Source organism: Pelodiscus sinensis, chromosome 14 (assembly GCF_052426305.1).
Source record: "Pelodiscus sinensis isolate ZL-2025 chromosome 14, ASM5242630v1, whole genome shotgun sequence".
NCBI classification, from domain to species: Eukaryota; Metazoa; Chordata; order Testudines; family Trionychidae; genus Pelodiscus; species Pelodiscus sinensis.
In genome coordinates this window covers 8,841,078-9,076,469 of record NC_143065.1, presented here as the reverse complement: position 1 = coordinate 9,076,469, position 235,392 = coordinate 8,841,078, and the positions used below count along the sequence as shown (strand labels likewise).

General features: G+C 61.8%; 3 protein-coding genes across 25 annotated transcripts; 1 reads left to right on the top strand and 2 right to left on the bottom strand.

Annotated features, from left to right (window-relative positions):
* Nucleotides 1-635: 635 nt before the first annotated feature.
* PARP6 (poly(ADP-ribose) polymerase family member 6) lies at nucleotides 636-35,454 on the top strand. Of its 19 annotated transcripts, none has more exons than XM_075897536.2 (23): nucleotides 806-1,127; nucleotides 6,686-6,929; nucleotides 8,858-8,935; nucleotides 9,702-9,796; nucleotides 10,574-10,634; nucleotides 11,443-11,533; nucleotides 12,586-12,652; nucleotides 13,720-13,869; nucleotides 14,154-14,331; nucleotides 14,899-14,952; nucleotides 16,964-17,059; nucleotides 17,845-17,937; nucleotides 19,278-19,403; nucleotides 19,962-20,027; nucleotides 20,681-20,748; nucleotides 22,481-22,553; nucleotides 23,596-23,661; nucleotides 24,204-24,276; nucleotides 27,125-27,194; nucleotides 30,544-30,623; nucleotides 32,481-32,544; nucleotides 34,217-34,301; nucleotides 34,861-35,454. In XM_075897536.2, the coding sequence occupies exons 2-23, from the start codon at nucleotides 6,927-6,929 to the stop codon at nucleotides 34,864-34,866; spliced, it is 1,743 nt and encodes a 580-aa protein (XP_075753651.2). In that variant the 5' UTR covers nucleotides 806-1,127; nucleotides 6,686-6,926; the 3' UTR covers nucleotides 34,867-35,454. The 19 variants fall into 19 exon arrangements, 18 of the variants coding, with proteins under 18 accessions (XP_089638054.1, XP_089638057.1, XP_089638056.1 ...); XM_089781936.1 differs by having other exon boundaries at nucleotides 808-1,127; nucleotides 23,552-23,661; XM_075897537.2 differs by having other exon boundaries at nucleotides 808-1,127; nucleotides 23,549-23,661.
* A 5,187-nt stretch (nucleotides 35,455-40,641) lies between these two features.
* CELF6 (CUGBP Elav-like family member 6) lies at nucleotides 40,642-166,754 on the bottom strand. Of its 4 annotated transcripts, XM_089781927.1 has the most exons (14): nucleotides 164,758-166,754; nucleotides 164,259-164,381; nucleotides 120,942-121,024; nucleotides 80,939-80,987; nucleotides 71,500-71,628; nucleotides 69,681-69,760; nucleotides 67,842-67,985; nucleotides 65,369-65,513; nucleotides 64,421-64,570; nucleotides 63,224-63,286; nucleotides 61,447-61,527; nucleotides 57,232-57,375; nucleotides 51,601-51,756; nucleotides 40,642-41,407 (listed from the first exon to the last, which is right to left on the bottom strand). In XM_089781927.1, exons 4-13 carry the CDS (start codon nucleotides 80,985-80,987, stop codon nucleotides 51,629-51,631), a joined length of 1,113 nt encoding a protein of 370 aa, XP_089638053.1. In that variant the 5' UTR covers nucleotides 120,942-121,024; nucleotides 164,259-164,381; nucleotides 164,758-166,754; the 3' UTR covers nucleotides 40,642-41,407; nucleotides 51,601-51,628. The 4 variants fall into 4 exon arrangements, with proteins under 4 accessions (XP_089638053.1, XP_075753665.1, XP_089638051.1 ...); XM_075897550.2 differs by lacking the exons at nucleotides 164,259-164,381; nucleotides 164,758-166,754 and adding an exon at nucleotides 133,950-134,194; XM_089781925.1 differs by lacking the exons at nucleotides 164,259-164,381; nucleotides 164,758-166,754 and adding an exon at nucleotides 133,950-134,194 and having other exon boundaries at nucleotides 61,447-61,524.
* Nucleotides 166,755-200,516: 33,762 nt separating this feature from the next.
* Nucleotides 200,517-223,342, bottom strand: HEXA (hexosaminidase subunit alpha). Of its 2 annotated transcripts, XM_075897551.2 has the most exons (14): nucleotides 223,071-223,341; nucleotides 215,732-215,830; nucleotides 214,941-215,006; nucleotides 214,710-214,756; nucleotides 214,358-214,468; nucleotides 213,290-213,391; nucleotides 211,757-211,889; nucleotides 210,550-210,730; nucleotides 210,030-210,116; nucleotides 209,575-209,647; nucleotides 207,521-207,701; nucleotides 207,039-207,129; nucleotides 203,054-203,158; nucleotides 200,517-202,510 (listed from the first exon to the last, which is right to left on the bottom strand). In XM_075897551.2, the coding sequence occupies exons 1-14, from the start codon at nucleotides 223,309-223,311 to the stop codon at nucleotides 202,447-202,449; spliced, it is 1,581 nt and encodes a 526-aa protein (XP_075753666.2). In that variant the 5' UTR covers nucleotides 223,312-223,341; the 3' UTR covers nucleotides 200,517-202,446. The 2 variants fall into 2 exon arrangements, with proteins under 2 accessions (XP_075753666.2, XP_075753667.2); XM_075897552.2 differs by lacking the exon at nucleotides 215,732-215,830 and having other exon boundaries at nucleotides 223,071-223,342.
* Nucleotides 223,343-235,392: the final 12,050 nt, after the last annotated feature.

The following is a 235,392-nucleotide window of genomic DNA, read 5'->3' as shown; positions in this document are numbered from 1 at the left end:
TCCCCAGGTTTGCGGTGGGAGGACCGCGGCCAGATTCTGCCCGTGAGGAAACAGGCCCGGCTGCAGATGGCAGCGTCCCCGGGCCATGCGCCATGGCGCAATCCCGAGGTCACTGCATTCGGTCCATTGACCTCAGGAAGGCGGCCAGGCCCTCGTAACCTCTGAGCCGTTCTGTCCATGTGGAGCAAGCCTGCCTGGCCAGTTTCCCTGGGAGTCGGGAGGAAGGGGAGCTACCGACAGGCCCTCGTCAGAGCCACCGGTGATGCACGGGGCTTGGCCCATGCAGTCTAGCAAATCATCCACCCGGCGCATGGGCTGGAAGCAACGCCAGCGCTGGCATTGACCTGTCTGGAGTCCACAGCGACCCGTCGGGCTACACCGGCAGCGGGGGAGTCAGCCCTCCCCCCCCCGGCTTCCTCAGTGGCCTTCCCAGGGAGGGCGGCCGGGGGCTGGACTCCTGCAGCGAGGCTGCCAGTCCTGGGGGGGGCTCGTGCAGGGGGGGCCTCCCCGCTGGGCCCTGGGGCAGAGGAGCAAACTGGCTGCCCTGCCCTGGCCTGGCCACTTTCCCTCAGCAGGGGGCCCGGAGCTGGCGGGGAGGGGGTGGCAGAAGGGAAGGGATGTTAGGAGTCCAGGCCAAGGTGAGATGCCGGGTCCCCTCCAGAGAGCTGGCACCCCGCCCCATGTGCCCTGGGGGCAGGCAGCACAGGAGGGACCCTGGGCTGGAGGGCTGGTGCAGCGGGGCCAGGGGGCAGGGCTCGGCCAGGGCCGCCCGGCTGGTGCACTAGCCGTGCGTGTGCGCGCTCGTGCGAGCTGTGGGCAGCCCTGCCCCCAGCCCCGCGGCACGCTCCTGCTCGCCCAGCCGAGAGCGTCACATGACGCTGGCCCGGCGCGGCACTGAGCATGGGCGCAGCCGCCGGGGCCGCCGGGCTGTGCTCCGTGAAGTGAAGCAGCAAAGGCAGGAGGAGCAGCCGGCCGATCAGCCTTTTGTGCTGCGTCCGCCAGCCGGCCGGCCCCCTCGCTCCCCTCCCCAGCCCTGGCCCCAGCCACTTCCCCCCCCCCCCCGGCCTGGACCCGCCTGGCTCCCCCCAGGGCCCCGCGGCCACGGAGACCTGGCCGAAGGCATCGCCGTGAGTATGGAGGCCTGGGAGGCGGGAGAGCCGCGCTGCCTGTCGCCGAGGGAGCGGAGGGGGGGCAGCGCTACCCAGCCTGCCTGGCCCTGGCAGGTGCAGGGGACGGGGCAAGCCGGGCCAGGCTGGGCTGGTGGGAGGGCGCAGGAGCCGGCTGGGGGGAGGGAGCCAGCTGGGAGGAAGGGGAGTTTCCCTGCCCCCCTCCCCTTGATGCTGCTTGCCCATTAGCCCTTGGTGAGGTTATAGTCTAGCTGCGGGGGTCCCTGCTGCGCAGCCCAGGGCAGCAAGGGGGCAGGCTCCTGCCAGCAGCATCTCTCTGGGGCCGCGGGCCTGGGTGGCTGCAGCAGGGTGCGTCCAGGCAAGCCCAGCAGCCCTGTTCAGGCCCAGGCCCCCGCCCTGCCTGTCACGGGTCTGTGCCGGGGAGCAGAGTCCGGGGGGCTCCGTTTCACCCAGCACCCAGCCCCATTTGGGGTCTTCTGCCCCCGTGCCAGGAGACTCCTGGGGTGGTGTTTCTGGGCAGAGCAGGGCCCTGTCAGGGCATTCTGCCTTTCCCTGGAGTGCCGGGGGCCCTGGCTGGATGCTGGCTAATGGGCCACTGCGGTAAAATCTCTGGGGGGATCTGGTCCCAGGCCGGGCGCGGAGCAGGTCGTGTCCCCGGGCAGCGTGTCGGGTCCCGGGCCGGGCGTGGAGCAGGTCGTGTCCCCAGGCAGCGTGTCGGGTCCCGGGCCGGGCGCGGAGCAGGTCGTGTCCCCGGGCAGCGTGTCCGGTCCCGGGCCGGGCGCGGAGCAGGTCGTGTCCCCGGGCAGCGTGTCGGGTCCCGGGCCGGGCGCGGAGCAGGTCGTGTCCCCGGGCAGCGTGTCGGGTCCCGGGCCGGGCGCGGAGCAGGTCGTGTCCCCGGGCAGCGTGTCCGGTCCCGGGCCGGGCGCGGAGCAGGTCGTGTCCCCGGGCAGCGTGTCGGGTCCCGGGCCGGGCGCGGAGCAGGTCGTGTCCCCGGGCAGCGTGTCGGGTCCCGGGCCGGGCGCGGAGCAGGTCGTGTCCCCGGGCAGCGTGTCCGGTCCCTGGGCCGGGCGCGGAGCAGGTCGTGTCCCCGGGCAGGCTGGGATGCTGCTGAGGGGGACGAGGCCTCGTCCTCGGGTTTTGTCCTGATGCCAGTGGGGTGATGCTGCCCTGCTCTGCGCCGGGACGGAGGGTGAGGCCCCAGAGAGCAAAAGGGACACCAGCTCCGTGATTCGGCCGGGCAAGCCGCTCCGCTGCGGTGGCCCGTTTCCAGTCCTGGCTCTGCCAGCAGGAGGCGCTGCAGGGCACAGTGCAGGTGCGCTGGCCGGGGACGGTTGTGGGCAGAGTCCTGGGGGTGGCCCTGGCTGTGGGACAGGACCGGGACACAGCGATGCCACCCTGGCCTTCCCTTATGCGGCCCCGCCTGCCTCTGCCCGGTGCGGGGTGCCCGCAGGGCGCGAGGTTGCCCCTCTGTCCCCTCCGGCGCTGGTCAGGGCTTGGGGTCTGCGCTGAAGGAAACCGAAGGGAACTCGCATTGGGCCGGGCTCCTCTGCCAGCCTCTGCCCTGTACCCTGCCAGGGGCACTGAGGCTGCGGGTTGGCTCCTTCGCCCCTTAGCAGCGCCCCCCCCAGGGGTGGGAGGGTTTTATGCTCCAGCCGCCACGCCCAGAGCCTGGAGGTGTCAGCTGGGCCTAGTGCTGGGCCGCCCTCACCTGCGCGGGATCCTGCCAGAGCTGTCGATCCAGCGCCTGCTTTGCCGGGGTCCCCCAGCGGTTTCTCAGGGGCTCCTTGGAACACCATTCCCGGGCTGACGGGGGAGGAGGCGGCAGAGGCTGAGATGCTAGCCATGGGTTGGAGGGGGCCTACTCCTTGGGCATCTGGCTCTGGGCATGCTGGGAAACAGGCTGCCTGGGGACCGCGGAAGGGCCTGGCAGGGGCAGAGTTACACAGCTTCCGGGGGGCGCTTTTTGGCCAAGCTCTGCGGCCGGTGCGTGCCGGGGAGGGCATCTGAGGAGCCCGTCTAGCTGGAATCTGGGGAGAATGGGATTGCCCACGTTGCCCTTAACGAGCTCCCAATATGTGCTGCCTTGCATTGGGCCGACGAGCAGAATCAAACCTCATGCTTCAGGGCTGCCTGCTGCAGGGGTCAGGAAGGATCCCCACCCGATGCACAGCTGGCCCGCCATGGCCCGTGCTTTTCTGCCTTCTGAAGCTGCAGAGATTGGCCACATTGGGCATGGGACACCGGGCCCAGGGGGGCGTGGCGCTCCAGGGAACACTGTCCAGTGTTGGGCTATGCATCTTGCTCCTGGGCCCGGGGTCCAGCTGATTGCCAGATTTGGGGTCAGGAAGGCTTCATCCCCAGGTCTGACTGGCAGGGCCCCGAGCGGGGTCTCCTCTCCCCCTGAGGGTGGGCTGCTGGCTTGGCTTGGTGAGGCCAGTAACGGAGCCCAGCCACTGGCCTGGCGGGAGCGCGTGGGGCGGTTCTCTGCGCGGAAAAGCCGGGGCCTGGCACCGGAACAGCGGCTGTTATCTGGCGGCGCATTCCGATGGCCCTTGGGGCCACCTGGGGCTTAGCGATTGGTCCGGCGAGAGCGAATCCACCGGCATTAGCGGGGAAGCAGGTTCCCCGAGCAGCAAAGCATGCTGGGCCACACGGTCGCCACAGGTGGTACCTCTGTGTTAAATATGCAATCAGAGGTGGTCTGGCTTAGTGGCTAGAGCCCTGCGCTGGGAGGTGGGAGTCTTCTGTCGCCCAGCCCGCCTGCCTCAGGGCAGCTGGGCTGGCACATGGCTCGTCTTCCCAGCCTGTAGCGAGGTGAGGCAGCGACGGAATCGCCAGGGTTTGTGTGTCGCTGCTCCGGGGGCCGAGACAGGCCTGGGGGCAGGGCAGTTCCTGGTGGTAGTGCCCCTGCCCCCGCCCCACCTGGGGATGCTCTGCCCGCGGGTTGCACCGGGCACGTGGCCCGGCTGGGCAGAAGGGGCCTGACGTTCACTGAGGCGCATGCAGATGTGCTGGGGGCGCTCTGCTAATCGGCTGGGCGACACCGCAGTCTCCGGGGCAGCTGACCGGTGCCCAGCGTCCAGGGAACACAGCTGGAGGGTGTGGCAGGCGCTGGGACAGGGGGTAGCAGGATGGGGCAGGGGCAGGTCTGTCCAGTGACTGGTGGGGGTGTCGAGTGGTCTGGTGATTGGCAGATGTGGGCTGGTCGGGCAATTGTGAGCATGGGGGGTGGTAAGGCAGCTGGTGGGTTTGGGTGTCTCAGGCAGTACGGGGTGGTGGGTGGAGGTGTGTGGGGCAGTAAGGGCTGGTGGTGCAGGTGTGTTGTGGGTAGGAGCTGGTTGATGCAGGCGTGTTGTGGGTAGGGGCTAGCGGTGCAGGCGTGTTGTGGGTAGGGGCTGGCGGTGCAGGCGTGTTGTGGGTAGGGGCTGGTGGTGCAGGCGTGTTGTAGGTAGGAGCTGGTGGATGCAGGCGTGTTGTGGGTAGGGGCTGGCGGTGCAGGCGTGTTATGGGTAGGGGCTGGTGGGGCAGGCGTGTTGTGGGTAGGGGCTGGCGGTGCAGGCGTGTTATGGATAGGGGCTGGTGGGGCAGGCGTGTTGTGGGTTGGGGCTGGCGGGTGCAGGCGTGTTGTGGGTAGGAGGCTGGCAGGTGAAGGCGTATTGGGGGAGGAGACTGTCTGCAAGATCCAAGCTGCCGGGTGCTGTTACTAGCTGGTGCGCTCCTCCCCAGAGGAGCATTGGGCTGGCAATGGCATTGGGCTGTGTTGTCAGGACCCTTATGGCAGAGCTGGGCCTGAACCCCCCCACCCTCTAGCATTGCTGTGGCCTCCACTCCTGCCCCAGCTGTGGTGGAGGGGCAGGGGGGCCTGCCTGTGGGGGAGCGGCTGTGTGCCCCCTGGGTCGGGCTGGGCGTGCCGGGGAGGTTTCGCTGTCTGCTCCAGGCTGGGCCGGGGGGGGGGTTGGTGTCACAGCCCCCTGTACGCCCCGCCCTTCACCCTGCAGCAGGGTCATTCCCTGCCTTCATGCATACTGTGCTGCCCCCCGGCCTGAGTACCCCATGTACCCGCTGCATAGCCGGGCTCCTCCCCCATGGGCATTCCAGCCATCCTGGCCCTCGGATCTTCCCCACTGCACCCCAGCCTTGTCAGCCCCCCACTCCGCCAGCCCCCCCCTTCACCCGACTCTGCCTCACCCATAGGCCAGGCCGGGGAGGGTTTGCTTTTTGGGGCACTATCAGCGCTGCCCCATATCCTTCCCTTAGTCCCTCCCTGTACCCCCATATCGCTCAGCCCCCCATATCCTTCCCTCAGTCCCTCCCTGTATCCCCATATCACTCAGCCCCCCATATCCTTCCCTTAGTTCCTCCCTGTACCCCCATATCGCTCAGCCCCCCATATCCTTCCCTCAGTCCCTCCCTGTACCCCCATATCACTCAGCCCCCCATATCCTTCCCTTAGTTCCTCCCTGTACCCCCATATCGCTCAGCCCCCCCATATCCTTCCCTTAGTCCCTCCCTGTACCCCCATATCGCTCAGCCCCCCATATCCTTCCCTTAGTTCCTCCCTGTACCCCCATATCGCTCAGCCCCCCATATCCTTCCCTTAGTTCCTCCCTGTACCCCCATATCGCTCAGCCCCCCATATCCTTCCCTCAGTCCCTCCCTGTACCCCCATATCACTCAGCCCCCCATATCCTTCCCTTAGTTCCTCCCTGTACCCCCATATCGCTCAGCCCCCCCATATCCTTCCCTTAGTCCCTCCCTGTACCTCCATATCGCTCAGCCCCCCATATCCTTCCCTTAGTTCCTCCCTGTACCCCCATATCGCTCAGCCCCCCATATCCTTCCCTCAGTCCCTCCCTGTACCCCATATCGCTCAGCCCCCCATATCCTTCCCTCAGTCCCTCCCTGTACCCCCATATCGCTCAGCCCCCCATATCCTTCCCTCAGTCCCTCCCTGTACCCCCATATCGCTCAGCCCCCCATATCCTTCCCTTAGTCCCTCCCTGTACCCCCATATCGCTCAGCCCCCCATATCCTTCCCTCAGTCCCTCCCTGTACCCCCATATCTTGCCCTTCCCCCGAGTCACAGGGGTGTGGGGTGGCACCCGGCTGTTCATATCTGGAAACTTCTCCCCCAGCCTCTTTGGATGGACCTCTGGGGGGTATCTCGGGGAGGGGGGTCTGGGGCGTGACAGGCCGCCCAGGTTGGCAGATGAACCCCAATGGCTGAGAACCGCAGCCCGAGTTGCGGTCACTTCCTGGGTGTGGGGGAGCAGCCGAGGGCGCCGCGACCCAGCCCCGGCCCACGCTGTGGGTCGCCGTGGGTCGCCGTGCCTGGGGGCCGAGGAGGGGGAGATGCTCTGGAGGAAAAGTTCCAGCATTCTGCGAGGGCTGGGCACGTGCCCGTCGGCGCCCGCCGTGCCGCCCCGCCATGCCACGGGCCCGTGGCCCCGCCACGTGAGAGCCAGCCGTCTCCCCAGGCCCGGGAGCGTGGCTCTGCAGGGCGGGCGAGGGAGGCGAGGGGGCTGTCGGTGCAGTGCTGAGCCGGCTGCCTTCCCCAGGCCGCGTGCGGAGCAGCCCCGAGCCCGCTGCACAGCGCTGACGTCACCGCCATGCTGGCTGCCTGCTAGAGGCCAGGGACTCGGTTGCCTGGAAACAGCCGAAGAGACTCTCCAGCCGGATCTCAGCCCTGACGTCAGGGCCCGACGCTGCCTGATGCCTGGCTCGCGCTGCCCGGGCCGCCGGGGGCCATGGAGGGGAGAGGCCTAGCCTGACGCGGAGCGCCCGGGGACCGCCACGCAAATGGTGAGCAGGGCGTGGCAGGGCCCCGCCCAGGCGGGAGGGCTCAGCCCACGGCTCGTGCCAGACGCACGGGGGGCCGGGCAGGAGCACAGGGCTTGCCAGGGAGCTGCTGGCTTGGCCACGGGTGGCAGGCCAGGGGGGGCCAGCCACGCACACGGGCAGGGCCTGCACGTCCCTCTCCCTCCTGGCCTCCTGTCTGTGCCGCCCCTCTTTGCCCTCTGCCTTGTGTCCCAGCAGCCGGCGCAGGCGCGTCTCCCGGCCCAGGCCGCCGTTCTCCATGTCCCGCTCTGCCTGCCTTGCCCCGCTTCGTCCTTCTTGCCCCTCCCCGGCCGCTCTCGGAAGCGCTGGGAACCCGCCCGTGGGCATTTCTCCCGGGAGAGCCCAGGCCCGGATCCGGCGGCTCCCCCCGGCCGCGGGGGAGGAAGAGGACCCCGTGGCGTGGCCGGGAGGGAGTGATGCAGAGCGCTCGCCTGGGGGCCCTGGCGCTGAGACCACGCAGGGCCTGTTCTGCTCTGCCCTACGCCCTAGCCAGTTCTGCCCCCTCCGCTCTGCTCCGGGTTTGCACCGCACCTCATGCGTCCTGGCCAGGGCTCCCGGGGCACCAGGAAGGGATAACACAGTAGCTGCCCCCGCCCCCTCCCCAGCGGCGTATGGTTCTTAGCTCATCCCAGATCAGCGCCCCGCTGGGCTTGCTACGCAGAGCGCGGGGCGGCCCGGCCTGGGGAGGGGCAGGCTCAGCCGACAAGGCAGGCCCGCGGGGGAGAGGGGACCCGACAGGCGGAACGACATGCCCAGGCCTCTGAAGGAGCCCGTGCGAGCAGGGTGGCACGTGGCACCTGTGGCTCCTGACCGGGGGTCCAGATGGCCCCCGCGTTGGTTGTATTCGCGTGTCGGGTCTCTGCTGCGGGTCAGGCTGGTGTCCAAGGCCAGGGCTGCTCTCCCATCCTTAGTCCAGTCAAAGCCGTCATCTCCACCGTGTCTCGCGTGGCCCAGCAAAGAGGAGAGGGGGCGGCCGAGAGGGGGAACAAGCTTGTCAGCACAGGCGCCTGCCCAGGTCTGACGCGATCCGGCCCCGAGCTGAGGTGAGACAAATCCCGACGGCACATAAGGCCCATTTGTAGGAGGAAGGGGAGCCAACCCCGGGGCAGGTTCCCCACGGCCGGGGCGAGTCTCCATCGCTGGCCACTGGGAAACCCCATCTGCTCCAGGAATCGTGGCAGGGAGCTCGGGCGCCAGAGCAGGCAGCCACTTGGTCCCTTTGGGCCTCGGGCGGCAAGACAGGCACCGGGCAACGTTTTCAAACACATCGAACCGACCAAGGGGACGGGGGGGCCTGCAGGCGCTTTGAAACTGAGGCCTCCGGCCGTGATGAATTGAGAGGGGAGGGTCGCGTCAGGCCTGTTGCTGGCGGCTGGGCGGGGGGTGCAGAGAGCTGGCATGCAAGGAAGCGGCAAGCGCACTGAATGCCGGGCTGTAGCTGCCAGGGGCCTGGGAGCTGGGCTGGGGGAGGAGAGGTCTGCCCCACGGTCTCCGTGGGGTGAGTGCGGGGGAAGAGCTAGGGCAGGCCAACTTTCCACCCAATTCGCAGGCATCAGCTGCTCAGCCAGAGGCTGGCGGGTCTGTCACAGGGGAGGGGGCAGGTTCTGTAGGAGACATTCAAACTGATTGGATGGTCCCTCCTGACCTTAGCATCGGTCAGTCTGGATCCTGGGCGACTAGCCCTTCTCCAGGGGGCCGGCCGAGGCGAGACCCCCCCCCGAATGCTCAGGCATGCCGGAGACGAAGGTCACACAGGTACCCGGACGGGGCCCGCGCTGGGCACCAGCCGGGCAAACTGGCCCTTCTGCGCCAGGCGGGGTGCAGGAGAGGTGGCCCTGGGCCCGTGGCGCCGGCCGTGGCTCACGGGTGCTACCCACGGCCTCTCCCCGCAGGACAGCAAAGGCCAGTACTGGACGGACGATGATTCTGACGGGGACAACGAGTCGGAGGAATTCCTCTACGGAGTCCAGGTGTGGAGCGGGCGCCCTGCCCACGGGGCCTGTGCCAGCCCGGCCTGCCCGGCGGGATCGGCACGGGGGGGCGAGCGAGGTGACCCCTCTGTCCCCTGAGGGGCTTGGCGTGGATGGCTGGGGCAGACCCGCCCTACCCCGCCCCATGGATGGACAGACCCTAGGGCCCCCAGTGCTGCCCCGGGGAGGACCCTGCTGGGCAGTGAGGTAGGGAGCGCAGCTCCCGCCTTTCTGCGCAGGCCATGGGTGCGGGGCCCTTTAGGCCGCCCCGTCCGGGTTCCTGCCCTTGGCCCTCCCTGCGGAGAGCAGGGCCCTGACGCCCCTCCGCTGGGGGCAGGCCGGGGGTACCGCCCACAGCTCTTCATGCGCGCCCCAGTGCGGCCCGCTGGGCTCGGGGGGCGGGAGCAGCCGCTGCCTTCTCTCCGGCAGCGCCCGCTGGGACGACCTCTCCTGCCGCTTTGGGTTGCACTGCAGGCCAGCGTCCAGAGCCATGCCAGCCTCCCGCCGTGGTGGGGGGGCAGGAGTGGCAATGCCCCCGCCTCACCCGCAGCCCTGCCAGGCGATTCCGGGCTCTGCCAGTGCCTCGTGTCCGAGCTGAACCCGGCCCCAGCTCCGCAGCCTTGCCCCCTCCCAGCCCCGAGCGGCCGCCCCACTGCTCTGACCTGGGCGCCCGGGCTCGGGGCTGCCAGGGGCTGGCTGGGGCCCAGGGTGCTCTGGCTGGCGCTAGCCCCGTCTGACGTCGCCCCGCTCCGGCCGCACCTTGCAGGGGACCTGCGCGGCCGACCTGTACCGACACCCGCAGCTGGACGCCGACATCGAGGCCGTGAAGGAGATCTACAGCGAGAACGCTGTGTCCATCAGGTGCGTGGGCGGACGGGGCGCAGCCCGGGCGCCGGGGTCACTGCGTCTCCTCACTGGGCTCCCGCTGGGAAGCAGGGGCAAGGCGGAGCGCCTGGGCAGAAAACCCACCTAAGAGCCGAGTGGTGCCGGCGCCTGCGCCCCAGGCTGGTGGCAGAGGGCCCCGTGGGGAGGGTGTGAATGGCCCCGCTGGAAGGGGACAGGTCCTGGGTTTGGATGGGGGGTTGGTCTGGACCCCCCAGCCAGAGGGAAAAGAGGGGCGGGGAGAGGCCGGTCCCCGCTGAAGGCAGGCCCAGGGGCCCCGGGCTCCGTCTGCCGCCAGATGAAGCAGGCGTGGCTGGACAAACCCGTCAGGGGGGCGAGATTCGCTTGGCTCTGCCAGCCTCAGGGCTCCGCCTCCACGATGACTGGCCCGTCGGCGCAGGGCAGAGGAGCTGCAGAGGCCACGGCCGGCGCAGGGCGTGTGTCCGGCAGGCTGGCGAGGGCCCGGTGACATGGAAGTGGCTGGAGCTCCGGATCAGTCCTGCCGGGCAGCGACAGGCCCGAGGCAGGTCTGGAGCAGGGCCTGGCATTTCCTCACGTCTGTGGCGCAGGGTGGTGCTGATCCCCAACGGGTGCCCAGTCCTACCGCCCGGAAAATGCACCAGCAAGTCAGGAGGGGCCTCTGTACCTGGGATCGGCAAAGGGGGCTGGCCGGCTGTGCCACGCGGGGGCCGTGGGCTCGGCTGCCAGCTGGTGGCTCTGCCCAGAGAATGCTGAGCCGGGTGTGTCTCTCTGCAGAGAATATGGGACCATTGACGACGTGGACATTGACCTCCACGTCAACATCAGCTTCCTGGATGTAAGTGGGGCTGGCGGCGGGCGTCCCGTGGCCTCCCTCCATGCGCCTGCGGCTACCAGACCCTCTCGGCGGGCGTCCCGTGGTCTCCCTCCGTGCGCCTGCGGCTACCAAACCCTGTCGGCGGGCGTCCCGTGGCCTCCCTCCGTGCGCCTGCGGCTACCAGACCCTCTCGGCGGGCGTCCCGTGGCCTCCCTCCGTGCGCCTGCGGCTACCAAACCCTGTCGGTGGGCGTCCCGTGGCCTCCCTCCGTGCGCCTGCGGCTGCCAGACCCTGTCGGCGGGCGTCCCGTGGCCTCCCTCCATGCGCCTGCGGCTACCAGACCCTCTCGGCGGGCGTCCCGTGGCCTCCCTCCGTGCGCCTGCGGCTACCAGACCCTGTCGGTGGGCGTCCCGTGGCCTCCCTCCGTGCGCCTGCGGCTGCCAGACCCTGTCGGCGGGCGTCCCGTGGCCTCCCTCCGTGCGCCTGCGGCTGCCAGACCCTATTGGCGGGCGTCCCGTGGCCTCTTTCCATGCTCCCGCGGCTGCGAGACCCTGCCAAGGCTGAAAGGCCCTGTCCCCACAGGATTCCTGCAGGGAGAAGACAGACCCGCCTGGCACTGGGGCCTCGGTTCCCCGCATGCCCCCGGGCGCGGCTCTGGGCTTGGCTCCCGCCTTGTGCGCCGGGGGCGGTTCGGGCGGTGCTAGAGCACGGCCTCTCCGTGGTCCCTCCCTGCGGGGTCCCCGGGCGGGCAGAGGCTGGCGACGGGCAGTCGGTGGGAGCTGGCGGGGCCCTGGGCGCCCTGCCCACGCCTGGCTCTGCTCTCTCGCAGGAGGAGGTGTCGACGGCCTGGAAGGTCCTGCGGACCGAGCCCATCGTCCTGAGGCTGCGGTTCTCCCTCTCCCAGTACCTGGATGGCCCTGGTGAGCGGCAGCCTCCGCAGGGGCGCAGGGAGGGCGGCAGCGGGGCAGCTCTGCACTTCAGCCTCAGCCGTTCGCCAGCTGCCCAGGGTTCCGGCTCGCCCGGACGGCCCGGCTCTGAAGGGAAAGCAGGGAGCTGGCTGAGTCCGGCTGGCCGGGCAATGGGGCAGGGATGGGCACCAGCAGCCTGGCCAGGCACACGGGCGCCCAGGAGGCAGTGTGGCCAACGAGCCACAGCACTGGGCTCCCTCCAGCTCTGGCCTGCTGTGTGGCCTTGCTCTGTGCCTCGGTTTCCCCAGGGCTAGCGATGCCGCGCTCCGTTGTAACGTGATGGGCGAGGAGCTGCTCCATGTTACTGCTGCACCGTAGCGCCAGGGGGAGTGGGTCCAGCTGTCACTGGCCCAGCTCTGCATGCCCCAGGGCAGCGCGGCAGCATGTGGCCAGCTGGGGGAGGGGGCAGCCTGTGCTCTGTAGAGGGGCCCCTGGAATCATTGCCCGGGCATTGGCCCACCCCCCGTCCAGAGCTTTGCTGCCAGGGGATGATGGAAGCCCCTCCATGCCCGCCAGCCCTTCTCCCTGGCCTGGGCGGGGCCACAGGGGCAGGGGCTCCGTGCAGTGTCCAAAGGGCCATGAGGGTCCCTGACCTGGGACTCGCCTGGGGTGGAGCAGCGCCCTCCGGGGTGCTGTCTTGGCCGGGTCAGAGAGGGAGCACGTGGGCTTCCCGCACCCCATCTGCAGCAGCACGGGGGGTCCGGCCAGGCTAGCGCTCGGCTCCCGGGGGCGAGGGCGCTGGGGCTCCGGAGCGGAGGGTGTTTCAGATTGCGGAGAGGGCTGCCTTCGCCTGCCCTGGCTGCAGGAGCGCTCCGGACGAGCTGGGTGCCACAGGTGCTCGTGGGCAGCCCTGGGCCAGGTGCCTGGAGCAGGGTGAGGGGCTGTTTGGGTGTGGCCCGTTCTGCCAGTGGGCGTGGCGGTCACACAGCTGCCGTGTCGGTGAAGGGGAAGCCGGGAGGAGGGGCGCGCGGTGCGGACGTCGGCTGACTCCGATCTCCTTGCAGAACCATCGATCGAGGTCTTCCAGCCGTCCAATAAGGAGGGGTTCGGATTGGGTCTTCAGCTGAAAAAGTAAGGCCCGTGCGCTCGGCGCCAGCACATACAGTCGGGGGGTCAGAGAACCCTCCAATCCCAGGGCTGCAGAGACCCCAGGAGGTATCGGGTCCAGCCCCCTGCCCCGAGCAGGACCCGCCCCAACTCCATCATCCCAGCCAGGGCCGTGTCAGGAGGGACCTCAACACCTCCGGGGAGGGCGATTCCAGCCCCTCCCTAGGGAACCCCTCCCGGTGCTCCCCCCAGCCTGGAAAACAGCGAGTCCTAATCCCCCCCAAGCCACCGGGCGCAGGGGCTGGTGCGCGCCAGTCGCCCCTTGTCCCCGCGCCCCGTGGCCCTGGCTGGAGGAATGGCCAGTGAGGCCCCGGGCTCAGGCGGCGCCCCCTCCCGTCCCGCCTGGCCCAGGGCCTGGCCTGCGGTGCCCTCTGCTGCTGGGCTGTGGGGGGCCGGGGAGACCCAGGAGGGGCTGTTCATGCCTCGCCCAGGCCTGGTTCCCCCCGCCAGCCCTGCGATGGCACAGTCGGGGTTCCCCCAAATCCTGCAGCCCCGCAGCAGCAAGAGCAGCGTGGAATCGAGAGGGGTTGATTGTTCCTTCAGGGTACAGCCCAGCACGTGTGATGTGGCTACAGGGGCCGGAGCCAGGACGCCTCTGCCCTAGGGTGGGGGTTCATCGCCCCTTGGCCCAGCTTCGCCTCCTCTCTCCATGCTCCCCAGACAGCCACTGCCTCCCGCCCCGGCCCTGCCCCCCGCCAGGTGCTGGTCTCCCTCTTCCCCCCTTTGTCTCTCCCTGGGGGCTGAGCCTGGTGTCGGGGCTAATCCACATTTGGGGAGTCAGTGAGAATCTCCCCTCCCTGCGCAGGGGACCCCGGGTCCCAGAGCAGACAGCCCCCCCCCCCCCGCGCCACAAGCTCCCTCTCCTGAGCCGGGCGGCGGTGGCGAAGGACAGACCCATCCCTGTGGCTTTGGCAGTGATCCAAGGGGAAGCTACTGGCCCTGTCGCACCCGCGGCATTTGCGCCCTTCCTGGGGTCGGGGGCCGGTGGGCTGCCCCCGCGGCATGGGCGTCACCGCCGGCTCTTCCCCCAGGATCCTGGGCATGTTCACATCCCAGCAATGGAAACACCTCAGCAACGATTTCCTGAAGACCCAGCAGGAGAAGCGGCACAGCTGGTTCAAGTCGAGCGGCACCATCAAGAAATTCCGGGCGGGCCTCAGCATCTTCTCTCCCATCCCCAAGTACGGCTCCTGCGGCTCCCCGGGGCTGTCCCGGCATGGCTCCCCTGACCTTCCTCCCAGGGCTGCGCCCTTGGTTCCCCGGCAGAGCTGGGGGCAGCTCGCCCCTCCAGCGCCCCTGCCCCATGCCCACACCTGCCCCACGCGCTGCCTCACCAGCCCACGAGCCCGTCCGTGGGCACAGGCTGAACTGGAGTCAGGGCCACGCTCTGCGCTGCAGCTTGGCCCCGAGGCGGGCGCGGGCTGGGGCAGGGCTGGCGCTGTTAGCGCTCCCTCCGTCTCCCCAGGTCTCCCAGCTTCCCCATCATCCAGGACTCCATGCTGAAGGGCAAGCTGGGGGTGCCCGAGCTGCGTGTCAATCGCCTCATGAACCGCTCCATCTCCTGCACCATGAAGAACCCCAAGGTGGAGGTGTTCGGCTACCCCCCCAGCACCCAGGCAGGTGTCGCCCCATTCAACATCCTGGTGGGTTTCCTCGGCGTCCCCCTCCCTTGGCTCCCGGGGGGTTGCTCACAGTGACCCCCCAGTGTGCTGCCCTGCTAATGCCCAGGCAGGCAAGGCCAGCTCCTGCGCCATCCCACCAGCCGGGCGGCTCCGGCGGGGATAAGGCCGACCCGCTTTGGCCGGATGCCCCCACCGCTTAGGGCAGACGCCCCGCTCCCCCAGCGCCAGCTCTCCCGGATGGGGCAGCTCTGCCCTGGTAGCAGGTGCTAGCGCTTGCCAGCCTGAGCCACCTGGGAGCTGGGAGCCCTCCGCTGCCAGGGCCTGGGGCGCCATCGGCCTGGGAGCTCTGCGGCAGAGACACGACGGGCCCCTGCAGCGTGGCCGTCCCGCCCTCAACACAGGCGCTGCACCACCCCTGCTCTGCCCTGGGTGGGAGGGGCAGGGCCAAGTCCTCAGCCACGTGGCACGAGGTGCAGGTGGCCGCAGGCAGGGGAGCGCGGGGCCCTCGGGGCCGCTCCCCCGGGAGGGGCAGTGCCCCAGGGCGAGGGAGGCGTAACGGGCTGGCTCGGGTTTGTGTGCCCGCTGCAGGTCGGCGGCCATTGCAAGAACATCCCCACGCTGGAGTACGGGTTTCTCGTCCAGGTAAACCCCGGGCACCGACCACCGCGCCCATCCCGCCGCCCGGCCTGGGCTCTCAGCTGGCTTGCCCCTCAGCCTGGCCCCGCGCCGGGCAGTCTGCCGGCTCAGGCTTAGCTAGCGGGAGCCCTCGGGGCGGCCTCCGCTCACGGCCCTTCGCTCGGCAGGAAAGCCTGGAGCCCCGTTTTCTGCGCCCCCCAAACTCAGCCGAGCACCCGGCCAGACAGGCTCAGGCTGGCGTGGTGGGCGAGGGCAAACTGGGCGGGGGAGGGGCCTTTTCTGGTGGCTGAATCCCCTGCCAGGGGTGTCATGGGCTAGCCCAGGGCTGCCCCGGCTTTGCCAGGCTGTGGTCCTCCTCGCCCGGGCGTTCCTGGCCCACGGGCACCGTCCGCCCAGCAGCAGCTGCAGGCTGCTCTCCCTGGGGACAGGGGCCCCTGCGTGTCTGTCTGCGGCCTCCCGGCGTGTCTGTGACGCGGGGGCAGCCAGGGCCCAGGGCAGCGGCAGGGGGAGGGCAGGGGGAGGGCAGTGCGGAGAGGCCCCGACCTCCCGTTTGCCCCAGGGTGGGAAGCCTTGTTGGGCAGATGCCCACCCTCTGGCTCGGGGGGGGGGGGGGGAGGCTTTGCTGGGTGGGTGCGGGGCTCAGTGCGGAGGGGATGGGGGCTTTGCTGAGCGGGTGGCAGGGGGGGCTTTGCTGGGCGGGTGCGGGGCAGCCCATGGCTCAGTGCGGGGGGGGCTTTGCTGGGCGGGTGCGGGGCAGCCCATGGCTCAGTGTGGGGGGGGCTTTGCTAGGCGGGTGCAGGGCAGCCCATGGCTCAGTGTGGGAGGGGCTTTGCTAGGCGGGTGCAGGGCAGCCCATGGCTCAGTGCAGGGGGGGCTTTGCTGGGCGGGTGCAGGGCAGCCCATGGCTCAGTGCGGGAGGGGCTTTGCTAGGCGGGTGCAGGGCAGCCCATGGCTCAGTGCGGGAGGGGCTTTGCTAGGCGGGTGCAGGGCAGCCCATGGCTCAGTGCGGGAGGGGCTTTGCTAGGCGGGTGCAGGGCAGCCCATGGCTCAGTGTGGGGGGGGCTTTGCTGGGCGGGTGCAGGGCAGCCCATGGCTCAGTGCGGGAGGGGCTTTGCTGGGCGGGTGCAGGGCAGCCCATGGCTCAGTGCGGGAGGGGCTTTGCTAGGCGGGTGCAGGGCAGCCCATGGCTCAGTGTGGGGGGGGCTTTGCTGGGCGGGTGCAGGGCAGCCCATGGCTCAGTGCGGGAGGGGCTTTGCTAGGCGGGTGCAGGGCAGCCCATGGCTCAGTGCGGGAGGGGCTTTGCTGGGCGGGTGCAGGGCAGCCCATGGCTCAGTGTGGGGGGGGCTTTGCTGGGCGGGTGCAGGGCAGCCCATGGCTCAGTGCGGGAGGGGCTTTGCTAGGCGGGTGCAGGGCAGCCCATGGCTCAGTGCGGGAGGGGCTTTGCTGGGCGGGTGCGGGGCAACCCATGGCTCAGTGCGGGAGGGGCTTTGCTAGGCGGGTGCAGGGCAGCCCATGGCTCAGTGCGGGAGGGGCTTTGCTGGGCGGGTGCAGGGCAGCCCATGGCTCAGTGCGGGAGGGGCTTTGCTGGGCGGGTGCGGGGCAACCCATGGCTCAGTGCGGGAGGGGCTTTGCTAGGCGGGTGCAGGGCAGCCCATGGCTCAGTGCAGGGGGGGCTTTGCTGGGCGGGTGCGGGGCAGCCCATGGCTCAGTGCAGGGGGGGCTTTGCTGAGCGGGTGCGGGGCAGCCCATGGCTCAGTGCAGGGGGGGCTTTGCTGGGCGGGTGCGGGGCAGCCCATGGCTCAGTGCAGGGGGGGCTTTGCTGAGCGGGTGTGGGGCAGCCCATGGCTCAGTGCAGGGGGGGCTTTGCTGGGCGGGTGCGGGGCAGCCCATGGCTCAGTGCAGGGGGGGCTTTGCTGGGCGGGTGCGGGGCAGCCCATGGCTCAGTGCGGAGGGGATGGGGGCTTTGCTGGGCGGGTGCAGGCAGCCCCGGCTCAGCGCGCCCCCCCCCCCCCCGCAGATGATGAAGTACGCGGAGCAGCGGATCCCCACGCTGAACGAGTACTGTGTGGTGTGCGATGAGCAGCACGTCTTCCAGAACGGCTCCATGCTCAAGGTATGCGCTGGCCGGCCTGGGCCCTGGCCCCTGTGCAGCCAGGAGGGGCGTGGGGTGGAGGGGGGCGGGACACCGAGGGGGGGTCCTGTGGCTCAGCTGCCCTCCCTTGGCCAGGACTGCGTGTGCCAGGGCGGGGACGGGTCTGATCCCAGGGGCTAGCGTGGGTGGCTGCCCCATTTGCCTCCCCTGGCCAGCCCAGCAGTGCCCAGGGCAGCCCCCCAATGCTGGGATCCTGTGGGGCAAGGCTCCCTCCCCAGCATCCCGTAGTGTTGTCACCAGGGGGGCCATCCCCCTCCTCTGGGGTGCAGCAGCCGCCTGGATAGTGCTGGTCTGTGCGGGGGGAAGGGGGCGCAGCAGGGTAGCGTTAACCCCACACCACGGGCCCTCCAGCTGAAGAGGCCACAGAGGCGCGAACAGGCTGCATGCCCCGGGCCAGTCCCTAGCTCCATGCACCCCCTCTGGAAATCAGGGCGCAGGTGCCCCCGCCCGAGGACGCAGCAGCAGAGTCCCCAGAGCTAGGCGGCATGCTTGAGCGCGAGGCCTCACCGTGCCTCAGTTTCCCCACCTTCCGGAAGGGAGGCGGGGGGGGGGGAGGGGGGAGCGCTAATGCTGGAGTGTGTCCGAGCTCTGGGAGCTCCGGGTGGCCAGTGTTGGAGCAGGGAGGTGCCAGCCAGCCCGTCTCAGTTGTGAGCCCCTGGGTGGGGGGCCGGGGCCAGCGTGGGGCCGGGAGGGAGGCTGGGCCCTGGCTCCCTCTGCCCCCCAGCGTCGCTCTCGTCTCCCTGCAGCCGGCGGTGTGCACACGGGAGCTGTGCGTCTTCTCCTTCTACACCCTGGGGGTGATGTCCGGCGCGGCCGAGGAGGTGGCCACGGGAGCGGAGGTACCAGCGCCGCGCAGGGGCCGGGTGGGGGCAGGGCAGGTAGGAAGGAGCGGCAGGGCCGGGGCAGGTGGGAATCCCTCAGAGCGCCTGCCCCCCAGCCCGGCCTGGGGTGCTGAGCGACCCTCTCGCCCGGCCTGACACAGAGCACACCCCTCCCCCCCAACCAGGGCCCCACTTCCAGGCAGCTGTCGGCTCTGGCAGCCCTGCACTGTAGGCGGGGGGGGGGGGGGTCTCACTCCAGGCCCTGATCTCGCCCCTGTGACGGGCCAGGTCTGGGCACAGCTGAGGGCGTCCGCTCAGGGTGAATTGCTCGAATCTGGGGCTCCCTACAACCCCAGACTGGAGACCTTCCAAACAGGCCACACACCAGTCCCACAGAGCGCTTCAGCTGCCTGCCTAAAGCCTCACGAGCAAAACCCCTCCGACACCCCAGCAATATCTGTGCCCCAAACAACCCTGGGCCTCATACCCAGGTGGGGGGTCCTAGCACCCAATCCCACCTACCCCGAACAAGTCCTGTCCGGTTCCAAGAAACCAGCCACAGATCCCTGGTCAATTTACCCTCTGGACCTACCCACAAATCACGCTGGCCAATCCTTTAGCATCTAACAACTAAAGGTTTATTGATACAAGAGAGAAAAGCATGAGAGTGAGGTTTCTAAAGAATCCTACATTACATGCATCGAATCTCCCAGTTCTCGATGCAGGCTCTAGCAGAGATGTTACAGCTGGTGGCTTAAAAGTCCTTGGTGCACATCCTATGCCAGGATGGGTCCACAGTTCTTCCCGGCTCGTGATTCCCTGCGAGGCCGCATCTGGGTCAGGAGCAGATCTGAAGACCACATGGAGTCGGCCACATGGCCTACTTATCCCCCCTCCTGGCTTCTTCCAAGCTGGAGGGAGTCACATGGCCAGTGGCCAGGTGTGTCTTTGGCCTCCAGAGATCCATTGTTCCCTGGAGCTTTGCTCATTAGCATGTCCATGGGCAAACATTCCCAGCCCATTACTCAAGTATATACAGAGAGACTTCCAGTGTCCATACCGAGTACAGACCCCTAACTCCACCCCCAGACATTATACAGATCTATGAAGAGCAGATACAGAACCAGAAGACAGGGAGCTTTTGTTTGACCCCCCACATGGCCCCCTTTGTACCACTTTTGGGGCGAACACCCCCCCCCCGGGTGCAGCAGTGACCCGGCTGCTCCCCTCACAATCCAATAACATGACAGCCCCCGGGGACCCACATGGGAGCAGCCCCTCAGAGACGAGCCTGGCAGGGGCTGGGGGCAGGGGAGCTCCCCCCCTGCCCTCCCCTCAGTCGCGCTCCCCTGGCCCAGGTGGTGGACCTGCTGGTGGCCATGTGCCGGGCTGCCCTGGAGTCCCCCCGCAAGAGCATCATCTTCGAGCCGTACCCCTCCGTGGTGGACCCCAGCGACCCCAAAACACTCGCCTTTAACCCCAAGGTAAGCGCCGGGCCCGGGGCCGCGCTCTGCCTCTCTGACCTGTGTGGGGGCCAGTCCCTGCTGCTGCCGGGTGGGGAAGGCGCCCGGTGCTCGGCTGGAGCCAGGCTGGCCGGGCAGGGCCTCCGTTTGCGGGCAGTCTAGGCGGGCCCAGGCCGTTCGTACCCAGCCATTCCCCCAGTGCCCGGGCGCTGGAGGAGGCGACAGCCGTTCTCCTACCTCCCCAGTGGAATCGCCAGAGCGGATCTGGACAGGCCCAGGGACTCCCTGATGCCCCCCAGCGCTGATACTGCCTGCCTGCTGCAGCCACAGACGCTGCAGCACGGGCCCCAAAGCCGGCCCCCCGCCCCGTGTGACTGGGCGAGGGGCAGGGCTGGCGTCTGCGCCGCCTACTGCTCGCTGCAGGGTCCTTGTTGCTTGCACTGAGGCAGCCGTGAGGCCCGGGGCTCCCCAGGGAGCTCGGACCCCCGGCGGGCAAAGGCTGGGGGCAGGGCAGGCCGGGGGGGGACATGTGCACTGTGCCTCAGGGCCTTCTCTCTCCCTCCCGCCCGCCCGCCGCAGAAGAAGAACTATGAGCGGCTGCAGAAGGCCCTGGACAGCGTGATGTCCATCCGGGAAATGACCCAGGTACGGCACCCGGGCATCCAAAGTCAGACCCTTCTCTGCTTCCCTCGGCCCCTCCTGCCACTCATAAGGGGCTGCGGCTTGTGTCCCCTCCCTGCAGAGGGAGGTCAGTATTACTGTATGCCCGCAGCAGTAGAGCGCCTAACTGAGATTCCCAATGCACCGTCAACCTGTGGAACTCCTTGCCGGAGGATGCTGCGAAGGCCAAGAGTATAACAGGGTTCAGCAAGGAGCTAGATAAATCCACAGAGGTTAGGTCCATCAGTGGCTATTAGCCAGGATGGGCAGGGAGGGTGTCCCTGGCCTCTGCTTGTCAGGGGCTGGGAATGGGTGACAGAGGAGGGGTCACTAGATTTCCTGCCGGCCGACAGGATGCTGGGCTGGATGGGCCTTTGCTGTGACCCCGTCTAGCCACTCCGATGTTCTTAAGGTCGGGGCAGGGCGGGGAGTAGAGCCCCAAGCCAGCATCCCCGCCCAGGAGCCAGCCCCCTACCAGAGGCTCCGCTGGCGAGCCAGCTGGCCTCCCCTCGGCCCCTCCGCGCCTGCGGGGCGGAGACCCTGGTGCCCTTTGGCTTGGGCTGTGTGGTGAGGTGGTGGCGAGGCCGCGCCCCCATTGCTGGCAGAGCCCTGGCGCGAGCGTTGCCTGCCCTTCGCAGGGCTCCTACCTGGAAATCAAGAAGCAGATGGACAAGCTGGACCCGCTGGCGCACCCCCTGCTGCAGTGGTGAGTGCTCGTGCGCTGCAGGGCGGGGGCCCAGGGAGGAGCGGGCTGGGTGTGAGCACAGCGCATGGGCGGGTGTTTGGGTGTGGGAGGGGCTCCGGGTACAGGAGGGGGATGGGGGATGGCAGGGGGCTGTTGTGACGGACCGGGCCGGGTCTGGGCACAGCTCAGGGCGTCCACTCAGGGCGAATTGCTCGAATCCGGGGCTCCTTACAGCCCCCAGACTGGAGACCCTCCCAAACAGGCCACACACCAGTCCCACAGAGCGCTCCAGCTGCCTGCCTGAAGCCTCATGAGCAAAACCCCTCCGACACCCCAGCAATATCCGTGCCCCAGATGGCCCCGGGCCTATACACCGGTGGGGGGTCCTAGCACCCAATCCCACCTACCCCGAACAAGTTCTGTCCGGTTCCAAGAAACCAGCCACAGATCCCTGGTCAATTTACCCTCTGGACCTTACCCACAAATCACGCTGGGCCGATCCTTTAGCATCTAACATCTAAAGGTTTATTGCCACAAGAAAGAAAAGCATGAGAGTAAGGTTGTTAAAGGACAGTACATTAGATGCATCGAATCTCCCAGTCCTCGATGCAGGCTCTAGCAGAGATGTTACAGCTGCTGGCTTAAGAGTCCTTGTTGCGCATCAGGATGGGTTCACAGGTCTTTCCGGCCCTTTGATCCCTGCACTGCTGCCTCTGGGATGAAGTGCTGAGCTGAGAACCAAGATGGAGTCAGCCACATGGCCTCTTTATACCTCCTTCCTGGTCTCTTCTTGGCTACAGCAGGTCACCGGGCCAGCGGCCTATCCCTGTGCTCCCTGCTGGCAGCCCTTAGGTGTCCGCCCTCATGCTTTAGGTGTGACCTTGGCCCATTGAGTGCCATTGTCCCACAGGGCCTCGCTGATTAGCATGTCCATAGGCTGGGCCCTGCCCAGTGCTCAACCACATGCAGGGAAATATTCAGTATCCACACAGATTACAGATTCCTAACTACACACACAGACATTATACAAACACATGAACAGCGTACATAGGCTCAGCAGACAGCAAGCTTCTATTGAACACCCCACATGGCCCCCTTTTATACCATTTTGGGGGCCAACACCCCCTCCTATGGGTACAGCAGTGATCTGGCTGCTTCCCTCAAATTCAGTAACGTGACAGCTGGGGCAGGGGCAGGGGCTTGAGGGGTGCAGGGTCTGGGTGTGGGAGGGGCTCAGGGTACAGGAGGGGGATGGCAGGGGGCTGAGGCAGAGGGTTGGGGGTGCAGGGTTTGTATGTGGGAGGGGCTCAGGGTACAGGAGGGGGACGGCAGGGGGCTAGGGCAGGGTGTTGGGGGGCAGGGTTTGGGTGCGGGAGGGGCTCAGGGTACAGGAGGGGGACGGCAGGGGGCTGGGGCAGGGGGCTGGGCTGTGGGCGCTTACCTGGGGCAGCTCCCTTGGGGAGGGGAACAGGTGGCTCCGTGCCTCGGGTGCAGGCTCCACCTCCCACGGCTCCGATTGGCCAGCAGTGGCAGCCAATGGGAGCAGCGGGACAGAGCGGCCGTGCCATGCTCGTCTCTGGGACGGGCAGGGGGGCAGCGGGTGGAGCTGCCCCCAGCCAGCAGAGCCGGCCCAGCCTGCAGCCTGGAGGGCATGGGGGTCCCTGGGCTGCAGCCCGAGAGCCCGGTTCTGCGTGGGGCCAGAGGGAAGGTGGCGTAGGCCGGCGGCGAGTCTAACGGCCGCCTCTCCCCCCAGGATCATCTCCAGCAACAGGTCCCACATCGTCAAGCTGCCTCTCAGCAGGGTACGTGGCCGCTCCCCGTTCAGGGTACGATCTCCTTCCTTCGGCTCAGGCACCGCGGCCACGTCCCCCGCATACCCGGGCAGCCGGCGCCGTGCGTCAGTGGCCAGCCCCCCCCCCCTCGTGTGCCCAGGGGCAGCCGGCGCCGTGTGTCAGTGGCCAGCCCCCCCACACCCTCCTGTGTGCCCAGGGGCAGCCGGCGCCACGCATCAGTGGCCAGCCCCCCCACTCTCCCCCATGTGCCCAAGGCCAGCCGGCGCCATGCATCAGTGGCCAGCCCCCCCACTCTCCCCCATGTGCCCAAGGCCAGCTGGCGCCATGCGTCAGTGGCCAGCCCCCTCCGTGTGCCCAGGGGCAGCCGGCACCATGCGCCAGTGGCCAGCCTCCCTGGCATGCCCATTTCCAGCACAGCCCGGCCGGCCGCGGGCTGGCTCTGGGGGGGCTCAGAGAGGCCTGGCAGGATGCAGAGCGCCCGGTGCATGTGGGCAGAGGGCACATGAGGGCCCAGGGGACGTGTCTCTACGTACCTGTCCCTCCCCCCATGCTTTGCCTTCCTCGGTAACCAGCAATGGGCAGCCCCACATGCCCGTCCCTCTGCAAGCTCAGCCCGTAACCGCCCAGCCCAGCCCAGCCCCGACCTTCCTCCCCCAAGCCTCCCTCGGCCAGCAGTGCCCCTGCTCGGCCTGGGCTCAGCTGTCCCAGGAGCCTGACTCCGGCACCAAATGGGCAGAGCGAGAGCCCCTGGTCCCCTCAAGCCCTGCCCGCACATGGGCCGGGACGCTGGTACCGCTCCCAGGCTCCTAGCCAGCGGGACCGGCCCCAGGCCCTGCTGCAGGGCAGGGAGGTGCACGGCTCCACCCGTGCTGTGCCTGATGGAGCCAGCCGGGCGCAGGCCTGCCCTGGCCCCGGAGGTGGTGGGGTGGGGTGGGCTGGGGCTGGGCGCGGGAACGGGCTTCCCTGCATGATCTCTCTCTTCTCTCTGCCTCCTGCTCGCCCCCCTGCGGCTCTGTTTCCCTTGGTAGCAGCTGAAATTCATGCACACCTCACACCAGTTCCTCCTGCTGAGCAGCCCGCCGGCCAAGGAAGCCCGGTTCCGCACGGCCAAGAAGCTCTACGGGAGCACCTTCGCTTTCCAGTGAGTGCGGCCCCGCCCCGCCCCGCGGTGCCCTTGGCTGCAGCATGGCGGGAGGCTCCTGCCTGTCCCTGCTCCGTAGCCAGGCCCTGGCGGGCGAGTGCCCGAGTGCCCCGGGAGGGTGGGTGGGGGGGGGGGGCGTGGGCAGGGCTGCGAGGGGCTGGCGGTGGAGAGGGCGCTGGTGGCTGCCAGGTCCTGGCTCCTGTCGCCGGAACGGAGCCTCCCGGCCTGCCGCAAAGGCCAGAGAAGCAGGAGAAGGCTCCGAAGTGTGGGGCCGGGCCGTGTGTCCAGGTGCCGCAGGGCATTCTGGGGCACCGCCGAGCCGGGAGGGAGCCGGGGGGCGCGAGTGGGGCGCCCCTTGGGAAGGGCTGCCCTGTCTCCCCCCAGGCTGCCGAAGGGGCGGAGGAGAGGCCCCAGGGCATACAAGGGCAGGGGTGTCGGGCTGGCCGCCCTGCCCCAGGCAGCGGTATCCCAGCCGGCAGGGCCGTACCCAGCGCCGTGGCTGCAGCCGGGGCGCCTGACGCCTGGCTGCCTTGCTCTCGCAGCGGGTCTCACATCGAGAACTGGCACTCCATCCTGCGCAACGGGCTGGTCAACGCCTCCTACACCAAGCTGCAGGTAATGGCCCGCCCCCCCCCCCCCGCACGCTGGCCCGGCCCGCCACCCCCCCCACGCCGACCCAGCCCGCCCCCCCCCCCCCGCACGCCGACCCGGCCCGCCCCCGCCCCTCCAGGCCAGGCTGCAGGCTCCCTCACCAGGCAGTGTCTGGGGGAACAGGCCCGGGGCGCCTGGGGCGTCCGCGCTCAGGCCTCTGGGGAGGGTCTGGTGCCCAGGCTGGGCCCTCTCCCCTTCTCGCTGCCGCTCAGCTCCCGGCCCCCGACTCCCAGCCGTGCCGGCTCTGTTGGCTCCGCCCCCCGTGAGCGGGACAGACAGACAGAAAAGCGGTTGGACAGGCGGGGAGCGGGACAGACAGACCGCAGGCGGGGGAAGGATTTGCAGCATGGAGCACACGGACAGATGGGAGGAGCCTGGAGTGTGAAGTGAATGGACAGACATAGCCCCCCCCCCCCGCCCCGCCCACAGCTCCAGTCCAGCAAATCTGGTAGGAGCCCAGAGCTGGGGGGGCAGGGGCTGTGGGGCAGGAGTGAGGGGCACCGGCAGGGCTGGGGGGCAGGGGCTGCAGGGCAGGAGTGAGGGGCACCGGCAGGGCTGGGGGGCAGGGGCTGCAGGGCAGGAGTGAGCGGCACCGGCAGGGCTGGGGGGCAGGGGCTGCAGGGCAGGAGTGAGCGGCACCGGCAGGGCTGGGGGGCAGGGGCTGCAGGGCAGGAGTGAGAGGCAATGGCAGGGCTGGGGGGGCAGGGGCTGCGGGGCAGGAGTGAGCGGCACCGGCAGGGCTGGGGGGCAGGGGCTGCAGGGCAGGAGTGAGAGGCAATGGCAGGGCTGGGGGGCAGGGGCTGCGGGGCAGGAGTGAGCGGCACCGGCAGGGCTGGGGGGCAGGGGCTGCAGGGCAGGAGTGAGAGGCAATGGCAGGGCTGGGGGGCAGGGGCTGCAGGGCGGGAGTGAGCAGCACCGGCAGGGCTGGGGGGCAGGGGCTGCGGGGCGGGAGTGAGCAGCACCGGCAGGGCTGGGGGGCAGGGGCTGCGGGGCGGGAGTGAGCAGCACCGGCAGGGCTGGGGGGCAGGGGCTGCGGGGCGGGAGTGAGGGGCACCAGCAGAGCTGGGGGGGCAGGGACTGTTGTGGGGCCCAGGAGAGGAGCTCTCTCTCTCTCTCTCTCTCTCTCTCTCAATGTGGATTCCAGAAGCTCTCTCCTCCCCAGGCAACTCCTAGGGTCAGTGCCCAGGTGGGGGAGCTCCCATCCCAGCTGCAGGAGTAGCAGGCAGGGGAGGGACCTGCAGAATGGGGCAGATGGACAGACTCAGGAGGCGCGGAGGAGGGGCCTGGAGCGTGGAGTGGATGGACACACTGACGGCGTGTTGGGGTTTTCCCGTCTCCTGCACCCCTGTAATGGCACGGACAGACTCCACCAGCCAGTAGACTAGAGGGAGTTTATTGCTTCTCCAGGATACAGCCTAGCACAGATGGAATCTGGTTCCAGGGCAGGCCTAGGATGCCTCAGCCCCCCTTGAGATGGGGGAGACTGGGCCCCTAAATTCCAGCCCCTTTCCCTAGGCTGTCTCCTTAATGCTCCCAGACAGAAACTAACTCACTCTTCCAGCCCTGCCCCGAGCTAGGGCTCCACTCCCCTTCTTCCCATTGTTCCGCTCCCTGGGAGATGACTGGTCAGACAGGTTCGGAAGCCCCCTTGCATAATGACTCATCCCCTGCCCTGCTGGGCCGTGCTGCAGCCAGCAGCCAGTGAAGGTCACTCACAACCCACTGCCCAGCATAGCAACCAGCAAGGTACCCCCCACTACGTCATACACACTGACAGGCATGGGAGGGGCTGCTGCCTGGGGCGGATTAGCGGACTCACAGGTGCTGGGGGCGGGCGGATGGGCAGACCGACAGGTGCCGGGGGCAGGTGGATGGGCAGACTGACAAGTGCCGGGGGCAGGCGGATGGGCAGACCAACAGGTGCCGGGGGTGGGCGGATGGCCAGACCGACAGGTGCCGGGGGCGGGCGGATGGGCAGACTGACAGATGACGGGGGGCGGGCGGATGGGCAGACCGACAGGTGACGGGGGTGGGTGGATGGCCAGACCGACAGGTGCCGGGGGCGGGCGGATGGGCAGACTGACAGATGACGGGGGGCGGGCGGATGGGCAGACCGACAGGTGACGGGGGCGGGCGGATGGCCAGACCGACAGGTGCCGGGGGCGGGCAGATGGGCAGACCGACAGGTGCCGGGGGCGGGCAGATGGCCAGACCGACAGGTGCCGGGGGCGGGCGGATGGGCAGACCGACAGGTGCCGGGGGCGGGCAGATGGCCAGACCGACAGGTGCCGGGGGCAGGCAGATGGGCAGACCGACAGGTGCCAGGTGCGGGCAGATGGCCAGACTGACAGGTGATTGGGGCGGGCAGATGGCCAGACCGACAGGTGCCGGGGGCGGGCGGATGGGCAGATTGACGAGTGCTGGGGGTGGGCGGATGGGCAGACTGACAGGTGCCGGGGGTGGGCGGATGGGCAGACTGACAGGTGATGGGGGCGGGGGGATGGGCAGATTGACAAGTGCCGGGGGCGGGCGGATGGGCAGACTGACAGGTGATGGGGGCGGGCGGATGGGCAGATTGACAAGTGCCGGGGGCGGGCGGATGGGCAGACTGACAGGTGATGGGGGCGGGCAGATGGGCAGACTGACAGGTGTCGGGGGCGGGCGGAAGGGCAGATGGACAGGTGCCGGGGGCGGGCGGATGGCCAGACGGACAGGTAGGGCAGGGGCCTGCAGTCCAGCCCGTCTGTGCCCTGGCCCCGGTCTGTGCTCCCTCCCTCTGCCCGTGTCGCTCACGCTGGTGTTTTCCTGCAAGCTGCATGGAGCAGCCTATGGCAAAGGCATCTACCTGAGCCCCATCTCCAGTATTTCCTTTGGATACTCAGGTAAGAGCTCTCCCCTTCCCCTGCATCCGTGGCCCGGGAGAGCTCCAGGTCCCCGCCGCTGGGCCGGAGAAGCTCACGCAGCCGGCCTGCCCGAAGCCCTGGGAGCGGGGCAGGACGCGGCTGCCGGGCACGGTTCTGAGCAGGGGCGGCCTGCCCTGTGGGCGCTGCTGGGCGTGGGCCGCTTCCAGCCAGAGTGCGCCCGGCCCGCTCCTCCGCCCCCTGGACTCCTGCTCAGGGGCTTCCCGAGCACCGCTCCAGCCAGGGGCTGGGCACAGCATGGGGCAGTGTAACCGGCAGCCTCCTGGGAGCCCCCTTCCTCATGCCTGCCTTCTTGGAGCTGCGCTGCTTGGTGCTCAGTGTGCGTGTGTTTGTGTGTGTGTCTGTGTGTGTCTGTGTGCATGTCTACGTGTGTGCCTGTCTGTGTGTGTCTACGTGTGTGTCTGTCTGTGCGTGCATGTCTACGTGTGTGTCTGTGTGTGCATGTCTACGTGTGTGCCTGTCTGTGTGTGCGTCTACGTGTGTGCCTGTCTGTGTGTGTCTACGTGTGTGTCTGTGTGTGCATGTCTATGTGTGTGCCTGTCTGTGTGTGCATCTACGTGTGTGCCTGTCTGTGTGTGTGTCTACGTGTGTGTCTCTGTGTGCATGTCTACGTGTGTGTCTGTGTGTGCATGTCTACGTGTGTGCCTGTCTGTGTGTGTGTCTACGTGTGTGTCTCTGTGTGCATGTCTACGTGTGTGCCTGTCTGTGTGTGTGTCTACGTGTGTGTCTGTGTGTGCATGTCTACGTGTGTGCCTGTCTGTGTGTGCGTCTACGTGTGTGCCTGTCTGTGTGTGTCTACGTGTGTGTCTGTGTGTGCATGTCTACGTGTGTGCCTGTCTGTGTGTGTGTCTACGTGTGTGTCTGTGCTGGTGGGCCCCACACACCGCATGGCACCCTCATTCTCCCCTCCCGGCACCGCGCCCGGGACATACCCGCAGCTACCGGCCGTCGGACGGGGCCATGGCTCTTTGCTGGGGGGAAGGCCCTGGTGATGCGGGTACCTGCTGTCACAGCCTGGGTGTCCTTGTTCTCCCCCCTTCCATGGCCCTGAACTGCCAGTGTTGGACCCCTCCAGACACCCCAGGAGGCACCGGGTCCAGCCCCCTGCCCAGAGCAGGACCAGCCCCAACTCCAGCATCCCAGCCAGGGCTTGGTCCAGCCGGGACTTACGCACCTCCAGGGATGGAGACTCCACCCCCTCCCTCGGGAACCCGTCCCAGTGCTGCCCCACCCGCCTCGGGAAAGTTTTTTCCTAATATCCAGCCGAGCCCTCCCCCGCTAGGCATGTCAAACCGGTTCATTGGCCAATCGAATGCAATGGGCATCGACTGTTCGATTAGTCGCTAGGGCACCTCCGCCCCAGGCTGTCGCTCCCTTCAACGGCGACAGCGCGGCGGGGATTCCCACACTGCGCTGCCGCGTCCAAGCACCCACCCCCCTCCCGCTGCCTCTTTCTGAGGGGGGGGCACTAGTCCACTAGCCGTTCGCATCCCCGTCCCCCTGCACCGAGAGAGCAGTGCGCCTCCATCTGCCAGCGCCCCCCCTGAGACCAGCCTCCTGGGACCCCCTGCCGGGAGCCGGAGGCTGCGATCAGCCCCCCCGTCCTCGGACCAGGCCCCTGCAGTGAGCGAACGCCTGCGCGCCGGCTGCGATGGCCCCACAGCAGCATTGGGGGGGCCCCGTGGTGCAGCGAGGAGCCCCCTGTGACGGTGCGTTGGGGTTTCCCCGTCTCCTGCACCCCGAAATGGCACAAACAGACTCCACCAGCCAGTAGAATAGAGGGAGTTTATTGCTCCTCCAGGATACAGCGCAGCACAGATGGAATCTGGTTACAGGAACTGGGGCTAAGAGGCCTCAGTGCCCCCGTGAGACAGGGGAAGCCCAGCCCCCTCCCCAGTTCCTTCTCCCCTGCTTTCCAGCCAGGAACTAACTCACTCTCTCCCAGCCCCGCCCCCCAGCCAGGGCAGCATCCACCTTCCTTTGTTCCTCTCCATGGGGGTCAGCTGGCCAAACCAGTTGGGATACCCTCTTTGCATAGTGACTCATCGCTTGTCTGCTCGGTGGTGCTCCAGACAGCAGCCAGAGAGTTAGCAGGTTACCCCCCACTACGTCACACCCCCGTGCCCCGCCGGAGCCCTGGCACACGCCACTTGTTGAGTTGGTGCAGAAATTGGCCAGCGAAAAGCAGCCCATGTCCCAGGGCGTGTTCGTCGCGCTGCGCCCACTGGGTCTGCCAGGGCAGGTGGCTTCCTGGCTGCCCCCCCCTGCCCCCCATGTGGCTGAAGCTTTGCTTGGCTTGGGTGGAAGGCCTGGGGCCCTCCCCTCAGGCTGCTTCCTCCCCGGGGACCGGAAATCGGACAGTGTCTCTTCTTGAGCCGGGGCCTGTGGGCCGGGGCTGACTTCCCCGAGCGCTCGGCGCCACCTTCCCTGAGCCGAGCCTGGTAGCAGTCGGCCGGCCGTGCGGGTGCCCTGGCTAGCTGGACCGGGCCAGTCAGCGTGGCCCCACGTTCGCCAGGGGCCGGGGGAGGCTGGCCCTGTGCTGGGGGCCCTGGTGTCTTGCCGGGCTGGCGCAGTGCTGTGGAGAGCAGCCCAGCCCGGTGATGAATGGCTGGCGTGCCCAGTGGCTGTCACAGCGGGTGACGCTCTCGGGGTCCCCCTGAGCCTAGGGGAGCCGGGCTGGGGCTCGCGGGAGGGGGGCAGTGACCGGGCCGTGTTGGGGGGGCCTGCTGTGGGGAAAGCTGCAGATCCTAGTGGGCGAGGGCGGACGAGGCCTCGGGAGATGAGCCAGTCCACAGACTCCCACACTACTAGGCCTGGAGGGACCTGCAGCGGCAGCGGGTCCAGTCCCTGCCCCCACAAGGCCCAGCAGGTTTAACCCATCCCTGGCAGGTTTCCGGCCACCCTGCTCTTCAGATCTCCAGGGATGGAGACTCCACAGCCCCTGGGCACTCTGCTCCGGTGTTTCACCACCCGATGGGTAGGAAGCTTTTCCTCGCGACCAGCCCCCGCGACGCCGAATGCCTGTGGCTCTGGGCGGGGCCGTGGGCCGTGCTGGGGGGGGCGCGTCTCGGCTGTGGGACCCAGGCGCCCGCTCAGCCCGTGGGACCCAGGCGTGGCAGTTCCCCTGGCAGGTGCCCGCCCCTCTAATGTTCTCCCTGGGAATGCTGGCATGGGTCAGGGCTTGCCAGGGCTCCCCTGATCTGCACCCCAGCCCTCCGCCTCCAGCAGCCGCTGCGCCCCAGGGGGCACCCAGGACGTGGAGCGAGGCGGGCAGCTGTCCCCATGCGGCTCTCCCTTGGCTCTCCCGCAGGGATGGGGAAAGGACAGCACAGGATGCCCTCGAAGGACGAGCTCGTGCAGAGATACAACCGAATGAACACCATCCCCCAGGTAACCGGCGGGATTGCCAGCTGGGCCCCTGCCCGCACAGCCTCAGCTCGCCCGGCTGCCCTCCCGCCAGCCGCAGGGTGCGTCAGGCCCAGCGCGGCTTGCACCACCTCCGCCGCTCCCGTCTGCGCAGGGAGTGCTGCCCAGTGGTTAGAGCAGTGGGCGGGCTGCGGGCTCCATTTGTCTTTCAGTAAGTGACGTACCCGCTTGGCATTGGCCCAGCGCTGCTTCCATGGCCGCTGGTGGCCATTCGGGTCCCTCCTCCACGGTGGCGCTCCCTGTGTCCGCGGCTTTACACCCCTCGCCCCTCTGCGAGCCCAACCCACTGCCGGCGCTGGCCCACGCTCCCCGTGTCCGTGGCTGTACGCCCCTCGCCCCTCTGCGAGCCCAACCCACTGCCGGCGCTGGCCCACGCTCCCCGTGTCCGTGGCTGTACGCCCCTCGCCCCTCTGCGAGCCCAACCCACTGCCGGCGCTGGCCCATGCTCCCCGTGTCCGTGGCTGTACGCCCCTCGCCCCTCTGCGAGCCCAACCCACTGCCGGCGCTGGCCCACGCTCCCCGTGTCCGTGGCTGTACGCCCCTCGCCCCTCTGCGAGCCCAACCCACTGCCGGCGCTGGCCCACGCTCCCCGTGTCCGTGGCTGTACGCCCCTCGCCCCTCTGCGAGCCCAACCCACTGCTGGTGCTGGTCCACGTTCCCCGTGTCCGTGGCTGTACGCCCCTCGCCCCTCTGCGAGCCCAACCCACTGCTGGTGCTGGTCCACGTTCCCCGTGTCCGTGGCTGTACGCCCCTCGCCCCTCTGCGAGCCCAACCCACTGCTGGTGCTGGCCCACGCTCCCCGTGTCCGCGGCTGTACGCCCCTCGCCCCTCTGCGAGCCCAACCCACTGCCGGCGCTGGCCCACGCTCCCCGTGTCCGTGGCTGTACGCCCCTCGCCCCTCTGCGAGCCCAACCCACTGCTGGTGCTGGTCCACGTTCCCCGTGTCCGTGGCTGTACGCCCCTCGCCCCTCTGCGAGCCCAACCCACTGCTGGTGCTGGTCCACGTTCCCCGTGTCCGTGGCTGTACGCCCCTCGCCCCTCTGCGAGCCCAACCCACTGCTGGTGCTGGCCCACGCTCCCCGTGTCCGCGGCTGTACGCCCCTCGCCCCTCTGCGAGCCCAACCCACTGCCGGCGCTGGCCCACGCTCCCTGTGTCCGTGGCTGTACGCCCCTCGCCCCTCTGCGAGCCCAACCCACTGCTGGTGCTGGTCCACGTTCCCCGTGTCCGTGGCTGTACGCCCCTCGCCCCTCTGCGAGCCCAACCCACTGCCGGCGCTGGCTCACACTCCGGCGTGACACCGGTGACGGTCAGCAGTTGCGACCCCTTTTGGGCCAGGCTGGGGTAACCCACGTGCCTGCTGGCCGGGGCGCCCTGGCCCGGGGAGAGGCAGAGAACCAGTGGGCGTTTCGCTCCAGCCCTGAACTCCAGGGCCCCAGGGTCGGCTCCGCCTGGTGGCGCGACATTTGGGCAGCGCGTGTTGGGCAGGGAGGGGTCAGGCCTGGTACGATTGTGGGCGAGTTGGGCACCGGGGCGCCAGGCCACTCCATCCCCACCTCCAGTGTTCTCAAACGCCCCTCAGCGCGGCCAGGCTGGCTCAGACCAACGTCCGTCCAGCCCGGGGTCCTGTGGCCAGTGGTGGGTGCTGGGAGAGGGGACACAACAGGGAACCCTCACCCTGTCCTGGAGACCGACTGCAGCAGAGGGCCAGGCTGGGTTACGAGCTGCACCGCTCGGGCGTGCGCAGGGGCCGGCCGGGGGCTGGCTGGTCCCAGGGAGCCGGGCCAGGCGGGGGGTAACCCCGACACTCTGCCTTGTTGCAGACGCGATGCATCCAGTCCCGGTTCCTGCAGAGCCGCAATCTCAACTGCATCGCGCTGTGCGAAGGTAAGCGGGGGGAGGGCGCCCGGGCGCTGCCTCCTGGGCCCTGGAACGAGGGGGCAGGGGCAGACCCCTGGCTGCCTGCTGGCCTGCCGTCCCCTCCTGCTGGGCGCGCGGCCGCTCTCTGTGCCCTGGGGACGCGCTGCCCGCTCACTGCCTCGGCCCCGTGTCCCCTCCCCGCCCCCTGTGGCTGAGGGCTGCACTGGGGCACAGTGTGGCCTGGGCGGTGGGCTTTGTCTGGGCCAGTGTGGGGCGGCCCGTGGGGCTGGAGGGACCCAGGCCGCCCTATCTCCGGTGGCGCTTTGGCTGGTGACACTCGCTCGAGGGCCTTCTCTTGGAGACCCACAGGGTGGTGTCAGCTTCCCCCGCGGGCCCTGGGGGCAGGAGCTCTGCTGGGGGCCCGCTCCCCTTGGGCCCGGCTGTGAGGCGTGGGGCAGCGCGTCCCCATGGGCCGAACTCGGCTCCTGTGCGCTGAGCCCAGGGGATTCGGCAGCGCTGGGGGCTGGGAGCCTGGCTGTCCCTCTGCTCCCAGGCTGGGGTGGCTCCCTGGAGGTGTGTAGGCACCGCGCCAGGGGCTGAGGGACGTTGTAGCGCCCTGCCTGGGGGTACAGCCAGGCTGGGATCCCGCCCCCGCCCGGGCCCCCCGGGGCAACTGAGCTCAGCAGCCGTGCTCCCGACCGGGCGGTTCCAGGCCCACACCATGGAGCTGGCTTGTGGCCTGGCTGGGTCTGAGCCCACCGCCCCCGGGCTGGGTGACGCCTGCCAGTCCCGTCCTGGGGCTGGGACCGTGGCCCTGGGAAAAGCTGAGTGGTAGAAACCTCTGCCTGTTCCCGCTGGGGATGCAAAGCCAAGGCCCACGTGTCCGTGGCCCCGACCGTGAAGGCCGCGTGGCTTCGGCTCGGCTGGCCGCCGTGGTGCCCTGAAGCCAAACTCACTTCACCCCGTTCCCCGTGCCCGGGTGTCCTCTCCGTGGCTCGTGCTGCGCGTGCCCGGCGCGTTGGAACCGAGGAACCAGCCCGGGGAGCGGGCGCTCTCCCCACGGCGCTCAGCCGGTGGCCCACGTGTCCCCACCGGGCCCACGTTTCGCTTTGGACGCGTCTGCGGTGCCGTGGCACAGCGCTGGCCTGACGCGCTCCCAGCCCGCTGCGTGCGCTTTGCTGGCGCCCATGGCCCTCTCTCGCTCGGCCGGCCGGCTGGGGTTTTGTGCAGCTCCTGGCGTGCAGCGCCGAGCGCCCAGCAAGGCAAACACGGCACAGCGCTGCGTCGGCACCGCCCCTTCCCCCGCCTCCCAGGCCCAGTCGCAGAGGCAGGTCCCTGGGGGCTTCCTAGAGCTTTCAGGGCCAGACGGCTACCTCCTGCAGGGCTCGGGGCCGCTGGGCTGAGGGCAGGGAGCTGCCGCCTGAGCAGCGTTTGTGGGGCCCCTGTGGCGTGTGGCCCTGGGCCGTGGCCCGGCTCGCTGCCCCCTGCATAGCACAGGCCCGAATCCCGCCCTCCCGCCTGGGACGCACGTCTCAGGGGCTGACGGCCGGGGCGGTTCCCGGGCTCCCTGCCAGTTGTGCCTCTCCCAGCGCATGGCCTGTCTGGTGGGGACGCAGCCCTGCCGCCCCAGACGCCCCGGGGCCAGGCCGGCCCCGTCAGCCAGTGAGCCGGCACCGTCTGACGCCTCCTCCCTTCGCAGTGATCACCTCCAAGGATCTGCAGAAGCACGGGAACATCTGGGTGTGCCCGGTCTCCGACCACGTCTGCACCCGCTTCTTCTTCGTGTGAGTGCCGGGCGCGGGGGTGGGGGGCCCAGAGCTGTCCATCAGCAGCTCAGCTCCGCCCCCGGGGAGGGGGAGCCACGCCCCCAGGAACTGCCAAGGCCCAGCCGTGCCCTGTGCACCGCCAAACAGCCGCCCAAGGGCAGTGTCCAGCCTGCTGCCCCCTCCCTCCAGGCCCGGCCCCCATTCACCGCCACGCCGCCCCTGCTCCCTAGGGGACCCCCGAGCCGCTCAGGGCCTGGTGCACAAGGCGGTGTGGGGCGAGAGAGAGGGGGCAGGGAGAGTGCTCTGTCATCAGGAGCCAGCCCCGCCGGGACAGACCCAGCCCGCAAGGCCACGAGGGCCCGGCTGCCGGTGCCCCCGCCCGGCTCGGCCCTTGGCAGGGTGCCAGCAGCAGACCAGCTGCAGCTCCGTTGGCAAACCTGGCGAGGGCCCCTCGGTGTCTGTGGGGGCGCCCGGCGGCAGAGCCCTGGGCCTGGCGCCCCCTCGGGGCCTGCTGCCCGGCGCTGTGCCCGTGTGGAAAGGGGGTTATTGCTGCTCCTCTCCCGGCCTCGCCCCCCAGGTATGAAGACGGACAGGTCGGAGACGCCAATATCAACACTCAGGACCCCAAGATCCAGAAGGAGATCATGCGCGTGATCGGAACTCAGGTCTACACAAACTGAGGGGCCGGCGGAGCTGCACTTTTCCGGCGGGAGCCGCCCGGCACAGGCGAGCGAGGCTGCCCAAGGACACCACTGGCTTTCGGAAGGCCACAGGCCCCGCGGGGCTGAGGGGAAGGCCTCAGCATCCCCCTGGGGGCAGGACTCTGCTGCCGGCGCCGCGTCCGGGGGCGACGGCTCTGCACCACGCCTGGGAAGCGGGGCCGCGCCCGGGAGTCCGGGATCCCCACCGGCGCCCTGCGGCCTGGCCAGGGCTGGAAAGCAGAGAGCATGGCCAGGGCGGGCTTGTTGATACGTCCCCACCCCCCGCCCCGCGCGGCGCCGCGGGCACGCCCTGCCTCGTGGGCCTGCACTTGGACCTGAGCGGTGCCCCGGCGCACGGGCCGTTCTCACGTTTACAGCAAGGACGTTTTTAACGACAATAAACAAAGCGAAGCAAAAAAAGAGAAAGAGGAAGAAACGGTTTTAGCTTATTAAAGGTCTTTACAAACCTGTCCCCGGCTCTGCCGTGCTGCACGGGGCCTGTGTGGGCGGTGGGCCAGACAGGAGAACCCGCGGCCCCCGCCCGAGTGGCTTTGCTGCCCTCGCGCAAGTGAGCTTTAGTGCAGCAGGCCCTGTGTTCGGGGGCCCTTGCTGCAGCGCTCGGGGGGGGGCTACGTTGGCATTTGGACCCGGGCTGGGGCTGGCAGGGGTCTGATGGGAGGAGCAGCTGCTTAGCTCCAGGTCCGACTGGCATCCCCTCGCCTCGCCTGCCCGCCACAGGTGGGGATGAGCTGTGAGCCCAGCCGGGGACCCCCAGGGCACCAGGGGCGCGGGTGCCCCAGCTGGGCATGGTCACGGGGCAGCCACACCAGCAGGGGGGGCGCTGCAAGCTGGGCTGCTGGGAGCATCCCTGGGCAGCCTGAGTCACCCAGCCCTGTGCGTTTGGTCCAGGCCGCAGCACTGGCGGGGGGAGGGGGGGCAGAACGTGGCTGGGGCCCTTCGTCCCCGCCTGGCACCCCTAGCTGAGGTGCCCAGGTGCTCCCCTACCCCCGCTCTCCGGGGTCACCGCGCCGGCCTGGCCAATCCCCGTGTAAGTGCCTGGCCAGGGCGGGGGCACCCAGAACGACTGTGCCTCTCCCGGCCAGGACGCCAAGCGCTGGGGAACATCCCCCCTTGCTCGCCACGGGAGCGAGTCCGGGCATGGGCCACGAAGCCCATCTCACGCCTCTTCCACACCACTGCTTCAGCCCCCGGCAGCTCCCTCATTGCCCCCCGCCCCTCCCGTTGGGGCGGCTGACAGCGGGACACCAGCGCGGAGCCTGTCTGGAACCTTTCCCAAGGGGCTGGTGACGGGGGAGGCGCCTGGCCGTAGGCATCCAAGACACATTCAGCCGCTTCATTGCCTGGGTGCGTCAGAGGGCTCGGGGCCTGCTGGCCCGCTGCCTGGCCCCCTTTGCTGCCTTTGCGCTGGGCGCAAGCCGTGCCCCCCGCCTGCTTGTTCCCATCCATGCGCAGAGCACGTTGGTCTGTGCACGGGGGCGTAGGCAGCTGTGCACCACCAATAGAAACGCCGGCTGGGGGCGCTCTGCTGATCAGCTGGGCGGCCCCGGACTCACCTGGGTGGCTGCGCGGGCGCTCGGCGTGCAGGGAGCCCTGGTGCCAAGTGGCTCTAAGGCACCAATTGTGCTCTGGTAAGTGGTGTAAATGGTGACACAGGTTGCACAGTGAAGGCTCATCAGGGCCTCTGGCTAGTGAGGCCATTTCCTTGCAGGCGGCAAAGTGCGCAGCTGCCCTGCCCCAGGCAAAGGACCCCCTTTCTGTGCAACGCAGCGGCCATTCAGACAGACGCACTCCGGGCACCGCCCGGGTCTTAGGCTAAGCCCTCCTGTTGTCTTTCAGTGGGTGACTGCGGATCATAAACGGCCGTCTAAACCCGGCCTGGCGCGCCCCTGGGCCGTGCAGTGGCTTTGTGTGGGTGTCCCTGGGGCTAAGCCAGCAAAGCCTTCGCCTCTCCGAAAAGGGCGCGATGAGCTAAAGAATAGCCCGGGCGCCCAGATCCCCCGCTCTGGCTCAAGGCAGAAGGGAGCAGGTCACCACATTTCTCAGGCCTCTTCGATAAAAACGGGGGCTGAGTCATTCCCGAACTTGCCTGGTGTGAGCTGGGGCAGGCCCATGTTCACAACAGCGGTCACGTTGCCTGTGGACTCGGCCTGTCACCAGCCGATCGGAGCCGCTCTGTTGCACGTATTTTTTTCACTTCATTGCACTTTTTTTTTTAAAAAAAAAGTCACTTGCACAGGCTGGCTGAAGTCGATTGTCTTTGTTTTGTTTTCACCGGGAGCACTGGCCTACGGTAAATGCTAACGCGCTACAAACCCGTTCTGGGCGAAACCACTAGGAAATGTAACAACCAATCACAGAAAAGGGAGTCCAGTGGCCGAGCGAGCAAACCAGGGCCTGGGAGTTGTGAGAGGCGACTAGACACAACTAGTCTCTTCACGGGCCTTGTCTGCCCTGCATTCGGTGTGGCTGGGCATGCTCCGCGTTCCCTCTCCGACCTCTGCTCCCCGCCCGGCTTCGGGCCGCCGGCCCCCCAAAAGCCGTGTGGCAAAGGTGCGGAAGGGCAGAGGAGGGGGAGGTACGCCAGTGCAGCTGAGCGCGGGCCGTGGCCCTTGGGGAGTGCCCAGGGCCACAGACCCCACTTCCCTTGCGGGGTGCCCGCGGGGCTGAGGCTGGGGCCCCCGGCGTGAGGAGCCTGACCCGGCACACGCTGAAGGCTATGGGAGGGCGAGATGGCCTGCGCCGACAGGAGGACCAGAGCAGGCCCACTGACGGAGGCAGGGGGACAGGTGCCACGGGCCCTGGAGAGCCAATGCAGAAGTGGCTGGATCCCTGGGCCCTTCAAAGCCGCAGAAGCGCTGCGCTGTGTGCCAGGCCGCGCTGTGTGCCGGGCCGCGCTGGGCTGCGCTGTGTGCCGGGCCACGCTGGGCTGCGCTGTGTGCCGGGCCGCGCTGTGTGCCGGGCCGCACTGGGCTGCGCTGTGTGCCGGGCCGCGCTGTGTGCTGGGCCCTGCCGTGTGCCGGGCCGCGCTGGGCCGCGCCGTGTGCCGGGCCGTGCTGGGCCGCGCTGTGTGCTGAGCCATGCTGTGTGCCGGGCCGCGCTGGGCCGCGCCGTGTGCCGGGCCGCGCTGGGCCGCGCTGTGTGCTGGGCCGCGCTGGGCCGCGCCGTGTGCCGGGCCGCGCTGGGCCGCGCCGTGTGCCGGGCCGCGCTGGGCCGCGCTGTGTGCTGGGCCGCGCTGTGTGCTGGGCCCTGCCGTGTGCCGGGCCGCGCTGGGCCGCGCCGTGTGCCGGGCCGCGCCGTGTGCCGGGCCGCGCTGTGTGCTGGGCCATGCTGTGTGCCGGGCCGCGCTGGGCCGCGCTGTGTGCTGGGCCGCGCTGTGTGCTGGGCCCTGCCGTGTGCCGGGCCGCGCTGGGCCGCGCCGTGTGCCGGGCCGCGCCGTGTGCCGGGCCGCGCTGTGTGCTGGGCCATGCTGTGTGCCGGGCCGCGCTGGGCCGCGCTGTGTGCTGGGCCGCGCTGTGTGCTGGGCCGCGCTGGGCTGCGCTATTTGCTGGGCCGCGCTGCGGGCGGCGGCAGAGGGGGCCTAGCGCTGGGCGGCCAACCTAAACCTGAGAAGGAGCCAGAATTGACCAATGCACACGGTCAAAGAGCAACAGTTGTATGTCCCCAGCCCTGCGCATCGCCCACGCCGCTCGCAGCACGTCCCACCCATGGGCAGCCCCGCCGGGCAGCGCCGCCGCCTCCTCTTCCTCCTGCCCACTGGGATCAGCGCTCAGGGGGAGACACAGGAGGGGGGAACAGGGCTGCCGGGCTCAGTGGAGAGGGTGGCGAGCGGCAGGGGGAAGGGTGGAGGGGGCAGCGCCGAGGGTAGAGCTGGGGGTTGAACAGTGAGCCCCCTCCGTCCCAGTGAACGTTGGCACCTGTAGCGCCAGCCCTGGGTTTGGTACCTAGGCAAGGAGCCGCCTATTCACTGCTGAAGAGCCACAGGTGGCTCTGGAGCCACAGGTTGGCCACCCCGGCCTAGCGCTCTAGTGTGGGCGACACGGAGACCCCGCCCCTTCCAGCGTGTGGAGCCACCCACACACACTCCTCGCCCGGGGGCCTGTGGAAGCTGCCGCCCCCCCGGATCAGAGCCTGGGTTAGGTTAGGGTTGGAGCAGGAGGGTTCTGGCCCCCGGGTTTGTGGTTTTCGTTCCGCAACAGGCTCGGGGTGGTGCCCTCCGGAGCCGGCACTGCAGGGCCTGCCCCGAAGAACGTTTTCCGCTGCTCCGGCGCCTGGCCCAGCACCTCGCACACAGCGGGCAAGTCGGTTACCCCCACGAGTCCCACCGAAAACTGTGGCGGAGGGAGGGCAGTGCCCTTAAGCAGAGCCACGATCCCAGCCACGGAATCTGCAGCCACGGAATCTGCAGGCCGGCAGGCTCACCGCGCGGACGGGGCCCGGGGAACCGCGAGTTGTGGCACCGGGGGGGGGGGGAGGGGGAGATGAAAACCAAAGCGCAACAGGCCTGCTCCTTTCAGATCCCCAGGAGCGACCCGGCCATGGAGGGCCCCCCTGTCTGGCCCACGCTGTTTAATAATGGTTGGCCTCCCGCACTGCCTGTCTGCGCTTGCGTGTTACCTCTGGCCACGTGCAATTGTCAGTGAGATCGGCTGGAGGGGAAGATTCATCCCGGGATGCAAATATCTGACCCTGAGCAAATCTGCCCGTCTGCTAGGACGTTGGGAGAGGTGCTGTGGGGGGTGTGGGGAAGAAAATCTTGCTTTTGCCATGGCACCAGTAGGCACACGGTGGGGACAGGCGCTGCGCATCAGATTTGGCACAGGCGGAGACAGTCGTATGCTGCAGCATCAGGTGTCGGGTGCCAGATCTGTTACCATATCTGTGGCCTAGGAACCAACTGCCGATTGGCTAGGCCCGGGTAGTGAGCTCACAAGGGATGCACTGGTGTAACTGAGAGCTGGATTTGCACACGCCGCGATCGGGCTCTGGTTCTCCTCTTGCACCCAGTGCAAAGGGGAGGCGGCAGAGATTGGAGAGCCCTCAGGAGCCAGCAAAGGTGGCAGCACATTTCCCGCCATTTTCTCAGCTACAGAGCGGGGAGACGTCTGTCGACCAAAATCATTTTTTGTCACAGAGCAAGTTGAGCAGAACTGGAAAGTTTGGGAGAAACAGGCCAATTTGGGCGGAACCTGCAGTTTCTCAAGGACTAGAAACAAAACGGGAAACGTCCTTCGAAACCAACAGTTTTGCTTGGTGTCAAATTTTTCCTCTGGCAAACCCCAATTTGGGGAACAATTTCAAGCGGAACCATTGGGGGATGTAAAAGTGGATCTCTCCACCAGCTCCACTAACTACCCAAGGTCGGCATTTCTACGTGGTTCTGCAGGGGTAGGAGAGGGGAGAGAGAAGACGCTGCTGCCACCAAAAGGCCACAATCCCACGTGCCACAGCCTTGGAAAAGCCTCTGCAGCCACCGGGCCACTGGACCACGCTACACAGCAAACAAAGCTCTTGCGCGTTTCCCTCTGTCTCTTGGAAACGCCTGCAGCTTTTACGCGATACTTCTACCTTTTTCTTTGTTTTTTTTTTAAATTAATTTATTTATATATATATATATATTTAAAAAAGCAGTAGTCCTTTGGTCCCTAAACTCTAAGGAATGATATGACTTTGAAAGAAGTAAACCCAATATCCCTGTGCCAGTGACACGCAAGGAGAAGAGCACGCCGTTCGGCTCCGCTCCGCGGTGTGTGTGTATATATATATATGTCTATATATATATAAACCTATTTCTATATCTCTTCTGTAAGTCCAACATCTGCTTAGCCTTTGATTTCTTTTTTTTCCCGAGAGATATGGAAAAAAAATCAATTTCTCTTTCCCTTTTAAAACAAAACATAATCCAGGTGAAACATACGCGCCTGGTCCAATCCCACTGGCTTTGGTTTATCTCCGTTTGGATCCTCTTTCCTAGTTCCTCCTTCGACACTTGTAGCAGCACATGAGAGCTTTGCAAGGGCAGGGTTCATCCTCGTGAAGGCGTGGTCCCCGCTCTCAGTCCTGGGGCAGGCGGTTTTTCCTCCTCGAATCCCACCTCTCTCCCGGCGAGGAATTCACGGTCTCCTCCCGCCACGTCGGTTAAGAGTCTTATTCAGCAAATAACTGCGCCCGCTTGTCTTTTCTCCAGCACCATCGGGTCTTTTTCCTTCTCGTTAAGAAACAAATCAAACGGCTTCAAACATTAGAAAAGAAAAAGAAGAAAAAGCCGCAATGGCTCTTTTCCACCAGCCTTTCCCTCCTTCGCTCCCGCCTCCTCCGTGATATGTTGCAAAGAAAGAGAGCACACGTTTGGATACTGCACGCGGGAAAGGGTGCACTCTCCTCAGGCGCTGCAGGGCATCCAACCTGCAAGAGAAGAAAGGGCACATGGCAGAGTTCTCGGGCAAGGCCCACGGGGACGTACAATGCACGAGAGACCCCAGCGACGGGCTTGAACGTGGGCGAGTGTTAGTGCTCGGGAGAGAGGCGGGGCCATAGACACCGAAGGGTCACGTGTCCCGGAGGGGAGGAACTACGCACGCTCCCTTCTCGTATGCACGACTGCCAGGGCACCTCGCTTCTGTGCTGCAGCTCCCCCACCGTTCCTGCTCCGTGCCCCGTCATCCAGGCACACGCTCTTGCTCCCCTCCGGCAGCTCCGCCAACCACCCTCACGCCCCACCTGCAGTCCCCCTGCTAGTCCAGTCCTAGACTCCCCACACAGCTCCGCTAAGGAATGCATCTCCGTCCTGACCTGCCTCAGGCCTAGGTCCCGGGCACCCCAGCCTGGCCGGAGTACCCAGCACTGGGGGTTTGCCACTCCCTTTAGATCCACTAAGCACATTCCCACTTGGGACTGAGGCCAAGTCTTCAAATAGAAAAGAGGCCGGGGCACGGCTACATCTCACAGGGTTCCCGCTACCTGGGGAATGACGGGAGGAGCTCTGCGAAGGCCGGTGTGCTGCCGGGCGCTCGGCCCATCCAAATACCCAGTCTGCTGTGTAAAGAGGTGGCACTTCTTTAACGTCTCTGGGGCCAGAGCTCCACCAAAGCCAAAGCCAGTGCAGCAGCAGAGTCCTATGGTGTGTCCTATGGTCCTTTAGAAATCGGACGGGGCTCTTTTTGTCACTGTGCGCACGGGGAGAGCCCTGCAGATCCCTGGATCTGCCGCGTGCTTTGGTGGCTGCGGATGCGGATACCCATTTTGTAGCTAGAGCCAGGCAAATTCGTGCCTATCCACTTCATAGCCACGGATCATGTTTGCAGATGCAAACTCTGCAGGGAGCTACGTCTGGGCTCCATAGCTTTGTGAGACTGAGTCACAGGGACTGCCGGCGCCAGCGCCCCTTCCGAAAGGGTCGGCACAGAGAGCTGCTGTCCTAGTGGAACGGAGCGGGACTGCACCGGCTCACCCAGGGTTTGTCTGCGCAGCGTCAGCTACGTCAATTGCGTAGCTGAGGTCGAAGAAAGAGCACTCTGCCTGTGGCTTCCCTTGCACCTTGTCAGACGAGGGCCACACAGAAGCCCGATATTTCGGAATGATTTCAAAGTAAGGGGCTTGCCGTGTAGACGGGCAGTCTGTTCTTTCGGGATAAGCGTGCAGCGCAGACGTAGCCCGAGAGGAGAGACGTGTCCCCCTGCGGGAGGGAATGGGAGCGGAGCGCCTCTCTGCTCCTTTGAAAATCCCATCTCAGACTTTCCTCCTGCCTCGGCTTCTCCTGCCTCCAGAAGGAAACAGAAGGAATTGGCATTGGAAAAGGTTCAGAAAAGGGCAACAGAAATGATTCAGGGTTTGGAACAGGTCCCATATGAAAGAGAGAGATTAAAAAGACTTGGACTTTTCAGCTTAGAAAAGAGATAGCTAAGGGGGGGTATGATAGAGGTCTATAAAATTACAACTGGTGTGGAAAAAGTGAATAAGGAAAAGTTATTTACTTGTTCCCACAATATAAGAACTAGGGGTCACCAAATAAAATGAACAGGCAGCAGGTTTAAAACAAACAAAAGGAAGTTTTTCTTCGCTCAGTACACAGTCAACCTGTGGAACTCCCTGCCAGAGGAAGTGGTGAAGGCAAGAACTTTAACAGGGTTCAAACTAGAGCTAGATAGATTCATGGAGGTTAGGTCCATCAATGGCTATTAGCAGGGCTCGCCGAGTGGCAGCGATGCCTGCTCGCCAGCCGCGCAGTTCAGTGCTCTGCACATGCGCAGATCACTCCGCACCGGCTCTTCCAGGGTGTAATCTAGTCGCCACGGGCGAGTAGATTACACTATTTGTCGAGCCCTGGCTATTAGCCAGGATGGTAGAAATGGTGTCCCTAGCCTCTGTTTCTCTGGAAATGGGTGATGGGGGAAGATCACATAGGGTTTACCTGTTGTGATCCCTCCGTCTGGGGCACCTGGTGTTGGCCACTGTCGGCAGACAGGATACTGGGCTGGATGGATCTTTGGTCTGACCCAGTAGGGCCATTCTTATGTTAACTCAGAGCAAGCCAACCACCCCGCTGAAGGATTAGCAGACAGGAGATTTGCAAAAGGGCTTTCCTGCATGCACCACCATGGCCTTGAGTCTGTATTGGGTAAGTAAGAAAGGGGGACCATGCGAAACAAGACCCCTACATCACATGAAACCCTCTTTTTCTGGGCCCAAGGGTGACTCAGCACCAGTCCCACCATTTCCCAGCTCCCACGGCCGCGCGGCGAATGCGGGAGAAACACCAACACAGATTCGTACGTTACAACAGAGAAAAGAAGAGAGGGCAGAGACGCCACGGGTCACAGCTACTCACGACTAACCAAGCAGCACTCCAAAAACTCTCCACCAGGGGCTTCACAATCGCCCAAAGAACAGCACCAGCGCAGGAGAGGGAAAGATACAGAAGTAGAGACGTAGCGAACTCAACGTCAAGTCATGCAACGAGGTTACAACCGGCCGCACGGCGCCGCCACCGAGCACGGTGACAACGTGAGTGAGGCACTTACAGTTCCGGTTTATTTAGGAGAGAGGGTTTTGGGTTGGGTCTCTCAACAGCTAGAGGGTTGCTAGGCAACCGTGGGGCCATCTTGGAGGAATGATTGGCCTGGTGTGGGGAGGTGCAGTAGGGTTGGGTTGGAGGAAACAAAACATACAGAAAAGATGAATTGGTTTGATGGCGCTTTTCCATGTCGCCTGCAGATCGGGTCAATGGAGGATGGAAAGCGAGGCTGTGAGGCCTAGTGCAATGAGGCTTGGATCCCTCTAGCACCTCACCCCCACAGGACCCAGGAGCTGTGCCCCTTGCCAGAGCCACCAGAGTAACTCCCAAGCGACACCGTATCTGAGTCCCACGGCTGCCGTGTCGGTGGAGACGGCGCCTAGACGGGTGTACGCGGCAGCTGCGGTTAGTCGTGTGACTCTTTGAATGCTCTACGCTCTGGGTTGATCACAAACAGTTCTGCATGGTCTGAGCTGTGATGCTGAGTTGTGACTGGTCAGAGAAGCTACCTGGTATAATTTCCCCTCCCTGACTGGATGAGAGCCGGCAAACACATCCAACGGGACAGGCTGACGTTTGGCAGCCACGAACACCTACATACGGGACTTTAAAATTCACCATGAACATCCCTCCATCCCTCTTTGCTACCTGTACTGATGGCGCAGGGAAACAGAGCTGGCCTAGCACCCAGGGACCCTGGCTCCAAACCCGTTCCCTCTAGCCAGAAGACAAGCGCTCCTGTTGCCAGGAACAGGCGAGACTAGCTGTGCGCACTCGGTGGGCAGGGAAGGAGACCGAGACGGCACATTCTGGCTCTCGTCCGCCAGGGACCTTTGCTGAGCATTCGACAACGCGCTTGTGGGGAAGTGGCCAGTCGTCAGGGTTCCTCCCGGCTGCTGGGCTAGACGGTCCCCGACTCATCCGCGCCAAATCAGCCCTAGGCAGCCTCGCCGCTCCTGCCCCTTCGTCCAGAGGCCATGCCCCTGGTGTCCCGGTGCCCAGCTCCGAGACAGGCGCAGGGTGAAGCGCAGCTGCTGTGAGCCGGGTCGCCAGGCCACCGCTTCCGATTTTACACCCCCGGGCACAGCTGCTGGGACTGGGGCGCTGGGCGCGGCTGCCTTTGGGTGTCTGTAACCCGGGCGCAAGGAGCACTGTAACACTGACCTGTCCTTGGCCCTTTGGTCCCAAAGGGGACCAAGCCACATGGGCATTTGAGACCTTTGGTGCAGGCCAGATGGACCAAGGGCTGTCTACTGCCGGTAGGAGACATGCCTCTCGCTGGGGTCCCGCCAGGCCTGGGCAGAAATCCCCCCCTCCCTGCGTTTCCTGCCCAGCCCGCAAACACAAATGACCTGGGGGTGCATATGGGCCTCGTTTGCGTCCAGGTGCTGGTTTGGGATTGTGCTGATCCTCTTATGTGGTGACACAGCCCCCGAGAGGGGGCGCGGGGATGTCCCATGGGGAGGGGGTGCAGGGACGTCCCATGGGGAGGGGGAGCGGGGATGTCCCATGGGGAGGGGGCGTAGGGACAAGAGGGGGCGCGGGGACGTCCCATGGAGAGGGGGCGCGGGGACAAAAGGGGGCGCAGGGACGTCCCATGGGAGGGGGTGCGGAGACAAGAGGGGGCATGGGGATGTCCCATGGAGAGGGGGCACGGGGACAAGAGGGGGTGCGGGGACGTCCCATAGGGAGGGGGCGCGGGGACAAGAGGGGGCGCAGGGACGTCCCGCCAAGAGGGCGGGTGTGAAATTACGGGAGCTGGAATTTGCCCAGGACACGGGGGCTCTCAGCCCTACCTGGGGGTTGCCGGGAGCTGAGCCCTGACGTTTAAGCTGGATCTGAAATCCGGCGCTCGCTGACCCCCGGCTTGGCCTGGTGCTGTGCTGAGAGGGAGCCCTTCTGACTGCCCACCACATGGCCCCTCGGTTTCCTAGGCTACTGGTGCCCAGCCCGGCCCCGGTCCCCCAATCCACGCTGCAGCCCAAGGCCAGAGGAGAACCCGGGGTGAGAGGCGCCGGCGGGACGGGACACTACGGCCCCAGGCTGGCTGGGTGTTTGGAGGCAGCAGCTAGGGACGGGCGGTTTGTGTCTCTCGCTGGGGTGCGCGGCTCCCGGGCAGACGGCCACGGCGAGGGGCAGCATGCGGAGGGGGTTTGGCCGGGGGATGGGACGCGCCCCGTTTCGCGCTGACAGCAGCAGCACTTCCCTGCAGGCCGGGCTGAGAGCAACGTCCCTTCGGCCAGCCAGGGCGGGCACGAGAGGGCCGCGCGGCCTCAGAGCAGACGTGAGCGCGCTCCGCCCGCAGGACCCGGCCAGACTCTGCGACGCCCCGTCTTGTGAATGGAGACCCGGAGGTGATTAGCACAGTCACGGCGGCCTGTGCCACCCGGGGGCGTGCAGGCGGGGGGACACCGGAGAGGTACACGGGCGTGCACCCCCTTCCTTTCCCCTCGGCCTGCCATGTGGGCTCTGCCCTCGCTACTCTGCCAGCAGCCAGGGGGAAGAGCGGCGCGGGCCGGACTGCCTGGCGGTCACCAGGAGAGGGCAGCAATGCCACAGCAATGCCAGGCCGACTCCGGAGCCCCTTTCACGACTGAAGGCGGCACAAGCCGCATGGAGGCCTCGGACTGTGGCCCCTGCACGTTCCAGCTGAGGGCCCAGCGCACTCTGCAAGGGGCAGCGGTGCCGACAGGGCAGAGGAGGCGCCCGGGGGCCTGCTGGAAGGTTTGCCTGGGCTCGGCGCGTGACCCGTCCCGAGACGCCGGCGCAGAGGTGGAGTATCGGTAACGGGGCTGAGAAGGCGCCGCCTGGGCCCCTCGGCCCCCCGCTCATCCTGCCTCTTACGAGCCATTTCAACACAGGCAGCAGCCCAGAACCGGCCCCCACGGTGCGTTCTCCTTCCGCCTCGTGAGCTCTGAAGGGACAGGAACTGAACTCGCGCGCCAGCGGCCGGTTTGGGGGGTTTCCAGCACAAGGAGGCGCCTGGACAGATCCAAAAGGCACGTGCCAAAGAGCCAGGTCTTCAGGCCCGTCTCCCCTCGGTGCCCATGTTCGCATGTGGCGTGCTTCCCCCTCAGCCCGGGGGTCGGGGAACATGTGGCTGGTGTCTGCAGGCTGCACCGGCGCCTGGCACCCAGCCAGCTACCTACGTGACACCGAGGACACGGAACTCAGCCTCCTTTTCTCCCTCAGCTCCTGCAGCAGACCTGAGCGAGAGCCGCTTCCGGTGCGCCCCCCGGCTCTGCCCCTCCTGCGTCACCCTGGGCTCACAAACTGCCCGGCTCCCTCTGTGCTTCCTAACTCAGCCCCCTTCCCTTCCTTGCGGCGCCCGGCTGCAGTGCCAACCCCCGACCCACGCCTGCCGTGCGCCTCGTGCTGCAGATAAACGCCCCCACGTGTCCCCGGGCCCCAGGTCAGGCCCAGCTCTCGGGGCTCTGGCACGGGGAGAAGCAGGCCGTGGTTCCCGGCTGCACCCAGCCCTCCCCTGGTAATTAGATGTCCAGGTCAGCAGCCGGACCATGCTTCTGGTGCCCTTTTGCACCCGGCACCAGCACACCCAGCAGTCAGGTGGGTCTGGCTGCCCTGCATGGACAGGCCGGCCCGGCCCAATCTGAGTCCCAGGGCAGCAAGGGACTTGGCAAAGCGAGGACCAGCGCCCCCAGCCAGCGGTGCTGAGACGTCTCCGAAAGCGGGAAGGTGCTAGAAGAATGGAGGCCAGAGAACACAAAGCAGAAAGCCTGGGCCTGCCAGCGGAGGCCCCAGGGACCCGTTCTCATGCGGCGGCAGGGGGAGGGGGTTGTCCTGGCCTGCACCCCTCAGGACGGCTCCGGCTCTGGGGGGCCGATCGCATTTCTGTGGGTGTGTCTCGGGGGGCAAGGAGACTCGGGTTGCCTATGCCCGGGCAGCAGGGGGCAGCACAGCGGGGCTGGTCCAGAACCGATTTTGACAGACCCGCGGGCTGTCGAGTAAGCTCCTGTCTCAGCACTGCAGCAGCTTCTCAACATCAAATTATTCCCATTCCGGCCAGTATTCCAGATCTTGATTTTCACCCAGAACTCGAAACGTCCCGCGGACACCCACCCGTCCCGCTCCAAAAAGGGTCAAACGCTCCCCCCATGTTCGAAAGAGACGGCGTAATAGCCCAGTGGCCTCACAGACAGGCAGGTTTGCTCCCACGAGCAGGGCCAGCACGGGGCTGGCTGGTCGAGAGCCACAGACTCCTGCCTGCCCGCCCACAAGCACCTCCAGTCCCCGCTGAGAACAGTCGTCAGCCAGAGACTCGGGACCACTTGCGGACACCCAGCGCCTTGGCCTCCCCGCTAGCTTGGACACTGGGCAAGAGCCGGCTGTCTCGCTCGCAGTCTCCCCCGCTCCTGAGCTCCAGCTCAGGGGGGTCACAAGCGCCTCTGCGGCCAGCCCCCCACCAGAGCGAGGAAACGCGGGCCGGCAAACAGAGGAGGAAGTGACAAAAGGCGAACGGAGCCGTTTAGCCCCAGACCGGGCCTGGGGCGGCTCCCGGGGCTCTGGGAGGTGGTGGGACAGAGAAGAGGCAGTTTGAGTCATGGGGGGGGGGGGGTCGCTCTGGGGAGTTTTAGGGAAGATTGTGTCTGAAAATCATATTTTATCCCATATCCCCAGCTCAGACTCGTCGCCACGGCGGTTAGCCCCGGGGATTCGCTTTTGTCAGCTCGCTGGACGCCTCTCACGGCTGGGCCCCCCCGTGCCCTCCCTTCCCTCTCCAGGCCGGACCCGCAGCACTCTTGGCCGCAGCGCCCCCTTCAGGACACCGCCCTCCGGCCGCGCCCACTCCAGTGTCTCTGTCCTCCAGGGCCCTCCCCCTGGCAACACCCACTCCTCCTGTGCCCAGGGGTCCCTCCCCAGGGAACACCCACTTCCCCTACACGCGCCTGGCCTCAGTAACCCACGGCCAGGCCTCACCTAGGCCTGCCTCAGGGGCAAACTGCTGTGTGGAACAGCCACTCAGCACTGGCAAGGAGGTGGGGGCCAGGGGTGGGGGCCTGCTGCCTCTGGCTGCCCCCTGCAGCCTTCCTGCCCTCGGGTCTGGCCTCAGGCCCTGCAGCCTGGGAGCTTGCCTAGACTGAGCTGAGCTGAGCTGAGCTGAGCTTCCCTTCCCTTCCCAAGCAGCCACAGCCGCACCCCTCCCACTCTCCAGCCAGAGCAGGTGTGAGTCCCGTTACCTCCTTTATATGGCCCCCAGCTGGGCCCTAATTAGCAATAAGGCCTCAGCTGGGGGTGGCTCTAGCCCTGGCTCAGGGCTGGGTTTGCCCTTAAAGGGCCAGCGCAGGGCTGGCGGCGGGGCCAATGGCCGTTTGGGCGTGGAACATCCAGCCCCGCTTGAAAACAGAGCGCGCCCTGGGCCCAGGCCCGGATCCAAGCACTTCCCCTCCTCCGACTTGGGCGCCGAACTCGGCAGCTCGTGCCCAGCGCTGCTGGGAAGCGCCCTGCCGAGGCAGGAAGGGTTCGGCGCTCCGCAAGGTGAGCCCTAGACGGGTGGGGGTCCAGTGGAGTCGAGGGCCACCCCAGGGCAGTGAGCTAACCAAGAGCTTCTCCCGCATGCAGGGCCTCTGCTGGCGTCTGCTGCTGGCGCATGTCGGTAGCTGAGCGTCGCCACGTGGGCCTACGCCCTGCAAAGGCAGCCAGGCGCGCCTGTAGGCAGCACGCGCTCAGCAGGGAGCCCCTCGTCCGGGATAGCAATACAACCAGAAGCAAGGTTTCTCCATGAAATCCCTGGCTGGCCAGAGCTGCGGGGCTGGCTGGTGACAGCCCAGGGCCCGCGCTGTGAAGGCAGCACGGCCAGCAGCAGTGAAAATCGAAGGGTGGCAAAACCCTGCCACGCCACCCTTCCTTCTGTGCTGCTGTGGGCAGCGGCCCTGCCCACAGAGCTGGGCGCCCGGCGGGTTCTCTGCCCTGCCCACAGAGCTGGGCGCCCGGCGGGTTCTCTGCCCTGCCCTGAGAGCTGGGCGCCCGGCGGGTTCTCTGCCCTGCCCTGAGAGCTGGGCGCCCGGCGGGTTCTCTGCCCTGCCCTCAGAGCTGGGCGCCCGGCGGGTTCTCTGCCCTGCCCTCAGAGCTGGGCGCCCGGCGGGTTCTCTGCCCTGCCCTCAGAGCTGGGCGCCCGGCGGGTTCTCTGCCCTGCCCTCAGAGCTGGGCGCCCGGCGGGTTCTCTGCCCTGCCCTCAGAGCTGGGCGCCCGGCGGGTTCTCTGCCCTGCCCTCAGAGCTGGGCGCCCGGCGGGTTCTCTGCCCTGCCCTCAGAGCTGGGCGCCCGGCGGGTTCTCTGCCCTGCCCTCAGAGCTGGGCGCCCGGCGGGTTCTCTGCCCTGCCCTCAGAGCTGGGCGCCCGGCGGGTTCTCTGCCCTGCCCTCAGAGCTGGGCGCCCGGCGGGTTCTCTGCCCTGCCCTCAGAGCTGGGCGCCCGGCGGGTTCTCTGCCCTGCCCTCAGAGCTGGGCGCCCGGCGGGTTCTCTGCCCTGCCCTCAGAGCTGGGCGCCCGGCGGGTTCTCTGCCCTGCCCTCAGAGCTGGGCGCCCGGCGGGTTCTCTGCCCTGCCCTCAGAGCTGGGCGCCCGGCGGGTTCTCTGCCCTGCCCTCAGAGCTGGGCGCCCGGCGGGTTCTCTGCCCTGCCCTCAGAGCTGGGCGCCCGGCGGGTTCTCTGCCCTGCCCTCAGAGCTGGGCGCCCGGCGGGTTCTCTGCCCTGCCCTCAGAGCTGGGCGCCCGGCGGGTTCTCTGCCCTGCCCTCAGAGCTGGGCGCCCGGCGGGTTCTCTGCCCTGCCCTCAGAGCTGGGCGCCCGGCGGGTTCTCTGCCCTGCCCTCAGAGCTGGGCGCCCGGCGGGTTCTCTGCCCTGCCCTCAGAGCTGGGCGCCCGGCGGGTTCTCTGCCCTGCCCTCAGAGCTGGGCGCCCGGCGGGTTCTCTGCCCTGCCCTCAGAGCTGGGCGCCCGGCGGGTTCTCTGCCCTGCCCTCAGAGCTGGGCGCCCGGCGGGTTCTCTGCCACCTAGGATCTAGCCAACTCGGAAGGAAGCAACAGCAGTAGCAACATCCAGGAGAGCCCTCCCAGCACTTTAAGGAGACGTCGGGTCTCAGAGGGGTTGCTGCGTTAGTCTGGATCTGCCAAAGCCACGAGGGGTCTCGAGGCACCTTAGGGATGAACAGACTGACTGGGGTGTCGGCTTTCCTGGGTACAGCCTGCGATGCGGCTACCGAAGTGGGTTTTACCAGCCTCTAAGGGGCCCCAGGACTCCTCGTGGTGGGAACGTGGCTCTCACTGAAGCTCCGAGGCCACAGCGGGACCGGGCAGAAGCAGCTGTGGGAGGGAGTCGTGTCTGGCGCTCTTGGCCTATGACCGCCCGGCCTCAGATGGGCTGGAAAGACAGCGGCAGAGCTAAGGGAGCAGCGCTGAGCGCGAGGGCCCAGGGCCACGTGCTCTGGCCAAGCAGGTCCAACGCTGCCCAGCAGATGGCAGTGGTGCACAGCCGTCCCGGTGCCGGGAGATGCCATACTGCCCCCTGGCTTCCAGGAAACAGCACACTACCCCCAGCTCTCCCGCAGGGACCACGCCGGGCTGCCAATGGCTTACCTGTTTGCAGGGCCAGGGTGAGCAGGGGTCAGTAGGGTCTGTTGGCATCTTTGGGCCGCTTTAGTTGGACCTTTAGCCTCTTCATGCCGATCTGGAAGCCGTTCATGGCCTGAATGGCTGCCTGAGCGCTAGCTGGATTGTCGAAACTGACGAAACCTGGGGGTAGGGGTGAGAGGGGGCGGAGAAGGAAGGACACAATTCGTCACCAAGCGCGCCAGAGACCCTCCCCGCTCCTCACGCCGAGCCCCCAAAGGTAACCCAGCAAGGGCCTGGGGTCACCCAGAAGGCTTGGGGTGGGAGGGGGAGCCGAGGCTGGGAATAAGGTGACCACAGCCCCTCTGTGGAGACGCCAGCGCTGCCCCGGGGCCTGCGTCTGGAGGCGAAGTGCGCGATGCCCCCGCCCCCGAGGGAGGCCAGCGGAAAGCCGTTTGAAAGCAAAGGCCCCTCGCGCTCCCCGGCGGTAACTCACAGAGCAGCGAGGTGCAGGCAAAGCCCAACGGCTTCCGCCAAGAGGTGTGTACTGCTGTCAACGCGGCTCGGCTGCTTTGGAGACAGTCGGATCAACACCCCCCTTCCCTGCCACTGGGACCCTGAGCCTGGGAGGGCGGAGACCCTCCCCCCATGTCCTGAGCGCTGCTGCTGTTTCTGCAGCTGGGGGGCGAGACCCCAAACCCTCCATCCCGAGGAGGGACGTCACAAGCTCTACTAACCGCAGAACGTCCATTACTGGAAAGGTCCCCGAGTTCTGCAGGACTCCCCAGAGAAGGGGGGGCGGATAGGGCTGAACCGTGGCGGCTCAGAACTGACCCTGTGGGTGAGAGAGGCCCTAGGAGGATACCCCGTAGCTACACACCCCAACGCACGGCAGGGGTCTCAACAACACGCAGGCGACATAACCTCTGACCTCCTGAAAGGGTGTCACACGGAGGAGGGAGAAAACTGGTTCTCCTGGGCCTCTGAGAACAGGACAAGCAGCAATGGGCTTCAACTGCAGCAAGGGAGGTTCAGGTTGGACATTGGGAAAAACTTCCTGCCTGTCAGGGTGGTCAAACACTGGAACGAATTGCCTGGGGAGGTTGGGGAATCTCCGTCGCTGGAGATACGTAAGAGCAGGTTGGACAGACACCTGGCAGGGATGGTCTAGACAGTGCTGGGTCCTGCCATGGGGCAGGGGACTGGACTCGAGGGCCCTGCCAGTCCTAGTCTCTAGGATTCTCTGACCTTCCAGAGGATTTGTGAGCTGGGCTCCCTTTCTCCGCCTTGCCCCCTGCCCTGTCATGTACAGCTGTGCGGCACATGCACAGCCCCTGGCACCTGCACCCTCCTGGTGCCTCCCCCTTCCCTCACTGCCCCTGCCCCTTTGCTCTTTTTCCCTGATACCCACCCCCTCACCATCCTCTGCCCCCGTTCCCCTCATGCCCCTGTGTCCTAATAGATGCCTTGCTCCATCCCTGCCTTCCTCATGCCCACCCCTTCTTTCCTTTCCGCAGCATTTGCAGCCACTTTGCTGGGACGACATGCCAAGAAAGGTCCAAAGCGGAGACCAGTCAGGCTCCTGGGAATTGCCCGAGGGCTGCCGTGGCTGCTGTTGAGAACGCCCTTTGCTCACACAGCCCTGCCTGCGTGTTCATGCAGCCAGCTCCAAACCCAGGCCGTGCATTGCCGGATCCAGCACCCCACGCAGGCCCATCAGCGCCCCACTTCCTCCAAGAGCAGTCTCCATACAAACCGCCAGCCCCCGACCCCCGCGTCCTTCCAGTTCTCCACGTGGCTGGCAGGAGACCTCAGCCCGGTCCAGGACCCCTGAGACCCAGCCCCGGGGGCCTGGCGCCCCGCCGCGCCGGCCTCGCCACTACGGGCTGGTTCTGTACATTCGAAAGGGCCCTCGCGGCATTCTTCTCCCCATGCGACGTCTGCTGCAATAGAAAAGCCACGGGCTGTAATAGCCGGGGCGTCCAGCGTGCTCCGCAGCTCCATTTGGCCCTGCAGCCAGTCCCAGCAGGAGGGCCGTGGAACTGAGCGCAGCGAGGGGGCACGTGGAGGGGCCGGGCACCTTCCTCTCCAGGGGCCACAGGGCGCCGATCCTTCCTGCCCTGTGAGCGCAGGGCGGGGCTCCGCGGGCAGCGCTGGCGGGGGGAGGGCTACAGAGGCAGCGGCGGTGGTAATGCAGTGAGAGCTGCTCATCGGTGGCAATAAAAACCTGCCCGGCACCTCCCAGCCCGGCCGCGCGAAGCCTCCTCTGCAGGCCAGGGCGAGTGAGGGCGTCGGAGCCATTCAATGCGGGCAGAGCGGGGCAGGAGCTTCCCCTCGGCCATGCAGCGAGTCACGTTGGAGCTCGGGGTGGCACCCACATCCCCTTGTCACCGGGCTCCCCGCCAGCATGGTGCAGGGCCCGGCAGAGCGCCCACTGCCGCTGGGCATGGAGAGGCTGCGTGCCGAGCTCGGCCTTTCGGACGGGTAGCAGGGCCCTTCCCAGCGTGCCAGGAGTGTGGGGCTTGCGTGGCGCCAGGCGGACCTGGGGGCAGCGCCATCTCAGTGGCCGAACAGGAGGCTGCAGCAGGCCGGAGCAGCTGCGGATTGCCACGACCGAAAGCAAGGCAGGGCTGCCCGGGGTGTCTCCACGTCGAGGGGGGCGCCCCACACCGCACGAGCAGGGCCTGCAGCAAGGGCGGGCGAGGGGCCCAGACTGGAACCAAGAACTCAGCGTCCGGGAGAGGGCTATGGGGATGGGAAGACAGGCCCTGAAACTGGAGTCTGGCGCCCTGTGGCACTGGTCCAAACACAGCCCGGGCCAGTCGCAGCCGCGAGGGGCTCCTCCCGCCCAAACCTCGCGCCGGCGTTCAGCTGCACCTCTCGTGGCAGGCTCAGCAGAGAGCCGAGAGGCCGCGGTGCCACCCTCGCTCTGCCGGAGCTGCTGGCCAGACGAGGCGGGTGCCCCTCGCACGGCGGTCTCAGCGCAGACCGGGAGCGCACTGCCGGCAGGGGACGAGGGGAGTCGTGTGTGCGCCCACGCGGGCCCCGCCTTTGCCCACGGCCCCCCATGTGTGCATTCCCGGAGCACTGAGACCTTGCACGGACAGGGCAGCCTGGCAGATTGTCCCCCCTGGCTTGAAGGACAAGAGGAGCACGCGGCTCTCTGCCCACTCACCCCGGAAACCAGCCGGAACATTCGCAGTGAGCTGCCCGCCCCGGGGTAGTCCAGCGCAGCGGGAGTGACATCCGGCTCGGCAGGGGGAAGAGCCAGCGCTGCCGTGGGGTAGCATGGAAAGGAAGTGACTTGCCCTGCTCGGCCCCCCGCGGAGGGCCCCAGAGCGCGCCATCTCCCCAAGGGCTCGCAGCCCTGAAGAGTGGCGGTGAAGGGCTACTATGAGGTGCCCACCCCCCCCCCCGGCCAGGCTGCCTTGGGACAGAGGGGGCAGGGCGGGCACAAAGGAACACGCCCGTCGATCAATCAGGCCTCGAGAGACAAAGTGAAGTAAAAGTGCAGCATCAACACCCCCTGCCCCTGCTCTCAAGGAGGGGGAATTGCGCCTGGAATCCCCCTTCCCGGAGACCCACCGCCCAGCTCTCGCCCCAGAGAGGCACTCGGAAGAGCTTAGGGGCAGCGGGCACCCACGGCCAGGCCCAAGCCCCGAGGGGAGCCGCGTGGCACAGGGTCCGACCTAGCCGGCATTTAAAAATGGCGCCGGCCGGCTTTATGCAAATGAAGCCCGGGAAATTCAAATCCCGGGCTTCATTTGCAACTCCGTATGACTACATTACCCCCCCTAGTTCGAACTAGGGGGGTAGTGTAGACATACCCTGAGGGAGTGAGGCAGACGGCTGCCAGCGGCACCTGGCTGGCTCTGGCTTTCAGTCAGACAGAGGCCGGGGGGTGAGGTCGGTGTTAGGCAGGGCACCGGAAGGGCTGGGCGCCCCACACCGCAGCCTCTCCCCACCCTCCCCTGCTGCCAGGGGGGTTGCCAGCAGCCAGGAAGCAGCCGTCGCGTGGAGGGGCCCAAGGGCGGGCGTGGCTCCTTGCTAACGCCCTCGGTGCCAGGAGCAGCTGCTCGGGTGCCTGGTTTGGGGTTGCAGGCGAGGGGCCAAGAGCCCCATTTCCGGGGGCCCCAGAGGGAAATTGTGCAGGGAGGGGGTCAGAGGCTGCACCGGCCTTGAGGTGATCCTGCGGCAGCTGAGGTGGGCCGAGGGAGACGGCAGGGGCTACAGCACACGACTCCGGGCACCCACATAGGCCCCAAAGCCCAAACACGTCTGGTGCCCAGGCAGGCGTGACTTGCCGTGACACACGGCACTGAGGCGCCAGGCCAAGCCCTGGGGCACTGACGCACCCACAGTGCCAGGCCCTTGAGCACTAACAAACCCCAGGGTCTGGCACACTCAGGGCAGCACTAAGGGCTGACGTGGCATGCTCCGGGCAGCACTAAGGGCTGACGTGGCATGCTCCAGGTGGCGCTAAGGGCTGACGTGGCACACTCCAGGTGGCGCTAAGGGTTGACATGGCACACTCCAGGTGGCGCTAAGGGCTGATGTGGCATGCTCTGGGTGGCGCTAAGGGCTGACGTGGCACGCTCCAGGTGGCACTAAGGGCTGATGTGGCAAGCTCTGGGTGGCGCTAAGGGCTGACGTGGCACACTCCAGGCGGCACTAAGGGCTGACATGGCACGCTCCAGGTGGCGCTAAGGGCTGACGTGGCAAGCTCCGGGTGGCGCTAAGGGTTGACGTGGCACGCTCCAGGTGGCGCTAAGGGCTGACTTGGCAAGCTCCGGGTGGCGCTAAGGGCTGACGTGGCACGCTCCAGGTGGCGCTAAGGGCTGACTTGGCAAGCTCCGGGTGGCGCTAAGGGCTGACGTGGCACGCTCCAGGTGGCGCTAAGGGCTGACTTGGCAAGCTCCGGGTGGCGCTAAGGGCTGACGTGGCAAGCTCCGGGTGGCGCTAAGGGCTGACGTGGCAAGCTCCGGGTGGCGCTAAGGGCTGACGTGGCATGCTCCAGGTGGCGCTAAGGGCTGATGTGGCAAGCTCCGGGTGGCGCTAAGGGCTGACGTGGCACGCTCCAGGTGGCGCTAAGGGCTGACGTGGCAAGCTCCGGGTGGTGCTAAGGGCTGATGTGGCAAGCTCCGGGTGGCGCTAAGGGCTGACGTGGCACGCTCCAGGTGGCGCTAAGGGCTGACGTGGCAAGCTCCGGGTGGCGCTAAGGGCTGACGTGGCACGCTCCAGGTGGCGCTAAGGGCTGACGTGGCAAGCTCCGGGTGGCGCTAAGGGCTGACGTGGCAAGCTCCGGGTGGCGCTAAGGGCTGACGTGGCACGCTCCAGGTGGTGCTGAGGGTGGATTGACGTGGCAGCGCTGGGGCTCCTGGCCCGGTCAGTGATAGCGCTGGCCTGCGTGCGTCCCGGCCTAGGCACGTCAGTAATGCTGGGGATCGCGGGGGGACTGGGTCTGGCCTCGCCGATCGGGCCAGGCAGCGAGTGCTGAGAGGCCGACGGCTGTGTGTGTCGCTGCGGGGGCGGGGCCCCGTGCTTCCCACGTCGCTCACAGTGGCTGCTGATCCAAATGCTCTTCGGGGCGGGAGGCGGGGAGAGCCGACCCCCAGAGGCGCCTGGGGGCACAGGGGCGAGCAGGGCTCTGGTACTTACCAAAGCATTTACTTTGGTTGGTGGCACGGTCAACAAAGACTTTGGCAGAGATGACATTGCCGAAAGGCAAAAACATCTGCATGAGCTCGGCGTCTCCGAACTCCTGGGGCAGGTGATAAATAAACAGGTTACATCCTTCGGGACCTGGGGTAACACACGTGCACACACAAAGAACAGCCGCCGTTAGCACCGAGCCTGGAGCTGCCCTTCTCGTGCCCCGACTGGCGCAGCGCCCCGCATCCACGCCGCCGTCTCCCCAGCCAGTCCCCAGAGCGCCCCTCTGCCAGCCACCCACCCCGCCTGCTGCACGTCGCCCGCTCCCCCTCCACACACCCGGACGGCTCCTCCCAGGCCCCCTCAGCTAACTGCGCCCATCCAGCAAGGTCTCTAGATGGCCCCTTGGCCTCTCAGCCAGGGCTCTGGCCTAGTCCCCTGCACGCCAGTGACTGGCCAGCACCCCTCCGCCTCGCCTCCTGCCCCGTGGCCTGGTCGCTTTCCACCCTCCTCTCCTCAGCCTCCCTCTCTGCACATCACCTCCCCCTACCTCCCGTCTGACCCTTCTCCATTCATCCCCCATCGCCAGCCACCAGTCCCGGGACGCAGGCACCCCCAGATCCTCCCATGAATTCTCCTTCCTCCGTCTGTCATGCGCCTCATTCCTACCACGCCATGAAGCACGGGCTTCATTCACCCACTGCCCCGGGAGACCCGGCCGCCCCCGGCACCTCGCCAATCACTGGGATGGCGCATGTATCCCCTGGCCCGGAAACGCTTACTTCTGAGCAGCCTAAGGGTGTCCCTGAGCTTTGCTTTGGAGTGATCTCGCTCGGTCTCCCTCACTGCTCGCGCACGCGTGCACACACGCACTCTTTGTTGGCATCTCACAGACGCGCGCGCGCGCGCACACACACACACACACACACACACACACACACACACACACACACACTTCATTGGCTTCACACACACCCCCAAACCCTCCACTTCATTGGCATCTCTCACACACACACACACACACACACACACACACACACACACACACACACACACACTCCACTTCATTGGCATCTGTGACATAGTGTTGGTACCTTGCTGGTTGCTATGCTGGGCAGTGGGCTATGGGTGACCTCCACTGGCTGCTGTCTGCAGCACGGCCCAGCAGGGCAGGGGATCAGTCATTATGCACGGCGGGCGGGGGGGGGGGGGGGGGGGGGGCTTCTGAACCTGTCCGACCAGTATCTCCCAGGGAGCGGAACAATGGGCAGAAGGGGAGTGGAGCCCTGGCTGGGGGCAGGGCTGGAAGTGAGGGAGGGTATGTCTACACTACAAAGTTAATTCGAACGGCGCTACACATGCAAACCGCTAGTTTGAACTTAATTTGAACTAGGTAAACCTCATTCTATGAGGACTAACGCCTAGTTCGAATTAACTAGTTCCAATTAAGGGCTGTGTAGCCACTTAATTCGAACTAGTGGGAGGCTAGCCCTCCCCAGCTTGCCCTGGTGGCCACTCTGGGCACCACCAGGGAAACTCTTCTGTCCCCCTCCCGGCCCCGGAGCCCTTAAAAGGGCACGGGCTGGCTATGGTGCCCGTGCCAGGTGCAAGCCTGCCAGCACCCAGTCAGCAGACCCTGCACCTGGCATGGCACGAGCCAGCCACCCGCTGCCACCCAGCCCTCCGCCTCTTCCCGGGACCAGGCTGGCGGCTCCCAGGAGCCTGCCCGGGGACGCAATAGACGGGCGTCCGCCTGATCTAGTGCGGACATCGTGGACCTCGTCCATGACCTCCGCACTAGGCACAGGAAAGTGGCCGTCTAGGGCAGGAGAGCTGCCAGCCTGGCCACCCAGGAGCAGGTGTGCATGAAAATCAAGGTGGTCCAGTGAGACCCCTGAACCGGAGCCCTGAGCTTAGAATGGCCGTACTGGGTCAGACCAAAGGTCCATCTAGCCCAGTAGCCTGTCTGCCGACAACGGCCAACACCAGCTACCCCGGAGGGGATGGACTTAAGACAATGACCAAGCCATTTGTCTCGTGCCATCCATCTCCAGCCTTCCAAAACAGAGGCCAGGGACACCATTTCTATCCCCTGGCTAATACCACTCCATGGACCCAGCCTCCATGAATTTACCTAACTTCTCTTTAAACTCTGTTATAGTCCTAGCCTTCACAGTCTCCTGCAGCAAGGAGTTCCACAGGTTGACTATTTGCTTTGTGAAGAAGTACTTTCTGTTATTAGTTTGAAGCCTGCTACCCATTCCTTTCCTTTGGTGTCCTCTAGTCCTTCTATTATGGGAACTAATGAAGAACTTTTCTTTATGCACCCTCTCCACACCACTCGTGCTTTTATAGACCTCTATCATATGCCCCCTCAGTCTCCTCTTTTCTAAGCTGAAAAGTCCCAGTCTCTTTAGCCTCTCTTCATATGGGACCTGTTCCAAACCCCTGATCATTTTAGTTGCCCTCCCCTCTCCCACCTCCTTTTCCCAGTCTCCCCGAGTTTTGTTAAATAAAGAGAGTTTCTATTTTTGAACACACGTGTCCTTTATTTTGTACATCAGGAAGGGGGGCTAGGGAGGGGTAAGTGGAAGGAGGTGAGGGAGGAATGGGGTACGAGCCCCCGATGGGGAGGACTGGGGTGGCTCTGCGGGCTCCGTGGGGTGGAAGCTCTCCTGCAACCCCGATTGACCCCCCCCCCCCCCCAATGGCAACCTGCGGCAAGTGCAGCCGGGCTGATGGCCGAGTGCTGTGATGTGCCGAGTGTGGGCATTCAGGGCACTCCAAGCCAGGACTGCTTTGCTATCCCTCATTGAGTTAGACAAGCGAGCGGGGAACCCCTGAGAACTGTCTGTCCGGGGTGGAGGTCGGGACCCTTTATGCACAGCCCTCGGCTAGCCTGAGACAGCAGCTCCATGCTCTAAGTCCTAATCTGATGCCCTGTCGGCACTGCTTCCGGCCATCCTTAACCTCGGTTCAGGGTCCACTCAATGTGGACTTGCTAGTTCGAATTAGCAAAACACTAATTCAAACTAGTTTTTAGTTCTAGATGCGTTAGTTCGAATTATCTTAGTTCGAATTAACTAATTCGAATTAGTTAGTTCGAATTAGTGCTGTAGTGTAGACATACCCGGAGTTAGTTTCTGTCTGGGAGCATGGAGGAGACAGCCTAGGGAAAAGGGCTGGGATTTAGGGGCCCAGTCTCCCCCATCTCAAGGAGGGCTGAGGCATCCTAGGCCTGCCTTGTAACCAGATTACATCTGTGCCGTGCTGTATCCTGGAGAAGCAATAAACTCCCTCTAGTGTACTGGCTGGTGGAGTCTGTCCGTGCCATTACGGGGGTGCAGGAGGCGGGAAAACCCCAACGCGCCGTCACAGCATCACACACACACACGCTTTGTTGGCATCACACACACCCTCCACTTCGTTGTCATCTCACACAGACACACAGACACACACACACCCTCCACGTCCTTGGTATCTCTCACACACATTCTCTCAGACACACACAAACACACACACACACTTCATTGGCATCAGTCACACGTACACACATGCACACACACCCCACTTCACTGGCATCACACACACTCACACGTGTGCGCACTCTCTCTCTCTCTCTCTCTCTCTCTCTCTCTCTCACACACACACACACACACACTCAGGGTATGTCTACACTACCCCGCTAGTTCGAACTAGGAGGGTAATGTAGGCATACCGCACTTGCAAATGAAGCCCGGGATTTGAATTTCCCGGGCTTCATTTGCATAAGCAGGGAGCCGCCATTTTTAAAACCCCGCTGGTTCGAACCCCGTGCAGCGCGGCTACACGGGGCACGAACTAGGTAGTTCGAACTAGGCTTCCTAGTTCAAACTACCGTTACTCCTCATTTCACAAGGAGTAATGGTAGTTCGAACTAGGAAGCCTAGTTCGAAGTACCTAGTTCGTGCCCCGTGTAGCCGCGCTGCACGGGGTTCGAACCAGCGGGGTTTTAAAAATGGCGGCTCCCTGCTTATGCAAATGAAGCCCGGGAAATTCAAATCCCGGGCTTCATTTCCAAGTGCGGTATGCCTACACTACCCTCCTAGTTCGAACTAGCGGGGTAGTGTAGACATACCCACACACACCCTTCATTGGCCGAAAGATGCCTCCCCGCCCCAGAAGAGCCAGCTGGGTATGTGAGCAGCCAATGGGCCGCCCGCAGGGCCCCGCCCTCCTTACCTTCTCGCTGCTGCTGCGGCATGATGGGCGCTTGCTGGGGGAAGGCCTGGCCGATGGGTGCATAGGCGGCTGGGTAAGCTGCTGGACAACAGAAGAACACAAGGGTCACGCCTGGGCGCCCTATTCTGCTTTGCTGATGCTCCGGCCTGGCCCCAGCGGTGCCCGGGAAGGCTCGGGGACAGCCGGGTGCAGGGCCACGTTTCCAGGACAGCGTTGGCTTCACAAGGCAGCTCAGCTCTGAAGCCGCATGCAGGGCTGCTGCTCTCGCCCAGAAAGCAGCTTGTTTGGTCCCAGCCGACGTGGGGGGAGCCCCTGGGACAGCTCGCAAACAAGAACACTGGAGCGGCCGGACGGGGTCCGACCGAAGGTCCCTCTCGCCCAGTGGCCTGCCTGCCGACTGTGGCCAGTGCCAGGTGCCCCAGAGGCAAGGAGCAGAACAGGGAATCATCAAGCGATCCCTCTCCCATCACTCGTTCCCAGCTTCTGGTAAACAGAGGCCAGGGATCCCATCCCTGCCCACCCTGGCTAATGGTCATTGATGGACTTAACCTCCATGAATCCATTTTTTTTGAACCTTGTTAAAGTCCTGATCTTCATAACCTCCTCTGGCGAGGAGTTCCACAGGTTGTCTGTGTGCTGAGTGAAGAAATACTTCCTTTTGTTTGTTTTAAACCTGCTGCCTATTCACTAAATTAGGTGACCCCTAGTTCTTGTGTTATGGGAAGGAGTAAATAACTCTTCTTCATTCCCTTTCTCCAGCCATAATTTTATAGACCTCTGTCCTATGCCCCCTTCGTGGTCTCTTTTCTAAGCTCCAAAGCCCTCGTCAGTTCTGGGTGGCGCTGAGCAGGGAGTGAGGAGGAGGAATTGTTGGCCCTGTGCAGCAGGTCGGTCTAAATGTCATTTCTGAGTCTCAGGTTCCCAGCTCCTGCCAGCCCCAGATTTTGAGCACACTGCGACTGTGAATGTCAGGGGGGTTACATTTCCTGCTAGTAGAAAACGGAAGCTGACGTCTCCCCTCCCCCAAACACCCTTTCCGGAAGGCAGCCCATTGATAGGGCCAGCAACAAATCAACCCTGAACCCCCGCAAACCGAACGAGAGCCTCTGCTTTCCTTCGGCGGGCAGCACTGGCCGGCCCTTCCGCCCAATCGCCTCCCGACCGGCACTGGCAGCGAGCCGGGTCTCCACCATCACCCTGCGCCGAGCTCTCCCTTGACGTGTGGCCGTGCCGCCAGCCAGCCCACCTCTGCTGCAGCAGCTCAGGCGGATTTGCAGGAAAACTCCCCCCTCGCCAGTAGCCAGGCCCCTGGGATAAGGGCATGGCGGTGAGCGTGCTCAGCGCGGAGCCAAGCCCTACTCTGCCCCGCTTCCCGCCGTGCTGCTGCTGCTTTCCAAGCTGCACGCCTGGCCAGCAGCGGCGACTGCTCTTGCAACACTCCCCACAACAGTCTTGCCGCCCCCTTTTGGGCTGGGTCCCCCAGCTGGAAACGTGCTGATCGAGTCTGGCCTCCCATTGAACCAAGGCTAGAGAGCTTCCCCCAGGGATTCCCGGCTTGATCCCAACAGCCTGCGGTTGCATGGCTTTCAGGGAACGGTCCCAGCGGGACTCACCGGGCAACCCAGTGCCTGCCATGGCTGCAAGTACCATGGTTCACCAGGGCATGGACTGGCCAGGGCTTGCAAGTGTCCCTGCCCCTCCCTCAGCATGCAGTCCCCTCCCCAAACAGAGAGAGCACAAGGCCGAGACGGGAGACGTGCAAAGCAAAGTGGGAGACCTGCATAGTGCTGCATGCCTGCGTAGGCTTGTTGGAGGGGGTCTGCCACAGTGGGACTTTGAGCTGGGAAGAGAAAAGAAGGGAGAAGGGAGAGAGAGTGAGCGAGATAGGCCAAAGAGGAACAGGCATGGCGGCGGCAGCCAGCAGGGATCAATCAGAGATCCAGCCGATCCGGACCGTCCCTCTGCTCCTGTTGGCTTTTTGTCCCCGCTCAGCAAAGCAACCTGCCCTGAGAGCCAAAGCAGCCGGCCTGCCCCAGATCCCTCGCAAGCCAGGGGATCGACCGCTCCCTCTGGAACAGGCACGCCTCCTCCTCCTGAGGGGCACCAAGCGCTCAGAGCTTGTCTCAGCGCCTGCCAGGATGGGCCCCTCTCAGGGAAGGAGGGTTCTACTAGGGAATGGGAGCGTGTCCAGCCGGCGGCAGAGCGCGGTGGGAATGGGATGCTTGTTCCGCCCAGCGCTGTGAGCGCTCGGGGACGGTTCCCGTCTCGAGGGAGGCCCAACAGGCCAAGCCCTCCAAAGCGGCACCCGCGGACAGTCGGAACAGAGCAGGCTCTTGGGATGAGCTTTGCTCCCCGTCTCAGCCGATCTGTCGGAGAGAAACGAAGCGGCGGCCGCTGCAAAGGGACACGTGCACAAGGCCACCGGCTCCGTCCCCAGTTTTTTTCAAGGGGGAACCTGCCGAAGTGACCCTTCCCGGCACAGTTCGGGGGGGACGAAGCCGCTGGAACACGTCTCGGAACAATTGTCACCCAGATCTGACAGCGAACTCCCCTCTCCGGGTGGGCCAGGACACGGCACATCGCCCAGCAGAGACTGGGGGCCGGACGCAGCCCCGGCCCTCCACCGACCCTACCGCTCTCCTGCCAGCAGCACAGCCCCACAGAGCCATCGCAGGCTGCCCGGCGTTTCCCCGCTGGGTCGGAGCCCAGGCAGATGGGAGCTGCCATCCTGCCCCCCAATGCCCCACCCAGCGTATCCCCGCTCTCGCCGAGGCCCGTTCTAAAGCCGCGGTGGAGGGCTGCTCACGCCGGCACCGCGCTGTGCGGGGTGGAGCTGTCTCAGAGGGGGCCAAAGAGCCCCGAGTCCCCGCTGGCCACAGCCACTACAGCGCCTCACCCCGCCCCTCCCCTCAGCCAGCCCAGCCCCTCAGCAAGAGCGGGGACACTCCCTGGCACCTCCCCCGCCGGGACCTACCTGGGTATGGATGGATTCCATTGGTGTAGATGGTCTCGGAGGCTGGCTGTCCATTGGTCTGTGGGGGGAGCGGGCTGAAGCCGTTCACCCCGATGGGCGTGGCTATGCTGGGGACGGGCGCTGTGCTGATCCCGGGGGGTGTGCTTGTACCTAACCCCCACGCAAAGGGGCCGCGGGAGACAGAAGGAGAGCATTAGCTCGGGGGTGCTGAGAGCGGACAGGGAGCATTTTGGGCCCGCACGGGGCCTGTCGGTGCACCGCGATCACTGGCTTGTTGGCTTTTAACAAACAGCGAACAGAAGAGCGGCCAGGCTGGGTCAGACCAAAGGTCCATCCGGCCCAGTGTCCTGTCTGCCGACAGCGGCCAGTGCCACGTGCCCCAGAGGGAGCGGACACAACAGGAAATCCTCACGTGATCCCAATCAGAGGCTAGGGACACCCTTCCTACCCATCCTGGCTAACAGCCATTGATGGACCTAACCTCCAGGAATGTGTCTAGCTCTTTTCTGAACCCTGTTAAAGTCCTGCTCTTCACCACATCCTCTGGCAAGGAGTTCCACAGGTTGACTGTGCGCTGAGTGAAGAAAAACTTTCTTTTGTTTATTTTAAACCTGCTGCCTGTTCATTTCATTTGGTGACCCCTAGTTCTTATGTTGTGGGAACAAGTAAATAACTTTTCCTTACTCACTTTTCCCACACCAGTCATGATTCTATAGACCTCTACCAATCCCCCCATACCCGTCTCTCTTCTAAGCTGACAAGTCGAAGTCAACCCCTGCATGGGCACAGCTTGTTAGGGAAGGAGCTGACGGGTCCCCTCCACATGCCTGATGGAGGCTCCCCAATTCCCAGGGGATCCAGCCCCTGCGTTACCCAGACCTGCTCTCTGGCTGCCACGGCAGGGCCTGGAAACCCACGTGGCAGAGGCAGAGCGGGGCTGACAGGTACCTGACGAGGGGGTCATCGGGGTAGCCACGAGCCCACTGACGTTAAAGGCCGCCATCTGCTGCATCTGGGCGGCGGCGATGGCGGCCATGGGGTTCAGGCAGGTCCCTTGTGCTGCCGCCATGAGGGCTGCCTGCTGCTGCATTATCTTAAGGAAAGAAGAAGGCAAGAGGGGAGGCGGGAGGGGAGGGGAGAAAGGCAGCGGGAGGAAGGAGGGGAGGGGAGGACTTGGTAGGGGAGGGAGGAAAGGAGAGAAAGGCAGTGGGAGGAGAGAGGAGGGGAGGGGAGAAAGGCAGTGGGAGGAGAGAGGAGGGGAGGGGAGAAAGGCAGCGGGAGGAGAGAGGAGGGGAGGGGAGAAAGGCAGCGGGAGGAGGGGGAGGGAAGGGGAGAAAGGCAGCGGGAAGGGGGGAGGGGAGGGGAGAAAGGCAGCGGGAGGAGGGGGAATGGGAGGGGAGAAAGGCAGCGGGAGGAGGGAGGGGAGGGAAGGAGAGAAAGGCAATGGGAGGAGGAGGAGGGGAGAAAGGCAGCGGGAGGAGGGGGAGGGGAGGGGAGAAAGGCAGCGGGAGCAGGGAGAGGGGAGGGGAGGGAAGGAGGGAAAGGCAGCGGGAGGAGTGGGAGGGGAGGGGAGAAAGGCAGCGGGAGCAGGGGGAGGGGAGGGAAGGGAAGGAGGGAAAGGCAGCGGGAGGAGAGAGGGGAGGGAAGGAGAGAAAGGCAGCGGGAGACGGGGAGGGGAAGGGAGAAAGGCAGTGGGAGGAGGGGGAGGGGAGGGGAGAAAGGCAGCAGGAGAAGGGGGAGGGAAGGGGAGAAAGGCAGCGGGAGGAGGGGGAGGGGAGGAAGGCAGCGGGAGGAGGGAGGGGGAGGGGATTGTAAATTAGCTTCTCTCTGTTCCCAGGAGCCAGTCACACGCTCCTGTCACCCATCTCCCTGCGGGGTGTGGCCACAGGTGGGCAGGAGTGGGCACTGCCCACGCCCCCTTTGCATGCAGACCCCCCCCCCCCCGCAATTCTCAGGCCCAGCTGATGCCTCTCTCTTGGAATGGGGTTTTGAAACGCTCCTGTAGCAGGATGGCTACTCCCAAGCCCTCTCCCGAATGTCCGTGGGGGGGGGGGTGTTAAATGGCCCCTGCAGGTCTGCGTGCCCATTCCTCACATCCGATTTGTGCCCGTTCGTCCCTTGGCGTCTGAGCTCGAATTCATTGGCCAACCCCACACCAAGCGCCTGGGCCGAAGACGGCTGCCAGCATGTGAACGCAGTGCAAAGGCCATTTCCCCTCTCCGCATATTCGCCTCCCCCTGCTGCTGTGAACAGCCTGACTCAGCAACACGAAGTACTGTCCCCGCGCACACCCTGCCTCTGCCCACGCAGCTGACCAAGTGGGTCCCCCCCGAAAGCTGACGCCCCAGTGACCGCGAGTGCCAGGCCTCCTTGCTGGTTTTGCGGCTGCAGACGAACAGGGCGGCCCCGCTGAGCTCTCTCCCAGCAGCTGGATTCCCAGAGAGGGGAAATGGCCTTGGTAATGCTTTAGCCTTCAGAGCCTTCTCTAACCCCCGGCCGCACACAGAGGGCAGGCGGAGGCGGAGGCCGCTGCACGGCCGGGCCAGGGAGGCCTGTCTCTGTTCGGAGGACGCGGCGTTACCTGCCACGCCGGGCCAGACAGGTCTCGGGTGGCGTGGGGCCTGCCGCAGGGGTGACCTGCCAGTCACCGCGTTCCCACGGCTCCCAAACCCATTCACAGGTGGGAAGGCCCGAACGGCTCATTCCCGTCATCTGGCCTGCTCTCGGGCGAAGACCGGGCCCGGGACCCCAGCCCCATGGCCCCTGGGGGGGGGGGCGTGTGGGGACGCCCTGCGCCCGGCTCGGCGCCAGGCCACACGGCCTCCTAGTCTCGCCTTGCTGGAGTAGATGCCCCGGTGAGCGAAGCAGGACACGGGCAGCAGCTGGGGTCCCACTGCTGCTGGAACCCTGGCCCTTTAAATCCCCGCCGGAGCCCCACGCGGCGCGCCGGAGCAGTGCTGAGGGCTGCCGGAGGGAAGGCAGCCTCGGCCCAGCCCCTTCCGCCTGGGCCCCACCCCCCTGCGGGTTGTGGAGCCGCCCCCGCCCTGTCCTGCCCCGTCCCGCCCCACCCCGCCCCGCCCGGCTCGCACCTCGTCTTGCGGAAGCCACTAACGGCAGCAGCCGCAAGACCCAAAGCAAACTCCTGCACAGTCGGCCCCTCGCTCGACTCTCGGGCCTCCCGCCTGACGAGTCTCAGGGCCGCGGGGAGAAAGGGCTGGGCCCAGCCAGGAGGGGGCGCTGTGCTCTGGGTGTGTCAGCTCGTCCAAGGCGCCCTGACTGTAGTATCTAGTCCCTGGGCCTTCACGGGCACCAGGACACCCTAGTGCTGAGAGTGTATTCTGGAGCTAGGGCATCCGCAGCATGCAGCTCTCTGCGGGACCCAGCCGTGGGGACATCGCACAGCCCCGCCCGCGTCTCCTACCGCTTGCGTATAGGCCCCGTAGGCGCCGAACTGGATGGTCATCGGGTTGAAGATCCCCAGCTGACCTGCCATCTGATGCATCCGCCTTAAAGTCCTTTCCTTGTCCGTGTCTGCAAACTTCACCACCAGGCTGGAGGAGGCCCCCTGGCGGGGAGGAAAAGCAGAGGTGCAATGCTGCCGCCAGGCCGCCCCGAGAGGGACCAAGAACCTGCAACACACCTGGCGGGCGTCTCTGTTCTCCCCCCGCCCCCGCCGGCGCTCTCCTCGCTAGCTGCAACGTCCGTTAGCCGTGGGCTGGGGCAAATCAGCAGGCTCCACGGCAGGCCACCGAACGAGGCCACTTTGTGCCAGCTGAGGTCGGGCCCCTGACTCCGGGGTCAGAGGCCTGGATTTCCAATCACCTGGCTCCGGAACAGCTTTCAGCTGCAGTGTCCCAGGCGCTCACTGCTGCCGTCCCAACTGGTGGGGTTTGTAATAACGGCCAAGCGCCTGTTCCCGCTGGGCTGGCTCCGCTCTGCATCGGCAGGGCCCCACCGGAGGGAGCGTTCGGGGTGACCCCAGACACGAGCCCAGCCCCCGGTGGCGGGTTAACTCATTCCCGTGCTAGGCCCTTGGACAAACGCTCCCCGCCCAGAGACCTGAGCCGGGAGTCGGAAGCTGGCTCAGGTCACAAGCCAGCGGACGGCTGGGCAGGGAAGCAACAGGGTCGGAGTTTGAAACCACCCGTCACCCCAGTGGAGGGCAGGTTTGGGGGCTGACGCAGGGAGGGGGACTCCTCTTCCTTCTCCGCGGCGGGGTCCCCTGGCTTGCGGGAGTGACGGCCCTGGGGGATCCGCGGAGGGCAGAGCGCCTCTCCCCGCCCGCCCGACGTGCGGCAGTGCGCATCCCTGTCCAGAGCAGGATCCCAGGGCAGCCCCCGCCCCCAGTACGGGCCGATCAGTGCAACGGCGTCCTCTATGCACCCTGCTTGGCCCTGGACTCTGCCCCTTCTGCTGCCATTCCACCGTCGCACCTAGGTAACTAGCAACTTTCTCCCGCCGGTGACTGAATGGCCCCCCAGCACCAGCGGACAGAGCGCAGGGCTGCTCAGGACCAAAGAGGGGCAACAAACCGCTCGATCCCTCTGATGCGGACTGAATTCAATGGGGGATCAGATTAGGTGGTGGCTGGATTAAGGAGCAAGCCCCATGCCGTGGGCGGGGGACGGGAAGATGGTGTGGCCAATGGGCGTGGCCATTTCTCTGCCTCCTGGGGTGGGGATTTCACAGGGGTGCCAAGCAAGGGCACTGAAATGCACGGGGGCTGTGCACGAGTGATGGTGAAATATTGGCGGGACCGTCGCGTTGTGCCCAATGTCGCCAGTGACAGGCGCACGGAAGGGTCCAGGGTGCGTGCAGGGGGGCGCACCCCAGCTCAGCTGATGGGAGTTCTCGGCCGACCCCCCTGTGCTACGCTAGACAGGAACCAACCCCCCGTGCACCAGGCCGCAAGGCCCAGCGGCCCCTCATGGCCATTCTGCATGGCGGGGCAGCCGGCTCAGACCCCAGTGGCCACACGGCCCCATGCTGGCAGAATCTGGCACCGCTGCTTAAAAGCGGCTGGGCCCCGGGTCCGCCCAGCTCTGCGGCCTGGGGAACTTTGAGCAAGTGCAAAAATCTAGGGGGGCATCCATTCCCACCGCCCCAGCCACCTGGCCCTGCAGATCCCCAGGCCCCAGGGTCTCCCAGCTGCACTCACACATGGGCCATCAGACGCTGGGGCGCATCAACTTGCCCCGAGCAATGAGAGGGAAGGGGGAGCCCTTCCGGTTCCTCTCTCCTGCCCCAGCCCGGCACTTACCGGCATGGTCTGGCTGCCGTGCAGGCTGCTGATGGCCGCCTGGGCCTCCCCGTGGCTCCCGTATTTGACAAAGGCACATCCTGGGGGAGAAAGGACAGGCCTCCAGCAAGAGGGGCCTTGCACTGCAGAGCAGAAAGGGTGCTCGTGGCGAGAGCACCGCCTGCCCAGCCCAGCTGCACCCGCCCAGGACACCCAGGAGAGGCAAGGGCTGGGCGGGCGAAGGACTGAGAGGATCGCTGACTGGGAGAGGGAGAGGCGGAGGGGGTTGCTGATTGGGTGGGGGAAGGGCTGGGTGGGTCGCTGACTGGGTGGGGAGAGGCTGAGGGGGGCGCTGGATGGGTGGGGAGGGACTGAGGGGGTTGCTGGATGGGTGGGGGAAGGGCTGGGTGGGTTGCTGACTGGGTGGGGAGGGGCCAAGGGGGGTGTCACTGTATGGGTGGGGGAGGGGCCAAGGGAGTCTCTGCCTAGGGTTGCCAGAGGGTTTAACCCAAAATACTGAACACCCCCCCAAAAAAACTGTTGAGAAAAAAAAAGGGGGAGACCAAAGTTGTTGAGAAAAAAAAAAGGACCCCAACAGTTATTAAGAAAAAAAATAAAATAAATCCAGCATGGCCCCTTTAAGAGCTTTGGGATTTTTTTTTTGCTGGCAGCCATCTTGTTTTCTTACTCTGTGCGGGAAGAACCAGGTAAGTAGGGAGGAGGGGGCATTCAGGGGGGCTGAGGGTGGGTCTGGGAGGGGGCTGGGGGCCGGGCTGGGTCCAGTTGCTGAGTGTGGTAGGGTTGCCAGGTGTCTGGTATTTTTGCCTCCTGGCAGGAAAAACCCCCCAGAAAATACTGGACATTTTAGGACATTTTAGGTGTCCAGTGTTTTCTGGGTTTTTTTAACCGAACAGGAGGTGAAAATACCGGACTGTCCGGGTCAGTTCCGGACACGTGGCAGCCCTAACTCTGCCTGGGAGGGGGAGGAGCTGAGGGGGTCACTGAATGGGTAGGGGAAGGGTTGAGGGGGGGCACTGGATGGGTAGAGGAGGAGTCGAGGGGGTCGCTGGCTGGGAGGGGGAGGAGGACTTGAAATGTCACTGCTGATTCTCCCTATGACATCTAAGCTCCCAGCCCGCCGGCCTGGGCGCTCCCGAGGGTGCTGAATATCTCAGACACAGCTGTGCCCCACCCTGGTGCAAAGGCCTGCTGGCACTCCGGGCACAGTGACTTGTGCCGGGGTGAGGCCTGCACGCTGCTGGGGAAAGGGATGCATAGACGCTTGTGGGAAGGACTCACAGACACTAGTGGGAAGGACACACAGACAGTAGAGAGAAGTATGCACAGATGCTCGTGGGATGGATGCAAGGACACTAGCAGGAAGGACGCACAGACGTTCACGGGAAGGATGCACTGACGCTGGTCAGAAGGATGCACGGACGCTCATAGGATGGATGCACAGACACTAGCGGGAAGGTTGCATGGATGCTCGTGCGAAGGATGCACGGACGCTCGTGGGAAGGATGCACGGACGTTCGTGGGAAGGATGCACAGACACTAGCGGGAAGGTCGCATGGACGCTCGTGCAAAGGATGCACAGATGCTGGTGGGAAGGATGCACGGACACTCGTGGGATGGATGCACAGACACTAGCGGGAAGGACGCATGGACGCTTGTAGAAAGGACGCATGGACGCTTGTAGGAAGATGCTCATGGGAAAGATGCACAGACACTCGTGGGGAGGACGCTCGTGGGAAGGAGCTGGGCAAAGCCACGTCCCGCGGCGGTTTGAGGGGTGCCGGGCAGCAGCCTCCACCCGGCTGTCTGGGGCAGCTCTCACCTTTGCTGGCTCCGTCAGGCCCTCTGAGGATGGTGCACTCTTCGATCTGGCCAAAGGGTTCAAAGAGCCGCCTGACGTCGTCTTCGCTCTGCTGCTTCCCCAGCATGCCCACAAAGAGCTTCCGGTCTTCTGGAACCAGACAGACGCTCTGAGCAGGGGGCCAGGCACGGACCCTGCAGCAGCGACAGGGCGGGCGCCAAGGGGGCTCTCGGGCATTACGAGCACACCTCCTCCCTCTGGCACTCGCTCTCCCCGCTCATTTCACCAGCTGAGGGTCGGTGTTTGGGACATGGAAGGGGTGCAGGGTGCAGGCTGTGGGAGGGAGTTTGGGGGCGGGCGGGTGCAGGGTGCAGCTCTGGGGGGGAGTTTGGGGGCGGGCGGGTGCAGGGTGCAGCTCTGGGGGGGAGTTTGGGGGCGGGCAGGTGCCGGGTGCAGCTTGGGGGGGGGGGGGAGCTTGGAGGAGGGCGGGGGGGGTGCAGGGTGCAGCTTTGGGAGGGAGTTTGGGGGCGGGCGGGGTGCAGGGTGCAGGCTGCGGGGGAGAGTTTGGGGGCGGGCAGGTGCAGGGTGCAGCTCTGGGGGGAGTTTGGGGGCGGGCAGGGTGCAGGCTGCGGGGGAGAGTTTGGGGGCGGGCGGGCACAGGGTGCAGATCTGGGGGGGAGTCTGGGTGCCAGATGCGGGCTCTCGGCTGGGACAGAGGGCTGGGGACAGGAGAGGGTCAGAGGAGCAGTGCTTACCGAAAACGACCAGCACCCCGCTCTGGCAGCAGCCTCGGGGGAGGGGGAAAGGGCGCTGGGGGGTCTCTGTGCTGCCTCCCCCAGGCCCACTGCTGCAGCTCTCACCGGCTGCAGTTCCAGGCCAATGGGAGCTGCAGAGTCAGTGCTTGGGGTGGGCACAAAACTTGTCTGAGCCTCGCCGTGCTGTCGGCAGCAGGGTAGCGACCAGCCCCCGTGGGCTGTTGCCCCCCAACCATACCTGTGCCCGTAGCGCACTGCTCTGCCCCCAGACCACGTGTGGCCCGCCCGCCCTGTGCCCATAGCGCACTGCTCTGCCCCCAGACCACGTGTGGCCTGCCCGCCCTGTGCCCATAGCGCACTGCTCTGCCCCCAGACCACGTGGGGCCTGCCCGCCCTGTGCCCGTAGCGCACTGCTCTGCCCCCAGACCACGTGTGGCCCGCCCGCCCTGTGCCCATAGTGCACTGCTCTGCCCCCAGACCACGTGGGGCCCGCCCGCCCTGTGCCCATAGTGCACTGCTCTGCCCCCAGACCACGTGTGGCCCGCCCGCCCTGTGCCCATAGCGCACTGCTCTGCCCCCAGACCACGTGTGGCCTGCCCGCCCTGTGCCCATAGCGCACTGCTCTGCCCCCAGACCACGTGGGGCCTGCCCGCCCTGTGCCTGTAGCGCACTGCTCTGCCCCCAGACCACGTGTGGCCCGCCCGCCCTGTGCCCATAGCGCACTGCTCTGCCCCCAGACCACGTGGGGCCCGCCCGCCCTGTGCCCATAGTGCACTGCTCTGCCCCCAGACCACGTGTGGCCCGCCCGCCCTGTGCCCATAGCGCACTGCTCTGCCCCCAGACCACGTGTGGCCCGCCCGCCCTGTGCCCATAGCGCACTGCTCTGCCCCCAGACCACATGGGGCCCGCCCGCCCTGTGCCCATAGCGCACTGCTCTGCCCCCAGACCACGTGGGGCCCGCCCACACTGTGCCCGTAGCGCACTGCTCTGCCCCCAGACCACGTGGGGCCTGCCCGCCCCTTGCCCGTAGCGCACTGCTCTGCCCCCAGACCACGTGTGGCCCGCCCGCCCTGTGCCCATAGCGCACTGCTCTGTCCCCAGACCACGCGGGGCCTGCCCACACTGTGCCCGTAGCGCACTGCTCTGCCCCCAGACCACGCGGGGCCTGCCCGCCCTGTGCCCGTAGCGCACTGCTCTGCCCCCAGACCACGTGGGGCCCGCCCACACTGTGCCCGTAGCGCACTGCTCTGCCCCCAGACCACGCAGGGCCTGCCCACACTGTGCCCGTAGCGCACTGCTCTGCCCCCAGACCACGCGGGGCCCGCCCACACTGTGCCCGTAGCGCACTGCTCTGCCCCCAGACCACGCGGGGCCTGCCCACACTGTGCCCGTAGCGCACTGCTCTGCCCCCAGACCACGCGTGGCCCGCCTGCCCTGTGCCCATAGCGCACTGCTCTGCTCCCAGACCACGTGGGGCCTGCCCGCCCCTTGCCCGTAGCGCACTGCTCTGCCCCCAGACCACGCGTGGCCTGCCCGCCCTGTGCCCATAGCGCACTGCTCTGCCCCCAGACCACACGGGGCCTGCCCGCCCCTTGCCCGTAGCGCACTGCTCTGCCCCCAGACCACGTGTGGCCTACCCGCCCTGTGCCCATAGCGCACTGATCTGCCCCCAGACCACACGGGGCCTGCCTGCCCCTTGCCCGTAGCGCACTGCTCTGCCCCCAGACCACGTGTGGCCTACCCGTCCTGTGCCCGTAGTGCACTGCTCTCTCTGTAACGCCCACCCCGGACAGCGCACATGGCGAGAGCCAGACAAGGGCCGTGAAGAGAGAAGTGGGATCCAGCTGGCAGCTTGGCAAGCGTGGATTATAGGACCAGGCTTGCTCAGTGGCTGGGCTAGAGACGGGCAGATCTCACTCTACTTTGGAGGCCCAGCCAGACCAAGACAGCAGGAATGTTTCTGAGCCTCTGGACCCACCATTGCTGGTAGCCGCTAGCAAGTTTTGTCCATCCGTGTGCAGAATGAATTTTGCTATGTGCACCCAGGCATGTGCAGATGTGCACCACCAGGGGAAACACAGGCTGCCGGTTGTGGGTGCTGTGGGCTCTCTGCCCATCAGCTGGGCGGCATTTGAATCTCTCCTGGGTGGCCGCCCAAGCGCTGAGTTAAGGTCCCAGAAATATTTCCCTTTACAATCCCATCAACACCGGGAAAGGGTCGGCTCCTTCATTTGAATCCCATTTTGGAAGGGACGATTTGCGTTACCCACAGTATGACTGTGCTCTCGGGAGCTCTGCCTCGCAATGGAAGCGGTTACCTGGGCGGGAGAGAGAATTCTCTCTAGCAGAGCTGCCAGGAAATTTTGTAACTGAGCATTTGGCCATCAGAAAAAGCCATTTCACCCAACTCGAAACGTCCCGGGAGAATTTCCCAATTTTGATTCAATTGAATTTAGAAATGAATCAGAACAAAGCTTTTTGTTAATGTCAACATGGGCTGGTTTGACATTTTCCAAAGAGAATGTTTTCTTTTTGGAAATGACTTTGTTTTTCAAATATAAAATAAAATAATATCATGGGGCCATGTTGAAATTTAGTTTATAATATTTTTAAAATGTTAAAACATTGAAAAACAAAATGTTTCAGTTGAATCTGCATGAAAAGCTTTACTAGATCCAAACTCATTTTTGAAATGCCAATGGTGGGAAATTTAGAAATTCGACATTTTATTCCGATTCAGAACAAAACCACCTTTAAAATCCTGGCATTTCTCGTACACGGGCGTTGCGCCCTGGCGCTGCCCTACCCATGGCGAGCGTGCACAATGCAAACAGCCCAGCATGGTCTGAGGGCAGAGCAGTGTGCTACGGGCACAGTGTGGGCAGGTCCAGCTGCTATGGCCTATCTATCTATCTATCTATCTATCTATCTATCTATCTATCTATCTATCTATCTATCTATCTATCTATCTATCTATCTGTGTTAATTCAAGTACCTAAAAGGGTGTCACAAGGAGGAGGGAGAAAACTGGTTCTCCTTGGCCTCTGAAGCCAGGACAAGAAGCAAGGGGCTTAAACAGCAGCCAGGGAGGTTGAGGGTTAGATTGGACCATAGGAACAACTTCCCATCTGGTTCCAGTTGAGCACAGGAATCAATTGCCCAGGGAGGCTGTCGAACCTCCATCCCTGGAGATTCTTAAGAGCACATTAGACAAGCCCAGGCCTGAGCCTCGCACCTCCCCAGATGCCCTTTCGGGAGGCTGGGTGTAGGGATAACATATTAATGTATTGAAAATGATTCCCCCAAATGGAAGTGACTCCCCATAATTTGTTCCCCACAACTTAAAGTGTTTAGATTTATTATTAATTCTTATTATTACTATTATTATTTGTTAAGATTGTTAAATGTTTAGATTTATTATTATTATTGCCCCTTTAGAATATAATGTATTAGGTCATGTAACTTAGAACTGTTAAGAATATAATCCTATGTAGCCAGAAACAGCCCCCCCTCTGTGTCCCAGGGCATGCTCAAGCTTGTGCAAGGGGCTGCTTGAAATTGACATTGCAGAGATACATTGTAACAATGCATTGTCAAGCCACTAAGGGTATGTCTACACTACCCCGCTAGTTCGAACTAGCGGGGGTAATGTAGTCATCCGCAATTGCAAATGAAGCCCGGGATTTGAATTTCCCGGGCTTCATTTGCATAAAGCCGGCCGGGCCGGCGCCATTTTTAAATGCCGGCTAGTTCGAACCCCGTGCCGCGCAGCTACACGCGGCACGGAGTAGCTAGTTCGGATTAGGCTTCTAATCCGAACTAGCTGTACTCCTCATTCCACGAGGAGTACAGCTAGTTTGGATTAGAAGCCTAATCCGAACTAGCTACTCCGTGCCGCGTGTAGCCGCGCGGCACAGGATTCGAACTAGCCGGCATTTAAAAATGGCGCCGGCCGGCTTTATGCAAATGAAGCCCGGGAAATTCAAATCCCGGGCTTCATTTGCAATTGCGGATGACTACATTACCCCCGCTAGTTCGAACTAGCGGGGTAGTGTAGACATACCCTAACTCTGCTATGGGAGCCAAGCCCTGAAATTGACTAAGGGCATTGTTACAAAATTGACGCCTGTTCTCTTTAAAACATTGTAACTTTACTCAGCACTCAGAGAATGTTTTAAGCAATACCACCCAGAAACTTTTGTAACTACAACTCTTGAATATGTAAAGTTGTTGTTATACGAAATACTGTATGGGAAACATTAATTAGGGAATGTATGTAAGAGAGAGAGTGCGTGTACGATGAATGAATGGTTCTGAGAGGTGCCAGCCTGAGAATACAGCAACAAAGGGCTGAAGAAGGTGTCAGGTGCCAGTGCAACCAAAAGGTGTCAAGTGGAGAAAACCAAGTACTGGAGATCCACCCGATGAGATCACTGACGAGCACCTGGCAGCCACCCTGGAGACATCAGCATGATGCAGCAATTTCCATAGACTGGCATGGGAAGAAATTCCTATAAGAACTGGACTAAAAAACTATGGAATCAGAGTCCAAGGTTCTGCTGCCAGCCCACCAGGAGCTTCAGATGCGCATCTGATCAGGACTTCGCTCCCCACTACCATCACTTGTGTACAGAGTACCTGGCCAGTATTCTGTCACAAGCAACTTCCAGGCTGGTAACTATACACAGAACTTGAATGAATGGCTGTATGAATGAATGTTTATATATATATATATATATATGTGTGTATAAGGGTTAAGTAGTGATAAGAATAAGTAGTTAAACAACGTTGTTTGCTTCTATCTTTATTTTTTTATTATTATCTTTACAATAAATGTGGCTTTTTGCCTTATCCCCCTCATAAGATCCTGCTTGCTTTTATTTGGTACAACATGGGTGGGGGTTCAGCGCCCCCCGCCGGGTTCATATGGAACATCACTGGCTGTTCCCATCTGCCAGGGAGCCAGGGGAACGTGCAGAGTCTGCCGCCTGCCTCGCTGTGGCTGGGGAGCGCAGGGGGCAGAGGAACTTGGACCTGCCCCGGCCGGGGCACGTGGCCCCCTCCCCCAGCTGTGCCTGCGGGGCTGCAGCGGCCACGCGGCGGCGTGTCTCACCTGGCCCCCGGCTGTGCAGCGAGAGAGCCGCCCCGAGTTAGTGCCTCTGCCAGCAGTCCCAGTGCACGGCCGGCCAGGGAGCCCCTCGTCCTGGCCTGGCGTCAGGAGCTTTGCTGGGGCACCTGGCCAACGAGCCAGCCCTGCATCCAACTGCCCGGGAGAGCAGAGGGGATTGTGGTCGCCCCGCGAGGCCTGGGCTTTGCTCCTTGGGCCACGGCGAAACTCAGGTCAGGGGAGGGGCACCGGCAGGGCTGCTGGGTGGGAGCCTGGGGGGAACCCTGCCTGGGCCCGTCTTTCTCTGGCGCTTGCTCCCTGCGCACCCCCCGCGCACCCCCTGCCCCCACAGACAGTGCGCGGGGGGAGGCGCGGGGGCAGCGGCGGGCGAGCGGGCGAAACCGAGGGAGACAGAGCGACTATGAAGTCACAATTGCATTTTTATGATTGACTATCAAAGTAACCCACAGTCTCTGGCCGGGCCCTCGGGGCATAAATAACTTAAACACGACGGAAGTGATGGTAAATAATGAGAATTTCACGATTATTACCCGCATCTGTCTTCCACAGCCTGGGTGCCGGTGCCGAGCCTAATGGCATTTGACAAAGAAAATAAGGTGTCCTGTCACAGCCCAGCCCGAGCAAATAAATAAATAATGGCAGGGACGATTAATGCTTTGTCAGTTTCAGCACCAGGCAAATTAGTTAAGGGAACAGGCCTGTCTATTGTCTAGTTAAACATAAACCATCCGCCTTCTATTGAGCTGTAGCATTCAGCCCGGTGTTCACTCTCCTGGCAGCTCCATGCCACCTTTTCCTCCTCGGCCGCCCCTCGGATCCTGGGGATTGCTGCCTGGCCCCTCTGCACACAGCCACTCTGGAGCAGGGTGTGACATGAAAGACTCTGGATGGACTCCAGCTGGGCTCTCTGCTCCAATCCACTTCCAAAGAGGATGGAGCTAATCTGGGAACAGGCGCGCATGCTCTGGAAGAAGGGCAGTCGTATATTCTACCATAATCCAGACTAACTCTCCTGTGTAGGCAAGACCTTAGCTATGGGTCAGGGTGCTAGCCTGGAACTTGGGAGCCCTAGAGTCAATGCCCTGCCACAGACTTCCCGTGGGACCATGACCAAATCCGTTCACCTCTCTGTGCCTCTTCCCAAACGGCACAGGGCAGCGCTGTCCGAGCGCACAGGACTGCTCGGGGGGGGGGGGGGGGGTGTGCGTGCACTGAGACCGAGCGGGGCCAGGTGAGGACCAAGAGAGCGATGAGGACGGTTAGCCAGATTCCCACGGCTCAGGAGCTAGGCCTGGGCCCAGCATCCTCCCAAGGACTGGGCTGAAGTGCAGGGGTTGCTGAGCACCCTCGCAAAACACTCCTCCCTGTGATGGGGGAGGAGGGAGCCAGAGCCAGAGCCAGAGCCGGGGCAAACCTTCTGAACCTCCACTAAGGAAAACACTGGACAGAGATGAGTTTTGAGACGACCCAACATTTCGCTCTGGCCCCAGGCACGGTTTGTTTGGCTTTTCTCGTCTTTAGCCTGGGACGTGCTGAATGCCCACGCAGCACGCCGCACCGTTTTCAACGTCAGACCAAACAGGCGTCTCAAAGCAAAGAGTCGGCGGATTTGGTCCTTCGGAAATGGCAGTGTGGGATTTGTTACAACTCACGGTACGTCTACACGGTGACACCATTCCGACGTAACAGAGTCCGCGTCTCCAGCAGGCAGTTATTTCGGAAGAGTGGCGAAATGCCATCCAGCTGGAGGACTGCTTCCTGTGACTCCTGGACCCCTGCTGGTCCAAGGAGGAAGGGGCGTCGGAGGAAGCGGGCTCTGTTTCCAAGTCAGGGCTGTGGAAACGCTCCCTCTTTCGAAATAAGACAGGCAGGTGACGTCGCTCATTTCGAGTGAAGCCCTGCTGTGTAGACACGCCCGCCCTGCCAGCCCAGCTTTCTTCCCCGCGAGGATGTCGGGGAAAGCGCCCCCAGTTCTCAGCTCAGGCCGTAGCGCAGAGCGCTGTTCCCTGGCAGGGGGCCCGGTGCTGCTCGGGGGGCAGTGCGTCACCCCCGGCAGGGGGCGGGTTACACTGACGCAGCCTGTCCCAGGCCCCGGCCAGGACCGCAAGCAGCCGCTGGGGCTGCAGGGGCAAGGCCCTGCCACTCCAGACACCCCCATGGAGTGCGGAGACAGCCGGGGGGGCTGGACAGTCAGGGTACGGGACCGGAGAGCAGCGATCGCCTGCCGCCGGGGGATGTCTCCTCTGCTGAGCCACGCGGCCCGGCCAGGCGAAGGCTGCTCGCCCGCTCTCTCCCGTCTATCGATTTTTAATCCCTCACCAATTACACCCTGTAAGTGGGTAATTTATTGCCTGGGTCCCTCTGGGACGGGCTGGCGGTGTCGCCCACGCCAGCTGAGTCGTGGCTAATGACCGCATGGCACTGCGCGCCCGGACTGACCCCCGCCCTGGGGATCCCTCGCCAGCCGCCGCGCCAGGCCTCGCACACCGCGGGAGCGCCGGGCCACGGGCCTGCGAGCAACGCGGCCCATCGGGGCTTCGTAGCCATTCCAGATCCCACCAAGCCCACTGGCTTGCGGGGGGGAGGGGAGGGGGCTAACGTTCCTCTCTTCACTCCTGCTCTCTCAGCGCCCCCCCCCCCAGTCCCCTTGGGGCTAGGGGCGATTTTCCCCTTCCAGTGCTGGGTCACACCGAGCACCAGCCAGGCTGGGCTCTCTGGGCCCTACCTCAGTCCCCAGGACAAGCACAGTGCAGATGGGGAAACCGAGGCACGGAAGGCTAAAGGTCCACACAGCACTCGAAATAGCAATGCTGTCTGACTGAAACAGCCACACCCCACTGCCTGCCACAGGCAGGAACACACCCTACCCCACTGTATCCTCGGGCACCTGAGACCCACCGCCCTTTCTCCACAGCCCCCCAATGGCCACAACGTGACCATGAAATCAGAAACATTCGGAACGCATTTCCACCGGCCCTGATCAGACAGCACACGGGAGTGCCGCACGTCCCGCTTTGGCCCTGCATGGCCCATGTGGGAAAGGAGGGGGTTATAAACGCCCTGCAGAGAACCCCTGGCGGGCATTTAAAGGGCAAGTTACGCGGCACTTACAGCACACCTACGCACTGCCTGTGTGCATACAGCATGAAATCCTTGTGTGGTGCCAAAGCATTGCGACCATGGGCCTTGAACGGCAGCTAGGCCCATAGATAGATAGGGGGTGTGTGTGGGGATAGATAGATAGATAGATAGATGGGCTGAGTGGGGATAGAGGGATAAAGGGGGCATGTGGGGACAGACAGACAATCCCTAGAGGGCCTGGGCCGTGCCTACATGACACCCTGGCTCCCCCGTGCATTCAGGGCCCCGAGGGGGGACTCGGAAGGTTTCGTCGCTGAGCCAGTGAGAGCCCAGCTCCCTGCTGCCGTTGGCCATGCCCGGGGAGATGTGCCCTGGGGGTGTGGGATGGGATCACAGAGCAGTGAGTCCTTGCCAGCCCCTCCCTGCAGGGACAAGCCCCTACCCCCACCGGAGCAGCCAGCCAAGACCCCCGGGTACGTATCCAAGAGACAGCTACCTCCTCGGCCCTCGCTGTCCGCCGGCTTCACCTGGATGGGGCGATTCATCTGCAACAGAGGAGGAGCAGCGTGGTTAGTCTGCAGGCCCGGGTGCATGCGGGGCTACTGGCTGGATCCTGGCCCCACGGACGCAGGAGCCACCAGCAGGGTCTGCTCCAGGTGGCACCGCTGGCCAGCTGGGGCTTCCCCCGTGACGGGCCCAAGTGGGAGCGTCCGCACAGGGAGACAGACCCCCAGCGCAGTGGGCAGAAGCCGGCCCTGGATTGGGGGCCTGGCTGGGCTGGACGCTGGCAGCCTGGCTCCGACGGGCGAACGTCCCGGTGACACTGCCCGTGCCGAGTACCCACCCGGCTGCTGGCCAGGGCTCCCTGCCAGGCGGGCCCTGCGCGCTCAGCCTGCACTCAGCCGTCCCTCCCAGCTGGGCCGGGCCTGGCTGCTGGGGATGAGCTCCCAGCCGGGAAGCCCCATGGCCAGCGGGAGGCTCTGACAGCAACAGCAGGGACTTTCCAGCCCCTCTGGCCTCACTGCTGGCGGGGGGCTCCAGCCATCTCCCGTTCCCCGACTTGCACAGACTTGCCCGCAGCGGGCAGGGCGGCGCCCTGAAGGGAGCTGGCGAGCGGAAGAGCTAGCTGGTAGTGGAGCTCTGTGTGGGGCTATGGCCCTCCCAAGGAGAGGCAGCAGGGGCTGGGCCTGGCAGGGGGAGCCAATGAGTCCTGGCCTGCCCTGCCCCGCCCTGCCTGGTGCTGGCTGCCTGCCCTGCCTGGCCCTACCCTGCCAGGCCCTGGCTGCCCTGGCCGGCGCTGGCTGCCCTGCCCTGCCCGGCGCTGGCTGCCCTGCCCTGCGTTCTGCCCAGCGCTGCAGAGAGGGTGTCTCAGCCTTTGCTCCTATTTCACTGCGGGGCAGGGGTGGTCGGGCAATGGCAGCGGCACCTTGCCAGGCCGTGCCTGGGGCACGTGGACGCTGTGTGGTCCAGGATCCCACGTCGGAGCCCAGAGCCTGCCCTGTGACCCTGTGGCGGCTCCGCTGGGCTCCCCCACGGTGGTGGGAGCGAACGCTCCGGTCCCAGGGCGGCTCTGCCCTAACGCGGCGTCAGGCCCCCTCTGAGATGCTGGTCACCTCCCACACCCAGTGCGGTCCCTGCCGGGCCAGCGCCTGCCCTCCCGCCCTCAGGGGACCGTGCTCCCATGCAGGGACTTGGCCGTCAGCTCAGCGGGCAGGGAAGGTCCCCACGGTGCCAAGGGCCCTGTCGGCCCAGCATCAGGAGCCTGCAAGCCCGCAACCAGGGCACCTGCTGGGGCAGGGCGGAGGCTCCCCAGCTGGCCTGGTGCCTCAGCCCCTGGGGCTGCCAGGCCGGGGTTTGCCCTGGGACAGGGCTTGGCAGGCAGGGGGCTGCGTCGGGCTCTGGGGCTCCGCTCTGGAAGGTCCCTACGGGGTAACAACGCTCAGTTAAACTCAGTCTGGGCGGGAGGGTTTGTCAGCCTGCTCCTCCGAGGGCAGCACCAGCGTGAAACTGAGCAGGCGAGTCCCCCCTCCCCAGAGCAGAGGGCACATGGGGCGCGCCGGACCAGGGCCCGGGCCCCAGGCACTTGCCCCCCACGATCTGGACGAGGCTCAGGAGAGCCAGAGACGTGGCGGTGGAGCCCTGCCCCCCCGGAGTGCTCAGCCGCTGCAGGAGACGGGGCAGTCGGCCGTTCTAACTCCACGCGCCCCACGCCCTGCAGCGTGACAAAGGGGAGCCGTGATGGGCGCTGCGGGAGGCTGCCCCAGCCCCCAGAGGTGGCTGCATGTCGCAGCAGGAGCCCTTGGATGAACGCCGCCTGTCTGGCCGCCTGCAGCGCTCGCAGACTCCCTCCTGCCAACCCAGCCCACTAACCGAGCTGCGCCTGAATAGCTGCTGATGTCGTTCGCTGGCTATTAAAGTCAATTAACGCTCCTCAGATTTGTCAGAATGACGGACGACAGGATGGTGAGTTTCCCATCCATCATCTTGCCTGCACCGCCTGACATAGCCACGCACTGCCCAACATCACAACCGCACACATGACCATAAGATCACACTCGCACACAAGTGCACCCATGTCCACAACCGCACACATGTCCACAACATTACAATCACACACAACTGCACACGTCCACATCACAATCACATACAACCACACACATATCACAACTGCACACATGTTCACATTACAATCACACACAACCGCACACATCCACATCACAATCACACACAACCACACATATCCACAACTGCACACATGTCCACATCATCACAAACACACACATGTCCACACCACAATCACACACAGCTGCAGGAGCGCACACATCCCCGTGGGCTGTGCAGCAGTGGGCTGGCGGGAGCGCGTGCAGCCGGCCGGGGAGGTGGGGCCAGAGAAGGGAAGTGGCTGGGCTAAGCAGGTCCCGATACCGTGCAGGCCTTTGCGGGGAGGTGGGTTGGGGGATTTACGCTGGTGGGGGCAGACCAGAGAAATGGCTCCAGCTCACCTCGGAGCAGCCGGCCCTCAGGAAGGATCTGCAAAGGACAAAGCCCCGGCCCAGGAGGCCCTGGCAGAGCTGGGCGGGAAGGGGGCATGAGGACGGGGACAGCAGAGGCCTGGAGGCAGGCGTGCGGGCAGGGGGGCAGGAGGGGATGGGGTAGGGGAGGCTGCAGCTGAGCTGTGCGTCGAGGGGCGTCGGCAGAGACCTGTCCAACATCAGCACCTCCAGCGGCACGTCCCCCGGGCAGAGTCCAGAGCCGCCCCGGCCCGTCCTCGGGCGAGACACCGGCTGGGGACGGGCTGAGGAGCTGCCCTGGGCGCTGTTCTCCAGCCACGGGCCTCCTGCTCATCCGGGTGGCAGGCGGCCGGGCAGGCCAGGGCCCAGGCAGCCACCGCCACAAAGTTTCCCGTGAACTTCTCCTCTAGCAGAGCCCAATGACACACGTTTCCTTTCAATTACCCCCGGTTCATAAAGCTAATGCCTGTTCCAGGCGCTGAGCTGTCCCCTGCATTCCGCCCGGCGCCTGCCGCGCTACATTGGTTTTATGGCCTGGGCCGGGGCCGGGCCCAGCGCATCCCGCCAGCGGCAGGACTAACCAATTAGTCAAACTGACACCGAGGGTCCCAGCTTGTCACTGCCGGCTCCACGCTCCTCTGGGCCCACAGGAAGGGCGAGGGCCGGCCCCCTCCACCCAGGGGCACTTGGATCAGCTTGGCGAGGCGGCTCCCCGGCAGACAACGACCAGCGAAAGGAGGCGCCGCTCTGCCCTGGTGTCACGGCCCGGGCCCCGCGCCGGCCTGTCCCGGCTCTCACCGAGCGCCCAGCAGTGGCCCAGGTTGCCGTAAATAAGTACAGCACCCTGGGGCAGGGCAGCACCCCGTTACGCCTGGGCCGGGGGCTCCCCACAGGGACGGACAGAGGGCTGGAGCGCCCAGACCCCACGCCAGCCGTCCCAGCCCTCAGCCACTGCCACCCCTGGCCCTCCGCCCCACCGCCCCCGGCCTCTGCCCCAGCCCTCCGCCACCCGGCCTCCGCCCCAGCCCTCCGCCCCACCACCCCCGGCCTCCGCCCCAGCCCTCCGCCCCACCGCCCCCGGCCTCTGCCCCAGCCCTCCGCCCCACCACCCCCAGCCTCTGCCCCAGCCCTCCGCCCCCCGGCCTCCGCCCCAGCCCTCTGCCCCACCACCCCCAGCCTCTGCCCCAGCCCTCCGCCCCCCAGCCTCCGCCCCAGCCCTCCGCCCCACCACCCCCGGCCTCCACCCCAGCCACCCCCGGCCTCCGTCCCACCGCCCCCGGCCTCAGCCGCCCCTGGCCCTCAGCCCCACCACCCCAGCCATCTCCATCCCTCAGCCCCACTGCTCCAGCTGCCCCGGCCGCTGTGCCTTGCCAGAAACCCTAACCCCTGCCAGCGAGACGGGGAAATCCCTGCTGCAGCCCACGTCTCGGAGCCTGGGCCGGCGAGGAAGAGCCCCCTCGGGAGCGCTTCAGAGCCCCACCCTGCCCGCTGCGGAGGCTGGGTCTGGGCTGACTGGAGGCAGGGGCAGGCCTGAGCCACGGCTGTGCCTGCAGAGCCGGGCTCCCTCGCACCACGGCCCGTGCGCACAAGGAACTGTACCGTGCACCAGTGTGGAGCTGTGTGACCGCACCGCCCCGGCACAGCAACCCATTGTGCACCCCCACGGTCCAGGCGGGCCCAGGGTGTGCAGGGGGGGAGGGGCGCAGGGTTGGGGGATGAGGGCTTGGGCCGGGGTGTGGGCTCTGGGGAGGGGTGGGGGATGAGGCACATGGGATGCAGGAGGGGGCCCAGGCGGGGGCCCGGGAGCAGGCTCAGGGCAGGAGGCGGGGGGAGGCGCAGGCTCTGGGTGGGAGTTAGAGGAGAGAGGGGTACTCAGATTTGGGGCAGGTTAGGAGGAAGTGAGTGTCCCCCCCCCGTGCCCTGCTCTGTGGGGTGGGGAGGCAGAAGGGTGGGAGTCAGTAACCAGGGCAGCCCAGGGCCATATGAGGGGAGGCGAAACAGGGCTCAGCCTGTTTCCCATGAACTGACCCCCCCGCAGTGGGCCCCAGGGGCAGTCTGAGCTGGGCGGACAGCGCCGCTCTCCGCTGCTGAGTCCCTGCGGGGCAGGGCCCAGACACGCCAGCAGGGGGCAGTGTGTGAGGCGCGTGTGCCGGGAGAGACTCCGCCCTTCCTTCCCCACAGGCCTGCCCCACCCCTGGCAGCCCTGCTCAGCCCCACACCCCACGCCCCCCTGTACAGCCAAACCCAGCCAGGATACACCCACAGAACACCCCCCCCTACAGCCATTCCCAGCCAGGATACACCCACAGAACACACACACCCTACAGCCACTCCCAGCCAGGATACACCCACAGAACACACACCCCCCATAGCCACACCCAGCCAGGATACACCCACACAACACCCCCCCCCCACAGCCACTCCCAGCCAGGATACACCCAGAGAACACCCCCCCCATAGCCACACCCAGCCAGGATACACCCACAGAACACACACCCCCTACAGCCATTCCCAGCCAGGATACACCCACAAAACACACACCCCATATAGCCATTCCCAGCCAGGATACACCCACAGAACACACACCCCCTACAGCCACTCCCAGCCAGGATACACCCAGAGAACACACACCCCCATAGCCACACCCAGCCAGGATACACCCACAGAACACACACCCCCTACAGCCACACCCAGCCAGGATACACCCACAGAACACACACCCCCTACAGCCACTCCCAGCCAGGATACACCCACAGAACACACACCCCCTATAGCCACACCCAGCCAGGATACACCTACAGAACACAAACCCCCTATAGCCACACTCAGCCAGGATATACCCACAGAACACCCCCCCCCCCATAGCAACACCCAACCAGGATACACCCAGAGAACACACACCCCCTATAGCCACACCCAGCCAGGATACACCCACAGAACACACACCCCCTACAGCCACTCCCAGCCAGGATACACCCACAGAACACACACCCCCTACAGCCACACCCAGCCAGGATACACCCACAGAACACACACCCCCTACAGCCACACCCAGCCAGGATACACCCACAGAACACACACCCCCTATAGCCACACCCAGCCAGGATACACCCACAGAACACACACCCCCTATAGCCACACCCAGCCAGGATATACCCACAGAACACACACCCCCTATAGCCACACCCAGCCAGGATACACCCACAGAACACACACCCCCTAAACCTAAACCCAGCCAGGATACACCCACACCCCATACAGTCCTACACCCGCCCAACCCTGCCCGCCCACTGCCCCTCTCCCCCGTGGACAACTGGTGTTGTTGCCTCCTTTTTATCTTTACCCCCCTTCTTCCTAAAAGCACTACAATTATATTGGTTTCCCTAGCAACAGAGCGTGCTTCCCCTGCGGTTGCCCTGGAGATGTGCCATGTGCTTGGGATGGTAGCTATGGCAACACAAGAGACAATTCCAGCTGAACAATTGACTTTTTGAGCTTTTAATCAATGCAGCTGGCGGGGAGAGGGGCAGAGCAGGGCGTACAGCTGGCACTGCCACGGGCACAGCCTCCACGCACAACGCGTGCCCGACACACCCACACAGCCCAGTACCCTGCCCGCCCCCTGACACAGCCCTACACCTGCACAGCCTCCACACACAATGTGTGTCCCACACACCTGCACAGCCCAATACCCCGCCCACCCTCTGACACAGCCCAACACCCACACGGCCTCCACGCACAACGCGTGCCCGACACACCCACACAGCCCAGTACCCTGCCCGCCCCCTGACACAGCCCTACACCTGCACAGCCTCCACACACAATGTGTCCCCCACACACCTGCACAGCCCAACACCCCGCCCACCCTCTGACACAGCCCAACACCCACACGGCCTCTACGCACAACGCGTGACCGACACACCCGCACAGCCCAGTACCCCGCCCGCCCCCTGACACAGCCCTGCACCTGCACGGCCTCCACGCACAATGTGTGCCTGAAACACCCACACAGCCCAGTACCCCGCCCGGCCCCTGACACAGCCCTACACCTGCACGGCCTCCACGCACAATGTGTGCCTGAAACACCCGCACAGCCCAGTACCCCGCCCGCCCCCTGACACAGCCCTGCACCTGCACGGCCTCCACGCACAATGTGTGCCTGAAACACCCGCACAGCCCAGTACCCCGCCCGCCCCCTGACACAGCCCTGCACCCGCACGGCCTCCACGCACAATGTGTGCCTGAAACACCCACACAGCCCAGTACCCGCCTGCCCTGTGCTCCAGCCAAAGGGGAGCGCGCCCACTCAGTGCCTGGGGATGGGGGCAGACGCACGTCTTCCTGACCCAAAGGGTGGCTGCCTGCCTCCCTTTCCATGGGAGCAGCCCCACGCCACCCCCCCGGGGCCACGCAGCCAGTTCCATGGGCCAGCCCCCCTGACTCTCCCACCCAGGGGCAAGCATGCGGCCCTTGCATTGCATTGTGGGTAACTCCCCTGAGCCAGGATGGGAGACTCGGCGTTGGCAGTGTTGGGTGCAGACTCCGATCTGCTGTGGGGCTGCTGCGGCTCCCTGCAGCACGGGGAGGATGCGGGAGCAGGCCCAACGGTGCTAGGCCCAGTGAGGGGATGGGACTTTGCAAGCGCGTCAGAGACTCGCAGCGCCGTCAGAGGCATTCCTGCACCCCAGCCCTGGCCGGCCCGAACCGCACACCCAAAGCCTCGCTGATTCCTTGTCCCCTTCTCCCCTGCCCACCTGGCAGCGTTCGCATTCACTGCTTCCAGCCATGTGCGGAATAAAGTGTGTGATGTGCACTGAGGCATGCATAGACGTGCACCACCAGCAGAAACAAATCCTCTGCAAATCAGCTGGGCAGCCTTTGAATCTCATGGGACAAGCCAGGCAGGCAGCATTTCCGAGAGGCAGGGCTGGCCTTCCTCCGGCGCCCCACGCGGCCACACCAGCCAGCCCTTCCTCAGGCGCCCCACGCGGCCACGCTGGCCAGCCCTTCCTCCGGCGCCCCACGCGGCCACACCAGCCAGCCCTTCCTCCCGCTGCTGCGCTGGCCAGCCCTTCCTCTTGTGCCCCACACGGCCACACCAGCCAGCCCTTCCTCCGACGCCCCACACTCCTTGGAGGGGCCGGCCCAGCGTGTCCCCTCCCAGAGGTGCTGGACCTGCCCATGGGCACATTCTGCACTTGGCAGGCCTGGGCTGGTGCCCCCGACGCTCCCTGTCTTGCAGGAATCCCAGCGCGGCGCCTGGTGTCACGTCTGCCCCTCGCGCCAGGGGGAGCCAGCGTCTGCCTGCACCCCCCGCGCCAGGGAACACGGCAGCGCCAGCACGTGCCCACCGCCCTGCGAGCCCCACTGCCCAGTGAAATGCCCCTTGTGGGCGTAACCCCGGGACCGCCGCTCTTCGCCTCCTGCAGCGAAGGCCCATGGAAGGCGGTTCAGAGCAGCATTTGCCACGCGGCGGCTCGGCCTGCGCCCGCTGCGCATTGGACTCTCCTGCAACTCGGGGGCGGCTCCAGCCGGCTGGGGTGGCCGCGCTCACGGGCACAGCTCCCCGTCTCGCCCCACCGCGCCCCCAGGGACTGGGGCATCTGCTGCCGAGCGGCCGTGTTCTGGGGGCAGGGGCAGGCAGAGGATCCCCTTGGGCGGAGGGAGAGGGGAAGGGGAAGGGGGCGCAGAGGCGGGCCTGGTGCTATTAGCTGCTCTTGCGGACGCACTGGGCCAGGGAGCCCCAGCCCGCTCTGCCCTCCCCTACCAGGGAGATGCTAGGCCTGTGCCGGATGGGGATGCCGCTGAAGCTGGTGCAGCTGGAGCAGGGATGGACCCGATCCTGGAGATTTCCCCCCCAGAATCGCCCTGAGTCTCACAACCGTTCCTTTCGTCCCCCAGCCCAGGAGGGGCAGCAGTACCTGCGGGGCACCCTGTGGCACGGCCAGCTCAGGAACGCCCCCAGCTCGCGTGCCGACTCAGTGGCGGGGGGCGGGGAGGGAATGCTGCTGGCCCTGGGCAGGGGCCGTGCGCAATGCCCCGTGCCGCAGCGGCTGTGCAGGCAGCAGGCAGCGTCCTGCAGGCACAGGCCAAGGGAAGGACGTGGGATGGGATCCCCGGCGTGAGGCAGGAGTCAGCCCCGACACAAACCCGATCCCTGCCCCCCCCGGACACTGCCTGGGGGAGAGAGCGCACCCTGAGCGGGCCGTCACCGTCACCGACGTGCGACACCCCCGCAGGCCCCACCCCCCTGCACAGCCACAGCTGCGTCACAGACACCCCCATAGGAGCCACCTTCCTACGCGCACCCCTGTTTGCGCCGCTCGCACGCACAATGCAGGCCCCTCCGCGCGCCGACGCGCACTCTGGCCAGCTCCCCCTGGGAGCCTCTTTCGCTCCCCAGGCACCCACCGTCCGGGGCAGCATCAGGATGCCGGTCCCACACGCCGGGCTCGGGGAGGGCCGGTGACCTGCAAGGGGCAGACGCCCCTGCCAAGCCTGCCTCGCGTTCGGGTGCTTTAACCACTAGACCGCACTGCCTCCCCACACGCCACGCCCCTGCCAGCTCCCCTCTCCCCTTTCCGGCCTCCCGGCCGTGTCCCTCGCTCGCCCACTGATTTGTCATCCCGATTGGCTTATGGCCAACAGGAGAGAATTCCATTTCCATTCAAATGAGACGAGCGGCTCCTTTAAGCAGGCGTGACAGCTCCCCGGCCACAGCTCCATTCCCTGGGCGCCCCGCCCGCCCGCGCCAGCAGGGCCCGGCTCACCCCGCACGGGGCGCTGCTTTCCCCTCCAGTGGCCCAGGGGCTCCCTGCTGCAGACGGCCCCAGCCGGCGCCGGGGGGCCTGGGCCAGGGCCCTGGAAGGCGCCAGCCAAGGAGTGCAGAGCACCTGGGCCACCGAGAGGCGGGTGCATGGGCGCCAAGGGGGGTCTGGCAGGCGAGCACCAGGCACCAGCAAGGTGATGGGCGAGCCCCTCCCAGGGCACCGCATTCCCCTCCCACGGCCAGGCAGGAGGCACCCGTGGGCACTAGCCCACCCTGCCCCTCGAGGCCTGGAGAGCTGAGGGACGGGGCGGGCAACATGAGGGCACAGCGGGCACCGAGCTGGGGGCAGGTGGGGTTTGGACCCAGGACTGTGGGTACTGAAAGGGGAGCGGCTGACCCCCTAGCAGCAGCCTCACAACGCGGCTAGCCGGGCCTGCGCTAGAGCCAGCTGCCGCCGGGGGGCCGTCCGCAAACTGCTTTGTCAAACTCAAACTCTTGCCAATTCGGCTGTGACTGTCAGTGGACCCCCCCGCCTCCCCGCCCCGTAATGCAGCGCTTCCTGCCAGCCGTCGCGGGCTGCTCCTGCCCGGATCTCTGCGTCGGCTCTCGTGAAACGATCAGACTCAGCCCTGGTCGGCAGGCCCTTTGGATACCCCACGAGGCCAGATTCCCAGGTCCGATCACACGCAAACTGCAACGTCTCGTCCGTGTGGGGCCGGATCAAATCTGAGGGAGAGTTTCCTGGGAGCTGGAAATGCCATTTTCCAACTGCCTCTCCCAGCCAGGAGACAGGGAGGTAGCGCCACCCGCTCCCAGGCCCGGGCGGCTCTGTGCCAGCCTGGCATTGCTGGCATTTAGCCCATGCGCTGCCTCCCCGAGGCCGCTGCAAAAGGCTGAGGACACAATGTCCCGTTCAGCTCGTAGAAGCTGTTCCCAAATGCCGAAAGCTGAAGGGAACTGAAGGGAGCTTAACCCAAAGCGTGAGCCCCACGCAGCGTTCCCCTGCTTGTCGACATCTCAGAGGCTCAGCCTCAGGGGCCGCGGCTATGCTGGTGGTCTGTGTGTACAGCACCTGGCGTAACGGGGCCCGACCAGCAGAAAAGCAGCATGAACCAGTTTCCAGCTGCAACCCGTTCCATCGGTGCCCCCCGCCTAGAGGAGCCAGTGGGGTCCCAGGATGCTAAGCAGAGCTGGCAGGCTCAGACAGGGCTTTCCTGGGGCCGGTTCTGGAAGCTGGGGGCTCTCCAGGTGCTGAACTTTGTCACCGCCTTGTTCATCAGGATTTGTAACCCCCAAAAGCATCGATTTTTTATGCAAAACATTTCGTTTTCCGATTCACCGACATTTGAAGGTGGGTTTTTCATTAACCGTCGGTTGGAATCTCGCCCCACAACGTGACCACACAGCCCAACCGCCACCGGCAAGGATGGGGAAACTGAGGCAGGTGTCCTTTTCTCCCGCGCCGGGCCGGGCCGCCCTGTGAGTTCCACGCCTGCTGCCGGGAGCCCTTTGGGTGGAGTAAACGCACACAAATAAGGACGAGGCCCTTCCAGCACCAGCCAGACCCTCCGCTGGCCATTGCCTTGAATGGCGTCGCTCCCAGGCCTGCGTTGCAGAGACTCCTCCCCCAACGCTGCGCCATCTCCCGCCAGGCGAGGCCGGGTGCGCCAGTTCTCCGCCCAGCCCCAGTGCCACAGCTACTGAGCCCCGCGGCTGAGACCCGCCCGGAAAAGGCTGCGTCTCGGCGTGTGGTGGGGGCGCTCCCTTGGCACCGCTGGGCAGTGGGGCTGGCAGCCTGGGCTCTGATGATCTTTAACTTTTCCAGTCTCAAGCCAGGTTCCCGCTAAGGTGCATGGGGCGAGCAGGCTGTCAGGGGCCATGCGGGCCCTCAGCCACGGGGCCTGGCTGGAGAGCAGAGGGGCAGGGGGGTGGTGGGGAGTAAAAATGGAGCATGTAGGGCTGGGGCAGGAAGAGAGGGCTGGAGGGGCGTCCTCTCTCCCCCCTGAAGCCCTGGGCCCCAAGGCCCTCATCCCTGGCCCCAACATAGAGCTCCCACCCCCAGCTGAACCCTTTGCTCCCTGCAGCCCAACCCTCTGCCCCAGCCCTGAGCCCCCTCCCGAACCCCAACCCCTCATCTTTGGCCCCACTCCAGCCCTCCCTCCTCTCTGCCCCAGCCCTGAGCCCCCTCCTGCACTCCAAAACCCTTGTCCCCACCCCCACCATGCATCACCTCCATATCGGTGCACACAACAAAATTCATTCGGCACACGTATATAAAAACAAGAGGGAACATGGATTTCAACATCTGCTGTCATTAAATAGTCACAGACCCTCTCCACTGCCCCCAGTAACTTCCCACACTGTACAAACGTTAATTGATAAAAATTGTTTAAAATAAGCATTAAAGCTGCGTCACGTTATTGGATTCTAAAGATCACTGTTGCACTCATGGCAGGTGTTGGCCCCAAAAGTCTGTACAAAGGGGGTCATGTGAGATGTTAAATGAAAGCGTCTGTTCTACTGATTCTGTATAGGCCATTCACGTACTTGTACAATATCTGTATGTGGAGTTATCAATATGGACTCGGTGTGGATGCTTGAAAAGTCTCTGTCTGGGACAGAGCAATGGGCAATGTTCAGCCAGTGTCTGTGCTAATTAGCAAGGAGACAATGAATCTCTAGGTACCAATACACCTGAGGAACGTGACTGATCCCTGCAGACCAGCCAGGGCAGAATTGCTGCTAGCATGTGAAACAAAGAAAGTTCGCTCGACCACGTGACCTGCTCTGGCCAGGAGGATGCCAGGAGAGGTATATAAGAGCCATGTGGCACTCTCCATCTGGTCTGCATCCCAGATGCAGCCTTGCAGGGAACAACGAGCCAGGAAGAACCGTGGACCCGTCCTGACATAGGATGTACACAAGAGACTTATAAGCCAGCAGTTTATAACATCTCTGCTAGAGCCTGTATCGAGAACTGGGAGATTCGATGCATGTAATGTATTCTCCTTAACAACCTTATTCGCATGCTTTTCTTTCCTTTAGTAATAAACCTTTAGATGTTAGATGCTAAAGGATTGGCTCAGCATGATTTGTGGGTAAGGTCCAGAGTGTAAATTGACCTGGGAACTGTGGCTGGTTTCTTGGAACAGGACAGAACTTGTTCGGGGAAGGTGAGATTGGGTTCTAGACCCCTCAGCTGTGTATGAGGCCCGGGGCCATCTGAGGCACGGATATTGCTGGGGTGTCCGAGGGGTTTTGCTCGGCAGGCAGCTGAAGCGCTCGGTGGGACTGGTTTGTGGCCTATTTGGGAAGGTGTCCAGTCTGGGGGCTAGAGAGGGCCCCGAATTCGAGCAATTTGCCCTGAGCGGAGGCCCTCAGCGGTGCCCAGACCCGGCCCGGTCCGTCACACCCTGTCATTTTGCACAAGCGTAAAGTTTTAAATCTATAGCAATAGAAAAAATGCATCAAGTAAACATGGCTATTACCAGGTAGAATCACTGAAGAATCGGATTCTGCCGGCCTGGCGCTCGTGAGCGGCCAGTTGGTTACGTTCCCGGACACGGCACAGGAGGAGGAGGAGATGACAATCAATGTCAGGTAGTGACGGTGCATTGGGGACCCCCGGCCCTGCACCCCCATCCACAGCGAGATGTCACTCGGTCAGCCAGTAGAGCAGGGAGGGTTTCTACAGCCCCGCCCGGGTTCGACGTGGGCATGGGAGTAAGGGCCAGGCAGCCTCGGACCCCTTGGGGCAGGGTCCACAGGCCCCGGAACCCCCCACACTCGACTTCGTCTGTTCTCTTCATGTTTGTCCAGCCCAGACTGCCCCCCTCAGTCCCCGGCCACTCACTGTCCCCCGGCAGCCACCCCCCTTCCTTCGTTTAACTCCCTCCCCTGGCCAGGTGAGAAGTTGCTTGGCCATTGTCTACCTGCCGGTCTGCAGAGACCCCCCCCCCCGGCAGTGCTACAGACACCGGCCAGTAGGGGTCACCCACAGCCCACACAGCCACCAGTGACTGCCCGGCAGAGTGGGCCAGGGCCACAAGCGCGCAGCCCCCCCGGCACACGGGAACGAGCAGAGAAACGAGTCCCTCGAAGACTCACGCCGAAGAACGGGAATGGGGAAGGTGGCCCCACAGGCTGAGCTGCAGCAGCAGCGATTGCGTCTGGAAACCCGCAAGATCCGGGCACACAAGAGAAGGGCGGGGCTGGCCCTGCTGTCTGGGCCAGACACAGAGAGCCCCTTCGGGAGAGACAGCGACACGACAAACGGAGCGGCTGCGGGTGGGGTCAGTCCTGCCTTGGGCAGGGGCTGGACTTGATGCCTCCTGAGGTCTCCACCCGCTCTGGGGTTCTGGGGTTCTAAGGTGACTACAGAGAGCTCCAAGGCCGCAGAAAATAAACACGGACGTGACAAGAAAACGGGGAGGCCACGAGACAACGCTCCGGAAGAGCCAAGGAAGGGGACTGCGATGTCCAGGCTCTCCCACAGGGCCGTGCAGACCGAGCGCTGGGAGCTCCAAGCAGAGGGCGACCGGGGCTGCACCGGCTGGACATGGGTAAGGACACAGCCCGGAAGAAAGCCATGCAGCTGTGGGGAGTCGCTAAGAAAGCGAGCTGTGGGGAGTCGCAGTGCGGCCCTGTTGCGCCACCGAGCTGAGACAGCAATCTGGGGGAGGGGACAACACCACACGTCCAAACACCGCCTCATCTCTGCGCTCGGCCCCACTCAACGGCGGCGGGATCCCCACGTGCCGAGTGGCGGCAGGGCGGCTGGTCGGGGCTCGCCATGCGCCGGGCGCTGGACGGAGCACAGCGGGAATCCCGGCCTGGTTCAAGGAGCGCAGTCACGCCCGGACGAGGCCCTGTTTGGGGCCAACGCTCTTCTCTTCCGGGAAGCCGGCTGCTGCCGCACTGCCCTGCCAGCGAGCGCGGGGAAGGAACTCTGGCTCGGGGCCGCTTGTCATCTGCCCCAGAAAGCAGCCTGTGGCCGGATGACAGTGGGAAAGCACGCCCCGCTCACACGCTTGGACACTGCCCCCTCGGCAATGCACACCCGGCCCTCGACAGGCAAGCTCCCCTCAGGCAGGCCCCGCCTTGCCATACGCCACCGCGAGCGATTCTGGTGGGGATCGCACAGCCGGGTACGTCTGCACTTCCATCGCTCCACAGAAAGACTCCCCGGCCCAGCTCCAACCACCGAGCACCCGGATCCTCCCTTGCACATGGAGCCGATGCTACTCCTGCCTAAAGCAACCAAATAACTGTTTCCATAGAAACCAGTACACTTCAAAAGGGGAGCCGGGAGGCGCACTAGAAGAGGACAAAAAGATGCGGAATAAATACAGCAGCTGAGGGCGCGGCAGGCTCACCACGGGCTCCATCAGCTCCCATTTGGGGTGGCTGCACCACGCGAAGTTGGAAATGGTGCCGCCAGGGATGCTCCTACGGGCTACAGGAGGGAGCACGCTGCCTGCCGCGCTGGCCCCAAGCCTCCCTGCCCCACACACTCACAGACACTCCCTGGCCCCAAGCTTGGCGTGCGCGGGGAGAGGGGTGGGACACAGGGCTGGGGCTCGGAGAAGCGGCCCTTAGTGGGGGTCAGCCAGTCCCATGGCGGGGCTGTCTGACCACGCAGGGCTGCATACCCCGGAGGCCTCCTGCATAAAGAGCATCCCCCGGTTCCGCCACGGCGCACATCCGCTCTGGCCTGGGGGGGCGCTCGCCCTGGACGCCGGAGCAGGCATTCTTCCCCTCGCAGCACCCGAGTGGCAGCTGCAAGGCGCGGTGTAAGGGGCACCGTGCCCCCCGGGTGCCTTCTTGCAGGAAGCCCCGGCAGGGGGAAGGCGGGCGGGCACAGGAACGGTGCCTGAGCACCTGGAGGGGGTAAAAGGCGGCAGCACAGCTCTGCCCACCCCAGCGGCATCCCTCATCGGGCTGGCGACACGCCCGGACAGCCACGAGGATCTGGCTGTGCGGAGGCCTGGGCCCTGCTCCAACGGGCTCTCGCGACTGGCGGCGGGGCGCAGCAGGGGCCAATGCCCGAAGGGATCCCCTTTGAAATGCTCCGCGTGCAGGCAGCCTGGCCCGTCTGCTCCACCAGAGACAGAGCTGGGCAGACCTGCGGAACGGCGTCGCCCGCTCTGGTCAAAGCCCAGCCCAAGGCGCATCTCTCAGCTGCCAGACTCTGCCCCTGGCCTTGTTCTGAGGAGCCCCCCCCCAGTCACCACGTCCTGCTCACCGGCCAGGCTGGGATCAAACGCAGCCCCCGGGTTCCCGGCTCCCTGGGCCCCTGTCTACCAGGAACCGGCCCGGCGCTGTCCCAGGTGCTGAAGTGCAGCCCACGGCAGCAAGGGCTGCGCAGCTTTACCCGCGGCCCCGTCACCCGGGATGAGGCAGAGCAAGGGACGGTGTGATCATGGCTCAGCTTTCAGCTCAGGAGATAGTGTCCATCTACCCCCAGTGCCCCTCTGCCCCCCACGTGTGTCCCTCCATCTACCCCCGGTGCCCCTCTGCCCCCACGTGTGTCCCTCCATCTACCCCCAGTGCCCCTCTGCCCCCACGTGTGTCCCTCCATCTACCCCCGGTGCCCCTCTGCCCCCCACGTGTCCTCCTCCATCCACCCCCGGTGTCCCTCTGCCCACCACGTGTCCCTCCATCTACCCCCGGTGCCCCTCTGCCCCCCACGCCTGGAGATCTCCCAGCCGAGCCAGGCTCCTGAGCTAGGCCCACAGGGAAGCGCCCAGGGATGGGGGGTCGCCCGCGGGCACTGCTAGCACCCAAGGACGGGGGGTGCCTGCGGGCACCATTAGCGCCCAAGGCCAGCAGGGTTGGCGGGGCTCCGCCTCCCCAGGACAGCAGGGATTCCCGCACCCATGGCAGGGAGGGACGCAAGGCAAGGCCGATGCCCAGGGAGCGGCAGGCAGGGCAGCGGAGGCGTCGGTCGGCGCTCGAACACGGGAGCCGAACGCTCCTCCGTCAGCGTCCCACACCGGTCGGGCCAGCCCCCGGCCCTGGGCCACGCCCAGCGACTGAGCTGCCGGCGGAGGAACTCACCAAAGGGGAAGATCCGATTCCATTTTATACCGAGATTAAAAACTCGCCTCTGGATGGCAGCAGCAGCTGGCTGGAGGCACCTGCCGGCGGGCACAAGCCTCAGGTCTCTGACGGCTGCCCGGGCCGAGACAGGGCCAGGCCAGCTGGGCGCCGGCAGCCTAAGGCTGGACGGGCCATTGGGCGTAATGTCGGCGCGCTGGCGCTTCCCAAACCCTGCAGCAGGGAGCTGGCCTGGAGGCAGCTGGGCTCTACCAGAGAGCACCAGAGTGGGCCAAGCAAGAACTCTCCCTGCGTGCACGGCTGGGACAGCAGGGCCTAGCCAGGGCACAGGCATCGCACACGCCTGCCAGAGCCCTCGTGCCGCACACCTGGCCCCGTGTGTCCCACACCTCTGAGTGCCAGGCGCTGGGACCAGTCACGTGGCCCTGCTCTGTTCCTTCCCTCTGCAGCCTCTGACACCCGCACCATCCAAGGGCCGGAGGCCGGGCCAGACAGACCCATCCCAACATGGCCGTGCTTAGGTTCTGACATGGGTAGCTCCTTTCTAGTGCACACACGCAGGTGCACACACATGTATACGCATGCGCACGCACACTGCAGCCCTGCTGTGAGAACACACTCTCCATTCCCACGCGCTGCACACACCTGCCCACCGACGCGCTCTGTTGCTCTGGCTCCGTCTTGCCGCTCAGCAGGGTGCTGGCCTACGCCCCGGGAATCCTCTCTGGGCAACAGCAGGGGCACGGGCGCTGGACCCCGAGCAAACCCAGCCTGGGCCGGTGTTTTCCCTGTGGTCCGTCCGGCCCCTCCTGCTCTTTAATTATGGCTTCTGTGCAGCACCATTTAGCGAAGGCCTCTCTCCATTAGCCGTAACCTTCCTAGGAGATCTGCAGCTGGGGGGAGGCGATTTATGGGCCCAGCGATTTACTTAGCCAACCAGCAGCGCTATTGATTTTTATTTAGGAGAATAATTAAATATTTATTTTCACTTTGTTAAGCTCAGGAGGTCGAAGCCCACATAAAGCAGAACAGCACACACGCGGGAGGAAATCAATGCTCTGGCTTGCGGCTTTGGGAATATTTCATCTCAGCGGCACCTCCAATCGCTCTGCACTACCCCGCCCCCCAAACCAGCGCGCGGCCCCCTGGCATGTTGCTGGGAGCTGCCCCGGGGGGCCGCTTGGCTGGGACTGCGCAGCGGTTGCACACTAGCCAGGCAAGGGAGGAGGTGACTGTGCGGAGTTGCTGGGCCAAGCCCTGCTCCCAGGAAGCCAGTGGCATCAGGTTGGGAGCCCCCTGCCTGGAGCAGCGAGCTCCTGGCAGGTGAGTACCTGGAGGTCCCAGTGCTCTGCAGGCTGGAGGGAGCAGCGGGGTGGAGAGGGAGTGGCAGGGCGGGGCGGGGTGGCGAGGCAGCAGCGGGGCGAGGCAGGGAGGGAGCGGCAGGACGGGGCAGGGAGGTGAGGGAACGGCAGGGCGGGGAGGCAGCAGTGGGGCGAGGCAGGGAGGGAGCGGCAGGGCGCTGAGGGAACGGCAGGGCGGGGCAGGCAGGTGAGGGAACGGCAGAGCGGGGAGGCAGCAGCGGGGCGAGGCAGGGAGGGAGCGGCGGGGCGGAGTGGGGCGGCGAGGCAGCGGCGGGGCAGGGAGGGAGTGGTGGCGAGGCAGCGGCGGGGTGTGGAGGCAGCGGCGGGGTGGGGCGGCAAGGCAGCGGCGGGGTGGGGCGGCGAGGCAGCGGCGGGGCAGGGAGGGAGTGGTGGCGAGGCAGCGGCGGGGTGGGGCAGCGAGGCAGCGGCAGGCCGGGGAGGTAGCGGCAGGGCGGGGCGTCCCTCGGGCCAGCAGGCAGAGAGGCAGCGGCAGCGAGGACTGAAGCGCCCGGCTGTGCCCCGAGGAGGCGCGGAGGGCTCTGTACACTGGGGGGAAGGGCCATTAGCCCCGCTTTGGAGCTGGCAACACGGAGGCCCTGCTGAAGTGACTTGGCTACCACCAGCCAGCAGAGCTGCAGGAGCTGATGCTGAGCCCCTGCCTGGGAGCCTTTCCAGGGCAGCGGGTCCCTGCGGCGTGGGATTTCCAGCCTCTCTCCTGACCTGCGCGGCTGCCGTGGGCACCGCCGCTTGCTGGGCGCTTAGTCGTGTGTGGCCAGCCACGGCTGTAGCAGCCACGACCAAGCCGGCGCGGAAACAACTCGGGAGTGGAGGGTTGCAACGTGGCTTCCCCCTTACTAAGAAAGCCTAAGAAGACGGGCTGCCCCACCTCCTCTATCCATCCATCCACCCGCCCATGCCCCTCCATCCATCCAGCCCTCCCTCCCCACTTCCTGTTTGCCAGCAGGCGTTTCCGCTGCCCCCCAGCACGTTGCTGACACGGCTGAATAACGCAGCAAGTTCTCAGCCTACACTCCTCTGAGGGGTTGTTTCGTTGCATAAGGAGGGCAAGAAAGCCCAGTGGGCGCGGATTTCTTCCCCATTCCTCCAACAACTCCAGCACCTGGGATTCAGCTCCTTGTGCTGCATCCCCCAGGCCTACAGACCTCTGAGGCTAGGTCTTAGCAGCTAAGCACATGCCAGACTGCCTGGCAGATACACTCGGAGGCTGGGGGGACAGGGCGCCTCAAATACCCCCTTAAACTGGGCCTCACTCAGCCCTCCAGCATGGCAGTGAAACTCACTGGAGCCGCCCCTGAATCCAGACCTCACCGCCAGTCTGTTCTCCGCAGAGCGGCGCGGGAGCATTCCCCTCCCAACACGCCGGGCAGCGTTCCCCTCACAGCGTTTGCTTTGGATTTCAACCACGCGGAGATTTTCCTGGGAAAATGCCTGGCCATCCAGCAATGAGAGGACGAAATAGCTGATGGCAGCAAGGGAGCCCAGCACAGGTCCCCGAGCAGCTGAAAAGACTGGCCGAGACACGTGTGCAGAGTGACATTTCTGGGGGTTATTTTCGTCAAGACGCATCGCCGGAAGAGACGGCCTTTCCCAAGCAGCTCCCAGGTTGGCGTCTGAGGAAGACGCAACTCCGCTGCCAAGATGCATCGCAACTGAGCCAGGAGAGCCTGATTTCACAGCTTAGCTCACATGCGCAGGGGGTTTAAGAGCCCTCCCCAGACTCTGCCCCCATTGACACGAATGGGACTTTTACCACTGACGCCATGAGGGCAGAGTTGGGCTAGCACTGTGGGTTTGGAAACCTCACTCTGTTTCCTTATCTCACACTTCCTGGCACAGGCTGTTTTGAATGGGTGATGCGGGGAAGGGGAGAACCTGTCACTACTGCATGGGCACGTTAAGACTAGCCCAGTCAAATACAGGCAGCCAAAACCGTCACCCCGGCTTGTTGGGTAGATCGGGTAGGGCTGAAATGCCACGCCCGGCGCAGGCCGATCGGATCAGTAGCTCTCAAGAGACAAACACTGAAATGGCAGTGGGGCAGCCAGCGCGTTTTTCCAAATGCAATTTGAAAACTTCATTGAAGGAAACAGCCAGCAAAGTTGCAGAACACACAAGGAGGAGAGCAGCAGTTAAACGGTTCGTAACTTGCCATCTGCCTCCTCGCAAGAGGATCTCTTGCTTCTCTGCACGCCTCTAGCTTCCAGCCAGGACACATCACACGGGTCTACAGCCAGGCCCTAAGAGACAACCGGATCTGCTCCAATCCTACAGAGACAGACGCCTGCAAGATCTGTGTCAGGCATTCCTACAACTGAAATACCCACTCGGGGAAGCAAGGAACAGACTGACAGCCAGGCAAGTACCCAGGAATCTGCTTCTTCGAGACAGGCCCAGCAAGGGAGTAACAGCACCCCACTGGCCAGCACCTACCGCCCACCCCCAGCTCAAACCCCTCCAGTGCATCTTTGACAATCTACAGCCTAGCCAGGAAAAGGATCCCTCACTCTCACAGGCGCTGGGGGACAGGCCCAGCCTCACCTACAGACAACTACCAACCTGAAGCAAATCCTTTCCAGCAGCCACACAACACACCTCAGACACACTCCCCCAGGAACCTACCCCTGCAACAAACCCTGTTGCCAGCTCTGTCCACACATCTCTACGAGCAACACCATCACAGGCCCAAACCACATCAGCCATACAACTGCACATCCTCTCAGGCAGGGCTTCCCAACCTTTTTCAGTCCCTGTACCTCCTTGGCTTTCAGTAAACCTTCCCGCACCCCCTATTCAATAGGAAAGGAACTAAATTCTAGACTCTAGAATCCTCAACTTTTTTCACTAACACTACTATTTGGGAATATTTCAATTAGGATAATCTAATTTTTTACCAAATATTGCCCATACCCCCTTGACAAGCGTCTCGTACCCTTTGGGGGTACGCGTACCCCAGGCTGGGAACCCCCGCTCTAACGTGATATATTCCATCAAGTGCCAGCAACGCACCTCTGCCATGGATATTGGCCAAACCAGACAGTCTCTGCGCCAAAAGATTAATGGACACAAATCAGACATCAGAATAGGCAGGGCTTGATAAACGACGGCAGAAACTGCTCGCCAGCCCCGTACTGCACATGTGCAAGAGCCGCATTGCGCATGTGTGCGCCACGAATGAACAGGGCGCGTGGCTGAAATCTACTTGCCACAGGCGAGTAGATTGTATAGTTTGTCGAGCCCTAAGAATAGGTAACACAGACACCCGAGGGGAACATTTTAGCCTGCCGGAGCACTCATTCATGGATTTAAAGGTAGCCATCCTTCTACAAGGGAATTTCACAAACCAATTACAGAGAGAAGGTGCAGAATTTGACCCTGTCTCCCTTGGATTGAACAAAGACTTGAACTGGTTAACATAGCATCAGACCTGCTTTCCTTACTTCCAACACCCAACTGACATCGAAAGCTAAGGCGGGACATTTCTAGCCCACTCAGTTAGCCTCATTAGCACCCAGACTACAATTGACAGGTAATTGTTTTTCTTCCCTCTTCCTTCTTATTCTGAGCCCCCCCCCTTTTTTTCTCCACTCAAGATCATCTCACCAGGAGAAGCGGGTTGTGCCCCCAAAAGTCCGTTCTACTACAGATACAGGTTTGGGTTAGTCTCTAAGGTGCACAGGACTGCTCACTGGCCACTCATAGTCATGAAAATCCCTTTGGCCAGTGCATAAGGTGTCACATTAAGGTGGATTTTAAGGGGATCAGACAGGTCACTGCTGCACCTGTGCGGGGGGGGTGTTTGACCCAAAGTGTGTACAAAGGGGGCCATGTGAGGTGTTGTCACATTACCGAATTTGAGGGAAGCAGCCAGATCACTGATGCACCCATAGATGGGGGTGTTGGCCCCAGAAATGGTATAAAAGGGGGCCATGTGAGGTGTTGACTAGAAGCTTACTGTCTGGTAGTCCTATGTACGCTGTTCATGTGTTTGTAGAATATCTGTGTATGCAATTATTAGCATGTACTTGTATGGATATTGAATATTTCCCTGCATGTGATTGAGCATTGGGCAGGGCCGGGCCTGTGGACATGCTAATTAGTGAGGCCCTGTGGGACAATGGCTCTCAATGGGCCAAGGACACACCTAAAGAATGGGGGCTGTCACCTGAGAGCTGCCAGCAGGGAGCACAGAGATTGGCCGCTGGCCAGGTGACCTGCTGCGGCCAAGAAGAGACCAGGAAGGAGGTATAAAGAGGCCATGTGGTCGATGCCATCTTGGTTCTCAGCTCAGCACTTCATCCCAGAGGCAGCACTGCAGGGATCGAAGAGCCCGGAAGACCTGTGAACCCATCCTTATCCTAGGATGTGCAACAAGGACTTTTAAGACAGCAGCTGTAACATCTCTGCTAGAGCCTGCATCGAGAACTGGGAGATGCGATGCATGTAATGTACTATCCTTTAACAACCTTACTCTCATGCTTTTCTTTATTGTAATAATAAACCTTTAGATGTTAGATGCTAAAGGATTGGCCCAGCGTGATTTGTGGGTAAGGTCCAAAAGGTAAATTGACCAGGGATCTGTGACTGGTTTCTTGGAACCGGACAGAACTTGTTCCGGGTAGGTGGGATTGGATTCTAAGACCCCCCCACCTGGGTATGAGGCCCGGGGCCATCTGGGGCACGGATATTGCTGGAGTGTTGGAGGGATTTTGCTCGGGAGGCTTCAGGCAGGCAGCTGAAGCGCTCTATGGGACTGGTTTGTGGCCGGTTTGGGAAGGTCACCAGTCCGGGGGCTGTAAGGAACCCCGGATTTGAGCAATTCACCCTGAGCGGATGCCCTCAGCAGTGCCCAGACACGGCCCGGTCCGTCACAGGTGTCAAATGAAAGCTTCTGTTCTACTGATTCTATATATTCTACTCATGTACTTGTGTGATGTCTCTGTGTGGAGTTATAACTATGGACTCTGTGTTGAGGCTGGAAGAGTCTCTGTCTGGCTATGTCTAGACTGCAGGCTTCTTTCGAAAGAGGCTCTTTCGAAAGCATCTTTCGAAAGAGCCTCTTTCGAAAGATCGCATATAGACTGCAGGCGGATCTTTCGAAAGAGAAATCCGCTTTTTCAAAAGAGAGCACCCAGCGAGTCTGGATGCTCTCTTTCGAAGACGGCCTCTTTACATTGAAGAACGCCTTCTTTCGAAAGAGGAACTTTCGAAAGAAGGCGTTCTTCCTCGTAAATTGAGGTTTACCGCCATCGAAAGAAAAGCCGCGTTCTTTCGAAATAATTTCGAAAGAACGCGGCTTGAGTCTGGACGCAGGGGAAGTTTTTTCGGGAAAAGGCTACTTTTCCCGAAGAAACCCCTGAGTCTGGACACGGCCTCTGAGACAGACCAATGGGAAGGAATGTTCAGTCAGTCACTACGCTAATTAGCAAGGCTCCAGGGACAAGGTTCTCAGAGAGACCAATACGCACCTGAGGAATGTGACTGGGACCTGCAAACCAGCCAGTATCATGATTGCTGGCATGGGACACAGGGATAGGTCACTGGGCCATGTGACCTGCTCCAGCTTAAAAGATACCAGGGATGGATCTAAGATGCCGTGAGGCAGACTCCATCTTGCCTTCAATTCTGCTACTGATCCCAGATGCAGCCTCGTGAGGAACAGTGAGCTGGGGAGAGTTGTTGGCCCATCCTGACATAGGATGTACACCAGAGACTTTTAAGATAGTAGTTTATAACATCTCAGCTAAGAGCCTGTATCAAGAACTGGGAGATTCGATGCATGTAATGTATTCTCCTTTAACAACCTCACTCTCCTGCTTTTCTTTCTTTCATTAATAAACCTTTAGATGGTAGATTCTAAAGGATTGGCTCAGCATGGTCTTGTGGGTACGATCCAGAGTGTAAATTGATTGGGAACGGTGGCTGGATCTTTGGGAGCAGAAAGACCCGTTCGGGGTAGGTGAGATCGGGTTCTAAAACCCCTCACCTGTGTGCAGGCCCGGGGCGGATTGGGGCACAGGGAGAGCTGGGGTCTCTGAGGGGTTTTGCTCAGTGTGACTGGTGTGTGGCCTGAGCGAGGACGGTCTCCAGTCAGGGGCTGTAAGGAGCTCTGATTTTGAGCAATTTGCCCTGAGCGGGCGCCTTCAGCAGTGGCCAGACCTGGCCTGGTCCATCACAGGAGGGTAGAGGTGTGACAGCTGAAGTCCCAGCGAAATGTCAGCATGGGCAATTAAAGCTGAATTCTCTTGCCCTGTCCTGTCCCAAACCCTGCTTGGATTCACCCCAGAGGCCTGTATGGGCGCATCTCAGGCATGCACCAGTCTAGTCTCCCAGCACCGCACCGTCATCACTTCATGCAGTCTCCCGACGGCCCGTGAGGTCGAGTTCTCCTCTTCCGATGTGGGGAACTGAGGCGCCGCTTGGGATCTTCACAGGCGACAGAGCCCAGGTCTCCTGAGTTGTGGCTCCATGCCCCCCACCGGCCCTTGGCCAATGAATTTCCCAGCCATCAGCCTGCTTGGAAGGCTTCTCCCTTTGTATCCTGCACGACAGCTCAGTCCCCCCAAGATGAGTGCTGCCCCAGCCTGCAATACACAGACCCCCACCTCCAGGGAACACGGCGCCTCCCGCCCCGGCTGCTGCTCCCAATGGAGGGTGGGGGGGCAGTACCACCCTTCACAGTTGGGTGAGGGATGCGCTGGAGACCGGGTGAGGAAAATGCCTGATCTCAGTCAGGCCGATCCCGCCCTTCTCCAAGCCAGGAGAATGGGGGCCCGGGGCCCATTTCAATAAAAACAGGGTGCCCCTGCTCTGCTCTTGCTGCTCGGCACCCCAAACCGGGCAAAGGAGCTGCTGGGCACTTCTCCCCGCCAACACAGGGGCTCTGGGGCTGGCGCTGAGGGAGCTCTCTTGGCAGCGCCACCCAGAGTCAGTCCTAGGACTCCGGGCACGGAACAGCTCCAGCCTCTCCAGACGCCAGGGCTACCCAGCCCTGATCTCAAGAGCTCCCTCAGCCCCTCCCCCGGATGCGACCGGCCGATCCCCCCACTCTCTGCTCCTTCCCCTCGGGGGTGGCGCCGGCGCGGCTGTGGTGGTCAGCGGAAGAGCGAGCCCACGGCAGTCCCCAGCCAGGATTGGGGGGCGTGTGCGGGTGCTCCCCCTTGGAGCTGCACCCTGGGGGACAGGGCGATGGTCCCTGGTAATTTACAGACAGCTCTGCCAGTGCCCGGTCGCAAGTAGCTGTTTCACGGCAGGCAGCCTGGGCCAGGCAGAACGGGCACCAGAGGCCGCCAGCCTGCTCTCCAAGAGACTCCCCCATGCTGCCTCAATGCCCGAGGGGGCAGCTATGGGGGGTGGCTCACAGGAGCCGGCACTGCCTCTTCCTCTCTGCCCGCAGGACGGGGGGGGCTGCCTCACCCTTCCTGCCCCCCGCACTGAGCCACCCTGCTGCCAAGGGGCGGCGTGGCTCTGGCTCTGCTTGCTCCCACGCTGCAGGAGTCGGCAATTTCCCAGAATCCTTTGCACTCACGTTTTAAAGGAGGCCATGGCAGCTGAGAGCAAAGGATTCTGGGCCGTGCCGGAGGCCTCACCAGAGCGGGCAGTGCCCGGAGCAGCCGGCGGGCAGGGGTGGCAGAGGCGGGGACAGGGCAGGCCTGGTAGCGAGTGAGCACAGCAGCCCCCCGCCCGCGCCCTCACACAGGGGGGTCCCCTCCCACCATCAGCCTCGCCCGCCCCCGGGAGAGGACAGGGCTGCCTGCGGCATGACCCTGCCAGCATGCCGGCCTTTGACGCTCCCCGGCAGCAACTGCAGGGGGCGCAGCGTGTCAGGACCCGGGGACACCGATTTTCCAGAGGCTCTCCCAATTGGGCAGGACCCCTGGGGATGGGCCCCATTGGCCCCGTGGCTAATCCTCCACTGCCCATCACGTTCCCATCATGCCTTGAGCCGCAGCATCCCCCACTGCATAGATGAGGAAACTGAGGCACACAGGCGGTGTCAGGAGCAGAAGCCCCCAGTGTCCTGCTAGCTGGTGCTGCCTCATTACCCCGGGCCACGAGCATGAGCCGGTGACACAAGTGGGTGCCCGGGGCCAGAGGCACCTGTCTGCACCTGGGAGGGGCACGGCGCTGGAGGCCACTAGCAGAGGCAGCCTTAGCAACCAAAGAGCCTACAGCATCTTCCTTAGCGATGGCACACCTGGCAACGGGCCCTGAGGGACGGCTTCAGGCAGGGGCCAGGGCCTGGACATGTGCAGAGCCCCCTGTGAATCCACGGCATCTGCTGCCTCCCCTCCCAGCCGAGGGCAACCGCTCCTGGATCTCCAGGCTGTGCTCACAGCCCACAGGCGCTCCCCAGGTGTTGGGTGAAACCTGCACCTCACGTCTTTCCGAGCGGGGCATGTCCCGGCCGCACAGCCCCCTGCCTTCACTGCGTGCTCCCAGCCTGGGCCGGCTGCTTCTCCCCAGAGGCCGGGAAAAGCTACAGCTCTCGGCCGGCCCACGTCAGGCTGCAGGCAGACAGCCTGGGAGAAACCCCACAAGAACCCACACATGTGCTGCCAAGCCGTGCTCCAGGCAGGGTCAGGCCCCCCACTGTCCCCAGACCTGGGCTGTCTGTGGGCCAGCGTGCCGGTCCCTTGGCTGGGCCAGGAGGCCCTGAGCTACTCATGCACCAGACTCTGCTTTGCAGGCTGGGCTCTGGGGAGCCAATCTCCCCCGGGGCGGCCCCCCGAGGTGCGGCGGAGGTTCACCAGCCCCCAGCCAGAGAAGGTGCAGCAGCGCTAGGCCCCGCGGACACGGCTGCACTGCCCCACCAGGGTGAACCCGATTCCCCGCGACCGAACGCCGTTCCGCGGAATGCCCACACGCTGGCTGTGAGTCTCCGCCGGGTCCTGCCCTGGGGGGCACGCTCCAGCACCCCGCCCCACCTGAGCAAGCAGCAGGCGGCTGAACCAAACCCAAAGGCCACGGGGGCCAGGGCCCTCCACTCTGCCGGAGCCGGTTCCCCGAGGCACATGCCCTCCCGCTGCCGGCTCACGCTACCTTTGGGCCTGCCACCTGCCCAGCAACCCCCTCTCCCGCCGGAGCGCTGCATGCTGGGAGCCCGACTCATAGCCCACTCCTGTGCGCACAGGGCCCATCGGCTCTGCTTGCACCGCGGAGGCTGGCGTACCGTCCGGACTCCCACAGCCGCGCTTAGTCCCTCTCACCGCTGCGGTCTGGGCAGGCTCCATGCAGACCGGGGGGATCGGGCATGGGAAGAGCCAGCGGGGGTGCTGGGGAGGCCAGGAGCGGAGCCCGCACACACAGCTGGCCCGATGCTGAGCAGTGACTGACAGCCAGCGTCCATCTCCAGGCACCCTGCTCTTCAGAGCCGGCGCACACAAAAGGCAAACGTGATACAGCAGAGGGATCTATTCAGAGAGCAGGAGCTTCCGGGCCCCGGCCCGCTGCGCATCCCCTCCCCAGGCTGGGGCCTGCCCATGGAGACCCGCGCAGGTTTCCAGCCCCCTGCTGCTGTCAGACAGAGGACGTGGAATCTAATCTCCGCAGACGCAGCCAGAGCAAACGCGCAGCCCGGCCAGGCCCCGGCAGCGCTCCCCTGACAGCTGCCTGCTCTGCGTTCACCCCACACGCACCTTTCCTCCCGCATCGCGGAGTGCCTCCCCGGCGCTGCTACACCCCAGCCAGGCCTCCGGGCTGCTCTGCCATCCTCCTCCTCGCTCCGCACATGCTCACTCCACACGCCCACCCTTAAAGGGAATCCGCACAGTGCTGCAAAGCCACCCAGGCACGCCGTTTGCCAGGGCTCAGCTGCCCCCCGCCCGGCGCTGCCCACAGCAAGCGGCCATTTTGACAGAGGCAGGAAGAGGCTCATTTCGAGTGGAGCTGCAGGGTGGATTCAGGGGCCGGCTTTGGGAGCTCTGGGTCTGGGGCAGTGGCCTACGGCTCAGGGTCAAGGCGATGGGCCTGTCGCTACCTGGGGGGAACCACAGAGCACTCTTCGGTCCAGCCGGCAGAGGCACGGACGCTAGACAAGTTCAGAGGGGCACTGCGGGACGGAGAAGGGTGCGAGGGGAATTGGCCCTCGGACAACTGACCGAGGCTTTTTCAAAGCTGTTTTCCAATCAAGAGGTGGATGTTTTTCTAAGAGATCATCTCTGGTTCAAGATGGGGTTAATTCAAGGCTTGCTGCACGGGGCGGGGGGTCAGACTAGCTGGTCCCCACGGTCCCTGTCAGCCGTGGACTCCAGCCGGTTTGCTAACCAGCTGCGTGTCCCCAGCCTGTGAAATCCTCCTTCTTCCAGCTGTAGGAATCCTCCTGGAGCAAGCCAGCACACGCCCCGGGGGCACACCGGCTAGCCAAGCAGAAGCTGGTGGGTGGGGTGTTTCCCCCTCACCCCGGTTAGACAACAGGGGAGGACTTTTCCTGTTCACCCTTCGGCTCAAGGCAGCAGCACCATTTCCAGGCGAGCTCTGGGAACGCCAGACCGTTTCGGCCTGGCCGTTCGGCTGGGAATGGTCTGAGCACCTGGCACACGCATGCACCCACATGCCCATCACAGCAGCCGAGTCCAGCTCCCTTCCATGTGTGACGGCACGTTGGGGGTCCCCCGTCTCCTGCACCCCGAAATGGCACAACCAGACTGCACCAGCCGGTGGAATAGAGGAAGTTTATTGCCTCTCCAGGATACAGCACAGCACATATGTAATCTGGTCACAGAGCTGGGCTAGGATGCCTCAGGCCCCCTTGAGATGGGGGGAGACTGGGCCCCTAAACTCCAGCCCCTTTCCCTAGGCTGTCTCCTCCATGCTCCCAGACAGCAACTAACCCACACTCTTCCAGCCCTGCCCCCCAGCCAGGGCAGCATCCACCTTCCTTTGTTCCTCTCCATGGGGGGGTGTCTGGTTCAACAGGTTTGGCGTCACCTTTGCATAGCGAGGTTTTCCCTGCTGGGTCTTGCTCCAGACAGCAGAGGTCACCACAGCCCAGCAAGTACCCCCACTACGTCACACCATGCCACCCGATTCAAACTCAGGACGCTGTCTGGCTTGGGTTACTGAAAAACACCTGCCTCTTCCTGCTAATGGGAGTGAAGGAAATACTGAGGCAGGGCCTGGCTCCTAGGAGTCCAGGATTCAGTCCCTTGCTCTGCCACAGGCTCCCCAGAGCAGGTGTCTTAGCCGCTCTGTGCCTCAGTTTCCCCCTCTGCAAGCTGAGGATAATACTTCCTGCCCTGTCTGTACTGTAAGCTCTTTGGGGCAGCCACTCTAGAGAATGCTGCCCTGTAGCTCCCCCTGCTGGCTAAACATGGGGCTGCAGGCATGCCCTGCCTCAGTTTCCCTCAGCAGGATTTTCTGTTTCCCCCAGGGATTCACAAGTCACAGCACCCCCAGAGTTAGATTACCTTCCAGGGTGATGAGATTTTCCCACCCCGCTTGGGCTGCCTACAGCCTGCCCCCTGGCTCTGTCCCCAGCTCCTCTAGGTCACCTTTCAGTCTCTCTACACTGGGACAGAGCACTGACTGACTGCCCCCCCCCCCCCCCAGTCCTTCCTGGGCCTTCCACAGGAGCACAGCTCCCTGGGCATCGGTGCAGGCTGCCGCCCGCCTGCACCAGGCCTGCCTGTGACGTAGTGGGGGTACCTTACTGGTTGCTAGGCTTGGGCTGTGGGTGACCCCCACTGGCTGCTGTCTGTACCACGGCCCAGCTGAGTAGCTGATGGGAAGGGAGGTAACCTGTTCTACCAGTTACCCCCCAGGGAGAGGAACAAAGGAAGGTGGAATGCTGCCCCTGGCTGGGGGGCAGGGCTGGAAGGGACAATCTGGAGGTTTCTGTCTGGGAGCATGGAGGAGACAGCCTAGGGAAAGGGGCTGGGATTTAGGGGCCCAGTCTCCCGCATCTCAAGGGGGGCTGAGGCATCCTAGGCCTGCCCTGGAACCAGATTCCATCTGTGCTGTGCTGTATCCTGAAGAAGCAATAAACTCCCTCTAGTCTACTGGCTGGTGGAGTCTGTCCGTGCCATTACGGGGGTGCAGGAGACGGGAAAACCCCAATGCGCCGTCACACCTTCCTGGGCCTTCCACAGGAGCACAGCTCCCTAGGCATCGGTGCAGGCTGCCGCCCGCCTGCACCAGGCCTGCCCTGCAGCTGGAAGGCTGCTAATTGGGGCGCAGGGGGAGACTGAACAGGGCTGGCTAGCAGCAGCCCACCCGGTTACAGAAGGTCTGTGTGTCTGTCCAGCCCCAGCACTGCAGGGCCCTGATCTGAGCTGGCACCTCTGCGGGGCTGTCGACACGGCATGAAACACTGCACCGGGCAATGGGGCGCAGCGGGGCCACGTTCTGTTGCTCACACAAGCCGGGCTCAGAGACCAGCCCCTGTGCGAGAGCGTCCCCACGACTTAGTGCCAGATTGTGAGCCCGCCGCCGCAGGCCCGGCCGGGAGCCGCTGCCCCTTGCGGGGGGGCCGTCCCCGCTGGCCGGGTGTCAGAGCCCAGGGGATTCGTTAAATCTAACGTTGATCCGATTCCCTGGGGACAAGAGAGGAGGCGCCTGGGCTGGGCTGGAGCAGCCCCCTGCTGTGGATGGGGGCTGACCTGGGCAGGCAGGAGCACCCCCCACCTGCGGCAGGCCCCATGGGGCTGGAGCAGCCCCCACCGGTTAACCGTGACCAGTGCCAATCAGGGGTTAGGGGAGAGGCTCACTCGTTAACTGGTTAATCGTTAGCACCCCTGCCCCAGTGTGGCCCTGGAAAACCCGGAGACACCTCATCATGAGCCGCGCCAAGCCCCCTCTGAGCCCCCAAACTCGCTGCAGCAGCGGCGCGGGCCCCCTGCGAACAACCCCCCGGCGCCACCCTCGCCCGGCAGCAGCGCCAGGCACACGCCTGCCCACACAGGCTCCGAGAACAAGCGCCCACCGGGCCTGGCTGTCGGATGCCTGCAATTTCCTTCCCACACGGCATGTGGGGCCTGCGTGTTTCCAAGGCAACGGCGGCAGTGCACGCGCGTGCCGGGCACGAGGAACGTCTGTAAGCAGGTCCCCGGCCCCAGCTGTCAATCCCCATCTAACAGCCTCCCGTTTGACTCCGGGCTGCAGCCATCGGGTTTGCCAAGCAGAGCGCCAGGCAATTAGCACCGGTCACTCGCGCCAGGCAGCCTCTCTGCGAGCAGGACGCAGGGCGCCGCTGGCCGGGCCCACGCAGCTCACCCCGTGGAGCCGCAGCCCTGCCCCTCGGCCTGGGGGCTCGGCCCCACTCCCCGAGCTAAGGCGCAGCCGCTGCTGGGCGCTCCATCCCGGACTCCCGGGAGTTCTGACAGCAGCCCCGGAGGCGGCCTGGGCCTGGTGACCCTGGTGCCGGGGGCGCCGGGCTGCTGCAGGGATTACGTCCTGGCCAAGGACCCTACATGGCCTCCCTCGAAGAGTGCCCCCGGAGAGTCCAGCCCTGGCAGGCTCCTCACCCAGGCGCGTGTCCCTCCCCAGCTCAGGATCCAGCAAAACCACCCCAAGACCAGCCCCAGGGGGCGCTCAGCCTGCCAGGACCCCCTCCGCTCGGGAGTTGCCATGGGGATGATGGGTCCCCCCCCAGAGGGGGCTGCATTTCCACGGTGGGAGAACTCACGGGTGGCCTGAGGCGGGAAAGCCGCGTGCGACCTGCAAGCTGCTACTAACTCTCCTTTTCTTCCTGCCCTTCTCGGCCCCTCCCCCCGTAAGGCAGGGTGCAGAGCCCTCCCCAGACAGAGGGAAGCAAGGAAGGCAAAGACTCCCCCACCCAGGACCGAGCACGGTGCTACCCACCCTCCCGCAGAGAGGCGGACTCCGCCCCGGGACTCGTGAAGGAGCGTTGCGGCTGGCCTGGCGGAGTGTGGGGGGCAGCAGCGTGTCCTTCGGGTTGCCAAGGCTGCTGCTACGTCCCCTTGGATCCAAATCACAGGAGAGTAGAGAAAATGGCGCTTTGTGTGCGGGGTTATTTCCTGCACGACTCACGTTTGCACGTGGCTGTTCTGCACGAGCCACGCTTGTAGGGGTCCCCTCCACGGGATGCAGGCAAGGGACCGCCCTTTGCCACGGGGGCAGCATGACCCACAGCCCCTTGCCACGGAATGATGCAGGCACGGCCACCAGAGGGCAGCAGCTCAGACCTCCTCACAGCCCCTGGTTCGTAGCCCCGACCCCCAGCCCGTCCCAGACCGCCGCTCTCTGCTCTCGCCTCTCCCCCAGAGCAATGAACCCTTCCCGGGATCTTCCCAAAGTGCAACCGGCCCGGCTCACAGCAGAGTTCACCGGGGCTCACAAGCCCTCGCACCGACCCACGCCTGGGCTGGCCATCATGACTCCACTGCATGGCTGATGCTCTGGCAGCCTCCCTGGCCTGCCTTGCAGCCTGCCCGCCCGGAGGTAAGCCAGGCACACCCCTGCCATGAAGGGCTCCGGGCCCGCCCAAAGCAGGAGCATTACAGGCAGTTTCCCGTCCCCGAGTCGGTTGCCCCTGTTCCGGCTGGTGAGCCAAAGAGAGCACAGGCAAGGCCCACAGAGCAAGCCCCAGGTGACCTGGAGAGGCTCTAACGTCTGGAACAACGTAAACGCTCCGCATCCCTCGCTGTAGCTGTCCCGCCTGCCCTCGTCCAGGCCTCTGCCCCAAGCAGGGTCTCTCCGCAGCCAGCGGAGAGAAGCAATTGAGAGAGCAGGCACTCTGCTAACATACGCCCGCACACACAGACCACGATCCGGCGCACTGCCTAGAATACTGCCTGCCTGCTTCCAAGACTGGCACCTGGCCTCCACCTACTCCCCTAGGGCCATGCCGCGAGGAAACCTGCCTGACCCCAGCTGGAGAGACGCTGCTGCCCTGAAGCATGCCGATAGCTAGAGAAGTGGTTCTTTTTATCCCAGCCGTGGTCACTGAGCCTCTTACTCACCCTGCTAAACTCAGCTGGTCTTTTCTGGGAGCATTTCGGAGGGAAACCCCCTCGCTTGCTGTTTTGGCCTGACAGTTTCCATGGAGAGTTTCCTGTTCTCACTGAGAAGCACAAAGCCGCGTCTTCCACAGTGCCGCCCCCACCACGCTGGTGGAAAAGACCCATCCAGTTCCAGATTTTCTCCGAGAAAAGAGCGCGATGAGAAAACGCTTCCTCGTGCCCATTTCCGGCCAGGGGACGTGGTCCGCAAAGGGCTGCTGCTAGCGGCCCCGTTTCAAAGCCCGTTGTCTGGGCATTTCAGCCACAGTCTCCGTGCCGCTGTCCCATGGGAATGGCGAGCAGGGGCTGGACCGGCTTCCTTGCCACCCGCCACCACCTCCCCACCATGTGTGGTGTAATCGGGCCAACCTAAGCCAGGCGTGGGCCCGGCCCGGCTGGGGACAGAGCTCTCCCATGGGCCTCTCGGCACGGCAGGCTCTCTGCTTCTGTCACAGCAGCGTCTCCCCGTGCAGACAGAGCCTGCGTCTCCTGCGTGTCCCTCACCATGGCCCCAGTTCAGCCATGTGTGTAGCTATGAGGGTGAGCGTATGTCCCGTCGGCTCGGGGGGAGCTTTGCTCCGTAGGAGGGACTGAGCAGCACACGAAGTTAAGGGTTTGCCAGCCTCGGCCCTCGGGGTCCGTTCTGGGTGGTGCTCAGCATCCTGCACCCCACAGGCATCCCGGGAGACTGAGGCTGCTTGGAAGGCCCCAGAAGATGCCGAGGCCTCCACTCTGTCCTACGTAGCTGAGAACATGAGGACAGGGCCTGAGAAGCTCTGATTGGCCCCTAACCAGGGGCCTGAGTCCAAGTCCGCTCTGGGGGTACGTCTACACTACAGCGCTAATTCGAACTAACGCATCTAGAACTAAAAACTAGTTCGAATGAGCATTTTGCTAATTTGAACTAGCGCGTCCACATTAAGTGGACCCTGAAGCGGGGTTAAGGATGGCCGGAAGCAGTGCCGGCAGGGCATCAGAGCGTGGAGATGCTGTCTCAGGCTAGCCGAGGGCTGTGCTTAAAAGGTCCTGACCCCTATCCCGGACAGACAGTTCTCAGGGGTGCCCCGCTTGCAAAGCAGTCCTGGCTTGGAGTGCCCGGAGTACCCACACAGGGCACATCACACCACTCGGCCATCAGCCCGGCTGCACTTGCCGCAGGCTGCCATCTGGGGAGAGGGGGCAATTGGGGGGCTGCAGGAGAGCTTCCACCCCCAGAAGCCCACAGAGCCAGCCCAGTCCTCCCCATCGGGGGCTCGTGCCCCATTCCTCCCTCACCTCCTTCCACTTACCCTTCCCTAGCCCCTCTTCTTGATGTACAAAATAAAGATAACGTGTCTTCCAAAATGGAATCTGTCTTTATTGAACAAAACTGGGGGAGACTGGGAAAAGGAGGTGGGAGAGGGGAAGAGAGAGGCTGGGAGAGGGGAGGGCAACTAAAATGGTCAGGGGTTGGGAACAGGTCCCATATGAAGAGAGGCTAAAGAGACTGGGACTTTTCAGCTTAGAAAAGAGGAGATGGAGGGGGGACAGGATAGAGGTCTCTAAAAGTAGGAGTTGGGTGGAGATGGTGCATACAGAAAAGTTCTTCATTAGTTCCCATAAAGAAGGACTAGAGGACACCAAAGGAAAGGAATGGGTAGCAGGCTTCAAACTAGTAACAGAAAGTTCTTCTTCACAAAGCAAAGAGTCAACCTGTGGAACTCCTTGCTGCAGGAGGCTGTGAAGGCTAGAACTGGAACAGAGTTTAAAGGGAAGTGAGATCAAGTCATGGAGGTTGGGTCCATGGAGTGGTATTAGCCAGGGGGTAGGAGTGGTGTCCCTGCCCAAGGTTTGTGGAAGGCTGAAGAGGGATGGCACGAGACAAATGGCTTGGTCACTGTCTTCGGTCCATCCTCTCCAGGGTCCCTAGGGTTGGCCGCTGTCGGCAGACAGGCTACTGGGCTAGATGGACCTTTGGTCTGACCAAGGACGGCCATTGTAAGCTCAGGGCTCAGGGTCGGGGGTCTCAGTGGACCCCCTTGATTCTCTTGCACACCTGCTCCTGGGCGGCCAGGCTGGCAGCTCTCCTGCCCAAGCCGGCCACTTTCCTGTGCCTAGTGCGGAGATCGTGGACGAGGTCCACGATGTCCGCACTAGCCCAGGCGGGTGCCCGCCTCTTGCTGTCCCGGGCAAGCTCCCGGGAGCCGCCAGCCTGGTCCCGGGAAAAGGGGGAGGGCTGGGGGGCATCGGGTGGGTGGCTCGATCCGTGCCAGGTGCAGGGTCTGCTAGCTGGGTGCTGGCAGGCTTGCACCTGGCACGGGCACCGTAGCCAGCCCATGCCCCTTTAAGGGGTCCGGGGCTGGAAGGGGGGCAGTAGAGTTTCCCTGGTGTTGGCCAGAGTGGCCACCAGGGAAAGCTGGGGAGGGCTAACTAACTTTGTAGTGTAGACATACCCTGGCTCTCCTGGTGCCGGGCCCAGGGGCGGTGGCCAGATCATTCCGAACAGACCCTTTCCCCAACTCCTGCTGTCATGCGGGGTTCCCAGCGCCCCCGGCTCCCTGCCCAGCGAGCGCTCCTTGAGAGCACTGCCCACAGGGGCCGTGTGCGCGGCTCCTTGCTAGCACGGCACCGGCTGCTCTGACGGCAGCCGAAGGAGACTCGGCCTGGCTCTGGTGGGGGAAGGGAGCTCCCAGAATCGGGGATCTGTCGGTGGCGAGCCCAGACGGAGCTCTCCAGAGCTCGTTAAAACTGGGTGTCCTGTGAACACGGGAGCCTCCTGACAGGGCTTGGGCCTACGCAGGGGGCAGCGAGGCCTTTGTTTGCTGCTGCCCACGCGCAGGGGGGCCAGACACCGCCTCTGCCCACGCTGCCGAGTCCCGAGGGTGGCGCACCCGCAGAGCGAGGCCGTGTGGCGGCACGTCCTGCACACACGCTGACCGCCCCCTCCGCAGCCACACACAGCGCAGGCACAGGCGACTGCCCCCCCACCCCAGGGCCCCACGCACCCGGAGCAAACCGCCTGTCCTGGGAGAGCGCCCTGGTTACGCCGGCCCTGCGGCCCACCCGCCAGCCTCGGCTGCCCCTCGCTGCCATTGCCTGTCTCTGCCAGCACCTCAGCAGAAGGCGCCTCCTCCCCCCCGCCCGCAAGCAGATGCGGGATGATCACCCCTCCCCCGGGTCTCATTGTGATCCCACACGTGACGCCTGATGGCTCTGGGGTACAGCACCGCTCCCTCAGCGCCCCTTGCAGCCAGCCCTGGCACGACGGTGACCTGCCTCAGTGTCCCCACAGCAGCCTTAGCCCTCCTCCCGCCACGGCGACGACTTGCTGCAGCAGCGACGTGGCCCTGCAGAGAAGTCACTACCAAGCGCACGCACAAACACCCCCCCCCCAAGGGCTCTGGCTTCGCTCCTCCAATCCAAGCGCTCTGCTTCCCTCCCTGGGCTGGGCTTCCCCCCTCTGCCCCTCCTGGGCTCCTTTGGCTGCTCCCCGCTCTCTCCCGGCAGAGAGAGGCTTGGTGGTGGCGAGATCCAGGCAAACGTTCTCCAGAGGGGGGCAGGGCCACACGGTCCCAGGGAGCCCACTGGGCATTGACATCCCTGCCCCAGCTCTCGCCAGGAGCGAACCGCTCTTGGTCCATGTCAGGTAACAGCCATACGCCCCGAGGGCCCAGCGCCTGTTTTACTCGGCAGACCCGGTCCCCGGGGCAGATACCCCCGTGGAAAATACCCCGGGGGCCATCACCATGGCCATGTGCTGAGCAGAATCTGAGACTCTCCCGCACTCTGCAAACATTCACTAACCAAACCTCACCGCTCCCTTGTCGGGGAGCCCCTCCCCCATTTTACAGATGGGGAAACTGAGGTCCGACTCGCCCGGTGCCAGAGTCCCGGTGAGTGTTTGAGCCACTGGGCTCCAGGCCAGTTACTCAGCAAGATGGGAGGGACCGTGGGGCTGGACAACAGCGTCATTGATCTCGGCAGGGTGACAAGGCGGAGCGTGTGACGAGCACAGACATTAAACAACACCTGTCAGGGCGGACGTTAGCTGCACGCAGGCAGGCAGGCGTGGCGTGTGGCAGGGCACGCCGGGGGCACGTGCTTTCTAGCATGCCAGCGGGGCTGGGGAGCTTCCGTGGGGCCGGTTCTTTTTCGGGACCCGAGGCCAGCGGCGGAGGCGTCTGTGCCCTGAGCTCTTTAATCAGAGCCATTTCCCCCGGCAGCGCTGCCCCCGGACACTGGCGTCTGGGCCAGAACTGTAGAGAGGGGATGGTGGCAGGCTGCACGGGCCACCTCTCCTCAGGCCTGCTGCACGAAGGGGGAGCACCTGGAGCCTCCACCCGTCATTCCTCCTCCGCTGCCGAGCCGACCGCAACACCCCAACATTTGCCAGTGCCAGCAGAAGGCAGCGACAGAGAGAAGCTACATGCACCGAGAGTGCTGCACCACCACCGCTGCCTCCAACTCACTCGCCAGCTGCACTAGGGCCCCTCTGTCCCGAAAGCATTCCTTCCCTGCCGCCCCCACGGAGGACCCCGAGCAGTACAGGGGCTATGACACACAGTGCACCAGCGTGGACTGTAGCCAGCACATTTCAGCGTTGCATAGGCATGCTAGAGGAACCAGGGTGCTGGGTTGTTCGTTACAGGTGTGTTGTCTCAGTCCGTAGTTTGGTTTGATGCCCAGGAACGAGGCACAAGGCTGGTGGGGCAGGGGGGCAAAGGAGACTCAGCTGCTCTTCCACTGATTTCCTATGGGGGCGACCCTCAAGCCCACAGAGTGCCTCAGTTTCCCATCTGGACACTGGGGATAGGGCCTAAGCGCTTGTGGGGGGGGAGCGGTGCTGAACTCGTGCCCGTGTAGGGCTCTGAGTGATCCGGCGGGAAGGCGGCCTAGGGGGGCGAGCGGTGGGTATTGCCCCCGTGTTATTTCACACAGCCCTGCTAGCAGCAGGCACAAGGAGCCCTCTCCCCCCAAGCAGAGCCGGACGCGGGGTGCGAGATCCCTGTGACAGCCTGGGCCGGGCACTTCCTGTGTGGCGAGGGAGAAGGCTGGCCGAGTCCGCCCGCGCTTCCGTGGGCTGGAGAGCTCAGGAGAACAGCCTTCCCGGGAGACCCCTGTGCCGGCGTGGTGGGGACCCCCCGACCCTGAGCCCCATAGCAGCAAGGTGAGACTCCACCAGCCAGTAGAACAGGGGGGTTATTGCTTCTCCGAGGTACGTGATGTGGCTACAGGACTCAGGGGCTGGCAGCCCTAGACCCCTTGGGGCAGGGCCCACTGGCCCCCCTGAACTGCCAGCACCCTGCTTAGTCTCCTCTCTTCATGGCATCCCAGCCAAAAACTGCCCAGCTCCCAGGCCCTGCCCCCCAGCCGGGTGGCCGTCGCCGTCTCCCCCTCCCTCCCTGTGTCTCTGCCCTGAGAAGAGCCTTGTTATCTGCTGGGCCAGTCCACGTGTGGGTGAGTCACACAGCACAGAGGGTCACAGAGCACCCAGCCCCCCACTACGCCACCCTCCTCCCCTCTTGCCGGGGATCCGGCCGGGCCGGCCAGTGGAGAGCGGAATCCCGTTCCTGGGCCAGAGTCTCGGCTTGGCTCCGCCGCCCACCCCAGAGTCTTGGCCGAGGGCTGCGAACAGGCGCGAGCGCCCGAACTGAGCTCCCTTAGCGGGGAGGCTGCTCCGCACTGCCTGGAGCCAGGCCCCTTCCAGGTGTCTCAGGGCTGCCCCTCCCCCCCGGATGGTCCCAGAGCCACAGGCAGAGCGCGGCCCGCTCCGCGGGGGGCTGCGACGACGCTCCGGCCTGGGCGAGCGGAGCCGGCTGAGGCCCTCGGCACGGTGCCACCGTGCAGCTTTGTCTCGCCTCGGCGGCTTGGGCTTCGCAGCATCGGCCCAAGGCCTTGGGCGCGGGCTCGGCTGAGGGGGACTGGACTTCACGTTCCCACCAGCCAGCTCACCCACCCACCGGCTCTTGCCCCGCCCTCCTCACAAGTGCGCAACAGCCCCCAGCGAGACCCTGCCCCCTCGCTCCACTGCAATCAGCCGCTCATACACCCACCTGGATTGCCGGGGGCTTGGCACCTGCGGGCGAGACTCCCTGCCAGGCAGAGCGTTGGCCTCGTGCTAGCCCCCCGCCCTCCGAGTCCCCCCACACGCCCACACTCTGTAGACACGGGGGATCCCGGTGGAAGCAGCCACTGGGCGCCCCAAGCAGCAATCCGGGTTCTCTTGCATCCTGGCTTGGAGCCAGGCACAGTGACTCCACCGACTCAGGGAAGGGAAGTCACACATCGGCCCCGGAGCTACTCGGGGGCAGAAGCTGGCAGGGAAGGGGCGCACGGCTAAAGGCCTGGATCCTGCCGACTCCCAGGCAGTGGGGGAGATGCACCAAACCTGCCCGGGGAGCTGCACGCTGCCCTGCGCCATCGGGCCTGGGGCTAGTGGCCGTGCTGCCGCCTGGGTGCCTCCGTGACCCCTCCGCACAGAGACCCGGGGTCACCGGCTCAGTGAGCGACGGAAACGGAGCCCCACGATGCGTGCAGCAGCAGAGAACAGCGCGATGCACTTCCCGGAGGGGGGAATGGCGTAACGTAGTGGCACCAGTCCACTTGGCTGCTGGGGCCACCCCCCTCCAGTCCCCGGGATGGTTGCATCGAGCAGACACGTAACGCGCTGGGCCTGGCACAGCAGAAGCCTGGCTCTGGGTCCTCTCCGAACGCGTCTGTGACGTAGTGGGGGGGGGGTCTGCTCTGTAACCCGGTGTCCCCCTGCGCTGGGAGCTGCGATTCCCACTGACGCCCCCACTTCGCCCAGACACCCGGGCCCAGCCTGAGCAGATAAAAGCTCCCCCAGGGGAGAGACAAAGGGAAGGGGGCAGAGACGGCACCTGGCTGGGGGGCAGGGTCTGGGAGCGAGGCAGCTTTGGGCTGGAACCATGAAGGAGACACTAAGGAGTCCAGGGCCCAGGCACCCACCCCAAGGGGGCTGAGGCAGCCTGGCCCTGACTCCTGTAGCCACGTCCCGTCTGTGCTGGGCTGCACCCTGGAGAAACAAACCGCCCCTGTTCTACCGGCTGGCAAAGACTGTTCTGGCTGCTCCAGGGGTGCAGGGCTGGGGGCTCCCCGACACGTCGTCACAGAACGCGTCACCCTCACCGGCCCGCAGGCCCTTCGGGCAGGGAGCCCCTCGCGCCCGACAGCCGCACGGCCCCTGCTGGCTCGCGCCTGACTCCAGCCGGCCCCACAGCTAAGACCTGACTTGGGCTTCCGCCCCCGGGCAAGCGACCTGCGCCCCGGGCAGCGCCCCACAGCCCAACCCCTGCCCGGAGAACCAGCTGGCGTCACTTACCCCAGGTAACGTCTTCTGCTCATGCAAGGCACTCTGGGCTTTCAGGGCAGAGTCCCGGGCGCAGTACGTGAGGAAGGCGCAGCCTGGAGGGAGAGAAGGCAGTCACAGCACACGCCGAGGGCAAGCCCAGCATGGGGCCGGCGCGGCGCTCGCCCGGCGGCAGCACGGAGGGGGTGGTGCGCGTGCCTGACAAGTCGAGCCGCCGCCCACTCCCAGCCGGCCCTTGGGGGAACCGAGCAGGCAGGTCGCGGGGCCCCACGCTCTGCGGCGCCCCTGGACACCGGCCTCTCCCAGTCCCTGAGCCCTGCAGAGCTAGCACTGCCCTGCGCCAGGGCCCTGCCCCCCATGCCAGAGCCCCGCTCGGCCCTCAGCTCCCCCTCCGCTGTGGCCCGGGAAGCCGAGGCAGGCCTGGGTGGCGGCAGCTCACCAAATCCCAGTTTGCCCCGCCAGGCCCTGGGGAGCGTGCTGGGCTGGGGCCCAGAGAACACATCTCCTCCCTGGGCCGCCGAGCACGGGCAGCGCTGACATGGGCTGCGTGGTACCCACATCCCGCGAGCGGGACCGAGGCCATGAACCGGGGCCTGCCGACAGCCAGCCTGCCCGGTGCTCCGAGGTGTCCCCGGGGGGGCTGGGGCCCGCTCCTTCTCGCCTGCCACTGGCATCTTCAATCAGTGCCAGGCGCGTGGCGATGGCCCCGTTCGGATGGCTCAGGGCTTTGCCCTCAGCCCTGCCCAGAGAGCCACTGGAATGGGAGCCGTCCACAGGGCAGAGCCGAACCAGCAGCCATGCTCCGTCAGAGAGACGGCAGACAGCGGGCTGGGCCTGTGGGGAGCTGCCTGGGCCAGGCTGCCGGAGCAGGCGCTTTGACAGCTCTGGAGCCTGGGGGACAGCGCGGGGAAGCCGGGGCGGGGGCTGATTGTGATCTCTGCTTCCCAGCAGGGAACTCCACCGAGATCAGCGGCGTGCCAGCTTCTCACCCGCCTGGCGGATCGCGGACTCGGCGTGTGCTGCCCTGTATTCACGCCCCAGCTACCCGTGTTCACACCCCCAGGCTGCCTGCCTGTGTTCACACTCTGGACTGCCCTGTATTCACACCCCAACTGCCCTGAATTCACACCCCAAAGCTATGCTGTATTCACACCCCAGTTACCTGTGCTCACACCCCCAAGCTGCCCTCCGTTCACACTCTGGACTGCCCTGTATTCACACTCCCAGTCTGCTTGCCTGTGCTCACACCCTGGACTGCCCTGCATTCACACCTCCAGTCTGCCTGCCTGTGTTCACACCCCGAGGCTACGCTGTATTCACACCCCAGCTACCTGTGCTCACACCCCCAGGCTGCCCTGCGTTCACACCCTGGACTATCCTGTGCTCACACCCCAGGCTGCCCTGTATTCACACCCCAACTGCCCTGAATTCACACACCCCGGCTACACTGTATTCACACCCCAGCCTCTCTTCAGTTTGGCCTTCAGCCAGACCCACGCTACCGGGAAATGGCCTTTTCTCAGCCAGCTGGGGGCTGAGCGCAGGAGCTCCAAACCGGCGCAGGCTGGTGAACCTCCCAGCCCCTCTGGACAAGGCTGGGCTTGGCTGGGCAGGCTCCGGGACACGGAGGGGGTGAGTGGCGCGCTCAGTGCCACCCGGAGGGGCAGGGGCAATGCCCACGTGGAGCCTGGCAGCCCCACTGGCGCAGAACACGGAGCGCCCCCCGGGGCCAGCAGAGCTGGGTTCCGCTCAGTCTGGGGACCCAGGGACACGCCGTCGGTGTTGGAACAAGGGGCCCGACCCAGGTGATCTCCTTGGGGTGGGGAGCCAAGTCCCTGGCTTCCCCCTTGAGACTGAGCCTCTGGCTCGGGCCCAGAGTCTCGGGAAGCGGCTGCAGCCCCGAGTGCACATCTGTGGGGCTGCTGCTTGCACGGAGAGGGGGCTCTGCCCCCAAGGTTGTGCCCAGGCAGCACTCGGTGCACACTGCCCGTGCGACGGTAGGCCCATGGGCACTGGCCACAGCCTGCCACATGCGGCCTCAGGGAGCAACTGCCCACACCTGCCTTGCTTGTGCACACACCTGCATGCCACCTAGCCACACCGTGACGCCCCCCTGCCCCTGCTCCCTCCCCACCCTGAGCCACGCACACAACTGCCCCCGCATCCACGCCCTGCCCCTGGCTCCTTGCAGCCCCTCGCCCCAACTGCGGCCTCCCCTGCCGCTCCACAGGCAGCCGGGGCCACGAGCCTTCTCTGCCCCAGGGCTACCTGACTCTTGTTCAAGTCCCAGCTCTGCCGCTGGCCTGTGGGCTGAGCTGCTCCGTGCCTCAGTTTCCCCACCTGCCAAATCAGGGAAATGATGCCCCCCCTCCTGGGTGAAGCGCGCTGAGATTGCTGCAGAACGCCCCACACGAGCCAGGCGCTGTTCCCCCGAGTCAGTCCCCTGGTTCATGCCGCCGGCGGGCAGGGCAGCCTCACAGCCCCACGACCGCAATGCCCTGGCCCCTGGTGGCACTGCTGCTGGGCAAGCCCACGACGCCATGGGCCACAGAGACTGGAAGCCCCCGGGAAAGGAGACGGGATCTGGCTGCCCTCCCACAGGTGCCTGGCCCTTGGCACCGACTCCCCTGGCATGGAGACCAACAGGCTTGTGTCTCAACCTTTTTAAGCATGAGATCACTTTTTGAACTTAAGTGCAATCCAGGATCTACCTCAAACCCAAACACCTTTCCCCGGCTCCTTCCTGCCCCTTCTCCAAGGCGCTACCCTGCTCACTCTGTCCTCCCTCCCTCCCCCACCTTACTCACTTTTACCATGCTTGGGGCAGAGGGCTGGGGTGAGGGGAGGTGGGTGCGGATGCTCCTCTTGGGCTAAAGGATTTGGAGAGTGAGAGGGGCTCTGCGCTGAGCCTGGGGCAGGAGGGGCGCAGGCTCTGGGAAGGAGTGTGGGTGCAAGGGGACTCAGCTAGAGCAGGAGTTTGGAGTGCAGGAGGGGCTCAGAAGTAGGCCTGGGGTTCAGAATGCAGGCTCCAGCTGGGCATCGCTTACCACAGGTGGCTTCTGGGTGGGGGCGCAGTGGGGCTAAAGCAGGCTCACCCCACCCTGGCCCTGCACCGCTCCCAAAAGCAGCCACCAAACTCGCTCCAGCCCTGCCCCCTGCTCTATAGAGATGGGGTACACAGTTGGGGGAGGGGCACTCTGACATCAGCACCGCCTCTTCTTCCTGTGTCCTGCACAGCGAGCAGGAGGCTCCCAGGGGCAGGGGGCAGCTCGAAGGCAGAGGGCAGGAGCAGCACGGCAGTGCTGAGGGGCAGATGAAGGGCCGGCACTTGACAGCCTCCCGGCCAAACCTGTCAGGATCCCCTGTCAAAGGCTCCAAGATCCACCAGTAGATCCCTATCTCCTATCTCCTGGTTGGTGACCCCTGGTCTAAACCATCCATGAGCTGGGTCAGTGCTGGGTAGGGGGCGGGGCCCGCTTGGCCCTCAGGCAATCAGAGTGCATTAGCCAGGCCTGGTTAATTGAAATCAGTGAGCAGAGCCAAACAGGCTGGGATTACAGCAAATCCCTCCAGATTAACAAAGCAGCCACGGTGGGGAGGTGGGATGGGCCCAGGCCAGGGGAGCGGGCGGCCCTGAGAGCGCCGCCTTCGGGCACAGCCCCACCCTCGTGCCATTGCCCCACCTCCGGGGGGCAGACAGGGACAGCAGGAAGCCCCCAGGCTCCCAGGGGCAGTGCCAGGGATCCTTCCCTGGGGCCCTGCAGAATGGTGCACCCTGGAGACACCCTCCATTTCTCCCCCCACATGGGGTGGGGGTCACGCCCCCTGGAGACACACGGGACTCTCAGCTACTGTCTCAGGCCCAATGCAAACGCAGGCAACATCGTTCCCCCGGCGTCGTGTTTCCAAGTGTTTCCTCCCAGACTCAGCCCGGAAGCTGCCTCTTGGTTTCTAACCAAAGCCCCGGTCCTCACTCGGCCCCATGCAAAGGCCCTCGATTGCCCTGATGACCAGGCATGGGCTGTACCGTGCCAGGGGTGGGGCACCCTCCTGCTGGGCGGGGGCTCTCAGCACTCAGTCACGAGTGCAAACCGCAGACGTCTTCCCCAGCCTGGCCATGGCAGTGCGCACAGCGTGGGCGTGGGCCCTTACACAGTGGCCCAGGAAGACGACGCTGACTAGAGCGACCATTGGGGCCAGCTGAAACTAACGGGGAGCCCTGGCGAGGAAAAGAGACTGGAGACAGGGGACAGAAATTGAATCTGTGGGGCCTTGGCTAAGTGTGAGAGACAGGCCAGGATCTGAAACCTCATGGATCTTAGGTGCCAGGCAGGCCTGCCTCCACCTGAGGTGTACCCCCAGACGCCCCTGCTGCTGCCCGCTCTAGGGGAACACACAGAAGGTGAGGTGGGCAGCCTTTGGGGTTATTTCCCTTTGGCCTTGACTTGTGTCTAATGGAGTGTGGGGGAGTGAGCAGGCTGTGAACAGAGCTGCATAGTGTATACTGTAAATACATGCTGGTAGCGGGGAGGGGGGTGTTAATGGCATTGCTGAAAGGGGGCAGTTAAGGTTGTTCAGGCGAGCTTAACGCTGCATCCCCGGCTTTTTAGCCATGTGCGTTTTGCTCATTGATTTTCAGTGACAACCAGCCAGTAAGCAACCAAACTGCTCTATGGTGGTTTTCTGCCATGGAATTTCAGCCCTCCCGACGAGACACCTGTTAGCACCATCGACTCAGACATGCTGCGGAACCCGCCCAGAACGTTCCAGCTCCTAGAGAGAAATGAACGAACGCTCAGGACCCTGTTCTCTCCAGCACTGGGCCAACCAGAGAAAGGAAAGCAAGGGACCCCCGGCCCCCCAGACATGTGGGGGTTCATACTCCGGGGGGAGGGCTCTCCTGAGCAGCCTATGCACCCCAGGGAGCTGAGCCTGGCAGTGCTCGGCGCATCCTCCCTGTCCTCACCACCCCTCATTAGCACGGCTAATACAGCAGCGAGAGAGCGGCCTGGCCGAGCCCGCGCGTTCGCTCGGTTCAGACATCCTGGGGCAGCAAGAGACGCTGCGAAGAGGCTGCTCGCTGCCCCGGAATGCCAGCCCAGCCCTGATCAGGGGGGCCTGGGAGCCGCCCCCAGACTGGAGCTGCTCCACACAGTGACCTGCAGGGCTGCTCCCCCGGGGTGGCCCTCCAGATCTGGGACCCCTCCCCTAAGGAAGCAGAGAGGCTGATCCAGCCTTGGCAATTCACATTGTCTGTACATCTAGGTACCCGGGCTGCCCGCCCCCACTCTCAGCTGCAGCCACCCTGGTATCGAGGGTCCATGTCCTACTCCCCGGGGGGGGCGGGGGCAGCTCTGCATGACCCATCCCACGGGGGGCGCTGTCAGCAGTGGCTCCCCCAGCATTCCCAGGGGCGCCGTGTCACACAGACCTTCCCAGATCGCCAGGGAGCTGGTAACCAGGGAGACCGTGTCACCGTAATCTCGTCTCCCTCAGCCATCCCAGCCCCTGGCAGGAGAAAGCTTCCCTGCCTCCACGTGCCAAGAGGGCAGCCAGCCCGGCTCTGCCCGGCCCGCAGCTGAGTCCTCCAGCCCCTTCTCACCTTCCCAGCCTGGCCCCTCCCCTGCCAGCAGCGGCGGTTCCGCCAGGGATCCGGGCGACACTAGCAGCCCCATGTCCAGTCCTAGCGGCTGGCAACCTGCATATCCTCATGGGCCTCAGCCCAGTGGTCTCCAAGAGCCGGCGCCAGCTGGCCCCCAGCTGAGAGTCACCCAGGGGTGGGCGTGCTGGGGAGAGTGACCTCCCCTCTCACCGGGCGGGGACACACACGGGGGGCACTGGGGAGCATGCTTACCCTGCAGTCACCAGGCACAACCAGCCCCCCTGCTGGCAATCCGGGCCCTTTCCCAGCGTACCCGCTCTCCCGGGGAGCTGCCTGCGCATCAGGAGGGGGGCTCCACTGAGGAGTCCGGCTGGGGTCCCTTTGTGGGACCGGGGCACCCCAAGCCACGGGAAGACACAGCCCACCTGGGCCACCTCCCCTCAGCCCTCAGATGGGCACATGGGCACTTCAGGGGCCAGCTGCTTGGCTTGCACTGGGCGAGGCTAATTCTGCGAGGAGAGGCTCTGACGTGCCCCTGCCCAAAGGGGCATTGGGAAGAGGGAGCCTGGCACAGGGTACAGTTGGCCATCAGAGACCAGTAAGCCCCACGGAGGTCACTGGGCTTTGGACTAGGGCCCGTGAGAAAGCCGGCCCTTCCCAGCAGTGCCTGACCAGGAGGGTGAATTGCGACCCTGTCCGCACCAGCCTCAAGCCACTGAACGGTCCCACGCCTGCTAAGCCACTTTGGCTCCTCAGGCAGGGCCCCACGTCCCGCCGGGCCAGGACCTGGGTTTTCAAGCACCGCATCAGCTAGCGCCTCTCTGCGCAGGTTCCGGGCGCACACGCCGGCTGTCCATTTCCACTCTTGCACCCAACTTTGGCATTTACATTTGGCTTCCCTACATGCCCCCTGCAAAACTGAGCACCGTGGTCCCATTACCTCCCTGACCTGAACTGTGGTGCCTGGCACCAGTAAACTTGCACTGCGATGCACCCCAGAGGCAGACGCAATTCGGTGGTGGGCAAAGGCACAGAAATAAACACCTCCTCACGTCCCCGGAGGCAGTCTGTAACGCTCCCTGGCTTCCTGTCTCCAGAATCAGTCTGTAACACACCCCGGGCTCCTGTCCCCAGAAACAGTCTGTAACGCAGCAGGCACCACCCCTCCCTCGCAAAAGGCACCATGTACCAATACAGGGCATTGCACAGCGTCGCTGTTAATTACTGTCACTACACAGGAAGCAAGTGCAATCTATATTGGTGCAGACTGTGTGTGTGTGGGGAGGGGGGGAATCTCCCTGGTCCTGTGTCTGGTGCTGCTGGTTATTTCCTTGCGTTCACGGCTCCTCTTCTTCTTTCTTAAACATTCTGATTCCTTCCTCCAGCCTCCGTCAGTGCTGTCACCGACTCGGGTCCAGAGGCGACGTTGCAATAGCACATTTCAATTCAGTCACCAAAAGGCCCCTGAAGGAGACTGGAGGAGGAGTCCAAATCTCAGCAGACACACCCTACGGAAAAACTGTCAATGAAGCGAGGAGCAGGGAGGGGGGTGCTGATGAACGATCAAAGAGTGAAGGGAAGGGAAAGGAAAAGGAAGACGAGGGAAAAAACAAAAGCAAGAGAGAATGAAGGGACAGCAATTCGGGGGAGTTCAGAGGCTTTTCTGGGTATTTGTGTTCCTGATTTTTGTTCCAGAGGGTTGTTGTGGCGGGTAATACTCGGGAACGGACAGTGCTTAGTGCTGCAGGGGAAGGGTTTGCAAAACTATTCCAGGACAGGTTTTGATCCGCATTGTAAATGTTAGGGGGGAAGGGGTGTCAAGCAGAAATCTTAACCTTTTGGGTCATTCCTAGTGCAGCGAGCGCCTTCCTGGGCTGAGTGCTAAGCAAATAAGGGAGAGCGAGCGAGCACATAGCTACCTTCTGCCACATGGCGAAGGGATCATCTCATTTTCAGGACTAAATGACAATGCTGAATTTTGACATCTTTTGACCTAATCTCTTGGGGCCTGATTCGGAGCCCCTTCTCAGCCTTCTGCTCCGTAATGCCTATTGATTTGAAAGGGGCTGTTGCTGGGGAGAGGTGCGACTCAGTGTGGGAAGGAAGTGGTGTCTGCCCCCTTCAGTCTCCAATGCGTTGGTCTGTGAATCAGAAATGCACCCGGAGTGAGAGGGGCAATCTGACGAGCCCTTACTCACCCGAGTAGCTCTGCCACAGCCAAGTGCGTAAAGGCTTGTGGTTGTGTAGGAGGGTTGCACAATCTAGCCGGCACTGTTTATATATCTGGCTGGCAAAACTGTCAGCACGATTCTGCCCGCCCCGGCACAAAATCTATTTACCCCGTCGTTAGGATGCTGATGAAATGAATGAAAGATATTTCACGAGTGTTTCACAGAAAGAATGAGCCAAAGCAAGCAGGAAGGGAGAATGGTGCCAGGCTCCCTGGACACTGTGCACATAATCACCCATCTTTCTCTTCCAATTATTTTATTAGGTCAAATTCAAAGCTCCTTAAAGTGATATTAAAACAGCAGCAAAACAGTTTCCCTTCAAAAAAGTAAATATTTAATGAATGAAATTGACATTGATGCATTTTTAATATTGGCACAATTAAATCTGCCAGATGATTAAGTATTAATAACTCTTAATAAGTGCAATCAACTTGCCTTCAAACATTGTAAAATGAATTCAGGAGTGGAGCAATGCAAGGAGTGTTGCCATCAGCATGCAGTGGGATAGATAACAGCAACTGGGGGCAGCCAATTCCTAATGTTTGTTTAACAATCTTTAAACTTCCTTTATGTTTAATTTATTTACTCTCCCGTGTAAAGCAAAGAAATCACACACACAAACCATCTTGTGGTGTTTTAGAAAAGGTGCTAATGTGAAATTGAAAATATCCAACTAAAGCTACTTAGCTACTAGCCCTTTATGTTCCTATCAGCTGTCTGCTTGGACAAGATTTGGCATTTCAAATCAACTCAGCATCCTGTAGATTCTGCAGGAATCTATCTATCTATCTATCTATCTATCTATCTATCTATCTATCTATCTATCTATCTATCTATCTATCTATCTATCCAGAAATGCTGGTAGAAGTTCTGAGTGTACATGCATGAGCCAGCTCCAAGCTAAAGCTTAGAATGTAAAGAAGGATGACATTTTAATTAAATAAGTGTCTCAAATTAAATGGCATTTGTTTGGCATGATACTTAAAGATGCACAAGTCTGATTATTTGGGGGAATGGGGAAGGGTTTTCCCAAAGATGGAGGGAGAGAGAGAAAGTTGTATTCACTTTGGCTGCTTCTAGACTGGCAAGTTTTTCCGCAAAAGCACCTGCTTTTGCAGAAAAACTTGCCAGCTGTCTACACTGGCCGCTTTGAATTTGCGCAAGAACACTAACGATCTAATGTAAGATTGTCAATGTTCTTCCGCAAATACAATGACTCTCCCGTTCAGGAAAAAGCCCTCTTGCGCAAATACTTTTGCACAAGAGGGCCAGTGTAGACAAGTGAGAACCGTTTGGCGCAAAAAAGCCCTGATGGCGAAAATGGCAATCGGGCTTTCTTGCGCAAAACCACGTCTAGATTGGCACGGACGCTTTTCCGCAAAAAGTGCTTTTGCGCAAAAGCGTCCGTGCCAACCTAGACGCTCTTTTCCACAAATGCTTTTAACGGAAAAACTTTTCCGTTAAAAGCATTTGCGGAAAATCATGCCAGTCTAGACGCAGCCTTTGTGTATTGAAATGTCAACTGCCCCTGCCTTGCTAGCGCTAGACATGTAAACTAGACCTAGGAAAGCACAGAGAGAAATCTGGGATGCTCAGTAACTGACTAGAGAACCAGAGAGTTAAAATGACCAGTTGCCATCTGTGGATTGATCAATCTCTCTACCTATCTAATCTAATCTATCTATCCCCACAGACCCCCCTATCTATCTATCTATCTATCTATCTATCTATCTATCTATCTATCTATCTATCTATCGTCTCTTGCTACCTGAATCCTGGAGTCTCATTTTATGTCTTGGAAACCATCCTGTCATTTCCACCTGGGAGAGACAGACCTCCTATGTACTCCCTCTATTTCTGTCATCTGGTGCCTCTACCTGAACTGAGGCTCAGCTTTATGTAAGCACCTCCTCTCAGGACCCTACCTGGGAACTCTTGGAAACCAAGCAGTAATGCACTGACACGCGCTACAGGGCATTAACTCCTAATGCTACAACGGGGAAAACAAGCAGGATGACAAGGCCTCTGGTTCGCATTCAGCAGGGGAGCTGGGGCAAACAGCCATCAGGGAAAAGTTACAAAGGCGTGGGGCGATTTCCTTATTGCTGTCGGTGTGTGGTGAGAGCAGTCTTGGGAAAGGGGTACAATGAGCTAAACTCCCGCCTGGCCAGGTGCTTCATTCCCCCTCCCTGGAGGACGATCCCTCTGATGAGCAGAGACTGGTCTGTGACACACGAAAAGCTCATCGGAGCTTTTGAAACACAAGCAGGGACGCCGTCATCAGACAGAGGCCGATTTGGATCCTCTGCTTTCTACAGCCCAAGAGAAACCTCCTGCCTTTGTTCCCTTTCAAAATACAAACGGGATGGATTCCTTTGGGAGACCAAGCTGGCATGGAGGGCGAACATTTACCGTGGTACAAATCAGAGCACGACGGCTGCTTCCCTCGCCTCGCTCTGAGGCTGCTGCTGTTCCGTGGGCTCACCCTTGGCTTTCTGCATGCTGCTACTTTCCCACCCTTGCAAGCAGCCACCCAACAGGTAACCCTGTCCAGGGCCGCTTTGTCCCTGGCCTTCCACCCGCCGCACGGTTACCAGCTGCCAGCCGATGACACACCTCCACTGCACAACAAGCACAGCCACACAACCCCACTATTGTGACACAAAGGGGCAGGGGCTTTCCATCTCTAGTGGAAGTGATTGTCTCTCCGGCTAGGAAACCAAACCAAGCCAAAAGCTGCCCCCTCCGCGGGCACAAAACCATCCATTTCCAACCCCCAACACATTTTCCGGCAGTAATTGAAATCACTAGACAAAGAGGGAGAGGAAGGCAACTCCCCATGCGTGAACCATACCGCTCCTGGCAAAGGAGGGCAGCCCAGCGCTTTGCAATGGCACATGTGGGGCTCAGCCCCACAGGGACCAAGCTGTGTGGTGTATAACCAGGAACTCTGCTCCCATGCTACCCACCCCACAGTGCAGAACATGGGTGCGCTGGGAGCAGCTGGGTGGGAATCTGGGGGAGCTCTGGGTGCAGGGAGTTGGGGCCCTCTCCCTTGCTGCACACACAGAGCCCTGAGTGTGGGAAGCAGGGGGGCTTTGGGAGCAGGGGGGCTAGGTGCATGGGGCTGGGCCCCTAGCCCAGGGTTCAGTGGGCTGCGTGGGCTGTCTGGGAGGTCTGTGGGTGCAGGTGGAGGTGCTGGGGCCCAGCACACACACAGCTTGGAACCTGGGGGAGGGGGGCACTGTGGAGGTAGAGGTCCTGGGGCTGGGGCCACGTGCAGCAGAGCTGGGTGGCCTGGCAGATTGGGGGGGCTGTTTGGGGGCAGGTGGGGGGTGTTGGCTGGGGCTGGGCCACAGGACTCAGAATCCAGGTAATCTGGGGGACTCTGGGCTGCATCCTAGCCCAGAGAGCCAGGGTTCTCTGAAGCGGGCTTGGGGGGCTAGACCCCAGTGCAGGGACCTGGGGCTCTCTGGGGCAGGGGGAGGGCCCTGGTGAGAGGAGATGGGAGTCTCTGGGTGAGGGAGAGTCCCACCTGCCCTTCCCCTGCCCACACCCCCAAGGGTGAGAACCCAGGCAGTTGGGGAGGGGGGTCTGTGGGGCAAGGGGATGCTGGCAGGGAGCAGGGGGGTCTGTGGGGCCAGGCCCAGAACAGGGAGTGGAGTCCCAACACCCCACCTTTGTGCATGCCGGTATGGAGGGTGGAGAAGTCTGTGGGGCAGGGGGGTCGGGCAGGGAGTGGGGGGGGTCTGTGGGGCAGGGGGGTCAGGCAGAGAGTGGGAGGGGGTCTGTGGGGCAGGGGGGTCAGGCAGAGAGTGGGAGGGGGGTCTGTGGGGCAGGGGAGGTCAGGCAGGGAGTAGGGGGGTCTGTGGGGCAGGGTGGTCGGGCAGGGAGTGGGGGGGTTTGTGGGGCAGGGGGGTCAGGCAGGGAGTGGGGGGGGGTCTGTGGGGCTGGGCCCAGAACAGGGAGCTGGAGGGTCTGTGGGGTGGGGGGGTCCCAAGACTGGGAGGTCCTAGGGCTGTCCCGGCACCTCACCTTTGTGCATGCTGGTGTGCAAGGTGGGGGGGTCTGTTGGGTAGGTGGGAGGGTCCCAGGGCTGGAAAGCGGGGTGCCGGCCTTTGTGCATACCGGTGAAGTGAGGGGCGGGGGGTGCATGGGGTGAGGGGGGAGGCTGTGTGGCGAGGGGATCCAGGGGGCCTCATCTTTGTGCATGCAGTGAAGCAGGGGGATGCAGGGGCTGTGGGGTGCATGAAGCGGGGGATCCATGGGGCATGGGGTGCATGGGGCAGGAGTCCAAGGGCCCCACCTTTGTCCATGCCAGTGAAGCAAGGGTGCTGGGGGTGGGGGTGGATGGGGTGGAGGGTTGCATGGGGCAGAGATCTGGGGGCCTCACCTTTGTGCATGCCGGTGAAGCAGGGGGACAGGGAAGTTTGGGGGGGCCACGGGGCAGGGGCTCCATAGGGCAGGGGGTCCATGGTCCCCCCCCCTTTGTGCATGCTGGTGAAGTAGGGGTACATGGGAGGGCTGTGGGGTGGGAGGGTGCATGGGGTGGGGGACTGCATGGGGGTCCGCGGGGCGGGGGTCCCGGGTCCCATCTTTGTGCATGCCGGTGATGTAGGGAGTAAATGGGGAGGCATGAGGCAGAGGGCTGCATGGTGGGGGTCTGTGGGGCAGGGGGGTGCATGGGGGTCCGTGGGGCGGGGGAGGCGCATGGGGGCAGTTGGGAGGGGGTCCCAGGTCCCACCTTTGTGCATGCTGGTGAAGCAGGGGGTACATGGGGGTCTGTGGGGTGGGAGGGTACATAGGGGGGTCCGCGGTGCTGCATGGGGGGGTCCATGGGGCGGGGGTCCCGGGTCCCACCTTTGTGCATGCTGGTGAAGCAAGGGGTACATGGGGGTCCGTGGGGCAGGGGGCTGCATGGGGGGCCATGAGGCAGGGGAGTACATGGGGGTCCGTGGGGGGGGGTCTGTGGGCGGGAGGTGCACGGGAGGCCGTGGGGGGGGCCGTGGGGCGGGGGCCGTGGGGCGGGGGGTGCATGGGGGGCGTGGGGTACACGGGGGGTCGTGGGAGGGGTGCGCGGGGGGCCGCGGGGCGGGAGGTGCACGGGGGCCTGTGGGGGGGCCGCGGGGTGCACGGGGGGCCGCGGGGCGGGAGAGGGGCGCAGGGGGCCGCGGGTCCCGGTCCCACCTTTGTGCATGCCGGTGAAGCGGTCCTTGAGCACGGTGAGCTCGTAGATGCTGCCGAACTCCTCGAAGAGCGGCTTGAGGTCCCGCTCCTCCAGGTGCCGCGGGATCTGCCCCACGAAGAGCTTGATGGCGTCGCGGTCCTTCATGGCCAGGCCGGGCGCGGGGCCCAGCCCGTTCATGCCGCCGGCGCTGTCCGCGGTGCTGAGCGCGGCGCCGCCGCTGCCCGTGGCCATGCTCCGCGCGCCCTCCGCGCCCCGCACCTCGCGCCCGCCCCCGCCCGCGCGGGTGACGTCAGCGGCGGGCCCGCCACGAGACGCGCGGGATTAGCATAAGGAGGCGGCGGCGGCCAATCAGGGAGGGCGGCCGGCCGCGGGACAGGGGCTGGGAGGCGGCTCCCTCCCGCCGCGTGCCACCCCGCCCCCCGCGCGACGGGGGGCTGCGCAGGAGGAGCGGGGGTTCTGGGGGGGCTGGGCTGCCCGGGGGGCTGGGCGAAGGGCGAGTGCCCGGGGGGCGGGGCTGCCCAGGGGGGCGGGGGCTCTGGGGGGCTGGGCGGAGGGCGAGTGCCCGGGGGGGGGGGCGGGGGCGGCCCCGGGCCCGGGGGGGGGGCTCTGGGGGGCTGGGCGGAGGGCGAGTGCCCGGGAGTGGTGGGGGGGGGGCAGGAGGGAGCACGAGTCTCGGGGTCACGCGGCTGCAGGGGGGCGCATGGCGGGGGCTGCCCACGAGGGGCATGGGAGTGGGGCCAGGGCTGCCGGGGGGGCCGGGCGGAGGGTGAGGGCATGGGAGGGGAGCGTGGGGCTGGTGCATGGGACTGCCGGGGGGGGGGGGGGCGGCTGCCCAGCCAGGGCACAGGAGGGGGTTAGCACTGGGGTCTGGGCTGGCTCCAGGAGCAGAGTACCTGCTCTGGCAGCCCCTTTCCTCCCTGCAGAGCCGAGCGTGGCTCAGACTGGCAGCAGGGGGGGCATGGGGCTGGGGGAGGCGCGTGCCTGGCTCTGGTGGGGCCAGTCTCAGCCTCCCCTGCACAGACTGTTGTAGCCCCCAGCTGCTCAGCCACTGCCGACTTTCGGGGCTGCCAGAGAGAAACGGGGGCCAGGGGGCCAGGGAAATGTCTAACCCCAGCCCCAAGGTGAGTTGTCTGCCCATCCACAGCGGCTCCCTCGCTAGATCTGGCTCCCATTGGTTTCAATGGTGGGCCGGGGCCTACGTGTTTTTTCCCATAAATACACTAGCCGGGAGCAGAAGGGAGCCACTGTGGCAAATGCCCTGGCAAGGAAGCCCGGGGGAGAAGCCGGTTGTGCGGGAGGCACTTGGGATTTCAGCACATTCCTTTCTAGCCTCATCCAGGCACTGAAAGGCCAGGTGGAAGGCAGCATGTAACAGGGAAACTCCCTGGGCCTATCAAAAAACTCACCAGCCAGGAGGGAGCTTGGGAGGAGGGGGCAGCTGGGTCCCACCCTAGGGGCAGTGCCCGCAGAGCCCAGTGCCAGGGCTCTGCATGTGAGGGGTGGTTTGACAGCGTTCAGGGAAGCTCACCCATCCTGCAAAATGAGCCTGTGCAGCTCAGGGACCCCCTGCACACACCTGGTGAGGGGCAAGCCCCATGGGAGCCACATGCCGTTTGCATAATTCCCCTCCCATCAACCTCCCCTGCTCAAGCTCCATGCCCCACGGGCACTGGAGGAGACACGCCTATGTCCCACCCTCGGCACAGCTCGTGGCACCACTGGCTGCACGGGGGCTGCCCAGGCAGTGGGGAGCTGGGCTGGGAAATGGGCACGCGTGGCAAAGGACCCACAGCCACCCCGCTGCTCTGAAGGGGCCTCCAGCCATGCAGCTGTTCACAGAGCAGATGCCCTCAGGGGAATGTTCACAGCGCTGTGCAAAGTAGCCGGGAATGGGAGAGCTGCCCCACCCAGCAGCATCCCCTGCAGACCAGCCCGGGGCCCTTGGCTGCCAAGCAAGGAGCTGAGCCGAGTGCCCCGGAGAGCTTCGTGGCGGCTGGAGGAACGCCAGGCACCTCCGGGCCAGTGTCCAGGGCCCGCCAGGCGGGGGAAATACCTGCCTCAAACGGGCACCGCTGGCACTGGCAGAAACGAGACATTGGGCCAACTGGGAGGGGCAACGCCGCCCGCTGCCTCCGCGGTGTCGGAAGTGAACACAGGGACCACCCAGCCCCCAAGTCGTCAGCATCCTGGGGGTTCAGCTGGCCACCGGGTCAGTCCCAGCAGAAAGGCCAAAGGCAGAGCCAGCTGGGTGGTGCGAGGTGCCTCACTGGGCAGGGCGAGGGGCTTTGCTGCTGCTCCTGTTCCACAGTTCATACGGAACATACTCGGCTCCGTGCTGCAGGGCCCTCATTCCAGCCCCCCCGCCCCGCCCCCTTTGTCGTTGGGAGGCAGGAAGTGGAGGAGAATCCCTTCCCAAGCCGAGGCCGCAGAGGGAGTGTCGCTGGCTACAGCAGAGTGACCCAGGGTCAGATTCAGCCAGAAGAGGTGTGACACCCCTGCTCCCTCTCCCTGTCGGGCTGATTTTCTGTTGCCGCACTCCCGGCATGTTCCCTTGCACCCTGCAAAGAGTGCAGAGCGCTTGTGGGTGGCACTCGCGCTGGTGCGAAGGACAGCACAGTGTGCAGGCTAGCAGGGAATTACGCACCCCGATCACACGCTGGGGTCACGCCGTCCCCCGCAGGCCAGGTAGGGACACTGAGTCAGCCCTGACTCAGCAGGGAAGCTAGCTTGGTGAATTGGCCACAGCACCTGTGATGTAGTGTTGGTGCCTTGCTGGTTTTCTGGGGCACCGATGAGTGGTCCTGGTCCCTGGGGCTCGCCTCGAAGGTGCCTCTCTCCGTCGCTCAGCCGAGATCTGGTCTCTGCGTGATTCCTTTTCTCTCCGGGACTCCCATTCACACCCAGACCGGCTCTCCGTGAACTTGTCCGCCAGCCTCCCAGCTTCCTGGTGGTTTTCTGGACTTCGGTCCTTGAGCCACAGCCTCAGGCTGGGTGGGCATGCTTCATAGAACTGCTCCATCATGATTAGCTTGAGCAGCTCCTCTGCAGTCTGGGCTCCGACTCCAGACACCCACTTGTGGCAGTACTGCGCCAGGCGGGAGGCCAGATCCACATAGGTCTCCCGTGGCCCCTTCTGCACCCCCCGGAACTTCTTCCTGTACATCTCGGGGGTCAGCCCGAACTTGTGCAGCAGGGCCTCCTTGACTCGGTTGTAATCCCCTGGCTGTAGGTCCTCCAGCTGACTGAGCACTCCGGCCGCCTCCTGGTTCAGTGCAGGAATGAGCTCCTGCAGCCAGTCAACTGGGGGGACCCGTTGCAGTCCACAGGCCCTCTCAAAGGAGCCAAGGAACCCGTCTATGTCACCCACATCCTTCAATTGGGCCACCACGAGCTTCTCCAAGCGTCTGGCCACCTGGGCCCATCCGCACTTGGCGCAGCCGAGGCCCCGCCGGTTCTCCGCTCTGCCATGGCCAGCTCATGCTGTCGCTGCCTCTCTCAGTCCTGGCGGTCCTTCTCTCGATCTTGGCTCTCCTTCTCTCGGTCCTCTACTTCCAATTCCTTCATCCGCAGCTGGATCTCCAGCCGCCGCAGCTCTGCTGGGTTGGACCCTCCCCTGGGCGGACTATGGCTTGCAGGGTTCCCCTGGGAGGCTGTCCCGTCTCTCTGGTGGGCTCCAGTTCTCCGCCCCCGCTCAGAGCCTGACACGCTCCCAGGGGGGGTCTGGCTGCTCCCCACTGAGACAGGATCCCGATCCCATGGCTGGTCCTCCTCTTCCAGCCAGGCAATCAGCTGGGCCTTGATTGCATTCCACACAAGCAAGCCCCTCTCTCTGCACAGCTTCACGAACTCTGCCTTCAGGAGTCAGGTGTTGGCCATCTCTACGCTGGTCCTCTCGCTACGGACTCACCAGTCTAGTGCTGCTGCGCCCCACGATTCTCAAGAACCGCTTCGCTCTGTCTCCAGCACGCCTGGCTCTAAGCCCCTTCCTTCTACTGCGCCTTGACACTCACTGCTGGAAGCTCCATCCATGGGGTGCAGCGCATCCTACGCCTGTCACCAGTGTGGTTGCGCGTCGGGGTTCTTCCGCTTCCTGCACCCCCATAGTGGCACAAACAGACTCCACCAGCGAGTAGAATAGAGGGAGTTTATTGCTTCTCCAGGATACAGCACAGCAAAGATGTAATCCGGTTCCAGGGCAGGCCTAGGATGCCTCAGCCCCCTTTGAGATGGGGGAGACTAGGCCCCTAAATCCCAGCCCGTTGCTTAGGCTGCTTCCTCCATGATTCCAGATGGAAACTCACCACGTTCCTTCCAGCCCTGCCCCCCAGCCAGGGGCTGGCCTCCCCTCCTTCCTTTGTTCCTCTCCCTGGGAGGCAACTGGTCGGACAGGTTCAGAGCCCCTTGCATAATGACTCATCCCCTGTCCTGCTGGGCTGTGCTACAGACAGCAGCCAGTGGGGATCACCCACAGCCCCAGCCAAGCAACCAGCAAGGTAGCGACACTAGGTCACAACCTCCGAGTCCCTTAGGGGTTTCCTGTCTTGTAGGAGTGCCCTGGCCCAGTGCTGATTCCATCGGCGTGCACAGCCTGCCTGGGAGGCCACCGGCTACGCCGTGGTTTGTTTTCCTCTGCCCGGCCACAGCTTGTGCATTTACGCCAGCCAGAGGCGCACGTCAGCGGGGGAGGCCTGGTGCGCTGCTCCGGCGAGCACTGGCTGAGCTGCCGCAGAAGCCGGCAGGGAGCTGTGGAAAGAGCTGGCAGGGGCCCGGCTTGCGATAGGACAGCGCCCATAAGAATTGTAAGTTACGTTCACTGCTCTGGATCTGGCCCCACTCCTCTAGCAAGACGCACCGGCAGCTGGTGCCGCTCCCTCGAGGGAGCCGTGTCCTGTGTCTTGAACCAGGGAGCAGGAAGCCGGGGCTGGGGAGTGGCTTTGCGGTGAGACAAGGAGAGAGCGAGACCAGCTCTAGGGCTCTCCCCCATGCCACATGACGCCACGGGCAAGACAGAGTCGTGCATCAGGGAGACCATGCTCAGAGGACCCAGCGATTTGCAAGAGACTTTGCAGTGTTACTGTCACTGGCCCAGGATACACAGGGCCCACTGCTCCCAACACCGCCTGAAGGGGTGCGGAGGCAGCCCTGGCAGGTCGAGAGACAACTGCTGGTCCAACACACTGGATATTAGACTCCATCTCGCCACGCCAGGGCTCTCCCCAGAGGGGAGGTGTGGAGTGCATCTCACGGGGATTGTGGCCGTACGGCACCCACCCCGACGAGGGCTGTCTTGGGTGGCCTCTAAGCACTGCTGCACTGCCACTTTTATAGCACCCCAAAGAGACGTGCACACACCTGTCTGTACACACACCAGAGACGCAATTGGGTCTCATTGGTTTCTTGTGCTCCCCCCTGCGTCAGTCTCCACCTGCTGTCGATATAGACTAGTTCTGCAGGACCGGGGCTGCCTTTCTGTTCCATGTCTGCACCCTGTTCCATGTCTGTACCCTGTCCGAGGGCCGTAGAGCATATTGTAATAATGAGGAGACACACACCTCATCAGGCATGTGTGTGTATGCCTGCACACACACACGCACCCCCTTTCCCCTGGTTCTGAGCCAGCTCCAAGCCATGCTGTGTCTCCGGATTCCTTCCCTCCCAGCCAGTCTCACAGGCCACTGTCCCATCGGATTCCAGATCTGCCCAGCCTCGTAAAACGAAGTGCAGCGCGGGGAACACAATCGTGACATCTCCTATTAGTCTAAAAGCGAGGACAAAAACACAGGAGATTTTCAGACCTCAAAGAACTTGCAGGAGGTCTCCAGGGCTGTACAATCTTCATCTTTCTCCACGCATCTAATAAAAGGCATCGTAATTACTACACTGGGGTCTCTGGCAGCGTTCTTGCCACTTACATAATGAAACTCTTTTTTATTTAATACAGCCTGAGCTCGGCAGCCCGGGTGAGCGCCGGTGCCACTTGCACATGCTCCTCCAAGGCTCACCCTGCATTTCCCCAAACCAGCTAAATTTTTCAGCACTTTGCAACGATCCACTAGCAACCCCTCCGAGGCAGGGACCAGCCAGCTGTGGGAGAGGCCAAGCCAGGCAGGGTGCGCCGCCGCTGTGGGGTGGGGATCTGGCAGAGAGGCCGGTACGCGAGTCAGTGCTGGGATGGGGCGCTGCTAGACTAACCGCCGACGTGGCAGCTGGACAGATGACGGTGCTCGTCCATCTCGGTCAGTTGGACTGAGAGCACGAGGAGGTGCCACGCAGCTGGGGGGCCCATTCCATGGGAGGTTCTGGGAATTGCCAGACTGGGTCAGGCCAAAGTCTCGCCCATGGGTGTCACCGGGGCAGGTGCTCACAGGAAGGAGCGAGAACACCACAGAAGCCAATGGGAGACCACCAGGGCTCATGCACTTGGAAACCAGCTTGGTCAAAATCTTTTGGAATCTTCCTAAATTCTTGGCCTCAAGACTTTCCTGTGGCAGTGAGTTCCCCAGTTCAGCCAGGAGTTCTGAAAGAGCCCATTTTGCAAGGCAGAATCTCAACACCAGATTCCAGGCTGGTCTGTAGCCTTCTGCCTCCTTAAATTCCCTCGCCAGCTCCCCCGGGAGACGTGATCCTCCACCGCCTCCCGAAAACTGCTCCCTGCCCCATGTCATATGTTCAGAGGAGTCAGCCTGGGGCCCACCCAAAAGCTGCCTGCCAGGTGCAGCCTCTGCCGGGTCCCAGCATTCTCCTCTCTGCCGTCGCCCTGGTCTTCTCACACTAGCCCAGCCCATGCCACCTCAGAGGAGCCAGTTGGCCCCTGAACTGCAGGTCAAGTCACCTTCCCTCACCCAGCCCTTAGGTCCCACTGCGCCCCACTCACAGGCCACTGCGCTGCCCCGGCTCCCCCGATTCTCCTTCCTTCAGCCCAGGCTAGTTTCCTGGACTGGTCCAGCTGGGGTGGGCAGCACAGGTAACTGTGTTGGGTGTGCTCCAGCTGCACGCAGGGGAACCTCTCCCCTCGCTGGGCCTGGCACGAGCCCCCCACCAATGGCTCTGAGGGACTCAGCGAGGCCGCTGCAGCATGGACGCAACTGGTCAAACTCAGCCCCACCTGGATTTGGCCCAGCGAGGGGGAGACGAGCCAGCCCAGGCTGTTCAGAGTGGCCGACTGACCCACTGCCACCGAGCGCATCCAGGGCCTGGACCTCAGACCCTGCAGAGGCACCCAAGTGCTCTGCCCCTGCTCCACAACTGGGGAAATGGAGGCCCGGAGTGGTGGACATGGGGAGGCAGGGACTGGGAGAGAACCCACAGTGCCCATCCCACTCCTGCCTGGAGCTACACTGACATCGGTGGAGCCAGGTGCCTAAACAACGGGGAATCTGGAGCGAAGGGCCCGTTTCCTGTGTACACTGGCCGCACAGCCGCCTTGCCGAGCGGGTGGGACAAGGCCCTGCAGGAAAGACCCAGGGAGCATATGGAGCAGAGTGGGGAGTGGCTAGTCCATGGTAGGAAAGTGGCTCAGAAATTTTCCAGGGGAAAACATCTTTTGGTCAAACTCCAGAGGTGTCTTGGGGAAGCCTTGGTCTTGCCAACATTTCACTTTGCCACCGCAGGCACCTTTTGTCCCCAGCTTGCTTCAGGGTCCGGGTCCAGGCGAAGCGTCGTGGGAGAGACGAGAACCACGCTGAGTTTCTGGGAGCCGAGCCTGGTCGAAGCGTGGTGGGAGAGACTAGAACCACGCTGAGTTTCTGGGGTCCGAGTCTGGTCGAAGCATCGTGGGAGAGACTAGAACCACGCTGAGTTTCCGGGGTCCAGGTCCAGTCGAAGCATCGTGGGAGAGACTAGAACCACGCTGAGTTTCCGGGGTCTGAGCCTGGTCGAAGCGTGTTGGGAGAGACAAGAACCACGCTGAGTTTCTGGGGTCCGAGTCTGGTCGAAGCATCGTGGGAGAGACTAGAACCACGCTGAGTTTCCAGGGTCCAGGTCCAGTCGAAGCGTGGTGGGAGAGATGAGACCCACACTGAGTTTCCGGGGTCTGGGTCTGGTCGAAGCGTGGTGGGAGAGATGAGACCCACGCTGAGTTTCCGGGGTCTGGGTCTGGTCGAAGCGTGGTGGGAGAGATGAGAACCATGCTGCGTTTCCGGGAGCCGAGCCTGGTCGAAGCGTGTTGGGAGAGATGAGACCCACACTGCACCCTCCATAACACCCTCCCTGTGCACCCCACAAAGCCCAGGATGCAGAAATCATGAGCTGGGCCCACCCAAATTCCAGCTCCAAACCGATCACTGCGGAGATCTTTTCCTGGGAGCTCTGGGGCTGATGATTTCAGGCTGGGCCATGCAGCCGGGGCTCTGAAGAACAGGGGAGCAGGGTGGTGCAGGGGACGTGACGCCAGGCATGGGGAGGGCAAGAAAACCCTCCAAGCTGCCAAGTGTGCAGTGAGATTGCAAGGCCTGGCAGAGGGCAGCGCGGCTGGGGAGGGTGCCAGGCCTGGAGGACACTGGTGGTGCCACCTGGAGCTCCTCCGGCCCAGCTGGGCCCTGTGGGGGGCTGGGGAAATGCAGTTAGCTCCCAGGGGAGCGCTGCCCCCGGAGCACACAGCTGCCTGCGCCGCTCTCGGCAGAGCCCCCCGTGCCGGGAGCCACAGCTCAGGCCCGAGAAGGGGACACGGGGAAGCGTCGCCCAGCCAAGGGGGACGTGGCAAGTGGGGCGGGAGCGCGCAGCCATTGCTGCTCGGCGCCCAGGCCTCTTCCCCGGTAATTGCCTCTTTAGCGGCGTCTCCTTGCCAGTTATCCTGACAATCCTAATTAACAAGCAAACAGATAATTAGGAATTTAATTATGAAAACCTAGCTCTCCAGAAATAGCTGGCGCCCTCGGAAAGAGCCAGCGCATGGCTGCTCACCTCCCACTGTGTGGCTGGGGGGCGAGCCACCGGCCAGGACTCTCCAGCGGGCCCGCCTGGCTTGCCGGCTTTGGCTCCCCCGGCCCCTGTTCTCCCCAGCTCTTGGGGATATGCTCCCGGGAAGGGCTAGAGGCTGGGTCCAGAGGAACTCTGAAAAGCTGAGACGCTTCTCCTGCCTGAGTCTGCCAGGGCCCAAGGTGGGAGCCTTCTGATCTCATTGGAACCCACTGGTGTGAGAAGATTGGGGCTAGCACCCTGTGAGCGGAGAGCCTTTCCTGGCAGTTGGACTGGACGTGGTGCACCATAGGTCGTCAGCTTCTCAGGGCGATGGGCGTGGTGCATCATGGGTCGTCAACCTCTCAGGGCAGTGGGTGTGGTGCATTGTGGGTCATCAGCCTCCCCGGGCAGTGGGTGTGGTGCATCGTGGGTCATCAGCCTCCCCGGGCAGTGGGCGTGGTGCATTGTGGGTCATCAGCCTCTCTAGGTCGTCTGCTTTTGCGGAAAAACTTGCCAGTCTAGACGCAGCCTTAGATTGTAGATTCTAAAGGATTGGCTCGGCGTGATTTGTGGGTAAGATCCAGAGTGTAAATTGACCTGGGAACTGTGGCTGGTTTCTTGGAACCGGACAGAACTTGTTCGGGGTAGGTGGGATTGGGTTCTAGACCCCTCACCTGTGGGCAGGCCCGGGGTCATCTGGGGCACAGATATTGCTGTGGTGTTGGAGGAGTTTTGCTCGTGAGGCTTCAGGCAGGCAGCTGAAGCGCTCTGTGGGACTGGTTTGTGGCCTGTTTGGGAAGGTCTCCAGTCTGGGGGCTAGAGAGAGCCCCAAATTTGAGCAATTTGCCTGAGTGGACGACCTCAGCTGTGCCCAGACCTGGCCCGGTCCGTTACACCCTATTCCCACGCTTGGGCAGGGTGAAACAAGGTGGAGGAGCTGGAATGCTAACCTGTACGAGAGGTGGTGGGAGCAAAACACCTGTATTTAAGTAAACCCCAGCCATTCCAGAAAGAGCATTAATGGATCTAACGAGGACACAGCTGGTGTTTATAAACAAGCTCTCTGACGAGTCCAGATCTGGTGCCGGCCCATGACATGGTGTCAGGAGTAAACTCAGAACAGAAACAGAAGGCAAACAACAACCAACACTGCAGACAGAAGGAGCAAAGCATCAGAGGTTTCCAGATCTCATTAAACACGCCACTCTCCAAAGCCCCAGAGAATATCAGCTTTGACAAACCTTCACAATGGATGGACTGGAAACAAGATTTTGCATTTCCAACTCCACAAAGAAACTGGAGATATACAGGGATCTCCTTTACTGTATGCTATGGGAAGCAAGCAGGAGGTATCTTTCAATCCCGAGGATTATGAATGGGTTCGGGCTATGCTTGATGTATACTTTATACCTCAGCGAGATGCAGTTTATGAAAGTGAATTTCCACCGAAGAATTCAAGAATCAGGGGAAAACATTGAAGGTTTTATAAGAGCTCTGCATATATTGGCTGAAAACTGGGCTTTTGGGACTGCAAAACAGGAAAAGATCAGAGACGGGCTGGTTGGGTTAACAGGTAAAAATCTTTCACAGCAGCTACAAGTGAGGGAAGATTTAACCCTTGCCATGGCTATATAGAGAGCAAAGACGTCAGAATTAGTCGAATAACAGGCAGGAGCAACTTGAGAGACCTGTCGCTATCGTAGATGCTAGAAACAGACCTGTAAGTGTTCAAGTTCATTACCATTAAACCCTTGAGGCAAGGCGAGAGAATTCCTGGCGGAGAGGGACCCGGGCCAGCTGAGATGCATGAGGTGTGGGAAAAGCCATAGTCCAAAGGATGGTGCCCATCCAATCAGAGATGCATCGTGTAAGAAACGCACAAAATATGAACATTTTCAGATGTTTGCCACACTAAAGTAGTGAGGGCGTTAGCTTGTACTGCAAGAGCCATTGTTTCTGGGAGCTATATGCGAGGGCGCAGGGCCTGCCTGGAGAGTGACACTAAACATTCGTAGCAAGACTATGGAACGGACGCAGGAGCGGACACCAGGCGTATCTCAGAGGCGGGATGTATAGTCACCAGCCCCTCCGCTCTGAGCTGGAATCATGTGACACAGCTCTGACTAGCCCCGGAGGATTCCAGACAACATGGGCTGTTCCCCACAGAAACAGCTCCCCATGGCCAAAGATTTGCAGTGCCTTGAGGGCCAGCCGCAGCCAGGTGGCCATGACGGGCCTCGTGAGGGGGTGAAGCCCCCGATGGGATAGCTGGTGATATCTGATATTCAAAAGGAGGCCTGGGACAAATACTTGCAGCAGGCGGTAATGACCCGCACGGTGCACCTATGCCTCACGGGATTCCTATTCCATTCCCTCATGCAACGGAAACTGAGGTACAGAGCATGGAGCCTATTGGCATAACTGAGGAGCGCTGCGAGCCAACGGCTTGGTGTGCCCCAGGTGTACCGTCCACATGGGTGTTCAAAGATGCACAGAAGTACGGGGAGAAACAGACAGGTCCTTCCGCCAGCGCATGACCCTCCTCGGCGGCAAAGCAGCCAGAGTGCTCTGCAAACTGGCTGGCTGGAGCCCATTCGCACAAGTGCCCGTAGGCAAAGACAGTGCTAAGCTGACTCCGTTTCTCACACCCTCGGGAAGCCGCTTGGGATCAGCAGGGCACCTGCAGTTTTCCAAACAAAGACAGCAGAGCTGTGAGCGAATGCAAATGGGGGTGCGGTGCTCATGGGCGATACTCGGAACACAAGGAAATGCTCAAAGTCCAACACCAAACCAGATGCCAGACTGTAGCTGCCCAAGGAAAAGTGTTTTTCCCCTCCCCAAACAGAGCTTGGGGGGCAGACAACGGACAAAGATGGAATCAGTCCCAGCCCCGAGAAAGTAAAAGTAATTCAAGAATTGAGTGAATGCCTCAACTAATGTATCAGAACTGAGATGTATGCTGGGGATGGTAAATTATCTTTGGTCAATATTGTCACAGCCTCCGCCCCTCCCCCGTCCCCAAAACCTTATGAGAATTGGCCAGTGAACAGAAATGTACATAACTCAAAGGGGCTTTAGACAAAATGCCTGATGTGACCTATCAATATTGCTGTTACAACCGGCTGGGGCTGTAGATCCTGTTTTGGTGCATGTATCATTCTTGTATGTGAGGCTAGAAATAGAACGTGCGGCTCTGTTTATAGTTCCAAATGGGCTAGTGAGCCATTGCTGGTGCCCTGGGAACCTAACAGCTCCGTGATCAACTCAGCCACCTGTAAACAGCCTTGTTTGTCCTGTGAGCCCCAACAGTGGTTGGTCCTAGGAAGACCTGGGACCAAACCGCCCTGTACTGGAATCCATTTTGAACCTGCTGCTTTTCCATGGGGGTGGGAGATGCAAAACGAATGTGGCAAAGCTCCGGCCGTTCCTGGAGGGGCTCGCGCTGCTGGCCGATGGTGTTAGTCTCAGAGGCTCGCCGTAGCCTCCTCGCGGCCCCTTTCTCTTCACTAGTGGCAGGAGCCTCAGTCTGCTGAGCCGTCCTCATCACAGTCCAGTTCACATGTTTGGGGTAAACTCCCCTCTGGAGTCATAGAATCATAGAATACTGGGACTGGAAGGGACCTCGAGAGTCATCAAGTCCAGTTCCCTGCAGGGGCGGATATAGGGCAGGGCGAACGGGGCGGCCGCCCCGGGCCCCGCGCTTCAAAAAGCCCCGCGCATGCGCCGTGGCAAAGGGGAGCCCCGCGAAATTATGCTGCCCGGGGCCCTGCAAAACGGTTATCTGTCCCTGGACCCCTGCCCTCATGACAGGACCAAATACTGTCTAGACCATCCCTGATAGACATTTATCTAACCTACTCTTAATTATCTCCAGAGATGGGGATTCCACAGCCTCCCTGGGCAATTTATTCCAGTGTTTGACCACCCTGACAGGTAGGAACTTTTTCCTAATGTCCAACCTAAACCTCCCTTACTGCAGTTTAAGCCCATTGCTTCTTGTTCTATCCCCAGAGGCCAAGATGAACAAGTTTTCTCCCTCCTCCGTATGACACCCTTTTAGATACCTGAAAACTGCTATCATGTCCCCCCTCAATCTTCTCTTTTCTAAACTAAACAAACCCAATTCCTTCAGTCTACCTCAAGGCAGCGGTTGAGATGTCGTGGGGAGGTCGGGGGAACCGGGCCCGCCCACTAGTCCAGGTTCTGTCCCAGGGACCCTAAAGCAGTGGCAACAGGCGGGGTTACTGCCACTCGCAATCTGGCAGCTTTTCCCCGGGCCACTGCCCCAAATGATCCCTCCCAGCACCTTTCCCCTGGTACCTGCTCACCAGTCCACAGCTCGCACCCACACCGCTCCTGCAGATAGCACTTCCTCCTTCCTGTCCTTCGCTCTCTTCCTTCCCCATTCCTAGCCCTCGGGAGCCCTTTTAAAGCAGCAAAAGGCCTTAATTGGGTGCAGGTGTCTAATCAGCCTGCAGCTTCTAGCAAGTTCTAATTGACCCCAGGAGCCTGCGTGATTATGCTGCAGTTAGGCTTGGCCTTTTTTACTCAGGGAAGAGAAAGCTGTTTGCCCAAGCCCCAGCATGTCTTCTGTCCATCAGTGTGCTGCAGCCAGCTGGTCTGGGTCTATCACACAAAGGATTCCTGCCCTGGGGGAAGATCTATTTAAGCAATGGGAAGCCATCGGCTTTTGTCCTCAGCTGGCTTTGGAAACTGCCTGGCCCACCCTAAGAGGCTACAAAAGAACTTTGAAGAAGGCTGTAGACCCAAGTCAGAGTAAAAATATCTACTCTGATTTGAAGCTTACACCTGAAATACGAACAGCTGTTTAGGGTAAGAATTTGCATATAACAGGTTTCTTAGTGGATTAGAATTGCTATGTGTTTTCTGTTCATTTTAATTAAGTAACTTACTTTGATGTGACTGTTTTCACTTGCAAGCACTTAAATCCTGCTTTTTGTACTTAATAAAAGCACTTTTGTTTATTATCTGGACCAGCGTAAATAATTGTTACCTGGGGGGAATCAAACACTGTGCATATCTCTCTTGCATTGCTAAAGCGAACTAACCTTATGAGCTTTCCTTGTGTAAAACTTTTACACACAGGCTACGTCTAGACTGGCATGATTTTCCGCAAATGCTTTTAACAGAAAAGTTTTTCCATTAAAAGCATTTGCGGAAAAGAGCGTCTAGATTGGCACGGACACTTTTCCGCAAAAGGACTTTTTGCAGAAAAGCGTCCGTGCCAATCTAGACGCAGTTTTGCGCAAGAAAGCCCCGATCACCATTTTCGCAATCGGGGCTTTTTTGCGCAAAACAATACTGCATTGTCTACACTGGTCCTCTTGCGCAAGTTTGAACTAGCGGGGTAATGTAGGCATACTGCACTTGCAAATGAAGCCCGGGATTTGAATTTCCCGGGCTTCATTTGCATAAGCGGGGCGCCGCCATTTTTAAAACCCCGCTCGTTCGAACCCCGTGCAGCGCGGCTACACGGCGCACAAACTAGGTAGTTCGAACTAGGCTTCCTAGTTCGAACTACCGTTACTCCTCGTGGAATGAGAAGTAACGGTAGTTCAAACTAGGAAGTCTAGTTCGAACTTCCTAGTTCGTGCCCCGTGTAGCCACGCTGCACGGGGTTCGAACGAGAGGGGTTTTAAAAATGGCGGTGCCCCGCTAATGCAAATGAAGCCCGGGAAATTCAAATCCCGGGCTTCATTTGCAAGTGCAGTAAGCCTACATTACTCTCCTAGTTCGAACTAGGAGGGTAGTGTAGACATACCCAGAGGGCTTTTGCCCAAATGGGAGCAGCATAGTATTGCTGCAAGAACACTGACAATCTTACATGAGATCGTCAGTGTTCTTGTGGAAATTCAAGCGGCCAGTGTAGACAGCTGGCAAATTTTTCCTGCTTTTGCGGAAAAACTTGCCAATCTAGACGCAGCCACAGAGTCAGACGGATGTCTGCGGGGCTTTCGTCCCATTTAGGGGCTGGTTCCTGGGGGCTGAGCTCTAGAACTGAGCCCTCCCAGAGCTGACCTGGCTCAGTGTCTGTTGCTCTGCAGAGCGGCAGTAACCCCAACTCTGTGCCTTGTCTAGCAGAGACCAGAGGATCTGGCCCAGCAGGACAGGTTAGGGAGGAGCCCTAGAGTGCAGGAACGCGGCTGTCAGTGGCTTGATCAGCACACCAGGGAGACAACCCAGGGGGACTTCCACGATCACAGACACCTGCAAGATCTTTCTACAGTGATACGCCACCGCAGAAAGCTGTTCAAGTCCAACACAGCTTGGTTATGGGGGCCACATCAAGAAAGTGCCTTCCAAAAGGTAACAGAAATTATCTCACCACCTCCAGCGCTCAAGTCCTTCGATGTGAACAAGCCACAGCACTCGGTGTGGGATCCAAGCCGCTATGGCCTAGGTGACATACAGTTGCAGCAAGATGGTTCTTAGAGGAAGCCAACTACACGTCTCTCTCCCACACCACAGCAGCTGAGAGACAATAGGCCCAGGCTGAAAGGACTGGTGAGCGCAGGGGCCTGACACAGCTATCTGGGTGGTCTGAAGTCATGGATGCTGGTAACAGACCACGAGCTGCTTATAACCCTCATCAGCTGACAAGACCTGGGTCCAGCGCTGCTAAGATGCCAATGTCTATTGTAACCCAACTGCTAAATATTGCTGGGAAAAATCTGGCGGCAGCCGACACTTTGTCACAGGACCCAGCATCACGCCCATGCACTTGAAGGTGACATCAAAGCACCCATGGGTGTTGCGTCACACACAGGCCAGGGCCAGCAAAGAGACTTGTGACGTAGTGGGGGTGCCTTGTTCGTTGCTATGCTGGGCAGGGGGCGACCTCTGCTGTCTGAACCACGACCCAGCAGGGCAGGGGGTGAGTCATTATGCAAAGGGGGCTCCAAACCTGTCTGACCAGCCACCCCCCAGGGAGAGAAACAAAGGAAGGGGGAATGCCGCCCTTGGCTGGGGGGAGGGCTGGAAGACGGTTAGTTAGTTTCTGTCTGGGAGCATGGAGGAGACAGCCTAGGGAAGGGGGCTGGAATTTAGGGGCCCAGTATCCCCCATCTCGAGGGGGGCTGAGGCATCCTAGGCCTGCCCTGGAACCAGATTCCATCTGTGCTGTGCTGTATCCTGGAGAAGCAATAAACTCCCTCTATTCTACTGGCTGGTGGAGTCTGTTCGTGCCATTTCGGGGGTGCAGGAGGCGGGGGAACCCCAACGCGTCGTCACAAGACTACACCAGCTTCAAAGGAGACACACGACTTCAGGAAGTTCTAGGTTACTTCAGGGACACTGAGCCAAGTATCTAAAGGACGGTAAGGAAGCGACAAGAGACCCTTTTGTGGCGCATGGACAATTAAATGAGTCAAGCAGACTCACGATTCAAGGCAACGGCATCATAATTCCAAACAAAACAAGAGGAGAAACCCTAAACCTCGTCCATGAAGGACATCCAGGATTAACTAGATGTCATGAACGGGCCAACCAGTCAGTGGCCAGACCTCAGCAAGGACATAAAGAATCAAGTATTTGCATGTGACTAATGCAGAACTAACAAAGCAACACGCCCCAGAGACCCTGCAATAACAACACCAGCGCTAGAAAGAACGTGGAAGAAACTAGCTGCAAATTGATGTGAACTGGGGTATCATTTCCTGGTCATGGAGGACCATTTCCCCCGTATATAGAAATAATACAACTGTCACAATGCTGCTCACGTTGGTTTTCCAGACCAGTTAGTGGTGGACAGCAGCAGAATCTAAGGCATGCTGAATGAAATAAGATTTTGATCCTGTTACTAGCCCAAGTATTCTGACTTTGGGGAAGGACCTGCACAGTGGGAGGCCGTGCCGAGAAGCCACAGGAGATAAAGGGGCTGAAAGCGCTTATGAACGCTCTTCCGCGCCCGAGAGCTGCTGCCTCTCCTGCACGGCGACTGTGCTCATGGCTAGTCGAAGAAAGACAAGCGATGGGCATCGCCAGCTATGGTGAAGTGAAGGAACGTGCCTGAGAGCGACCCTGGTGAGTTCTGCAGACATCTCCGGTCTGCTCCTCAGAAAAGCCAGTTGAGAGCCAGCGTGACAGGCGGCAGAGGCAGGACAAAGTGGAGACTCCCAGATTCCAGAGCGCCAGCAGCCCGGCGCTGCACCCAGCGGGCAGGCTGATGAGCACGTGAGGCCACCAGAAAGCCAGTCTGAGTGCGAGGCACTTTGCCGCCTGAACTTCCCCGACCGCAGGGCCGTGTGACTACCAGGCGTGGAACAGGCTGCGTTAGACTCAGCCCTTCAGTGGGGCCTTGGGTCAAAGGCCTTGCGGAAATGACAGCAGCCATGGCTGGCAGCGCATGACGGGAGTGATACTGGACATATCGGGCTGGGCAGGGGGCGGTGCAAGGAAGCTCTGGGGTCTGTCCCGACGTGGTGCAGGAACATAACAGCCAAGGAACAGGATGGCCTGAAGCCATGGGGGGCGGCTGCACTGTGCTCTCAGGAGCCAGGCCAGGCGGCAGCAGAGTCACTCTCGTGGCACGTGACCATGACACCGTAAGAGGGCTCCTGCCCTTTCCCCAGGTGGGGGGAGGTGACTGCCCCCAGCAGGCCAAGTCCCTTACCTCTTGCAAGGCACGTCCCTGCTGTTGTGGTCTCCTCACACCTCTCTGGAGAGTGGATCCAGAGGCAAGTCACCCCCGGTCTGTCCCTTCCCGAGCCCCTCCAAATTCAGGGTGGCCGCAGGGCTGCCAGAAACACAGGCTTGGAGAAATCTCCTGGCCTGGATTAGTCTGCCCAGCTCCCCCGGGAGCTCCCTGCCCTTGCTGCAGGATTGGGTCTCTGGCTGGGTAGCCCCGGCTCCCAGCAGCAGACTCGCTCCCCCGGGGCGTGTGCGCCACCGCCCTCAGCTGGAGAACACGAGCATTCGGCAGGCGCGCACGTGCCGCCCTCTAGTGGCCACCGCCGTCCTGGCGCTGCAGTGGGTGGCCTTCACTGTAGCACGGCCAGTCTGGGCTCCCCGAGCTGCTGTCCTGTGCCCCCCAGGCATGGTGGGAATGCTGAAGATGTGGGGTGAGGTCCCTGTCCCCACTGCTATACCCAAGGGTTCCCCAGTTCACAGGACCCTCACTCCCCAAAGGCCGGGCCACGGCCCCGGTGTGGGGCTGAGGTCCGGGATCTCTTTCTGTTGCTGTCCCAGACGTACTGCATTACGGTCCTGAATGCCCCACGTGGTGCCACTCGCACTGGGCAGCTCTCCAGGCAGCCATGTGGGCTGCTGTGTTCCAGAGGTGCTGGAGGGGCAGAGTCCCATCCTGCAGCCCGTGCCCAGTACCTGGGCTATGGCGAGAGCCCCAGCTCCGGCGGTGGCCCCTGCAGGCCACTCTGAGCATGCCAGCAAGCGCAGGGGTGGCGCCAACAGGGCCTGGCTTCCTCTCTGCAGTGGAGCTGGTGCTGCGCAGCCTCCTCCCGCCCCCTCAGCAGTCGCTGGCAGGAAGAGGCAGCAGATGGTCTGTGCGAGGGAGCCGCAGCGCACGCCACGTGCCCACGAGTCGCTCTCCACCCTCCCGGGTGCCAGCGCTGAGCAGTCGGGCTGCGTGGGCTGCTCTGCGTGGCCGCGCCAGCGCATGCTGGGGAGCGGGGCCAGCTCAGCCGAGCAGCAGGGCACTGCCAGGCTGCTCCTGGCCGAGCTCCCGGCCCAGGGACGCAGGGAGGGGTGCTCAGCACTGCTGGGGGGGCAGGTGGCCCCCCAGCATTGGGCTGGGCTGGGCTCCAGCTGGGTGGGAAGGCCTGGTTCTTAGGCAGGAGGGGGAGCCCTAGGGTGGGAGCGAGGCTCTGTGGTCTGCAGTGCTGCCAGGGCAGGAGAGCTCAGGGCCCTGGAACTGGGCTCCAGGAGGTGGTGGCGGATGATGGAGGACGAGGACCCCAGAGGCCACAGGCCTGGAACACAGACCTGTCCCCTGGGGCAGGTCCGGAGAGCAGCCTCTGACACCAATCGCCTACACCCGCCCTGCCAGCCCTGCCCCACGGCCTCTCCCACCTCGCATGCCCCAGCCCTGCCCCACGGCCTCATTCACCTTGCCCGCCTCCCATGCCCCAGCCCTGCCCCATGGCCTCCACTCACCTCGCCCGCCTCCCATGCCCCAGCCCTGCCCCACGGCCTCGCCCACCTCGCCCACCTCCCATGCCCCAGCCCTGCCCCACGGCCTCTCCCACCTCGCCCACCTCCCATGCCCCAGCCCTGCCCCACGGCCTCTCCCACCTCGCCCACCTCCCATGCCCCAGCCCTGCCCCACGGCCTCGCCCACCTCGCCCACCTCCCATGCCCCAGCCCTGCCCCACGGCCTCTCCCACCTCGCCCACCTCCCATGCCCCAGCCCTGCCCCACGGCCTCGCCCACCTCGCCCACCTCCCATGCCCCAGCCCTGCCCCACGGCCTCGCCCCACCTCGCCCACATCTCGTATGCCAGCCCCAGCCCTGCCTGCTCCCGTAGCCCCGGGCCCCATGGCCATCCCAACACAAGCCTCCTTTGCCCAATTCTGGTTTCCCAGCATCTCCCATGGCTGGGCAGCACCCGCTGGCTCCCTCCCAACACGGACACCTTAGCAAGCAGCAGAGCTGAGCTGCAGGCAAATGCCAGCCAAGAGAACATATTTATCCCACTTAATTACAGCCAGTGGCCCACGCTGGACGGCCGTGCCAAGCCGGGCCCGTGCCAAGCACTAAGACAAAGGGCCCTTCGCTTAACTGCGTCTCCACAATCAACAAGTACAGTGCGGCAGATGGAGCCCTGCCGCGCCGCGGTCCCAGGAGCTGGCCCGGTGCCACTCTTAAAGGGACAGGCCACCCCTGCCCCACAGGAAGGCTCTGAGCCACAGGGCAGGTTTCCCCTTTGAACAATGCCAGTGGCAGGCGACAGATCACGCGACAGAGCTGGTGCAGCAGCTGAGCCAGCTGCCCCATGCCTGCCCCCACAAGGGCCCCACTCAGGGTTTACACAGTGATCAGACACCACCCAGACCCGTCCCCACAGCTCGGTCCAGGCCAGATGCCATCCAGACCCGTCCCCGCAGCTCGGCCCAGGCCAGACGCTGCCCAGACCTGTCCCCACGGGAATGTACTGGAGCTGGGGGAGGGACCAGAAAGAAGTTCATTGCGGTTCAAAGCCCACTGAGTCGTAGCTTCACTGGACTTTGGATCCAACCCGAGCACCCTGCCCCTGCAGCACTTGTGAGGGAGCCAGAGGTGGCTGCACTGGACCACGTGCCCTGGATACGTAGGCCCCTGGAGCTAAGGGACAGAACTCCCTGAGCTCCCACCCAACAACCCCAGGCTTCCCCAGGGATTCACCAGGGATTCATCAGTGGCCTGAGAGTCCCTCACTGGAACAGCCCCGAGGCCGCCCCACCCCTCAGTCGGTGGAATTTCACGCCAAGTGTCCCGCGCCCCTGGAGAACGGCTCGGCTGTCTCGCCACGTGTCCAGCACCCATCAGACGCCTTCTGTGGACTCTGGACCCAGGAGCTTGTTGACCGGGGCGGCTGTAAACGGTGACTTTATTTGTAATGCCCGTCTCCTTCACCTGCCACGTACAGCATTGGTGGAAAGCCTCCAGCTTTGCCCAGGCCGCGCGGTGGTGCCCAGATTTCCCAACTGTCCAGCACTTCGGGGAAGAGTTAGCCTGAAGGAGCCTGAATTCGGTTGCCACGCCACGGGGAGGTTGCGTCCACATTCGGGCCCGCGTGGAGGCTGCGATGCCATCCATGGAGACCCTCCAGGAGCGAGTGGGAGGAGCCGGTGAGCACAGAACCCAAAGAGCAAAAGCGGGAGACTGGGTCGAGTTGGGGCTCGCGGACGGAGCTGGTCCTCGATTTTGCAGCTTTGTCTTTGACCACAAAGCACGGATGCCGACTTAGTCGACACCTCCCCCGCTTGCTGGGGTGCCTCGCAAAACCACCCAGGGCTCCGTGCCCTCACAGCAACGTCCCCCGCAAAGTCTGAGAGCGAGAGACCAGCAACCCCAGCCCTGTGCTCTCCTCCCCCACAGCCCCTTTGAGCACCGGGCAAGCAGGCGATGCGCTGCGAGGCCCTCAGCCTGCAGGGGTGGCCGTGGTGGGCCCAGCACCACACCAGCCGGGGCCTCTGAATGGCGTGGCTGCCGCGTCTCCCTCGGGCCGATCTCCCCTCTCCCGCTGTCTTTGTGCTGGCCAAGAAGGCGCCGTCAAACCCAGGCTGTTCGCGGGAAGGGAACGTGATGTGTTGGAGTCTTTTTTCTTTTTCATAAATGCTCCCTCCTGCCTCCCCTTTTCTTCCTCCTTATTTGGTCCAGAGATTTCAAATTACACCCAAATTCATTGCGATGCAATCAGCACCCTGCGCGGGATTACTCCAGCGTAATTGAATCTGTGGGTCGTGAAAAATTCCTCTCCCCGCTCCCTGCCAGAACAAACAAGAGCCGAGCCCCAGAGCTCTGGGGAAATTTACAAAGACAACTCGTTAAAGAAAGGAACCGGGGAACACGGCAGGGTTTAAATAAATGGAAGTGGCTTGAAAGCAAAAGGTTTTCTCTATTTGTTTAGTTGCATTTTGTGTCTCGGCTCCGTTTTCCTTAACCCTTGGCAGGTAGGCGCAGACTTGTTAGCGGTTCACTTACTTCCTGAGTGGGGAGCCTTCCCAGCCAGTGCTCTCCCCGATGGTCCCCTCGCATTTCCCCTGTCGGCCCCCTGAGCCAGGCCCCGCTCCCCTGCCCTGAGCCAGGGGCCAGAGCCTCAGCGGAAGGCAGGTGTGCCCGTCCTTCGGGTTCTCCCTACTATGGAATGGCTTCGGCTCTCCCGCCTGCCTCCGGCCGATGCACAGGGAGCCCCAGGCCAGAGAGGGGCTCCAGAGGGGGCTGTCATGTAGGGTGGGGGCAAGCGCTGGAGTCCAATACGTGGGATGGCCCTGCCACGCGCGTGGCGTGGACGGGCTCAGCCAGGGCCTGCCATGGGCTGCTGCTCAGTCCGTGGAAGGGGCTGGCGAGCGGGAGCGGTTGGGAGCTGCCGCCCCAGGGACTTTGCCGAGCTCCTGGGGAAGGAGATAGGAGAGAGCTGGGAAGGGAGGGGACAGGTGGCGGATAGAGGGGGTGACTGGAGGCAGCGGGGAGATAGCAGAGGGAGAAGAAGGGGGGGTGAGGAAGAGGGAGGCCTTGACATACTTGAAGCAGGAAAACGCCGGCTCTGGAACCCACGCAATGCCCTGGGGCTGCTCATGGGGCCCAATTAAGCTTTTCTGAGCTGCGGCCACCTGGGACCCCCCCCCCCCCACACACACACAGATCCCTCTGGGCTGGGGCAGCGCAGTCGCCCGAGATGACGAGAGCAGGCGGGATCGTGGCACGTGGGCGGGGAGCTGCCAAGTCACCCATGATCACAGCTCCTGCCAGCCCCCCCATCACCCTGGCACAGGGCCTGCTCCTGCCAGCCCCCCATCACACTGGCACAGGGCCTGCTCCTGCCAGCCCCCCATCACCCTGGCACAGGACCTGCTCCTGCCAGCCCCCCATCACCCTGGCACAGGGCCTGCTCCTGCCAGCCCCCCATCACCCTGGCACAGGGCCTGCTCCTGCCAGCCCCCCATCACCCTGGCACAGGGCCTGCTCCTGCCAGCCCCCCATCACCCTGGCACAGGGCCTGCTCCTGCCAACCCCCCATCATCCTGGCACAGGACAGCTGCTGGCTGCTCCCCAGCCACCTGGAGAAACAAGGGATCCACCCTAACCCAATCCTGGGGACATCCGGCTGGAGGGTGGGGAGACCCCAGGGGATGTGCGGGGGGGAAGGCCTAGGGCCCTGAGCCTTACGATACTGGCTCTGCCCCACGGCTGCTGGTGGCTCAGCGCCAGCCCTATGGAGGGCTGGGAGGGGCTGGGGTGCCCTGAATGACACGGCTGACGGGGGACATGGGATCTGGGTGTCTCTGGTGGGCCCTTGGTTCACACGGCCAAGTCCCTGCTCTCCCACCCCATGCTCCTGTATGGCCAGGGCCGTGGCAGGGGGCTGGCAGAGGCAGCCTGCCCAGGCAGGCCCTGAGACAGACATACACTCCAAGTGTCCCGTGGTGCCCAATACCAGCCCCCAGGCTTACAGTAGGGCCCCTGCACTACCTCCGTTAGCAGTGTTGTCTTCAAGTCGTCATTGTCAAGTCCAAGTTGAGTCTCACATCCCTACAGTTCAAGTCTCAAGTCGAGTCTCGAGTCCCTAAAGTCACTTTCGAGTCAAGTCCCAAGTCAAGTCTCACATCTTAATTTTAAAAATGTCAAGTCACTTTTGTACAAGCCATCACTAGCGGCATTCTCGGACAATTGTTTCACCAAGTCCATTTAACAAAATTAGCACGTCTCAAGTCAAGTCTCAAGTCAAGTCCCCTAGGCGACTTAAGTCGGACTCGAGTTCAAGTCGTGGGACTTGAGTCAACAACTTTGTCCGTTAGACATCAGGTGCTCGGGAGTGGGGCTACCAGGGAGGACGTCACTGCCTCAGCCAGGGGCGGCCCGTGGCTATAGGTGGACTCAGCCACCGCCCAGGGTGCCCGATGATGACGTCACTCCATTGACGGCCCTGCAGGCGGGGGCACCAATCGCGCGCTCCGCCTGGGGTGCCAGCTGCCGCAGCCGGCCTCAAGCCGCCCCTGGCCTCAGCCAGTCGGGACTCTCATGGAATTATAGCGCTGGGAGGCACCTCGGGAGGCCATCAGATCCCATCCCGTCCTCGCGGCAGGACCCAGCACCTCTAGACCATCCCGCACAGGGGTGTGTCCAGCCTGCTCTGACATGTCTCCAGCGATGGAGCGTCCACAACTCCCCAGGCAATTTATTCCCGTGCTTAACCCCCCACCCCCACCCCGACAGGCAGGACGTTTTTCCTAATGTCCAACCTAAACCTCCCTTGCTTCAGTTTAAGCCCATTGCTTCTTGTCCTGTCCTCAGAGGCCAAGGGGAACAATTTTTCTCCCTCCTCGTCACACTCTTTCAGGTATTTGAAAACCACTCTCCTGTCACCTCTCAGGCCCCTCTTTTCCAGACTAAACCAGCCCACTTCCTTCAGCCCTGCCCCGGAGCTCACGTTCTCGAGACCATTCATCATTCTCGTTGCTCTTCTCTGCGTCTTCTCCGATTTCTCCCCAGCGTTCCTGGAATGTGGCGCCCAGACCGGGCCCAGCACCCAACCCAGGCTAATCGGGGCCTAGCACAATGGACAGGACCCTCCACGGCTAGGCTGTCGCATGGGCAAGGGGGGAACTTCCTTGAGAATCCCCCGAACCAGTCGGGGCTTTCCACCGCTGTGCTCGCCATCGGCCCGGGGTGGGGCGTCCAGGAAGGTAGGATGTGTGCCTTCCCCCCCGGGCTGGCTCCCATGCCAGGATGTTGCTGGCTGCTGCCCCCCTACCCACAGCCTGTCCTACAAGCCCTCCCACCCCACCACGGTCCGCGAGTTACCCCTTCACGCCGCGTGCAGCGTGCTAGGCCGGGCCACTGAGCATGTCTCGCTTCTGCCGCTGCCGAGAGGACGCTCCGATATTAAGCAGCTGGAGCTCGGGCGGGATCCGGGGGGCACAGCTGCATTTCACAGCAAGGAGCTGTATCTCCACCAGCAGCCTGGGAGCGGCTTGCCCCCGTCCCCAGCACAGCCAGACGGAGAGGCTAAAAGACCCTGGGCTTGTAAATCAATCAGGCTGAATGTGGCTCCGAGGTAGCTGCCTGCCAGAGATAAGCGCCCGGCTCCTCACATCACTGCCCTGGCAAAGGCAGCAAGAGAAGGAGCACAAATCCCACGGCTGATTGAAGCTGTCATCAATTGCAAAGGTTATTGACCGCACAGCCCGGCTCTGATCCTGCTCTCAAGGTCAGGGCAGGGGCGAGGGGGGCGGCTGGCTCTGAACTCAGCTGGATTCACAGATCTCCGCCATTTCAAGCCAAACCTGCGGTGCGATGTCCCCCCTGAATTCCACCCACAGCCCCTTTCTCCGCCCGGCCTCTGCTTGCCCCCCAGCCCCCCCTCCAGCCCGTCGCCCCCCTGCCTGCCTGAGCCACGGGCAAGATGCCACCCCCCTGAGCTGGGAGCGTGCACCATGGGCACCGTGTCCCAGCCCTGCCCGGGGGCGCCCCTTCTGGCGGGGAGTCCCCAAGGTCAAGGACTTTCTGCCCCCGGCCGCGTGCGCAGAAGGCCCAGGTTGTCCCCGTTGCCTGTGTGCAGCCTGGGCGTGTGCCAAGGGGACCTCACGGCGCGGGCCTGGGACGAGCCTCCCTCAGCGTCACTGGGGCAGGCCTCAAAGCCTCCTGCTTCTCCCCGCCCCACACAGCAGCAAGGGGCTGTGCCACGCTCCCCGGGGACGGGCCCGCCTCAGGCCTGGCGCAGGGCAGGAGATCGTCTCCTTCCGCCCCGTCCCACCCGCAGGGAGAGGCCCGTTCACTCGCCCTGCAGCCACCCCGGGGGGCCAGGGGCCGGCAGGGGGCTCCTCCCAGCTGCCGTCAGGTCGGCCGTCCCTAGCCCATGTGGAACCCCCCTGCCGTGTCCAGCCCGGGCAGAGGACTCTTCTCCTCCTCCTCCTCATCTGGGGCACTCGACAGCGCTCGGATCCCAGCGGCTCATCTCGCCCGCTCCTCCGAGAGCACTAAGTAACAGCGCCCTTCCCCAGCGAACTCCCCCGGCCCCCACGACCGCTCCAGCAGCAGAGGCGCAGCAGCCCAGCGGGTGCTCCAGGGACCCTGCAGTAGGAGACCCCTGGGTTGGGGGGGTCGCTGGTCTCTGCCAGCCTGGGCAATGACGCAGAGATGGAGGGGGCCACGCAGGCACGGACGGGCCCTGACCTCCCCGGCTCGCCCACTGCAGGAGACCCACGTCCCAGCCGGGCAGGGGTCTCTCAGGGCTCTTCTGGAGGAGGGTGGACTTTGTTTTTGGGATGTGCCATCGGGCAGGTCACACACACACACACCCCGCATGCATGCACACCCCCTTGCACTCATGCCGAGCACACCCCAGACACCCCCCAGGACCCGCTGCCCATTCCAGGGCCTGGCACCCGCCCTGCCCTCCGGCTGGCGCCGCACCACACAGCCGCAAGCTGCAACTAACAGGAAATCTCTCGGCGCTGGACGCCCCGGCAAGGTCCCGTCTGGGTTCCCGCCGAGACCTGGTCCCCGCCCTGCGCAGCACAGCAGGATGGCGCCTGGCCTGCCAGTCGCAAGAGGCGTGTTGGGCCCAGAGCAGACACACCCCCCTCGGCCCAGGGGCCCCCACTGCACAGACCGACGGCCTGAGAAGTGGACTGGCCCGCCCGTGGCGCCCATCTCCCCTCAGCCCTGCCCGCCGCAGGCACCACAGCGGCCCGGCCCGGCTCCGGAAAGGGGCGCTCGCCTCAGAGGGACGGAGCGGATGGGTGCGGGGCCATGGGCCCCTCTCAGCCCTAGCAGGCTGCCGGCCGACCCCTTTTCCGTTCCCTGGCACGCGGCTCTAGGGGGGAAGCCCCTCCCCTTCTCCAAGGTGCGACAGGGCAAGGGTGGGGCACCTCCCCGCAGAGCTGATTGGTCAAGGGAGCCCGGCGGCCGCCTGTGCCTTTCCGCTCATTTCCATTGGTTCCACCTGCGGCCGAGAAACCCGCAGGGGAAGAATGGAGCCGGCCCCATGTGCAAGCTCCCTTCCATCGGGGCGTGGACTCCCGCCAGGCCCCATGGCAGCTCGTGGCACGGCCTATCCGGAGCGGGCCCCGGCACAGAGGAGGAATGGCCACGCGGCCAACACGTCTCCCGACAGCCTGCTGAGTTGTGAGCCTCCGGCTCGCTGGGGATGCCCCCAGCCTTAGGGGGCCTGGCTAATCGATTTTGTCAAAAACGAGGTGTTTGACCTGTGGGAGGGGGCCTCTAGGAAACAGGCTGAGGGGGCTGGGCAAGAGAGAGGGTGCAGGAGCCTCGGGGGCCGGATCCAGCCCCTCGGCCGTATGGGAAAGATGTTTCAGAAAAGTTACGGAGGGGGCAGCTGTCAAAGCTAGCCCTCCAGCAGAGAGCTTTATTGGCTCCGCCTGGCGCCATGCCCTGTAACACATCCCCTGTGCGTGGTTAGAATACCCTAGGCACATGCACACGCACCGTTAGTGGTAGTGCCAGAGGTGGGGGGAGTGTGTGTGTGTGTGTGTGTGTGTGTGTGTTAATGATACTGCAGGAGGTGGGAGGGAGAGTGTGTGTGTGTGTGTGTGTTAATGGTACTGTGGGAGGTGGGGAGAATGTATGTGTGTATAGATATTGTAGGAGGGTGTGTGTGTGTTGATATTGTGGGAGGGCGTGTGTGTGTGTGTGTGTGTGTGTGTGTGTGTTACTGATACTGTGGGAGGTAGGGGGGGAGTGTGTGTGTGTGCGTGTGTGTGTGTGTGTTAATGGGTATGTTTTCCCAGCATGTTGTGAACTGCTGGCTCCTGTCCAAAGGGCTTTGGCAAAGCTGATTTGCTGTGTCTGTCTGACCTTTAAGGATTTCCAGGCAAGGACTGATAGTTTTATATGGAAAATGGAAATTAATTTATACAGCATGAAGCTCCATTTAATTCACAACTAAACCCAAAGGCAAAATGTACTTATCTTTTATCATCTTAACCTGAGCTGGGAATTATTGATTCCTGCTGCTTGTTGCACTCCGAAATACATTTGTCCTTCCTTCCCAACTTTGGTAATTACTTTTTTAATCTCATTTCTGACATATGGAGGTTTTGTACAAACATTATCAGCGTTTCCTGTGCAATTTGCATTTACCAGCGCTCCTGCGCGTGGACTCCCGGGGGTGTCCTGTCCTGCCGGGGGGAAGGGGAGGACGACACACCCCTGCACACGCACACACTGGTCTCCAGCCTGTCACGGTGGGGGTGGGGAAGGGACGTAGGAATCGGAGCAAGACAGTGCCCCCAGTCTGTCTCAGGACCCATCCCCGCCCGCTGCGGAGGGGTGGCAGGCAAGGCCAGGACAGAGAAACCAGCTCAAGCCCGATGCTGTAACTGGATTGTGATAGGCCCACACGGATCATTGTCACACCCACTGTTCTAGGCTTTCATACAACCCCAGGGCTGCAGAGCCCTCAGGAGTCACCGAGTCCGGACCCCTGCCCAGAGCAGGACTAGCCCTGACTAACCCCTCCCAGCCAGCCCCCTTTCCCCCCTCTGCACCCAGACCCCCAGCTTTGGAGGAAAGCTCTGAGTGCAGCACATGTCCAGGGACGCAGCTCCCCCTCCCCCTGTTCAGAACAGGCCTACGCCAGGGCCTGCCGCCGGCCAAGGGGTCCCCACCGCAGCTCCCCCCGCCACCCCCGTTCAGAACAGGCCTACGCCAGGGCCTGCCGCCGGCCAAGGGGTCCCCACCGCAGCTCCCCCCCGCCACCCCCGTTCAGAACAGGCCTACGCCAGGGCCTGCCGCCAGCCAAGGGGTCCCCACCGCAGATCCCCCCCGCCGCCCCTGTTCAGAACAGGCCTACGCCAGCAGATCAAGGGAAGTGATTATTCCCCTTTATTCGGCACTTAGGAGGCCACCTCTAGAGCGTTGTGTCAGTTCTGGGCCCCCCGCTCCAGAAGGGACGTGGACAAACTGGAGAGGGTCCAGTGGAGGGCGACCACAATGACCAGGGGGCTGGAGCACGTGGCCTCCGAGGAGAGGCTGAGGGATTTGAGCTTGTTGAGGCTGCAGAAGAGAAGAGGGAGGGGGGATTTGGTAGCAGCCTTCACCTTCCCGAAGGGGGTTCCAGAGAAGCTGGAGAGGCTGTTCTCAGTGGGGGCAGAACGAGGAGCAATGGGCTCAAGCGGAAGCGGGGGGGTCTAGGTTGGATATTAGGAAAACCTGTTTCCCGAGGCGGGTGGGGCAGCGCTGGGACGGGTTCCCTGGGGGGGGGGGGAATCCCCATCCCTGGAGGTGTGTAAGTCCCGGGCTGACGGAGCTCTGGCTGGGATGGTTGAGCTGGGCTGGCCCTGCTTTGGGCGGGGCCTGGACCCGATACCTCCTGAGGTCTATGGGATTCTAGGGACTCTGACATCATCTCGGTGGGCGGGATTTGGGCATGGCCCCGGCCACACTGGGGTTGCACCGACTCGGCTGCCATGCTGGACGGCAGCAGCAGAGACATTGGCTCCCTCCCAGGCCCAGAGCGCTTCCCCTGTGTAAATGGCAGGGCTGGCTCCAGCCCACATCCAGGACAGACCCTGAGCCAGGCTGACTGTCTTCACTTCCGCTGGCACTAACAGGGAGAGCCGCTCCCAGCTCAGCCCGCCTGCCCCCTACCCCTGCACCCCACACCCAGAGCCGCCGCGCTGCTCCCCTCCTAGCACGTCTGTGGCTGGTCTGACTGCGGTTTCGCACGAGCTCCCTGCCTCGTCTTCTGACTGATCCAGAGATTTGGAGTCTCACCCGAATTCACTGGGACACAATCCCCGAGCCGGAGTTTTCCAGCATAACTGACTCCGTGAATCAGAAAAATCCTGTTCCCTGCCAGAACACAGAGGAGCCAGGCCCCGGCGCTCTGGGGACATTTACAGCGACAGCTCGTTAGAGGACAGGAACCGAGCACGTGGACCCCGGCCCCAGCCAGTGTCAGAGTCCCTCCCGGCCTGGGCAGGCTGCGTCACCGCACGACTGGGACGCACAGGAAACAAGCGTGTGCACAGCAGGAGGGCGGGCTGTGCCGTCACCAGCGCGATCCATCAGACAGACCCAGAACGGAGCCGCGCCGGAGAAGGGGCTGCACGTAGCACGGCAGTTGCCAAGGAAACTCACAAGATGCACTTTTTGAAACTGTTTTTCTGCAGGGCAGACTCAGAGAGGCCTCCGGGGTGGGGCGAGCCACCCACGCCGTGGGGCAGGCCAGGTTGTGCACCACTGCCCAGTGCCCTGGGCCTGATCTCTGCTCTCCAGCGGCGGAGCAGGAGCACGTTTCCGTAGCTTGTTTGGATGGTGAACGGGCTGAGGCGGGGCCATCGCCCACTCTGCGCACGTACAGCACCTAGCACAGGGGGACCCCATGCTCAGCTGAGGCCTCCTTGTACTACTGGCATCATACTCCAAAGCGGGGGCAGGGCTTGGGGAAGGGGCAGGGTGGAGCAGAGGCAGGCTGGGACTTGTGGGGGGTTGCCCCAGGCCTTGCACCCCCCCACAGGACAGCTGGGTCCTCAACCCATAACAGCCCCTGCCCAGCTGGGACAGCCTGCTACCTCCATCTCTCGGGCAGGCAGCCCCACCTCAGGAGGAAACAGGGGCGAGTCATGAAGGGAGGGAGGAAGAGGCAGACCAGGGGCAGGGCCTTGGGAAAAGAGGCGGAGCAAGGGGCGGGGCCTCAGGGGGCGGCAATTAGAAAGTTGGCGACCCTAGCTACAGTCCCACCTCAAATGAGAGCCAACGCGCGTCACCTTTCTCCGCAGCTTCAGTGGGGCCACGTCGGTCCAGGCCACGGAGCAGTGGGCGGGGTTATCGCAGTCTGCCCTGCCCCCGCGATCAGCGAGCCTCACGGAAGGACGAATACGTTTGCAGGCCTGCGTGGAAATGGAAATAGGAGGCAATTAGGAGTCGTCGTGGGGCGAGCACTCACTGCCAAGGCACCTCCTGCTGCCTGGTGTCTCGCCCGACACCTCCTCCCGTCCACGTTCGGCTTCCGGACCCGAGTCGTTCCCAGCCCACCACGTCCACTTTGGGGCCTCCCATGGGCAGCGCCCACCTCTCTGGTTTATCGACAGGCCTGTGGCTCGGTGCTGCTGCGGCCAACAGTGGCCTCCAAACCCAGCCCCTCCGTCAGGGGCCAGCACAGTCTGGGTGGACCACACCCTGGGGGCAAGGCGTGATGGAAGGGGGGACCCAGGCCCGACCCAGGGACCCTCTGGCAATAGCCTTGTCCTGCCCCCCTCTGCTCACCTTCCCTGCCTCTTCTTCCCTGGGTCACTTCCCCAGGACCCTTTGCCCCCTCCTGGCAGGTGTCAGGCTGGAGCCCCCCTGAGCCTGCCCAGCCCTGCTCTAGCAAAGGTGCTTCTCCAGGAACCACGTCCTGCTCCTTCCCCAGTCAGGGCCTGACTGCCTCCTCCCCGCTGGGCAGCTCCTTTTATACAGGGCTGCCCCAGCAAGCTACACCCTGATTGGCTCATTGAAAGCCTCTCCCTCATTGGCCAGGGCTGTGCGCGCAGGCTCCCTCCTGCTTGTTGTAACCCCTTGCAGCCAGCGTGGGGACCACAGGAGCGACAGGTCTGCTGGAGCCACTGAGCCCAGCTGTCTGCCGGTGGAATCCCCCGAGGTCCCGTAGACACGAGGTGGAAAAGGTCGAGTGCAGCTCGCTCTGCTGGGTGCGTCTGCGGTGCTTTGTGGGGCTGGCGGGAAGGGCCCCCACTCTGGCGCCCCCCGTGGCCCTTGGGAGAGTACTGCATAGCCCCGTGGACACAGCAGGGGGCACCAGCCCCGTGGCCTGACAGTTGTGGAGCCATTCGTGGCAGGCGGCAGGAGGGCACAGGCCAGTTCTGAGAGGCTGCTGGTCAAAGGAGCCGGTTGGGGACCCCAGGCCAGCGCGGCCGCGGCCAACGAGAAGGGAGTAAATTCCACCTGGGTGTCGCCCTCAGCATACCCCAGGCCATGGTCCCCGCGGGAGTTCATGGGCTCCGCGGAGGGCTCACAGCGAGAGCCTGGAGCATCGCAGGGACCTGGCCCACAGCAGGAAGTCTTCGGTTCTCAGTCCCTCCGGCCCCAGAAGGCAGCACGGAGCAGAGGGCGGGAGGGGCGAGCCTAGGCAACGCGAGGGCTGGCGGAGGATCCCGACGGCCTAGAGGTGCAGCGAGTGGGTCCAGGGAAGCTCGTTAGCGCCGCACTCTTGGCGAGGGGCTCGGGAGGCCCCAGAACGCAAGCTGGCCACGCAGGCAGCTTGACACGGCCCACGCTGCCTTGTGGAAGAGCGTTTCTCCAGGAGCCTGTCTGCAAATGGCCTCCCACCTCGGGCGCGCCTGCCCCGCCGTGACCCCTCAGAAGTGTCCAGCCAGCGCTGACGGTGGGGCGACCGAGAGCCCAGGGCCTGCTGAGTCCCTCCCCATTCGGCTCGGCCCCGGAGCGCCCAGGCCCGGAGCTCTCCAAGTGGCTGAGCTCAGCCCTCCGGGAAGGACCCCTGGGGCATTTTCAAAAGTAGCCTCGGACTGGGGGCGCTTCCCTTTTTCCTGGGCCTGATGTCCAGGGACGGTAGCCCCTCAGCTCCCCAGTGCCCATAGTTAAGGCCGGGGTGCTCGGTGCCAGGGCTCCAGGCTGGGATCCTGTGGCAAGCGCAGGCCTGCAGGCGTGAGCAGAGGGGGCCAAGTGCCGTGAGCTGCAGGGACCAAGGCAGGGCTCAGCACCTGTGACCCTCGGGGGCTGCCCGCTGCGACCGCCCTTATTTTCTCCTTCCAGGCTCAGGCCCTTTTGTGAACCTGGCAAGCAGGGGCCTGACCCTGGACCCAGCGAAACCTGAGTCTGCCCACTGACTGCAGCAGCCTTTGGCTCAGCCCCGAGGGCTTCCCGTCCCTTCGTGTCTGGGCTGGGCTTTCAGGCCAGCACCGACTGGCACTGGGCACTGGGGCAGGCCCAGGTGGTGCAGGAAAACTCCTCTGCCTGCTACCAAGGAAGAACTGTACAGTGGCCCCAAGCCAAGAGCCCCCTTTGCTTCCTTGCAGCAAGAACTTGTGAGTCCTTCAAGATGGGCCCCTGGCTGGGGGATCCACGACGGAGGCCGCTCTGTTCCCAAGGTGGCCGGGGATCCGCGACGGAGGCCGCTCTATTCCCAAGAGGCCGGGGATCTGCGACGGAGGCCGCTCTGTTCCCGAGGAGGCCGGGGATCCGCGACAGAGGCCGCTCTGTTCCCGAGGTGGCCGGGGATCCGTGACGAAGGCCGCTCTGTTCCCGAGGTGGCCGGGAATCCGCAACGGACGCCGCTCTGTTCCCGAGGTGGCCGGGGATTCGCGACGGAGGCCGCTCTGTTCCCGAGGTGGCCGGGGATCCGCGACGGAGGCCGCTCTGTTCCCGAGTGGCTGGGGATCCGCGACGGAGGCCGCTCTGTTCCCGAGGAGGCCGGGGATCTGCGACGGAGGCCGCTCTGTTCCCGAGGAGGCCGGGGATCCGCGACGGAGGCCGCTCTGTTCCCGAGGAGGCCGGGGATCTGCGACGGAGGCCGCTCTGTTCCCGAGGAGGCCGGGGATCCGCGACGGAGGCCGCTCTGTTCCCGAGGTGGCCGGGGATCCGCGACGGAGGCCGCTCTGTTCCCGAGGTGGCCGGGGATCCGCAACGGAGGCCGCTCTGTTCCCGAGGTGGCCAGGGATCCACGACGGAGGCCACTCTGTTACCGAGTGGCTGGGGATCTGCGACGGAGGCCGCTCTGTTCCCGAGGAGGCCGGGGATCCGTGACGGAGGCCGCTCTGTTCCCGAGGTGGCCGGGGATCCGCGACGGAGGCCGCTCTGTTCCCGAGGTAGCCGGGGATCCGCGATGGAGGCCGCTCTGTTCCAGAGTGGCCGGGGATCCGCGATGGAGGCCGCTCTGTTCCCGAGGTGGCGAGGCACCTGGACTCTTCTCTGGACCTTTGACAAGGGTGGGTATGGACAACTGCCTCTACATCTCCTCTTCCCAGGGACAGGCAAGCAGGGCCCCTTCAGAACTCTGCTCCTGGGCTCCCACCCGTGGCCTGGCTCCCCCTCCACAAGGAAGCAGCAGGGAAGAGGCAGCCATGGGGGAGGCGAGCGCAGCCTGCCACGGTTCGGAAATAGACTGTCTCTCCGTGCGGGGCAGGAGGCATCAGCTGCTCTTTAATGAAGCCCAGGGCTATTTTTAACCGCCTTGGCCACCAGCGCAGCGCGCTGCATGTTCTTGTGTATCCCTGGCAGGCCCGGCACGACAAACACCGGTTAAAAATAGATGTTCTTGAAGGAATCAAACATGTGGCGAGGACACAAACTGTCGCTCCCCCTGCGCCCGGGGAGCCAGGCTGCCGGCGACGAAACACACCCACTGCTGCGCTGGAACGTGGCACTGCCTGCACAGAGCAGCGGGGGGCCAGCTTCTCTCCCCCGTTCAGCCGCTCGGGGAAAGCACCTCCCCGCGGAGCGGGCCAGGAGCAGAGATAGGTGGGAGCATCGACCAACAATAGCTGAGCCACTATCTCCCCTTGGGGGGTGCCACCTGCTGCCCCACCGCCTGCTCCTACTCCTGGTCCATCTCTGCCGTCCTGTGGACTGTCCCCCAAAGCACCATCCCTCTGACCTTCCTGCTCTGGGCCTTGGCGCAGTGTCTCAGACTAGACAGTGCAGCTGATTAACCCATAACTAAAGCTTCTCAGTTTATGCTGGAGACTACGCGCATCCCCCTTTTGCCAGTACATTTGGTAGCAGGCTGGCCAGCTGCCCGGCTCAGTCCCAGCTCGCGCTGGGTCCAGGAGCTGCCCCCGCTGCGGCTCAGCATTTGAAATGTATTAGGAGCCAGGTGGGCAGGCTCACGCCGGGTCCATGAGCTCAGACCCGCCCCGGCCCTGGACAGGGGATGCTGCCACTGCCTGCTGCTGCCTCTGGATCAGAGGCAGCAGCCCAGGGCGACAGGCAGCCGATCCGCGACGGGAGCTGGTTTTTAAACTGGCTTCCCTCACAGACCAGCTCCTGCCTGGCCCCCCATGCTGGTGTCTCTGGTACCGAAGCAGCAGCAGGCAGTGATGGGGGGCTCCTCAGAGTGGGGATGGAGCGCACTGGCTGCCGCCCCCACCTCCGCCCCCGGGGACTATCGAAGAGTCGAGTACCTGATAAGAATTCACGAGGTTACTCGACTGTTCAATGAACTGACTTTTACCATCCCTCTCTCAGACACAAGTCACCCTGCTCCCCAGCCGGGTTGGCAGCCTGGCTTTGCACAAGGGGGGCATGGCTCCTCCCCCCCATCCCGTGATGACGACGCTTGGGCCCTTGGGCACGTCCCAGGGCTTTGTGCAAGGCGGCTGCCACCTGCCCCTTCCATGCAGCCCCCTCTGGGGCGGGACGCGGCAGAGCAGCGTGAACCAGGGCAGCAGAGTTCTGCCTCTTTCTGTGTCTGCCTGGCTTTTCCTGAGGGCTCCACGCAAACCCCAGCATCAGAGAGCCAGAGAGCACAAGAACAGGGAGGGACCTCGAGAGGCTGAGTCCTGTCCCCTGCCCTCACAGCAGGACCCAGGACCAAGATCATCCCTGCCAGGTCCCGTCCAACCTGCTCTTACGTATCTCAAATGATGGGGATTCCACAACCTCCCTGGGCAATTTATTCCAGTGTTCGACTATCCTGACAGGAACTTTTTCCTAATGTCCAACCTGAACCTCCCTTGCTGCAGTTTAAGCCCATTGCTTCTTGTTCTATCCCCAGAGGCCAAGGAGAACAATTTGTCTCCCTCTTCCTTGTGACACCCTTTTAGGAACCCTGAGCAGACACGACCCTTATGAGCTCACGGCCCAGTTTTCCAGTGGAATTCTTCCAAAACTCCTGGCTGTGCTGGGGGGATGTACCAGCCACCGGGAGCCTGCAAAGCACCTCTGAGAGAGTCCACTGTGACCCAGGGACCTCCTCCCAGAGTCCAGCTGTGCCTGCAGAGCTCCTTGGGGCCACACCATGGTACACAGCAGTCCCTGCTTGGACATGGGAGCAGGGGCCATGCCGCGGTACACAGCAATCTCTGCTTGGACACGGGAGCAGGGGCCACATCGCGGTACGCAGCAATCTCTGCTTGGACACGGGAGCGGGGGCCACATCGCGGTACACAGAAATCCCTGCTTGGACACGGGAGCAGGGGCCACATCGCGGTACACAGCAATCTCTGCTTGGACACGGGAGCAGGGGCCACATCGCGGTACACAGCAATCCCTGCTTGGACACGGGAACAGGGGCCACATCGCGGTACACAGCAATCCCTGCTTGGACACGGGAACAGGGGTCCCATCACGGTACACAGCAATCCCTGCTTGGACACGGGAGCAGGGGCCACATCGCGGTACACAGCAATCCCTGCTTGGACACGGGAGCAGGGGCCACATCGCGGTACGCAGCAATCCCTGCTTGGACACGGGAACAGGGGCCACATCGCGGTACGCAGCAATCCCTGCTTGGACACGGGAGCGGGGGCCACATCGCGGTACACAGCAATCCCTGCTTGGACACGGGAGCAGGGGCCACGCCACGGTACGCAGCAATCCCTGCTTGGACACGGGAGCGGGGGCCACATCGCGGTACACAGCAATCCCTGCTTGGACACGGGAGCGGGGGCCACATCGCGGTACACAGCAATCCCTGCTTGGACACGGGAGCAGGGGCCACATCGCGGTACGCAGCAATCCCTGCTTGGACACGGGAACAGGGGCCACATCGCGGTACGCAGCAATCCCTGCTTGGACACGGGAGCGGGGGCCACATCGCAGTACACAGCAATCCCTGCTTGGACACGGGAACAGGGGCCACATCGCGGTACGCAGCAATCCCTGCTTGGACACGGGAGCGGGGGCCACATCACGGTACACAGCAATCCCTGCTTGGACACGGGAGCGGGGGCCACATCGCGGTACACAGCAATCCCTGCTTGGACACGGGAGCGGGGGCCACATCGCGGTACACAGCAATCCCTGCTTGGACACGGGAGCGGGGGCCACATCGCGGTACACAGCAATCCCTGCTTGGACACGGGAGCAGGGGCCACGCCACGGTACGCAGCAATCCCTGCTTGGACACGGGAGCGGGGGCCACATCGCGGTACACAGCAATCCCTGCTTGGACACGGGAGCGGGGGCCACATCGCGGTACACAGCAATCCCTGCTTGGACACGGGAGCAGGGGCCACATCGCGGTACGCAGCAATCCCTGCTTGGACACGGGAACAGGGGCCACATCGCGGTACACAGCAATCCCTGCTTGGACACGGGAGCGGGGGCCACATCGCGGTACACAGCAATCCCTGCTTGGACACGGGAGCAGGGGCCACATCGCGGTACGCAGCAATCCCTGCTTGGACACGGGAACAGGGGCCACATCGCGGTACACAGCAATCCCTGCTTGGACACGGGAGCGGGGGCCACATCGCGGTACACAGCAATCCCTGCTTGGACACGGGAGCGGGGGCCACATCGCGGTACGCAGCAATCCCTGCTTGGACACGGGAACAGGGGCCACATCGTGGTACACAGCAATCCCTGCTTGGACACGGGAACAGGGGCCACATCGCGGTACACAGCAATCCCTGCTTGGACACGGGAACAGGGGTCCCATCACGGTACACAGCAATCCCTGCTTGGACACGGGAGCAGGGGCCACATCGCGGTACACAGCAATCCCTGCTTGGACACGGGAGCAGGGGCCACATCGCGGTACGCAGCAATCCCTGCTTGGACACGGGAGCAGGGGCCACATCGCGGTACGCAGCAATCCCTGCTTGGACACGGGAGCAGGGGCCACGCCACGGTACACAGCAATCCCTGCTTGGACACGGGAACAGGGGCCACATCGCGGTACGCAGCAATCCCTGCTTGGACACGGGAACAGGGGCCACATCGCGGTACACAGCAATCCCTGCTTGGACACGGGAGCAGGGGCCACATCGCGGTACACAGCAATCCCTGCTTGGACACGGGAGCGGGGGCCACATCGCGGTACACAGCAATCCCTGCTTGGACACGGGAGCAGGGGCCACATCGCGGTACGCAGCAATCCCTGCTTGGACACGGGAACAGGGGCCACATCGCGGTACGCAGCAATCCCTGCTTGGACACGGGAGCGGGGGCCACATCGCAGTACACAGCAATCCCTGCTTGGACACGGGAACAGGGGCCACATCGCGGTACGCAGCAATCCCTGCTTGGACACGGGAGCGGGGGCCACATCGCGGTACACAGCAATCCCTGCTTGGACACGGGAGCGGGGGCCACATCGCGGTACACAGCAATCCCTGCTTGGACACGGGAGCGGGGGCCACATCGCGGTACACAGCAATCCCTGCTTGGACACGGGAGCAGGGGCCACGCCACGGTACGCAGCAATCCCTGCTTGGACACGGGAGCGGGGGCCACATCGCAGTACACAGCAATCCCTGCTTGGACACGGGAGCGGGGGCCACATCGCGGTACACAGCAATCCCTGCTTGGACACGGGAGCAGGGGCCACATCGCGGTACGCAGCAATCCCTGCTTGGACACGGGAACAGGGGCCACATCGCGGTACGCAGCAATCCCTGCTTGGACACGGGAGCGGGGGCCACATCGCAGTACACAGCAATCCCTGCTTGGACACGGGAACAGGGGCCACATCGCGGTACGCAGCAATCCCTGCTTGGACACGGGAGCGGGGGCCACATCGCGGTACACAGCAATCCCTGCTTGGACACGGGAGCGGGGGCCACATCGCGGTACACAGCAATCCCTGCTTGGACACGGGAGCGGGGGCCACATCGCGGTACACAGCAATCCCTGCTTGGACACGGGAGCGGGGGCCACATCGCGGTACGCAGCAATCCCTGCTTGGACACGGGAGCAGGGGCCACATCGTGGTACACAGCAATACCTGCTTGGACACGGGAGCGGGGGCCACATCGCGGTACACAGCAATCTCTGCTTGGACACGGGAGCAGGGGCCACGCCGCGGCCTCCCAGCCAATGGTGCTGCATGCTGCCAGACCCGTCGCTCCCACTGGCCACGGCAGACAGCAGAGCTCCAGCGTTAAAAGCAGCGGGGGACCGAGGGAATGAAGAAATGGGAAGGCAAAAGGAAGGTGATATTTACACCTGATCATAAATATCACCTAGTAATTGTCTCCCTGCAGCTTTATTGGAGCAATCTGGGTTAGTAATTAAATCCCCAGCAGGGGCCCAGTGTCATTGTGGGTAAACACACGATAAATTACCTGATACTTAAAGGTCAACTGCATGGAAATGTTCTCTTGCTAACTTGCTGGCACTGAAGAGCCCCCGGGGGTCAATGGCTCTCAGCGGCAGGACCCTTCCCCTTTGGGGGACCCCTGTGGGACGAGGCCAGCCCAAGCCAGCCCCAGGACAGCTGGGAGAACCGCAGGAGCCTTCTCTGCTCACCCCACCTTGGAGGGCTGGGGGTGACCTTTCTGGTGCCACATGGATTGCCTGGTTGAATGCCCGGGCTCACACGGGCCCGCACTGGGGCTGAGCCTGTGCCTTCAGCTGGAGCTGCCGCTGATCAGCCAACCTCAAAGTCCTTCTCGCTGCTCAGCAATAAATCCACCAAGGGCAGAGCCACCAACGGGGAGATGGCAAAGGGGGCCCGGAGATTTAAAAGGGCCGGGGGCTCTGGGACGCCTGAGCCCCTTTAAATCGCCGCCAGAGCCTTGTGTGGCGCGGCTCAAGCAACACGGAGGGCTGGGTGTGGGAGACTCGGCATGGCCTCTGGCGACACCTAGCCCCGCCCCTTCCTCCTGAGACCGCGCCCCCGCTGGGGGCCTGGCGCCCAGGGCCCAGTGAGGACTGTGGCCAGCCCTGTCAAGGATGCAGCCCTGGCCCTCTTTCCCGGCTTGGTCCCTTCCCCCCCGAAGCCCTCTCGCGAACGCGGCCCTTGGCAGGAGGGACGTCCCACGGGGGGGGCTTGGAAAAGCTGGCTGTGGCACGGCAGGGAAGGCTCTGCTGGTTCAGACCCACCAGGGTAGCGTGGAGATGTGGAGGGTGCCCTGGGGTTCTTACCCAAGCAGCTTGCCGGGCAGAACCTGGCGCCCTGAAGGGGGGAGCAGCTTTAACGTCTGCTGGGGGCGCCCTAGGCCCTGTGGGTGCAGGCCCTGCCTGGTAGCATCTGGCACAGCAGAGAAGAGGCAGGAGGTGGGGGCCGGGAATACGACAGGGCCCTGGACTGAGGCTGCTGGACACAGATGGCTCTGGGGCTCGCTAGCTCCTGGACACCACAGGGCCTCACTGCAGGCCGGGGTTCAGCAGCCTGGAATCCAGGCCACAGCCCCCCTGGGATCTGGTCGTCTGAGCCACTCTGTGGGCAGCAGAGGGGACATCAGTCACCATCTCCACCCCCCCAGATCAGCAGGGACGGGAACTCATCCCCCCGGGGCGACGGCTGGGGACCCGCCATCCGGCAGAGCGCCAACCCCCACCCACCACGGCACCTGCCCTCCTGGCTGGCAGCCCAAGGGGCTGTGAAAACCTGCTGCTCAGACGGTAGCATCTCAGCCACGGGGCTGCCCCATGAGGGGCCGACGGGTGAGCGGGCGGGCCGAGGTGAGGAGATGGGTTCTCCACTCTGGCCAGTGAGACCCGTCCGGAAAGAGCAGCGGGATCCGTGGGCAATGCCAGCATCCCCCGCCCGGCCAGGCCGCTGAGCGCGTGGGCTGCTCCAGGCGCACAGTCCCCGGCTCTCACTGGGGCGGTTTACAAGCTAGCGGGAGACTCAGATGGGCTTTCAATTACCACTGCCAGGGCTGGATCGATAGTGTCGTTAGAGGCGGTGATGGGAGCCGGAGAAGGGAACCGAGAGCTGCTCCCAGCACCGCAGGGAGTCTGCGCCGTGTTCCGCCTGTCAGCACCGTCAATCACCTTAACGAGGGGATTGGATCCGGATTAAGGAATTGGGGAGGATAAATAATTTTTATTGGGCTCACAGCTCCTATTTACTAACTGGGATCAATAGCAGGGCAAATTGAGTGCACAACACACAGGGCAGCGTCATGATTTCGCTCTGTGAAAGACACGGCCGGTTCCCTCTTCCTGGCCCTTGGCTCTCTCTCCTCTCCTGTGTGTTTCCCACTCCCTCCCTCTCCTCCTCCTCCTCCTCGGCGTCTCTTCCGCCCTGTCCCCCTCTCGCTGCCTTCCTGTGTAATGCCTGGCGGGAGGGGCCAGCAGCGGGGGTCTGTGCCAGGCTGGGATTCTGAGCGAGAAGTGGGATGAAAAGCCACGTGACTTGCTTTCTTGAGGCTCCGCTCCGTGGGACACGTGCCCCCTCGGGCTTGGCGTACGACAGTCACACGCCAGAGGAAAGTTACCCACTAGTGGAGCAGAGCCAGGCACGTGCATGGGGAGATCTGACCCACCCCCCAGTGTTGCCCTTTCTTCTGTCCATAAAGCCCTTTGCAGCAGAGGGCCTTGGTCATGTCATCTAGCTGGACCTGGGGCCAAGCTCAGGCCACACCCACTGCTCCCTGCATTGAGCCCCGTAAGCTGAGAAAGCCACTTTCAATTTGACAACATTCAGAGGCACAACCAATGAGCACAGCCCACAGCCTCACACCCCCCAGCTGCCAAGAACTGCACCAATTCAGGGCCACGTTGGGAAGTTCCAGGTGTCATGTGATATTCTTCCCAGCCCGACTGGATCCCTCTGCAAGTAACCTAGATGTGGGCAGGGGAAGGTTCGGGCGAGGCAATCGGACACATGCAGGTCATGCTGTGCTTTGTGGGGCGCCCCCTCGCAAACGCCCAGGGTCCCCGGCCTCTGTGGGAAGCGAACACAAACAGGTCCCCGGCCCAGTCGAACCCGAGTTTTCACGTTCAAATGAATATTCCGGGGCCTTTCCCCGCGCTGCCCCCCCCCCCCCCCCCCCGCGGGTCCCCGCACTGCCGGGAGCTATTTGTGTCTCCACAGGGCCTAGCAGCCACGCTCACAAACCAGATGCGGCACGACACACACCACAGGCGGTCCCCAAAGAGCTGGCAATCTATAGCGTGTGGCACGTGGTCAGATCCTGATTTTTGTACCTGACCCTCCAGCCCTGACTCTCAGCGCCACTCCTGGTCATGGCGGGGCCTCAGGTGGCAGGGGCTGGGCTGGAGCAGCCAGCCCACCGGGCCACGGGGATCGTGGCATGCTCACCCCTCCTCCCCGGCCCTTAGAGCTGCCCATCAGCTGTAGGACCAGCACTTCCCAGAGCGACGGTGGCCAAGGCCGGCACTGCCGCGTCATGCAGTGGGACGGATCTTTCACACCCGAGCGCGTGGGGATGTTGATCGAAATGTAACCTGCAGACAAGGCTTCCAATTACCTGGCTGGCCCCGTAGCAAGCAGAGCTGGCTCGGCCCATGGCCGACTGTGAACACAGACCGCAGGGAGTCCTGCCTCAAGGGTTCTGACAGGCTGATTGGTTCCCCTCCTGACACAGAGCCCTGGGCCATTCCAGGAAGTGTCCGTGCATCTCCTGTGGCCGCCGTTGGGATCCGGGCCGTGACCTCGGCTTGCTGTGCACATCACCTGCCCCGGATTCGAAACGCCGACTCTGCTTCTGAGCCTTGGTATTGACCCTGGCCGGGAATCTGACTGCAAACTCCTCCGCTTCGCTCAGGCCTGCTCTGACCCTTAGTCCTGCCTGCCCTGGTCTCGATGCCGACAGCAGCATTGTCTAAGGCCTTGTCTTCACTGCACCGAAAGGTGTGAGCTCACTCCGAGTTCAGAACACACCGTTCTTATCAGCGAACACAAGGCTGAGAACTCTAGCGACTGTACTCTAGCACGGGGGAGACTGAGTCACAGGGGGGCGGAGCCAGAACTCACCCCACCCAAAAAAAAGCTACAGGTGCTAATCATAACCCACCCATCTTGGCATGTGTTTCCACTTCATGCATCTGACCAAGTGAGCTCCTGCCCAAATCCACGTGTTAGTCTTGCAGGTGTGTGAGGACTCCTCCGTTCTGCCAAACAGACTAACATGGGTACCTCTCTGGGGCAGCTCACACATGTGTTCCGGGGGCGCTCGGATTGCTGACTCCGTCAAAAAGCCCCTTTCTCTAGTCCGGGTGAGCTGTAGGTCAGTCCTTCCAAAGGGGATCTCTTCCCTGCATGACACCCGCAGGTGTGCTCTTACCCCGCCCCTCAGCCAACTGGCCTTTGACACGGACACGGGGGTCTGGCCCCCACTGGATCTGCTCAGCTGCGTACGAGGACACCAGGCGACTGGCAGGGAAGAGCCACCCCACATCAGGCTGAAAGGGGCAGCGGTAGCACGGAAACACTCTGCGAGCGGCTAGTGCGGACAAGGCCATGCTGCCTTTAGCACGCCCCAAACTGGGCAGCTTCCAGCCTCTGCTCTACCTTGACTGGTCTGTAGACAAGCCCTGGAATCAGATGTGCCTACACACACACACCATAGACAGACAGACAGACAGACACACACACACCATAGACAGACACACACACACACCATAGACAGACAGACAGACACACACACACACACCATAGACAGACAGACAGACAGACACACACACACCATAGACAGACACACACACACACCATAGACAGACAGACACACACACACACACACATAGACAGACAGACACATACACACACCATAGACAGACAGACAGACACACCAGACAGACACACACACCCCATAGACAGACAGACAGACACACCCCATAGACAGACACACACACACACCATAGACAGACAGACACACACACACCATAGACAGACACACACACACACACACAAACACCATAGACAGACAGACATACACATACACACACACAGCATAGACAGACAGACACAGAGACACACACACCCCATAGACAGACAGACAGACACACACACACAGACACACACACCCACACACATACCATAGACAGACAGACACACACACACACACACAGCATAGACACACACACACAGCATAGACAGACACACATACACACACACAGCATAGACACACACACACACACAGCATAGACAGACAGACAGATACCCCATAGACATTCACACACACACACACACACACACACACACACACACACACACACACCATAGACAGACAGACAGACACACACACCATAGACAGACAGACACACACACACACCCCATAGACAGACAGACAGACACACACCCCATAGACAGACAGACAGACACCCCATAGACACACATACACACACCCACACACCATAGACAGACACACACACAATAGACACACACACACACACACACACCATAGACACACATACACACACACACACACCATAGACAGACAGACAGCCAGACACACACACACACCATAGACAGACAGACACACACACACACCATAGACAGACAGACAGACACACACACACACACACACACACACACACACACAGCCCATCCGGGAATGACTCACCCTGCCACAAGTCTCCGCTGTCTCGTGCGAGGGCCAGCGCGGTCTCCGGTGGGTTAAGGCCCTGCTGCAATCAGGAAACAGCCGCTCAGCACAGGCTGGTGGGACCTTGCCCTTCTCGCCGGGACTTGACTTCCCATAACCAGCTCTCCGGCCCGGCTTCCAGGGTCTGTCCGTCCCTCCTGACTCGGCCAAGTTCCCTCAGGCTCCGGACTTCCCTCATGTAGGGGGGCGCTTCGCCTGCCGTCCTGGCCCACGGGCGAGGTCTCCTCCCTGTAACTCCCCGCCCCACGCCCGGCATGTGCAGCAGCTGTAGCAGCATGAAATCACCTGGGCTCCCATTGCCCCCCCTGTGCCACAGCTACCGCTTCCCTTGTGAGGGCTTCCCCGCCTGCTCAGGGGGTCTGGGTCTGTCAGCCGTCAGCCCGCACAGAGCCAGCCGGCCTGAGGAGCAGCCTGGGTTCAGGCCGTGTGTCTGAGGTTCTGGCTTTGGAGAAATCACGTTCTTCTGTCACGGCCTCCCAGAAAGACACCGAACACGCTCCCTTCACTCCTGCTGGGGACACGGCACTTTTGGGTTGCAGCTTCATTGTCTGGCTTCGGGCCATTCCCATGTGTATGCCATTCGTTTGACTGATTTCAGTAGTGACCGTATTAAATACGTTACGATAATGGTCTGACGCTCTGGAAATAAACCCTTTTATAGACCCGTTTGCGCCTGCATTTCCATTCCAGGAGCCATTTCCACTCTTTCTTCCAACTCAGAACCAAAATCCCTTTTGAACAGCCAGCATTTCGTGTGGGAGAGACCCTGGTTCCCAACCGCCTCTCCTCTGAGACGGCCCCGGGGGAGGAGAAAAGGCGACTGGTTGCCCCTTGCCCAACCCAACTGAAAACAGAGGTGAGGAGGAGGCCGCTTTTGAGTGGGTCACACAGAGAGCTCCCGGACTCGGCTTCTGCTCCCCCCTCTGCCACTGGCTGGCTGGGTAACTGCGGGGAGTCATGTTCCTTGCGTGTCTCCCCCTGCAGGATGGGGACAGGGCCGCTGGCCAGGGGACCTGGGATGGGAAGCACTTTGCAATGCTTTAGCAGCTAGCCGGCTACGGCAGCTTGATTCATAGGTCCTGTCTGCTGCCGGCCCAGCTTAGCAAGCGGTGTTTTATTTTTCCAGAGCTGGGTTATTTAAAGGTTCTCATTAATTTTATATCCATTTCCTCGGCTGAACCAATTCATTTAAACCAGGGCTTCCCGCTGAGCCCCAAGGACGGACTGGCCAAGCCACTGGCTGTGCAGAGAATGAACGTGCTTGTCGGGCAAAGGGAACGCTTAGGTAGGAATGCTGCTGTGATGGAGGGGCCCTCCACCCCGGCCCGCCACTGCAATAGCCACCCCCAAGAAGCCTGGCCAGGGCCCTCCAGGAGATACTGACCCCAGCTGATTCCGTTCTACACAGAGAAAAACTCTCCCCGGCCCTGCCATGAGAGCGGCTCATCCTCAGAGTCCCGTCATTCCAGTCTGGTTCCCGCTGGGCTCGGGGTGGACACCTCGGCTGGTTAGCAGGGCCGGCAGGATGATAAAAGAGCTGGGGCCAGGAAGTGGAGAAGAAACCCAAATGCCTGCTCTAGCCACGCCCTTTGTGCTAGCTAGGAACTGACAGACTCAGAACTGGGAGCCAGCCCAGCTCCCCCGTCCATTGGTTCTGTTCAAATTATGGGACTGTCTCTAGAGTTCAGAGTCAATGAATCACAGAATCACAGCACACTAGCACTGGAAGGGGAATAGAGATGCAGCCGTGTTAGTCCGGTCTTGCTGAAACAAAAGACATCGACCCACGAAAGCTCATCACCTAATAAACCATCTTGTTAGTCTTTAAAGTGCTGCCTCGTCCTGTCTTTTGTTTCAGCTGGAACTGGAAGTGACCTTGAGAGGTCATCGAATCCAGTCCCCTGCCCTCAGGGTAGGACCAACCACCATCTAGACCATCCCTGAAATATATGTGTCTACATTGCTCTTAAATATCTCCAGAGATGGAGATTCCACAATCTCCCCAGACAACTTATTCCACTGTTTAACCACCCTGACAGGCAGGAAGTTTTTCCCAATGTCCAACCTAAACTTCCCTTGCTGCAGTTTAAGCCCATTGCTGCTTGTCCTATCCCCAGAGGCCAAGGAGAACAAATTTTCTCCCTCCTCCCTGTGACACCCTTTTAGATACCTGAAAACTGCTCTCATGTTCCCCTCAGTCTTCTCCTTTCCAACCTAAACAAGCCCAATTCCTTCAGGCTTCCTTCATGGCTCATGTTCTCTAGACCTTTCATCATTCTTGTTGCTCTTCTCTGGGTCTTCTCCAATTTCTCCACATCTTTCTTGAAACGGAGGCCTAATCAGCGCAGAGTAGAGCGGAAGAATGACTTCTTGGCTGTGTCTAGACTGGCCAGTTTTTCCGGAAAATCAGCCGCTTTTCCAGAAAAACTTGCCAGCTGTCTACACTGGCCGCTTGACTTCCTACTGTCTGAAATCAGTGCTTTTTGCGGAAATACTATGCTGCTCCCATTCAGGCAAAAGTCCCTTTTGCACAAAACTTTTGCACAAAAGGGCCAGTGTAGACAGCTGAGATTTGTTTTGCGCAAAAAAGCCCCGACCGCGAAAATGGTGATCGGGGCTTTTTTGCGCAAAAGTGCATCTAGATTGGCCACAGACGCTTTTCCGCAAAAGTTGCTTTTGCAGAAATGCGTCTGTGCCAATCTAGACGCTCTGTTCCGCAAATGCCTTTAACAAAAAACGTTTCCGTTAAAAGCATTTCCGGAAAATCATGCCAGTCTAGACGTAGCCCTTGTGTCTTGCTTACAACACTCCTGTTCATGCAGCCCAGATTCATGTTTGCTTTTTTTGCAACAGCATCACGCTGCTGACTCCTATGTAGTTTGTGGTCCACTATGACCCCTAGATCCCTTTCTGCCAGACTCATTCCTAGACAGATGCTTCCCATTCTGTGTGCGTGACACCGATTGTTCCTTCTTAAGTGGAGCCCTTTGCATTTGTCCTTAGTAATATGAAATGCTAGTATGTTGCTGCCTGTGTTAATCGCACGGGCAAGGTCCATGCCCCAGGCTGGAAGGAAATAGGCAAGATTTGCTTTATTTCTCGGAAAAGGTTTGCTCTAAACTTGTGAACCCAGACATGGGAGTCGGCCCCCAGCCCCCACTCCTTCAGGAGACCTACCAAGACTAAACAGACCCGGCTGGAGCATCGTGCCACGAAGGACTGGAGAAGGCCGCTCTCACGTGCTCGTCCCACCGCCTGGAAGGCTAAATGCACAAGAGGGGTCGCGTGGGAACGTTTCATCTTTGCTGTCGGAAATCCCCGAGGACCAGAGGCTCGACACGGACGCGCAAGATCTTCCAGGGCTGTCCCAAAGTTTGCCCCGGAAGACATTCTGAATGGACAGCTCACTACGCCCCCGTCACTGGTAGGATGCGCTGCCCTGTGTGTGTTTGCTTTAGCCTGGAAATCACTCTGCTCTTCCTTTTCCTTCTTAATCACCCTTCGCCGGTGTGACGGCGCGTTGGGGGTTCCCCGTCTCCTGCACCCCGAAATGGCACAAACAGACTGCACCAGCCAGTGGAATTGAGGGTGGTTTATTGCTCCTCCAGCACAGCGCAGCACAGATGTAATCTGGTTACAGGAACTGGGCTAGGATGCCTCAGGCCCCCTTGAGATGGGGGAGACTGGGCCCCTAAACTCCAGCCCCTTCCCCTAGGCTCTCCTCCATGCCCTCCGACAGCCAGCAACCAACTCACTAACTTCCAGCCCTGCCCCCCAGCCAAGGCAGCATTCCATCTTCCTTTGTTCCTCTCCATGGGGGGTGTCTGGCCACTGGTTTGCATAGTGACTCATCCTGTTTTGCTGGGTCGTGGTACCCACGGCAGCCAGTGGGGGTTCCCCCAGAGCCAGCAGCATAGAAACCAGCCAGGTACCCCCACTACGTCACAGTTCTCCCCCCTCCGAGAGCGAACTGAGCAGGGTCACTCCGCTCGTGACCTGGGGAAGTTCGGGTCCTCTGCGTGGGAACCCGCCCCGGGGACATGGGTGCTCCCCTTGACTCAGGCCGGCCATGGCAAGGCCCCACATGAATTGGCTTCCCTCTGTCCACTCGCCGCCCCGCTCCAGGGCGACTGGCACAGGCCTGTCCTCGGGGGTCACACCCACCCTTCCGCTGGCCTTGATCTCTGGCCAGGGTCTCTCGGGCCAGGGCCATGAGCCCAGCGAGCCTTCTCTGGACAGCCAGGGCGGCTTCCACCCCCGATGCTCCATCCAGGGAGGACTTCCCCTCCCATAACTCTCTCAGCAAGCCCAGAGGGTCTATCTGGGGTAGAGACCCCCAAGCCGCTTTCCTCCTGTCTTGGGCCTTCCCACCCCTCTGGCAGGAGTCACAGGACCGGCAGTACCGCTGCACGGCTGTAAAGATTCCCGGCCAATAGAAGTGCTGGAGCAGCTTCAGCCGGGTGCTCCGGATCCCCCGGTGGCCCCCAACGGGGGAATCGTGGGCCAAATACAGCAGCTTGAGGCGATACTTTCGGGGGACGACCAGCTGCCGCTCTACCCTCCATGCCCTCGCCTTCCTGGGGGGGAGCCACTCACGGAACAGGAGCCCACGCTCCCGCAGGAATCTCTCCTGGCCACCTCTCCCCCGGGGCTGAGCTGCATGGAGGCCAGCCTGGTCCCTCAGCCTCTGCAAGGAGGAGTCTGCCTGCACCTCAGCCTGGAATTCAGCTGCTGAGGCAGGGATCGGGACCTGTCCCCCACCTCTGCCTAGGTCCGGAGTCCCAGCCTGGCTGGACCCCGTGTCCACTGGGATGGGACCCTGAGGATGCTGCCAGGAGTCCTTCCCTGGACCCACGTTGTCAGCCCCCCGCTGGCTCTGGCTCCGGGTAGTGACTAGAGCCCGCTGGGATTCATGGGGCCACTCCTCTAGGTCGTTCCCCATCAGCACCTCGGTGGGCAAGTGCGGGTGCACCCCCACTTCCTTGAGGCCCTCCTTGGCCCCCCATTTCAGATGCACCCTGGCTACAGGCACCTTAAACGGGGACCCGTCTATGCCCTTCAGGGTCAGCTGCGCGTGGGGTAGTATCCGCTCCGGGGCCACTATGTCGGATCGGGCCAGAGTCACCTCCGCCCCCGTGTCCCAGAAGCCCGTCACCTTCCTACCATCCACCTCCAGGGGTATGAGGCACTCGCTCCGCAGGGGTCGTCCTGCCCCCACCCGGTACACGGAGAAATCCGCCTCCTGAGAATCAGACCTCCCAGGGGAGGTGCACTGAGCATCCTTCCCCTCTCTCTGAGCTGAGGTTTGCCTGCCAGCCCCTGCCTCTGGGGCAGCCTGCCCTTCCTCCCGCCCCAGCCAGTTAACCCTGGAAAGTCCCCGGTCCTGGGACCTGGTGCACTGAGCCCTCTTGTGGCCTTTTTGCCCACAGCGCTGGCAAGTTAGGCTTTGGGCTGTCTCTGTCCAGGCCCTGGCTGGTTCTCTGGGGCGCAGACGACCTGTTCCTTGGTCTTGCCCCGTAGTTGACTCCCTCCGTCGCTCAGCCGAGATCCGGTCTCTGCGCGGTTCCCTTTCTCTCCGGGACTCCCGTTCACACCCGGACCGGCTCTCCGTGAACTCATCCGCCAGTCTCCCGGCCTCCTGGGGGTTCTCTGGTCTCCGGTCCTTGAGCCACAGCCTCAGTTTGGGTGGGCACGCTGCATAGAACTGCTCCATCATGACCAGCTTGAGCAGCTCCTCTGCAGCCTGGGCTCCGACTCCAGACACCCACTTGCGGCAGTATTGCGCCAGGCGGGAGACCAGATCCACATAGGTCTCCCGTGGCCCTTTCTGTACCCCCCGGAACTTCTTCCTGTACATCTCGGGGGTCAGCCCGAACTTGTGCAGCAGGGCCTCCTTGACTCGGTTGTAATCCCTGGGCTGTAGGTCCTCCAGCTGACTGAGCACTCCGGCCGCCTCCTGGCTCAGTGCGGGGATGAGCTCCTGCAGCCAGTCAGCTGGGGGAACCCGTTGCAGTCCACAGGCCCTCTCAAAGGCACTGAGGAACCCGTCTATGTCACCCATGTCCTTCAATTGGGCCACCACGGGCCTCTGCAAGCGTCTGGCAGTCCTGGGACCCTGGGGCCCATCCGCACTTGGCGCAGCCGGTGCCCCGCCGGTTCTCCGCTCTGCCATGGCCAGCTCATGCTGCCGCTGCCTCTCTCGGTCCTGGCGGTCCTTCTCTCGGTCCTCTACTTCCAATTCCTTGATCCGCAGCTGGATCTCCAGCCGCCGCAGCTCTGCTTGGCTGGCCCCTGCCCTAGATGGGCTGCAGCTTGCAGGCCTCCTGGGGGAAGCTGTCTCATCTCTCCTGTGGGTTCCAGCGCTCCTCCCCCTCTCTGAGCCTGACACACTCTCAGGGGGGGTCTGGCTGCTTCCCCTGGGGACAAGATCCTGGCCCTGTGGCTGGTCGTTCTCTTCTAGCTGAGCAATCAGCTGGGCCTTGGTTGCTTTCTGCACAGGCAAGCCCCTCTCTCTGCACAGCCCCACCAGCTCTGCCTTCAAGAGTTGGGCGTAGGCCATCTGCCCGCTGGGCCCCTCGGTGCAGACTCACCAGTCTAGTGCTGCAGCGCCCCACGATTCCCAGGAACCGCTTCGCTCTGTCTCCAGCACGCCTGGCTCCAGGGCTCTTGCTTCTACTGCGCCTTGTCGCTTGCCGCTGGAAGCTCCATCCACGGGGTGCAGTGCATCCCGCCCCTGACACCAGTGTGACGGCGCGTTGGGGGTTCCCCGTCTCCTGCACCCCGAAATGGCACAAACAGACTGCACCAGCCAGTGGAATTGAGGGTGGTTTATTGCTCCTCCAGCACAGCGCAGCACAGATGTAATCTGGTTACAGGAACTGGGCTAGGATGCCTCAGGCCCCCTTGAGATGGGGGAGACTGGGCCCCTAAACTCCAGCCCCTTCCCCTAGGCTCTCCTCCATGCCCTCCGACAGCCAGCAACCAACTCACTAACTTCCAGCCCTGCCCCCCAGCCAAGGCAGCATTCCATCTTCCTTTGTTCCTCTCCATGGGGGGTGTCTGGCCACTGGTTTGCATAGTGACTCATCCTGTTTTGCTGGGTCGTGGTACCCACGGCAGCCAGTGGGGGTTCCCCCAGAGCCAGCAGCATAGAAACCAGCCAGGTACCCCCACTACGTCACAGCCGGTGCCTCTCAGAACAGCGGCAGGCGGTGTCTTTGGCAGAGACTCTAGGGGGCCCACAGATCTGGGGTATGCAACTGGCCTCGCGAGCCTCCAAGCAGCCTGACTACGGTGTGATTTTCAAGGCAAGCAACCATTTCTCTCTCAAGCCAATTTGCCCGGGGCAAGGCGGACTGGTGAGCCACAGGGGACTGCCTGAGCCTCCATGGCAGGACTGGGACAGCGGTCCAGGCGTGCACATTTGTGACAGTCGATGAAATCGAATTCTAGGCCACACCGCCGGTGTGCGGCATCTGCAGGGCTCCCTGGACGCTGAGCATTGGACCATCCAAGTGCCATCCAGCTGATTGGCAGAGTGCCCACAGCTGGTAGCATGTTTCTACTGGTGGTGCACATCTGCATTTGCTTTGGTGCACAAAATAAAATGTATTCCGCATATGGATGGAAAAACTTAGAGGGCACCCGGGGGCCTGTCCTGCCTCTGACAGCCTGCCCAGGGGTTGGTGCTCACAGCCAGGAGCCCCTCCAGGCAGTGCAACACCCCCATGCAGCTGGACCAGCAGACAGATTTTTCCTTTCTCCTTGGACCAAGAGCCGCATTAGCAGTTGCCCCATCCCCAGCACGGGGGACGGTGCCTGAGGCCTGGCCTGGCGCTCCCTGCATGCGGGGCTGTGGCTGCAGCGCTGAGTGCCAGCGAGGAGCGACCGCCGGCCTGGCCACGCCCGGGGGGCTCCGAAGCAGCCTCCTCGCCGACTCAGGTCCTGCCTGCTTTGGGCCGGGGAGCGCCAGGCTCCCGCAGGGAAAGGAGAGATCTCATGCTGACACAGTGAGGCCCAGATGTCTCACTCAGGACCCGGCCCGGGGGGGGGCAAGGCCAGAACTAATGCGCCAGCCGAGCTGCCTCCTGCCGGGGAAGCTGCGAGCGGGTGAGCACTGCAGGCGCCGTAGCACTGGGCAGGAAACGCCCGCGGGAAGTGAGCCGGGACTGAGCTGTCGCTCCAACCTCCGGTCCAGCTGTCAGCAAGCGGAAGTGCCGCTGCCCCTCCAGAGACCAGGGCCTGGTTCGAAGGGAATTCGGTTCAGCCCCTTCCTGCTGCGGCGGATCTCGCTGTGGAGCGGCTGCGGGCAGACCCTGGCACCGGGCGGGGGCCTGACAGCAAGCGAGGAGCGAGAAAAGTCAGTGGAGACGAGCAGCCGGATTCTGCAGCGCGTCCCAGGGAGCAGCAGGATTGCGGGTGACGGGGCACCCAGAGCGGCAGAGCAAGGGCCGAGTGCCAAGGCAGGCTGCCTCGCCCCAATGAGCCACATGGGAACACAGAGCGGAGGTGCGTCTCCGGGCCTGGGAGGCGGAGGCCGGCGTGGCATCGTTTGGAGCTGGGGTACTGCGGGGAGATTTGATGCACACTTCCTGCTACTGCCCCACAGCCCCACCCTGCCCGCGTGTCCCACCCGCCGCCCTGCCCCCCAGCCCGGCCCTGCCCGCGTGTCCCACCCGCCGCCCTGCCCCCCAGCCCGGCCCTGCCCGCGTGTCCCACCTGCCGCCCTGCCCCGCAGCCCGGCCCTGCCCGCGTGTCCCACCCGCCACCCTGCCCCCCAGCCCGGCCCTGCCCGCGTGTCCCACCCGCCGCCCTGCCCCCCAGCCCGGCCCTGCCCGCGTGTCCCACCCGCCGCCCTGCCCCGCAGCCCGGCCCTGCCCGCGTGTCCCACCCGCCGCCCTGCCCCCCAGCCCGGCCCTGCCCGCGTGTCCCACCCGCCACCCTGCCCCGCAGCCCGGCCCTGCCTGCGTGTCCCACCCGCTGCCCTGCCCCACAGCCCCGCCCCGGCTCTGTCCATGTGTCCCACCCGCCGCCCTGCCCCACAGCCCAGCCTTGCCTGCGTGTCCCACCCGCCGCCTTGCCCCACAGCCACTCCCTGCCCGTGTGTCCCACCTGCAGCCCTGCCCCGCAGCCCAGCCCAGCCTGTCCCACCCGCCACCACAGCCCAGCCCTGCTTGCGTGTCCCACCCACCGCTCTGCCCCACAGCCTGGCCCTGCCCACATCCTACCCGCCACCCTGCCCTGCAGCCCGGCCGTGCCCCGCTGGCCTGGGCTAACGTACTGCATGGAGGAGGAGGATCCTGGCTGAGCCCAGGCCTGGCTGCAAAGGTGGCTGGAAGCTCAGGAAGCAGTCGGGGCCAGAGGGTCTCACCAGCCCAGGGGCAGCAGGGGAGCGCTGACTACAAGGCGGGGTGGGGCTGGCAGGTGGTGCGGCGGCTACGTGGGAGGGTCCGGGTGGGAATGGCCCTTGAAGAGCACGTGGCCTCCACCAGCCTGCGCTCAGTCTCCCTGGAGGCTCTGCAGGGGGCTCGTGGCCGGCAGGGACCAGACCCCACTGACAGGTGGGGGACAGGCCCCGAGCCAAGGACCCGGGGTGCCCTGATGAGACGCCCCTGGCCACGTCCTCCTTCCCCGTCTCTGGGACACCGCGAGGAGGCGGCGCTCACTACCTGGAGACTGCTGCCGACCTTGGTCTGCCAGCTGGCCCAGACAATCTGGGACAAGGGAACAGACCACCCCAGCTTCGACCGGCGCCACCCTCCCACCACCACGCTGAGAGCCGAGAAAGACCCCTCTGCCTGCCCCCAACCCACCCGCCAGACTGAACAAGCTGCAAGTTGTAATCAAGCCGGACAGGCCCATAGCGCAGACAGAGGGGGAGCAGGCACAAGGAGGAAATGCAGGATCAATATCCACAATCCAATTCATTAGGCAGCTTTTAAAGAGACACAAACAACCTGCCAATAGCCCGACCGGCCTGTGAAGCCCATTAACTCCTAGCCAAGGGTCATCGGGCTGGGACTGACAGGCAATTGGATTTCCAGGGCACGCATGACTCTTCCCATTGAAAAGGCAAAGTTCCTTGTTGACCCCGCGGGCTGGAACTGGGGTTTCATTTGTAACTCAGGAGGGCCAGGGTTCCAGGAATTATGTAGCATTCATCACGGAGGCAGCAAGCCCAGCGGTGCCCGGTTGCAAATGTCACCTGTCTGACACCTCTGAGCAATGCTGCCCTTCGTCCCCACCCCTCAGCACCTTACATTCAATTCTGCCTTTCTGTCCAAACTGCCCAGGTGCATTGTGGGAAACTTCTGATGCCAGCAATTGGTATTGGCTCCTTGTTCGATCTAAGGTCTGCAGCCTTCCTTCCTAGGAGTATCTCCCATTCTCTTCCTGGAGGTACTTTTGTGTCGCTACAGTTCTACTGCCCCAGCTGGTAACGTTTTCCAGCAATCAGCTGTCAGCACTAGATACCTTCCTGATTCCTGGATCGCTGGGCTTTGTAATGGAATCTCCTTCCATAAATCTGGCTGGACATCAAGTTCTAGCTCTTCATCCCCGGCCTCAGGCCTTTACTACAACTGGCACCGAACTTACATCTCCTCCATAGGAACGCTCAGAAATGGAGACATTTCCAAATCCTTCCTTCCAGCCGAGTCTCCTTTTGGAATCATCCCTCATGGCACTGGATCTGACATGAATTTTGCCTGATTGGTGTCTGATGGCAAAGTTACGGCTCACCCGACGAGAAGCCCAACATCTCTCCAGCATCCCTACCATGCCAGCTTGCAGATATGTCAGTGGTTTGTCAACTCGAAACACGCGGCTGACGTTGCTGTCAGAGAATGGTGAAACTTTTCGGTTGCTGCCCAGACCAGTGCGAGGGAATTCCAGTGTGAATGAACTAGATTTCTCATCCTTCCTTGCCCTGATCTGCATAAACAATCACATGCTTCCTACTATCTTATTCCTGAGCAAAGATAGCTCCCCATCCTTGGCTGCTGGGGTCAATATACACTCTAAACAGTAGTTCCAAACCAGGGTGAATAAAGAAAAGTTATTCATTAGTTCCCATAAAATAAGGACTAGAGGACACCAAATGAAATTAATGGGTAGCAGGTTTAAAACTAATAAAAGAAAGTTCTTCTTCACACAGAGCACAGTCAACCTTTGAAACTCCTTGCCAGAGGAGGCTGTGAAGGCTAGAACTATAAAAGAGTTTAAAGAGAAGCTAGATAGTTTCATGGAGGTTAGGTCCATAAAAGGCTATTAGCCAGGGGATAAAATGGTGTCCCTGGCCTCTGTTTGTCAGAGGCTGGAGACGGATGGCACAAGACAAATCGCTTGATCGTTGTCTTCGGTCCACCCACTCCAGGGCACCTCGTGCTTGCCGCTGTCAGCAGACAGGATACTGGGCTAGATGGACCTTTGGTCTGACCCAGTACGGCCGTTCTTATGATAGGTGGTTGCACTAGAAGAGATTTCAGTTCTTCAGTGCTACTTGGCGCGTTGTGCTCTGTTGTGTTGGGCAGATTAGAAGTGATATCCGTGGGGTCTCGGAGCAATTCATATCATGGCAGAGCAAGTTGAGCAAAGTCCTTAATAAATCAATGGTACTAACTGAGAAACTCGAAGCACGTTGTGTGTCTTCTGCCAGTGAGGTCAGCAAGCCATGTTGAAATGGTCGGAAAGTTCTCAGGGCCTAGACAATGCTCCACACTCTCTGAAAAGCCCCGGAGCTTTACCTAACCAAAATGGCATTCTTGTAAACTCATCAAGTCCCATGGCTATTATGAAGGTGCTTTTTTTCTTCATCTTCTGGCGCCGCTGGAATTTGCCCAAACCCACTTGCTAAATGGATGGTGGAGAAGAAACTTGCTGACTGTAATGCCAGTAAGGAATTTTCAATGCTAGGCAAGGGACAGGTGTCCTCGTGGCTATGGGTGACTGGTTCCATTTTCAGTAATTAACACAACAGTGCAGTTTCTGAATTAGCACAATGGACTGGGACTCTCGTGTTACATCAGCTTCCAACATCTCTTCCTAGATTCCCTTCACCGGCAGACATGAAGCTGGAGCAGCGGTTGGAAAGCATTCCCTCTTCGAGGCTGCATACCTGGGAGGGTGGTGTGCCCTGTCCAGAGGCCTCCTCCAAAAACCAAAAATGTTGGGAGAAAGCTTGTTCCTGTTTCTTAGTCAGTCGGACTCCTCCTCCTACCTGCTCTGCAGACGCTGACAGCTTTCCCCAGCGGATTTCCTTTGTCCAGACCTATGGCTCTACCCCGCCATCCTGGGTCACTGTCTGATAGAGTCCGACTTCCCCAGTCTGTTCCCCAAGCACCGAGACTGCTTCCCAAGCTGTGCGCATCAGACGCTGGCCTCCTGGTTTCTGTACAGTGTCACAGGTCTGGCCCCATATTTCAGACCCTAACAGGCCAATCCTGTTTCCACAGGGTCAACACTTTTTGCCACCATTGTGGGATCTCCTTGTGGACCCAAACAAGGTTGCAATAAAGCAACAGAAGCCAGTCGCTGTTGCCCAACTTGAGTTTTACATACAAAGCAAATGGCGTCTGTACTGGGTGCAGCTTGCAGGGATGCAGATCCTTTAGTCCAGTGGTCCCCAACTTTTTGGGGCTACTGGGCGCCCGGGGGCAGGGCCGCCCATGCACCACGCGCCTGGGGCAGGCACTGCGCATGTGCCACGCGCCAGGAATAAGGGCTGCCCACGTGCCATGCGCCAGGAATAAGGGCTGCCCACGTGCCACGCGCCCGGGATCAGCATCACACATGTGCCACGTGCCCGGGGCAGGGGCTGCCCATGCACCACGCGCCCGGGGCAGGCACTGCGCATGTGCCACGTGCCCGGGGCAGGGGCTGCCCATGTGCCACGCACCTGGGGCCGGCACCGCGCATGTGCCACGTGCCCGGGGCAAGGGCTGCCCATGTGCCACGCGCCCGGGGCTGGCACCACGCACGTGCCACGCACCCGAGGCAGGGGCTGCCCATGTGCCACGCACCCGGGGCCGGAACCACGCACATGCCACGCGCCCGGGGCAGGGGCTGCCCATGTGCCACGCGCCCAGGGCTGGCACCACGCACGTGCCACGCACCCGAGGCAGGGGCTGCCCATGTGCCACGCACCCGGGGCCGGCACCACGCACGTGCCACGCGCCCGGGGCAGGGGCTGCCCATGTGCCACGCACCCGGGGCCGGCACCACGCACGCGCCATGCGCCCGGGGCAGGGGCCAGCCCAGATCATTCCGCAGGTGCACATAAATGCCCCGGCAGGCACCATGGCACTCGCGGGCACTGCGATGGGGACCACTGCTTTAGTCTCACTTTCCCAGTGTCTGCACATCGACTGGCAAAATGTTGGTAACTCCTCACAGGTCTGCCAGACCTTGTTTTACCGGAGAAGCTGCTACCCGGGGCCCTGGGACGCTTGCAACACCCCTCGTCCCAATGCTGCAGTAGATCCAGAGCTGCGCTTGCTGGGGGGAGCACTTAGGGCTGACACTGCTAACGAAGATACAGTACCCAGCGCTGCAGAGTTCATAATTCCCTGAAACTGAATGTCCCTCCAGCCAGCACATGGGCGAGCCAAACCTTTCCCTGCTACCAGTCTCCCCGTTCTTGATAGTCAACAACCAATCCTGAGCCCAAGGTTTGCTAACACGTCGCTGAGTAAGATCCCGCATAGAGCCCAGCCCACATCTCTATCCCGTTAACCTTAACCAGCCCGGGCTGGCACCTTCCCACAGCAGAAGCCTGCCCTTGGGTGTCATTTGGGTCTATTTGCTATTTCCCCAGGATCCAACCCCCAGCGCAGGCGACTTTGCATTTCAAGATACAGCAGGATTCTCGTTGGACATGCCCCTCCTTCCTATCAGCCCCACCTCTCCCCAGCTTCTGCAAAAAGGGTGGCCAGCTGGTCAAACTTAGCAGGTATCCTGAGCCTCATTTCTGACCCTCTGTGGCCTGGAGCCCCTGTCTCAAGCCTGTCTCAGATGCTGAATTTCTTCCCTTACCTCGCAGAAGCATGTTTTCTTCAAACCCTGGGTCTCCCTTTTCAATCTCCTCTGGATGCTGGCTCCCTGGGCCCCACTGACCTCCCTGGGCCCTGGGGAACACCCAACCCACGGCAGAATTGGCCTCAGGACTCATTCATGGCCACCCAGCCCCACCTGGTCCTCTCTGGAGCCGCAAACACTCCCTGGATGGGCTTCCACCTCATTAAGGATGCAAATGAAGACTCAGACATCAAAAGAATTGAGTTCTGCTAATCCTGTTACAAAGGTGTAAATTGCTAATCTAATTTCAGTGCAAGGCTGGCTGCTTTGCGTAACAATCAATTGAATGCCAAGGTGCCCCGGGGGCGCAGAGAGGGTGGAAGCGAGGGGCGTGTCCCAGACAAGCCATAGTATTCCCAACCCTGGCTTCTTGCTGGTGCTTACCTGCCCCCCCTCACAATGGCAGAGCCAAGGCCTGGCCAGCGGTTCCCAGGGGGCGAGCAGGCGCAGAGCCAGCCCTCCCGACCCATCAGTGCCTGCTCCAAGCGGAGACAAAGTGGGGTGTCCCGGCCACTGACCCCACGGATGCTCTCAGCAGCAGCATGTTCTGCGTCTAACGCAGGTTTCACGCGCTTGGCTTCTCCGCGCGGAGCCCTCGGGAAAAGTCGCTACGTCCCGCTTGGGAACCCTGCGTGTTTCCTCCCTTCGGGCGACGACACACAACTCACAACAGAACTCAGCAGCAGCCCTGGTCTCCGGTGCCCCAGGGACATCAATGCTCCCCCTCCTGTCTGGGGGAGTTTGGGGCAGCCCAGAGCCCTAGAGCACGGAAGCGTTAGGATAGGTACATGCGTCAGCCGCTCTCTACAGGCCTCACACTGGCCCAGGCTGGGCAGACAAGGCCACCTGGCCCTGGGCACCTGCCCCTTGAATTCCAGCAGGCAGCACAGAGCGAGGGAGTGTGTGTAGGGTGGGCATACCCACTCGGTGGGTGGCTGGTCCCTGCACTCAGCCCTGGAGTGTAGCCCAGCGCGGGTGAGGGAGGGGAGCCGTTCACCCCACAGCGAGCCCACACAGGCCACTTTGGCCACGGGGGCGGGGGCAGACGCCCGGGTGCGGCCAGGCGATACCAGCCTCTGCCAGGCCTCGGGATGCTTCCCCCTCCCCCCTGGCCTCACCTTCTGCTTGTGTGGGCTGAGCTTAAGCCAACTGGCTCTCACCCAGACCCGCATCTCTGCCAGGCGCGGGGCGGGCAGGGAGCCGCCTCTGTCTGGCTCCGATGGAAGGAGGCGCAGGGCAATGCCATTAGGGTACAGACGGCCCTGGAGCCCCTCGCCCCAGCAGCTCCAAGTCCTAGCCCCGTGCCCGTCCGATGGCAACGTGCGCCAGCCGCCACAGCGTGGCTCCACCTTCACCCAGCCCCCACTGTGCTGGAACCAGCCTGCCACAGAGGGCCCGGCCGCCGGCCGGATGTGCAAGCCCATGGGCCAGGCAGCACCGAGCCAGCAGGCAGCACAATGGGCACAGGTGCATTTCGGCGGGGCCAGAAGGGAACGGGAGTGGAAGAGCTGAGCAGAGAGCTGAGCAGGCGCTGGCAGTGGCCTTCCTGCAGGGATCCAGGGAGGGGTGGGTGCTGCTCACTGCGTTCCCCATCCACGGACCCCTGCCTGGGATCTAGCCCCTGAGCTCCGGAGAGGCACCAGGGAGGCAGGCGCACTGCTGCTTCCCTTCCCACCGGCCGGGCAGCAGGAGAGCAGAAAGCTGGTTCCCAGACGGCGTCTCCACCCGCGTGACCAGGCCTCTCCGGCCTGGGCTGTGAGCAGGGTTCCCTGCAGGGCGAGGGGAGCGGCGCTGGAGGTGGGCAGGCAGGCGCGGTCCTTAGCGGAGTCCCTCAGCGGGCAGGGGCCGGGCTTGACAGAGGTGCCCAGCGGCCGGGCGTGGGATCGGAGTCCCTCGGCGGGTAGAGCCGCCAGCTCAGGCGGGAGGGGTTCCTGCAGGTTTCATCACCACAGGGGCTTTACTTAGTCATCTCGAATTCCTGGAGACCCCAGGGCGATCCTGGAGGGTCGGCAACCCCAGGTGTGGGCGAGAGGGGTGATGCTGCAGGGGTCTGGGCAGGGGATTTCTCTGAGCTCCTGCCAGCTCCACCAAGCGGGAACTGCTGGGTTATGGCGCCGGCCCTAGCAACCAGGAGGGGCCTGCCAAGCCGCGGGGCAAGCGGCCGCTGGGCTGCCGGGCGGGGGGTGCGGCACGGCACTGACTGCTCTGCTGCGGCGGTGGGTCGACTTGCGTGAGGCTGCTCCCGGCGGTGCTGGGGCACAGGCGGCCTGCGGGTCGAGGAGCTTGCTCTGAGGCCGGCCACTGGCGCCTGGGTTAGAGCCAGCCCCGAGTTATTGTTATTTGCTTCCTGGGCTCCACATGATGGAGCATCCCTCCCCCCCGCCCCGAACTGTCAGCGTGCCGGGCTGCCAGGCTGTGCCAGGGCTGGGCCGGGCCGCCGCTGACGCCATCGGTGCCAGCAGACAGGTGGCAGCATTGGCGGCACGTTGCCTCCCCCACAGCAGACGTTGCAGGATGACTAACTCCATCTGCGCTCCCAGCCCCCTCCGTGCTGTGGCCCCTGCTTCCGTCCCCCCCGCGAGGGCTGGGAACACCATGCCCCAGTGGGCAGAGCCTGGCCTGACGCCCGGGGTGAGCACGGCAGAGCGCTGGCCGGATCCCAAACCCGCCTCACAGGGGAGGCTGCCCTGGTATTCGGGGGGGGGGGTCACTTGTGCACCAAGCCCCAGCCACGGACCCAGGCTGCAGAAGGGACGGATCCTGGACACCAGCCTCTGCTCAGCTCTGCAGCCGACTCCTGGCTCCTCCCTCCTGGGCAGCCCGACGCTGGGACCAGAACGGGCTGCTGCTAGGTCAGTCCCCCAGCCCCGTGGGTGTGCAGGGCCGTAGCACAGCCGAGCAGCCCACCCTGCGCCTGCTGGCAGCACCTGGAAGTGCCCCCCAAGCACCCACAGCTGCTGCCCAAAGGCAGCGTCACTCCCAAGCCACCACTGGAAATCGGCTTAGGCAACCCAGCAGATCCGGACTGATAGTCACAGCAAAGCCCTGCCGTGGCTCAGGCTGCTCCCCCCCCATCGCAGCCCCTGGCTGAGACAGGCAGCAGCTCACCCCCACGCTGCAGAGAGCAAGGGAGACCCACTGTAGCAAAGTGGCTCTAGCAGCTCCAAGCAAGCTGGGCAGGTCCGGCCCAGGCTGACGCCCATCACAAGTCATCCCCAGCAGCTGGTCACTTGGCGGCCACCTGGTGGGGGTCTGGCCCCATGGGGGCAGGTGTCGAGAAGCCCAGAATCAAACAGAGCCTGTGGAGTCTAGTCTACTCTCTAGAGAACTGCTCATCACCCCATACTGGCTAGGAGGCCGGTGACCCAGGCCCGTCCTGGGTCCACCTAGCCCTGCTCCCTGGCTCAGCCCTGGCTTGACAGCCCTTGCTGGGCTGGAGGTCCTCAGTGGCCACTGAGCTGTGGTGGCCCTAGACAGCAACTAAGTCCTGTTTCACCCACGATCCAAGGGCGGCTGACACATGGATGAAAGGGCCACGAGGGGAGGGGAAGAAATGAGGGAGCCATCCTGCTCTGGATCAGGGGAGAAGGGACAGGCCCATGCCGGGGGCAGAGGGGGCTCTGTAGGCAGGCAGCCCCTGGACAGTTTGCCCACAGGGCCTGACAGCAGCAGCAGCCCCCGAACCCCCCAGGTGCCCGGCCCTGCCCATCAGCCTCTGCTTGCTCACCCTGGCTTCCCTCCATGGCAGGGGGGCAGTTTCCACGGCTTGGGGAACACCACAGCCACTTTGGAAGTAGGGAGGGATGAGAACCCCCCCCCCATGCCCACCGCGCGAGAGGGGTGCTCATCCCCAGAGCAGCACTGCCCCCTGCTGGCACCTCAGCCACACTGCCTGCAGTACAAGCAGCTCCCACATGCCATCCTACGCCCCCCCCCCCCCCCGGGCCTGCCTCCCCCAGCCCATGACTGGCCAGGAGCCTGGCTGAGGGGACCGGGTGGGTACCACAAGGGGAAGCCAGGCGCGGTCCCTGGCAGAGCCGCCCGGGGCGGAAGGGGACAGCCCAGCCTACAGAGCTGGGAGGGGATGGCCGGCCCCAGTTCGGGTCTTTGCTCAAGACGGGGTGTAGCTCCCTCCCCCACCGCTCCCAGCGTCCGGGCACCCCCCCGGCCTTGTGACCCACTCGGCACTCGAAATGGCCGCAGCACGCCAGCCGCTCCCGGCTGCAGGGGCAAGGAGGAGGCAATGGAAGGGAGCAAAATGTTGCCACAGCCTGTCCCCGTTCCCTCCCAGGCAGTTACAAGGGAGGGCGCCTGGCAGCCTCCCGCCACAGGGCGTGTGCAGCGCTGGCCTGGCCCTGCTGGGATCACGTTCTCCACTGAGCTGTTGCCCACAGGACAGCTAAGGGCTCACCACAGCTAGAGACTTCAAACGGCAGAGTCCATCCATGCTGCACGTGCCCTGCAGAGCAGGCAGCACGACACCCTCCGCAGCCCCCGACACGCTAGGCATGGAAGAGTCTGCCCATCGCGCCCCCCTACGGGCACACACGGACGAGAATGCATTTCCACCAACAGTCACCCAGCACACAGCCAGGCTGCCAGCAACCCCCCAGCCCTTCTCTTCCGCACACGAACGCCCGCGTCGTGGCCTCTGCTCGCAGGGCACATGCCCCGCCCCCAGCTCCTTTTCATCCCCCTCCACTGGACTCTCGTTTGTCCACGTCCCTTCTGGAGCAGGGAGGAGCAAAACCGGCGCCGATTCGAGGGGAACAGTCACTTCCCTCCATCTGCTGCACTGCTCCTCCTAATGCGCCATTCACCTTCTTGGCTACAAGGGCGCCCTGTTGGCTCATCCCCAGCTTCTCCGCCACTGTCATCCCCAGGTCCTTTTCCGCAGAACTGCTACTTAGCCAGTCGGCCCCCAGCCTGCAGCCATGCTTGGGATCCCCCCATCCCAAGGGCAGGACTCTGCACTTGTCCTTGTTGAACCTCATCCGATTTCCTGGGGCTCAACCCTCCAATTTCTCGGTCACCCAGGACTCTATCCCTGCCCTCCAATGTATCCACCTCTCCTCCCAGCCTTGTGTCATCTGGAAACTTGCTGAGGGTGCAATCTGTCTAAGCCATCTAAGCTCCCTCTAAGCTGCACGGAAGGGCGGCCAGGCAGCTGCCTAGCAAATCCTGTGCGGCCACACAGAGCATCACCTCTTCCCGCCAGACCCAGCATGGAGCCGCCATGACCGGCCAGAAGCATCTCTCCCTGTCAGCCATGGGAGCGCCATGCTGGGGTTGGGGGAGTCTGCTTCTCCTCTGCCCACAGACCCCAACCCAGAGCTCCCCCAGAGCTGCCACTGCCAGGGGACAGGCACCCCTCCCCTGGCCCCCACCCAGACTAGCCCAGGCCAGTGCCGGCTGCGGGGGGGACACCCTTCCCTGGCTGTGCCTGCTGGAGGTGTGGCGGCCATGGACAGGCACCTCTCCCCTGGCCCCAAGTTGCTGCCATGAGCGGGCTGGGCTTGTTCTCTCCCCTGGGCAGCCTATATACCGACCCCCCACCCCAGCCAGAGCCCTCCCCCCACAAGCCCAACCCTGTGTCTTCCGCAGACTAGCTGAGGGTGCAATCCATCCCCTCATCAAGGGCAGTAATAAAGATACTGAACAAACCCGGCCGCAGGACTGACCCTGCTTGACAGCGCCCACCCGCCAACCAGACTTCAAGCTGTTGATCACTGCCCGTTGAGCCCAACAACCTGGCCAGTTTTCTATCCACCTTACAGTCCATTCATCCAATCTATGCTTCCTTACCTTGCTGCAAGAATACTGTGGGAGACGGTCTCAAAAGCCTTGCGAAAGTCAAGGTCTGGCACATCCTCTGCCTCCCCAACGTCCACAGAGCCAGTTACCTCATCACAGAAGGCAATCAGGCGAATCCATGTTGACTGTTCCTGATCACTGTCCCCTCTTCCAAGTGCTTCAAAACGGATTCCTTGAGGACCCCTCCAGCATTTTCCAGGGACTGCGGTAAGGCTGACCAGTCTGTAGTTCCCTGGATTCTCCTTCCCTTTTTCAAAGATGGGCCCATTTGCCTTTTCCCACTTGTCTGGGACCTCCCCACAATTGCTGTGAGTTTTCAGAGATAACAGCCAGTGGTTCTAATCACGGCCAGTGGTTCTAATCACAGCAGCCGACTCTCTCAGCTGAATCCGGCCCCATGGACATGTGAATCTCCCGCATGTCTAAATACTCCTTCGTCTTTTCTTTCCCTACTGCGGCCTGCTCCCCTCCTCCCCGTACCATGCTGTCTAGTGCAGCAGTCCGGGAGCTGACCTTGGCTGGGAAGACTGAGGTACCGAAAGGCATTGAGGACTTAAGCTTTTTCTACATCGTCTGTCACTGGGTTGCCTCTCCCATTCAATCAAGGTCTCGACACTTTCCCTGACCACCTTCTTGTTGCCAACATACCTGTAGAAACCCTTTGGCTGTGTCTACATTGGCACCCTTTTCCGGAAAAGGGATGCTAATGAGACAAGTCGGAATTGCAAATGCCGCAGGGGATTTAAATATCCCCCGTGGCATTTGCATGAACATGGCTGCCGCTTTTTTCCGGCTCGGGGCTTTGCCGCAGAAAAGGCCAGTCTAGACGCGATCTTTCTTAAAATCAGGAATAAGGGATCTTTCAGAAAATAAAGCCTTTTCTGGAAGATCCCGTCTAGACTGGCGCTTTTCTCCGGCAAAGCCCCGAGCCGGAAAAAAGTGGCAGCCATGTTCATGCAAATGCCGCGGGGGATATTTAAATCCCCTGCGGCATTTGCAATTCTGACTTGTCTCATTAGCATCCCTTTTCCGGAAAAGGGTGCCAATGTAGACACAGCCTTCTTGTTCCCCTTCTCATCCCTTGCCAGCAGTAACGCCAATTGCGCTTTGGCTCCCTGCTTACACCCTGCATGCTCGAACAATGGTTTTATCACCATCTGGCCAAGTTTCCACTTCTTGCAAGCTTCCCTTTTGTGTTTAAGCTCATCAAAGATTTCTTTGTTTGGCCAAGCTGGTCATCCGCCATATTTGCTATTCCTTCTGCATACTGGGATGGTTTGTGCTGTGCCCTCAATAAGGCTTCTATAAAATACAGCCACCTCTCTATATTGTATAAAAAAAATAAATTCTGCTAAGCCTAAACATAACAATGGAAAGGATTAGAACACTGTATTCTGCTGCAAAGGTATTGAATCAAGTATTAACTATTTCAAGCATTCCAAAACCATGACTCTCCTCCACCCCACCAAAAAAGTCATGAGTGATTTTTAAAGCAAAGAAATGTTGGGGTCTTTGTATTCCTTGGGGTCACGTTCGCAAGCTTATCTTCGTACCAGTGAGGGCTTGAAATGAAAACGGAGATCTCACATAACCCCTGGACTCCAGCAGCTAGGGCTTCAAACACACCACCAAGTAGTGCCAGACTCCTGATGAAATCGTGAGCGTTAGACATGGCTTTTAAAATCGTTTTTTCTGGATGTTCCAAAAAACTGCTCTCTGTAAGCTGAATGATGTTTAGAAGAGTTACACCCGTAGAAGCAATACTACTGCCTAGCTCTTGCATACTGCTTTTCATCCCTAGACTTCAGGGCATTTTACACATGGGAAAACCGAGGCACAGAGCAATGTAAGCGACTTGCCCAATATCACCCAGAAGGACCGCAGCAGAGCCAAGAATAGAAGCCAGGTACTTGAGTCCCAGTCCAGTACTGTAACCACTAGGAAACACTGCTTTGCACTGATCTTTACCACATAGGTCATGCTAGTTAAGGCCCTGCCAACAAGGCACCAATTTCTATTGCTGGTTTGGGAAGTCTTCCAGTCAGCACAAGCTGCACAACACAATCCCACATTATTTGAAGACAGCAGTTTCCTGTTGGTTTGATTTTTGTATTTAGCAACATGCATTTTAGGCAGTGCATTAATTTCCCACAGTCTTTAAATGAGATGAGATGTTCAGGCTGTTTCCGTTTGCACCACGTGGGCCCCGGCAGACTGGTGCCCGGCAGCAGCACCCTGCGAGGGAGGAGGCTGGGATGTGCTACACTATTTCATATTACAGTGCAGGGCCCCTGGCAATGTTCCCTCCCTGTCCCTGGGCTTTAACTCGTGCAGCACTTACAGAAGAGGTTTTCAACTTTCCGTCTTGTGCAGACCCCTACAAACTTGCAAACGCAGGTGACGACCTCTTTGGAGAGCTTAGACACAGATGGTGGACTGCCAGGGTCCATGGCCTACAGCTGAAAACCACTGTTCTACGGTAACAACCACCTTCTGTGGCCTCCCAGTGGTCCACGGACCATGAGCTGAAAGCCACTTGCCTACAGAAACAGCAGCTCTCCCAAGACTGCCCCCTAGTGGTGGCAGGAAGGACTGCAGACATAACTCTCCCTTTAAGAACACATTCGAGAACTAGAGATTTAAAATACATTCAAACGCAGCCACTTGTGGAGATTTTTAATGAAAATTTAATAATCATCTAATGTGAACAGTAGCAGAGAAGTGACAGCACAGCACTGGCTCATTTAAAGAAGAGCTGCACAGTGGTCTTACTAGGGATGTAAAGGGTTAACCGGTTACCCAGTACACATTCGCCTTACCAGGGTAACCGATTAACCAGTGGCTGGCTCAGCCGGAGCAGCCCCCTCCCAGGGCACAGCCCCTGCCCGTAGCACAGTAGGCATGACCCAGCCTGGCCAGAGCAGCCCCCACCCTCAGTATTCCAAGTTACCTGGTTCAACATGCCATGTAACTAATTAACTTTTGAAAGGGGACATGGCATCCCTAGTTCCTACCGTGCAGCATCTTGTCCAGTACAGAAAGGTCAACTCAGAACCAGATGCCAGTTGGATGGAGACCAGGAGATCCTCGCTGTCAGGGACGGGTGTCCTGCCTCAGCCATCATCTAGTGAACAGCCCATCTGGTCGCTGCCTCTAGGAGCATCTAATCAACCCCAAGACAAATGTGGGCCGACCCTCGCTGCCAGGACTCAAACCCTGGGAGGATGATACGCTGATGAGTCCTGCCTGACGCTGCGCACCCACCAAGGGCTGGCCAGCGAGAGCACAGGCAGGTGAAGGGGCGGAGAGGACCTGGGGCAGAACACCTGCCCCCCAGCACACTGGAAAATTAGGACCTGTGAGGGAGAGCCCAGATGGGACCGTAATAGTGGTGGGCAGCTCCCTTTGGGCTCCCTGAAAAGCAGATGGCAAGAGGGAAGCTGCGAGAGGAAGCTGGAACGATTGCCTCATAACGGCCCTGGGCAAGACTCAGGCAAGAGCAGAAGCAGCGCCCAGGAGGGGGAGCAGGGACAGGCATGAAGAGGAAAGCACAGCTGGGCTGCAAGCCCCGGGGCTCACAGGGACAAGGAGAGAGGAAATGCAGACCAAGCAAGGGCTGGGCTAACTGGCCTGGCATAGCTTGTCCCCACTTCCAGCTTGCAGGGATGGAAACAACGAATACAAATATTAACCTTGGAACGAATCCGATTCTCAGCAGTCACATGGTTGAGCTGCGGGAGCTGCCCGCAGCCCCAGGCAGAATTTAACCCTTCACGGTCACCAACAGGCATCCGCTCTTTGGCTACCCGGTTAAACTCTTCCATCCCCGGCAGCTTGCGCATTGGCACTGGAGAGAGGGTTGCACACCAATGGGGCGTCCGCGCTAGGAAAAGGGGGAGTGTTACAGCTAAGTGGAGCCAGCTAAGCCTACAACTGCCTGTCCCCGCTGGCTAACCCCCTTGTGCCCCCAAAGCCCGAGACAGACCCAGACCACGCACAAGCTATGCTGGGCCCCACAGCGTGAGCCAGGCCAGCCTGGCCCCAGCAGCAGCACCATGGCGGAGACAGGGACCAACCCTGAGTGGAGACCGCTGCTCCCAGAGGCAGGCATGGAGGCAGAGGGGAGAGCAGCTATTCTGCAGCGCGAGGAGTGGGGTGCAGGGCACAGGCAGGGTCCCCTGCTGGGGGGCACGGGTGTCCATCCCGAATGCTTCTCCCTCTGGCCTGGGGTGCTGCATGGGCCACTACAAAGCAAGAGGGCAGCTCCAGCCTGGGCTCGCCTTGTAAGGACCATTCCACGGGCCAAACCCCGCGCATCCCGGGCAACAGCCGACTGGAGCCCAGCATGCAGCCCTGCAGGCGGCCAGGAGCCTCACGCAGCCTGCCCCGGCACCGGCACCGGCACAGACTGGGAGGCGCCTTCTCCCTCTGGATTCCTCCTTTATTGGATTTAAAATTCAAACCGTAGAAAAAAGGCAACTATCTAAACCGGCTCATTGCAAGAGCAAGAGCAACGGGGACGCCCTGGAGCACACGGCGCTGCTCTCGTCCGGACACACACGGCGCGGGTGGGAGCAGCTGCACGCTCCAATCAGGACCCACCATACTCGACGTCACAGAACCCCGTAAAGAGAGGCTGCGCCTGGACGCCGCGCCTGGAACAGAAGAGACAGAGATGGAACAGGTCACAGCAGAAGCCGGGCAGTCGGACCTTGGAGGGGGAGGCGCTCCTCGGCTCCCTGCCCAGGGGACATGCTGAGGTGAAGGCTTCCTGTCGCCTCTCACCCGGACACTGGAGCTCTGAGGTATCTGATGACACGGCAGGGCTCAGGAAGGCCAGGGAGGAGCCCGATTTTCACAGGCTAAGCAACGGAGACCCGCACGGCAAAGCCACACGCTCCAGCAAACGGTGCCGGCGTGTCCTGGAGGCAGCGCTGAGGCAATGCTGCGGCACGGCCCTGGCAGCTTTGTGCCGAGTGCTGCCAGCCCCCCAGATGGCAAGCTGAGGTCCTGACCACTCACTTTGCATAATCCCAGGGCCCTAGGAAACACCTGGCTCCCACTTACAGCCTGCCCCCCTGCAGACCCTCCGCAGTTCCAAAGGGGTGCCCATTCCTGCGCACCCCAGCGGCAACCCCTGCCCTCCCATCTAGCCAGAGTCTAGGGTGGAAGGAGCTAGCGAAGGCAGCCACCATTACCTGAGCAGCGTGCAGCGGAAACCCGCCAGTCGCGCATACGCGTCTTGCAGATCTCTCACCGTCTCGTTGCTCCACAGCCTCTCAGCTACAGCCCCTGCTCGCGGCCTGGAGAAAGGACACAGGGATGGGTCACTCTGCACAGGGAGCCAGAGAGCTGCTCAGAGCATGAGCTCCCAGACACCTCTGAACTGACTGAGAGGAGGCAGCAATGCAGGGGTGTCTGCTGAAAGGACGCACTAACCTGCGGAGGAGCACGGGGGCTCCGGGTGCAAGCCCTGGGTGTGCGGAACCATTACCAGGCTGCTACCCTTTGCTATCATTGTGTCAGCACACACAGGGTTGAACTGAACCAAAGCCGCTCAAAGGCCGGAAAAAAACGGAATGGTGATGGAGGCGGCAGGGGAGTTATGAGAAGTCAAATATCAAACGTGCCTTAAATATCACGAATAACTGTTAGTCCCCAAGACCCTTAAAAGGGAAAAGCAACTACTCTCGTATTTCCTCTGAACAAGCAGGGTTGAAGCTACCACCCTTCCGCCTGTTCCATGTGCCAGTTCCCCTGCAGGAACTCACGGCAATGAGACCAGCATCCACTCCCCAGCATGCAGGAGAGACGGGGCTGAGAAGCCTCAGACCCCCAGAACTAAGAAACAGGAAACAAACTCTGCACAGCTCTGTTACTCAGACAAGTTCCCCTCCTGATCTGCACCTGCCCCCATCTCACTAGCTGGCTGCTACGAACACTCCTTCCTCTGGAGTCTGATGGGCAAGTCACCTTGCTTTGCTACACAGTCAGGATCTCTATCTGTTCCATCCTGTGAGCCAATTAAGTACCGGAGACTTTTTCTGGGTGGGCAACTGTAAATCAAATAAACAGTTTAAATAGCAGCTTGCTGCAAGGCCCAGAAAACTAAAGGCTCCGTGGGCTAAACTTCCCAACACATTTGCTTGCTTTAGGAATCACTCTCTCCAGATGTGGCTAATCTATTCTGTTCCTTCAAAACATTCTCTTGTTCTGCAAACCCTCAAGGACGTGAAATGCTTTATATGCAACCGAAACTGAATGGGCTCGCTCCACTCAAGTCAGCAGAACTCGACGGAATTTTGCTGGCTCTCTCTTGCAAGGGTTGTTACACTTTGGAAGGGATGCTAATTCCAAATAACAAGGAGGAAAAAGAACACTGACAGACAGAAGCACCTATACAGGATATAGCTTTGGAATATTAAAAGAAATTGGTTAAAGGGGAGAAAATCCCTATTAACAGTAGGAGTTCATAGAGAAATACAATCCTTGAAAGGAAGAAAACAAAAACCTCCAATTAAAAAAAGCATCAAACGAATCTGTTATAAGCCAACACCAGTTACTGTTTGTTGTGGGAAGCAGCAGGAAAACTGAGAGTTCGTTTGTCAGACGCCAATTGGAAACAAGAGCCACGCCCCCTGCAACACTCCCGGAAGCAGTGCGGGGGGAGGAGGGGCAGCTCAGTTTTCTGAAAAAAGCTGCAGAAGCAAGATACACAACGAGATATGCATCTTGGACCAGCCCTTTGCCTGGGCAGGCTCTCCCCTCCCAGGGTTCCCAGCACAGTGGAGGCCGGAGGTTTCATTTCGGAGCCTGTATTACTTAAAAACCTGAAAGCCCGCTAGCTGAGTCACCTCCCCTTGTAGGGAGACCCCAAGGAACCTGAGATCGGCTATGTACAACTGGCCCGAAAGAACCTCGATTAACAACTCGGAGCTGTCGCTTTTGATGTTTTCATCTCCTCCTTTTCGTACCAAACACTAGTTCAGCCTTGCTCTCTGCAGTTACCTGACATGTGACAAATACTCTACACACACTAGGGAACTGGTAACTGTCCCTTAGAAGCGCAAGAAGAAGTGCTGGTGATTTGTACTGATGGCTGTATAAGCAGCATGTTGTATTCAGCACATGCTGGCCCCTCTGCTATCTAAATGTGACCATAAGGCTGTGGATTGTATCCTTAGGTGGTTCTGGCTGAAATAATAAACTTGCTGTCTGGCTAAGAACAACTGAGCACACTGACTGGCAAAGTGCTGTCCCACGGTAAAGGTGGATGTGAAAAGGACGTGGTGTTACTGAGTAAGCGATTTCTCCCTGCGCTCAACAGAAAGGGCTTTTCTGAGTTCTGTTCCGTTCCAAGAGTGGCTGGAACATTTATTCAATTGGCAAATCCAGTGTGTTTGGTTTCAGCTTTAAAATCGAACCGGCGCCTCGGCAAATTAGCAGCATTGACCCACTCGTGCTTGTAAGTCACTGGGAAAGCAGAGTGTCACCTGCCAAGGGTGCTACTACCGGATGGCTGCAGCTCAGGCCAGCCCACCCAAGTGAGTTTTAACCGAGCTAGTGCCGGCCCCAGAATAGCCAGTCGGATTTTGTCTAGGGACAGAGCCAAGTGGAGGAGACTTGTAGATGACCTATGCTCCACGTGGAGTACAAGGCTTTAGTAGTAGTACACACCTGCCCAGCACTGCCCTAGCTTTGCTGTTACTGGCGCCAAACTACATTAAAGCTCGCTTGGGTACATGTGCACGTGTGGCAAACACACCCAGCGACTGCAGCGTAGACAGACCCTGGGAGGTGGGTAGAGGCCAGCCCGCAGCCGAGAGACTGAGAATACTTAAGGAAACCTGCCAGCTGGTTCCTCACAGATGTTCCCCAACGAACAGCACACTGCTTGTGTGCACCTTTGTGGCAATGGCCACCGCACCTGGACACAGACTGAACAGGATGCGACGGCAGAACAGACGCCCCAGGATCTCGCCTTCAGTAACGTTTTGCAGCAAAAATATGAGAGGCCACCCCTGCATGGTAAAGCATAAGTGGAGACGAGGGGAAAGTCGAGCGGGGGAGACCAGTGGTGCTAGAGGACTGACGACAGGAAGACTGGCTAAGTCCTTCTGAGGGCCAGGGGATCATACCGCTCAGCAGTGAGACCCATTCGCTCAGCTTCACCCGGGGAGAAGGCAAGAAGAAAACTGAAGTGGGACGGTAGCATGACAACCTCACATACGCCTTCCAGTGCCATCCTCCCAGGAGGGGGTAATGAGTCCCACGGGGCCTAGAGAACTCCAGCTGACACCTCTCCGTTGCCAGCTGAGCTGGGGAGCCGGGAGCAGGGCCATCTGCCATGAGAATGACAGGAGCAGGCCACTGGCCATTTTAAGCCAACAACCATTTGTATCGGTCCATCAAAATTTATAAGCCAGGCTGGGCAGGAAGGGTGCCCCTGGCCTGTGTGTGTCGGGGGCTGGGAACGGGCGACGGGAGGGATCACTGGGTAATTCCCGATTCTGTTCACTCCCTGTGGGCAGACAGGACCCTGGGCTGCATGGACCTTCGGGCTGGCCCCACTTACATTCTTATTTTGATAATCATTTAGCTGGTGGGGTTTTTAAAGGCCCTTGGAAAACAAGCACTCGAGGAACCACGCCGAGTCCAGCCTAGGGTAACAGCCACTTAGCTGTGCCTGAGGGGGCTGGAGACCGTCAGCGATTCAGGCCATGCAGTTCAGCACAAGGCCATTAGATGGAGGTGGCACAAGGACCAAAGCCCCGTATCCTGCAGCGCCCCTAAGCCCAGCTACTCATCTCCAAAGGGCCCTCTGAGCCAGCACTGGGGCCAGTGCATGTCCACAGGATTCACACGCAGCTGGCAGGCGGCTGCCTGCTCTGCTCTGCCAGTGCACCCCACTCTGAGCACGCCCCACGCTGCACAGAGCTGGGATGCACTCACACAGCGGGGGCACTTCCTTTCTGCTCCCTGCTGCGGGGCCGCACTACAGCCAGCAGACAGCCACAAATCCAGGCTGATGGGGGCCAAGCACTCCAGCGCGGGGATCACCCCAGCTGTGCACTCCCACTGAGACACAGGCCCAAATCTCTTCCCCCCGGTGGGGCGGACAGTGGGCCAAGGAAAGTCACCTCTGTGAGAAGAGAAGAGCTCCTCGCTGCTGGGTTCTCTTACCAGAGCCTGGGCGTCAGGTTAGTTACATCCACGTATTCCCCCCACATGCAGGCCTCTCCGCCAATGACCAGCGCTCTCTGCTCAGGGCTGCCTGTCAAATGACAAAGGACAGAAGACAACGTGACCCACTGAGCACGGCCCTCAGCGCCCACAGAGAGGAGTCTGGTAGCGCCTCCAGCCACAGAGCCTGCCCCACCCGTTTGGGCTGCAGAGACTCCCTGGAGGCCCGGATGGCAGCCGTCAGCACCACATGCCGAGGGACAGTCTGACCATTTCACACCAGGCTGCAGCTGTACCTGGAGCCAAGGCCACATGCGCTTGTGCTCGCTGGGTTCAGCAAAGGAAGCACTCAACTGGCCTGCTCGCTGTTAATGGACCAGCCAGGACTTCCGCATCACAACCTGGCCAGCCAGCTGCGTGCGAGGCTGCAAGCCAGCCCCTGCAGGGGGGGCCGACACAGCCCATCTGGGCAAGGGACACACCTTCAAACGCCAGCGGCTCCACCTCGTAGGCCGCCTGCCAGTCCTGCCCATACGAGATGCGGTTCAGGTACCAGGGGGCAGACAGCAGGGCCCGGTAACCAGCCTTCGTGACTCGAGCCATCTCCTGCTGGTATGCCCCGGCGTTCTCCCGCCACACATGGATGATGGTGTCTGGCTTCACCTGGCCCCCATCCCAGAAACGCACGTGATGCTCCATGCAAGGGCTCAGCAGGCCCCGCTCGCCTACCACGAGAGGAGAGCCCCCGAGGCAATCTGCAGCACACAGCACTGCAGGGCCAGCCCAGAGCCCCCCAGAGCACCTTGCTAGCCACGCTGGCCTCCTGCCCTTCAGCCGGGGACCCTGCCGCAGACGGGGGGAGCTGCTGCTGCCCTGGCAATGGCAGAGACACCCCGACCCTGCCCGACCCAAGGGATGGCACTCCCGCTGTCCCTCCTACCACGTGCCCAGCCCAAGGGGGAGGCTAGGACAGCCCGGTGGGCAGGGCACGGGACTGGGATTCTGGACTTCCTCCAGGACCTCAGGCAAGTCTCCGGGACCTCAGGCCCCCTCCTTCTCCCCCCCGCCCCCCACTCCCGCAGCCCCTGCCAGCCTCCCAGGAGGACAAATCCAGGAACAGCAGGAGGTGCTCAGTTACTATGGCAACAAGGGCAGGTACCTGGACAACGCTCCCAGGGGAGTCCCTGCTGCAGCCCTCTCTGAGCAGCACCCTCCCCGCCCCAGCACCAGGCAGGAGCGACCGCCGCACTCCCCTCCCAGCACCAGGCAGAAGCGACTGCCGCGCTCCCCCCCCAGCAGCAGGCAGAAGCGACCGCCGCACCCCCTCCCCCCCAGCACCAGGCAGAAGCGTCCGCCGCACTCCCCTCCCAGCACCAGGCAGAAGCGACTGCCGCGCTCCCCCCCCAGCAGCAGGCAGAAGCGACCGCCGCACCCCCTCCCCCCCAGCACCAGGCAGAAGCGTCCGCCGCACCCCCTCCCCCCCAGCAGCAGGCAGAAGCGACCGCCGCACCCCCTCCCCCCCAGCACCAGGCAGAAGCGACCGCCGCACTCCCCCCCCAGCACCAGGCAGAAGCGGCAGCCGCACTCCCTCCCCCCCCAGCACCAGGCAGAAGCGACCGCCGCACTCCCCCCCCAGCAGCAGGCAGAAGCGGCCGCCGCACCCCCCCCCCCAGCACCAGGCAGAAGCGTCCGCCGCACTCCCTCCCCCCCCAGCACCAGGCAGAAGCGGCAGCCGCACTCCCTCCCCCCCCAGCACCAGGCAGAAGCGACCGCCGCACCCCCTCCCCCCCAGCACCAGGCAGAAGCGTCCGCCGCACTCCCTCCCCCCCCAGCACCAGGCAGAAGCGACCGCCGCACCCCCTCCCCCCCAGCACCAGGCAGAAGCGTCCGCCGCACTCCCTCCCCCCCCAGCACCAGGCAGAAGCGACCGCCGCACTCCCCCCCCAGCAGCAGGCAGAAGCAGCCGCCGCACTCCCTCCCCACCCAGCAGCAGGCAGGAGTGGCCGCCGCACTCCCTCCCCCCCCAGCAGCAGGCAGGAGTAGCTGGTTTCAGCTGGGGAAAGAGTGGAAGGGGCCCTGGAGAGAGGTGCAGGGAGCCTCAGCCTGGGGGGCAGCTCTGAGTGCCATTCCTGCAAGTGACAGTCCCTGGCTGTATTCCTCGCCCACCCCCACCGCCAGCAGGCCGCAGGGTGAGGCCTGGAGCAGGTCCAGCGAGCAGCTGGCCCAGCAGGCTGTGACCAGGCAGCCACAGGTTGCAAAGGGAGCTCTGGCCCAAAGGGGAAGCACGCCCTGGACAGGGCTGCCCTGCCGGGGCCAAGCCACAGGAGCAAGAGAGAGCAAATGGGCAAGGGTGGAGAATTCTTCACCTCCACCAACCCCTGGGCCAAGAACGAGCCCGGGCCCGGTGCAGGAAGAGGCCATGCAGTGAGCAGGTATCCCCCCGCTCACACACACAGGGGCCCCCCAATCCCGCGCCACACTGGGGCACAGGGCATGACTGGAGCCCCATGGCTACGGGGCAGGGAACGGCTCTCACCCTCACGCCATTGTCAAACACCTCCTGCCACACCACGTAGCCCTTGCCGTAGGAAGAGACAATGTCCAGGAGCCTGCAGGCAGGAGAGAAGCAGCACTGATCAACAGGGCCAGCTCCCTGGCACCAAGGAGAGTCCCGCCCGAGCCCCCGGCTGTGTCTGGACAGGAACCTTCCCTAGGCCAGGCGCTCCCAGCAAGACGGGACGTTACCTTGGTTCTCTCCCTCCCCATCCCAAGACTGGTCCTAAGCAGGGCCCCCAGCCCATCCCCACCCACAATCCAGGGCCCTGCACACCTGGGCTGAGGTCTCCGGACAAGGCGTGGTGGGCCACAGGCAGGTGCCAGCTCTGGTGTGGGATGGGAGTTCCCGGGGCAGAGTGGTGGGGCGGGCCCGTGAGCCCATGAGGACACTGCTGACTGCAGTGCTGCTCCTGCAGGCCCCGCTATGCGCCTCACCTCTGGATGTAGAAAGACTCCAGTCTGGTGTAGTCTTGGCCAAAGCCCATCTTCTGCATGAAGGCCTGGACTTCCGGATTCGACCGCCTGCGCGCCCGAGAGAGGAGCAATATGAACGCACAGGCCACGCTGCGCCCTGGGGCCGTGCTGAGGACGAGTCACGCCACAGTGCGGGGAGGGATCACCCCCACGGCCCGAAGGATGCAACCCCACAACCGTCTCGGGAAGGGCTCAGCATTCATCTCTCTCACCTTGCGTCTAGCCGATGGCTCAGTGCCTCAGTTCCCCCTCTGTGCAGGGGAGTTACAGTACTGCCCTGCCCCCCGTGTTTCCTTTCCATCTCCCTGAGGCTTACGTACACCACCTAGCACAGCAAGGAGCCAATCTCCTTTGGGGTTTCTATGCACCGCTGTAACTAGACCTCCAGTGATCGGCGCCCACGGCCTACGGCCATTCGCCCCGCAGAGCCTGTCCCTGCTGGCCCGCCCCCGCCGAGCGGCGGCCAAGGCGCACAACCCACCAGCAGGTGAAGTCAACCTCGTCGCCGCCAAGGTGGAGGTAGAAGTCTGGGAACACGGAGCTGACCTCTCTGAAGAGCTCGTTCATGAACCAGTAAGTGGCATTCAGGGTGGGGTTGACCGGCCCATAGGACCCAGAGGGAACCGAGCCTGCATAGCAGGGCGTCAGCAAGCCTGGAGCACCTGGGTCAGTACCAGAGAACACCGTAAGGAAGAGTTTATGTGCCACCACTGGCAGGCCAAAGCCGCCTGCTGCTCCCCAACGCTGGCCACCGGACAGGACAGCCAGGCAGAGCAAGCCAGGGGGCAGGGAGAGGAGAAAGCAAAGCCTCTGCCCAGGACAGGCAGCTGTGGGTTGACTCCATCTTCTCCCATCGCATGCTTCGGTGACACCCATCCCCAACCCCAGCAAGCATGTCCCAACCCCGGATCCTAGTGCACCGGTGGGGTATGTCCCATCACCCCATGGACGGAGCAGACTGAGGCCTAGAGAAGGGAAGGGACGTGCCCAGGATCAGCCAGCTGGTCAGAGGCAGACCTGGGAATAGGCCCAGACCTCCGGACTCCCAGCCCAGTGCTTCCTGCCTGGGTTGGGCAGCCTCAAGTTTGCCAAGCAAGGCTGAGAACGCTGTGGCTGCGCTGCAGCGGGCAGCTGGGTGCTGGGAGGGGAAGGGGACGTACCCTGAGCCCTCCAGCCCAGGCTCTTCGCCTGCGTGGGGAAAGGCAAGCGTTGCATGGCCATGGCTTCCGGAGGAAAGCACAGTACTGAGCATGGACTAGCCAGCAGCTGGAATTCTCTTCGCCTTGCCCCAAGCTTGTGTGCTCCTACTGGGCCTGGCCTCCCCTGGATTACAGCCCTTCCACGCTCCCCTCCCCCTTACAAATGCTCATGGAGGCAGCAGGGGCATGTGGCGGTGCACTGGCAGAGGCGACGTGGGCCCGGGATGGGGCAGCAAGGAGTGTTATAGATCAGGAGCGAGGAGCAAGGACAGAGCGCACAGACAGCACCTCTGTACCGTGCCTGGCTACATCCTCAGCCCACCAGACACGCAGGGAGGGTTGCTGAGAGCAGTCACTGACAGGGGGATGCACGCAGGTCTAGCTGGGTGTCTGTGCCGAGATCTAGACCGCTGAGATCCACCTTTGGGCACAACCCCCGAATTCCCAGCCCACCTTTTGCTCTGTGCCCAGGTTGGCCTCGTCCCTTACCTGGGCCCCAAGAGTGGGTGTGGCCAGGGGTGTCAAACTCTGAAATGACTCGGATTCCCCGGAGCCGGGCGTACTCGATCACCAGCTTCACGTCGTTCGCCGTGTACACGTGGGTGGCGGGATTGTAAGCCCCCTGGGGGGGCAAAAGAATCAAGTGCCTCCTGCTCTATCTAGACCCACCCCGCCCCCCAGCAGCCCTCGGCACTGGTCAGCTCTCTGCTGCGCTGACAGGAAAGGCCCCGGGCCCGGGCCCGGCCCCAGCAACGGGTAACGACCGGAAAGCTTTTGTGCTGGGCACAGAGGCCGCCGAGATCTGCCTCCTCCCAGCTGGGCCCCTGTCCCTGCCCACACGGCTTTGCAGGGCTGGGGGAAGGAGCCGGATAGGGCTTTCTGTGCTGCCCCTGCAGGCCAACGTGTGGCTGGGAACTTCCCGGCCAGCTGCAGTTTCCAGGCTGAGCAGCAGGTTTCCGGGAAGTGCCCAAGTTTCCTCCTTACATCAGACAGTCACGTGAGTGAAGGAAGATGGGGCGCTGCCCCAGGAGACCCAGACCTGGCCCCAAGGATTTGGACCCCACCCCCTCAGCTGCTAGCAAGGAAGCGATGGCTTGTCACCCACAGTGCTCCTCCCGTTCTAGGCTGAAATCAGAGAGAGCTGCTCTTCGGCTGCGACCTGTCACGCCAGGTAAAGTGAGCACATGGCTCAGCCCTGCACCTGCAGACCCCACTGCTATCCCCGCCCTGGCCCCACACAGCACGGCCCCTGCCCTACCACCCCCGCCCCACACAGCACGGCCCCTGCCCCCCCCCCCCCCACCCCCGCCCCACACAGCACGGCCCCTGCCCCGCCCCGCCCCCACCCCCTGCCCCCCCATGCACACCCCGCCCCCCCCCTGCCCTGCCACCCCCTGCCCCCACCCCCGCCCCACAGCACGGCCCCTGCCCCGCCCCCACCCCCACCCCACACAGCACGGCCCCTGCCCTGCCACCCCCGCCCCACACAACACGGCCCCTGCCCTACCACCCCCTGCCCCACCACCCCCTGCCCCACACAGCACAGCCCCTGCCCTGCCACCACCGCCCCACACAGCACGGCCCCTGCCCTGCCACCCCTGCCCTGCTATCCCAGCCCTGGGTCCCGACACCTCACTGCCACGTATGCGTGCTGCAATTCAGCGATGCGAATATTGTCAAGGGCCTGGACTGAGCCGCTGGACTCATTTCACGGGTGATCCAGGCTTCTGTTCAAACCTGATCTTTCCCGGCAGCACACAGCCCAGGCAAGCAGGGGGCGGCAGTCTCTCCCACAGGGCTGCTGACAGGATCAGGTGCTGGGCAGCAGTTGGGCTGAGCCCCCTTCACACAGACCGCACAGGCAGACACACCTCCACCGGGAGAGGACAGTACCGAGCCCACGCGGCTTTGAGGGACACGGGGGATTCCCACCGGCTCTCGTGGTGGCCCACAAGGCGAAGGGGCCCTGGGCCTCGCTCTGGGAGCCAGTCAAAGGTCAGGGCGCTGCGCAGGGAGCGCTACCTTTCGGCTGAGCTCCGGGAAGGCTGTGCTCTCGTAGGGGAAGGAGGGGTCATCCACGATGTGCCAGTGAAACACGTTGAGCTTGTTGTAGGCCATGACGTCCTGGGGAGCCATAAGAGAGCAAGCGGGTTCAGAGAAGCACGCCCGGGCCCTGCTCTGGCACTCGGCCAGCCTTTCCCACCCCGTGCGCTCACACGGCCTCCCAACAAGGATCCGGACACCCAGATCGATTCCCACTCGACTTCTACTTTGAACACGTGCCGGTCGTCAGGACAGGGCCATACCCACCCCCAGCCCTCTGGTATCTGAGTCCCGGGGGCTTTACACGCTGTCACTGGTAAGAGGTTCTGCCCTGGACACTTGTGAAGTCGTGTTCACAGGAGGAAATGAGTCAAGTAACTGTGCTGCCAATACTAGGGGATCCTGCACTAGCCTCAGGGTGAGGGGAAAGGCTTGGGGGAAAGATACCACCAGCCTAACTCCCAGGACCACCTACAGAGGATCCAACACCCCCCTCAGGCCCAGTTCTTTCTGGACAAGCACAGAACCATCAGCCGCAGGACTAGCGCTCCTGCTGCAAGCTGGAGGGGGTGTCTGCGGGGCACTCTCCCCCCCCCATCTCATCCACACAGAGAACGAAAACAGTCCAAAGGAGGCAGCTGCGAGTTCCCAAAGGAATGAACCCTGCAAGGCGCCTAAGGAGGACAGCAAGCCAGGAGCGTGCACCATTCGGAGCATCTGTCCTTGGTGCCGATCCACCCCCCTCTCTGTGCTCTGGCTGAAACCCACCAAGCAGCTTCACTCGGAGCTCCTCTCGCTGCCCGTGAGCGCTGCCATGGCGCTTTAGCTGTACCTGGCTGCAGGGGCTGGCCATGGCTAGGAGGAACCATCTGACCGCAGCCCTGTCAAACACAGCTGCAGCCACTGCCGGGCCCAGACCCAGAGGCCCTCAAGAAGCCCCCAGCTATCCCACAGAAGGGAGTGGCCAGCCAGACTGTTCTGCCTACAAGCCCACAGCAGAGGCTGGCCAGCCTGGCAGCAAGGCGGGGCACATGCCCGGGCACGCACCAGCGTTTCCAGGATTGCCCGCACAGGCAGGTAGTGGCGAGACGTGTCCAGCAGCAGCCCCCGGTGGGCGAAGCGAGGAAAGTCCACGATGTCCGTCCTGTTGAGGTAGAACTGCAAGAAAGGGCCCCGGGGAGATGAGCAGCCCGCCGGGGAAGGCCTGGAGCAAATACCCAAACAGCCCAATGTCCCCAGGAGAGCACACGCGCTACAGCAGTGTTAGCTGCCTCCCCGGGGCACAGGAGGGTCGGGCAGGGGCACCGCCATTGGGCTGCGGATGGCACTTGGCAGTCCAGCCGCAGCAAGGCAGGGCAGCGCACCCCCACCTGCATGGCATCAATGTGTGCGCACTCACCGTCCCGGCCTCGTCTCTCCAGACCAGCTGGCTGAAGGTCTCCAGGCCTGCGGGAAGCAGACAGAGTCAGGCATTGGGTGCGGAGTCCTCCCTAAGGAGCGGAGCCCAATTCACAACCACGCTGGAGCGGGATGATGCTCCAGCCGGTGGGCCAGGGAGCAGAGGCAGCAGCAGGGGTCCCCCAAAATCATTCCTAGGGCCAGGCACCACAAGCAGCAAATGCAGCCTCACCTCGGAGGGCTCCCCAGACGCTCTCTGCAGACAGCAGCGAAAGCTCCTCAGACGTGGACAGCTTGTCTGAAACACAGCACCACAGGGCTGTTAGCAGCGCCGACCCAGCCCTCCCCGGTGCCAGGGCCTGGACTGAGGCGGATGCTGCTAAGTTCTGGATGGCTTTCCCCAGGGACCCTCCAGCCCACCAGAGTCCAAGCCTCACCATCCGCCTCGCTTAGTGCCTCGGCACTCCTGAGACTCCAGCACTAACGGGCGTGCACCAACAGACAGGAGACTGAAAGGGGGACTTCTGCAAGAATGGAAGATGGGCAGGAACCAGATATAACCAATCCCCTCCTTAGCCTTCCCATTTACACAGGCTCAAGTCAAAATGCTCTGCCACCAATCTGCCAGGAGATCAAGGGTAGAGAGTACTCTATAGCTCGGACACCTGTAGGCCCACCAACAGTCCCACACTCCCACAGAGCCACTTGCTTGCAGTGAGGCAGGACTTGGGCACCTGGGTATAACAGACAGAGTACTGATGTTTTCCACAGCAGTGACCCAGGGGGACCATAGGTCCCCAGCACTGTGGGCTCCAGGGAATAGGAGACTCCTGCTTTAACTGTCTCATTGACAGGGGCCATTATTCCGAAAGGCAGGCACATTCTGCACAGCCACGTACACCCTGCGTCCAGAGCTTCCCGGCAACGCTCTCTGGATGCAGCCAATGACCGCCCGGCTTAAAGCTGGCCAAGATCTTTGAGCCAGCTAGCGCAGCTCTCGCTGAGTGACTGGCTGATGCTTACAGCTCTCCACCGAGTCCATGTCGGGAAAGCCATCGCAATGCGGCGTGGCGACAGACACCAGCAGCTCCGTGCAAAGAGGCTCCCAGGAGCGCGCATCCTCTGTAACACACACAGAACATGGATTACCCAAACGCCGCCCCAGCCCAGCTTTGCAAGGTACCTGCTGACGTGCTGACCTGTCCCTGCTCACTTGGGGTAGGTCAGGGCAGAGCAAATCAGGCTTGGGCAGAGAATCCCTACAGCCAGTCTAACTAAGGCCACAAAGCTTGGACTCTCATGCTACCGTTGCTCCAGTTGCCAAGAAAAGCCCTGCCCTGTCCTTGGGGCAAGGGCAAGGCTTAATCCAGAGAGAGGGGAGGATGCTGCCTGTTCGTAGAGCAGAGACAGGGGCTTCGTCAGACCAAGTGGACAGCGAGCTCCAAAGCCAAAGGCCTCTCCTACAAGAGCAAACAACCAAGCCAGCCGAACCCCTGCTAGGCTGCTGCCTGAGTCTCATTCCAGGGCAACGGAAGCACGAGTAACACGCTGCCCCCTCCCCACCCCCCGCCAGCTGGAAGTCAGGACCTGGTGAGCGCTGCCTTGGCCATCCTAGGAGAGTCAGCAGGGGGCTGATCACTAACAAGCCACCTGAGCAGGAAGGGCCGCGCTCACCAGTGGAGTCTGCCCTCAGTGCTAGAGAGACCAGACTGGCTAGACTGACTCGCACCAGTTAAACACAATTGTAGCAGTGGGGGGGATACATAAGAGACCAGAGTCCACACACTCACCAGCTCACACACTCTGGTTAGCGTAACCCTGTTTGGAGAGCAGCGGTGAGGCTGCGGGGTCCTGGGATGGAGACCAGACCCCAGGGCATTCCTCCCCTTCCCAAACGCCGAGGGGAGAGATGACCATGCATTTCAGAGTGCACAGTGCCCTTATCACCGGGCCCCATCCAGTGAAAACAGCAGAAACTGCCCACTGATCAGCCTCCCTGTGTGTGTCTGGTCAAAGCAGCAATGGGGTCAGGGGAGACTACGCCCAGGCACATTAAAGAGTGGAGAGGATACAGGGGCACTTGGTGGCTCTGCAGGTGAGCCCTGACCACTCTTCCCTACAATCCAGAGCCTGGTTTGGATGTGGGGCAGGATTTTCCAAGCACCCATTATCAGCCTAACTCTGCTCCCCCTGGAGTCCCGGCCAAAAACACTGACTCCAATGGGAGAGGCTAGGCTAAGCCGAGCAAAGGGTGGGGGCTGTCCAAAGCAAACTCAAGGAGGATTAATTGAGGGCCCATAATGCATAGCTCCTGCTGGGAATCATGGTCAGCTACTCCAGTCTCAGAGGGAGCTCATAAGAACGGCTGTATTGGGTCAGACCAAAGGTCCATCTAGCCCAGTAGCCTGTCTGCCGACAGTGGCCAGCACCAGGTGCCCCAGAGGGGGTGGACCAAAGACAATGATCAAGCGATTTGTCTCCTGCCATCCCTCTCCAGCCTCTGACAAACAGAGGCCAGGGACACCATTTCTATCCCCTGGCTAATAGCCTTTTATGGACCTAACCTCCATGAAATTATCTAGCTTCTCTTTAAACTCTGTTATAGTCCTAGACTTCACAGCCTCCTCTGGCAAGGAGTTCCACAGGTCAACTATGCGCTGTGTGAAGAAGAACTCTCTTTTATTAGCTCAGAGCTAGAGTGGCAGGAGGTGCTGCCCACCAGGCCCGGTGGCACTGCTCACACTTTGCCCACCTTAACCAATACCACTGGTTAACACTCCTGGGGACAACCAGAGCCAACGCACCATGGCTGAAGGGACCAACATGCTACAGGATGCAAAGGAGAGCGCACATGTCGGTTACAGAGACTAAGACTTCCCATGGCTTCGGGTCTACCTGGTATTCAGATTGCATGAGGGACCGAGTGCTGGGAGCTGAAGCCTGCAGAGAGGATCTAAAGAACCACACATGATATTTGTAGGACAAACCATTATGTGGGGAAGGAGCAGGCTGCAGGCTGATAGACATGGGGAGGTCACTAGCAAAGGCTGCCACATTGCCCAGGCTGGGCAAAGCAGAAACCCAATCCCTGTGGGTATCAGGGAAAGCCCCTTTCACACGCCCCCACTACTGGAGAGAAAGACCCACCACTGAATTGAAGAGGTAGGGCCTCGCTCTCACCAGGACTCTTCCTGGGACCAGCAATTCCCAGCCCAGCCAAGTGGAGAACCAAGTCAGGAGAAGAAGGGATTTTTTTTAGATGAACTTTCTGAGTAGGCAGAGGGAGGCCAATAGGGAGGCGTGACCCACCCCCAGTGCAGGCTATAAACAGCTCTCTCTGAGTGCAGAACAATAGCCGTGGTTCTGCTAATCCAAGGCTGAGTCAATAATGGCAGGATTGTTTCCAATGAAAAGGCCTTTGAGAATTTTCCATCAGGCACCAGCTGTTCTTTAAGCCACCTCGCCAGAAAGCAAGAGTTGTCTGCTCAGTGATGAGCGAGAGCTGGCAGGACACCCACCAGCCAAGGCGCCTTGTCCCAGGGATAACTGAAAACCACTGTCCCGACTTCCCAGGGAGCATGCAAAGGTGAGTGCCAAGTGGGTTGTGTAAGGAAAGCACCGAGCTCTGATGGAATCTCCACGGACAACCTCACCCCTGGAACCCGATACCATGACAGCTGCCATCAGCTAAGGCACCCAGAGCTGGCAACTCCCTGCGTGGATCGGAGCTCCTGCTGGGAGGGCGTTCTCAGGGACAGTCCTCACAGTGTGAAACAGCACCTCCATCTGCTCCAGGCCAGGCTGCAAAGTGTGTTTGTTTGAACAGGCTTTCAGAGAGGACAAGAGGATAAGGATGCATTTGAGAGGTGGTAACACATGGCAGGAGAATCCTTCCAGCAGCTCTTCAAACAGCAAGCAAGCATGTTGAGGGCTGTGCTAAAAACAAAAAGAGCTGAGAGATCTAAAACTGTTGCAGCCCAGAATCATGTTTGCTTTTTTTGCATTAACAGGAGAGTTGTGAGCAAGACACGAGAAGTCATTCTTCCGCTCTACTCTACATCGATTAGGCCTCAGTTGGAGTGCTATGTCCAGTTCTGGGCACCACACTTCAAGAAAGATGTGGAGAAATTGGAGAACGTCCAGAAAAGAGTAACAATAATAATTAAAGATCTAGAAAACGTGAGTGATAAGACTGAAAGAATTGGGCTTGTTTAGTTTAGAAAAGAGAAGACTGAGAGGGGATGTGACAGTGGTTTTCAAGTATCTACAAGGGTGTTACAAGGAGGAGGGAGAAAAGTTGTTCTCCTTGGCCTCTGAGGATAGCACAAGCAACAATGGGCTTCAACTGCAGCAAGGATGGTTTAGGTCGGACATTGGAAAAAAATTCCTAACTGTCAGGGTGGTTAAACACTGGAATAAATTGCCTCAAGGGGATTGTGGAATCTCTGTCCCTGGAGATATTGAAGAGCAGGTTAGACAGACACAGGTCAGGGATGATCTAGACAGTGCTTGGTCCTTCCGTGAGGGCAGGAGACTGGACGACCTCTTGAGGTCCCTTCCAGTTCTATGATATAGCTACTGCAGCCCCCACAACCCACAGCCTGGAGTGAGAGGGCAGGAAGCAAGGTAGAGTAGAACTGAAATCATGAGTGGGATATGAAGAGAATGAAAGAAACCAAGAGACCCAAGGAGAAAGCGACAGAGAACACACTCACACTTGGAACTAGGGATGTTAGCTATCGGGTATTTGTGTAAATGCTTGACATTTTAGTGGTTACACATGGCAGAGGGGAGGGAGGGGAGACAGGCAGGAGCCGATACGCATGGGAGCTGGCTTGAAAGCCGGCTTGAAAGCCGCTTTTCATGTCTACCAGCTCCCACCTGCCTCCCCACCTCGCACGCTGCTGCCTCTCATCCACAGGGACATCCGCTTGCAACTGCCATTGGCAATGGATTGCCGTTCCTGGGCTAGTCAAGGGGAGCTGCAGGATGTGCTGTCTTGGTCCTTACTGCAGATGTGCAGATAAATAGAGCACTGGCAGCCTACCTGGGACTAACCCTGAGGCCAGACTTAGTCACTAGGTGGTCAGGCTGCAAAGCCTAACCCTAGCAAATCATGTCCAACCCAAGAGCCATCTCGGGCTAGTACGTGAGTACTAGGATGGAGGACTGCTTTGGATTGTGTTCCCACACTTACAAATCATTGAGAGTTTGGGAAAGCTGCTGACATTCAGATTCCCAGAGGCAGTTGGGCACCTAAATGCCTTTGAGGTGATAGCTCCACCTGTTTCTCCCTCTGTACAATGGGGATGACATTACTGCACTGACCCTGGGCTGATAAGGCAGGTTAATTCATTGATATTTGTAAGGCAACCTGAGTCCCATATGCAAAAGGAAGGAATGCAGTTCAGAACAGAACATTCAGACCAATTCAACAGCCGCATCCTATACTGATGGGAGTGCAATGAGGAATGTCTACATTGGAGTATCCCAAAAAAGCTATCCCGCATCTTCACAGCAAGGCCGTTATTTCAGGCTCACTATTCCAATGTCCCTGCAAACCTCATTCTACAAGGAGCAAGGGACATTTAGGAATAGCGCTTGATTTAGAAACTGACAAAATAAGCTATTTTGAAATAACATTCAAATAAGATACACAATTTGAGCTACACAAATTGCATATCTTATTTCATTACAATGCAGCATAGATACACCCTGAGGGTTCAGATTTTTTCTATATTTCACAAAATAGTTAATTTATCACCACTTTTAGAATTAAGACTGGACTGCCAATGAAAGTGGGAATCTGGGCTGTGTCTAGACTGCATCCCTGTGTCTAGACTGCATCCCTTTTCCGTAAAAGGGATGCAAATTAGACACATCGCAATTGCAAATGAAGCAGGGATTTTTTTTGCGGAAAAGCGTCCGTGGCCAATCTAGACGCGGTTTTCCGCAAAAAAGCCCCGATCGCCTTTTTCACGGAAAACAGTACTATGCTGTCTACACTGGCCCTTTTGCGCAAAAGTCTTTCGGAAAAAGACTTTTGCCCAAATGGAAGCAGCATAGTTTTTCCGGAAAAGCACTGATGATTTTACATGAGATTGTCAGTGCTTTTCTGGAAATTCAAGCGGCCAGTGTAGACAGCTGACAAGTTTTTCCGGAAAAGCAGATGATTTTCCGGAAAAACTTGCCAGTCTAGACACAGCCCTGGTGTCTGCCTGTGTTTGACAGAACTGACCTGACAAGGCAAGGGAAATGGGGAGAGAAACTGCTTTGTTCAGCTGTTGGGGAAGCAGGGGGGGGGGGGGGGTGCGGGGGGGGGAGAGAATTTGCTAATCATTGACTTTAATAAACCAGAGCAAGTTTCTTTTGCTTAAACAATCTGAAGTGTATTGTTTGACAGTGCTTGAGTTTTATCTACACACATTCAGGGGATGTTTGCCCATTCATTGCTGAGCTTGTCTCACAGTAAGGACTGGGATATCTGCTACAAACATTTAACCTGCTCTCAGGGTGATTTTGTTTGTGTTTCTAGTTCTATGTTAAAATTGGTAACTGTTTGGTGCACAGAGAACACTGGAATAGGAATCAGGAGATCTGGGTTTTATTGCCAGTTCTGGAACTGAGTGGGTAATGCTGGGTGGAGGGACTTCACCTTCCTTTACCTCAGTTTCCCCATGTGTTAAACGTGGATGCTGCTGACATCCATTGTGATGCACTTTAGGAGCTACTCATGATGTAAACGCTAGGTACTATTTTCATTCTGTGTGTCTACAGTTGTTAAAGAGACTACACTCTATCAGTGGGGCTGCTAGACTCCAATTGGCCACTAGTACTAGCCAGTTTTGTTCTCACATGAATCCAGTGTATGAGTCCACAGAAGGGATCCCTTAGAAGAGTTGCAGCCACCTACTTTCCAGCACCCTAGCATATGTTTTGGTTCTCTGTAAATGAAGAGCCCAGGTTGGCGCTCCGCTTACTAGCATATCATCTTGTACAGAGTGTAACAATTTTAAGCTTTTTAGAAGACAGGACACAGTCATGTGGATATTTAAAGAAACAAATGGTACATTACTTGTATGATGCTGGGAAAAGCAACTGCCTCCCTGGGCCCATACATGCAATTCTAAGCATACCCACACACATGCAATTCTAAGCATACCCACACACAGCTGTCTGCCAACATTAGGCTAACATGCTTTTGGCATGTAGTAGGTGTGGGACAACCGCTACAGATCAGTGTTGTAGTAGCCCAAGAAGTCCAGGCCTCACTATAAACAAAAAGTTGTGTTAGAATACAGATGATCCCTGAACTATTATAGGACATGTACCACAGATGTGATATAAAAATCACCACCTGATTTCATGTGTTACCCGCTAACCATATGTTAATTTTTAATTGTAAACCCTACTTGGAGGAGCCAAGATAGGCAGACCATCAGGAAGCATTCATTTTTGGCTGCTGGAACCGAAAGCTAGCCCAGCACGTTCACTTTGCATAACCAGACATGCAAACACTTTGCAGAGACCTTGCCTAAAGGCGGCAGTTTCCCAGCTGACAGGAAGAGGGGTACTGGTTACTCAATACAGTCACATCATAAACCATCCAGTGCGGTAAGCCAATCTGGTGTCACAACTCACACTCTTTCCATTTCCTTCAGTCCGATAATCAGAAGTCACCAAGCCAGTAGCATGTTTGTAATACTTTTTTATTTCAAGTAGCTAGTCCTGCAAAGACTGCAATGGAAGATGTGTGCTCAAAGCACGGTCTCTATAGGTCTCCCTTTAAAAAGGCAATAGAAATATTGCTGTTGGTCTGGAGTTCTGCAACAATTTGAAGCCCCTTGACAGGTATGAATTCAATGCCCAGCACTGACATGGGGCAAGCTCTCCCTGCCCCCCACTTTGCACAAGGAGTTAGTGCTACTGGTGCTGGCCAAGCAGGAAGGAGGGAGCAATATGAAGCATCCCCGGGGGCACAAGCACGATGTCTGCTGCTCCCAAGCCTGAATGAGCCCTAGGGACCCCAGCTCCGGCCGAGTTCCTGCACCATTGGGGAGCAAGATGCTCCAAGCCTGCCAGCCCCTCACCTGCGTTGGGAATATTATAGTGAAGGGGGCCGCACCCACTGGGGCCCATTTAGTGGAGTGGGATCACAACCCGCTCTAGGGTAGCTCACCACAGCCCACCCTCGCTCTGCCCCTCCCCGCACGGGCAGCGCCCCCCCATGCCCGCGCTCTGCCCCTCCCCCCACGGGCAGCGCCCCCCCATGCCCGCGCTCTGCCCCTCCCCCCACGGGCAGCGCCCCCCCCAATGCCCGCGCTCTGCCCCTCCCCCCACGAGCAGCGCCCCCCACCCTCACCTGTGGCGCGCGGGCCGCCCTGGCGCAGCAGCCGCCAGTAGCGCTGGAAGGCCTGGTCCAGCACGGCGCAGCCCGGCCCCACCGCCGAGGAGCGCGCGTAGCCGAAGCGGAACCGGTCGGGGCTGAGGCGGCAGCGGCCCCCGCCCGGCGCCTGGCGGATGAGCTGGGGCCGGGGCCAAACGGCGCCCGCGGGCACCAGCCCGGCCAGCGCCAGCAGCAGCAGCAGCGCCGCTCCGGCCATGGCAACCGGCACCGGTCATGTGACTCCAGCCGGGTCAGGTGACAGGCCCCGTGACCACACCCCCTCTCTTCGCTCGCTGACAAAGGCGGAGCGGCAGCCAGAGGGGGCGGGGCTTCTCAAGAGGGGGCGGGGCAGGGGAATCCAAGCGTCTGCCCTCAGAGGGGCCCCCTCAGGGCCTGTGCGGGGGCATCTGGGGAGTCCCCAACCCCACCCCGCCCAGGGCCTGGCTCAGCCCCTCAGCCCCACGCCCCAGGGTGGGCAGGGGTCAGAGCCCCCAGGGCTTGCCCCACCCCGCCCAGGGCCTGGCTCAGCCCCTCAGCCCCACGCCCCAGGGTGGGCAGGGGTCAGAGCCCCCAGGGCCTGCCCCACCCCGCCCAGGGCCTGGCTCAGCCCCTCAGCCCCACGCCCCAGGGTGGGCAGGGGTCAGAGCCCCCAGGGCCTGCCCCACCCCGCCCAGGGCCTGGCTCAGCCCCTCAGCCCCATGCCCCAGGGTGGGCAGGGGTCAGAGCCCCCAGGGCCTGCCCCACCCCGCCCAGGGCCTGGCTCAGCCCCATGCCCCAGGGTGGGCAGGGGTCAGAGCCCCTTGGGCCTGGCCCACACAACGTCAGGGTGTGCCATCTTTCCGTCTGCACATCAACCAGCCCCTTGTTCGGGCTGGGGCCAACTGCTAGGTGCTGAGCAGTGCTCAGGGCACCTGGCGCTGCTAGGCTGACAGAGCCCGCCTGCTCCCCTGTTTCCAGGGCAAGGAGGATGCGCTGTCTCTGTGGCTAGCCTGCACCGCTGTGTCCACACTGTACTGGTAGCAATCACACATACCCCCCCAGTGGATGCATTGAGCCTCTGTTTGCCCACCTTTACCCTCCACTTTGCTACTGTCTGGATTTTGTAATTCCAGATGGGACGCCGTCATTCATCTCACTTGTCAGGGGAGCCTTTCAAGGAGCCCTGAGCTGTCACTGTTGGTAGTAATCCCCACTGCCTTAAAGCTCATCGGTTCAGCTGAAAGACGGCTCTCTGTTGTCTCTTTACCTTGCAATGACAGAAGAATAGTGCAAACAATGTGTCAGTGAGGAAGAGAGCTGCTTGGGACGGAATGGAGAGTTTAAACATCACGATGCAGCAAAACAGATGTGGCTGGCCCATGGAGTGTGACTTGTCCTTACTGCCATAGGAATGACTAATCAGTCACAAGGCAACGTCCAGGGCAAAGTGGAGCTGGCAAACCCCTAAGTGTCTTCTGTTTTTCCCCTGATAACAATGACACATAGCTTCCTTGCTCCCTATTTCAGAACCAGGCATCCACACTCAGTTTACCCTGTGGCTACGTCTACATTGGCAAGATTTTGTGCAAATACTTTTAACGCAGGAGTTTTTGCGTTATAGTATTTGCTCAAGAGAGCGTCTGGCATGTGCTTTTGCACAAGAGATATGCTTTTGCGCAAAAGCATCCGTGCCAGTGTAGACGCTCTCTTGCGCAAGAAAGCTCTGATGGCCATTTTAGCCATCTGGCTTTCTTGCACAAGAAATTCATATTGCCTGTCTACACTGGCCTCTTGCGCAAGAACTCCCTGCCAGTGTAGACAGGCAGTATGTTTTTGCGCAAAAGCACCTGCTTTTGCGCAAAATCATGCCAATGTAGACACAGCCTGTGTTTCTGTGGTAAACTGAGTTTGTTCAAAAGCAGTACTGATATTTAATCCCATACAAAGAGCAGCCTTTGGAGAAATAGCGGCACTGCCCTGTCCAAATGCCACACATCTCAATTACCTCGTCCAGCACACATTGCTACCTACGCGATGACAAGACGCCTTGTGGCCCCAGAGCAGTTTTCAAGCCAGCATCACATGGAGGAGCCATTGCTCAGCAGCTACTTTCAGCTTTTCCATCAGGCTACAGGCCTGGGGATGGAACTGAGAAGCAGCCCCCCATTAATTGTATGGGTCCTTCCCTGTCCCCACTCCATCTCTTCCCCCAAGCACCTTCCCCTGTGTCTATGAAGGTTTGTGTTTGTCTCTGCAGAATGGACCTTTCTGGGGATGGGGATGGATTCACACCCTGGTGCTCCGTGTCAGAGGCAGGATTCACCTTCAGCGTCTTCTGTTGGACGGGAGTTCAGTGCTTTATTTGGGGCTTTTGCTGGGGCATATTGGGTGGATTCCCAGGCAAGACAAAGGCTGGGGAGGAATCAGGCTCAGGCTGCAAAAGGGTCATTTCTCAGTGGGGCAAGTAGTAGTCCTACTTGGGGGCTGAGTGGTATCTGGGATTGGATGGAGTTCGGGGTTTGGCCTCACCATAAGTGCAGCGGGGTCCAGCCCATCCTTTATGTCCCAGCCAGCTGTGGTGACTCCTGGGGAGGAACACAAGGAGGGTACCAGACATGACCACCCTGCACGTGATTCCTCCCTGTTAACTGGTTAACCATTCACATCCCTAACTGTAACCTCTCTGGAGCTCAGGGGTTGTCTGTTGTTCTGTATCTGTGGAGCAACAGGGACAATGGGCCTTGGCTAGGGCTGCCAGGTGCCACCACATTTATAATCACGCAGCTCATAATAGTAGCCAAAAGTGCAACTGTTCAGAAAAGTGATGGGTAAATTCATGGAGGGTAGGTCCATCAATGGCTACGACTGGACAGGGACGCAACTCCAGGCTCCGGGTTTCCCTAAAGGTTCCACTGCCAGGAGCTGGCACTGGATGACAAGGGATGAACCGCTCTGTCATTGCCCTGTTCCATGCTTTGTCTCCGAAGCACCTGGCTACACCAGACCCACTGTCGGGAGACAGGCACTGTACTAGAAGGACCATGGTCCAACCCAGGGTGGCCATTCTTATGCACAGAGTGGAGGAAATGGGAGCAGGGTTACTCTGAACTGGGCCCTGTTGTGCTGAGAGGCCCTTTCCTGCTGCGAGGAGGAGGAAGAGAAGGAAAGCATCTGGCCAAGGCCCCCGACAGCTGGGCATGCTCATTTCAAGAGCCTGATTCTGCAAAGGGACCAGTCATACTGGGCTAATGCTGAGCAGCCATCACCACTTGGAGAGGGGGGTGGAAGAGCTTGAGTGGGCTGGCTAGTGTGGGCCCCATGGCCAGCAGTAACTAAGGTCCTGGGTGGAACATGCCCTTGGCTGGGAGTGACATGGCTTCATGGGTTGGGCCCTGGCTGCAGGGCCCAGGCCCCCATGCAGGGTCTCATTGGCACTCACTGGCTCTTCCCTTAGCTGCATTTTCTGCATTGTGCATGGCTGGTAGTGTCACATTCCTGGTCCAGAGGCCCAAACCTTTGAGGATCTGGACCTGGCCAGAAGACTCCTCCCTAGGGCCTGCGGGACCCATCTCGGGGGGGCAGGGAGCACTGAGAGATACGAGTGTCTGGGGAACCCTGGGGCAGAGTTTGGGGCCCCACTTTGTGGCTGCGGATCAATGACATAGATGTGGGGAGCTCCGGGGGGAAGGTTATGCTGGACAAAGCTGAGGGAAGGGAGCTCCAGCCTGAGGGCTAGAGGGGCCTCTGAGGAAAGATGCAGCCTCCAGAAGGGACCCCCTGTCACTCTCCTGCTTCGCACTGTCTCTGCAAAGGCCCTAAGAGCAGCCCCACACAGCATGGGGTCGGCGTGTGTCAGATAGCACCAGGGGGCGGAGTTAAGGATCCTTGGGAAACGGTAATTTGGGCCCTTGCGAGTGTTCGGCTTTGCCACCTCAAGATGTGTTTAACATCAAGGTGAAATAGGGAAATAGGCCCAGATTTGGGGGATTGTCTCAGGAACTGCCCTACCCCATGTTGTCTAATCCATAAACTGGCAGCGGGGGCACCTGGAGATGGTTCCTTCACTGAGATCCCCACATCAGAAATGCTTTGGGGAAATATCTGTTAGATTTTCCATGTTTCCGTGGCAACCAGTACCTCTGCCTTCACCCTTGGAGGCTGCTATTGCAGACAGTGACACTGGCCCTGTTTCTCTTCTCTCTCCTCCCAGTTTCAGCTCTGTGCCACGACATTCAGTTCTACTGCATCCTCCCGAGACCCCCGGTCTGAGATCAGAATCAGACTCAGTCCCAGACTCGGGGAAACACACTTCTGGGATGGGGAGTGTGTCTGTGAATTGGCTTTTATGGCACCAGAGGCAGTTATGCATGTGCTGTATTTATAGCACAGTATAAAGCCTACTGACGGTAACTGGACTAGAGGTTAGGTTCGTGCCTAGATGCTCTGTTGACCTGAGGGTCAGATTTCCTAAGGAGTTTTGGCACCCAAAGATGCAGATAGGTGCCTAAGTCCCCTCGATGTTCTGAAAAAAAAATTAAAAAACAACAAATAGTCTTGCAGCACCTTAAAGACTAACAAAACATGTAGATGGTCTCATGAGCTTTCATAGGCACAACGCACTTCTTCAGATGAATGGAGTAAGGTATTTGTCCAGGGTACAAATAAATAGCAGGGGGCGGAGGCAGGGGAAGGAAAGAGAAGGAAAAAATAGTAAATTTCCCCTTGAGCCAGTGCTGTACCAGGAAGTGACCCAGCTGTGCTGCTGAAGGACGTGCATGGACATAAGTATCCCCTGCCATTATTCTCAAAAGAAAGGGAATGAATCCCATTGTAATGGCCAATTTCAAACTTGTATTATTTCAAGCTGCCTAATTTCAGGGGGATGGAGACCTTCTGTGGTCTGTCAAGTGGCATCCCAGTCTTCAGCATAATAGTCTCTTATTTGTTTTCATAAAGCAGAGAAATGTCTCTTCTCACCTAACACTCACTGTAACATCATTTGAATCTGCCTGTAACTAGCAGCCATGTTGAATATGTATTCCTCCCCAGCAAGAATGGGGAGAGCCCACAGAAGGGGAACAGTAAGAACTGGATGAACAGTGGCCCAGTTCAGCAAAGCATATCCTTAAGTCCCACTGGATGCAAGCATAAATCAAAAGGAAAAACTATGTAGCACTTTAAAGAAACTGGGGTTTAAATGAAGGGGCAAGCTGCTAAAGATGGACAGGTTTGCTCTCCGCACTAATTTAGTATGCATGATCCTAGATAACTGATTGGACAGCTTGCTCTAATTCCCTGTTTGCTTTGCTTTTTCAACAAAATGTTCCTCCAGCACACTCAGTCCTGAGTGACACCAGCTCCCAGTCCTGGGTCAAACGGACCTGTTTATATGCTGGGCAGAGGCCCTTGGAAGGCAGAATTCTTCCTTCATGAAAGCCAGCAGTTGCATGCATCTCTCTGACTTACAATTTCACATTTCTGATTACAGGGATTTCATTTCCTACTTGCACTGCAGTCACTCCTATAAATCCCCTTTAATCTTCTTGAAGAGAATTAAGAAGGAATATCTGAATGGGATTTAAAAACTCGAGAGCCCGATGCTGTGAACATTTATGGGCTTGAGGAACTTTACATGTGCATGTTATCTGCTGGAAGTAACACTAATGCAGGATTGGGCTCTTATATTGCAAATCTCTTCTTTGGGAACAAGTTGGCTCAGGACAACATCACACTAAGAGTTAAAGTGACTATAACATGAAGTGGTGGTGGTGGCTTTCTTTAAAAAATGACAGTTAAGTGAAGTATAGCACAGCTATTAGTAAAGAAGATAAAGACAATTCTGAATTGGTACCCAAAGATGCAGAGAACTTTGACTATCCTCTTCTGTACCAGAAGCCTGGTTCAGTCTGACGTAATTCTGTACCAATTAACAAGCAATGCGTGACACTGCAGTTGAATCAGTTGTTGACATCCACAGTACATATGGCTTTCTCTTACATTATATTCTGCCGCTTTATAGCTTTAACAAATTAATGCAGACACTCTATTTTTCAGATACAGTGCTCGTGAAAGGAGAGATGCAAGGGCACAGGGAAGTGTGACAAAAGTATGAGCAATTTCAGTATTAGCAGACAGGCAATTTCTTATCTGTGGACATATTTGTGAATGGGAGAATTTTAACAAATGGTAACTTAAAAGGCAAGCTTACTACAGAAAGTATAGGTGAGATTTTCAAAGCCATGGAAAGGTTTTGGCTCTTCAGTTCAGGCATCTTTGGAAAGCTTTACTTCCACCTTGAGGGACAGTTACACAATAAAAAATGATTTGATTTTTGTTGTTGTTGTAAAACATCTCTTTATTTGTAGGTGTACAAAATGCAAACATCTTTATTGCTTTCAGCTCACAGCTTTGTTGCTTTCAGTACAGGGCAAATGGCACGTGTTTGTACAAGGTCTAGACTAGTAATATAGGGGCATTAGTTAATGAGTTTATTGGCTGTCAATGAACTAACTAAATCAACAAGTCAAAGTCACCCAAACTCCCTCCAAGATCCCACATTTCCTCCTGAACCCCAATACTTCTCCCAAACTCCCTCCCAGATCTCCCCCTGAACCCCAATCCTTTATAGCAAGCACCCTTCTGCACCAACCCACAACCCAGACCCTGCACCCCCCCATTAATATCATGAAGGAGTGTGGCCCTTGACCACTTACCAAATTCTTGGACTGGCCATCAATGGTTACTGCCCACTCCTGACCTTTGGTTCATGCTTCAGGAAGTGATATTGATCCAGTAGGTGGCTCTCTTTCCTAGGAGCAGCTGTGCTGCCTTTTGGAAGAGATGAAAAACCAGAGTCCTGACCACTGAATGGATTGTAAACTCTTTGGGGGCAAGATATGTTTATTACTTTATATTTGTACAGCACTTAATATAACAGGGTCCTGATTTGATTGTAGCTTGTAGATCAGGGCTACTCAACTTTGGAATCCCCAGGCACCACAATGAAACTCACAGCACAGCACCACAATGAAACTCACAGCACATGCTGAGGGCCGCAACTTAAGTGTGGTTGCATATACATGCAAATATGTATGCAAATAGCTTCTTTCACATTGATGGGCATGAATACGAAGTTTAAGGCAAAACTACCCAACACGCAGACCTCATTTAAGTCAGTTCTGCTGATATTAATAAAATGCAATATTTACCCAATTTCTAACCATATGACAGCACTTTTAATGGGCAATGACAGTTCAGGAATTTAACTACTAAAACACATATCAACAGAAGACCATTATATTGGCTACTTTTTTATTTTACCTCCTACCCACAGGTTGCGTGTTCAGCCCCACATAAACCCAAACTACACCGCAGGCCGCAAACAAACGGTCCACGCCGTGTGTTGAATAGCCCTGTTCTAGATGCTGCCACACTATTAATGATGGAAAATATTAATAATTAAAAATCTTGTGCACTTGTCAGTATAGACATGTTAGTTCAACTGTCCTGGCCAGTCTAACTCAGGTATTTGGAGTCTGTCTATTCACAAATTTCCTGTGTACTTTTGTTTGGATATGATCTTTTCTCTTTGAAGCAGGCGCTGTGCACTGTCAAGCAGCTGATATGTTCCACCCCAGATGTAGCTGCATTTCAGCACTGGGTGAAATGATTCCTATATTTTGGTACATGTTTGTGAATCTCTTTGCTGTTATGAAAGGCATCCCACGTTAACATGGTGTGTGTTTGTTGCCCTCTACTGGCTAGACCATGTACAGGCATCTATGAGAGCTATTCACTGTGAAATGTTGAGACCTCCTCCTTTAACTCAAGTAGCAGAGACTCATGCTTTTATCCACAGAGATGACCTAACCAAGAGCTTCATTACATGAGAAAAAAAAGTCATGACATAAATACAGACTTTTGCACATTCTTATAGGTACCAGTAGATGTTCCTCTATATTCAGGAGAGAATTTTCAGTAGATAGAAGTTAGACTCATATCATATACTAGTCTCCAACTCAGGGCATGCCACTTTATGTTTGTTTTGCCTACCCATTTCCAGATGTCAGCAGCAGGGGTTAGGAGGTGGCGGTGTTAGTAGATCAGCTCCAGTTACCATGCAGGCTAAGACTCTTCAGTGTGTAAGGTGGGAGCAGAGTGTGTGGAGCCATGACTCTGCCTTCTCTTAATCATGTCTGTGAAGCTAGTGACAAAGGGTACATCTAGACTACATGCCTCTGGCAACAGAGGCATGTAGATTAGGCTACCCGACATAGTAAAATGAAGCGGCGATTTGTCGGCTCAGCTGTTTGTCGGCTCAGCGTGGCAGCCATGTAAATTTAAATGAAGCGGCGATTATTTAAATCGCTGCTTCATTTTACTATGTCGGGTAGCCTAATCTACATGCCTCTGTCGCCAGAGGCATGTAGTCTAGACGTACCCTGAGTTAAAGCAGTTAGCTTAACCTACATCAGCTAGTAGCCAGAGTTGTACATTAGAGAATTCCTTAGTCTATAAGGGTATGTCTGCACTACAAATGCCATAGCTGTACAGGCGTGCTGTAGCTTACACACTTATTATAGGTGCAAAAGAGGATTTTCAGATGCTATAGTAAAGCCACTATCTCAAGAGGAGATAATTAGGTCTGTGGATTTTTCACAGCCCTGAGCAGTGTATCAGGTTGATCTAAGTTGTAGGTACAGTATAGATCACATCTAAATGAAATGAGTGTGTTGAAAGGATCCAGTTCAATAAATCAGTTAACTTTGCATTTCTTTACCAAAGGCGGTGATTACAATGAAATATATCCTCTTGTAAATTTCAGTATTAACAGTGATTAAAACTGTTAATGTAATTAACCTATTGCAACATAGAATGAAATAGCAGAGTACCCACCTACATCTGGTGTAGTGGGTTTTACCCATGAAAGCTTATGTCCAAATCTAGTCTCTCAGGTGCCACAGGATTCCTTGTTTTATTTGTACCTACATCTAAATCACTTTTCAGTCTGGAAACAAAGAAAAACAAGAACAAACAAAACCCACTCTTCTTCAAAAATTTTACTCTAGACACAATTGCAACTACAGGCAGTCCCCGACTTATGTCGGATCCGCACTTACGAACGGGGCTTTCTCGCCCCGGAGCTCGCAGGCAGCGGTCAGCCACCTCGACCTCCGGGGCGAGAAAAGCTGCTCCCAGTGCCCCTGGTCTGCTGGAGACGGTCCCCAGCAGACCAGGGGCACCGTGAGCAAAGCCGCAGCAGCGGCGGGTTCCCCTGCTTCTGAGGCTTTGCTCTGGCAAAGCCTCAGAAGCGCAGGACCCCACCGTGGCTGCGGATTTGCTCCCGGTGCCCCTGGTCTCCTGGGGACCGTCTCCAGCAGACCAGGGGCACCGGGAGTAAAGCCGCAGCGGCAGCGGGTCCCGCGCCAGAGCAAAGCCTCAGAGGCGAGGCACCCCGCCGCTGCGGCTTTGCTCCCCGTGTCCCTGGTCTGCTGGGGGGGGGGGGTGCGCAGCTAGTGTGCCCCCCCCCAGCCCACCAGGCTTTTGTTGTGGACCCTGGGGCAGAGCAGCTGGGGCGCTGCCAGTTGGTCCCGCAGCGCCGCTCTGGGCACTACTGGACCAACCCGGCAGCACCCCAGCTGCTCTGCCCCAGGCGTCCTGATTCAGCCGCTACTGGTCAGTTTCAGCAGCTGCTGAATCAGGATGCCTGGGGCAGAGCAGCTGGGGTGCTGCTGGGTTGGTCCAGTAGCACCGAGGAGCGGCGCTACTGGAGCAACCCAGCAGCACCCCAGCTGCTCTGTCCCAGGCGTCCCCAAGTCAGCCGTTGCTGAAACTGACCAGCGCTGACTACAGGAAGCCCAAGGCACAGTTGCTCTGCCCCGGGCTTCCTGGAATCAGCGGCTGATCAGTTTCAGCAGCAGCTGACTTGGGGTTCTTAAGTTGAATCTGTATGTAAGTCAGAACTGGCGGTCAGTTTCAGCAGCGGCTGAATCTGGACGCCAGTTCCGACTTACCTACAGATTCAACTTAAGAACAAACCTACAGTCCCTATCTTGTACGTAACCCGGGGACTGCCTGTACACAGAAATGTTGACTTACAACAAAGCAATATTATCTCTAAGTAGTAAGTCAGGTAATATCTACATTATGGAATTGAGCTGAATAATTAACCCATAGATCATTGAGTTCCATAAAACTGTATGAAAAGGAAACCAGAGAGTGGCAAAGTCTTGACACATAATCTTGTAAAAATGTCAGTTTCTCCATGTTAAAGATAAGTTCCATTCTGTCAGCTCCTTCTCTTTCTGTAGGAGGAGAATGTCATTTTCCAGATTTGCACAAGGGCAGTCTTTGTGGCAGGAAGATGATCTTGTGGTGGTTTATACACATTTATCATTGGGATGAAATCCCAGAAGGAAAAAAATCAGGTGTGAAAGGCAGCTATGGTCTGAAACCTTTCTGTTTGAATAACAAGAAGGAAAAATATTTGGGGCAAGGCGACTATAGATTTCACGGGGTGCCTCTTTAGCTGAAGTTTTTCTAGCAAACAGGAGACAAATGTTAATTATTACTTGTCAGTTTGCTAGAGTTATCTGTTCTGCACTTGAACTGGGGTTCTTGACACACGATGTTAAATGTTTCTGTGTCAGCAACCGAAAATGGTTAAATATGTATTACTAAGTGAACCTGTACTGTGCTGTTGATATATTCCTACTAGTTATTTAAACAGGAATTTGATATTCCAGAATAAGACTTAAGGATTTATAAATAACTAGCAATTAAACCCGTGGAGAATGAGCTAGTGACTATTGCTGTTTCTTAGTGTCTAGGAGCCTGGGAAAGACAATCGCTGTGCAGACAGTTTGGTGTTATAATATCACAGAAATTCAGCTTGAGAGCAAGATTTGACAACTTCAGCTTAAACTTTGTTTGTTTGGTAATGAATTTATATACAAAAACCAAAGACAATTCTAATCCCGCTGATCGCAGAGAATCAAGCATAGCTTTCTAGTAGTGTTGATGATCAGTTGGAGAAAAAGGCACATTACCAAAAACAATGGTGTGATCTCTTGTAATGTTGTCCTGACAGAAGTGGCATCTCCTAGGAACGGATATCTTTCTAACCTCGTTTCTTTCTCCAGCCACTGCACCCAGGGAACCTGCATAATTCAGCAAGTGTAAGATGCCACTGTTCAGTTTCCGGCATCTCTACTACCCAGCAACAGAAAAGAGAGCCCAATGGAGGGACTGAAGATGAGGAAGTTCATGATACATCAGTGATCTCCAACCTTTTTAAGCACATGATCACTTTTTCAATTTAAGTGCAATGTAAGATCTTCCTCAAACCCAAATACCCTTGCCAAGCTTCCTTCCCCCCTTCTCAGAGGCCCTGCCCATGCTCCACCCCTTCTCTGAGGCCTCACCCTGCTCACTCTATCCCCCTTCCTCCCTGAATCTCATTCACTTTCATCAGGCTGGGGTAGGGGGTTTGGGTGCAGGCTCTGGTCTTGGGCCAAGGGGGTCGGAATGTGGGAGGGAACACCCTGAAGGCAGGGAGGTGAGTGGGTTCTGGAGTGCCCTAGGGACAGGGCATTTGCCTGGGGATTGTAGGGTTGGGGGCTTGAGTCCCTTTCCACCCTAGAAGTGGCTGGACAGCCAACACAGACTGCCTCAGGAATGGAGCTGGTTCCTGTATTAGGAAGGCAGGATAAGGGACCTGGAGAAAGTAGGGAGATGGTGTGGGTTTTGGAGGGGAATAGGGCATTTGCCTGGGGAGCACAGGGTGGGTTCAAGTCCTGTCCCCCCTCTCCACCCACCCTGGGAGTGACCGAAAAACTTAAAAATTCAGTTTTCTCCAAATTTCAGTTGTGTTGATGTCCCCCCCCCCCGACTTCTCTCGAGTACCCTTAAGGGTACTCCTACCACTGGAAAAAACACTGGTCTAGGGGATACAGTATTTGCCTGGGGAGCACAGAGTTGGGGCTTTGAGTCCTGCCCACCCTGGGAGCAGTTGGACAGCCAACATAGGATAAGAGACCTGCTGAAGGTGGGGTGGGCCCTGGAGTGGCCGAGGGGAGATAAGGCTTTCGCTTGGGGAGTGCAGGGTGGTGGGTTGTAGAGATGTAGAGGGTGGAGAATGAGAAGCTACTACCCCAGAGCTCAATTACCATTGTCCTCAGGTGTCCAACACTCCTCAAAGCCCCTGTGTTGTGTGGATGGAGACCGCTGAGCTGAAGCTCTTTCTGGCCCCACCCATGTTTCCCGGGAGGGTCTTTAAGAACATGAGCAGGGTCAGACCAAGGGTCCATTTAGCCCAGTG

Coding starts and splice junctions, on each gene's coding strand:
- HEXA (XM_075897551.2), bottom strand. CDS start 223,311: ATGGCCGGAGCGGCGCTGCTGCTGCTGCTGGCGCTGGCCGGGCTGGTG. Junction 214,469..214,709: donor GGAGAGACGAGGCCGGGACG/GTGAGTGCGCAC, acceptor CCTTTCTTGCAG/TTCTACCTCAACAGGACGGA. Junction 207,702..209,574: donor TGTTTGACAATGGCGTGAGG/GTGAGAGCCGTT, acceptor GATGGGGGCCAG/GTGAAGCCAGACACCATCAT.
- CELF6 (XM_075897550.2), bottom strand. CDS start 134,181: ATGGCCACGGGCAGCGGCGGCGCCGCGCTCAGCACCGCGGACAGCGCC. Junction 65,514..67,841: donor ACGGGGCCTATACGCAAGCG/GTAGGAGACGCG, acceptor TCTTTCCTTAAG/ATAATGCAGCAGCAGGCAGC. Junction 51,757..57,231: donor CAACCAAAGTAAATGCTTTG/GTAAGTACCAGA, acceptor CCCTACCCCCAG/GTTTCGTCAGTTTCGACAAT.
- PARP6 (XM_089781928.1), top strand. Junction 24,277..27,124: donor CCTCCTACACCAAGCTGCAG/GTAATGGCCCGC, acceptor TTTTCCTGCAAG/CTGCATGGAGCAGCCTATGG. Junction 32,545..34,216: donor CTGCATCGCGCTGTGCGAAG/GTAAGCGGGGGG, acceptor CTCCCTTCGCAG/TGATCACCTCCAAGGATCTG.